The sequence below is a fragment of the Pelodiscus sinensis genome, chromosome 17, assembly GCF_052426305.1.
Source record: "Pelodiscus sinensis isolate ZL-2025 chromosome 17, ASM5242630v1, whole genome shotgun sequence".
Taxonomy (NCBI): Eukaryota; Metazoa; Chordata; order Testudines; family Trionychidae; genus Pelodiscus; species Pelodiscus sinensis.
In genome coordinates, this window is record NC_143068.1 from 35,047,231 (window position 1) to 35,310,164 (window position 262,934).

The 262,934-nt window shown below is 58.1% G+C and overlaps 6 protein-coding genes across 13 annotated transcripts; 4 read left to right on the forward strand and 2 right to left on the reverse strand.

The window, feature by feature from the left end:
* Positions 1–4,803: 4,803 nt before the first annotated feature.
* Positions 4,804–37,440, forward strand: KIAA1755 (KIAA1755 ortholog). 4 transcript variants are annotated; one of them, XM_075900804.2, is made up of 14 exons: positions 4,805–5,493; positions 12,203–12,412; positions 12,975–14,358; positions 14,469–14,663; positions 16,665–16,788; positions 18,274–18,367; positions 20,360–20,446; positions 22,105–22,221; positions 23,905–24,003; positions 25,374–25,522; positions 27,550–27,688; positions 28,882–29,001; positions 30,177–30,362; positions 31,212–37,440. In XM_075900804.2, exons 1-14 carry the CDS (start codon positions 5,281–5,283, stop codon positions 32,193–32,195), a joined length of 4,101 nt encoding a protein of 1,366 aa, XP_075756919.2. In that variant the 5' UTR covers positions 4,805–5,280; the 3' UTR covers positions 32,196–37,440. The 4 variants fall into 4 exon arrangements, with proteins under 4 accessions (XP_075756921.2, XP_075756924.2, XP_075756919.2 ...); XM_075900805.2 differs by having other exon boundaries at positions 4,808–5,493; positions 12,203–12,400; XM_075900806.2 differs by lacking the exon at positions 30,177–30,362 and having other exon boundaries at positions 4,804–5,493.
* A 28,739-nt stretch (positions 37,441–66,179) lies between these two features.
* On the forward strand, positions 66,180–118,140 carry TGM2 (transglutaminase 2). Its single transcript, XM_075900810.2, has 13 exons — positions 66,180–66,357; positions 82,506–82,685; positions 93,050–93,292; positions 94,729–94,847; positions 100,611–100,739; positions 101,321–101,498; positions 102,833–102,965; positions 105,158–105,261; positions 107,741–107,980; positions 108,343–108,615; positions 113,108–113,268; positions 114,721–114,857; positions 116,244–118,140. The coding sequence occupies exons 1-13, from the start codon at positions 66,348–66,350 to the stop codon at positions 116,398–116,400; spliced, it is 2,064 nt and encodes a 687-aa protein (XP_075756925.1). The 5' UTR covers positions 66,180–66,347; the 3' UTR covers positions 116,401–118,140.
* LOC112543916 (uncharacterized) lies at positions 109,744–113,101 on the forward strand. Its single transcript, XM_089769808.1, has 4 exons — positions 109,744–109,788; positions 111,493–111,633; positions 111,668–112,471; positions 112,506–113,101. Exons 1-4 carry the CDS (start codon positions 109,744–109,746, stop codon positions 112,794–112,796), a joined length of 1,281 nt encoding a protein of 426 aa, XP_089625934.1. The 3' UTR covers positions 112,797–113,101.
* Positions 118,141–127,871: 9,731 nt separating the features above from the next.
* On the reverse strand, positions 127,872–179,169 carry RPRD1B (regulation of nuclear pre-mRNA domain containing 1B). Of its 2 annotated transcripts, none has more exons than XM_075900803.2 (7): positions 179,019–179,169; positions 175,229–175,358; positions 173,580–173,713; positions 159,675–159,787; positions 156,364–156,490; positions 154,561–154,736; positions 127,872–130,333 (listed from the first exon to the last, which is right to left on the reverse strand). In XM_075900803.2, exons 1-7 carry the CDS (start codon positions 179,167–179,169, stop codon positions 130,184–130,186), a joined length of 981 nt encoding a protein of 326 aa, XP_075756918.1. In that variant the 3' UTR covers positions 127,872–130,183. The 2 variants fall into 2 exon arrangements, with proteins under 2 accessions (XP_075756918.1, XP_075756917.1); XM_075900802.2 differs by having other exon boundaries at positions 159,636–159,787.
* Positions 178,182–200,080, forward strand: TTI1 (TELO2 interacting protein 1). 4 transcript variants are annotated; one of them, XM_075900798.2, is made up of 8 exons: positions 178,182–178,320; positions 182,912–185,250; positions 186,965–187,168; positions 189,107–189,255; positions 191,300–191,440; positions 193,099–193,303; positions 193,976–194,063; positions 198,437–200,080. In XM_075900798.2, the coding sequence occupies exons 2-8, from the start codon at positions 182,952–182,954 to the stop codon at positions 198,687–198,689; spliced, it is 3,339 nt and encodes a 1,112-aa protein (XP_075756913.2). In that variant the 5' UTR covers positions 178,182–178,320; positions 182,912–182,951; the 3' UTR covers positions 198,690–200,080. The 4 variants fall into 4 exon arrangements, with proteins under 4 accessions (XP_075756913.2, XP_075756914.2, XP_075756915.2 ...); XM_075900799.2 differs by lacking the exon at positions 178,182–178,320 and adding an exon at positions 179,420–179,654; XM_075900800.2 differs by lacking the exon at positions 178,182–178,320 and adding an exon at positions 179,686–180,108.
* Positions 200,081–212,463: 12,383 nt separating this feature from the next.
* On the reverse strand, positions 212,464–248,497 carry VSTM2L (V-set and transmembrane domain containing 2 like). The gene is made up of 4 exons (XM_075900796.2): positions 248,252–248,497; positions 219,848–220,017; positions 216,651–216,701; positions 212,464–213,503 (listed from the first exon to the last, which is right to left on the reverse strand). The coding sequence occupies exons 1-4, from the start codon at positions 248,340–248,342 to the stop codon at positions 213,168–213,170; spliced, it is 648 nt and encodes a 215-aa protein (XP_075756911.2). The 5' UTR covers positions 248,343–248,497; the 3' UTR covers positions 212,464–213,167.
* Positions 248,498–262,934: the final 14,437 nt, after the last annotated feature.

Consider the following 262,934-nt stretch of genomic DNA (forward strand, 5'->3'; position numbering starts at 1 on the left):
CCAGCTGGGCTCAGCCAGGAGGTGCGGGAGAGGCGATTGGGGCGGGATGGCCGGGCTCAGGGGGGCGGTTAGGGCCCAACCCAGAAAAAGACAGGCCGTAGCCCCTGGATTGGGACCTGGCCCCCGGCTCTGTGGTTGGGGTTCACTGTCCCCCCCCAGCTCACCCCCAGCCCTTGGCCGTGGTGCTGCGGTGTCCGGCCATGAGCAGTGCGTGACGTGGGCGAAACACACCAAGCGGTGAGCTCATGCCCCCCCGTAAATCCCGGTATCGCAGGCCCCGGCCCTCGTGCACCCCACCCCGTACGCGGCCCCTGCCCCTGCTCCGTCCCCTCCTCAGCAGGCCCCGTCCCTGGGCGACGGGCTGTCCTGCCGTGGCAGGAGAATCTCACACACGCCCCCGAGCCGGGGCAGGCGACTGCAGAACTAGCAATGGACGTGCAGGAAGGGTGACCCCGAGGAGACCCTGGCGGCAGGGCCCCGCCCGCCCCGTGCGGCCTGAATGGGGGCTCTGTGCCCGCGCGGGGCGCAGGGAGAAAAGCCCCATTCAGCCTGGCCGCAGCTGCTCGGACGACCCCAGACAGAAGGGGGGCGGGCAGGATCAAAGGGAGGGAGAAACAGAGCGCGCCGCACAGCACCTCACCCCGAGCCCTTCCGGGTGCACCGCCTGGCTCCAGCGGCATCTCCTCGGCCCCAGGGGCCTGATTCCGGCACAGGCGTCACGGCTTCCTCTCCAGCGCCAGGGCACCCCCGCGGCACCCGGGAGTGCTGGGTGCCCAGGGCCGTGGCCTGCTTTCCCCAGGAAGTTCTTTCATTCGCCCCATCCTGCCCCGGCAGGTTCGAACCAGCCCCCACCCCCCTCCACACACACACACACACACACACACACACACACACACTCTCTCTCTCTCTCTTCTCCCCCCCCCCCACGCTTCGCTCAGCCCCCGTCCCGGGTACACACAGCCCCCGCTGCTGGGGAGCTGCCCCCGGGCTCCAAACCCGCCGGCGACACATCACCCTGGGCCCTTCGTGCCAGGCCGCTCAGGGAGGGGATCTGGCGCCTCCCTGGCACCGGCCGACCTTGGGCCCCAGACAGGCCGCAGCCGTGAAGGGACTCCCGCCGCTGACCAACGGGCAAGGCCACGGACCCCCAAACGCTGCCCCTGCCTTTGCAGCTCCCAGCCAGCCCCTGCCTAATCCCCGGGCAACACGTTGTTAGTGCAGCTGCCGCCCCCTCAGCCAGCTCTTCCAGGAGCCCCCGAGCTCCGGTGCCCGAAGCCCTTTCCCCGAGCTGCCTGGACTCGCTGGCCGCATCCCGCCCTGGGCCTCGCCTCCAGCCCCACTGCCAACCCCAAAGGCTGAGTCCCGAGCGAGGACGCTGAAATCAAGGGGCTGGGGGTTGAAAATGTTAATCCAGGGCCCTCTCCATTGGGGCTCGGGTTTCCAGGCCTTTCGCGCACAGAATCACAGGACGAGACGGGGCCTTGAGAGGTCATCAGAAGAGTCCGACCCGGCACCGTCTAGACCAGCCCTGACCGGCGTCTGTCCAACCTGCTCTTCAATATCTGCAGAGATGGAGCGTCCACAACCCCTGGGCAATTTATCCCCGTGTTTCACCACCCTGACAGGTGGGAAGATTTTCCCAATGTCCAACCTCAACCTCCCTTGCTGCAATTTAAGCCCCTTGCTGCTTGTTCTATCCTCAGTGGTTAGAGAGAACAATTTTTCTACCTCCTCCTTGTGACACTCATTTGGGTATTTGAAAACCGCTCGCATGTCCCCTCTGAGCCTTCTCCTTTCCAAACTAAACAAGCCCAGTTCTTTCAGCCTTCCCCAGATGCCATGCTCTCTAGGCCTTTAATAATTTCTGTTGCTCTTCTGTGGACTCTTTCCAATTTCTCCAAACTGCGGTGCCCAGAACTGGACACAAGACTCCAACTGGGGCCTAACCAGCGCAGAGCAGAGCAGAGCGGAAGAACGACTCCTCGTGTCTTGCTCACGACTCTCCTGTGACGGCAGCCCGGAATGAATGTTCTTCTTTTGCAACAGTGTCACACTGCTGACTCATATTTAGCTTGTGGTCCACTAGAACCCGTTGATGCTTTTCCACAGACTCCTTCCACAGCTGCCACTTCCCTTTCTACACGTGTGCAGCGGATTGTTCCTTCCTCAGCGGAGCACTTTGCATTTGTCCTTTTTAAACTTCATCCTGTTGACCTCAGACCATTTCTCCAGATCATTCTGAATTCTGACCCATCCTCCAAAGCACTTGCAGCCCCTGCCAGCTTGGTACCATCTGCAAACTTTACCAGTGTACTGTCTGTGCTGCTGTGGTGGGGCTGACCTGCACCCCTCAGTCCAGCGCTGGGACTCAGGGCAGAAGCTTGGTGGGGGGCACTTACCCCAGCCAGCCACTGTCATCCTGTGGTCACTCTGCAGTATGGCTGTCCCTCCGATCACGTGTTGGAAAACAGTCGCATTCCAGGCTCATCCCATTGTCCAGGTACAACCAAACCCCGACCTCGCTTTAAATTAGGAGACGAGGAAGCTGCCTTCGGAATGTGGTGGTCCCCGCTCTTACCGTGTAGGGGGAGTTCTTGAACAAATGGACGTGCAGACAGCGAGATGTACAAACAGATATAATATGGCAGGAGATTCCCGTACAAATCAACTGAAGAGCCATGCTGAACCACACACTACACCACCTTGGGAGAGATGATACATGTGTATTCAGGGCGCATCAGGGCCTGGCCACGGTGGCTTGTTGGTCCAGGCGTGTAGACATATGGAACTGAAGATACAGGAGATGTGCGCTCTTGTGCGCTGTGATATTCCAGAACAACTCGTGACGGGCAAGGGATCACAATTCAGTGCAGCAGAACTTCCATCACACTGAACAAAATACGACTGGATCATACAACTAGCAGCCCACGTTACCCACAGGCGAGCGGAGAGGCTGAAAGAGCCATCCAGACAGCCAAGAAAATTCGACAGCCGCAAAACCCCATTCCTTGCTCTCCTGCCTTGCAAGACACCACCAAGTGTGGCTTCTGGATTTAGTCCAGCACTGCTCCTGAGGGGACAACGATCCAGCACTACTAGAAAAGAACCAGATCTTCCCAGTGGCCGGACATGCAGAGTAACCAGACCGGATCGGAGGGTTTAAAAGAGCTACGGACACTTACACCGGACGTCACTCACAGAACTGCCAGCTGGGGGCCGAATCTGTCTGCACCTGGATGGAGATGCAGGGGAGACAGCGTTAGCTGCCGTACAGAAGAATCTGGCACCCAGATGGCAGGCAATCCGAAACCACTGATGTGTTCAGCTTGGTCTTCCCCGAGCACAGTCGACAGAACAAACGCACCGGGCAGCAGACGCAGAACAAGATCTCGCAGCCTCAAGGCCTCTGACCCGATCACAGCCAGTCGCTGCAAGGACAGACATGCAGACGGCCCAGCTGGGAGGCATCCAGGCCGAACACCTGACAGGGATGGTCTAGATGGGGCAGGGGACAGGTTCTAGGTTCTGTGATTCTTTGCAATGCGAAACCTGGGATGTCTCAGCAGGACAAACGGCTCCAGGCTGCACTTTGGTGACAGTAAATAGCGCAAGGGCGGGAGCGTGGAGTCGAAAGAGGGAGATGGCCGGGGGATGCTGAACTGGGTGATACGGATCAGCCCCTAGCCCAGCGGTTTGCAAACGCCGGGCCTCGCCCCAGCACTGGGGTGGGATGTCGGGCGCTGGGGCTCGTGGCTTCAGGGGGATCAGGTGAGCAGGGGGGGGCTAAGGCAGCTCCCCGCCTGGCCTGGCCCCGCAGACCGTGCTGTGCCCCATGAGCGGCCGGCAGCAGGCCCGGCTCTGAGATGGTGGGGGGGAGCGCACAGGGCTCCACCCACTGCCCCTACCCCGAGCATTCGCCCCGCACTCCCATTGGCTGGAAACCTGCTGCGTCTGGGCACAGCATGGTCTGTGGGGCCCGGAGGCAGGAAGCTGACTTGGCCCCCCACTGCACCACTGAGCGTGAGCTGCTGGAGATAAGCACCCCCCCAACCCCGAGCCCCCTCCTTCACCCCAAACCTCCATCCTCTACCCCCCCACCCCGGAGCCCCCACTCCACTCGTATGACGTTGGGTCACAATATCCACCATTTTCTTCAACTGGGTGGGGAAAGCGCGAACCCGCTGGGCTGGGGGCACCGTGCACACGCCGCGTGAGCGCCCCTCCGCCGTCCCGGCAGCGCAGCAAAGGGCCTCCCATGACCACACCCGGAGCGTGCAAGGGAGCCTGGCGCATGCGCCGCAGGAGATTGCTAAGACAGGCAGGCAGCGCGGTGCCGTGGGGAGAGAATAGGACCAGGATGGGGGTCCTGGGTCTCTTTCCAGCCACTAACTCGCCACGTAACCTAGGGCACATCTCCGTGCCTCGGTTTCCCCATCTGCAAACGGGGGTAACGACACTCGCCTTGCTGGTGACCTCTGACCGAAAAGTGACACCCCAGTTAGGATCCGACCCACGGCAGATCTCCCGGGCCGGACAGGGGGCAGGGCCATTGTGCACGAGCGGGAACAGTTTAATTGTTTGCTCCCAACTCTTCCCTGCTAGGAGGCTCAGCTAGAAACGGAGCCTTGTTGAATGTGTGGGGCAGAGGCAGGGCCCCGCCTGGGGAAGGAGCCTCTCCTCTCCAGTCAGCGGCTTGCTTCCCTCTCGCTGTCCTCCCCCGCCATCTGAGTCACGCCTCGGGCAGCCAGGACCGGGGCTTGGCCACCTGACAAGAGGCCGGCGCAGCCAGTGGAGCCAGGCTGTTTCACACGGGCCGGCGGGGCCGTCTCAGGCCTCTTCCAGGAAGAGAGCAGCTGCTTTGGGGGGAACCGGCCCAGTCAGCCGGCCGAGCCTGTGTGGGCGCCGTGTTCCCCTCGGCAGGCGGTGGGGCCCACGCTCAGCCCTGGGGGCCCGCGCGGAGTCCTGCCTGCAGGCGCGCTCCCCGGAGACGGGGCTGGCTCCCGGGTCCCCGGCCTGAGAAAGGCCAGCCACTGTGCACAACGGGAGCCGCGCTCCCCGGGGCCTGGCTTGTGCTGGGAATGTTTTGCAGATGAAGCCGCCCAGGCATGAGCTAGGCTGAGTTTAAGACGCCTCTCCCAGACAGCCCCCTCCCTCCTCCCCCTTTCCCCTCCCTCTCCCGCCCCTCCGCCAGCCGGCCTGGCTGCTTTCTAGCAGAGAGGAGAGGTGGGTGGCCGGGGGTCGCTCTGCTCCGGACGGGATGGAGATACTGAGGCTGGGCTGATGCAGCCTGGGCCGCTTCTGCCCCAGCCTGGCCTCACGGCAACTTTTCTAGGGCGCCTGGATTTCATTGCGGAGCTGCCAGAAGAGCCAAGAGCCGCTTGCACGGACGGGAGAGAGCGTGGCGGGGGAACTAGAGGCACTAGGAAAACGCCTAGCCTCCCGGGAGAGCGACTGGTCCCCTTCTTGCTCTCCCCAGCCTCCCCGTCACACATGGTAATGCCGCCTGCTTTTGTCCCTTCGGGATGACTTTCCCCCTCGCTTGCCCTGCCTGTCTCCTCTGGCATCTGCAGCCGCCACCCACCGCCTGCAGCACGGACCTAGCAGGAGCCTGCAGCTTTAACGCTCTTGGCACCCGGCAGGGGCTGGTATGCCCTAGCTCCAGGCTGCCCGCCTGCCCAGCGCCCGGCTGACGCTAACGGTCAGGTGTCCTGGTGGAGCAGGACCCGGGAGATACGGTTTCAGCAGAGAGGCTGTCAAACCGTTTGTGCCTGGGGGAAGAGAGGGAGGGGGGGCTCCCTTCTCACGCACAGACCGTGTCTCCAACTGCCAGAGCAAGCGTCTGGCACCGAGCAGAGCGCCGGGTGCACGATCGCTAGCAGCTGTCGGGACAGAAGCGTGCGGGCCGGCAGATGCTGGCGGTTAAAGCTGCCCTGCGCTCCCTTGCTATGCTTGCAGGCACGGAGAGCCAGAAAACGTGTGTCGAGCGGCCCGCTGTCTCCTTTCCCTGCGCAGGGAGCGGTCCGGTCTTCCGCCCGCGGGCGGTGGCTTGGCTAACCACTCCGGTGCCGCGTTGGTGCTAGCGGGACTCTGCGCTGCTGTGACGTGCTAGGCCGGTACCGGCTTCTCCTCTTGCATCCCACAGCGCTTGGCTAGCCCGTGACCTCTGGCTCCTGCTGGCTTGACCCCGGCTGAGCCGCCCTGCGGCACGGGCTGCAGCGGAGGGAGTCGCGGCCGCTGGGCCAGCGCTCCGAACCCCACTCCTTTGGCTGTGGAAGGCAGAGAACGGGGCTCTCGGGGGTTAAATGGGAACCCGACGGTGCCAGAACTGTATTTACTGTTCAAAGCCAGCCCTGCCCACGCCGGAAAACTAGACGGCGATTTGAGGGGTGGGGAATGGCGGCGCCTCGGTCCTAACACCCGCATCGGGATGCAAACAGCATCAAATCCAACTCTCCGTGTGCTCTTAGCGCCTCGCTTGCCTTTTGGTGCGTCCCTGGGGCGGGGCAGAGGAGCAGACGGGTTTGTTCCCTTCGCTTTCTAAACACCCCCATCAGCAGCCCCTTTCGCCTCACGCCGCTGCTCTCCCGGCGCAGCCAAACCAGACCCAGTTACTGACGGGAGGTTGTTTGGGAGCGTTTCGGAAGGTCCTTTGTCACTGTGACGGCGCGTTGGGGTCCCCCGCCTCCTGCACCCCCAAAATGGCACGAACAGACTCCGCCAGCCAGTAGAATAGAGGTGGTTTATGGCTTCTCCAGCATACAGCACAGCACAGATGTCATCAGGTTACAGGGCAGGCCTGGGATGCCTCAGCCCCCCTTGATATGGGGCAGGGGTCTCGGACTCTAAACCCCCCAGCCTTTGCTGAGGCTGCTTCCTCCATGCTCCCAGACAGAAAACTAACTCACTCTCCTCCAGCCCTGGCCCCCAGCCAGGGCAGCATCCACCTTCCTTTGTTCCTCTCCATGGGGGGTAGCTGGTCAGACCGGTTGAGAGATCCCTTTGCATAGTGACCCATCCCTGTCCTTCTGGGCTGTGGTACCGGCGGCAGCCAGTGGGGTTACCACAGACCCATAGAAACCAGCAAGTCCCGTCCCCCCACTCCTACGTCACAGTCACCATGGGCCAAATCATCCCTGATGAATTGCCCTTGGTGGAATTAAACCAGGAACAAAGTTGGGTCATTGCGATTTGTAAATTCCCCCCTCCCCACCCCCAGGGCGCCGACAGTCGGTTTTCAAGTTTCTTTTAACCCTGGTTTCAGAGGGCCCTACTGCGTTACAGAGCACAGGACTTGGGTCTGAACCGGTTCGCCTGGGAGGGGAAGGCGGGGGGAGATTTGGACGGTTTCAAAGCGGTTCTGTTCCAGTAGGACACCTACAGTGAGTCTGCCCAGCAGGGCGTCACTCGAAGTGAGCTAGGAAAAGCAAGCTGTGTCAATTGCCTAGCTTCTTTTAAAATGAGGAGCGTCCACACAGCACTCATCCAGAATACAGCACCCTTAAGAGCATCAGAACGGCCAGACGGGGTCAGACCAAAGGCCCATCCAGTCCAGTGTCCTGTCTGCCCACAGCAGCCAATGCCCGGTGCCCCAGAGGGAGGGAACTGAACAAGCCATCTCTCTCCTGCCATCCATCTCCACCCTCTGACACACAGCGCTAGGGACACCGTTCCTTACCCAGCCTGGCTAATAGCCATTGATGGACTTAACCTCCATGAATGTATCTAGTTCTCTTATAAACCCTGTTCTAGTCCTGCCTTCACAGCCTCCTCAGGCGAGGAGTTCCACAGATTGACTCTGCGCTGTGTGAAGAAGAACTTCCTTGTATTTGTTGTAAACCTGCTGCCCATCAGTTTCATTTGGTGGCCCCTAGTTCTTATATTATGGGAACAAGTCAATAACTTTTCCTTAGTCACTTTCTCCACACCACTCATGATTTTATCTATCTATAAAATACCTCTATCCCCCCCCCCCCCCCGCTTAGTCTCCTTTTCCAAGCTGAGAAGTCCCAGTCTCTTTAATCTCTCCTCATAGGGGACCCGTTCCAAACCCCTCAGCATTTTAGTTGCCCTTCTCCGACTTCCCTTGCTCCTCATACAATGAGGGTTACAGGAGTCGGAGTAAGAAGTCCTCCAGCTGGACAGTATGTCGACATAACTGCCTGCTGTGTAGACACAGACTAAGTTATTTCCAAATAACACTGCTGTGTAGACATACCCCTAGGCTAGGTCTACACTACCAGGTTCTTTCAAAATAATAACTCCCACAATAGCTATTTCAAAATCAGCTTATTCCTGCTCACAAGCCGGAGTTACCCTTCTGAAAGGGCAGGCTTGGTCGGGTGGACGCTCGCCTTGTTATTTCGAAATAACTCCCCAGTGCAGACAGGCCCCTAGTGACTACAACACCCCGGCAGGTGGTGGAGTTACTGGGCTTTGAGATGTGGGAGTAACAGCTGGCTGCTCCGTTCATCTCCCTGTCCGACAGACCAAGGCAGGGTCTCGTGCAGTCCAAATCTCTCCCTCCGCCCCCGTGGGGAAGAGAGCGGGGGGGGGGGGGGGGGAAGGAGGAGAAGGGGGGGGAGGAGAGGGGGGAGTTTACAAATCTTAACGACCCAACTTTATTCTTGATGTAATCGATGTGGGTGGAATTACACCAGGGATGATTTGGCCCACGATTGAAAAAACCACAGGGACACGCGTGTCACACGCATGTTGATGGAGGGATGCTCAGGAAAGCGCCTCAGAATTAACTAAGCGACGTGATGTTAAAGTGCGTTCGCTAAAATCCATTAAACCTACTTAAGCCAAGCGGGACAAGGCGGCTTTGCGTCTGAAGCAGCACGTCCACGGGGTTTAACGTGCTTTACTTGGTGCACGCTCAATTCCCACCGGGGGATAATTCCACTTAACTTCCCCGTGTGGCCCCCGTCGACAGGCGTATGACAGTCTCCCCCTCCGCCCCAGTGTCAGGGCTGGCTCCCCACTCTGGCACGATGAATGCAGAAGTGGGGGCCTGCAGAAGTCCCCCAAAATCTTCTCTCTCCAGGCTTTGGTATAAAACTCCCCCCCAAAGTCCCCAAACCCTAGATTTGGGGGATAAAAATCCTCTGCCACCATCAAGTGCTTTTGAACCCACAAAGGGGGGGGGCACTTGAAACCAACCCCAGGGCACCCCAAGCTCTTTCTCCAAAGAGCTTGAAAAAAGAAAGAAAATCCAAACTGCCATCTAGGACTGCTGTCCCCTAGTCAGAGGCCTGCAGACCTCGTTTCACGAGGAGTAACGGTAGTTCGGAATAGGACCCTAGTCCGAACTACCTAGTTCGAGCCCCGTGTAGCCGCGCTACACGGGGTTCGAAGCAGCGGGGATTTAAAAATGGCGGCTCCCCGCTTATGCTAATGAAGCCCGGGAAATTCAAATCCCGGGCTTCATTAGCAAGTGCGGTATGCATACATTACCCTCCTAGTTCGAACTAGCGGGGTAGTGTAGACATACCCTCTCTCACTCACACACACACACACACACACACACCCGTCAATCCCCCCCCCCAAGTTTTGCTGCTATTTTGGGAGGGGAGGGGGCATGAGGATTTCTCAAAAATCAAAAGTTTGGAAACCACTGATCTAGAGCAAACTAGCCCAGAGACAAAGGAGAGAAAACCCCCAAATTCTTTTGCCCCAGTTTAAATCCCTATCTGCATTTTTATTGGCCGACTGCTACCTGGCTAGTTACAGTTAACCCCTTAGTCCCCAGGCTGCTGGCCATCCCTCATGATCGTGACAGACGGGTACAGCCGGGGGCCCAGGGCCAGGCTCAGTCACGTCCCGGAAAGTCACTGGTGATGTAACGGGCTGTTTGAGGACTCCGAGTTCCTCCCCCGGTGCCAACGCGAGCTCCTCTCGGCGGGAGGCTCTTCGCTTTGGAATTGCGCCCTGGCCATGACGTTACATGGAGACCAACCTTCCCACCAGGTTGCAAAGCTCAGGCGTGCAGCAGGCCCAGCCTGGCAGCAGGAGATAAGAGCCCTCTGTGCTCTTGGGCCCGAGCCGGCCAAGCAGGAGGTTTTATGTGCATAGTGACAAAGCGTCTCCTCACGCTTGCAGGCGGCTTGCCTGCCTCCCAGCAGCCCTCAATTTAGACACCGGCTGGCTGTTTGTAGATACGCCCAGCGCTAGCCAGCACAGGGAACAGAGGGAAACCGAACAGCAGTCTCGGTGGCCCCTCCAAGTGGCACAGGGCAGGACAAACCCCTGTACCAAAGCCAGGCTCCTTCTAGCACTGGAATGGGGAGTTGGGGGGGGGGGGGTTTGGGCCCCAAACTCTACTATAGGTTCCAGTCCAGGGACCTGCAATAGCCAGTAATGTCCCTGGTAAAGGTGACATGACAGCTCTAAGTCCCTGGGCCTCCTCCCCAGCACCTCCCTTACCACAGGTTCTTCCTCCGGGCACCCGCTTGCACCTTCTCCTCCCAGACTCTCCACAGCCTCCTACAGAAAGGGACCCTTCTGACCCAGCCAGTCTCAACTGGTTCTTCATTGGCCCCAGGTGGTCTGACTAGTCTGACTCACTTGACTCCGGAAACCTAATTGGCTCCAGGTGACTTAATTGCCCTGATTGGCTCGGAAAAGTTCCTGCTGGCTCTGGACTAGTCCTTGTTAGTTTACCCTGGGAACAGACTTACTCGGTGTAGGGCTAATACATTTCCCTTTTACCGCTCTGCTGTACCCCTCTGGCCGGACCCTGTCACAATAATATAAAAACTCAACACATCCTGGTTACAAGCACCTGCCACCAGCTTTTGCCAGTTCAGATTTTGGTTTGCATGCTCAGAAACCGACATTTGTGCGTGCCCATGAGCGTCCGTATGTGCAAATCTAGTCACCTGTCCAGTTCCTGCACCCACACTAGCTCTGGGGGCGCTGTCTCAGGATACTCTCCATGAATGGCTTGAAAACTCTCCCTAAAGGCATGAAAAGCCACAGTCTTTCCCTACTAGCTAGGTGCCCCCCCATCAGACAACCATTTCAATTCCCCTCCTGCCCCCCATTACTTTCCTAAAGCAGCTGAACGGTCACATGAGCTCCGCCCGATGCTTGCCTTTGGCCACCACTTCTGCCAGGCAGCCTGGCGCAGCCTTGGAAATGGGGCTTGTTTAAGTAACAGCTTCCTCCGAGCCCGCTCAGCAAATTGGAAATGCCCCTGCGTGAGCCTTACAAACAAGGGTTTGTGTTTTAGACCCGACGGGTCTTGTTCTGCAAGGGACGGGGCTTTGGAATCTGCGGGGTATTTCCTAGCAGTCGCCAGTGGCTGGTTTTGAATTGATGAAATTTAGGGTTGACACCAACCCCGAACGCTCTAGCCTCAGGCCTGGCCATTGCATTTCTGAGACACTGGCCAGCATCTGGGGAAGTGCTTGGCTCTGAACTTGGGGGCAGTTGAGACGGATCCAATGTCTAACTACCCCTTCCTAGACTGGGCTGAGCCAAATCCCTAGGTGAACTCTTGTGACGGTTGAGGAGGTTAGAATTTGGCGTCTGAGGTCCGTCACAAATCAGAACTAGTATAAAGCCCCTTAACCAGCCTGCTCAAAAGAGACAGCCCTCGGTAACACTAGTGGCATCTCCCTAATTTGCACCGGACAAGTCTTCAGTAAACCTAGAAGGTCGGGTTAAGGTGCGCAACTCCAGGTCAATAAAACACTGAACTGGAGTCGGCTTAGCTTGAGCCGAGCTTGGCGCCATCTTCACAGAGGGAGGTTGGCAGGTGAAAACACTTCTGTCGGCTTCCTCTACTCCTCGCGACGGTCAGGAGTACCGGTGCCGACCGGAGCCGTCTTCAGCATTCGATTTAGTGGGTCTGAACTAGGCCTGCTAAATCGAACCCCAGAAGATGGGTCTCCGGCGTGGCAAGTGGAGACGTGGCCTGAGACCTTTAGGCCTTTCCTCACTTCAGCCGTGTCATGACTAATGTTCGTGGAGTCCCGGCAACACGTGGCTGCTCTTAAGGAAGCATGACTATTGCCCATGGCTGCACGAGCCGCAATGGTGGCTAGAAGTCAGGGGTCTTCCTTCAGAGACACGTCCACGCTCCCGCCACGCCGGAGGGCTGGGACGGGCTCCGTGGGGGGTCAGTGAAGCGGGCGGCAGCGGGGCGAGGCCATTGCTGGTGTTGCTCTGTCTGACGGAGGAGCCGTTTCCCCTGCAGGATCCCCGCTCCCTCGACGTGGCCGTGCAGAAGGCCCTGCTGTCCCTCTACCCGCCATTCGACGTCACGGCCCCGACCGTCCTCAGCCAACTGTTCCGCCTCCTCGACAGCGACTACCATGGCGACGGGCTCTGCTGCCTTCTCGACTTCCTCATTCCTGCCAAGCGCCTCTTTGAGCGCGTGCGGCAGGCGGCCTGCGTGAGTCTATCGGTACCTACAGGAGCCTCCCCCGGCGTTCCCAGAGCCCGCTCTCAGGCCCAGGCCTGCCGGGGGGCCTGGGCATGCTCAGGGCTCTCCCCTCTGAAGGAAAACCGTCCTCGTCAGGGCCGTGCTATTAAGCCAGGACCAGGATGCGAGTCCCTTCCCGAGTCACATTTTCATCTGTCCAATGGGATGATCCTGCCCTCTCCCCCCAGCGTCGAGGCCCTTTGAGGCATGGCTACATCTGCTCACTGTCCCTCACGCGGCACCCGCGCCAACAGGGGCTGTGACCTTGGCCCACGAGCCGCTCACATCCCGTGGAGCGAAGGCCAAACACTGGCGACCCCTCACTCGCTCACTGCTCTGCAGCAATAGCGCTCACCAAGGAGGGCAGGCTCATTGGCCCCACTTGACAGATGGGGAAACTGAGGCACGGGGAGACGAGTGACTTGCCCGAGGCCACCCAGCAGGCCCATGGCAGAGCCAACTCCGAGTCCCAGTCCAGCACTCCACCCCCCACAAGCTGGACAGAGTCTGTGTTGTTAACCCAACGTGCTGTTCTCTCTCCTAGGCACCTTACCTGAACTGCATCTTTCTCCACGAAGGCTGGCCCTTGTGTCTGCACGAGAAGGTGGTCGTTCACCTTGCACCCCTCAACCCTCTCCTGCTGCGCCCCGGAGACTTCTACCTCCAGGCAGAGCCCTACGGGGAGCAGTCGGCCTGCCTCACGGTGAAGTGCCTCTCCCGGGACTTGCGCACCGTGGAGGAGAGGCTGGTCCCTGAATCCTCCCACGCCCTGCTGTTTACCAGCCACTGGCTGGAGGAAGTCAACCATGCCCTGAGCGGAGCGCCGCTGCACACCTGCCTGGTGGCCACAGAAAAGGGTGTGGCCCCCCTGCCGTGGAGTCAGATAGCCACGCCAGAGTTCATCCACAAGCCCACGGTGGCACCAGGTCCCACCCAGCTCGGAGCGTCCCTTCTGGCACACGCCCTGGGCCTCAGCAGCGCCGCAGTGCCGGAGGATCCGGCCTCACAGAGCGGCACTGGGTCTTTGGGCCTGGCAGATGCTCCGAGGCCGCACGGTAACATCCCGGGCACGGTCCTGGATGGCCAAGATGGGCCCGGGAGGTCAGGCCAGGGCAAGTACCCAGGACTCATAAAAGTGGACCAAGCAAGCCCCCGGAAAAAGCCCAGCGCGTTTGTGGTGCCAAGCCCGTGTGACCGGGAAGGGGACTACGTGGACCTGCTGGAGTGGACTGAAGAAGTGAAGCTGGAGCATCTGGCCACGTCAGGACCGTCCCATGGCCAACCGGGACCTTCTGGAGAAACCCCGGTGTCGTCCGCGAGTAAACCGCGGCTTCCCACGGGCACGAGAGGGACAGCGGCAGAGAAGTGGCCCGGTGGGAAAGGGCAGAGCTCGGAGGAGGGCCCCTGCACCCCGCGTCTGAGGAGGAAACTGCCCCAAGATCCCAAAGTCCCTGGGCTGAGGTGTCGGTACCGCGAGTCCTACGTGGCTGCCATCCGGAACCCCGTGAACCTGGGCTCTGGCCTGATGGCAGCCATACTGGAGGAGTCGCATGTGCCCAGACAGGCGTTCCCTGTGGCAGGCAGGCCTCGGGAGAATCCAGCTCCCGCCATGCAGGGGCTGGACCAGGCAGCCGCTCCCAGACTCCTCTCTGGCTTTCCTCGGAAGGCCGAGCCGCAGGCGACCAACGCCGAGGAGGGGACAAGACAGGGGTACTCAAAGCTGCTCAGGTCTCCTGCTGGCGCAGTGAGAAACCTCCCTCGGTCACAGTCGCCTCCTGCCAGCCATAAATTCTCCTTCTTCAAGGGCCAGCGACAAGCAGCAGCCCCAGGGGCCGGCGTGTCTGGTGCCAGCCAACACGAAGGGCCGCGGAAGAGGATGTCGGCCCTTTACTCTCCCCGGGTGAGCAGAGCCAAGGCAGCTGGGAAAGGTAAGAGCCCACAGGGGGTGGTGCCACACCAGGTCTGAGACAGTAACGGCACACGCGTCGGTCCCTCTCCGCTAAAACCTGCCCTGGCTTTGCTCTGTTTTCCCGGCCAGGTGCGGATCAGACGGACGGGTCTCTCGGCGACGTCGGCTCGCGCCAAGGCACCGGCTGGATGAACGGCCTCTGTGCAGCCGAGGGCAGCTGTCCTGCCAGGGAGCGACCGTCTGCAGAGTCCAGCCCCCAGGAGCTGCTGCACTGGCAGGATCTCCACCCGGAGCTCCTGCTCTCGGGCCTAGCTTGTCTGCCAGGTACAGAGCCCAGAGACAGGCTCCAAGGCACCGTGGTGCACTCACAAAGGGTCTTTTCACCCCCCCAAACAAAAGCTTTTTGGGGGGATCAAGATTCCAGTGTGGTGGCAAATTGGGGTTCCCCGTCTCCTTCACCCCCGTAGTGGCACGAACAGACTCCACTAGCCAGTAGAACAGAGGGAGTTTATTGCTCCTCCAGGATACAGCCCAGCACAGATGGAATCTGGTTACAGGAATCGGGGCTAGGAGGCCTCAGTGCCCCCCCCTTGAGATGGGGGGTGGCTGGGCCCTACAATCCCAGCCCCCTCCCTAGCTCCTTCTCCCCTGCTTCCCAGACAGAATCTAAACGACCCTCTCTTCCTGCCCTGCCCCCCAGCCAGGGGCAGCATTCCACCTCCCTTTGTTCCTCTCCCTGGGAGGTAACGGGTGGAACAGGTGACCTTGTCCCATCAGCTGCTCTGCTGGGCCGTGCTACAGACAGCAGCCAGTGAGGGTCACCCCCAGCCCCAGCCAGCAACCAGCAAGGTACCCGCACTACGTCACACAGCCAACGTTTTTTAGGGGTGTTGTTGAAAAATGGCAAGCACCAACATGGAACCATTTCAGCCGCTCAGGTAATAGTGTTCAGGAAAACTAGAACAGTTTGCCTGTCGGCCGAAACGTTTCCATTCCAAGAGACAGAACCACTTTGCCACACTGGATGTCGGGGCGGGGGGGTTTACATGGGAAACCGGAACCTTTTTAAAACAAACAAAACAATGGTGTGGGAAAGCCCAAACTCCTCCAGCCAGCTCCATTCTCCGCAAAGCCCAGCTCAGCCGTTAGCCCAACAGTGCGCACAGCCCCCAGGCAGGCCAGGAAGCCTTCTCCCCATTTTGCAGATGGCAGCACTGAGGCACAGAGGAACGCTGCCCCGAGCCAGCATGAGACTCCCAACACTACTGGCTCCTCCAGACTCCAGCCCCTCACAGGAGCCTCCCCGCAGCGAGACGCTAGCAGGCAGCAAGGCGACAGTGGGGCCATGGTGGGGCTGGCCCAGTAGCGTTTGGCACAGCTCTCCAGCAAGGCCCCGACCCAGCCATACTGCAGGTGCTGCCCGTACAAGCCGCGGGTCCCAAGAGCTGCAGCCTAGGACCAGGGCTGGATTTACACACGCACTAAGCAAGCTCCAGCTTAGGGCCTCTAAACACAAAAAAAACTAAATTTCAAATTTTGTAATGCTCTGGCGCCTTAGACTTGGCATAGCTTACAGGGGCGGGGAACCTAAGGCCTGGGGGGCGGTCGCAGCCCCCGGCTTGCCTTGATCCAGCCCCACAAGGCTCAGGGCCCCCCTGCGCTGGCGCTCCAGTCCCTCCCCCCTCCACAGGGCTGGAGCACACAGAATCTACCAGCCTGGGCCACCCCAGGCTCTGGTGTGCAAGGGGAATGTGGGGAGTGACTTTTCTGTGGGTCAGCGGCCCCCACCCAGAAAGGTTCCCCACCCCGAGTTGCTGAGCACGGCCGGCGTTAAGACGTAGCTTGCTTTTCCAAAGGGCGTCTCTGCTCCGCGTGGCTGCAGAGAGACGGCAGCTTGAAAACAGGGCTCCTAGCCCGAAACGAGAAGGCAAATCGGAGACCCCCGCCTCTGCTCCCCCAGGCAGGCAGAGTCCCGGGGGCGGGGCTCTGGCTGCTAACACAAGGGCTTGGCGGCACTGGGAACTGGAGACGGGCTCTCCGAGGGGGGCCGGGTTAGCCTGTCACTAGAGCCATCGAGCGCCTCGCCAAACTGCACGGCAGGGGGGACCTTTTGGGGTCAGGGGTCACTGACCCACAGAAACATCAGTTGGGGGCCACACACACACGTGACGTGGCCGCCGACTGACGTGACCCCCGACTGAGAAGGAGACATTCCTCTCGCACAACAGAGCCGGGCGGGGGGCTGGGGGGGAGCAGCCTAGTAGATGGTCTGTGTGCTCCAGCCCTGCCGCAGGGCGCTGAGCGTTTGCTTTCTCCTGGCTGCAGGGAGCACAGATAAGCTGGGCCGGGCCCTGATCCAGGTGAGCACAAGCAGCAGCGCCTGGGAAGCCACCTGGTGCTCCGCCCCAGCGGTAGCCCAGCTCCTCCTGTACCTCTGCTCCATCCCCAGGTAAGGGCAGGCCCCGGCAGCTGCCACACGACAGCAGGTGTCTCCGGGTGGCTCCCTGGCCCCCCCCAGCCCTGTTACCCCTTCCTGCCAGGCATGGGGGCTTGCATGCCCCGTTCTGACCCCCTCCACTTGGGGGGGTGATGGACCTTGGGGAGCACAGTGTTGGGGGGGCTCTGCCTGGGAGCATCCCCACTGGCCCCTTTGCTTTGTGCCCCTAATGTGGCACCGGGGAACCAGCTGGCTCCAGGCAGCTCTCGGGGGGCCCAGCGACCTGTGCTGAAAGGCGGCATTTCGGGGACGGGTCCCTGCGGGAGTGTGGGGGTTTTAGCCCTCCCTGTGCAGCTGCAGGATCCCCCCCCCCCCCAGGACATGCTGTGCTGTGTCCCTCTGCCCCCCCCGGAGCATCTTGGGGGTCGTGCCCAGCTGCCCCACCAGCAGGGGGCGCAGACACAGTGGGGCTCTTGCCATGGGGTAGAGGCTGGCCAGAGAGCAGGGGAGAGCGTCTGCTCCCGTCCCAGGGGTTCAGGCTGCGGGACGATCGCGGGAGTCAGACTCACGGAACTAAGTCAGCCGCTAACGCGCCACACGCCTCCACCCCAGCCACTAGCGACTGCGCCCCAGCGGAGCCAGGCCAGAGACCCCAAGATCAGCCCCGGCAAGGCCCCGGCCCCAGCCCGGAGGGGAAGCAGGAGTTCTGCAGTCCCCGGGCTGGGGAATCAGGCTCCGCTGTCGGGGGCTTCCGAAGGCGCCAGCCCTTCCCGGTTTGCTAGAAAGACACCCCCAGCTCCGACACTGCTGGGACAGGAACCCCGGAGGTGACCGATGGGTCCCTGTCCCAGGCAGGAGGCCTGGGGAGAATCCAAGCACAGTACTGGAGAGCTAGGACAGCTCCAAGCAGTGTGTGGGGGGGGGGGGGGCGGAGGGGGAAGGGGCAGGGATAGGCTTTAGCACCCCCTGCTGGTTGGTTTGAAGTATGCACAGCATTGGCAGAGTCCCTGGTCCCTCTTGGCTTCTGCCCGGCTGACTTACTGCCTGGCTGGCGGGGGGAGGCCAGACGGGCCAGGTGGGACAGCAGCTGGCAGAGGAGAGGAGGCCCCTGGATTCCCCCCCCAGACCCCAGTGGGTTCACATCCACACCGGGCCGGAAGCGGCTTCCCCCCAGACTCCGGCCGGCTCGATGAACACGCCAAACCCATAAGCACGGACACCGCGGCCTGTGCCGATGCTCTGGATCTGATGCCGGGGGGGGGGAGGGGAAGGGGCAGCCCGAGCTGCTACCTCCCCCTCCATCCCCCCCCCCCGCCTTGCTAGTGGGGGCCCTGCTCGCACGAGTCTGCCTGGCTGAGCTGGGAGACTCACGGCCCAGACCCCAGCTGGGGCATTTCTCCCCCGCAGGGCTGGGAACGCCCTGACCCGCTCGGGGCCTGCCTCTAAGCCGTTTGCACCCTCCGGTGAGCGCGGCCGGGGGGTTCTCTCGTCCTCCAGGAGGGAAGCCAGGGCCAGAGGGCTGACCGTGCTGGTGGATGCCAGGAGACAGCCTCCCGCCCCGGCCCTGCACGCGGCCATCCGAGCAGTCCAGGTACACGCGGGTCTCTGTGCAGCGGGGCCGTGGGGCCTTCTCCAGCTTAGCAGAGCCCGTTCGGGCGGGCGAGCTCTGGCCAGCTAGTGAGGAACCCACCGTCGCCCCGACGCGCCTCGCAGTCCTCCCGGAGAGCGTCGCGGGGGGTGGGGACCCACAGGCAGATCCCTGCCAGCCTAGAGCTGCTCTGCACAGTCCCATTGTCTGTCCCTGGGCCAAGCGTCGGCTCCCACCCCCCACATCCCCAGGATCACGTCTGCAGGCTGGGCGCAGCCACCCGCTTGGCGCACAACGAGTTTCTCTCCGAAGAACCATGTAGGCCCTGCCCTCCCCTCCCCAGGTACCTGCCCATCCTCCGCCTCCCCCGTCCGTTACTGGCCTCCCCTCGGGGCCCCCGCCCGTCGTCCTCCTCCCCCGTCCGTTACTGGCCTCCCCTCGGGGCCCCCGCCCGTCGTCCTCCTCCCCCGTCCGTTACTGGCCTCCCCTCGGGGCCCCCGCCCGTCGTCCTCCTCCCCCGTCCGTTACTGGCCTCCCCTCGGGGCCCCCGCCCATCCCCAGGCCTTCAGGGCTCCTGGCCCCATCTGCCCAGGTCAGTGCCCAGCCTGGGGGAGCAGCCGCCCCTCGAACAGCAACGCTGCGGGTTTGCGACGTTCCACCCCACGCGCCTCTGGCTGGGCTGCACGTGGGTAGGGCTCTACCCCATTTACAGTCCATTTTGGGCAACGTCATGGTCCTAGGCAGGCCCCCCAATGGGTGAGGGGCAACCACACGGGGGCCCAATGATTCAAAGAGCCCTGGGACCCCTCCAGGGCCCCTGAGCCCCGCCCCTTCCACCTGAGGCCCCGCCCCTTCCAGGAGCCAGCTCCCCTTCTCCCCCCACCTTGCCAGGGCCAGCTCCCCTGGTCATAGGGTTTTAAAAGTCACAAGTGGTCCTGCTTTCTGTTATTGAAGTGTCATGGTATTGTCATTGGAGGGACATGGATCCAAAACACACAGATTTTTTTTGGGGGGGGGGGCATTGCAAGGTGATCATAGAGGCAGGGTCATGTGACAAAGGCAGAGTGGCTCAATGGCCACAGTCTATAACACAGCCCAAAGGTTCAGGGCAGCACAGCCTAATGGCTAGAGTCACAGGGGTTTGGGGCAGTAGCCCCAGTAAGGGGGTGTAGGCCTTCCCTGCTACACCAGACCCCGACCCAGATTCCTGTCAGCAGGGGAGGGATCCGCCACTCACTCAGCAGGGAATCCCACCACACGCTGAGCTCACACAGGTTGGGGATCCCCCTCACACACCCTGCCTGGGTCAAGTCCTACCAGAGCTGGCTTTGAAACACGGAGTTTCAGGGTCATCCGGCTCTGCAGCACCAGGCTCCTGCAGTTCCACTGGGTCTCTAGCTCCCGTCCTCTGGGTTTCTAGCTGATCCCACGCTGGAGCACCTTCCTCTCCAGGATCCAGCCTAGAGTGAGCTGAGCTGCTCCCTTTTATATTGCTCCAGCCCTTGGAGCATGCCCAGTGTGGCTGAGGGGGCGGGACTTCCTCTGCCCTGCTAGCCTAGTGCGGGGTATGCAGTAGGCACTGCTACCCTTGCTTCTGCAGTGCAGCTGGCGGGATGCTAACCCCCCGGGATAACCTTGTGACCCTCCTGCAACTCCCTTTGGGTCCGAGAAAGGCTGGTCTCCCCGGGAGATCTGTATGGCACAGGGTAAAAGCACACCCAAGGCTAGCTGGCACGGTCCTTGACGTGTTGACTTTGGCAGGGCTGCAGGCCTGGGGCGGGGGGAGGTGGGGAGGCGCTAGCCCAAGTGGCTTGCCTGGGGGGAACGGTTTGCATTGCCCACCCAGCTCTGTGCAGGAGCTCTGGCACCAGCAGGGATCTGCTCCGGCTAGGGGTGCCCCCGCCCGCCAGGCTAGGCCAGCGTGGGGCTCCAACGTCACGGGCAGAGCGAGCAGAGGGCATCCCCGGAGTGACGTTTCCACTGCCCCCCTTGCAGAGCGCTGCCCCTGCCTCCATCCGGGGGGTGTTGCTGCTGGCGGAGAGGGAGGCGGCCGCCCACCTGGAGAAGTTCCCTGGGATGCAGGTGAGGGTCGGAGCAGCCTCTGGCAGCTGTTGGAATTGATGGATGGTCCCTCCCGTCCTTTCCCCTCCCCTCCCTGGTCTCTGCAGCCTGGGGAAGGAGCTGGAGCAATAAGCTCCCCCAACTTCCGCCTCGCTCCCAGGCCTCCAGGCGCAGCGACCGGTGGAGTCCGTCTGTCCTGGTCACTCACCCTAGCCATGAGACCCCTGCACCCCTCGCCGATGAGGAGCCGGGAGGGGCCCCTCTCCCTGTCCGCAGGGCTTATCCTGGCGTGCCTGCCCGGCAGGGGGCTCTGGCTTTGGCGGACGGCAGCAAAGGCTGCAGCCGCTCTGGGGAAGCCACGTCCTGGCCACGGGCGCTAGGACAGCAGTGCAGGGGCTCTTGCTCTTTTAATGCTGCTCTGCTGGGCAGCGGGATGGGAAACGTGACTGAGCTGGGTGGCCCAGCGTGGCTCCTGGCACATCCTCCCGGGCCGGCGTGCCGTGCGTTCGAGAGCCCCGGGAGCCAGGAGGGAGCCAGGGCCGCTCAGATACCCTGGGCAGCAGCTGTTCTCCCCGGGCCTCGTGCCGTGGGCTTTGGGTTACGTCCCCACCAGGCAACACCCTGAGGTCTGCATTCAGCGGGCATTTGCCTGAGTAAGGACTGAGCGGGAGAAACCGCAGCGGCGCACAGACCCCCGGGGCTTGAGTGGGGATGAAACCAGGACCCGCCTGGCTTTGGGAAAAGGTCAGAACAGGGCCACAAAGACCATTAGGCGTTTGGAATGGGTGTCGTGAGGAGAGAGCAATGAGAGTGGGACTTTGCAGCTTGGAAAAGAGACGACTAAGTGGGGAGATGATAGTGGCCCATAAAATCATGAGTGGTGTGGAGAAAGTGAATAAGGAAAGTTATTTACTTATTCCCATAACATAAGAACTAGGGGGCACCACATGAAATGAATATGCAGCAAGTTTAAAACAAACAAAAGGAAGTTTTTCTTCATGTAGCGCACAGTCAACCTGTGGAACTCCTTGCCGGAGGATGTTGTGAATTCCAAGGCTAGAACAGGGTTCACAAAAGAGCTAGATACATTCATGGAGGATAGATTAACTAGGATAGGTAGGAATGGTGTCCCTCGCCTCTCTCAGAAGCTGGGAATGGGTCACAGGGAAGGGATCACTGGATGATTCTGTGCTCTGTTCACTCCCTCTGGTGCACCTGGCACTGGCCGCTGCGGGCAGACAGGACGCTGGGCTGGATGGCCCTTTGGTCTGACCCAGTCTGGCCGTTCTGATGTTCGTACCCAAACAAGCCCCTCTACCGCCTGAGCCAGCAGAAGACCTGCCTTGGCCACATTGCGTAACAGAGGGCAGTTCTGCTTGCCCCAGGGAGACGGGGCTGCCACACTCTGCCGGCACCGTGCGGGTGGGAGTCAGGATTTACAGCCTGGCCCGGCAGAAGCGGGTGGCTGGGAGTCCCAGATGGCGGCTACTCTGTCTGACTCCTCGCCCCATGTTGCAGATTGGGGTGGCAGGGCCAATGTGGAGCTGGAGAGAGGGAACGTCATGCCCCAAAGCTGCAGGGTTCCCGGGGGAAGCGTGGCCAAACCAAACGCTTACCCCTCACTCGTCCTGGGAAGGGCTCCTGGCGGGTGCTACGAGGTGTGTCCCTCCCTCCTGCAGGTGGAGGTGCTGCCGTCCCTCCGAGCGCTGGGCCGCCACGTCGACAGGACCCAGTTGACACCAGACTTGGATGGGACTTTCCCGTACTGCCACGACGAGTGGGTCCAGTTCTTCCAGGTGCTGCTCCCACAGCTGTGGCTTGCTCCGTGCGTGGCCGTGGCTTGCTCTGTGCGTGTGCTCCGTGTGTGGCCGTGGCTTGCTCTGTGCGTGTGCTCCGTGTGTGGCCGTGGCTTGCCCTGTGAGTGTGCTCCATGTGTGGCTGTGGCTTGCTCTGTGTGTGGCCGTGGCTTGCTCCGTGCGTGTGCTCCGTGCGTGGCCGTGGCTTGCTCTGTGCGTGTGCTCCGTGTGTGGCCGTGGCTTGCCCTGTGAGTGTGCTCCATGTGTGGCTGTGGCTTGCTCTGTGTGTGGCCGTGGCTTGCTCCGTGCGTGTGCTCCGTGCGTGGCCGTAGCTTGCTCTGTGCGTGTGCTCCGTGTGTGGCCGTGGCTTGCCCTGTGAGTGTGCTCCATGTGTGGCTGTGGCTTGCTCTGTGTGTGGCCGTGGCTTGCTCCGTGCGTGTGCTCCGTGCGTGGCCGTAGCTTGCTCTGTGCATGTGCTCCGTGCGTGGCCATGGCTTGCCCTGTGAGTGTGCTCCTGTGTGGCTGTGGCTTGCTCTGTGTGTGGCCGTGGCTTGCTCCGTGTGTGGCCGTGATTTGCTGCGTGTGTGTGCTCTGTGCATGGCTGTGGCTTGCTCCATGCGTGACCGTGGTGTGCTGCGTGTGTGTGCTCCGTGCATGGCCGTGGCTTGCTCTGTGCGTGTGCTCCGTGCGTGGCCGTGGTTTGCTGCATGCATGTGCTCCGTGCATAGCTGTGGCTTGCTCCGTGCATGTGCTGCGTGGCCCTTTCCCTCCACATCGGGGCCTGTATCCCGGTAGGCTCAGTTCTCACTGGAGACCCCTGGAAAGCCCTGGGGCGTGAGTAACACAGGAGATGCAGTGGAGGGAGTCTGAATGCAAGTTGTGCCCAGTGGCTGCAGCATAAGAAGAATCTCAGTGGTTTGGTGTATCCTAAAAATGTACACCATTGTGTGTGTGTGTGTGAGAGAGAGAGAGAGAGGGTTCCCATGGGGTGCTCCGTGGCTGGGTTTTCTCATGTATTACACACACATTCAAGAAGTCTACAAGACGGCCCAGCCATGTCAGGGCTACTCCAGTGTGGAAGCCCCAGGAGCCACCGTGATACTCACAGCACATGCCGAGGGCCACAACTTAAGTGTGGTTGCATGTACATGCAAATATATGCAAATAGATTCTTTCACACTGACGGGCATGAACTCAAAGTTTAAGCGAGACCGCACAGCACGCAGGCGCCAGTTAAGTGCAATCGTTAGCGGATTTCCAGCCACCGGACAGCGCTCTGAGTGAGCAATGCCAGTCCAGGGGTTTAAGGACTAAACCGCATCTCGACAGGGGACCAGTCTATTGACGACTGTTTTGTTTTGGCTCCCCCTGCGGGCCGCGTGTCGAGCCCCGTGTAAACCCAAACCGCATTGCGGGCCACGGGCCCCATGCAGCCTGTGTGTTGAGTAGCCCTGCTCTCCAGTGTCTCTCTGTAATTAACCTCCCCACCCCCCGCGCCTGTTTATTGGCTGCATTGTGGCTCGTCCGTATTTCCACCGGCTTCCTTCCCCATCGGCCATGAAACTAGCGTCCCTGCACGGCCGGACACTCTAAGCCTTGTCCCCCTCTAGGCCTAGCTTGCCACCCACCCGCCAGCCCTCCCGCCCTGGTCAGCCCAACCCACTTGTGTGTCCTTCCCTGTAGAAGCTGCATCCCTTCGTGGCAGATCTCCAGCAGGCCTCCAAGCTACTGCAGAGCTCCATCCAAGAACTGGAGGAGGGCGACCTCCCGGCGGACAGCCAGGTAACCACCTGCAACCAGCTCCAGATGCTGCTACCCCCTCCCCCAAAGAGCAGCTTGGGCACCGGTGTTTCCTGGAAGCTAGGTCCCTGTGTGGCCACTCAGGAGAGATTGGTAGAGCACCCAGCAGCCTACAGCTGGGTTTTTTGTTTCTAAGGGTGGTGCACATATCACATGCCCTGGTGCACACTGACATTTTTATTCCGCACATGGATGGCAAAGAGAGAGGGAACATTGATGTGCTCTGCACTGCTGTGGCACAGATACTCACCAGCTCCTGCTGCCCCACGGCAGTCCGGCCCAGGGGCAATTCCTGCCCATCGGGAGAACCCAAGGGACTTTCTAGGTGCATCTGTCCCAAAGCGGCAGGGACTCTCCTGCAGCCTGTGCTTGCTGCACGAGCAAAGACACAATCCGTGTATTGCAGAGCCAGGCGTAAGCCAGCTGGGCGCTGTTCTGTGGGCGCAGCGCCCATGCTGAGCCCAGCCTGGCCCGGTCAGTACATGGACCGGAGGCCACAGGCAGACTGAGTCTGTGCTGCAGCAGGAGATGGGGCAAGGCGGGGCCCACGGGCGGGAGATGCTGTCACCTGGCTAACGCCCTGGTTACTCGGGGCCACAGCAGAGTCCACGGGAGGGCTGCAGGAGGAGCAGTGTCAGTTCTCGGGGAACTCCAGGCAGCATTGCAAACTGCCTGCCCGGAGCCCCGGGGCAGGCCCTCTGGCCACAGACAGCTGCCACGCTGCCCCCCAGCCGCCGGTGGAGTGGTCCCTGCGTCGCACGCTCAGAAAACCCGCTGGGAGCCCCTGGCCGGGGGACCACAGAACCGTAGGGTTAAAAGGGGCTCGGGATGGAAAAACCCGTCTCGTCAGTTAACCCCTTAAATGGGGCAGGGAGGCAGAGTAGCACCCCCCCCCACCCGCTGCAGGCGGGGTCTGCTCCAGCCGGGCTATAGGACCCCCGCCCGCAGTGGGCCCCTCCCGGCTGGAGCAGCCCCTTGCCTGCTTTGGACGCCCCGGCGGTGAACCGTAACCGATAAGCAACACCCGGAAGCGTCTCTGAGTCTAGCCCCCGCCACGGAGCAGCCCTTCCCGACAATCGGCAGCCTGCTTTCCGAGCCCTCTGGCGACGGAGCGTCCATGGCCCCCCGGGGCTGGGGTTGAGCGCTCCGCCCGGCTCCACTGCCGGGCACCCTGCGTTTCCAGACCCGTGGTGCTGAGCTCCATTTTGTCCCAGCGTGCACATGCGGCTCCCCGCGCTGGAGGCCCCCCCTTACCTTGGCCCCCCCTCGGCGTGGGGCTGCGGGTTCAGGGGTGACGGGCAAAGGCCAGGGCGACGCAGTGACAAGCGGGCGTGTCTCTGACCCGCCCACAGGGGGCAGGCGAGTGCGCGGCGCGGTACCGGGCGCTGATGGAGGCCGTGCTGAGCAACGTGCAGCTGGTCGGCTTGCAGAGAGAGGGGGGGGCCACGCTGGCCAGGCTGAGGAAGGAGGCTGCCCGGCTTGGCTTCTCGCCGGACATCAGGTACGGAGCCTCCCTGCCCCAGGAGAGGGACTCTGAGCTTGGAGCTCTCAGCCTCCGGGTCCGGGAGGCTCGTGCCTGTGGCATTGGCTGTCTTCGCAGAATCCCCGTTCCGCTTCCATCCTCCGGCCACACCCACTGCCCGCCAGCCCCTCGAGGTGCCCCCACCACCGCCGCCTGTCCCCCCCAAGCCCCAGGCCTACGCACCGGGCGTGGAAGGTGGCGTGAGCAGGGTGAGGACTTCCTCCCAGGCATTGCTGGAGAACGGGCCTGGCTCACTAGGAAGGAGCCGCCTCTTCTGCCCCCGGAGCTCCATGCAGCTGCCAACGGTGCTCAGCAGAGGTTACTTCATTTCACGTGTGAACACAACGAGGCGTCCTGGGGCACATTAGAGACCAGCAGATGTATGAGGTCGGGGGGGGGGGGACCCACTTCATCTGAGGAATGGGAGTGGAAATGACAGAATTCGGGGTGTATATAACAGCAAAAGCTGTTACCTGTCAATTCCAGGACCCATGTTAATGGGGCTAATGACACCAAGGTGGCTGTGTGTGGAGATGCGAATATCAAAGGCAGGGCAAATTGCCTTTGTAATGCGTTAAGCACTTCAGACCTTGACTCAGGCCTAATCTGCAGCCGGCTCCCTCCGTAATGGGGTGAGCAAGGTCTTTTGTCAAATTGGCTACTTGGAAACCCACATTTGAGTGTGGGTGGCCACTAGATGGCGCCGCTCCCCAATCCGACACCCTGGTCCCAGCCAGCCCGGTGCCAAACCCGCAGGCTTCCTCTGCCCGCAGGTCCCTCCACTCTGCCCCGGCCCCTTGGCCTGGGTCACAGGCAGACTGGGACCGGGTCAGGCCGGGGCTCTTTCCGAGGCCATAGAGTCAGCGATGGCCGACCCTCCCTCGGGTACAGCCGGGCGCGCGCAATCACCTGGCGCCGAACAACGGGGGAGCAAAGGGGAGAGCTCGCCGGGACGCCCCGGTGAGAGACGGGCCGGCTGGGGCAGGGCTCCCTGGGCACTGCGGCCACAGTGCACCCAGGCTTCAGTGCCGGAGCCGGGTGGCTGGGCAGCGCGGGCCCCGTCGCCCCAGGAATCCAGCCACCAGGCAAGCGCTGCCGTCCTGGTGCTCGGGTGGCCAGGCAAGCGTGGTGGCCACACTCTGAGCCCCTCCCCCGAGTCCCTGGCTTGAGCCCTCCACCCCCACACCTCACAACCCTGCCTTGACTCCTGCACCCCCCACCTCACAACCCTGCCTTGACTCCTGCCCCCCACTCTGAGCCCCCCACCCTGACTCCTGCACCCCCCACCTCCACACCCTGCCCTGTCTCCTGCACCCCCACTCTGAGCCCCCCACCCTGACTCCTGCACCCCCCACATCCCAACTCTCTGCCCTGAGCCCCCCACACTTAACTTTCACACAGGTGCTGTCCTATCACCTCCCCCCACCTCTGCCCTGATCCCCTCCCAAAGGGGGCGGGTTGGGACAGGACAGTACCGGTAGGAAGTGGGTCACCGCTGGAGAGGATCACGTCCCAGGGCCGGTGGGCACATGCTGGTCCCAGGCGGGATGCTAGGGAGGTTCCCTGGGCGGTTCCAGGTCCAGTGAGGGCCCAGGTGGGCGGGATTAGGCACATTTGCCGCACGGCTCGTTTTGCGGCAAAGCGTCTCCTGCAAGGTACAAGTTCCCCTCCGGCCCGGCTCCCCACCGCGGGGCTTGCACTCTGCCCACGCCGTCCTCCCAGGCCGGCCGGCTCAGCTTTGCCTGCCCGGACTCAGCTCACGCCGGTGCCCCGGGCCAGAGCTAGAGCCCAGCTCCTGTGGAAGGTGCCCCACAGCTGGGCTCCCCGGGCCCGTGGAGAGGGCTGTGCAGAGGACCCCCGCTGCTGGTTTCCTTTCCAGGAAGCGGGGGTGGAGGGGTCTGACTTGCAGCTGCCCCGCAAGGTTCCCCTCTAGTTCTAGGAGGGGCGGCTGGTGCTCTGCTGAGCAGAGATGGGCTGGGCAGACCTGTCCCCTTTTCTGCCCTAAGGAACAGCCTGGACTCCGCCCTGGGCCTCTACAGCCGAGTGGAGGAAGACGTTCACGCTTTGGTAACAAAATCCAACCGCTGCCTGGAGCGTCTGGAGCTCCTCCGGCAGATCCGGGAGCTGGAGGCAGAATTCAGCAAGGTGAACCTCATTCTTTGAGGAATAAGGGATCTTGCTGTGATGGCGCATTGGGGTTTTCCCACCTCCTGCACCCCCGTAGTGGCATGAACAGACTCCCCCAGCCAGTAGAACAGAGGGAGTTTATTGCTTCTCCAGGACACAGCCCAGCACAGATGTCATCAGGTTCCAGGGCAGGCCTAGGATGCCTCAGCCCCCCTTGAGATGGGGGAGACTGGGCCCCTAAATCCCAGCCCCTGCCCTAGGCTGTCTCCTCCATGCTCCCAGAGAGAAACTAACTCCCTCACTTCCAGCCCTGCCCCCAGCCAGGGCTCCACTCCCCTTCTTCCTGGGAGATAACTGGTCAGACAGGTTTGGAGCCCCCTTCGCATAATGACTCATCCCCTGCCCTGCTGGGCCGTGCTACAGGCAGCAGCCAGCGGAGGTCACTCACAACCCACTGCCCAGCACAGCAACCAGCAAGGTACCCTCCCCCCCACTACGTCACACTTGCGCAAAAGGGATTTTTTCCAAAAAAAAGGCCCCGTCTACACTGCGGGTTTTTCCACAAAAACCTCTTCTGCAAAAAGGATCGGAAGAGAATATGCAAATGAGAGTGCAAGATTTGCTAACGCGTGCTTCATTTGCATTTCCTCGTCTGCAAAAAACTAACAGTGTGGACAGAGTCCGGGTGTGTCTACACTGCAGCGTTTTCCCAAGATAATAATACTTGCGTCCACGCTGCCATCGAGGTCTTTCGACAGAGTTTTTCCGACAGCGTAAACCTCATTCCACGAGGAAGAAGCCTTTTTCGGAAATAGGCGCGTGCAGACGCAGAAGAGGGAAATAACAGGAGTGCCCTGGTGGCCAGTCTGTCCAGACTAATCACAACTGGAATGCGAGAGAGCGTCCAATCAAAGTGGCCGCTGTCTTTCGAAAAGGCGCAGCGCTTTTCCATTGCGCTTGTGCCGTGTGGACGCTCTCTTCCGAAAGGAGCCTGCAGTCTAGACGTAGCCGCCGGGACAGGCTCTGAGCTGAGTGGAGCAAATAAACTTCTCGGCCCTTCTCCTGGGCTCCAGCTACCAAGGGAGCGTGGAGAAGAACAAGGTTTTCTTGGAGCTCTGTGAAATCTGGGTGCCCCAAAGGAAGGAGGGGGGACCCCCAGGGAAGGGGCTGCTGTTAAATAATGGGGAGCCCCTGTTGGTGTCTTCTTACAGCTCAGCTGCTGGCTTGAGGAAGGGGATTCTCGGCTCCGGGAGCTGAGCTCAGAGGAGTGGAACCCGCAGAACCCCGAGAGCTCCAGCCAGCGGTTTAAGGAATTCTTCCTTCAGGCTACAGTATGTCCACGGATGCTTTGCCTTCCCGATTCCCGGCTAGAGCGACACGTGGACCACAGTCCTTGCTGGGGCAGAACAAAATCCCCAGGCCCCAGGATTAGGGCTTCTCCCATTTCATTGCATGTCATTTACAGTCAACTGGGCGTCTTGTAGCCAAGGCCACTGGCATATTGGGGGGCATTAGGAGGAGCATGGCCAGCAGATCCAGAGAAGTGATTATTCCCCTTTAGTCAGCTCTGATGAGGCCACATCTGGAGTGTTGTGTCCAGTTCTGGCCCCCACTACTGAAAGGATGTGGACACATTGGAGAGGGTCCAGCAGAGGCAACCAAAATGATTTGGGGGCTGGAGCACATGAGCTACAGGGAGAGGCTGAGGGATTTGGGCTTGTTCAGTCTGCACAAGAGAAGAGTGAGGGGGGATTTGAGAGCAGCCTGCAACTTCCTGAAGGGGGGTTCCAGAGAGGATGGAGAGAGGCTGTTCTCAGTGGAGGCAGATGGCAGAACAAGGAGCAATGGGCTCAAGTTGCAGTGCAGGGGGGGGAGGTCTAGGTTGGAGATTAGGGAAAACGATTTCCCTAGGCGGGTGGGGAAGCGCTGGGCTGGGTCCCCGAGGGAGGGGGTGGAATCTCCATCCCTAGAGGTGTGTAAGTCCCCGCTTGACCAGGCCCTGGCTGGGCTGACTGAGTCGGGGCGGGTCCTGCTCTGGGCAGGGGCTGGACTCGGCGGCTCTGGGGGGCTCCGGGGGGCGCTAGGTTCTACGACAATGGCCCAGGTTACAGAGCTGCAGAAAAGGCCAGTTTGGACCGTCTGAGCCGCAGTGGGCTCCCAGCTCCGGCTCTAGGGGCAGCTGTTCCCAGGGAGGAGCCGCCGGGGTGGGACGCTTTGGGGACGGAGGCTTCTGCCCATGGACCCAAAGCAGCAGCCGCGAGCAGTGCCCAGAACGCAGCGAGGTAACCGCCTCGTTTCCTCCCCCCGTTCCTGGGGAAGCCCTGGACTAAGTGGGGGGGTTGGAACTGCTCCCCGCTCTCCTGCTCCGGACCCCCCATTAGTTAGCTGCCCGGAGAGCGAGCACCCTTTGCCTTTGCGGGGCTCACCCAGCTGCCCAGCTCTGGCCTGGACCCGCAGGGCCCCGGGGTGAGCCCAGGGCCGAATCGTTTCCTCGTCTCCCCCGCAGGCTCACTGCTCCCGCGGACTGGAGCTGTGCCAGGCCACCGCCGCCCTCCAGGGCTCCACGTCCCCAGAGGCAGACACGCTCCAGGCCGCCAGAGGCGCCCTGCAGGCCAGGCTGCCGGGTTTCTACGCCCGCGTGGAGAGGCAGCGGGCAGAGCTGCGCGCTCTGCTCTGCCGGTTCCGCCACGAGGTGACTGCGCCACGCGGGCACGCGGCCGGGAGGCAGCCTAGCTCTCCGCCAGCCGCCGGGGCTCTCTGTGGGGCGGGGTGGGGAGCAGGTGCCTGGCGCCGCCGTCTGAGACCCCCCCAGCAAGGAAACAGCCCTCCGGCGCCTGAGAGCCGAGGTGTCCAGCACGCCAGCCACACGTGGCGCATTGGCCGGCTGAGTGGGGCTCGTTCGCTGCAGCAGTGGCCAAGAACGGGCTGGACCCCCGGGCCTGGAGGCTGTGCTCTGGCGCTGGGGGAGACAAGCGGGGGGAAAGCTCCCGGGGGGAGATTCTGCAGGGGGCAGCGGCTGCGGCAGAACCGGGCTGGGAGGCGTCACGGAGGGACGAATAGGCCAGTGGGAGAGGAGATTTGGGGGGGTAGAGCGTTAGCGAGGCGAGGCGCGAGGGAAAGGTGTTGCGGGTGTTTGAAGGGGGAAGGGAAGATTCTTGCACCAGCAGTGAACAGGGTCGTGGGGGAGGAGAGACGGCCCGAAGGAGACGAGTCACAGCAGCCTGAAGGGGGTTCCAGAGAGGCTGGTCTCAGGGGGGGCAGGTGGCAGAACAAGGAGCAACGGGCTCAAGTTGCAGTGGGGTAGGTCTAGGTTGGAGATTAGGAAAAACTCTTTCCCTAGGCGGGTGGGGAAGCGCTGGGCTGGGTTCCCCGGGGGGGGGGGGGTGGGGTGGAATCTCCATCCCTTTAGTCCTGGCTGGGGCAATTGAGTCGGGTCGGTCCTGCCTTGGGCCGGGGGCTGGACTGGACGACTCCCGAGGGCTCTGCCCGCCGTGGGGTTCCATGCTAAGGAAGCGTTCAGACCGATTGCTCTGTTTTCCAGACCACGTGGCTTAGCCTGGACTGCAAACATCTCGGAGAGGGCCAGCCAGCGTGCCGGGAGGCCCTCCGATGCCTAGAGGAGACGTTACAGAAGCTGTCGGTGGCGTTTCCGGCAGAGCGGTTCCAGGAGCTGAAGGCACAAGCCCACCCCATGCACCGCGGCAGGGGACTCGCCGTGTGGAACGAGGCCTGGCCGAAGGGTCAGGACACCAGGCAGACCCTTGAGGAGATGCTGGAGACGCCCCAGGAGGCAGACTGTGGTGGGGAGGAAGGTTCTTCCAGCTCAGCGGCTACCGAACCAGGCCCCCGAGTCCCACGGCAAGACCCTCACGTTAGCAAAGCAGCTTCCGACCCTGCCCAGGCATCAGCAGAAAGCAAGGCCCACGCGACAGAGCCGGGCTGCGGAGCAAGGAGGGGGGCACGTCTGCCCCCGGACTCCGACCTCAGTGTAGCTCCCAGGGGCCCAGGGGGCTCTCGGGGGGGGCCGTCGTTCTGCAGGCGCAGGGAGGCCCGGGAAGGGGGGCGCATTTCACACGGCTCTGTCACCGCGGAAGCGTGTCCCCCGAGCGTCGCCCGTGGGGCTGATCTTGAGCAGAGAGATGTCCTGGCGGTGGATCCTGGCACAGACAGTCTCCATGCGGCCCCCTCTCAGGAGCCTCCTCTGGCCCTGCCTTCCCAAGCCTGCTGCCCAGACACCGGCCAGCATCTTCGGGACGGCGTGAGCCGGTCCCCGGGTGACAGGTCCTGCCCAGCGCCCAGCATGCCCAGGCAGCCGTGCGGGGGCACGGTGCCGGAAGCAGCCCCGTACTTTCAGGTGACCCGACGCGGCAGCTTTTCTTCCAAAGACACCGAGCCGGGGAACCCGAGCGGAGACCCGGCTGCGCCGCATCTCATCTTGCCCCTGGAACGCACGAGCCCTCGGCTGCCCAGACCCCTGGGAAGCGTGTGCCTGGAAAGCTCCCGTACAAACGTGAATCCTGAGTAAAACCGGCTCTGAAATCTGGACTGGCTTAGGCATTCCAGTCCTGGTGGGCGGGCGTGGACGTGCCAGGGAAGAGAATGGAGCAAGTAATGAAGGAATTCATTTGCAAGCACCTGGAAGATAATAAGGTGAGAGGTCACAGCCAGCATGGATCTGTAAAGAGCAAATCCTGCCAGACCAATCTGATCACTTTCTTCGATAGGATACCAAGCCTTGTGGCTAAAGGGAAGCGGTGGATGTGGATACCTAGACTCTAGTAAGGCCTTTGACATGGTCTCGCGTGATCTTCTCTTCAATAAACTAGGCAAATACAACCTAGATGGGCTACTGTAAGGCGGGTGCAGAACCGGCCGGAGAACCGTTCTCAGAGAGCAATTATTAACAGTTCACAGTCATGCTGGAAGGGCAGAACTAGCGGGGTTCCGCAGGGGTCTGTTTCTGTAGCTAGAATACTGTTCGATCTTGGAGGACAGGAAAAAAGTAGGAGTCCTATGGCACCATAAAGACTAACAAATATATGGGAATGGGCAGTGGCTGTCTAGGGAGGATACTGCAGAAAGGGATCTAGGGGTCAGAGCGAACCACAAGCTAAATACGAGTCATCAGTCTGACACGGTTGCAACAAAAGCAAAGCTGATTCTGGGATGTTTTCACAGGAGTGTTGTGAGCGAGACAGGAGGAGTCATTCTTCCGCTCTCCTCTGCGCTGATTAGCCTCAGTTGGGTACCGCAGCCAGTTCTGGGCACCGCATTTCAGGAAAAATGTGGAGAAATTGGAAAGAGCCCAGAGAAGAGCAACAAAAATGATGAGTGGTCTGAAAACATGAGCTGTGAGGGAAGACGGAAAGAATTTTGTTTGTTTAGGTTGGAATAGAGAAGGCGGAGAGGGGACACGATAGCAGCTTTCAAGCTCCTAAAAGGGTGTCACAAAAATTAACCTCTCAGGACAGGTCAAGAAGCAATTGGCTTAAATTATGGCAAGGAAGGTTCAGGTTGGACATTCGGAAATGTTTCCTGAGGCAGGGTCTACACTAGGACCTTAGTCTGAAATTAACCCCCCAAGGTCGATTTTCTAAGCGATACATCCACATGACCAAACCTGTTATTCCGGAATAAGGCGCTGCAGAATCTGAACTCTGCTTTTCACGAGGAGTAACGCTCTTCCCCAACTTGCTGTGTGAAATACTGTTAGGCTGTGTCTACACTGGCAAGTTATTCCAGAAAATCAGCCGCTTTTCCAGATAAAATTGCCAGCTGTCTACACTGGCCGCTGGAATTTCCGGAAAAGCACTGACGATCTAATGTAAAATCATCGGTGCTTTTCCGGAAAAACTATGCCGCTCCTGTTCAGGCAAAAGTCTTTTTCTGGAAAACTGTTCTGGAAAAGGGCCAGTGTAGACAGCACAGAACTGTTTTCCGCAAAAAAGCCCCAATCGCAAAAATGACGATCGGGGCTTTTTTGCGGAAAACTGCGTCTAGATTGGCCACGGACGCTTTTCCGCAAAAAGTGCTTTTCCGGAAAAGCATCCTGCCAATCTAGATGTGCTTTTCCGAAAATGCTTTTAACAGAAAACTTTTCCATTAAAAGCATTTCCGGAAAATCCTGCCAGTGTAGACGTAGCCTGAGTGTGGACACGCCGGTGCCGCTAATTTGAACTAATTGGCCTCTGGGAGACCTTCCACAGTGTCCCGGAGTGCTCTGAGTCCAAGGCAGGCTCCCTGACTGTGGCTGCACTACCTCGGACCCCATGCAATTCCTCCCCGTCGTGAGGACACAGAACTTCGAATCTGTGAACTCGGGTGCCCAGAAGTCAAACTTAAGAAATTTGAAATAATCTCCTCGTGTAGACATGGCTGCCTGTCAGGGGGGTGAAACACTGGAATAAGTTGCCTGGGGAGGTTGTGGAATCTCCATCCCTGGAGATAGGTAAGAGCAGGTTGGACAGATGTCTCTGGATGATCTATTCTAGGTGGTGCTGGGTCCTGCCATGGGGGCAGGGGACTGGACTCAATGACCTCTCAAGGTCCCTTCCAGTCCTAGTGTTCTATAATTTTATGATTTGATGTGCTGCCTAGTGGTTAGAGCACAAGGCTGGCCATCAGGGTACTGGGTTTATTCCTTGACTCATTCCTTGCCCGTAGGCAGGTCACTGACGCCAACCCCTGTGCAAACTGGGGCTTACAATACTTCCCCGCCTCCCGGGTGCGGTGAGGCTCTGCTAATTACTCATTTCCAAGTGCTTTGTGGTCCTCCTGTGAAAGGCATCGGCTGAGTGCGTGCCCAGTGCTCGTGGGGGCAGCGAGATCGGTCTCCTGGCATCACTTGCATTCAGCACCTGCAGAAGAAAACCGCAGGTAGGGCAAATAAGGGCACTCCGATCACCTCTCTCCTAGCAGCCCTAACGTTGCCCGAGCCACCCAGGCCAGCCCCTCGTCCCCGCGCCTCAGCACCCGGCTGCACAGACCACGCATCCCCACGGCCAACTCTTCCCCCGTCCGCGGCTGCCAGGCCTGGGAGCGTGAACCGTAACCCCTGCGCTAGCACCAGCCAAACCAGCTTCCTCAGGAACTCCCCGCTGGCCCAGAGGCCAGGGCAAGGTCTGGGGGGCAGAAGGGGCAGAGAGAGGGGCCCAGGGCTCCGGCTGCTGCCACAGTCACAGCGGCTGGAAGTTCCAGGCCCTCATCTCTGGGACCCTACATGGCTGCCCCGACCGCCGGGCGCTCCATGGGGAGCAATGCAGGAGGAAGCGGAAACCCTTCTCGGGCGCTGCGGCTCCTGCAGGAATACGTTCAAGGTGAGCACCACAATCCACCCCGATGCATCTTCTCTTAGACTCGGTCTACTGCAGGTGGGCCCGAAACGCCCCCGTCTGCTCCTCCCAGGCTGTCCCCTCAACCCCTCTCCAGTGGACACACTTTTACTCTCCTTCATCCCCGGCTGGGGAGACTTTGAAACACGCTGGCCCCACAGGGGTGCCTAGAAGATGCTCATGCTGCGCCGCCTCCTTCTCTTCCCCGCCCCCGGTAAGTCCAGAAGGGCTCTGGGGTTTGGCTCTGTCCTTGCCCGGAGCCCGTGGGCAGTGCAGGGAGGGGACCGGCTTCCAGCCTGTGGGGGCCCGTCACTGTTGCTCCTGGCGGGTCAGGGGAGGAGGGACCAGCTCGAATGCAGGGGCTGTGTCTAGACTGGCCAGTTTTTCCGGAAAATCAGACGCTTTTCCGGAAAAACTTGCCAGCTGTCTACACTGGCCGCTTGAATTCCCGCAAACGCACTGACTTCCTACAGTAAGAAATCAGTGCTTCTTGCGGGAATACTATGCTGCTCCCGTTCGGGCAAAAGTCCCTTTTGTGCAAAACTTTTGCGCAAAAGGGCCAGTGTAGACAGCTCAGATTTGTTTTCCGCAAAAAAGCCCCGATCGCGAAAATGACCATCGGGGCTTTTTTGCAGAAAAGCACGTCTAGATTGCGGAAAAGCGTCCTGCCAATCTAGACGCTCTTTTCCGAAAATGCTTTTAACGGAAAACTTTTCCGTTAAAAGTATTTCCGGAAAATCCTGCCAGTCTAGATGTAGCCAGGGAGTTCAGGCCCTGAGGGGCCTATGAGGTCTCACGACTGACCCCCACCGGATCACAGGCCCCCACATCGCGCTCCGTTAGCTCCGATTTGAAACAGCTGACTTGGGCTTGGTCTGTGCTAAGGCCGAGGGAGGGCTCCGCCTCGTTTCTGCTGTCTGCGAAAGCTCACCACGATTTCCTTGCAGCCAGGGAAGGCACGAGAGTGTGAATCTCCTGCCCTCCCCTGCACTCACGGAGTTGACATTTTTCGTGAGACGTATTCAGAAGGCTCCCTCGGGTCTGCCCAGCAGAGGTACTGAAGCGGGGGCGGGAGGCGTGAGGCCCACTGCAATCTGCCTTCTCTTCGTGCCGTTCCAACACAGCGGGCAGAAGGCGCGTCTGCTGGGTTCGGGGTCTCTGGTTTCGAGAGCAATGGCCTTACAGCCTGGCCGTTCTGAAGGCAGCTCTCCAGCCCTCGCTGGGTTCCCTCCTTTACCTGGGGATCTGTCTCCCGCTCGCCCACTTCCTTCTTTCCCTGCAAAGCTGTAACGATAGCGTGACCCTGCCCTAACGCCCGTTCCCACTCGACGCCGGCTGTCTGACCTCGCTCCCCGTGGGTTAGGCAGGCAGCCTGACGCTCCAACCGCACCAGCAGCTCGGAGCTACTTCCAAGTCCCCGCCGAGCTCACGCTGAAACGAACGCTGCATTTCACACGCACAGCAACCCCCACCCTCCCCGCCACGGGCCCGCGGCCACGCTAATGACTCAGCATCTGCTGGATGGGGCACGTGTTGCTGCAGGGCGCAAAGTGTGGGCACCCCCCTCAGCGGCGGCGTGTCTGACCGCAACGTGACACATTGTGAAAAGGGCCCAGCACTGGTCAGGAGGTGCCTTTTGCATGTGTGTCATAAGAGCGGCCAGGCTGGGTCAGACCAAAGGTCCATCCAGTGTCTGCCCACAGTGGCCAGTGCCAGATGCCTCAGAGGGACTGAACAGAACAGGAAATCATCATGTCACCCATTGACGCTCCTGTCACCCACCTCCAGACTAATTGAGGCCAGGGACACACCATTCCTACCCATCCTGGCTAATAGCCATTGATGGACCTAACCTCCATGAATCAATCTATCTCTTTTTTGAACCTCATTAAAGTCCTGGTCCTCACAACATCCTCTGGCAAGGAGTTCCACAGGTTAACTGTGCGCTGTGTGAAGAAAAACTTCCTTCTGTTCGTTTTAAACCTGCTACCTATTCATTTCATTGGGTGACCCCTAGTTCTTATATTATGGGAACAAGTCAATAACTTTTCCTTAGTCACTTTTTCCACACCAGTCATGATTTTATAGACCTCGATCCTATCTCCCCTTAGTCTCCTCTTTTCTAAGCTGAAAAGTCCCCGTCTTTTTAATCTCTGTTCATTTGGGACCCGTTCCAAACCTCTCATCATTTTTGTTGCCCTTTTGTGTCCATGTGCAAATGCTATGAAATAAGTGTTTTCTGGGAACATCTGCTGGGCCTTCCAATGAAAATATTGCCCTTTCCAATCTAGATAAAAATAATGGAGCTCAGCTCTAGGGCTTGGACTCATCTCGAAATATTGGCACCCAGAAAGCCAGAAAGACCAACAGTTTGGCTCGGTGATGAGCAAGGAACTAGCTGCAAATGCAGGAAGAGCTGGAGCATCGGAAGAGAGGAGGGGGAGGAATTGTTGAGGCTGGCCGGGGTGAGCAGTCAGCGTGCGTGGAGAGTGATGCTGAGCGGTGAGAAAAGGCAGAGTGGCTCTGAGGAAAGGCCCAGGCAGCCAAAGGACTTTCAAGGCCACTCAACCTCTGGCTACACGGAGCACGTGGGCATGACCAGGCCAGGCTGGGCGGGACCAGATGCTCCAGGAGGTGTTTGCCAGCTCTACATTTGAGAGATGCGTCTTTGCTCTGCACGGGGACGTCCTTAGGATTTCTGGGCCCCAGGTGGCACTACTCGATTGGGCCCCTGTGGCCCGTGGCAGCCGGAGGGGATGACTGGTTTTTAGAGATGCAATCTGATAATCTTCAGCAACCCGGTAATCGAGGGCTATGTCTACACTGGCGGGTTATTGAGCAAGAACGGCCGTTCTTCTGCAAAGCATCCACACTGCCCGCCTGCTCTTGCGCAAGAAGATTTACAGTAAAGTGTGGTAGGAGAGGGCTTCGTGTGCAAGAACTACGCTCTTTTCTAACAGCGATAGAAATGTAGCCGTGTTAGTCTGGGGTAGCTGGAACAAAACGCAGGATGATGTAGCACTGTAAAGACTAACAAGATGGTTTATTAGGTGATGAGCTTTCGTGGGCCAGACCCATGTCCTCAGATCAAATAGTGGAAGAAAATAGTCACAACCATAGATACCAAAGGATACGATTAAAAAAATGAACACACATGAAAAGGTCAAATCAAATTTCAGAACAGAAGAGGGATGGAGGGGAGGTAAATGTCTGTGAGCTAATGATATTAGAGGTGATAATTGGGGAAGCTATCTTTGTAATGGGTAAGATAATTAAAGTCTTTGTTCAGACTTAGGCGTAAAGTGTCGAATTTAAGCATGAATTTAAGCCCTCACCCCCAGTCCTGCACTCTGTGGGAACGTGGCACGAGAGCGCCACGAGGGGGGAGAGGAGGCTGCCCTCACCCCAGTCCTGCGCTCTGTGGGAACGTGGCATGAGAGAGCCACGAGGGGGGAGGGGAGGCTGCCCTCACCCCAGTCCTGCGCTCTGTGGGAACGTGGCATGAGAGCGCCACGAGGGGGGAGGGGAGGCTGCCCTCACCCCAGTCCTGCGCTCTGTGGGAACGTGGCACGAGAGAGCCACGAGGGGGGAGAGGAGGCTGCCCTCACCCCAGTCCTGCGCTCTGTGGGAACGTGGCACGAGAGCGCCACGAGGAGGGAGGGGAGGCTGCCCTCACCCCAGTCCTGCGCTCTGTGGGAACGTGGCACGAGAGAGCCACGAGGGGGGAGGGGAGGCTGCCCTCACCCCAGTCCTGCGCTCTGTGGGAACGTGGCACGAGAGAGCCACGAGGGGGGAGGGGAGGCTGCCCTCACCCCAGTCCTGCGCTCTGTGGGAACGTGGCACGAGAGAGCCACGAGGGGGGAGGGGAGGCTGCCCTCACCCCAGTCCTGCGCTCTGTGGGAACGTGGCACGAGAGAGCCACGAGAGGGGGAGGGGAGGCTGCCCTCACCCCAGTCCTGCGCTCTGTGGGAACGTGGCATGAGAGAGCCACGAGGGGGGAGGGGAGGCTGCCCTCACCCCAGTCCTGCGCTCTGTGGGAACGTGGCATGAGAGAGCCACGAGGGGGGAGGGGAGGCTGCCCTCACCCCAGTCCTGTGCTCTGTGGGAACGTGGCACGAGAGAGCCACGAGGGTGGAGGGGAGGCTGCCCTCACCCCAGTCCTGCGCTCTGTGGGAACGTGGCACAAAGCATCAGGGTCATGAGAAGGCCCAAACCAGCCAGGAAAACAGGAACTGCTCCTAGGAACCACTTGCCTGCTCCTTGCTCCCGCAGCCACCAGCTGAAGCGCCACCAACGGGAATGGCAGGAGGATCGGAAACTCTGGACCCAGCAGTATCAGAGCCACTTCCAGGCTCCTCTGCACTGGGCAAGGGGGCTTTGTGCAAATGAGAATCGGGCCCGTTGGTGTGTCTGGGACAGCTGCCTGGGATGCCTCGTGGCTGGCCTCTATGCCGTGGCCAGGCACGTGGGCTCCTAGCCGCTGTCTTCAGAAAGGAAACCCCCCACAAAGTTGTTTCTAGAAGAGCGTGTGTCTTACTTCCTGGGTGAGTGCACAAACCACGGAGGCACCATTCAAACGAGGGCCTGATCCGCCCCCCACCTGCGGCGCTCTCTTCACTGACGCCATGCTCCTCCCAGCTTGTTTTCGAGGAAGCCATTCTAGCAGCAGAACCAGGGCACGAATAGCCAGCAGGGCAAGAAACTAAAGCAACCTGGATCCAAGCTGGAGAAGCAGCGGTAAGAAACTGACGTGCAAGAGACCGAGCCGCCCCCGCCCCTCCGAGATCTAACCCCGCTGCGGACCTCCTCCCGCGATTTCCTGGCTTTGCTTGGGGGCGTTAGTTGCTCTGCCACTCTGTCTGGAATAAAAGTGGGAAGCAAACCCCCGTCCCAAGCCCCCTTGATGCAGGAGACATTCGGCCTTGGCCCGTTTCTATCTCAAGTTCTACAACCCATGGCCCATCTGCTCACAGCTGCAGCCCATGCAACAGCCTCCGGGCCATGGGTGGGATGTGGCCCACCCCACACACAGCGCTGTGTGTGGGGCCCACGGGGGTACCGCTGTTCGGAATGGGCGCGGGGCGAGTGCCTGGATTCCACCAGCAGCAGAGACATTGCAGGTGGGCGCTGGCAAGCCACGCCCGGACTCGGAACGCAGGCCCCACTGGACAGCAACAGCCCAGCAGGCACCCGACGCTCAGCGTAGTTTTACTTCTTAAATCCTGTGACCGCCCAGCCCTCGTTAGATCAGCCAACAGCGTCCCACGCCGAGCCGAGGCTGGCACGGAGTCGTCACTTCCCCACCGATGGCTGCACTTCCCCTCGGGTCGCTGCACCGTTCGGCTGGAGGCGCTTTGACACAAGAGCTTCCGAGACGCAAAGCCAGAGATGCCGGGGGCACAGCGCTGATGCGGGGCCAGAGGCAGAGCAGGTGCCACAGATGTCGGGAGGAAGGAGGAGAGCGCTGCGAACAGGTGTGGGACACACCCTGGAGTGAAGCTGCTATTCTAGGGATCTGCCAGTGGTAAGATGTAGAACTTCATAGGCCACCCTGCCTCCGACGCTACCAATGGGGTCTCGGTCTCGGTCTCGGTCTCGGTCTCTCTCTCTCTCTCTCTCTCTCTCTCATCCAAAAAGGCTTCAAAATCAAACCCTCTTCCTCAGTGCAATTCCCTTTGCTTACTAGGAACGACTCACTGGCACCAACCCAGGAGTGGTTCTGGGAATTATGGGATTGCATCCAAGCGCTCCCCAGGACTTTCAGCCAGACAGGACTCTGACAGCCTCGTCTGGAAGACGCCGCAAACCAGGCGCCATCACAAGAGCGGCTCCCCTTCCGCTCCAGCTCCGGTGCGTTTTATCGCCACGCCCCCAGCTCCCCTCCCAAGCAGGGATTCCCCAGCGCGCGCCAGGCAGCGAAGGTCTTGGTCGTACTGGAGGCTCCGCACCACCCTGTGATGCCAGCCTTGGCCGAATGCTCTTCTCAACAGGCGGTAGGGCTGCGCGTCTGAGCCTGGCGGAGTGGGGAGTTCACTGGCCAGCATTCTGATCACAGGGTGTAGATCCGCTCATCGAGGCGTGCGCTGGCAGCAGAGCGCCCATCAGCATGCAGGGTACGCTTGTGGGACCACGCACGCCTCCACCTAGCAAAGCGGGAGCCAGTCGCACGCGAAGGAGAGGGAGCCCAGCGTAGGTGCCATCGAGGAGAGTCATTTATAAATCCTCTGGAGAGATGTGAGGATGAAGTCACGGGTCTCCCCACACAGGCGAGTCCCTTTCCCCCTCTAGATTCCAAATTGACTTGTTCGGAAATGTTTCCGGGCCCACACCAGGCGCGCCGAGTCTCTCTGCCTTTGCTTACTCTGGGGCTGAGCTACATTTATTCAGAGATCGGTGCTCTGGAAATCGATCTGCCAGGGTTTGATTTAGCAGGTCTAGTAAAGACCCACTAAATTGACTGCTGATGGCAGCCCTGTCGACCTCAGCACTCCACGGGGTCGCGAGCAGTAAGGGGGAAGTTGAAGGGAGAGTTTCTCCCATCGACCTCCCGCAGTGAGGATGCTGCAGAAATTCGACCTAAGGGACATCGACCCTCACAGCTGGAGTTGTGAATCTTAAGCCGACTTTCTCCCCCGATGCAGACCTGGCTAGGTGATGGAAAAGGTACCGGATGCCTGTGGTGACACCAGCCCTGAGCCAGGAGAGAGAAAGCTGCCTTCCAGAGGCACAGGGCGTTCCCCTCTGCCCCACTCCCTCGCCCCACAGGCCTGGATGGCCACCTAGAGCAGTGGGTCTCAGTCAGGGGCACGTGGTTACAAAGAGGTTTTCTAGGGGTTGCCCCAGCTCATCCCAACAGGCTGCAGAAGCAGCCCTGATGACATCAGTCCACCCAAGCATTTCACAGACAGGCAGGGCTTCAGGGGCTGCCGCCCAGCGGCCTGGGCTGAGGGGGGCCCTGGCTAAGAAGGGCCCCTAAGCCTGGGATTGGAGCCCTTAAAGCCCATGTTCCAAGCCTGCCCTCTCTAGCGTGGGGGGGGGCAGTGGCTCCATGTGCTGCCGTCCCCCCTCCCTCCACAGCCCCACACTGGAGCCATGTCCCCATGAGCACCCGGGGAAACGCCGTCCCCCCGTGGCCCTCACCTGGGGGCTCTGCCCTCCAGCTCCCATTGGCTGGAAATCATGGTGGGTGGGAGCTGCGTGGGCGGAGCTACCTGTCCCCCCTCCACCAAACAGGAGCGGCCCCAGGTAAGCGCCCTGCACCCCAACTCCTGCCCCAGCCCTGAGCCCCCTCCTGCCCTGCATATGACTCAGCCCAGCCCCACCCCAAAGCCCGCACCCTCACCCCTTCCCGGACCCACACTCCCGCCACAATCTGCACCCCCCCCTCCTTCACTCCACATTGTGGCCCCACCCTGGAGCCTAGGGGGCTGCAGAAAATCTCATCGCCCCCGGCCCCCAGAAGAGTTAATCCGGCCCTGCAGACAGCTCGGGAGACTAGACACTGAGTGGAAGTACAATATTCCCATTCCGACTGATTCCGTTGTAATTCGATGGTACCGGTCCGAAAGTCGGCAGGTTTTCAGCACTCGCTGCCTGCGGCCCTTTTGTATTCTCTGGTCTGATTGGGCAAGCGCGTCGTTCTTCAGCGAGTGGAACCTCGGGGCGGGGTGCAGCAGAGACATTCGGGCCCAGAAAGGGGCCCAGTCGTCTGGGGCGGTCGAGAGCCGGTGCACTCCCAGTGCTTCTCGTCACGCAGCTGAGCCGTCACTCACCGCGCGGGGCTTTGCACTTGGCTGAGCCCTGGGTCGCTACAGCTGGTTTTCTGGTCCAAAGCTAGAAATGGAAACAAATCAGCTAGGCTGGGAGTAGGCTCGCTGCACGTCTGCTCAAAGCTGGCGGGAGGGAACAGGGGGCTTTAAGCCCCACTCCCTTGAAGGGCCAGCTGTGCTCTGAGCTATAAATAACACTCCTCTTTACTGACAGATGAAACCCTGCACCCATGACTGCAATTCCAGCGGCGGGGGGGGAAGGGGAGCACCGGCTGGCAGGAACGTGCACGCGAGAGCTCGGTTCTCGGGCCAACAGGCAGCTGTCACGCAGGCCTGCCAACAGCCTGGCAGGACCGGGCTCCGCTCTCTGCCGCCGTCACGCTGGAACCCAGACCCCAAGGGACGAAATGACGTAAAACCAAGCAAGGCTCCAGGATCCGTTCCGAGCCCGGGCTGAAACCTGAGCAGGTTTCACTGGTTTAGATTGTGGATGACGAAAGCCGCAGTAGTTTTAACACACCGAGTGCTGGGGCAGAGAGCTAGGGGGTAAGTCCTGCGGGCGGTCGCACGGGGGTGGCAATGGAGCTGAGGTCCGAGTACAGGTGTAGACAATAAGGCTGCATCTAGACTGGCATGATTTTCCAGAAATGCTTTTAACGGAACAGTTTTCCGTTAAAAGCGTTTTCGGAAAAGAGCGTCTAGATTGGCACGGACGCTTTTCCACAAAAGCACTTTTTGCAGAAAAGCATCCGTGGCCAATCTAGACGCGCTTTTCCACAAAAAAGCCCTGATGGCCATTTTTGCAATCGGGGCTTTTTTGCGGAAAACAAATCTGAGCTGTCTACACTGGCCCTTTTGCGCAAAAGTTTTGCACAAAAAGACTTTTGCCCGAACGGGAGCAGCGTAGTATTCCCGCAAGAAGCGCTGATTTCTTACAGTAGGAAGTCAGTGCTTTTGCGGAAATTCAAGCGGCCAGTGTAGACAGCTGGCAAGTTTTTCCGGAAAAGCGGCTGATTTTCCAGAAAAACTGGCCAGTGTAGACACAGCCTAATGGTCTTGGAACCTCTTAAGTAGGGGCAAGAGGTAAGGTGGCTCAGCCCAGCTTCGAAGAACATGCAGTCTGAGAGGGCTACAGGTAGAACCTCTCTAGCCCGGCATCCTTGGCACCTGACCAGTGCAGTGTGACGGACCGGGCCGTGTCTGGGCACAGCTGAGGGCGTCCACTCAGGGCGAATTGCTCGAATCCGGGGCTCCTTACAGCCCCCCGACTGGTGACCTCTCCAAACAGGCCACAAACCAGTCCCACAGAGCGCTTCAGCTGCCTGCCTGAAGCCTCCCGAGCAAAACCCCTCCGACACCCCAGCAATATCCGTGCCCCAGATGGCCCCGGGCCTCATACACAGGTGGGGGGTCCTAGCACCCAATCCCACCTACCCCGAACAAGTCCTGTCCGGTTCCAAGAAACCAGCCACAGATCTCTGGTCAATTTACCCTCTGGACCTTACCCACAAATCATGCTGGGCCAATCCTTTAGAATCTATATCTAAAGGTTTATTATTACAAGAAAGAAAAGCCTGAGAGTGAGGTTATTAAAGTACAGTACGTTACATGCACCGAATCTCCCAGTCCTCGATGCAGGCTCTAGCAGAGATGTTGCAGCTGCTGGTTTAAAAGTTCTTACTGCACATCCTATCATCAGGATGGGTTCACAGGTCTTCCAGGCTCTTCGATCCCTGCAATGCTGCCTCTGGGATGAAGTGCTGAGCTGAGAACAAAATGGCATCGACCACATGGCCTCTTTATACCCCCTTCCTGGCCTCTTCTGGTCTCAGCCGGTCACCTGGTCCTCAGCCTCTCTCTGCTGGCAGCTCTTAGGTCTCCGCCCTCCTGCTTTAGGTGTGTCTTTGGCCCATCAAGTGCCATTGTCCCACAGGGCTTCGCTACTCAGCCTGTCCATAGCAATGCTTAACCACATTCCAAGAAATATTCAGCTTCCACACAGATTCCTATCTACACACACAGACATTATACACTCACATAAACAGTGTACACAGGATCAGAAAACAACAAGCTCCCATTCAACACCCCACATGGCTCCCTTTTATACCAATTTCTGGGGCCAACACCCCCACCTAGGGGTGCAGCAGCGATCTGGCTGCTTCCCTCCAATTCGGTAAGGTGACACACATGGCCTCCTTATACCCCCTTCCTGGCCTCTTCTGGTCTCAGCCGGTCACCTGGTCCTCAGCCTCTCTCTGCTGGCAGCTCTTGGGTCTCCGCCCTCCTGCTTTAGGTGTGTCCTTGGGCCATCAAGGGTCATTGTTCCACAGGGCTTCGCTACTCAGCCTGTCCATAGCAATGCTCAACCACATTCAGAGAAATATTCAGCTTCCAAACAGATTACAGATTCCTACCTACTCACACAGACATTATACACTCACATAAATAGCGTACACAGGATCAGCAAACAACAAGCTCCCATTCAATACCCCACATGGCCCCCTCTATATCATTGTTGGGGCCAGCACCCCCACCTATGGGTGCAGCAGCGATCTGGCTGCTTCCCTCAAATTCCAGTAATGTGACATGCAGCACCAGCGAATTTGCGGGACACGGGAGGTCAGTATCGTCTAGCAGCATTCCCCACACTGCCCCCGCTTGCTGGGCTCTGAGAAGACATTAGAGCTAAATCACAGCCCAGAGCACTGAGAGCCAGCACTGGCGGCTGTAAACAAACTTTATGGGACCGCGAGAAACTTGGCCACACCACGATAAGTGGACATCTGGCTCACCCAGATCATGCCAGATCACAGATGTTGCCGGACCCGAGTGTGCCGGCCCGGAGAGGTTCAGCCTGCAGTTGGCAAGGTGCCTCTCTTGTCACAGCTCTAATCTAGAGACAGGGCCTGGCTTGAAAATCACAGGTAGTTTGTCACGAATGGAGAGGAGAGGAGGTAGCAGCGGTACATTGCAGCCTGGCCCTTCCGCGTGACTGATGGCTGCTGCTCTCCTGAATATTGCCAAGAGGAGGGTTTTAGGTAGAACATTCTTCTCCCAAGGCCGTCATTAATTCTGGCACTTACACACACGCGGGAGAGGCAGAATGTAACCCTAAATCTATCAGGGGGATGAGCCGTCTTGCAACACCCGGGAGAAAGTATGGCAAACGGCCAGTCAAAGGGTGCTTCCCTTCCAAAGGCTTTCTCCTTCCTCGAATGTGCTTTTATTTTCTAACGGAATAGCCCTTTTCAACCAAACTGAAGCGGTTTGTGATAAAGTTTCAGTTTGGCCAATTTTTTATTTATTAACATGAAATGACTGTGGTTTCGGGGGGGGGGGGAGGTTGGCTCATGTGGGGGTTTCTGCATTCAACAGACAGGAACAGTTTCTAAAGCAATTCTCTGGTTATTTTTTGTTTTGTTCTTTGTTAAATGGCTATTTTGGAATAAAATGACTGATTCTCTTTTCTTTCCAACAGGCTTCTCTTGCTGCCCAGCCAGTAACTGAGCCCAGACTGGGAGCTGCCGCACAGCCAGGACAGGTGCAGTCCTGGTCTAAGAAGAGCTCCGTGCTCTCGGCTTCTCAGATGCTCTGCCTGCCCTGTTTCCTGCACTCCTTGGATGGATCCTCCCAAGAAAAGCCTTTGCATCTTCTGCTAAGACCTTCCCCCGTGTCTCCTTCCCCTTTGCTATGTGATTTATAGCTGACAATCTGACCAATTAAGTGTAACCTTTCTGGAAGCCAAGCGCAGGAGCTAATGAAATGTCTCTTCCCTGTCCCTGAAATGGCAAAATCATTTGTCAAGAGCTTCAGCGCAAGGTCTCAGTGGTGGCAAATCTCTCTGAGATCCCCGGCAGCTCGGCAGAGGGTCCTGGGAGCCCGGGCTGGACCGGCTTGAAGGTATTTCAAGAGAACAATGAGTTTAGCCCGAGATGGGTTTATTTGCAGACTGGAATAATTTTCCCAGAGGCTTTGAGAAAATAATTCTCTTTCCAAGGGAAAAGCGAATCCATCTTAGATGCGGCAGAGAAAAGAGAAAAGAGAAGGCGGGTCCGATAGAAACGGACTCACTGGAACTAAGGAACAAAGCGATGGGAACAATTTACAGGCCTTGTCGGGGACCTCCTTCCGCAACCCGATCCAGGCATTGGACGGGCCGACTGTGGGAAACAGCCTCTCAGCTCGAGGCGTCTCTTCTACGGCGACAGAGCTACGGGCCTGCCTCTCATGCTGCCTATAGATCAGCTCACCTGAAGAAGTGGGGTTTGCCCACAAAAGCTCATGATACCATCATAGAACACCCCAACTGGAAGGGACCTTGAGGGTCATCAAACCAGTCCCCGGCCCTCACGGCAGGACCCAGCACCATCTAGACCATCTGTGACGTAGTGGGGGTACCTTGCTAGGGCTGTGGGCGACGACTGCTGTCTGTAGCAAGACCCAGCAGGGAAAGGGAGAGTCATTATGCAAAGGTGGCTCCAAACTGGTCTGACCAGCCACCCCCTATGGGGAGAAACAAAGGAAGGTGGATGCTGCCCTGGCTGGGGGCAGGGCTGGAGGAGAGGTGGTTAGTTCCTGTCTGGAAAGCAGGGGAGAAGGAGCTGGGGAGGGGGGCTGGGACTCCCCCATCTCAAGGGGGGCACTGAGGCCTCTTAGCCCCAGTTCCTGCAACCAGATGACATCTGTGCTGTGCTGTATCCTGGAGAAGCAATAAACGACCTCCATCCTACCGGCTGGTGGAGTCTGTTCGTGCCATTTCGGGGTGCAGGAGACGGGGGACCCTAACTCGCCGTCACACCATCCCTGCCAGGTGTCTGTCCAACCTACTCTTCAATATCTCCAGGGATGGAGATTCCACAACCTCCCCAGGTAACTTATCCCAGTGTTTAACCCCCCTGACAGGCAGGAAGTTTTTCCTAATGTCCAACCTAAACCTTCCTGGCTGCAGTTTAAGCCCATTGCTGCTTGTCCTATCCTCAGAGGCCAAGCAGAACAATTTTTCTCTCTCCTCCCTGTGACACCCTTTTAGATACTTGAAAATGGCTCTCATGTCCCCTCTCAGCCTTCTCCTTTCTAAGTTCTAGGATTCTGTGATTCTATGCATCCCAGAATCATGTTTGATTTTTTGCAATAGTGTCACATTTGTTAACTCATATGTAGCTTGTGGTCCACTCTGACCCCTAGATCCCTTTCTGCAGTATCCTCCCTAGACAGTCGCTTCCCGTTCTGTGTGTGACACGGATTGTTCCTTCCTCAGTGGAGCACTTTGCATTTGTCCTTATTAAACTTCATCCTATTGACCTCAGACCATTTCTCCAGATCATTCTGAATTCTGACCCATCCTCCAAAGCACTTGCAGCCCCTCCCAGCTTGGCATCATCCACAAATGTAATAAGCATCCTCTCTGTGCCAGTATCTAATATATGTATTTGTTAGTCTCTAAGGTACGTCTACACAGCAGTGTTATGTCGAGCTAAAGTCGAGCTGGAGGACTGCTGACTCCGACTCCCGCTGCCCTCATTTCACGAGGAGCAAGGGAAGTCGAAGACAGCACCGAAAGCCGAGTTAGACTATTTCGATTTCGGCTCCACAATGGACGTAGCCGAAGTTGTGGAGCTTAATGTGACCTTTGCCCTGCGGTGCCCTAAGGTGCCACAGGTCTACTTGGTTTTTTAATACAGGTTGAACCTCTGTAAACCGGGACTCTCTGGTCCGGCAACATCCAAGGTCCGGCAGGACCAGAAGGTCCCAGTGAGGACTGGTGCCTAGGAGCCCTGCAGACTGGCAGGGTTGGGGGCTGCTGATAGCGAGCTGCTAGCGGGGCCAGGAGCCAAGACCCCACAGCTGGGAATTGGACATGCCCCAGTGGGGCTGCCTGGTGGGGTTGGGAGCCTGATGTGCTGCAGCAGGGCTGTCCAGAGGGGCCGGGAGCGGCACGCCACAGCGAGGCTGCTCGGGGGGACAGGAACCTGGAGCGCTGCGAGCTGGGTCGCCCAGCCTGGCAGGCAAGGGGGGGCAGGGATCGTCAGGGCAGCGGGGCCTGTGGCCGGTCTAGCATTGACTAGATAGGACCTCCCTGGTCCAGCAAAATCCCTCGTCTGGGACCGGTCAAGTCCCGAGGGTGCCAGGCCAGGGAGGTCCAACCTGCAGTTGTTTTTAAAGTTACAGACTAACTGGGCTACCCCCTGAGACCTCTCTCTAGGGAAAGGGGAGGCATCTCTTGCCTGCACAGTGACAGCATTCAGGCTCTGGAGAGCTCTCTGCCATCAGGGATGGAAGCGGGGAGACAGGTGGGAAGCGAAGGAAGGGAGCTAATGGAGAGCCACATTCCTCCATCCCCTTTCCACCACCTCTCCCCGCTCCACGTCCCAGATTCCAGGATGCTCTCAATGGAACAGAGGCCACGGGAACATCCCCGGAGGGGAGGTCAGGTGGCCTAGAGCCAGGGCAGTGACAGTGACGACCGTGGGTAGCAGATCTCGGAGGATATGGCGGTTCTGGCAATAGAACTCCCTCCGTATTGCACGGTGGGCAAAGCCTCCCTTCTCCCCTATTGGACAATCGGGGGGGGGGGGTGGGTCCCTTCCCCATGCCACAAAGACTCTTTCCATGGGAGAGATCCCATCACTGCCTCCAGTGAAGAGCTGGTTTAGAATGAACAAAACTCGCTGCATGTACATAGCCTACTGGCGTCCCTGTTCCCCGGGCACAAGTCGCAATGAACCGTGGGCTGACCCTGGCCACGCAGATGACGGGAAAAGATCTTTGCTCCTTTCTCCACCCTCCTTGCCGAGTGTCTGTTTGCGCCATTCCTCCAGCGCTCACCAGCCCGCTGGTGACACAAGGCATCATCCATCGCTCCCTACGCGCTCAGCAGCTCTGACCTAACACGGGCCAGCCGCCCTTGGCCAGCAGCAGGGCAGCGTCTGACATCAGCTGAACCACTGAACAAAATGTAAATGCCGTTCCGGTGAGGCCGAGTTCTACCCACAACCCGAGAAGTCTTCCACTAATGGTTCCAGCCACAGCTCCCGCTGAAGGGGTATGGGTAAACGTAACTACCACCAGGCAGACTTGAACCTGGGACCTCAGTGTAGGAGCTGCTACCACTGGAGCTAGAAAGCCAGCTGCCGCTCAGCTGAGGCTGTAGAGCTCCCTTGTTCAGATCTCTGTTGTAAATGGTCTAAGTGCCACTCCGAGGGGCAGTGACCTGTGTTGGGTGTGTTACACGAGGACCCCCTAGGCTGCAGAGCCTGCTGCGTCCTCCCAAGTGTGTGCGAGGACCTGAAAGAGATGTACTAGGCTCATAGTGTTTCTATTTGCTTGTCCGTCGCTGCATTTGTTGCTTTGGTAACAGAGCTGTAAATCAGGCCACCCCACAAATGGAGGCTGCCTCTAAGGACAGGCTGGGGGCACTGCGCATGAGAGACTGGCGTGGCTGGCTGGCTGCCACAAGGGAAGGCTGGCCGGTAGCTGGGCACGGAGGAGTCTCTGGCTGTAAGAAGCTCCCAAATAAATAGGCCAGGAGTCCCTGAATAGCCACGTTCTCCCCCTAGAGCTGAGCCAGGTCATTCACACGAGGAACTATTGGGGGAGCACCCGCTGTTCAGTTTTCTGTAAGGCCTCGTCTACCCTCCCGCAGGCCGTCGGCCCAACTTCAGCCACGCAAATAAAACACCCCGGTGTCGTTGCAGCAGTAAGTTGACTCTCTCCCCTCGGCTCTGCCTACGCCTCTTGTTTTGATGGAGCACCAGAGTCAACAAGAGAGCTCTCGGCCGTCGATTTATCGTGTCTAGCTTTACAGGGAAATCCGCCCCCTGGATCGACTGCTGCCCCCAGCGGTTAGTGAAGACACGGCCTGTGTCTGCTCTGGGGGGAGCCGCCCACTGAGGGGGGAGGCCACGGGAGCTGGATTTCTCATCAAGACGCACTAGAGAAGGGTGGAAGCAGATGCCCGGCCCTAGGAGAGCGCCACCCAGCGAAGAGGCGGCGGATGCGAGAGCCATACGTAGTTTGCCCAGGTGGAGACGCCAGCTGGGCTGCTGAGCTCTGCAGTTACAGAAAAGAAGCCGAGATCTTGGAGGAGGCTTCAAAGCAGCGACAGCGAAGGAAGCACAAGGCAGGGAACGTTTCTGGACTCCCACCGCTCCAGTGCGGCGCTTCCCCGCCCTGGCGCAAGAGGGAAGGCAAGAAGCTGCTTGAGCCGACGGCCCTGAATTGACACAGCAGAGGGCACACAAGAGCGCACGAGCTGGAGAGGTCCGGGCAGAACAGAGGAAGTGAGTCAGCAAAGACTGGCTGGTGTCAGAGCAGCACAAACCACAAGTCACCGCCGAGACGGCTGCACCCCCACAGGAGCAGGGGGAGGCTCCCCGGCGCATCTCGGAGGGTCCTCAGAGTTAGAAACGGGAAAGAGACCCTGTCGCATTGCCTAGAGCATCCCCCCGCCGATGCAGGATTGTTCCGATGCCTGGTGATAGATGCCACGTCCTGTCCGGCCTCCACCGTCCCCAGCAATGGGAATCCCAGCCCTTTGCCTTGGGATGCTGCTCCGCTGCCTAATGGACCTTGCCGGCAGGACGTTTCCTGGGCATTCAGATGACTTCTTATTCCACCTGCATTCTCCCCTTCTTCAGTTCACTGCATCAGCCTCGCTCTACTCTCCCCACTCGACCGCCCTACAAATTCCTCTCCCGCTCTACGCCCTTCACATACCGATGGGCTGCGATCATGGCTAACATTGTCTCTTCCTGCATCAATCTCTCCCACTCCCCTCAATAATTTTTGTTGCTCTTCTCTGAATTCCTTCTAGAAGTAAACACAATTTTCCTGATGTGGCTGCACAAAGAATATACACGTGTGTGTGTGTGTGTGTGAGCGTGTGTGTGTGTGAGCGTGTGTGTGTGAGAGCGTGTGTGTGTGTGAGCGTGTGTGTGAGAGTGAGAGCGTGTGTGTGTGTGTGTGAGCGTGTGTGTGTGTGTGCGTGTGTGAGCGTGTGAGAGCGTGTGTGTGTGTGTGAGCGTGTGTGAGCGTGTGTGTGTGAGCGTGTGTGTGTGAGCGTGTGTGTGTGTGTGTTGGCATTAAATAGTGGAGGAGAGGCAGATTCAAATGTCTTTTGCGCAAGCTTATGTCTGGAATAGCACCACTGGAATCAAGTTCTACCGGCTTTATATCGGTGCGTGGATCCGAGTTTAGAATCTGTCTGGGTGAGGACTTCCCTGCCGGCCCAGCACACACCGTCTGCCGGAAACCCTGCCCTCCTCTCACAGCCTTGCATGGCGGCTGTGGGTACATGGTGACCTTTTAGTAGCCTCTCCTGACCTGATGCAGGGAACGGCTCACGCAAAGAAGCTGCGTAAGACGCACTGTGGAAACGTTGCAGCTTTTCACCCAAACGCCCTTGTTGCAAGAAGCCACGCTGACCGCATGGGGTTGACTCGAGGTCACCCACTGTGTTCCTCCTTTGGTTTTCCTAAAAGCTGACAACGTCCTTCAGCTGCTTCTGTCCTGCCCAGCTTCTGGGACCTGCCTGGGGCACGCTGTTGGAAGCCAAAACGTAGACACCCTGTAGATTCAAGCAGGGGGGTTCTTACACAGCGCTGGCGGAGTGCCATCTTGCCACTTGGGCTCAGCGAGCACTGCCAAGCAAATCATTGCAATAGACTATATAGGGAGCGGATGGGCGGAGAGAAACGATGGGGCGGGGCGTTCCCGAGCTGCAAGGTATGATGAGCCAAATAGCCAAAAGTCTAAAAGATTACCTAGCCCCCCGGGTCAGGTTAACACAATTGCTAAACACACGTATACGTCCCCACCCCTCCCCCCAAGAAGTGCGAGGCATCACTACATTCGATCGGGATGCGTTGGCGTGGTAACGGCACCTTCCCGATAGGTGTGGTCCATAGATACTTGTCTAGGGGTGTCATGGCTCCTTCCCCACTCTGGCACGATAAACACAGGAGTGGGGGTCGGCAAAAGTACCCAAAACCTTATCTACCAGGCCTTGGTATAAAACTTCCCCCAAAATCTTAATAACCTGGATTTTGAGGATAAAAACTCTGCTGCCACCACCCAAGTAATGATAAGAAAGTCGGGGGAGAGATCACTTGAGAAATCTCACTCCTAAAGTACAAACCAGGACACACAAATGAACCAATACCAGGTTAATAAGAAAAGAGAAAGAACTTTTATCACCTCCACAATATTCCTGTTGCCAGCATAGTGACTAGATGGAACAGTAACAAAATAACATACTCATTGGGGAGAAACTTACCATGGGCCAGGAACTTAGTTACAAAGGAGAGCAAATCCCATTTTTAATGCACAGACAATAGATCCTATTTCCCAAATCATAAAACAATAAAACCTAACGGATTTGTCTAAACTGTACCCTACTTACAGACTGTGAAGAGTATTTTCTTAGAGGGAGACATCCTGTCCCCTTCCATAGCTGGAGTGAAACTAACCAGGACAAAGGAGGGAGAAACCAAACATTCCTTTGTCCCCATTTGAAATTCCTTCCTGCATTCCTATTGGCCAACTTTATGGGCGCGTCTAGACTGGCGACTCGAATTTGCGCAAGAGCACTGACTTTGTAATGTACAAAAGCAGGGCTTCTTGAGCAAATACTTTCCCGCTCCCGCTCGGGAAAAAGCAAGAATAGTTGCGCAGAGGACCAGTGCAGACAGGGAAGAACTGTTTTGCGCAAAAAAGCCCCGATGGCTAAAATGGCAATTGGGGCTTTCTTGCGCAAAATCGCATCTAGACTGGCCATGGATGCTTTTGCGCAAAAGCACTTTTTGCACAAAAGCATCGTGCCAATCTAGACACGCTTTTGAGGAAATACTTTTAATGGAAAAACTTTTCCGTTAAAAGTATTTCCGCAAAATCATGCCAGTCTAGACGCAGCCTACCTGAGTTAGGTACAGTTAACCCCTTAGTCCCCAGGCTGCTGGCTCTCTCTCATGATCATGACAAGGGGTAGCAAGCGAAAAACAAAACAGAGTGAGATCTGCAGCAAGCAATTATTTAAAATATGCCTTTGGTAGATTAGCAAGTGGGGCTCGTGAAAGGGGTGGGTGCTATCTCTAGTTCCTTGGCAACAATTCGTGGTTGGCCTTGAGAAGGCAGCCGGGTGTGCTTTCCCATGCCAGGCGTCGACGGGGCAGCCTTCTGCAGAGCCGTAACCTTGGGCGTGTATGTGAAATTCATGATAGTGGTACCCAATTACTGCTCTCCGTCTGGGGCTGTGTGGCCTAGCGTGTAAACAGACAGAGCTTCTTCCCTGGCTTTGTCCTGTTTTCTCCAAGCTTCCTGTTATTTGTTTTGACTTCAGCTAGGCCTTGTGTCTCGCTTTGACTGCACAGCAAGGCCTCCGCAAAGGCTTAACCAGATACCATCATTTGGGGCTTTACCTACATATCAATGGGCTACTGGCTACTTCTTCAGTGGGGTAAAAACCTGTCCCCACAACGCGGACCCAGCCCAGACGGAGGGAGGGACCAGAACAGGGCCCATCCCTTGGCCAGCAGTGGCCCAGGTCTGTTACTGGAGTAGGGGCAAATCACTTCCCTTAGCCTCGGGGTACCAGGGCCGGGCCCCTGGTTTAAGCGAGAGCAGGCAGGGTTTGCAATCATTTATGCAGTGGCGACAAGCATCTCCCAGGGGCCACGTGCCTGGCTCACCCTGCCAGGAGGCTGCATGGCGGGGGGGGGGGGGGGATAGACCCAGGGCATGGATTCAGGATGTGGAGAGTCGGGGGGAGCTAATCACAGACTTCCCATCCAGAGCCAGTCTGCAACTCGCCAGTCACAGCCATGGATTCCGTTGGGGCCAACCGACAAATAGACGAAGGAGCCTTCCACACCGTGGCCAGCTGAACTGTGATCCGAAAACCCCGTTGGCTCAAGCGGCCCCCAAAGGCATTTCGATCTGCGGCAGGGGTTTTGTTTGAATGATAAATCCAGCTGGGGCCTCCAGCTTTGGAACCGACGTGTGAGATGCTACTGCCCTAGTAACAGAGAGGAATCTCTACTCTCAGCCTTCCCCCCAAAAATGGGCAGCGACTAGCAAAGATCTGGAAAACACTGCAAAGCAGCTTCAGATTAGACGGCCCACAGGGCCAATGCTGGGTCAAAGGTCCAAAATCAGACACAGTCTGAGCTCAGACAATGAGGGGAAGCCAAAGTTGGGTTTTCCACAAAACCAGCTGAGCCAGGGAAAGCGCCGTTCCCCGCCTGCCCGCTGGAAAGTCTGACTTGCACAGTTTATTACGCCGTGCTGAGAAACACAAAAGCCATTGTCTGAAGGCTTTGTTTGAAACCCCAGGGACTAAAGGAAGAGTGGGCGTCATTTGAGCCTCTCTCTGTTCCTGTTTAGCCACCGAAACAGGTGGTGAATCAATCCAGGATTGCTGCTGCAGTTGGGAGGCCAATGTTTGAAAACACTTGTGAGAGTCTCCGCGGATCGGTGCGAAGGGGTGGCTACCGATCCAAGGAACGAAATAGGCAAATAGAAGCCATTTGCTTTCTCTAGCAGACTCTGAGGACTCACTTTCAAATATCACCGAGGTGTCAGATTCCTCAGGGATAAACAGGTTCATAGATGGGGGCTCCAGGGAGAACGGGGCAAGAGCATTTCCAGGCAGGTTTTTTTGCCTTGCCCTGGTTTGGAAGTGGTGCTGGGGGGTTGCAATCTGATGTATGCAGGTCAGTTCTCAAAAGAACCCCCGGGCCTGTTTTCCTGCCCCGCGTTTGCCTTGCTCTGCGATCGATCGTGCTATTCCTCCTAGCAGCTGTCACAAACGACAATCAGCCTGCCGGCATCCTGGGCCGCGGCACATCACAAGGCCACATGCCAGGCTAATTGCTTTGGAACATTCCCTCCAGAAACTTCAGCTGTTAAACCCACTGCTCCTGCTGACCTTCCCAAGGGTCATTGCGGCCAAGGCTGCTGCAGGGTCCTGCTCTAAGAGCTGCTGCTCTCTAGGTCACACTAGTAGCTGGGGGTACGTCTGTGCTAGGGGACAAGGTCGAATTAAACGATGCAGCTCCAGTGACATTCATGGCGTAGCTGAAGTCAAAGTAGCTTAACTAGACTTTTGGCGCCGTCTGCACTGTGGGAAGTCGAAGGGAGAACCCTCACCCTTCGACTGGCCTTACGACCTGTGGAAGCAGGACTCCCGGCATTGACCAGAGACCCCTCTCAGTTCCAATTAGCTGTCTTCATTAGACCCGCTCATTCAAGATCGACAGGGGCAGCTCCGATCTCCTCTGTAGTGTACACGCACCCTGGGAGACCCTTTGCAAACCAGACAGTGACGTGCACCCCACCCATCGCAATGCAGCCGCTGCTGGGGTGTGTGTGCAGACGATGCAGTTACATCACGCACAGCTGGCGAGGGGGGTGGCTTCCTGCTCTGATGACATGTCCCGTGCGAGGAGGGGCTCCCCGCATGGCATCGGACTCCACCTCCCCAAGAGGCAGCAGCAAGGTCAACAGGAGAACGCTCGCGCCAGCCTAATGCGTCTGCACCGGGGCAGGTCGGTTTAACTGCATGGCCAGGGTGGGTGGAGTTATACAGACCCCGCCCCCGGTGCAGACCCAGCCAGGAGAGCCCATGACACAAAGAAGGGTTTGCCAGGTCAGGGGAAGCCCCGAGGCTGGCGTTTGCGAGCGCACTGTAACTAACCTGACCCAGCCGCGCCGTTTCGCTTCGTGTGGGTGGAGCAACAGCTGCTGATTCTTGTCCCCTTTTCCCAACCCTGACTCGCCCCAGCGGTTCCGCCCGGGCCTTACAGCCGCCCATGCAGACCAGGTCTCCCCCGAATTTCCCACCCACCAGGAACTGCCCGGAGCCCTGCATGTGGGCTGGAAAGGGGAAGGGCTCAGGCAGCCCCAGGCAGATTCAACACCGAGTTGCTGTTTCAAACACAACACTGTGACACAGAAACATCCCCTACGGCGTGGGCAGGGGAGCCCACAGGCATGCCAGCACCTGGGTGGGGGCGTGGCTTCACACTCCTGGAAGGGGCGGGGCCTCTGGCAGAAGGGGCGGGGCTGGGAGGAGCCAACCCTCAGCACCACTTGGCGTGTGCCACACTGCACCCCGTCCTTAGAGCCACTCGGAGGCGTGGCACAGCGCTCCAGCGGTGATTTTCCGGGCCCAGGGAGCCGGCCACTGCTGCAGTAGTACCAGCCCGGAGTCCTGAGCCCTTTAGAATCGTTGGGCCCCGGGGCACTTTCCCTCTGTGCCCGCCGTCGGAGGGCCTGAGCGTGGGAGAAGGGCCCTGCACTTATGCCCTGCTGGTTCACAGCTACCCGAGAGCCAAGATTTCACGTTCATTGAAGCAACTGACTCTACACTGAGAAGCCAACAGGCTTTGCTGCACAGTCAGAGGTAAACAGACTCCCAAGCAGACGCGGCTCTAACTTACACAGATCACTGAAGAACAAAAGTAAAGTCTCCCAGAGCGACCGCCGTGTGCGCGCGACCCTCTGTGCAGCGAGCACATAACAAAATGGCCGGGATGCTCTGCACCCACGAGATGGCTCAGAAATGCAAGGGAGCTAGTGACTTGGACATTTAAAGGAACATCCACAAGAGTGAAGGGCCGACAAGCTTTTAAAACACCACATTAAAAGCACAAATTCCCTATATACCCCCAAATTTAAAAAAAAAAAGAGGAAAAAAACAGTAAGAGAACCAATCCCCATCCCCCCAACAAATACACCACAAATGCCACCATGGCTAACTAAGAGTGAAAGCAGTGGCAGGAGGGAAAAAAATCCTTTAAAATTTGGAAATCAAACCTGACTGAGGAAAATAGAAAACAGAAAATCTGGCACATCAAATGTAAAAAGTATAATTAGGCCAAAAAGGAATGTAAAGAGCCATTAGCAAAAGACACAAAAACTAAGAGCAAACATTTTTTAAAGTTTTTTCAGAAGCAGGAAGCCTGCCAAACTGTCAGAAGATAACAAGAATGATTAAGTCTAGAGAACATGAGCTATTAGGGAAGGCTGAAAGAACTGGGCTTGTTTAGTTTAGAAAAGAGAAGGCTGAGGGGGGATGTAATAGCCGTTTTCAAGTATCTAAAAGGGTGTCACAGGGAGGAGGGAGAAAAATTGTTCTGCTCGGCCTCTGAGGACAGGATGAGAAGCAAGGGGCTTAAATTGCTGCAAGGGAGGTTTAGGTTGGACATTAGGAAAAACTTCCTCTCAGGGTGGTCAAACACTGGAATAAATTGCCCAGGGAGGTTGTGGAATCGCCATCCCTGGAGATAGTCAAGAGCAGGGTAGGCAGACACCTGGCAGGGATGATATTCTAGACGGTGCTCGGTCCCGCCGTGAGGGCAGGGGACTGGACGCGACCTCTCGAGGGCCCTTCCAGCTCCAGCGTTCTGCGATTCTAAGCCAGGACACGGGGCTGGATGGACCATTGGTCGGACCCAGCCTGGCTGTTCTCAACGTTCTTTTTCCCCAAACGTAACTCTTCCCAGACGGCTGCTTGGCAGTGCTGTCTCTCTGAGACTGGGCTTTCACGGCCTCGTTAAAGCCACCGAGAGCCTCCATGGACGGTACGGGGGTTTATTATTTCCCATGGCCATGCCACGCCCTCTGCAGACTGACTTGCTGTGAAAGTCCCCGTGAGATTGACATACAGGCCAGGTTGGAACAAACCCCACAAACCCCACATCCAGTCCGGTGTCCCAGAAGGCTCTTTGGGGGCCCAGCGCAGCTTCATGCTCCTGTTGGGGCTCCAGACGTTTTCCTTTAGCCTGCCTCAGCTTAGCGCGTCTTCATGAACCCCGAGCCTTGAACCAGCATCTCTGGGAACACTCACCCCCCCCCCCCAATTTCCACAGAATCCTGGCTCACGCTCAGAGCCTCAGGTCTTATCTTCAAGGTGTTCCACAGCCTGGCCCCAGCCTAAAGCGCCGGGATAAAGACTTGACTCAACAGCTCTGTTCCTCAGTGTCCAGGGAAAGCTTCCCAGTCAGCCCCAAGCTCGCCTGTGTAGGATCCAGCCCTTCCTCAGGGCCTGGTCCCGAGTGTGGCACATACCCCCCCAGGAACTATGAGCCAGCCCTGTCTCCCACTCCAGGGGCTTGGGACATTGCTCTGACCTGCCTCCTCGCAAACGCACACAGCCAGCTGGGTATGGAACAAACCAGCCCTCCCAAACCCAGACACTGCGGCATAGGCTTCTCTCCGGGGAGTGGACGAGAGGAAGATCCCCTGACACAGGTGCCGTGATGCTGTCTGACAGACCCAGCAGGCCCCGAACTGCCCCGGGGGGGCCTCTCCCCCTCCGAGGCCAGGAGGGCGGATCGGCGGCGCGGGCAGCCAGGGCCGAGACCCAGCGCGGCGGAACGCACAAGGCCCCACTGCGTAGGAGGTGGGCCCAGACCCGGCTGCGGCACACAGGCCGGTGCCCGAGGGGCATTCCAGCTACACAGCTCAGGGAGGAGCGAGGGGCAGAGCGCCTGACCCCAGGCGCAGCGTCCCAGAGCGTGAGGATGCCAGGGGGGCGGGGCTTCCCCCCATGGCGTCTCTCCCCAGGGTGCTCGAAAAGCGGATGGCCGAGCTCTCTAGGGGCGGCTCAGGGAGGAGCCGCTGACCCCTCCCCGGGAAGGTGAACATCCCGCCCCGTTGGAGGAATGGAGGAGCAACGCTGCGGCCTCCCGGGTACCGACCTGACGTGACTGAAGACGAGGGAAGGGTGAGTGCCTGGGTCGGGGCCGCAGGCGGGTTAGCAAAGGACAGGGAGTGGAAGAAGCCCGGGGCAGAGCGCTTCTGGTGCCCGTGGGCAGGCGAGTTTCGGGGATCAACCCCACCTGTCGTGGAGGGAACGCGCTAATCCCTCCACTTAGGGCTCTGGGCTGGGACCTGGTGGAGAGGGTGGGCCCAGGTCCCCCACTCTCCCCTCCCCGCTCTCAACCTATTCAACCCGCCCCAGTAGGCCAGAGCTCCTGGGAGTCGGGTGACTCCGGACACGATACGGGCAGCCGCTGCCTGTACAGGATGGGCCTTAGCGGATAGGGCTCCAGAACCCTTAACCGGGGATAGGACCCCAGGACCTTAACGGGGACGTGGTGGTGGATCCGCTGAACCCCCTTGCCGATCCAGCAATGGGTGATTGCACCCGCAAACTCCGCCACGGGGGATCGGACCCCGAGATACAAACCCCAAACCCCGACGGTAGGTCCGCTGAAACCCCCTGCTCCGGCGAGAGGGGGTGCTCGCACCCAGTAAATCCGTCACATGCTGCTTAATGCAAGCGCTCACATACTAGGGTGAGCAGTGGAGGATAAGACCACACCCATCACCTCCTAAATCCCCAACACCGTCTCATCCCAGCTTGGGGTTGCCAGAAGCCGGAAGTGGACAACAAGGAAGCACCTCTGGAGCAGCTGGCTTTGGCTGCTGCCGGCACACGGGCCCGTGGCTGGCTGGACCTTTGGTCTGGTCCATGAAGATTTCCAGGCCAAGTATTGACACTACCTGGAAGCTAAGGAACATGGCCGCCTTTAAGCGGCCTAGGCCGTGTTATCCATTTGTACCGCTATTTCTTTTCGCTGGACCGTGCTCGGGCGCACAGTACCGAAGACGTGATTCAGTCGTCGTCGTTTTCCAGAGCAATGCCACATGTTGATTTGCAAGGAGGGAGCTGACATTTTCCTGACCTGACTCACTCATCATATGAACCGGCCTCTGCGCGCAACATGAAATAATCTGGGAAAACAGAGCGACTTTTCACGGACGGTGGCTAACTTAGAAAAATGAGTCATGTTCCGTCTCTTCTCATGGGCCTGCAACCCTGTCTGCACTGGCAGCCCATGCTACAACAGCGCTAGTGTCGGGGCGAGCTGTTTGCCCAGCGCACACACGTCCAACACTGCAAATATTATTCCACCTGGCAGCACTTTGATTTGGAAAGGCCAGGCTTGAGGAGTGCCAGGCGCAAAGGCCGCTGTGAGAGGAAAGCACAATTCTCTGCTATTTCCCTTGGCTACGTCTACACAACAAGGTTTTTGCGCATAATAGAAGAACTAGAGGACACCAAATGAAATTAATGGGTAGCAGGTTTAAAACTAATAAAAGGAAGTTCTTCTTCACACAGCGTGTTGTCAACCTGTGGAACTCCTTGCCAGAGGAGGCTGTGAAGGCTAGGACTATAATAGAGTTTAAAGAGAAGCTGGATAAATTCATGGAGGTTAGGTCCATAAAAGGCTATTAGCCAGGGGATAGAAATGGTGTCCTTGGCCTCTGTTTGTCAGAGGCTGGAGAGGGATGGCAGGAGACAAATCGCTTGATCATTGTCTTCGGTCCACCCCCTCTGGGGCACCTGGGCTGGCCACTGTCGGTAGACAGGATACTGGGCTAGATGGACCTTTGGTCTGACCCAGTACGGCCGTTCTGATGCTCTTATGTTTTTGTGCAAGTAAATTGGCAGAACAGGGGACTTTTGCCGGTAGAGTTATTCCTCTCCCCATGAGGAATAACTCCTTTTTGCACGACAGCTCTTGTGCAAAAAGGCAGGTGTGGACGCTCCGGAGGGGTTTTCGCACAAGAAACCCCTATCGGCAAAACCACAGGTGCTCTGATGCCCATTCTGTGAATGGCCATCAGAGCTGTCCTGAGCAAGTGTCCACGCAGTGTGGCTGCTCTCTTGCACAAAAGCACAGCACTTTTGCGATGCACTTTGAGGTCTGGACGCGCTTTTGCGCAGGACGTTTTTGCGGAAGATCTCTTCTGCAATAGGCTTGTTGCACAAAAGCCCTGCAGTGTAGACGAAGCCCTTGAGCAAACTCCTGGGACCTGGTGCACTGAGCCCTCTTGTGGCCTTTTTGCCCACAGCGCTGGCAAGTTAGGCTTTGGGCTGTCTCTGTCCAGGCCCTGGCTGGTTCTCTGGGGCGCAGACGACCTGTTCCTTGGTCTCGCCCCGTAGTTGACTCCCTCCGTCGCTCGGCCGAGATCCGGTCTCTGCGCGGTTCCCTTTCTCTCCGGGACTCCCGTTCACACCCGGACCGGCTCTCCGTGAACTCATCCGCCAGTCTCCCGGCCTCCTGGGGGTTCTCTGGTCTCCGGTCCTTGAGCCACAGCCTCAGTTTGGGTGGGCACACTTCATAGAACTGCTCCATCATGACCAGCTTGAGCAGCTCCTCTGCGGTCTGGGCTCCGACTCCAGACACCCACTTGCGGCAGTATTGCGCCAGGCGGGAGGCCAGATCCACATAGGTCTCCCGTGGCCCTTTCTGTACCCCCCGGAACTTCTTCCTGTACATCTCGGGGGTCAGCCCGAACTTGTGCAGCAGGGCCTCCTTGACTCGGTTGTAATCCCCTGGCTGTAGGTTCTCCAGCTGACTGAGCACTCCGGCCGCCTCCTGGTTCAGTGCGGGGACAAGCTCCTGCAGCCAGTCAGCCGGGGGGACCCGTTGCAGTCCACAGGCCCTCTCAAAGGCACTGAGGAACCCGTCTATGTCACCCATGTCCTTCAGTTGGGCCACCACGAGCCTCTCCAAGCATCTGGCAGCCCTGGGACCCTGGGGCCCATCCGCACTTGGCACAGCCGGTGCCCCGCCGGTTCTCCGCTCTGCCATGGCCAGCTCATGCTGTCGCTGCCTCTCTCGATCTTGGCGCTCCTTCTCTCGATCCTGGCGGTCCCTCTCTCGATCTTGGCGCTCCTTCTCTCGGTCCTGTACTTCCAACTCCTTCATCCGCAGCTGGATCTCCAGCCGCCGCAGCTCCGCTGGGCTGGCCCCTGCCCTAGATGGGCTACGGCTTGCAGGCCTCCCGGGAGACGCTGTCTCATCTCTCCGTTGGGTTCCAGCGCTCCTCCCCCTCTCTGAGCCTGACACACTCTCAGGGGGGGTCTGGCTGCTTCCCCTGGGGACAAGATCCTGGCCCTGTGGCTGGTCATTATCTTCCAGCTGGGTAATCAGCTGGGCCTTGGTTGCTTTCCGCACAGGCAAGCCCCTCTCTCTGCACAGCCCCACCAGCTCTGCCTTCAAGAGTCGGGCGTAGGCCATCTGCCCGCTGGGCCCCTCGGTGCAGACTCACCAGTCTAGTGCTGCAGCGCCCCACGATTCCCAGGAACCGCTTCGCTCTGTCTCCAGCACGCCTGGCTCCAGGGCTCTTGCTTCTACTGCGCCTTGTCGCTTGCCGCTGGAAGCTCCATGCACGGGGTGCAGTGCATCCCACCCCTGACACCAGTGTGACGGCGCGTTGGGGGTTCCCCGTCTCCTGCACCCCGAAATGGCACAAACAGACTGCACCAGCCGGTGGAATAGAAGAAGTTTATTGCCTCTCCAGGATACAGCACAGCACAGATGTAGTCTGGTCCCAGAGCTGGGCTAGGATGCCTCAGGCCCCCTTGAGATGGGGGAGACGGGGCCCCTAAACTCCAGCCCCTTCTCCTAGGCTCTCCTCCATGCTCTCCCACAGTAACTAACTAACTTCCCTTGCAGCCCTGCCCCCCCAGTCAGGGCAGCATCCACCTTCCTTTGTTCCTCTCCATGGGGGGTGTCTGGCCACTGGTTCAACAAGTTTGGCCTTACCTCTGCCTAGCGAGGTTTTCCCTGCTGGGTCTTGCTCCAGACAGCAGGGGTCACCACAGTCCAGCAAGTACCCCCACTACGTCACAATGGGCTCCACTTGCCCATTTGCAGGACGGGTCGCAGAGGTGCCCTGATGTTAGAAGACCGAAGATCCCACAAGCACCAGTTCTACTGCCCAGCAGGGTCCCCAAAAAAGACTCCGCTACAGAGGGCCACAGAGAGTAGAGAGAAAACGGGAGCCCAAGCACACTGGCCAAGTGGCGCGAGAGCGTTCAAACCGCTAGGAAGTCACATCAGCACTGTATAGGCAGGGGCTCGGATGAAGAGGCAGCTGAGCAGCCAGCAATAGGGTCTAATTATCAGCCTGTTCTCTCATCCCAACGGCGTCCCAGGAAACGCCTCCCACCTCGGCCCTGTGCTCCCCCCAAGCCCCAGGGATGCCTGGCTGGGAGGGTGTGGCATACAGTGGATGCAGAGGGGGCTGAGGGCACGCCTGCAGCCCCATAGCCTGGGGGTGTGCCAGACCTAGTGGCTGTATTCACTCATTGGGGAGTCCTGATTCCCACCCTCCCATACGCCATTCCATTGCAACGTAAAACATGGGGAGCCCGAGCCACTGGGCCCCCCTGCTTCTGAGCCCACGGACGCCCGTGCTGTGATACGGGCGTATCACAGAAGAGACTTGGGACCATCCTGCCTTGTCAGTCCCTGCACGCCGACGAGCTCCCCAGCCCACGGGCTGCTGTATCCTTCATGCTCCGTGCATTCCGAGATGGGCGATAAGGCTGAAATTCCCGAGGTGGCTGGTTCCCATTAGGCCAGGTGAAAAGGGCAGCCCCCGCACCACATGTTCGCCCCCAGGTCCATCAGCAACGCAACTCATGGCATCCCCCCCCCGCCACGCGGTCCACCAGGGTGCTGGAATGAACCACATCAGATCATGAGGCTTCCGCTCCGCAAGGGTTTACTGCTCCTTGAACCTTGCTCCCTGCCCCCCTCCCACGGGCCGTGAGCAACGGTCTGGATTTTCCCAGCCACAGCCGGAGTCTTTGCATCCGTGCTGGGCGCTGCTCGCTGCTCGCCTGCTCTGTTCCATGCGTGGGAGAGGTTTCATTTTCCTGTGCCCTGAGAGACGGAGCCATGCCAGGCCCTTGGGACGATCAACTACAATACCTTTGGGAACACGCAAAGCACGGAGCCCCGAAGCCCCCTGGGGGGCTGCCCCTCCATTGCACGGGCCGGAACAGGGTCTAACATTGACTTGGTTAATGGTGGCAGGGGCGGGTGGGCTGGGCCTGCCGCCGACAGGGGCTGCTCTGGCCGGCTGGTTGGAGCACCCCTCAGACCAGGGCAGGCAGGGAGTTGCTCCAGCCCCTGCCAGTTAACTGGAACCAGGAAGCATCCCCGGTTAAGGGCGAGGCCTCCCAGTTAGCTGGCTCACCAGTCACCTCTCTATTGCTCTAGCACCTCTCTAGAGCAAGCGCTTCTGTTTGCAACAGCCCACCCTCCCTGTGAGACGCGCCCAGCTCCTGGTGTGCTCCCGCATCAGTCCCTGTGCCTGTGCGCTTCCCCTCCAGCCGGCCTCCTCCACTTGCCCCCTCGCACAGGAGTGGGGAGAGGCGGGAAGTCGGGGCTGCAGATGGGTCTGTTCGTGGGCCACCGGGGCTGCAACAGCCGATTTGCAGCTTTGCAGTGGCAGTGCAAAGTTATCGGCTCCCATGTAGTGTGGGATCTTAGGGTGTGGGGGGGCCTGCAGCACCCCTGGGCTCCCGGCCACATGCAAGGCTCCCGGCTGCTGCCCCATGCACCGGGGGTTCTGCTGTCAGCCCCACATGCTGGGTTCCCAGCTGCTGCCCCAGGTGCCAGGCCCTCTGCTGTCAGCCCCACATGCTGAGGTCCTGGTTCAAGCCCCTAGCAAAGGTGTGAAATGTCAAAAGCTGTCAGCTAAAACCACGGGACACTTCAGTTGCAGTGGCAAAGTGGGGCGCCCCCGGCGTGGGGCGGGGCCGGCGCAGCCACTGCTGGAGTTGCCCGACAGAGGCACATAAGCATGGTTGTCTGGCCCGTGGCGGCCCCCCACCCCCGGGGACTCCCGGCTGCTTACCCTTCGCCCCCTCCCCGCGAGGGCTGGACCTGGGGCTAGTGCCCTCCCTTCCCCCAAGGGGTCAGCACCACTGCCTGGTCCCTCCGCCCCGGCCCCACCTCACAAAGCAGATTTGCTCACCACTTGCAAATGGTTTTCCTGAGGGACCCAGGGCTGCCCAGTCCCACGGTCCAAGGCCACAGAGCCTGGCCCAAAGGATTCTGGGTTGTGGCTGAGGGGAATGTGGGGTCATGCCCAGCTTTTCGCACGGCCTAGCCCTCCCCCCAGGCAGCACCTGGGGTGGGGGTGGAAGAGGGTCCGTCGAGAGGAGCCCACGGGAGCCATGTCTCCAGCCAGTATATTTACAAAAGGGGGGGGTGTTTGTGCCTCTCTTGAATGCCCCATGTAGATGGGGGGGGGGGCCCGCTACATTCAGACCAACTACCTCAGAAAATCAGCCCCTGGGTTCTGACTAGCCTGCTCCGGGCACTAACACGAGCCCCCCATTCCAGGGGCGACTTCAAGAATTTCTTCCCTGGAACTGGGCAAAGCGTTTCCCAACACGGATTTGTGAGGGCTGTTTCTCTGCAGCATCCCCACACCGGCTCTTTTGGGATGTGTCACTTCTATATTTTTAGCCTGTGTGCGGGGCAGTGAGCGATTACAGACCCGCTCTTGTCACAAATCCACACTCCGTGCTGAAAAAAAAAAAAAGGTGAAAGTAGTTTTTCCTGGAAAGCGTGGGGGTTTTCCAGCTCTTGTGAAGGTTGCTCCATCCGCCCAGATGAGGGTGTGTGTGCAGTGTCTGCCTGTATAAAGGGAGAGAACAGCTCATGAGGGCGGGAGGAGATAGACCATCGGCTCCTTTTTTATAGCTGTAGGCACTCCAAGCAGAGAGCAAGCGGAATAAAAGGGACTCCAGGACTGGACACCATGGCTGAAGGTAAAGCTGCAAACGGCACATTGCTTGAGGCTGCATTTCAGTAACACTTGGCAACTTCTGTAGCATTCTTCTCAATCAGAAACAGCTTGCGTGGGTCTAGTGCGCTTTGCAAGGGCACGTGTAAGGGTGGGTAGCGACATCAGTCGGCCGGGCATTTGTTGCGCTTTAAGCAAATTGCAGAATTGTAGAATTGCAGCGTGTTCGTTTGGCTCGGGCTGGGACGTGAAGCAAGCTGCACTTGTCTGTATTTCTGGGTCTTACTGAAACTGAACGGCAAACTCTCAACTCCAGCGCGGAGTCATCAGACACTCGCCAGACTGAAACAGAAAGTTCTGGGCAGGAGGAAAAGATTTTGAATTCATTTTCTTCTTCACCAGGGCTGCAGCCACTTGCTGTTTGTTAATAACGCCGATGCTGAAACGAGTGACATTTTAGAATACTATTTATAATTGCCAGTTCCCTTTCGGCAGGTTTCGGCAGAGAGCTGCTCTAAAAATATTTACTTTAAGTCTCATCCTATTTTTAAAGAGTTATCTAAATAGAGCCAGAAACCCGCCCTTCTAAGCCTTTCAAGATCCCCCTCACAGAGCCGGTTTTCTGTGCCATCTTTCACTCGGGGAAGAATAGTTTCTTCTCTAGCTCTCTCACAGAGGAGAGAGGGGCATGGAGGGGCCCCCAGGGATCTGTTCTGGGACCAGTGCCGTTTAGCATATCCAGAAATAACTTAGAAAAGAGGATAAATAGTGAGGTCATCAAGTTTGCAGATGATACAAATATATTCAAGAAAGTGACCCCCAAAGCTGACGGCAAAGGACCCTCACTAAACTGGGTGACTGAGCAACAAAATGGCAGATAAATTCAGTGTTGATAAGTGCAAAGTAACGCACCCTGGAAAGCGTAATCCCCAAATGATGGGTCTCAGTGACCCGTTACACTCAGGACAAAGGTCTTGGAGGCGCTGTGGATAGTTCACTGGTCACATTTGGACCCACTGGGAAATGGAAAACTTCCTATTATGGAGCTCCCCGCCTTGAATACTGCACGCGTTCCTGGTCACCCCGTCTCACACTCATATTAGAAAAAATGCCGAGAAGGGTGACAAAACTGTTTAGGGCTGGCGATAGGGAACAGCTTCCATAGGAAGAGAGAAAAATACTGGGACTAGTCAGTTTCAGAAAGAGCTAACTGAGGGGAGACAGAAGCCTAAACCCTCATGAACAGAGAGGAGAAAGTAGATGAGGAAGGGTTATTTACCCCTTTGCATAAGACAAGAGGCAGTGGTCACCCAATGAAAAGTAATAAGCAACAGGTTTAAAACTGACATAAGGAAGCACTTTACACAGCAGACAGGCAACCTGTGGAACTCCTTGCCAGGGGATGTTGTGGAGGCCAAAAGTACAAGTGGGCTCAAGAAAGAATGAGATACGTCCATGGAGGACAAAGTGCCAGCGGTGCTGACTCCATGGGTACTCCAGGGCAGGAGAATTAGTGGCTGACAGTCAGGCTCCCTCCTCTCTCTCTCTTCCCACAGTGCCTCCCTCCCACCAGCAGCCCGCTGGTCAACTCCCAGCACCTCCCACCCCGGTGAACAGCTGTGTCCCGGCATGCATGAGGCACTGGAGGGGGGGAGAGGGATGGGGCACACTCGGGGGATGGGATGAAAAGAGGAGGCAGGAAGGGGCTTGGGGAAAGGGTGGAGTGGGGGCAGGCTTGGGCAGGGGGTGGGGCAGTACCCCTCAGCAAGAGAGGAAGTTGGTGCCTATGATAGATGTGTCAAAGACAGGCAGGGATGCAGCCCCAGGCTCTGGGTCTCCCTAAACCTCTCCCCAGCCAGAATCTAGGACGGACGACAGGGGAGGGATCGCTGGAGATTCCCTGTTCTGTTCACTCCCCCGGGGCATTGGCCTGTCGGCAGCCAGGACGCTGGGCTGGACGGACCTTTGGTCTGACCCCGCCTGGCCATTCTGATGAAATCACATTTCCCACGGCCGAGTCCGACCAGTGCGTAGCCCCCTGGTTCAGTCTCCGGGGAGGGAGGCAAGACGCCCCCGTCTCCGTGGCGGCTTATGGCACCGTAGCCCAGCCTGAAGCCAGGGTGCGCGTCCTAGGGCTGAGTGCGCCGGTGCAGACCGGCACGGGAGCGACATGCCAAATCCACCCCAGCGGGGCACACGGAGGGAAGGAAGCCGAGTTCCGGCAGGTCAGCAGCCGGGGGCTCAGCCACAAGCCCAGGTTTTATCGAATCGAGTCCCAAGGCAAAACACACCCGAACGGCAGAGGAGACGCCTGCGATGGCAGCAAGTGACTGCATCCGAAAGACAACAGGGCCCCTGAGCTGCAGCCCTCCGATTACTCATGGCGGGAGGGGAGCGGTCGGACGTTGAGATGAGGCTGAAGAGCCTCCCCAGTTTTCCCTCAGGATAGTGAAAAGCAGGATCCCTCACATCAGAGATTGAGCCCAATGGCATGCAGGCGTAAACAGGGAAAACGCCACTGTCTGGTGCTCCCCGCCCTGTCCGGGGAATGGTGCTTCTGGCACTTCTCGTCCCCGAGCCGCACCGGGACGCTCGGTTTGTGCTGTTCCCAGGAAAAGGTGGAACTGAAGTTTTCCATGAACTCCTCTTCCTCCGTCTTTGTGCTTCTCATGCCCCTCCCATGGTGTGTCCCGCTCTCCCACGTCCCCCAGAATAGGAACAGACGCTGACAACCTCTCCCTGCAGCTTCTGCCGCTAGAGAAAACGAAGGAAAACTTAGTGCGGGGCTTGTGCACGTTGAACGAGCAAGTCTCTAGGGACAGCCAGGCTGAAAAGGGGAATGTGCATGTTTTGTGAGCACAGCAGGTCCTTATCGCTAGCAGGGGAATGCCAGAGTTTAGATCCAGCTCGCCGATGCACAAGGCAATGACAATTAAAAAAACCAGAAGAGAAACACTCTTCTAATCTTTCATGGCAGCTGTCCTAGGAGTTAGCTAGAACAGTAGGAAACAGAAGTCTGGCAGACAGAAATGTGACTGTTACATCCGTGTCCCTGTTACATGAAAAGATTTTAAAGCACCAGGGGAAAATGGAAATGGAATGTAAAGAGATTTCATGTCACCCTTGGCCTTGCGAACACTGTAATACTGGCAGTCGATGGCCTCCGACGTCTAGGAGAGCTCTGCAAACATCCTTCTAGGTCTTTGTCAATGTAATAACAACTGAGGAAGACATGGGTTGTTACTGATCAAAGAGGCCAACAGGACACAAAAAGTTTGGACTTACTAGCTCAGGCTGGTTTTTTGAGCCAAAAATTCTTTTTAAAATTTCTCTCTCAAACTCACTTTTTCTGACGTGGTCCAAAAGTTTTGGCAGCGTGTAGCTTGGTATAAATTCACACCAATGTAACTGGGACAGGTTTTGCAGCTTCAGAGGTGAGAGGCGTAAAAAGGAAGTCTCCATATTTTGGCCACAGTTCAACAGCACACTGGAATCATTTTGATCATGGAACCACGTCATTATAGAATCACAGAACTGGAAGGGTCCTTGAGAGGGGATCAAGTCCAGTCCCCTGCCCTCAAAGCAGCACCAAGCACCGTCTAGATCTTCCTTGACAGATGTCTGTCTAACCTGCTCTTAAATATCTCCAGGGATGGAGATTCCACAACCTCCCCAGGCAATTTAGTCCAGTATTTAACCACCCTGACAGACAGGAAGTTTTCCTTCATGTCCAACCTAAACCTCCCTTGCTGCAGTTTAAGCCCATTGCTTCTCGTCCTGTCCTCAGAGGTTAAGGAGAATAATTTTTCTCCCTCCAACACCAGTTTTCAAAAATCTAAAAGGCACTCAAGTTTTCTCTCTCTCTCTCACACACACACACTCACCCCCCCCCCCCCCCTTCTATCTTCCCACATAGGTCAGGTTTGCTAGACCTTTAATAATTTCTGTTTCTCTTCTCTGGACTTTTTCCAGTATGTACCCATCTTTCCTGAAATATGGCAAGCAGGACTGGACACAATACTTCAGTTGAGGCCTAAGCCATGAGGAGGCGAGTGGAAAAATGACTTAGTGTGTCTGTCTTACAACACTCCTGTTAATACCTCCCAGAATGAATGTTCTTCTTTTTTTGCAACCGAGTCACACTGTTGACTCATTTAACTTGTGCTCCACTATGACCTTAAGATCCCTTTCCACAGACTCCTTTCGAGGCTGCCACTTCCCATTCTGCATGTATGCAACAGATTGTTCCTCCCTAAGTGGAGCACTTTGCATTTGTCCTTATTAAACTTCACCCTGTTTACCTCAGACCATTTCTCCAATTTGTCCAGATCGTTTTGAATTCTGACCCTGTCCTCCGAAGCAGTCGCAACCCCTCCCAGCTTGGCATCATCTGCAAACTTAATAAGCACCCTCTCTGTGCCAATATCTAAATAGTTGATGAAGACATTGAACAGAACCGCAGAACCCCACTTGTTCTGCCCTTCCAGCATGCCTGTGAACCATTGATAACTACTCTCTGGGAACAATTATCCTGACAGTTATGTACCCACCTTATAGTAGCTCCAGCTAAATTGTATGTCCCTTGTTTGTTAATCAGAAGGCTATGGGGGGCAGTATCTACTGCCTTACTAAAGTCTACATATACCAAGTCTACCACTTCCACCTTAACTACAAGCTTTCTTTGGCAGGGTGTGTTGGACCGGGCCGGGTCTGGGCACAGATGAGGGCGTCCACTCAGGGCAAATTGCTCAAATTCGGGGCTCCTTAAAGCCCCCGGACTGGTGACCTCTCGAAACCGGCCACAAACCAGTCCCACAGAGCGCTTCAGCTGCCTTCCTGAAGCCTCACGAGCAAAACCCCTCCGACGCCCCAGCAATATCCGTGCCCTAGATGGCTCCGGGCCTCATACACAGGTGAGGGGTCTTAAAACCCAATCTCACCTTCCCTGAACAAGTTCTGTCCGGTCCCAAGAAACCAGCCACAGATCCCAGGCCAATTTATTCTCTGGATCTTACCCACAAACCACGCTGAGCCAATCCTTTAGAATCTACCATCTAAAGGTTTAACACTACAAGAAAGAAAAGCATAAGAGTGAGGTTGTTAAATTATCATACATTACATGCATCGAATCTCCCAGTTGTCAATGCAGGCTCTAGCAGAGATGTTATGGCTGCTGGCTTAAAAATCCTTGTTGCACATCCTATGCCAGGATGGGTCCACAGTTCTTCCTGGCTTGTGATTCCCTGCGAGGCCGCATCTGGGGTCAGAAGCAGATCTGAAGACAACATGGAGTCGGCCACATGGTCTACTTATCCCCCCTCCTGGCTTCTTCCAAGCTGGAGGGAGTCACATGGCCAGTGGCCAGGTGTGTCTTTGGCCTTCAGAGGCCCATTGTCCCCTGGAGACTTGCTCATTACCATGTCCATGGGCAAACATTCCCAGCCCATTGCTCAAACACATTTAGAGAGACTTCCAGTCTCCATACAGAGTACAGATCCCTAACTCCAGACACAGACATTATACAGATCTATGAAGAGCAGATACAGAATCAGTGGAAAGTAAGCTTTTGTTTGACCCCTCCCATGGCCCCCTTTGTACCACTTTTGGGGCAAACACCCTCCCCCCCCATGGCTGCAGCAGTGACACAGCTGCTCCCCTCACAATCCAATAACGTGACAGGTAACAAGCTCTCAGGTTGGTTTGACACAAACTGTTCTTTACAAATCCATGCTGGCTGTTACTTATCACATTCTCATCTTCTAAATGTAAGCAAATGGATTCCTTCATTATTTGCTCCATTATCTTCCCTGGTACAGAAGTTAAGCTGACCGCTCTGTAATTTCCTGGGCTGTGTTTATTTCTCTTTTTATAGAAAGGTTTATTTGTCCTTTTCCCATCTTCAGGAATCTCTTCTCTCTTCCAAGATTTTCAGAGATAATAGCTGATGGCTGAGAGATCTCCTCAGACCATGCTCGCTCTGCCACGCCGTCTGTTTAGATCCCTTATGTCTCGCCAGCAAAACCTCCCAGCCCTGAAAGCAATTATTTCTCTCCCGCCGTTCCTGTCCTGCAGGCAGGCAGTAGGGCTGACTTTAAGGTGAGGCTAGGGGGCAGATCCGAACGGGAGAGCACTCTTTCAAGAAAGCCTTTCGCTGGGGATGTGGCTCCGTGGTCACCTTTCCCACGCCTGGCACCATTCCGATAGCAACAGACTTTGTGCGACTCCCTCCTTTCTCCTCCCGGCCAGCAGCCTGCCCTTCCCTAGCTCAGCGTCCCCCTGTCTTTCCAGATGATCGTCCCCCTTGGCACATTCGGATCCGTTCCCCCCCCGCAGGTTTCACCTCACTTGCAATCCACTTGCTTACAAACTCAGCCCTACGCATGCAAGAGGTCCCGGCTCATTCCCGCTGAACAACGCCGGACGTTCTCATGGTACCACAGAGTTCTAAAAGGGAGCAGTTGGGATATAAATACTGGACTTGCACCTCAGCACACAGCCTACGGAGCAGGAAAACTAAGTCACGGCGCGCCCGTTTCGTCTGTACGACTTTGCCAGGGCTCTTTCTGAACCCGGTCGTACAACTAAGCACAGAGCTACCTGAGCGGATGGACCCACGGGAAGCCCTTTGCGTACCCCAGACAAAGGGCTGTAAGGGTCATGTGCCCTACCCAATGCCCTGGGCAGGATGGGGAAAGGGCCAGCAGCCGGGGGAGCCTGAGCCTCTGGGAGGCCCAAAGAACTAGTGGGGGGCCTGGTGCTGGCAGCAGGGGTTGGGTCCCCCCTGTACCCACCAGTAGCGGTGGGGGGAGCAGAGAGACATGGACCTAGCTTGCTCTGCTTGGGGCGGGACCCCCCACACACACTCACCAGCGGGAGTGGAGTGACACAGCCGGGGGAGCCAAGCAAGCTAGGGCCACGTGGCTCCGCTTCCCTCCGCCACTGCCGACACCAGGCCCCTGGCCCCAGTAGTCCCCCAGGCTGCATCGTTCAGGGGAGGAGGGCTGGGGGCAGAGACGGGGCAGGGCCGGGGGAACCGAGAGCTCCTGTGGGCCTCCTTTGCCCCATCCCCATCAGCAGGCCTGGCTCCAGCCCCTCCCCTGGTGAAGGGTGGTGTGGGGAGGAGTCATAGGGGGGCGCTCACGGGGCCAGGCCTCACCAGTCACCCTGTCCCCAGGGTGCGGCACACGTATCCCCGGCTAGGAACCGCGGCGCTAGGTGACCTATAGCCGGAAGCCGCGGGGAGCGGCGCAGCCCCGGCCCTGTCAGCGCTGCTGCCATAAATCAGGCCCTAGTTTTCCAGCTCCGGTGCTCTGGCAGGGAGCGGGCCGTGTTCTCCTACGTTAAACACGGCCCCTCGCGCCGACAGCTAATCTGCCCGCCCACGATGCGTTCACGGGCGACTAGCCTTGAACAATGACGGATGAGCTCGCCTTGCCCCGGGGAAGCGCGCTGAAACAATGGGACCCAGCGCTGTCTGATTATCGCCCTGCTCACAGGCCAGGCACTCAGACGTCCCTTCTCTCCGCACGTGTCTGGTCAGCCTCTCCCGCTGGCCACGGCATAGGAAACAGGCAATTTCCTGTTAGCCTGACCCAGGGCACAGGGAACAGCCTGGACCATGCCTCCCTGAGCTCAGAAATGCTTCTCTCCTGGGGGAAATCAACCAAAACAACTTGGCAGCTGAAGCCAAAAGCCCAACTCCTCCAGAGGCAGGAAGGCTAAGCACTGGCCCTCTCGGGGTGTGTCTACGCCAGGCAGCCTGTGTCTGCCCAGCCCTGTCGCTGGCTGTCAGCGCGTGAACCCCATTTGTCGGCACTTTTGTGGACAAAATACTTCCACCCCCAGCCAGCGAGCTTGGCTTGGTTGGCAGCAGAGGGCACCTGCGGACAAACCAGCCTTCACACCTGTACATGCTGCAGCACAACGTTGTGGGCCACTGGTGGGCTTTTTTACCACCCTGTGATCAACACAAGTTGTGTCAACCAAGTACAAGCGTAGACCTAGCCCAGGCCTCTCCTGCCCTTGAATCCTGGTGTGACGTAGTGGGGGGGCCTTGCTAGGGCTGTGACGACCTCTGCTGTCTGGTCATTATGCAAAGGGGGCTCCAAACCTGTCTGACCAGCTACCCCCCAGGGAGAGAAACAAAGGAAGGTGGATGCTGCCCTGGCTGGGGGGCAGGGCTGGAGGAGAGTTAGTTTAGTTTCTGTCTGGGAGCATGGAGGAAGCAGCCTCAGCAACAGGCTGGGGGGTTTAGGAGCCGAGACCCCTCTTCCCCCATATCAAGGGGGGCTGAGGCATCCTAGGCCTGCCCTGTAACCAGATGACATCCGTGCTATGCTGTATGCTGGAGAAGCAATAAACCACCTCTGTTCTACTGGCTGGTGGAGTCTGTTCGTGCCATTTCGGGGGTGCAGGAGGTGGGGGACCCCCAACGCGCCGTCACACCTGGTGAACTGAGCCCTCCATATTCCACTCACAGGACCCAGCGCAGCTCTGCAACACACCTTCGACTTGGGATAGAAAATAAGACAGAGAATATCTTATTGCCTCTACAAATCCATGGGACACCCACATCGTGAATACTGCGTACAGACGTGGTCGCCTCATCTCAAAAAAGATACATTGGCATTGGAAAAGGTTCAGAAAAGGGCAACAAAAATGATGAGGGGTTTGGAACAGGTGCCGTATGAAGAGAGATTAAAGAGACTGGGACTTTTCAGCTTAGAAAAGAGAAGACTAAGGGGAGATAGGAAAGAGGTCTATAAAACCATGACAGGTATGGAGAAAGCGAATAAGGAATAGTTTTTAACTTGTTCCCATAACATAAGAACTTGGGGTCACCTAATGAAATGAATAGGTAGCAGGTTTAAAACAAACAAAAGGAAGTTTTTCTTCATACGACACACAGTCAATCTGTGGAACTCCTTGCCAGAGGACATGGTAAAGGCTAGGACTTTAAGGGTGTGTCTAGACTACATGCCTCTGTCGATGGAGGCATGTAGATTAGACAGATAGGCAAAGGGAAATGAAGCTGCGATTTAAATAATCACGGCTTCATTTAAATTTACATGGCTGCCGCGCTGAGCCGACAAACAGCTGATCAGCTGTTTGTTGGCTCAGCACGCTAGTCTGGATGCTCCACGACGACCTGAAAGCCTTTTATCGATATTCCCCTTATGCCTCGTAGGATGAGGGGAGCGTCCAGACTAGCGCGCTGAGCCGACAAACAGCTGATCAGCTGTTTGTCGGCTCAGCACAGCAGCCATGTAAATTTAAATGAAGCCGCGATTATTTAAATCGCAGCTTCGTTTCCCTTTGCCGAAAAAACAAATCCACATGGCTCCGTCGACGGAGTCATGTAGTTTAGACATACCCTAAGAGGGTTAAAAAAAACCCCTGTGCACTACCAAACCGGGCCACCTGGAGCATTCAGGGCTGTGTGACCTGTACAATTGTCTGTCTCTTGGGAGAAAAGAGAAAGGGGAGGAGATTAGCTAACTCATCCCCCTCGTGATGATCCAAGACCCTGTCTATACTGGCATGTTTGGTCGCCAAAAACAGCCTTTCCTTGACAAAAACAGTGAGAGCGTACACACTACAACGCAACTTTTGTTGGGAACAAACACTAGGTTTTGGCAACAAAAAACTTCTGTCCCTGTGAAAGACTTGTCTCCCCCCCTCTTCCCCTCCCCCGCCCTACACAAACACTTTATTGTTAAAAAAGAGCCAGCATGGACTCTGTTTTGTTGAGAGAACTGGCTTCCATCAGTAACCCACACTGCCTGCCATGCTGGCTGTGTTCAATGTTTTGTGATCTCTGCTGCCCTGCAGGCCTGTGCCCCTCCCCTTTCAAAGCTCTGGGAAGTATCTGACAGCTGAGCTGCTCTGTCTGTTTGTTCCCCAAAGAGCAAACCATTGGAATGCTCCTGTTCCGTCCTGCTAGGAACACAGCGGCCGGCAGACAGCTGCTGCAGAGGGAGGGGTCAGACGCTGTACTGCTTTCACATCCCAGAGCTACTCATGATGTTGCTCCCAGCATCTGAGAATGCTGTGGGAGAACTCAGAGAAACCCAAGAGGCACAGGGATCAGCTCTGCCATACCAGCACGCTGCCCTGGGGGATGCTTTGCCACTGTGCTTTGCTCTGTCTGCCGACGGGGAGGGTAGCAATGTGGCCAGGAAATGTCGACAGTGGGAGGCAGAAAAGTCAGTCTGACCAGTTTTCACTTTTGTCGACTTTTGCCTGTGTGACGGACCGGGCTGTGTCTGGGCACAACTGAGGGCGTCCACTCAGGGCAAATTGCTCAAATCCAGGGCTCCTTACTGCCCCCAGACTGGTGACCTCTCCAAACAGGCCACAAACCAGTCCCACAGAGCGCTTCAGCTGCCTGCCTGAAGCCTCCCGAGCAAAACCCCTCCGACACCCCAGCAATATCCGTGCCCCAGATGGCCCCGGGCCTATACACAGGTGGGGGGTCCTAGCACCCAATCCCACCTACCCCGAACAAGTTCTGTCTGGTTCCAAGAAACCAGCCACAGATCCCTGGTCAATTTCTTGTTGCACATCCTAGCATCAGGATGGGTTCACAGGTCTTTCGGGCTCTTCGATTCCTGCACTGCTGCCTCTGGGATGAAGTGCTGAGCTGAGAACAAAATGGAGTCCCCCACATGGCCTCTTTATACCTCCTTCCTGGCCTCTTCTGGTCTCAGCCGGTCACCTGGCCCTCAGCCTCTCTCTCCTGGCAGCTCTTAGGCCTCCGCCCTCATGCTTTAGGTGTGTCCTTGGCCCATCGAGTGCCATTGTCCCACAGGGCCTCACTAATTAGCATGTCCATAGGCCGGGCTCTGCCCAATGCTCAACCACATTCAGAGAAATATTCAGCTTCCACACAGATTACAGATTCCTACCTACACACACAGACATTATACACTCACATAAATAGCGTACACAGGATCAGCAAACAATAAGCTCCCATTGAACACCCCACATGGCCCCCTTTTATACCATTCTTGGGGCCAACACCCCCACCTATGGGTGCAGCCATGATCTGGCTGCTTCCCTCAAATTCCAGTAACGTGACAGCCTGTCGACAGCACTTCTGTTGCCAAACCTTCCCAGTGTAGACACAGCCCAAAGACACCCAGGACGCTGCTGCTCTCTCCCCCACAAGCCGATTGCTTAAAACCAATTAGCTTCAGTTTGCTCTGGGGAGCTTTGGCCATGCAGGGAAGCCATTTGCCTAAGAGCTGCGGCAATTGACCCTTGTGAGGCACACGACATGGGATGTTTTCGCCGACCACTCTACTAAAAGGACAGAGGATCCAGGAGTTCAGAGAGATTTCAGTGAAGCTATTTACCTGTGAGACTGCAGAGACGTGTGCACACTGTGTGTGCCCGTGTGCACGGTGTGCGCCTACACAGACTCCTGGATTCCAAGCCCGGAGCAGATCAATGTGATCATCTAGTCTCACTTCTGGCCCGGATCAGGCCATAGAACTTGCCCAGAGTAATTCCTAGAGCAGATCTTTTAGAAAAGCGTCCAGTCTGGATTTGGAAATGGTCAGCGATGGACAATCCGCCGTGGCCACCTAGCAAGTTGTTCCAATGGTCCCTCACCGTCAAGCATTTCCATCTTATTTCCAGCCTGAATTTCACAGAATCACAGAACACTAGAACTGGAAGAGACCTCGAGAGCCCATCGAATCCAGCCCCCTGCCCTCACGACAGGACCAAGCACTTACTAGACCATCCCTGATAGATGTCTATCCAACCTATCTCCAGCAATGGACATTCCACAACCTCCAATTGATTCCAGTGCTTTACCCACCCTGACAGGCAGGAAGTTTTTCCTAGCGTCCAACCTAAACCTCCCTTGTTGCAATTTAAGCTCATTGCGTCTTGTCCTGTCCTCAGAGGCTAAGAACAACAATTTTCCTCCCTCCTCCTTGGTAACACCCTTTTAGGTACTTGAAAATCGCTCTCATGTCCCCCCTCAGTCTTCTCCTTTCTAAACTAAACAAGCCCAGTTCTTTCAGTCTCCCTCACAGCTCATGTTCTCTGGACCTTTCATCATTTTTGTTGCTCTTCTCTGGACCTTCTCCAATTTCTCCACATCTTCCTTGAATTTGTCTATCTTCATCTTTTGGCCACTGGATCATGTAAAAAACAAGGACAATGTCGAGGTAGGGGTCCATTACAGATCACCGAACCAGGAAGAAGAGGTGGATGAGACTTTTTTTAAACATCATCCACGGCACAAGCAGCGAGGGGGGGAGGCCTTCAATCACCCAGACATCTATTGGGAAAACGTCACAGCAGGGCAGATTATCCATCAAATGCTTGAACTGTATTGGAGACAATTTCTTTATTTCAGAAGGTGGAAAGCACTGCTGGGGAGGAGGCTGGTCTAGATTTGATTTTGACAAATAGGCAGGGACTGGTTGAGAATTTGAAAGTGGAAGGCAGCTTGGGTGAAAGTGATCATGAAATGACAGAGTTCAGGATTCTAACGGATGGTAGGAGGGAGATCAGCAAAATAAAGACAATGGATTTCAAAAAGGCAGACTTCAGCAAACACAGGGAGTTGGTTAGTAAGGTCCATGGGGAAGCAAGTCTAGGAAAAACAATCGCAGACAGTTGGCAGTTTTTCAAAGAGACTTTATTAAGGGCACAAGAGCAAACTATTCCGCTGGGCAGGAAAGATAAGTCATGGTGGTCTCTAGCCAGACTTCCTAACCAGGAGATCCCAAATAATCTAAAATTCAAAAAGGAGTCCTACAAAAAGTGGAAACTAAGTCAAAATACAAAGGATGAACATAAGCAAACAACACAAGTTTGTATGGGGCAAAATTAGAAAGGCCAAGGCACAAAACCAGCTCAATCTAACTAGAGACATATAAGTTAAGAAAACATTCAACAAATACATTAGAAGGAAGAGGAAGGCCAAGGCCAAGCTAGGCCCATTACTAAATGAAGAGGGAAAAACCAATGGTAAAAAATGCATACATGGCAGAAGTGCTTAATGACTTCTTTGTGTCAGTTTTCACCAAGAAAGTTGGTGGTGATTGAATAACTTGCACAGTGAAAGCCAGTGAAAACGGGGTAGGATCAGAAACTAAAATAGGGTAAGAAGAAGTTAAAAATGGCTTAGACAAGTCAGATGTCTTCAAGTCACCAGGGCCTGATGAAATGCATCCTACATTACTCAAGGAATTGACTGAGGAGATATGAGCCATTCCCTATTATCTTTGAAAACTCTTGAAAGACAGAAGAAATTCCAGAAGCCTGGAAAAGAATAATTACGGTACTCATCTAACCAAGGACATAAGGACAACCAAGAGAATTACAGACCAGTCAGCTTAACTTCTGTGCCAGGAAAGATACTGAAGCAAAGAATTAAGGAATCCATTTGCTAACTGCTAGAAGATGATAATGGGAATAAGTAACAGCCAGCATGGATTTGTAAAGAACAAATCATGTCCAACTAAGCCAAAAGCTTTCTTTGACAGGGTAACAAGCCTTGTGGATCAGGTGGAAGTGGTAGACGTGGTATAGCTAAACTTTAGTAAAACATTTGTTACAGTCTCAGACGACAGTCTCATTAACTAGTGAAATAACTAGTAGCCTGCCTGGATGGGGCTACTACACGGTGGGTGCATAACTGGCTAGATAGTTGTTCTCAGAGATAGTTATTAATGGTTCACAATCATGCTGGAAGGGCAGAACAAGTAGGGTTCCGCAGGGATCAGTTCTGGATCCGTTCAATGTTTTCATCAGTGATTTAGATGATGGCATGGAGAGGACGCTTGTTAAGTTTGCAGATGATACAGAGCTGGGAGGAGTTGCGAGTGCTTTGGAGGACAGGGCCATAATTCAACATGATCTGGACAAACTGGAGAAATGGCCTGAGAGCAACAGGATGAAGTTTAATAAAGACAAATGTGAAGTGCTCCATTTAGGAAGGAACAATCAGTTTCACACACACAGACTGGGAAGCAATTGCCTAGGAAGGATACTGCAGAAAGAGACCTAGGGATCATAGTGAACCACAAGCTAAATATGAGACACCAGTGTTGCAAAAAAAGCAAACCTCATTTTAGGATGTATTAAGAGGCGTGTTGTAAGCAAGACACGAGGAGTCATTCTTCCGCTCTACTGAGCACTGATTAGGCCTCAATTGGAGTATTGTGCCCAGTTCTAGGTATCACATTTCAGGAAAGATGTGGAGAAACTGGAGAAAGTCCAAAAAAGAGCAACACAAATCATTACAGTTCTAGAAACCATGATCTGTGAGGGAAGATTGTAAGGAACGAGTTTGTTTAGTCTGGAAAAGAGAAGACTCCGAAGGGACATGAGAACGGTTTTCAAGTACCTAAAAGGTTGTTACGAGCAGGAGCGAGAAAAAACATTCTCATTAACCTCTTACAACAAGAGAAGCGAGGGGCTTAAACTGCAGCAAGGGAGGTTTAAGTTGGACATTATGAAAAGCTTCCTAATTGTTAGGGTGGTTAACCACCGGAATAAACTGCCGAGGAAGGTTGTGGAATCTCCGCCATAGGAGATTAAGGGCAGGTTAGTTCAACAGCTGCTCGGGATAGTCTAGATCTGTGGTTTGCAACCTTTTTTTCTCATGATTCAGTTGAAGAAAATTGTTGCTGCTGTGACCCGAAATCATGTGACTAGAGTGTGGGCTCCGGGGTGGGGCTGAGGATGGGAGCTTTGGGGTGCAGAAGGGAGCTCTGGCTTTGGGGGGGCAGGGCTGGGGCAGGAGGGGCTTAGCTTGAGCGGCTCCCAGGGAGTGGTGCAGCGCGGGGGCTAAGGCAGCTTCCTGCCTCTCCTGGCACCGCAGACCATGCTGCCCTCAGAAGCAGCCGGCAGCAGGTTTCCAGCCAATGGGAGTGTGGAGCTAGTGCTCGGGGCGGGGGTAGTGGGCGGAGCACTGTGAATAAACCCCCCACCTCCACCACCTAAGAGCCGGGCCTGCTGCCAGGCACTTCTGGGGCACAGTGCAGTCTGTGGAGCCAGGCCAGGCGGGGAGCTGCCTTAGCCCCTCCACTGCTCACCTGATCCCCCTGCAGCCACGAGCCCCAGCGCCTCCTTTGCTACACGGTGCTTGGTCCTGCCATGAGGGCAGGGGACTGGAGTCGATGATCTCGCAAGGTCCCTTTCTGTCCAATGATTCTATGCCATACACTTACCTGCTAGGGGTCTGTCTACACTAGCCCCCTAGTTCGAATGTAGGCATTCGAACTTGCAAATGAAGCTGGGATTTAAATATCCTGTGCTTGATTTGCATGTTCCGTCTGGTCGCCATTTTTAAATGCCACTAACGGCCCGCGGCTACACGCGGCAGTGAAACGTAATTCAAACTAAGTCCTTAGTTCGAATGATCCGTTACACCTCATTCCAGGAGGAGTGACAGGTCATTCGAACTAAGGATTTAGTTCGGATTAACTTTAAACTGCCGCGTGTAGCCGCGGGCCATTAGTCCGGACTAGTGGCATTTAAAATAGGTGACCGGACGGGAACGTGCAAATAAAGCCCGAGATATTTAAATCCCAGGCTTCATTTGCAAGTTCGAATGTCTACATTAGCCTCCCTAGTTCGAACTAGGGGGCTAGTGTAGACGGACCCTAGGTTACAGAGCCCCACGTAGGGCCTTACAGACGCCACCAAGCCACCCCTTAACTGTAGCTACTTAGCTTCACTAAAGCATGAGCTCCTGGGGTCTCATTACAAGCTGAGCTTTGAATTCACCCTGGTGCCCTCTCGCTGACCCCTCCCCAATTTATCCACCTCCCTGAGCTGTGGGCACAGGATTCCAGCCGCCGCCACACGTGCCACAAGGGAAAACAGCTTGTCTGCTCCTCCGCAAGCTTGCCCTGTGTGCGCATCCCAGGCTGGCCTTGGCTCTCCCGGACACAGCCTCCCCCTGCACCTTGTGTTCGCTGCCAACTTTCCCAGTGATGGATTTATGTTTTCTTCCAGGTCACTGATAAAAAGGGTAGATAGTGTAGGGCCAAGAACTGACCCCCCTGGAACCCCACTGGAAACACCCCTTCTTGATGAGGCTCCCCCGTATACAAGTTACATTGGGGCCCGTCTGTCAGCCCGTTGTTCATCCGGTTCACGTGTGCCGTGTGAATGTTAGAGCGCGTGCGGTTGGTTTTGCAGATCTGGTGCTGGAATCATGCGACCTGGAGTGCGAGAGCAACCATCAGAGCCACATGACGGCTGAGATGGGCAGCCAGCAGCTGGTTGTGAGGCGGGGACAGTCCTTCACCATCACGCTGCTCTTCGCCGGGAGGGGGTACGAGGAAGGCGTGGATACACTTGCGCTCAACGTAGAGACAGGTAAGCCCGGAGCTAGGCACTAAACTCAACGGCGGCCACCGCGGGGAGGAGCCAGCTCCAGCCCCTCACTTCCCCGACACGACGTCACCTCAGAGACGAGCCGTCCTACCCACCTCCCCTCAGAGACGGACATATCCCCCCCCCCCCGAGACACACACCATCCCCCTCCCCTCAGAGACGGACATATCCCCCCCCCGAGACACACACCATCCCCCTCCCCTCAGAGACGGACATATCCCCCCCCGAGACACACACCATCCCCCTCCCCTCAGAGATGGACATATCCCCCCCCGAGAGACACACCATCCCCCTCCCCTCAGAGACGGACATATCCCCCCCCCCCGAGACACACACCATCCCCCTCCTCTCAGAGACGGACATATCCCCCCCCCCCCGAGACACACACCATCCCCCTCCTCTCAGAGACGGACATATCCCCCCCCGAGACACACACCATCCCCCTCCTCTCAGAGACGGACATATCCCCCCCCGAGAGACACACCATCCCCCTCCCCTCAGAGACGGACATATCCCCCCCCCGAGACACACACCATCCCCCTCCCCTCAGAGATGGACATATCCCCCCCCCCCCCCCGAGAGACACACCATCCCCCTCCCCTCAGAGATGGACATATCCCCCCCCAGACTCACACCATCCCCCTCCCCTCAGAGACGGACATATCCCCCCCCAGACTCACACCATTCCCCTCCCCTCAGAGATGGACATATTCCCCCCCCCCGAGACACACACCATCCCCCTCCCCTCAGAGATGGACATATCCCCCCCCGAGAGACACACCATCCCCCTCCCCTCAGAGACGGACATATCCCCCCCCAGACTCACACCATCCCCCTCCCCTCAGAGATGGACATATTCCCCCCCCCCGAGACACACACCATCCCCCTCCCCTCAGAGATGGACATATCCCCCCCAGACGCACACCATCCCCCTCCCCTCAGAGATGGACATATCCCCCCCCAGACGCACACCATCCCCCTCCCCTCAGAGACGGACATATCCCCCCCCCAAACACACACCATCCCCCACTCCTCAGAGATGGACATATCCGCCCCCGAGACACACACCATCCCCCTCCCCTCAGAGATGGATATATCCCCCCCCGAGACACACACCATCCCCCTCCCCTCAGAGATGGACATATCCCCCCCCCCCCGAGACACACACCATCCCCCTCCCCTCAGAGATGGACATATCCCCCCCAGACACACACCAATCCCCTCCCCTCAGAGACGGACATATTCCCCCCCCCTGAGACACACATCATCCCCCTCCCCTCAGAGACGGACATATCCCCCCCCAGACACACACCATCCCGCTCCCCTCAGAGACGGACATATCCCCCCCAGACACACACCAATCCCCTCCCCTCAGAGACGGACATATCCCCCCCCAGACACACACCATCCCGCTCCCCTCAGAGACGGACATATCCCCCCCAGACACACACCAATCCCCTCCCCTCAGAGACGGACATATCCCCCCCCAGACACACACCAATCCCCTCCCCTCAGAGACGGACATATCCCCCCCCAGACACACACCATCCCGCTCCCCTCAGAGACGGACATATCCCCCCCCCCGAGACACACACCAATCCCCCTCCCCTCAGAGACGGATATATCCCCCCCCAGACACACACCATCCCGCTCCCCTCAGAGACGGACATATCCCCCCCAGACACACACCAATCCCCTCCCCTCAGAGACGGACATATCCCCCCCAGACACACACCAATCCCCTCCCCTCAGAGACGGACATATCCCCCTCCCCTCAGAGACGGACATATCCCCCCCCCCCAGACACACACCAATCCCCTCCCCTCAGAGACGGACATATCCCCCCCCCCCCCCCGAGACACACACCATCCCCCCCAGAGAGAGGCCATGCCCTGCTAAGCCCCCTCAGTGCCAGCCCATCCCAGCCACATCTGGGAGGGCCCCCATTTCTAAGCCAGTCATCGTGGAGGCAGCCAGTCCTACCCCAGACCATCCAAAACAGCTCCTTCCGCACTCGCCCCCTCTCCCGCAGTCGTCTCACCGGCAAGTTGCCATCCTCAGTTTCCATCCCACCACCTCCTCTCACCTCAGTCGGAGGCCAGCCCTGCCTCGCTCACCTCAGACCCTCCGTCCCAGGGCCTGTCACCACACAGATAAGCAAGTGCCATCTCATGAAAGGCCTCACATTTTTGTCCAAGAAAACAAACTGCTTCCCCCGGGGCCTGCCTTTGTTATCACAACTCACACAGCCAGCCTGGAGGTCCCGGGTCCCAGCGTTTCACTGATCTGTTTTGCACTGTGAGATCTGAGAGGGGGGCTTCCTCTTCCCGTCAGGAGACTTATCCCGGCCATGTTATTCCCATTATCAAAGTGCAATTTCCCTGGCACGGATCCTGATCTCATAGGTTGTTTTTCCTCAAGCCCCTGGACAGAAGGATATAAAAGGAGAAACTCTGCAATATCGTGAGAGTTGAAAGCAAGCAAACACCGCGGCCTTTGTGACTGTGATTGGCCTGAGTGTAACACTAGCTCCCCTAAGCCAACCATGTCCGTTGTGGCCGCGTTCCACGCTTCTTAAGCGTTTGGGCATGAAGCCAAGTCAGTGCGCGCTAGGGGTTATTTCGGATGAGCTGACAGGGTTGGTCTTTGCCCCGCTGTCATCCTGCAATGTCTGAGTTGCCCTCCATAAGATCTATAGACTCCTCAGGAGGCGCGCCAAAAACCCAAGCAGTCACTTTCACACCTGGGATTCGCATTGGCCTAACTGGAAAAACAAAGCTACTACTAAGAATAGTCAGCACTTTGGAAAGAAGCTTTGCGAAAGCAAATAAAAGCTTCATCCACAAGCTATTTTCTGGTACTCTAGGGTACCGGCTGAAAGAATTCCGAGAGCAGTAATAAGGATAACACGTACACTAATAAAGTCATGTTCCTTCGTGGCACGGACCTTGTGCATAGGCACAAAGTACCTTCAACTCGAGAGTCTTTTAAGTGACTAATAACTGTTACTTAACTGAGCCATGTCACCACCAGGACAAAAGGCAGTAATATTATGCCCATTTTACAGATAGAAAACTGAGGCTCTGAAGGCTACCTTCCTGACTCTAACTCCCATTTTTTGGTCCCATGCTTTAGCCATGAGACTGTGCTTACACACTTCAAAGGGCTTGTTTGCCCAGAGCCTCTGTAACTGTTTGATGTAAAGCAGGTTAGTGACCTCAAACACTCAGCTGGTACAAATAGACGCTCATGAAATGACTGAAAACTGGTCCTGTGCCACTAGCTTGCACTTGTACTTTTACCAGTGAAAAACTAAACGGATATAAGCCCAGTTCAAACGCATTCCAACGGGGCTGCCTTAGGCTGTGTCTAGACTACATGCCTCTGTCGGCAGAGGCATGTAGATTAGGGTTGTAGGCAAAGGTAAATGAAGCCGCGATTTAAATGATCGCGGCTTCATTTACATTTACATGGCTGCCGCGCTGAGCCGACAAACAGCTGATCAGCTGTTTGTCGGCTCGCCGCTAGTCTGGACGTTCCCCCTGTCGACATCAAAGCCCTTTGTCGGCAGCCCCGTTATTCCAGCGCGGGAGAAACCAGAACTGCAGGAATAGTGGGGGCCTAGCCCAGGAAGATGTGGGCCGAGTTCTGAGGCTCTGGCTATGACCCGTCGCAAAGCCCGGGCTGCTTTCGTTTCTCCTGGGTTTGGGCCGATGACTGGGAATTTCCCTCTTTCAATCCCTGAGTGAAATAAGACTCCCAAAGAGAGGGACTTTGCCAGAGGCCAGCTCTGCTGGGGCCGGAGTGGTGCACGGGCCCAGGCTCGCCAGACCAAACTCCTTTGCCAGCCAGTAGAGAGGAGCCCAGCTGTGCCGGGGCGGGACGCTGAATGGAAGCCCAGCAAGGGGTTGGCACAGTTGATTTCGGTCAGACCATTTCTCTCGGTCCTGCCAGCCCCAGCCCCAGGGGGCCCTGACAGCTTCTGCAGGCCCTCAGGCAAGGATGGCTCCACACCCCCAGAAGGGGCGGGGCCTCGGTCAGAAGGGGCGGGGATAGGGGCAGCACTGCCCCTCCCCCAGCCCTCAGAGCCATGTGGAGCAGGCAGAGCCAAGCTCCGGCGGCGATTTAAAGGGCCCACAGTTCCAGCCGTTGCTGCAGTAGCAGCAGCAGGAGCCGGGGCCCCCAAGTCCCTTTGAATAGCTGGGCCCCAGGGCAACTGCCCCCTTTGCCCCCCATCAGTGGGCCTGCCCAGCCCCCCTGTCAGTGCTTGGGAGGAGCAGCTCTGCCACTCAACCCGGTACCCACCTTGGGTCTACTTCCCCCAGCCGCGCTCTCTACGGATCGTCTTACAGGGCAACCGGGAGAACAGGGCGTTCCCGTGCCCCTCCGCGTCTCAGATACAGCCGGGCACGCGCAGCACAGGGGAGGCAACAGACTACGGGCGAGAACCAACCTTCACCTGCAGCAGACCAGAAGCTGCCGAAAGGCCGCGTTAGCTGTCCCTGGCGGTAGCTGCCTGGGCAGATGTGCAGCCTGACTATTCCCCCCCGGCTCTCTCAAACGCTGCCTCGCCTTCGTGCCATCGGGTTATTGATTCAGGGGCTGGGCCGTTCCAGGCCTGGGTGGGTGAGGGGGAGAAAGATCCTTCGATCTTGGCGGGAGCGTTAGCTGTCAGCATCAGGCAGCTGCTTTCCACCGAGGAGAAGCAAGGAGGGCTGGGGAGGGGAACAAACCGAGGAAGCTTGCAGCCTGGCCCACGCCCACCTTCCTTAGCAGGACAGGGTCCCGCCGCAAAGGGGGAGAAGCCCCGACCTCCCCGAGCCTGGAACGTCTCAGGGACGTGGGCACAGTGGGTCGGTCTCCGCAGCACAGGAAGCCTCGGAGCCTGGGTCACAGGACTTGGCTCCGCAAGGTTCATGCCACGGGGCTATAAATAGCCATGCAGCCATTCAGACGCAGGCAGGAAATCCTCCCCCCTGCAGCCTGAGCCCAAACCGCTTCGCTGCCGGTTTTAGCCCGGGAGCGCGAGCCCGAGGCAAGTGACCTGGGCCCGGAGACTGATGGGCCCCGGGTATTTCTGATCTGAGCCTCCTGCCTCCTCCGAGCAGAGCCAGCCTCCGGCAGCCCGGCCACGCTGCCAAGGGCAGGCGGGCTGAGGCAGCTCCCTGCAATGCAGCACGAGTCTATTAATAGTTCCAGCCACTTTGTGTCTTTCCAAACCTTTGTACTGACACACGCTGACCCCGGGGCCGTGCCAGGTGGATGCACAAGCTCCAGCGTAGGGCCTCAGAGGGGGCCTCTCCAGACAAATGGCTGGTGTTTAGGTGCAGCCTCACCCTCTGTACCAGCGGAGAGGCAAAGGGAACCCTCCACTATTCCTATTGCCACTGGCCTTTGTCAGAATGCGCCGCATTTTAGGCAACGCTGCGGGGCCTCAAACGTCACCTCGCTTAGGGCCTCAGCCGGTCTTAATCCCGCTGGCTTGGAGGGACACGGATGGGCCCAGCAGATTGGGGTGCTGGCCTGGCGCTCTCTAGCCTTGCCGACAGCCCCGGGAGCGACGCAGGCAGCAGAGCGGGTCCCAGCAGGGCGGTGCAGAGGGAGGAACAGGGAAATCTGCCCTTTGCTCCAGCCTCCAGCCCTTTTACCAGCCTCCTTCCCGGCCCTCCTCTTGCTTAGCAGAGAGCCCTGCCAAGATGTCCGGTGCCAGAGTCTAGCACGGGTGTAATGCAGGGCTGGCCAAGGTGCGGCGCACGGACAGCATCTGGCCTGCTGCCCTTGCCACCAGAAGTCCAGGCGGTGGTTCGGGATCCTATTTCAATGGCTCACAGTTGCGGCACGACCCGGGAAGGGGCTGGAGCCGTGAGCTCTCTGAACAGCTGCAGTGATCCCGGGCGGCTGCCAGGCAACCGGCGAGAGGCAAGGCCGGGAGCCACGAGCCCTTCTCTGTGTTTTTATTTCAAAGCCTCCGACCCCAGACAACACTGGAGGGAGGCTAGTCCCCAGCCCCGCCTCTTTCTCTGCAGCCCCGCCCCTTTCAGGGGTGGAGCCAGCCCAGGACCACCTACCAAAATTCAGTACCGCCCCCCCCCCCCCCCGTGAAAATTATTGCCCACCCCTGGTGCAATGGCACCGTGACTCACGGCCGCAGCACCTCCGGCTGGTCCCACTGGGAATTAGCTCCATCCTCAGCAGGGCGCCCCCTGCTGGCTGTTGTGTCACCCGTCCATGCGCCACATTCTCCACATCACTCCCCAGATTATGGCATCCTCTTCGGGACACTGCCCTGTGGCAGGCTCCACCCCCATCTCTCACCCCTTCCTCAGCTGCCTTCAGCCTCACCTGCCCCTGTGGCCAACGGCAGCCTCACCCCGCGCCCCAGGGGCAAGCCCCAGGCCATAAAGGCCACTCCTCAAGGGGGGACCCAGGCCCACCCGCTACGCTGGAGTCTGACCCAGGGGCGCTCCGTCAGCAGCCTTGTCCTGCCCCCTCTACTCCACGTGGCCGCCTCTTGCTCCCTGGGCCACTGCCCCGGCACCCTTTGAACCCCTGGCTCTTGTGCCAGGCTGGAGCCTCCCTCTCTCCAGCTCCCCTGAGCCTGCCCAGCCCTGCTCCCGCTAAGGTGCCTCCCTGGGGACCAGTCCTGCTCCCATCCTTGACAGGACCCTGCCTCTCGCACTTGTCTGGGCAGCTCTTTATATACCCCAGCAAGCTGCCCTCTCATTGGCTCCCTCTAGGTCGCTTTCTGATTGGCCAGAGCTCAGCCAGGCTCCCTCCAGCCTGCTGTAACCCCTTTGGCCAGAGTGGGGCAGCGGCCCCACGCCAGGAGGGCGCGTGACTGATCGCTTTTTCCCACAGAGAAATTTCCTCAAAAGCGTCACAACTGGGTCTTGTTAAAGATTCCCCTAGAAAAGTTTTCACAATTGTATAAAAAACCCCTAAAACTGTGGGGAGCCAAGAGGGGAAGCGTTTGGCAACCAAAAGCCAGAACATTTTCAGTGACAATGGGAATCTTTTCATGACCATTTCCACTCGGTTTAAAAATCCCTTTTGTGTCCGAAAAGGAAGTTTCAACCAAAAAATGTTGATTATTTTGAATGAAAACGTAATGATTAAACCAACCAGACGTTTTTGTTACCCCGCCTTGCAACACGAGCACCAGGAACCCCCAGGCATGGCTGCTTAGAGGACACAGGACTTGTAGGTGCCTGAGGAGTTCGATCTTGGAGCCGAGAGGCGAGACTAGAGACCCACGCCTGTAAGGAACAGCATCTCCCTAGGGGAAGCCTACATTCTCTAGGGACGTCACTGTGACGGCGCGTTGGGGGTCCCCCGTCTCCTGCACCCCGAAATGGCACAAACAGACTGCACCAGCCGGTGGAATAGAGGAAGTTTATTGCCTCTCCAGGATACAGCACAGCACAGATGTAGTCTGGTCCCAGAGCTGGGCTAAGATGCCTCAGGCCCCCTTGAGATGGGGGAGCCTGGGCCCCTAAACTCCAGCCCCTTTCCCTAGGCTGTCTCCTCCATGCTCCCAGACAGCAACTAACCAACACTCTTCCAGCCCTGCCCCCCCAGGGCAGCATTCCCCCTTCCTTTGTTCCTCTCCATGGGGGGTGTCTGGCCATACCGGTTGAGAGGTCCCTTTGCATAGTGACTCATCCTGTTTTGCTGGGTCGTGGTACCCACGGCAGCCAGTGGGGGTTACCCCAGAGCCAGCAGCATAGAAACCAGCCAGGTACCCCCACTACGTCACAGTCACTTCCCAATCGGCTGGGCTCCCTAGCCAGCCAGCACTGGCCTGGGGTTAGGCACAGATGGCGAATTTCTGGCTCCGCTGAGGTAGTTGGGTGCTCGGCCTTTGGCTTTGGGAGGATGAAGGACTCTCCCGGGAGCGTGACTGCCCGATGCGTGTGGGAGCAGCTCCGCGCGGGCGAGCGCGTGTCCTGCGAGACGCACCAAGGGAGGGCCGTGTCCCTGCGGGCTGGGTTTCGTGGCGGGGCCAGCGGCGCTGGACAGAATGGGTCCGAGCCGTGCGGCGGGAGGGGAGGCGGCTGTTTGACTTTCAGAGCTGTGCCCGCGCTCCCGCCAGGGGGCTGCGTCCAAGCCAAACAGCCGGCACATGGAGAACCAGCGAGGAACGCTCCACGCCTCAGCCTGCGCAGCGTGAGGTTGCAGGGCGTCGCTGAGTCCCAGACAGGGCCGGGTAGGAAAAGGAAGCCATTGCAAGGGGGACTGTGGTTATGAGGGGATGGGCCGCACCTCTGTGTCCCATGGAGGCCGGGCGCTGACTAACAGTGCAGCCGCACCGGGGAAAGTCCAGGGCTGCCTTCACCCTGTCGAGAGAACGGCAGCAGCCTCGAAGGGGGGACCCCGAGGTGCAGTCCTGGGGCGTTTGGAGCCAGGGCTTTGGGGCAGAGCCAGTTAGCCACTGCTCAGGCCACGAGCTGAATGCTGCAGGGGTCAGGAGGGAACCTTCCGCTCCCGCCCGCGGCGTCGCCTGCCTCTGGGAAGTTCTCGCCTTTCGCTGACGCGCCAGGCGTGTATCGAGTCAGGCTTTTGCCCTGGCGTTTCTTGCCCGTTTACCACATTTCTCTTTTGTGTCAGCTTCAAACTCTGCAAACTGACCCGGCAAGCTGGAAGCCCAGAGCAGCGACTTAGCGCCTGCTAGGCACCCTCACTCCCAGCCCCGCAGTGCCACACCTCCTGGGACCCTCTGCTCTGGGCTCGCTCCCTGCAGCCACCCAGGTGTCAGGAATGCAGTTATTTCTGGGGTGGAAGGCGGCAGGCAGCTGAAATTCCAGCCAGGGGCACTGGGTGCACGTGCCTGCCCTTGCAGAAAAGAGCTGGGGGGCTTTAAAATCGGCAGAGGTCGGGGCTCAGCGCTAGCAGGACAGGGCCGTGTCCCTACCTGGCCTGGTTTGAGCCTGGGGCTGCAGGGCGCCCTGTATCCCAAACCTGAGCCGTGGCCACCATGCCACCCCCACCCTGCGGTATTGCTGAGCCCTGTCTTGCAAGGGGCTGGCTCAGTGCAAGCAGGCAGGGCCAGTGCGGACTTTTCAGGCAGAGGTGTCTGGGCAGTTCCGGGCTGCAGCCAGATCCCGGCCTCCCCACCCCGCTGCCCTGTGCAACGCTGAACGGGCCTCTCTGTGCCGAGGAGGCTCCCTGGGAACGGGCGGCGGGCGGAGGAGAAAGGGAAGGAAGCCGTTTCCTTCTGCCTGTCTGGGGGGGGCCGCGAGGGACACGCGCGAGGGGGAGGCTGCAAAGGCAATCCCCGCTGGCCTGTGCACTCTGGCCTGCCTCAGAGCTGAGCCAGCGGGGCCAGCTCGTCCCGCCCTCGCCGGGGAGCGGGGGGAAGAACCGTGTCACTCTGGCTTGTTGCTGTGCAGTCCTGGCCTGACGTGCTGCTCCCACCACGGGCAGGGCGCTGCAGCGGCCGAGCTGGCCCGGGCCCAGCCTCACACAGAGTTCCCAGTGTGGGCGGGAAGGCTGCCCGCTGACCCTCGCTGGAAATGGAATCGGCCAGTCCCAGCCGTGGCCTCCCAGGGGAGCAGCAGCGGGGCCAGGTGGGAGCTGTCTGCGCGTTCCCCTCCGTTGCTGGGAGGGGCGGCGAGCGGAGCGTGAGGACGGCTCTGTCTGCACAGCTGTGGCCGGTCCCCGGAGCACTGAGGTCGCCCCCAGAAGTGCAGAGGGGCCGGGCTGCGGGACAGGGATGGGGCGCGTCTGGCCGGGCGTCTGGCACGGCGCGGGACCCGCCCTGGGTCAACGTCCCTTACAGCGCGCCGGGGCGCAGGCTGATCCAGCCGGCAGCAGCCCCGGGGCCGGGTCGGCCCCCAGACAAGCCTCTGGCCCGTCAGCCGCACAGAGAAACCGCCCGGAGAATTCTGCCCCCCAGTAAATCGACGCTTCAGCAGCTCCTCCGTCCTGGAGCAGGGAAGCCCCTGCAGGAGGTGCCCTGCTCAGCGCGTCGGCCACTTCGCCTCCCCTCCCTGCCGCATGCTGCTCTGCTCAGCACACCCCGGCCCCCTGGCCCTGCCCCGCCGGGGGGCCAGTGGGGCAGGTGCAGAGCCAGTGCTGGGCCTGGCCTCAGCGGGTGCAGTAAGGGCAGCTCCCCGGCAGCCAGTGTGGGGAGAACGGGGCCGGGGGCATGCCTGTGAAAGGGGAGGGGGCCGTGCTGCGGGAGGGCCCCGGTGCCTCCTCGGGCAAGTGTCTCACAAGCAGCGCTCGGGAGGGGGAGCTCCAGGGGCTTTGTGCCCCCCCGGCCCAGCGGCACTGTCCCCAGGACCCCTGGCTGGCAGCCCAAGGCCCGAGGCAGGGCGCGCTAACCAGGCTGCTTGTTCTGGCAGGGCCCTGCCCCATCGAGACGTCGGGAACCAAGTCCCGCTTCCCCGTCTCCGAGGCCCTGGACCCGTCCGCATGGAGCGCCGTGGTGGACCGGCAGGACGGGCCCTCTCTCTCCTTGTTGATCTACTCCCCTCCCGACGCCCGGATCGGCCGCTACGCCCTGACCCTGGAGGCCTCCATGGGGTACCAAGGCACCAGCTTCCGGCTCGGGGGCTTCATCCTGCTCTTTAACCCCTGGTGTGCAGGTGAGGGTCCCCTGCAGCCACGTGAGACGGGCCAGGCTTGGAACAGCAGCCTCCTGCCGAATGGCCCAGCCGGGCCCTGCCTCTGGGGGGGGCGGGGGGGGAGGGCAAACCAACCCCTGCTGCAAACACCCACGACGCTGGGGAGGTTTGGATCCGGGTCCAAGCAGAGCGCTCAGCTGGATTCTGGGGCTGACTCCTCCCGCCCCACCCCAGAGCCAGCTGCACTCGCCGTAGGAACACACACGCAGCAGGGCAGCTGCCGCTGCGTCCCTCTCCAGACCTGCCGCCCTCGCTGGAAAATCCCTGGCAATCTGGTGCCTGGGGAAGAGCACGGACCGGGGGCAGGAGCCAGCCTGCCGCTGAATCCCGGGCCTGGCGCATCTCAATTCCCGCCCTGCCCCGGCTCGGGTTCAACGTGCCCTGCTCCCGCGCTCCCAGGTTATGGGCAGAACATGGGGGCGGAGCGGGAGGATGTTAACGAGCCAGCTGGGGTGCAGACCGAACCGCCAGGATCCCTGCTGAGAGCAGGCTGCTGCCTCTGGCCATGGCTGGGCGCGTGGCCAGTCACTTCCCCTCACTTAGTGCTTGTCCCCATGAGGAGCAGGAATCCGGCCCCACCCCATCCCAGGGCAGCCTCAAGTCACCCAAGTGAAATACGGGGCCTCCCAGCTGCAAACTTCCTGAATTCCAGAGGGCTCGGCGCGGACTCTTCAGAGATACGAGCTTAGAAAATTCTCTTGGCTGCCACCCGCCAAATACCAGGGCGGGCAGGAAGGTTTTCAGCAAACAAATCCCACAGGCCATTTGGCTGCCCTGCCCGGCGGTTCCCACTGGAGCAAGGAACACGCAGCCTGAGGGACGTGACTCTCTTCCTGTGTTCATCGTCGGGGTCCCTGCCGCCCCGTCTCTCCTTTTTTCTCCCTCTCCCTGTCCCCGCGGGGAAAACGAAGACGGGGCAGGGGAGACGGGGCACAAGCAAAGCAAAGCCCCACGTTTTACCTTTGAATCCCAAGCCCACTGACATTTTTCAGCACATTCCAGGAAAACCGTGGCCCTGCCACGAACAGCGTCGTTTCCCGCGCTCGGGAAAGAGCAGCCGTTTCTCGGAGTCCCAGCTGCACAGCCGGAGCAAGGGCAGCGGTGGGACGCTGCCAGCCGAGGCCCTGTGCGGTGGCGTCAGAGCAGGGAGGCAAAGCCCCCCCAGCCACCCCCAGGGAAGGGTTTCCTCCCGTCTCCCGGGGCCGTGGGTCCTAGGCCCCGTGCTGCTGCAGCAAGGCCCAAACGCTGCCGCCGGCGGAGGAGTTCTCCCGAGGATGGGGGCCGCCCATCGCCGGGGTGGTCCCAGAAGGGGGGGCAGTGTGGCTGTCCTGTCTCCGCCTGGTCGCGGTGGGGGCGGTGGGAGCGTGTCTCACGGGGCCCTGCCTCCCTCTCCCCAGACGACTCCGTCTTCCTGGAGTTTGAGGACCAGCGCAAGGAGTACGTGCTGGCGCAGCAGGGCCTCATCTTCCAGGGCTCTCTCAAGTACATCGTCCCGACGGCCTGGAACTTCGGGCAGGTGAGTCTCCGGCCCTGAGCCCCCGGGCGCTGGGGGCCCGCCCCGCCCATGCAGCTCCGGCAGCAGCGTCACGGCCGAGAGCCCACAGCTGAGAGAGCCACAAGCTGCAGCCGGGCCACCAACCCCCCTGCCTGCCGGGCCTGCGAGCCCCGTGGGGCGTTGCGTTCCTGGCATGAGCCGGGCGCCCGGCTGCTGGGCTGTGCTGAGCAGAGGGACCCTCCGGCAACCGCTCCTGCCTGCCCGGCAGAGGCACTGGCAGCTCCAGGCAGCGGTGCCCAGCTCCTCACCCGTCCCCTGCCAGCCCAAGCCCCTGGAGGGTGGGGGGGGGGGGGACGCTGCCAGTGCAGACACACAGAACCCCGGGGCTGCACAGGGCTCTGCTCAGGCGCGGTGGAGGGGGAGCGCACTGGGGCCTCGGCCCCGCCGACTGGGCCGTGCCGAATGACAGCCGTCACTGACACCACCGCCGGCGTCTCCCGGCGCCCCTCTGCCAGCAGCTCGTCAGGCATCGCAGCCTCCCCTTGCCACCAGCCCTCCGGTGCCGGGAGCGGGGCCCTGGAGCAGGAGGGGCTGCGGTGGGGGGGGGCAGTGGAGGAGCAGCAAAGGAGGAGCCCCTACACAGGGCAGGGAGGGGGGCTCCCCTGCGAAGCTGCAGCCTGCCCAGGTGCACAGAGCCGGGCTCGCCGAGCTTGCGGGGGGATGCTCTGGCCCAGGCGCACAGAGCCGGGCTTGCCGAGCTTGCGGGGGATGCTCCGGCCCAGGCGCACAGAGCCGGGCTCGCTGAGCTTGCGGGGGATGCTCCGGCCCAGGCGCACAGAGCCGGGCTCGCTGAGCTTGCGGGGGGATGCTCTGGCCCAGGCGCACAGAGCCGGGCTCGCTGAGCTTGCGGGGGGATGCTCTGGCCCAGGCGCACAGAGCCAGGCTCGCTGAGCTTGCGGGGGGATGCTCCAGCCCAGGTGCACAGAGCCGGGCTCGCTGAGCTTGCGGGGGGGATGCTCTGGCCCAGGCGCACAGAGCCAGGCTCGCTGAGCTTGCGGGGGGATGCTCTGGCCCAGGCGCACAGAGCCGGGCTCGCTGAGCTTGCGGGGGGATGCTCTGGCCCAGGTGCACAGAGCCGGGCTCGCCGAGCTTGCGGGGGGATGCTCCGGCCCAGGCGCACAGAGCCGGGCTCGCCGAGCTTGCGGGGGGATGCTCCGGCCCAGGTGCACAGAGCCAGGCTCGCTGAGCTTGCGGGGGGATGCTCCGGCCCAGGCGCACAGAGCCGGGCTCGCCGAGCTTGCGGGGGGATGCTCAGGCCCAGGCGCACAGAGCCAGGCTCGCCGAGCTTGCGGGGGGATGCTCAGGCCCAGGCGCACAGAGCCAGGCTCGCTGAGCTTGCGGGGGATGCTCCGGCCCAGGCGCACAGAGCCGGGCTCGCTGAGCTTGCGGGGGGGTGCTCTGGCCCAGCCGCTCAGAGCCGGGCTCGCTGAGCTTGCGGGGAGATGCTCTGGCCCAAGCGCACAGAGCCGGGCTCGCCGAGCTTGCGGGGGGATGCTCCGGCCCAGGCGCACAGAGCCAGGCTCGCTGAGCTTGCGGGGGGATGCTCAGGCCCAGGCGCACAGAGCCAGGCTCGCTGAGCTTGCGGGGGGATGCTCAGGCCCAGGCGCACAGAGCCAGGCTCGCTGAGCTTGCGGGGGATGCTCCGGCCCAGGCGCACAGAGCCAGGCTCGCTGAGCTTGCGGGGGGATGCTCTGGCCCAGGAGCACAGAGCCGGGCTCGCTGAGCTTGCGGGGGGATGCTCCGGCCCAGGCGCACAGAGCCGGGCTCGCTGAGCTTGCGGGGGGTGCTCTGGCCCAGCCGCTCAGAGCCGGGCTCGCTGAGCTTGCGGGGAGATGCTCTGGCCCAAGCGCACAGAGCCGGGCTCGCCGAGCTTGCGGGGGGGGATGCTCTGGCCCAGGCGCACAGAGCCGGGCTCGCTGAGCTTGCGGGGGGATGCTCTGGCCCAGGCGCACAGAGCCAGGCTCGCCGAGCTTGCGGGGGGATGCTCTGGCCCAGGCGCACAGAGCCAGGCTCGCTGAGCTTGCGGGGGGATGCTCAGGCCCAGGCGCACAGAGCCGGGCTCGCTGAGCTTGCGGGGGATGCTCCGGCCCAGGCGCACAGAGCCGGGCTCGCTGAGCTTGCGGGGGATGCTCCGGCCCAGGCGCACAGAGCCGGGCTCGCTGAGCTTGCGGGGGGGGTGCTCTGGCCCAGCCGCTCAGAGCCGGGCTCGCTGAGCTTGCGGGGGGATGCTCTGGCCCAGCCGCTCAGAGCCGGGCTCGCTGAGCTTGCGGGGGGATGCTCTGGCCCAGCCGCTCAGAGCCAGGCTCGCTGAGCTTGCGGGGGGATGCTCTGGCCCAGGCGCACAGAGCCAGGCTCGCTGAGCTTGCGGGGGGATGCTCCGGCCCAGGCGCACAGAGCCGGGCTCGCTGAGCTTGCGGGGGGGTGCTCTGGCCCAGCCGCTCAGAGCCGGGCTCGCTGAGCTTGCGGGGGGATGCTCCGGCCCAGGCGCTCAGAGCCGGGCTCGCCGAGCTTGCGGGGGGGGATGCTCTGGCCCAGGCGCACAGAGCCGGGCTCGCTGAGCTTGCGGGGGGATGCTCTGGCCCAGGCGCACAGAGCCAGGCTCGCTGAGCTTGCGGGGGGATGCTCCGGCCCAGGCGCACAGAGCTGGGCTCGCTGAGCTTGCGGGGGGGATGCTCCGGCCCAGCCGCTCAGAGCCGGGCTCGCTGAGCTTACGGGGGGATGCTCCGGCCCAGGCGCTCAGAGCCGGGCTCGCTGAGCTTGCGGGGGGATGCTCCGGCCCAGGCGCTCAGAGCCGGGCTCGCCGAGCTTGCGGGGGGGATGCTCCGGCCCAGGCGCTCAGAGCCGGGCTCGCCGAGCTTGCGGGGGGGGATGCTCTGGCCCAGCCGCTCAGAGCCGGGCTCGCTGAGCTTGCGGGGGGATGCTCCGGCCCAGCCGCTCAGAGCCGGGCTCGCTGAGCTTGCGGGGGGATGCTCCGGCCCAGGCGCTCAGAGCCGGGCTCGCCGAGCTTGCGGGGGGGGTGCTCTGGCCCAGCCGCTCAGAGCCGGGCTCGCTGAGCTTGCGGGGGATGCTCCGGCCCAGGCGCTCAGAGCCGGGCTCGCTGAGCTTGCGGGGGGTGCTCTGGCCCAGCCGCTCAGAGCCGGGCTCGCCGAGCTTGCGGGGGGATGCTCCGGCCCAGGCGCTCAGAGCCGGGCTCGCCGAGCTTGCGGGGGGGGATGCTCCGGCCCAGGCGCACAGAGCCAGGCTCGCTGTCCCCCCCACATGCTGGGCAGCCCTGTCCCGTTCTGTGTCCTGATAACACCGCGGGGAGCTCGCCCGCCACCTGCCTCCGCAGGCTGAGACACGGCTCATTTCCGGAGGGGAACTGCTGAGCCCAGAGCCCGGGGCAGCCCAGAAATCCTTAGTCCGGGCGGCCTGGGAGGGAGGCCAGAGCCCTGCGTGACCCTGACGAGAACAGCCTGTGTCTGGGGAACACATGGAGGGGCCTTGGTGAGATAAGAGCTCCCCGGCCCAGCCCGTTGCAGGGCTGATAAGGGGCCGCCCGTCCGGGGGCCTTTCAGTCCAGAGCCCGTCCGGCCTGCAGGGGCTGCACCTGACTCGCAGCAGTTCTCCCCCACAGGCGCCTCGCTCTATGGGGCGGGCTCTGAGTGGGGAGGGGCCTGTCTGCGGGGGGGCTGAGGGAGGGGCTTTCCAGCAGAGCGTAAGGCGGCTCCCTCATTCAGCAGCCCTGCACCCCAAAGGCAGCACTGCCCCTCCTGCCCGGGCCCAAAGCTGCCTGGCCGTGGAGCAGGGCAGGGGGGTGGCCGTTGGCTGCAGAGTGTGTCCCTCTGGCGCGGGACGCTCAGGGGCAGGTTCCCCTCCGTAAGGGCTCAGTGGGTGGAGGAGTGAGTCCCTGAGCACCTGGCTGGCCACAGACAGACACCTCCCTCCGCGGGAGCGCCGAGCCCCTCTGCAGGCCGAGCCCCGTGTAACGGCGCGTTGGGGGTCCCCCGTCTCCTGCACCCCGAAATGGCACAAACAGACTGCACCAGCCAGTGGAATTGAGGGTGGTTTATTGCTCCTCCAGGATACAGCACAGCACAGATGTAATCTGGTTACAGGAACTGGGGCTAAGAGGTCTCAATGCCCCCCTTGAGATAGGGGAGTCCCAGCCCCCTCCCCAGCTCCTTCTCCCCTGCTTTCCAGACAGGAACTAACTACCTCTCTTCCAGCCCTGCCCCCGAGCCAGGGCAGCATCCACCTTCCTTTGTTCCTCTCCATGGGGGGTGTCTGGTTCAACAGGTTTGGCGTTACCTTTGCATAATGAGGTTTTCCCTGCTGGGTCTTGCTCCAGACAGCAGGGGTCACCACAGCCCAGCAAGTACCCCCACTACGTCACACCCCGCCCCATAGCCGGCGACCCAGGGGTCGGCACATTCCCTGGGGACGTGGGACACAGGCAGTCAAGCTGACCGTGGTCCTCCCACCTCCCAGGCGAGCGCCGTGGCCCCGTGGCTGCTCGGGGGTGGGGGAGGGCTAGGGCGGGCGCTGGCCCCTCTGACGAGCTGGGGGGAAAAGGCTCCGGAGCTCGGCTCCCTCCGCCCCGAGGCAGCGAGAGCCCCAGCGGCGCATGCGCAGGGGCCAGAGCAAGCGGTGTGGTGGGCGCGTGGGCAGCCGCTGAGGGTGGCCGTGGTGCCTGAAGGGTGGATTCCGGCTCCTCACGGGGCAGGGGGCAGAATGAGGAGCAATGGGCTCAAGTTGCAGGGGGGGGGGGTCTAGGGTGGAGATTAGGACAAACGATTTCCCTAGGCGGGTGGGGAAGCGCTGGGCTGGGTCCCCAGGGAGGGGGTGGAATCTCCATCCCTAGGGGTGTGTAAGTCCCAGATTAACCAAGCCCTGGCTGGGCTGACTGAGTTGGGTCGGTCCTGCCTTGGGCAGGGGCCTGGACTCGACTCCTGAGGTCTCTGCCCGCCCCGGGGTTCTCAGGGGCCTCGGGTCCCTGGGAGATCGGAGCCGAAGGCTTGGGGCAGCTGTGAGGGGGAGGGGGCCGAGCAGCTGGGTTCCCACAGCCGCCTGCCCGACCTTCCCCTTTGCTGGCGCTGCGGGAGGGGCCAGTGTCTGTGCCGGGCGGGGCGGCTCCGCTGGTTTCCGGCCTGTGCACACACCAGCTCCTCGCCGGCCCGCTGACCCCCCGCCCTTAGTGCCAGGCCCGGGCGGGCCGACCCCCCGCTCTGCGCGGCAGGGCCACCCCGGGCAGCGTGGCGCTCACCGGTGCCTGGAGGACAGGGCACCGGGCCCGTTCAGGCTCTCGCGCCCAGGGCGGCCGCCCGGAGGAAACGAGCCGAGCGGCTCTCAGGGCCTGGCAGGGGCTGGGCGCGAATGCAGCGGAGAAGGGGCGGGGACGCACGTTCTCCCTGAGGTCTGCAGCTGGGAGACAGGGCCTGAGCCCCCTGGGCTGGTCCAAAGTCTCGTGGGTCCTGGCCCGGGCCAGCTTGCTCAGGGGCAAAGTCCTGTAGCCCCCAGCTGCCGGGAAGCTGCAGAGCCCTGCGCCCGAGTGCCAAGGGGCAGGCCCTGGGGCGGGCGGACGCTGCCCTGGCTCTGTCACCCGCGCCGGCCGGCCTGGCTGCACAGGAGCAGGGACACAGGCCGCAGGGTGCAGCTGATTTTAACCCTCCCAACCCTCGCCCCCCGACGGCCAAGCCAGCTCCTGGCCTCACTGTGCTCCCTCTTTTCCCCTGCGCCCCCCAGTTCGAAGCTGACATGGTGGACATCTGCCTCCAGCTGCTGGACACCAACCCCAAATTCCATCGCGACCAAAACCGAGACTGCTCCCGTCGCAACAACCCCGTTTACATCGGCCGGGTCGTGAGCGCCATGGTGAGTAGGGAGACCCGGGAACCGGCTCACGGGCAACTGGAGGGCTGCTGGCCAGGCTGTGGCCGTTCCACGGACCCCTCAGATCCCCACACGCAGCCGTGTGGTCCCTGAGCCACTCCCTGCTTAGCCACCTCGGTGTGATGGGTACCCCCCCGACCCGTCCTGGGCCTGCCTGTGTATCGGGGTACCCGGGCACCCGGCCGGCCGTCACACGAGACGCACGACTGAGCCACGCCCCCCCAGCAGTGTCTCCGCTCCACGCCCGGGGAGTCCTGGGGCCACTCGGCCAAGCCCCCTGCCACTGCTCCGCCAACGCGTCTCCACGCAGCCCTGTGGCTGGCCCCGCCTCGCCCGCGCCGCTCCCTCCCCTGGCCTGCTCTCGCTGGCGGAGGGGCTGCCTGCTTAGCCAAGCCCCTCGGGAAGGGGCTCCCCTCGCTTGGAGCCTGCACTGGGTCCCCCGCTCCAGGGGGCCGCTGCCCTGCAGAGCGGGGGCGGGGAGACGCGGCTCTTCCTCTCATCCCCGTGGCCCCGGCGGCTCCGTCCTTCCCCGGCTCACGGGCGTCCCGCCCCTTGCGCTGCAGGTGAACTGCAATGACGACCAGGGGGTGCTGGCCGGGCGCTGGGACAACAAGTACGAGGACGGGGTGAGCCCCATGTCCTGGCTCGGCAGCGTGGACATCCTCAGGCGCTGGAGGAAATACGGCTGCCAGCCAGTGCGCTACGGCCAGTGCTGGGTCTTCGCAGCCGTGGCGTGCACAGGTGAGGCCCCGGGACCCGCAGACTCTCCCTTCCTCCAGGGCTGAGTTCCTGCTCTCCCGTCCCGGGGCGCGGGCTGAGTGAGGCCGGAGCGGCTCTGCGGGGGTCGGGGCCGTTGGACCCGCGTGAAAAGCACCAGGGGACGCAGACGGGCACCTCACCGCTCGGCAGAGTCAATCCGCCCTCCCCCCGCTAGTCGCACGGGTGGGGGGGCTGCCACCGTGGGAAAACCCAGCTGGGTTTCTCCTGTAACTGCCTCCCCTTCGCCCCAGCGGCCGGCCCCCCCGAGCGGGCGCAGCGCCCCAGCTGCGGGAGCGACAAAGAAGGGTTTGAAGCAGACAGACCTTTGAGAAACCCCGCGGGGAAGGCTGACAGCAGGCCCACTGGCATCCCCCTGGGCACACACAGGGACAAGGGCCCTGCCACCCCCCTCCTGCCCACAGTTACCCAGCGGCCACGAGTCAGACCAGAACCCCCGGGACGTGTCCAGGCGCACGCTCATTCTTGGGCCACAGTGGCTGTGGGTTTGGCCTTCCTCTCCTGGGCACATCCGCAGGAGGGAGAAAATCGCTCGTGCCCAGGTGGCTTTCTGAGGCCGGCCCGCCCCTGCGAAACTGTCGAGCGCCCGGGCTGTGCGCTAGGGGACCTGTTTGTTGCAAGCAGCAGCTAGGAACTTAAATACCAAGGGAGGGGGCCGAATTCGACCTGTGCGTGGAATCCCTTAAAGGCTTTTCCCAGTCTCTTTCGGGCCCTGTTTGTGTCTGGCAGCCTGTCCATGTCACTGAGCGTCCCTTCCGCCCGCTGGGCCCTGAGCCTCCCCAGAGACGCTTCCGAGCACAAGGCCCCAGAGGGCGATTCTCCATCACAGCCCAAGGCAGAGCCGGGCTGTTTATTCATTAAGGGGAAAATTCTTGCCTGGTGTTTTCGCTCCTGTCGGTCAGGAGCCGCCTGTGTTCTGTGCGGGGCGTCTCGGAGCCGCCGTGCACGTCTCGCGGGAGAACGGTAGCGGCCGATCCTGCCGCAGGGTGCTAGGAGCTGTGTGCACGGTTAGATGACACGGGGCTTGAGAAGCCACCTGGCACCGTCACTGCGCCTGCCCCGGGGCTGAGACGGAGCCACGTTAGCAAGAAGGGCAACAGGATTGGGTTGTGGCCACGCTGGTCTGGGACAGGCTCTCCCGGGGCTGCCCCGCTCGGCGAGCGCTCCCCTGCCTGGCAGAGGGGCTGTGCGGCTCGGGGACCGGCCACGTGGAGAGCCTGGGAGGGAACGGGCAATGCCGGCGTAAGGGTCACAAAATGCCCCGGGCTTCACCTCTGCCCGGCTCCCTCTCTGCCCAGTCCTGCGCTGCCTGGGAATTCCCACCCGTGTGGTGACCAACTACAACTCCGCCCACGACACCAACAGCAACTTGGTCATTGACCGGTACCTGGATGAGATGGGCAACCTGCAGGCCTCCAAAGACATGATATGGTGAGTAGTGCCCGTGGCACGCGGCGTGTGCGTCAGGGCGGGACTCGGCTCCGTCCGGCAGGCCCACAGCCGGGCGGCCCAGGAACCCAGACCACGTTCCCCCAGGCGCCCGGGGTGGCGTGGACACGGCTCCGTCCGGCAGGCCCACAGCCGGGCGGCTCAGGAACCCAGACCACGTTCCCCCAGGCGCCCAGGGTGGCGTGGACACGGCTCCGTCCGGCAGGCCCACAGCCGGGCGGCCCAGGAACCCAGACCACGTTCCCCCAGGCGCCCGGGGTGGCGTGGACACGGCTCCGTCCGGCAGGCCCACAGCCGGGCGGCTCAGAAACCCAGACCACGTTCCCCCAGGCGCCCAGGGTGGCGTGGACACGGCTCCGTCCGGCAGGCCCACAGCCGGGCGGCTCAGGAACCCAGACCACGTTCCCCCAGGCGCCTGGGGTGGCATGGACACGGCTCCGTCCGGCAGGCCCACAGCCGGGCGGCTCAGAAACCCAGACCACGTTCCCCCAGGCGCCCGGGGTGGCGTGGACACGGCTCCGTCCGGCAGGCCCACAGCCGGGCGGCTCAGGAACCCAGACCACGTTCCCCCAGGCGCCTGGGGTGGCATGGACACGGCTCCGTCCGGCAGGCCCACAGCCGGGCGGCTCAGAAACCCAGACCACGTTCCCCCAGGCGCCCAGGGTGGCGTGGACACGGCTCCGTCCGGCAGGCCCACAGCCGGGCGGCCCAGGAACCCAGACCACGTTCCCCCAGGCGCCCGGGGTAGCGTGGACACGGCTCCGTCCGGCAGGCCCACAGCCGGGCGGCTCAGGAACCCAGACCACGTTCCCCCAGGCGCCCGGGGTAGCGTGGACACGGCTCCGTCCGGCAGGCCCACAGCCGGGCGGCTCAGGAACCCAGACCACGTTCCCCCAGGCGCCCAGGGTGGCGTGGACACGGCTCCGTCCGGCAGGCCCACAGCCGGGCGGCTCAGAAACCCAGACCACGTTCCCACAGGCGCCTGGGGTGGCGTGGACACGGCTCCGTCCGGCAGGCCCACAGCCGGGCGGCTCAGAAACCCAGACCACATTCCCCCAGGCGCCTGGGGTGGCGTGGACACGGCTCTGTCTGGCAGGCCCACAGCCGGGCGGCTCAGGACCCCAGACCACGTTCCCCCAGGCGCCCAGGGTGGCGTGGACACGGCTCCGTCCGGCAGGCCCACAGCCGGGCGGCCCAGGAACCCAGACCACGTTCCCCCAGGCGCCCGGGGTGGTGTGGACACGGCTCCGTCCGGCAGGCCCACAGCCGGGTGGCTCAGGAACCCAGACCACGTTCCCCCAGGCGCCTGGGGTGGCGTGGACACGGCTCCGTCCGGCAGGCCCACAGCCGGGCGGCCCAGGAACCCAGACCACGTTCCCCCAGGCGCCCAGGGTGGCGTGGACACGGCTCCGTCCGGCAGGCCCACAGCCGGGTGGCTCAGGAACCCAGACCACGTTCCCCCAGGCGCCTGGGGTGGCGTGGACACGGCTCCGTCCGGCAGGCCCACAGCCGGGCGGCTCAGGAACCCAGACCACGTTCCCCCAGGCGCCCGGGGTAGCGTGGACACGGCTCCGTCCGGCAGGCCCACAGCCGGGCGGCTCAGGAACCCAGACCACGTTCCCCCAGGCGCCTGGGGTGGCGTGGACACGGCTCCGTCTGGCAGGCCCACAGCCGGGTGGCTCAGGACCCCAGACCACGTTCCCCCAGGCGCCCGGGGTGGCGTGGACACGGCTCCGTCCGGCAGGCCCACAGCCGGGCGGCTCAGGAACCCAGACCACGTTCCCCCAGGCGCCTGGGGTGGCGTGGACACGGCTCCGTCTGGCAGGCCCACAGCCGGGTGGCTCAGGACCCCAGACCACGTTCCCCCAGGCGCCCGGGGTGGCGTGGACACGGCTCCATCCGGCAGGCCCACAGCCGGGCGGCTCAGGAACCCAGACCACGTTCCCTGCACCGTTCTGGAGAGCTCCTGCAGGGCTGAGGCCCCTGTCAGATCGGCCGTGGCCCTTAGTCTCACCCACCATAGCAAGCACGGAGCCGGGGCAGGGGACTGTGCCTGAGGGACCCGAGCAAACGGTGCCCCTTGGAGGCAGGCACTGGCCACCTCTTGCTTCAGGGCTGCAGAAGACACGCCCTTCAGCTCTCACTCCTCTCTCCTCCCCTGGCCTTCCTGACAGGAATTTCCACTGCTGGGTGGAGTCCTGGATGACCCGGCCCGACCTTACCGCCGGCTGTGATGGGTGGCAGGCACTGGACCCCACCCCGCAGGAGAAGAGCGAAGGTAAGGAGATTCGAGAGCCGGTCTCCCGGGAGGGGGCAGCTTTGCTCCCTGCGCTTGCGCCCCTAGAATTTGTGGGGTGCGCCAACTGCAGAGTACGTGTTGGGTGCGGTCGGCCCGCCCCTCGCTCCCCAGGCCCTGGCGGTACCGTGTTGGGTGCGGCCGGCCCGCCCCTCGCTCCCCAGGCCCCGGCGGTACCGTGTTGGGTGCAGTCGGCCCGCCCCTCGCTCCCCAGGCCCCGGCGGTACCGTGTTGGGTGCGGCCGGCCCGCCCCTCGCTCCCCAGGGCCTGGCGGTACCGTGTTGGGTGCAGTCGGCCCGCCCCTCGCTCCCCAGGGCCTGGCGGTACCGTGTTGGGTGCGGCCGGCCCGCCCCTCGCTCCCCAGGCCCTGGCGGTACCGTGTTGGGTGCGGCCGGCCCGCCCCTCGCTCCCCAGGCCCTGGCGGTACCGTGTTGGGTGCGGTCGGCCCGCCCCTCGCTCCCCAGGCCCTGGCGGTACCGTGTTGGGTGCGGCTGGCCCGCCCCTCGCTCCCCAGGCCCTGGCGGTACCGTGTTGGGTGCGGCTGGCCCATCCCTCGCTCCCCAGGCCCTGGCGGTACCGTGTTGGGTGCGGCTGGCCCGTCCCTTGCTCCCTAGGCCCTGGCGATACCGTGTTGGGTGCGGCTGGCCCATCCCTCGCTCCCTAGGCCCTGGCGGTACCGTGTTGGGTGCGGCTGGCCCGTCCCTCGCTCCCTAGGCCCTGGCGGTACCGTGTTGGGTGCGGCTGGCCAGTCCCTCGCTCCCTAGGCCCTGGCGATACCGTGTTGAGTGCGGCCGGCCCGTCCCTCGCTCCCCAGGCCCTGGCGGTACCATGTTGAGTGCGGCCGGCCCGTCCCTCGCTCCCCAGGCCCTGGCGGTACCATGTTGGGTGCGGCCGGCCCGTCCCTCGCTCCCCAGGCCCTGGCGGTACCGTGTTGGGTGCAGCTGGCCCGTCACTCTAACACCGGTAGGAAAAAGCCAACCTGGATGGAAAGCCGCGGAGCCTGGCCGCCCTGCGCGTGGGCAGCCATGACCAAAACGTCTTGCGGGCCGCTCCTAGCGCCCCCGGGCCACAGGCTGTGCTCCAGGCTGTGGGTGAAGCCAACCGGCCGCTCGCGTTCCAGCCGTCGCCCTTTGCACTCTCTAAGGCAGAAACACGGCGCACTAGCCCTGCTCCCAGCCTAGGCCGGGGGTTCCCTGGCTCCGGCGGGACCTTCCCCAGCATGGCTAGGCTCCCAGGGCCGGCCTGCCCACACAACGTCTTCTGCTGGGCTCTGGGAGCATGTGCCCCGGCCCCCGCCCCCACCCTCCTGGCCACCGACCCCTGGTGAAGCTGGGCCCTCACTTCCATTCCCCCAGCTGGGAACCATCCGCACCACTCACCAGATGCCGTGTAGCTGGGTCGGCAGCTTCCCAGCCCGGCTGGCTTCCAAAGGGCAGGCTGCCCTGTCCCAGGGGCGCATTACTGAGCTCTCCCTTCAGCCCAGTCCAGATGGTGCACATCACACGCCCACCCTGCCCGAGACAGACACGGGGAGGGAGAGACACTGGAGGGCAGGGAGAGTCCAGATTAGAGGAACGTGCCTAAAGAAATCTGATGAGGTTCAACAAGGACAAGTGCAGAGTCCTGCCCTTGGGACGGAAGAATCCCAGGCATTGTTACTGGCTGGGGACCGACTGGCTAAGCAGCAGTTCTGCAGAAAAGGCCCTGGGGGTTCCAGTGGATGAGAAGCTGGAGATGAGTCAACAGGGCGCTCTTGTAGCCAAGAAGGCTAATGGATATTAGGGGGCATTAGGAGGAGCATTGCCAGCCGATCCAGAGAAGTGATTATTCCCCTTTATTCGGGTCTGGTGAGGCCACATCTGGAGTGTTGCAGCCAGTTCTGGGCCCCCCACTACAGAAAGGATGTGGACGCACTGGAGAGGGTCCAGCGGAGGGCGACCAAAATGATTTGGGGGCTGGAGCGCCTGAGCTACAAGGAGAGGCTGAGGGATTTGGGCTTGTTCAGTCTGCAGAAGAGAAGAGTGAGGGGGGATTTGAGAGCAGCCTTCAACTTCCTGAAGGGAGGTTCCAAAGAGGCTGGAGAGAGGCTGTTCTCAGTGGGGCAGGTGGCAGAACAAGGAGCCAGGGTTTCAAGATGCAATGGGGGAGGTCTAGGTTGGATAGTAGAACAAACTCTTTCCCTAGGCGGGTGGGGAAGCGCTGGGCTGGGTTCCCGAGGGAGGGGGTGGAATCTCCATCCCTAGAGGTTCTAAGTCCCAGCTTGACCAAGCCCTGGCTGGGCTGATTGAGTTGGGTTGGTCCTGCCTTGGGCAGGGGGCTGGACTTGACCTCCTGAGGGCTCTGCCCACCCCGGGGTTCTAGGATTCTCGGACTCTCGTTGACGCCGGCCGGCCAGCCGCACTCCCCTGCGCCTGGCCGCGCTCCCTGCCGCCAAGAAGTAACGTCGATTCCTTCTCCCCAGGGGCGTACTGCTGCGGGCCAGCGCCCGTCACAGCCATCAAGGAGGGGGAGCTGGCCATGAAGTACGACAGCCGTTTTGTCTTTGCGGAGGTCAACGCGGACGTGGTTTATTGGCTGCTGAAGAAGGACGGCTCCCAGAAGAAAACCATCCACTCCTCCCTCGTTGGCAAGAAAATAAGCACCAAGAGCGTGGGCACGGACACCAGGGAAGACATCACCCACAACTACAAGTATCCCGAGGGTAGGCGGGCGCGTTGGAGGGGTGTCCCAGGACGGGCCCCCACCTTCGGGGCCAGCACTGTGCATGTTCCCGCTGAGCTCCTAGGGCCGGAGAATTCCAGGGCCGGACGGGACCTTGCTGGGCCCTGGGAAGTAGCAGCGGGAAGGAAGGGCCAATCCATGGAGCAGGCTGGCACGGTCGGGCCACTGCCAGGGAGAGAAAAGCCACGTACTGGGGGAGAAAATGGGGCTGGGGGCTCAGGGTTGGGCCAGAAGCTCCTAATGGACAAAGCTTCCCATTGGCCAAGCTGCCGAGGTCCCACACAAGACAGTGGGGGCCCCTGTCGGCCTCGCGGGTCCCACAGCCCCTGTTCACGCCCCCAGGATCCGACCAAGAGAGGGAAGTGTTTGCCAAGGCAGAACTCCAGAAGAGCTCCCTGACGGAGGAGGAGCAAGGCCTGAGCCTCAAGATCAAGGTGTCCGAGGGCATGAACAACGGCTGCGACTTCGACGTCTACGCCGTCATCAGCAACAACACTGCGACCGAGCGGCAGTGCAGGCTCCTCTTCTGCGCCCGCACAGCCAGCTACAGCGGCGCCCTGGGCCCCGAGTGCGGCAAGAAGGATCTCCTGAACGTCACGCTCCTACCCCACGCAGGTAAGACTCCGGCTGCGGGAAGGCACCGGGGAGTAAAGCCGGGGACTCGGGGCAGAGCAAACAGCTCCCCGGGTCAGACCCGTGGCTCCTGGCAGCCGGCCTGGCTCTTTTATACCCAGTGGACCTGCGTGAGTGACCCCCTGTGACAGCGCGTTGGGGTTTTCCCGACTCCTGCACCCCCGTAGTGGCATGGACAGGCTCCCCCAGCCAGTAGAACAGAGGGAGTTTATTGCTTCTCCAGCACAGATGTCATCTGGTTCCAGGGCAGGCCTAGGATGCCTCAGCCCCCCTTGAGATGGGGAGACTGGGCCCCTAAATCCCAGCCCGTTGCCTCGGCTGCTTCCTCCATGATACCAGCCAGAAACTAACCCACTCACTTCCAGCCCTGCCCCCAGCCAGGGCTCCACTCCCCTTCTTCCCATTGTTCTGCTCCCTGGGGGGTAGCTGGTCAGACAGGTTGGAAGCCCCCTTTGCATAATGACTCATCCCCGCCCTGCTGGGCCGTGCTGCAGACAGCAGCCAGCGGGGGTCACCCACAGCCCACTGGCCAGCACAGCAACCAGCAAGGTACCCCCCACTACGTCACACCCCTGAGCCAGGGTGGCCCTTCCCAGCTGCCCGCGCGCTGTGTGATTGGAGCCCGCTGGGCAGGGCGCAGGGCTCAGTCCAGCGTGGCCCCTGCTGCGCTCCCCCGGCGGGGAGGCCAGTGTCTGGATGGGCCAGAGGGTCTGGCTGCCAAGTCAGCGCACGGAAAGGGGCTTGTCTACCGAGGAGTTCGGGGGAAGAACCGGGGGGAGGGGCTCACCTTTGCTTTGGCAGCGACGCGCCCACGGTTCGAAATCCGTGCTCCTCCCGCCGCCAGGGAGCCGGATTCTCCGTTGCTCCGGGGAAGGCCAAGGCGCAGGAGGGAGCTTTGCCCTGTGGCCAGACGGTGGCAAGACGGGTCATTGCGACGTGTCCGGGAAAGGCCAGGGCTGTCGGGTGGCAGGCCAGCTGGCAAGGCAGCTGTCCTCCTGCTCGCTCATCCCCTCCTTGCAGCTGGCAGGACCCTCGAGTCAGCAGGGCTTAGCCCTGCTGCCAGTGCTGGGCAGAATTGCTAAGAACACGCTCCCAGGCAGACACTTGCCAATGGCGCGACAGCTGCACCGGCCCTTCTCTGGGACATCAGAGGCCGCAAGAACCTCGCTGGCACATTAACCTGGCTGGCACCCCAGCCTCTCAGGTTATCTGCATACATTTGCATACGTTTTGCACCCACAGTGGGGTCTGTGGGTGCCAGTGGAGCAGGCATCACTGTGCCTGGATAAAATCCAGTCGTCCAGACGGCGACCCACCAGTGCCCCCTGCTTAGACAACTTCTAGGTTTCGCTTGCCCAAGGCTGGCTCCTGGGTTTGACGATTTGGCCCCAGCACTGTTATTCCTGGCGGCTGAGGTGCAAATCAACAGCAGTGGCAGGGAGCTCGTTCCGGACGGCGCTGGGCAGGCGGGTCCTGGCCTGCTTCGTGCGCTGCGGACAGTTGTCATTCCGCACGGCCGTTTCCCGGCTCTGTTCAAGTGCACCCCAGCTCCGCGGGAGTCAGCAGATGTTCTACTTAATTCAATTACATAACGAGCCAGCTGGGTCATCGGTTCAAGCAAGCGACGGGCTGGCGCAGCGCAGGAATTCGGGGTTTGTGCTTAATCCCAGGCAAGGAGAAAGGTGCCAACATCCCCTGGAGGCAAACCACCAAGCTAAACAGCACCTGGAGCGTGTGGCGGGCTCCAAGCCGGCTTCCTGCTGAGACACGCAGGTGGGGTTTGTCCCGGCGGGTCGCCGCCTCGGCCCCTTGCGCGACTGCCCACCACGGACCTGCCTCTCCGTGCCCACCCCCGCGCAGGCGGGTTCTTTTACAGGCTCCGGCTCTCGCTGGGCTTCTGCTGTCCGTGGTTTCCCGCTTCGGTCTGTCTCCTGTGGATTTGCTCCGAGAACAGGACTCTGGTCAGGAAAGGGGCCGGAAAGGACGTGGGGCGGGACCAAAGCTCCCCCGCTGCTTGCTAAGCACACAAGGGGCTGACCCACAGGGCTTGGTATCGCCCGCCCGGCCCCTCAGAAGAGGTGTCTCTCGTGCTTTGCTCTCTCGCACACACACGGACCCAAGCCGCTGCAGGCAATACGGGTCCCAAAGCCTCTTGCCAGGGCACGCAGGGCTACAGCTGGGTTTAACGGCTCCCCCATCCAAGGGGTTTGCAGCCCGGGAGCCGTGCTCAGCCGCTAGATCTGAGCTTGCAGATCCAGAGCCTTGAAAATTGGCTCCAATGGCCAGAGAGCCTCTGCAGGTCACAGCTGGGTCTCCTAGCCCGGCGGTTCTCAAACGATGGGCCGCGGCCCAGCACTGGGGGTGGGATGTCGGGCGCTGGGTCTCATTCCTGCAGGGGGGCCAGGAGAGCAGCAGGGGGTCTAAGGCAGCTCCCTGCCTGGCCTGGCCCCACAGACTGCCCCCCAGAAGTGCCTGGCAGCAGGCCCGGCTCCTTGGTGGGGTGGGGGGGGGGGTAGCGCACAGGGCTCCGTGGCACCCGGGTCCAACGCGAGTAACAGCGTCCCCTGCGCAGCGCCACTGGCAGAGGAGCCGGAGTGGAGTTTGCAGGGGCCGGGGGATATGGGCAAGAGCAACCCAAGGAAGAGGGGACCCGTGCAAACGAGGCTCAGCAAACCAGGGTGGAAGTGGCTCCTTGACAGCAGTGGCTGTGGCAAGGAGGGTGTCAGGAGAAGGGAAATGGCCTTTGCCGGGCGTTAACCAGCTCAGAGCCACATTCAGCCCCAAGTTGGCAGCACCGGCTTGGCAAATGGACTGTTCAGCTGTCCCCCTTTGCCGTCCGGCTCCGAAATGCTTTTCTAGAGCCCTAGGTCAAGACCAGTCACTCTGCCAGAGGTACAGCCGGCCGAGACCAGAGTCACTCCGCCAGAGGTACAGCCGGCCGAGACCAGAGTCACTCCGCCAGAGGTACAGCTGGCCGAGACCAAAGTCACTCTGCCAGAGGTACAGCCGGCCGAGACCGGTCACTCTGCCAGAGGTACAGCCGGCCGAGACCGGTCACTCTGCCAGAGGTACAGCCGGCCGAGACCAGAGTCACTCCGCCAGAGGTACAGCCGGCCGAGACCAGAGTCACTCTGCCAGAGGTACAGCCGGCCGAGACCAGAGTCACTCCGCCAGAGGTGCAGCCAGCCAAGACCAGAGTCACTCCGCCAGAGGTGCAGCCGGCCGAGACCAGTCACTCTGCCAGAGGTACAGCCGGCCGAGACCAGAGTCACTCCGCCAGAGGTACAGCCGGCCGAGACCAGAGTCACTCCGCCAGAGGTGCAGCCGGCCGAGACCAGAGTCACTCCGCCAGAGGTACAGCCGGCCGAGACCAGAGTCACTCCGCCAGAGGTACAGCCGGCCGAGACCAGAGTCACTCCGCCAGAGGTACAGCCGGCCGAGACCAGTCACTCCACCAGAGGTACAGCCGTCCGAGACCAGTCACTCTGCCAGAGGCAAGGCCGGCCGAGACCGGTCACTCTGCCAGAGGTACAGCCGGCCGAGACCGGTCGCTCTGCCAGAGGTACAGCCGGCCGAGACCAGAGTCACTCCGCCAGAGGTACGGCCGGCCAAGACCAGTCACTCCGCCAGAGGTACGGCCGGCCGAGACCAGTCACTCCGCCAGAGGTACAGCCGTCCGAGACCAGTCACTCTGCCAGAGGTACAGCCGGCCGAGACCAGAGTCACTCCACCAGAGGTACGGCCGGCCGAGACCAGTCACTCCGCCAGAGGTACGGCCAGCCGAGACCAGTCACTCCACCAGAGGCACAGCCGGCCGAGACCGGTCACTCTGCCAGAGGTACAGCCAGCCGAGACCGGTCACTCTGCCAGAGGTACAGCCGGCCGAGACCAGAGTCACTCCACCAGAGGTACGGCCGGCCGAGACCAGTCACTCCGCCAGAGGTACGGCCGGCCAAGACCAGTCACTCCGCCAGAGGTACGGCCGGCCAAGACCAGTCACTCCGCCAGAGGCACGGCCGGCCGAGACCAGAATCACTCCGCCAGTTACAGCCGGCCAAGCCCAGAGTCAGTCCGGTGACACCTGCTGGAGGCTCTGGAGCAGAACACAGCAGGAGTGGGGTGGCTGGCAGCGGTGCTACCCAACAGTAAAGGACGGGAAGTGAAGCAGACCTGCGCATCCCTTTGACAGTGTGGCGAGTCAGACAGGGAGCCAGGGTACATGGGGCTCCCTCCCTGTCCCCAGCAAGTCAGGCAAGAGGTTCTTACAAGGGGCACCAAAGTGCACTGGCATCCCCCCTTCCCTCCAGGGCATGTGCCTAGAGCTCCGATTTCTCGGGCGCTCCTCGGCTCTGCTGCCCTGAAGGGGAAGGGGCTGCGGACCTGGGATGCCAGAGGCTCCGGGGATGAGGAATCAGCTGTTTCTCCAGAGGCGGTGGGCTGGGGGCGGCTAACCCAGCTCTTTCCCCCTCTCCAGAGAAGTCTGTGCCCCTGCGGATTCTGTACGAGAACTACGGCAGCTGCCTGACCCCAGACAACATGATCAAGCTGATCGCCCTGCTCATCGAGTACCAGAGCCAAGAGGCCGTCCTGGGGGTCCGAGACATCTACGTAAAGAACCCAGACATTAAGATCAGGGTAAGAGCTTCCGCGGGCCCCTCCTGCCGCGGCCGAGCGCTTAGGGACCAGGACGCGCCTGGGGGGCAGCCGAGTGAGACCAAGGCAAGCGGCGCAGCTTGTGGCAAGTCCCCACCCAGCGCACGGGCTGGAACGGCTGCCCCGAACTCAGCCTCGCTCTGCTGCTGCGCTGGGGTCGCACCTGCCCTGCCCTGCCCTAGGGGCGTCCAGGGGCCACGTCCCAACTGAAACCAGCCGCACCTCCCTGGCCCAGCCCCGGGTCCCACCTGCCAACCCCTCCCATGCCCCCGGCTCCGCACGCCACATGGACAGGAGGGGCCTGGCCCCTCCTGCTCCCCCCTCAAGTCCACTGGGGGGCCGACTGCTGCGGTGCGGGGGGGGGCTGCAGGGCTGAGCGGTTCGGGGGCAGGCATGGGATGAGTCCACAGGCTGCTGGGGGGGCGGGGCAGAGGACAGACCATAGCAGGAGAGCAGCTGCCTCGTGAGGGGTTAAAGCAGGTAGCTCGTAGCTGCTGTCAGATCGGCAAGGGGCACTGCCCCCCTCCTGGTGACTCCCACCGCCACCGCCGAGCCCACGCCGAGTGTACACACACGGGTACATACATACACGGGTACACACACGCAGGGGTACACCCCACACAGGTACACACACACACACACTCAGGGGTACACCCCCCACAGGTACATACACAGACACACACACACTCGGGTACACCCCCCACAGGTACACACACACACACACACACACACACACACTCGGGTACACCCCCCACAGGTACATACACACACACGCAGGGGTACACCCCCCACAGGTACACACACACGGGTACACACACACACTCGGGTACACCCCCCACAGGTACACACACACACACACACACACACACACACACTCGGGTACACCCCCCACAGGTACATACACACACACGCAGGGGTACACCCCCCACAGGTACACACACACGGGTACACACACACACTCGGGTACACCCCCCACAGGTACACACACACACACACACACACACACACACACACACACGGGGTACACCCCCGCCACAGGTACACACACACACACACACACACACGGGTACACACACACAGGGGTACACCCCCCCACAGGTACACACACACACACACACACACACACACACACTCGGGTACACCCCCCACAGGTACATACACACACACGCAGGGGTACACCCCCCACAGGTACACACACACGGGTACACACACACACTCGGGTACACCCCCCACAGGTACACACACACACACACACACACACACACACACACACACACGGGGTACACCCCCGCCACAGGTACACACACACACACACACACACACGGGTACACACACACAGGGGTACACCCCCCCACAGGTACACACACAGACACACACACACACTCTCCAATGGCCAAAGGAACTGAGGGAGGCTCGCGCTGTGTTTCCGAACAGATCCTGGGGGAGCCGCGGCAGCAGCGGAAGCTGGTGGCCGAGCTGACGCTGACCAACCCGCTGTCCGTGGCGCTGCAGGGCTGCGTGTTCACCGCCGAGGGGGCCGGGCTGACCGAAGGCCAAAGGACCCAGGAGCTGTAGGTGCCCTGCTCCCCGGGGCGGGCAGGGCCAGCCGAGGGGAGACGCGGCGGAAGGGCCCGGCCAGAGGGCAGAGCCCACAGGCCCCTCCGCCGGGGCGCAAAGTGCCCGAGACCCTCCCCACCCGCCGACAGCCACGAGGGCCAGCGGGGGAGCTCCCGGGCCTCCAGACGGGTCGCCCCGAGGCGCTGCGGCCGGGCCAGCCGAGGCCGCCCCCGCAGAAGCAGCCGGAGGGCGGGCCCCGGTGCATGGGGCTGCACGTGTCCCACGCGCCCACTTCACCGCCTGCCGCCTCGAAGCAGGTTTCAAAGAGCAACGAGGAAGCTCTCCCGGCCCCCCCCCCCGTGTCCCCCTCAGGCTGGTGCTGCTGGCGGGGTCCGGGGGACAAGGCTATTCAGTGCCACGGGGCTCCTGGCAGGGCCCTGCCTGGGTCTGGCCCGAGTACCGGCAAGTGACCCCAGCAGGCTGCGGGGACCGGGCTGCCCTGGCCGGTGCCCTGTTGAGCCTGGCCAGCCCCTATTGCCCTGGCCGGCGCCCCCCTGCCCTGGCTGGTGCCCCCCTGCCCTGGCCGGTGCCCCCCTGCCCTGGCCGGTGCCCTGTTGAGCCTGGCCAGCCCCTATTGCCCTGGCCGGCGCCCCCCTGCCCTGGCTGGTGCCCCCCTGCCCTGGCCGGTGCCCCCCTGCCCTGGCCAGTGCCCTGTTGAGCCTGGCCAGCCCCCCCTGCCCTGGCTGGTGCCCCCCTGCCCTGGCCAGTGCCCTGTTGAGCCTGGCCAGCCCCCATTGCCCTGGCTGGTGCCCCCCTGCCCTGGCTGGCACCCCCCTGCCCTGGCCGGTGCCCTGTTGAGCCTGGCCAGCCCCCATTGCCCTGGCTGGTGCCCCCCTGCCCTGGCTGGTGCCCCCCTGCCCTGGCCGGTGCCCTGTTGAGCCTGGCCAGCCCCCCCTGCCCTGGCTGGTGCCCCCCTGCCCTGGCCAGTGCCCTGTTGAGCCTGGCCAGCCCCCATTGCCCTGGCTGGTGCCCCCCTGCCCTGGCTGGTGCCCCCCTGCCCTGGCCAGTGCCCTGTTGAGCCTGGCCAGCCCCCATTGCCCTGGCTGGTGCCCCCCTGCCCTGGCTGGTGCCCCCCTGCCCTGGCCAGTGCACTGTTGAGCCTGGCCAGCCCCCCCTGCCCTGGCTGGCACCCCCCTGCCCTGGCCAGTGCCCTGTTGAGCCTGGCCAGCCCCCCCTGCCCTGGCTGGTGCCCCCCTGCCCTGGCCAGTGCACTGTTGAGCCTGGCCAGCCCCCCCTGCCCTGGCTGGCACCCCCCTGCCCTGGCTGGTGCCCCCCTGCCCTGGCCAGCCCCCGTTGCCCTGGCTGGCGCCCAGCTTTGCTGATTTTGCGTCTCCCCCCAGCGCCGACGCCGTGGAGCCCGGGCAGGAGGCGAAGGTGCGGGTGGATCTGGCCCCCCAGCAGTCCGGCCTGCGCAAGCTGGTGGTGAATTTCGAGAGCGACAAGCTGAAGGGGGTGAAGGGCTTTCGCAATGTCATCGTGGCCCCGCTGCCCAAGTGAAGGCCCCGGGCCCCGTCTGCTCCACGAGTCCCCTCTGCAGAGCCAGCGCCGAGTCAGAGCCCCGCCCCCGCCCCCCCACCCCAGTGCTGCCAGCTGGCCCGTGCCAGGGCTTCCTCTGCCCGAGAGCCAGCCCAGACCGGAGCTGCTCCTGGACCCGCTGGCCCTGGGCGTCGGGCCCGTTATCAGCCGGCCCCACTCACCTGGCCAGAGCAAATCAGCCCAAAGGAGGAGGGGGAGGGAGAGGACCCCAGGGCAAGACCCCCCCCCCCCCCGGCTTCCTCCCACACATCTGACACGGTGCTCGGTGGCACGACCCCTGGCCCTGGCCGAGCACAGACTGGAGAGGGACGGTCCGCGCTCCCCGCCCTCTGCCGCTCCCCCTGCGGGATCTGCCTCCGCGTGGCTGCAGAGAGCACCAGGTTCCTCCTCGCGGGGCCCACCACCCGGCCCCCTCATGCCCTCTGGAGATTCTGGGCTGAGGGGGAGACTGGCCCAGAGGTGCCCTCGCATCCCCCCCTCTGCCTGCGGCTTGTGGTTATGCCGGCACGGGGAGGTGGGGAGGGGGAGAGGGAAGAGGGGTCCACCTGCCGGAGGCGCTGGGGAGTTGGTTCCAACACGGGCCTTTGTGACCCCAGGCCACGTTCCACCTCCGCTCCAGCCCCAGCTGGGTTAGCAAAGCCCAGGCTGCCAGCCCGGCCACAGGAAGGACGCTAGACAATCGTCCCTCGCCCCCAGCTCGGTTTGTCTCAGTCTCCGCGGCACACGGGGTCCCCCTCGGGCAGGGGCCCCCAGAGTCCCAAGCGGAAAGCTCTGGTGAAAGCAGCGAGGAGACAAATAAGGCAGCCGGGGCCGTCAGACCCGTCCGAACACCCCGTGTGGAAGGGGCACGGTGGGGATTGAACCTGGCTCAGCCTGACGTGCCAGCAGCCGGCTCTGGGGTCCCTACCATGGCCCTGTATGTGCTAACCTCTCCCCCCCCCCCGCCCGACGTGCTAAAGAGCCAGTGCCCCCACCCCTCTCCCGAGCCCCACGAAATCCCTCCAGCCCCAGCAGAAAAGGCCTTCGCAGGGCAGGGGGCCCGTCCTTGGCAGTGGCTCCCTCTGGAAGGGCAGGGTGCACCTGGCAGGCCTCCCCGTCCGGGCAGTGCAGAGCCACGGGGCCTGTCCGCTACATCGGTGCGCAGCGGAGGGTTAATAACAATCGGCTTGGCCTGGTGGGACCCATGCTCCGAGGATGCTGGCCGGGGGTAACGGGGCGTGGGGAGAGGCAAGGCCTCCCTGGGCTCTCCTTCCAGCCCTCCCTAGCATCTGTGTGAACCAGGAGGCACTCCAAGAGGTCTGAAAAGTTTGCCGGTTCAATCCCGCCACCCCCCCTTCTTCCGGCATAGACACCAGCTCGAAACGGCCCTTTCCCCCGGCTGTAAATACTCCGCTGGGAGGCAGAAGAATGAACTAACCCACCCGCAGGAAGCCAGACACTTGCACGCAGGGCCCGCGCCCGCTGGTACCAGTCGGCGATGGCGGGAAAGTGCTTTTGGAAAGCAGCGAGGCAGGGAAAGGCTCGCACCGCGGGAGCCGGCCTGGGTGGGGCTGCGATGTATGTTCTATCTAACCTCCAATGTACAGAGAGGGGCCTGTGCTCACTTTTCTGGCCCTTCTCCTGGTGTCCCGCCAACGGGCTGTGCGAGGGCCAGACGGACACTGGCAGGGACACAGAATAAAGTTACTTTTTCACTTTCAATCTCAGACTCGCTGCGTTCTTTGCGTCCCGCCCCACGGGGCGCCCATTCATCTCTGGCTCGCAGCCGGGTAGGTGCAGGGGGGTTTGTCCCCTAAATGCAACATAAATTTGCTTTTTCTACCCTCTCTAGGAGAATTAATGCTCCCAGTAAAATGCTGGTCCAGGGATATTTCTATATCAGTTGATGCAGGAATCCAAGAAAGCCATTTTCTGAGTTCCCTCTAAATAACTCTCTGTGCGTCTATAACTGCAAAACCAATACATTCAGCAGCAAACAACTACGTAAACAGTCACGGCTGTTTGGGGGCTGGTCATCCCCTTGCAGAATGCTGAATCGAGCAAACCTCAGACTGGAAAACCTTAACTCATGCAACCTTAACTCTGCCCCCTTGCGCAATGCCCCGACACACCCCACTCACACACACGCCTTTCTCTGCCCACTCCACGGGTGCTGACACACAAGCTCCTCACCTTCTGCACCACATTCACGCTCCCCTGCAGGGCTCCAGCAAACACTATTGAAAGACAAAAGGCAGGGAGAGGAAAGGTTGCTCACACCAGCTTCTCGCTCCTCAGGAGCCCGTAGATTCCAGGTGCAGGCAGGGTATTAGGCTGGCTGACTAACTCGTGGAGGCAAGAGCTGGGCCTCCTTGGTCGAGGAGGGAGTGGGCTGGGGGTGCAGGGGCTGGGTGGGAGGGGGGCTGCAGAGCTGGAGTGCCAGCCTGGTTCCCCAGTGCTGAGAGGGGCGCCCTGATCCGGAGGGGCCAGATCCAGGCAAGCTGGGGGGCAGATACGGTTCCCCCTTGCTTTGCTAGCTGAATGCTCTCCCAAGTAGGCGGCAGCAGGCCCAGCTCGCCTGGAGAGGAGGCAGCCGCTAGCTCCGAGTGGCAGTGGGGCGCAGCGCCTCCATGGAGCCCATTGTGGCAACAGAGCTGGCCGGCTAAAAACAGGCCGGAGAGCCGGAGCAATGGCTCAGGCTGGCTCCAAACCCGCCTGGGTCCCTGGGCATGTGCCTGGAGGCTGGGCCAACCCACTGCCTGGCTACCTGAGCTCCGCAGGGAAGAGCCGCCCCAGCGCCAGCGGCGTCGGGCCCTCCGCAGGAGACAAGCGCACCCCTCTCCGGCGGCCAGCCCCGGGGGGGCAATAGAGCAGGGCCGGGCGGCTGCAGCCATTCCGTGGGAGGTGGGAATTTCCAGAGGGGCTGGGACTTGTCATTTCCTCCCCACTCCACGTCCACAAAGCCCCACGCCAGAGCTCCGAGACCCTCCCCCCCCCCCGATCCTAGCACCTCCCGCCTGGCCTCTGCCCCCGTGCCCCTGGATTCCAGAGCGTCACCGCCTGGCCCTCGGAGACGCCGGCGCCGTGAGCAATCACATTCCACCCGACGCCGAGAGAAATCTCAGCCGCGCTGGGAGGGAGACCAGCTCCCGCTGGAGAGCGAGGCCGGCTCGCCCAGGGCCAGGCCAGGGGCCGGAGAGACCCGCACACTCAGGCTTTCTCCGGATTCTCCCCCGGGTGCTCTAGCACCGGGCAGCTCCACGGATGCCAGCGGTGATGGGAGAGGACCGGCCTAGACAACGCGGAGCAGAGCCACAGGGGGAACACGCCAGCCCCACATTTGGCTGTGGCTCTCCTCCCCCCACGGCCCCACCGGGGGCTAGCACAAGGCGAGTTTGATCTCTAAAGAGCTCAGCGTGGACAGGGCTTCCAGCCGAGGGCAGCTGCATTCCCTGGCAGCGCATCCTGCCTCCTCTTTGTGCTCCAGGGATCGCTGCGGGGACGGTCTCTGGCCAGCGTTAGGCAGGGGGACAGAGCAGAGGATCAGAGGTGGCCCATTTCTCAAGACTCCATAAGAACGTCAGCACGGCCAGGCCGGCTCAGACCAAAGGTCCCTCCAGCGCAGGGTCCTGTCTGCCCACGGTGGCCAGGGCCGGGCAGCCCAGAGGGAGGGAACCGAACAGGGAATCCTCGCGGGATCCCTCCTGTCGCCCACTCCCAGCCTCTGGGAGCAAACTGCAGCTGGGGACCATTCAGAGCAGGGAGCCCTGGCCCCACTGTCTCACGCTGGAGGATGGGTCTGGGCCCACCCTGGGACAAAGCCAAAGCAGCCTCTTGCGCACCCGACTTGGCCCAGACAGCGGCCCCTGAACGCCAATGGGGGCTGTGAAAGCTGTTCCTCCACCTTGGGGGATTTTTCTTCCCCTCCCTTCTACGTCCCATGGAAGCACCCACCCCCAACCCTCTGCTCCGGCCCTGACCTCCCAACTCCCTCCCAGATCCCACCCCCTTTCCATCCCACACCCCCCCTCCTGCCCTGGCCCCCTCCCACTCTCCAAATCCCTTGACCACAGCCTGGAGCTCCCTGCATCCCAAATGCCTCTCCCCACCCCAGCCCCCTCCTGCATGCTGATCCCCTCATTTTGGGCCCCAGCCCAGAGCCGAGAGCGCGGCCCTGCTGGGGGGCTGCAGTGGAGAGCAGAGTTCAGTTTGGTCTCTCCAGGGCCACCCCAGGGGCGGGCGAAGATGCTGGACATCCCTAGCGCTCCCGACTTCCAGCAGCAGCTGGCTTATTGCTACGCCGACCAATACTGCAGCACCTGCCGCCCGGAGCCTGATGGGAGCCAGCTCGGTGCCCTTCTAGGGCTGGTGTCACCGTCCGGCGCCACTAGCTCCAAGGCCTCTTTGGCCCTGAAGAGCCGAGGCCGAGGCAAACATGGAGCTCTCAGGGGCCAGGTGAGCTCTCAGCCTGTCCCATAATCATCCCCCACAGCGCTGGAAGGCTGGGCCTCTCCAGAGCAGCTGAGCAGAGGGGAAAGGGCCGGGAGCCGGTGGGGTAACGCAGGTTGACACGAGTCCCAGAGCCGCCCGTGTTTGTGCCTTCCCATTGTGAGTTCACGTGGAGGGAGGGTAACGTGCCCGCAGCCTACGAGGCCGGTTTGCTTTGGGCGAGGAATGCGCAATCCACGCCAGATTAGATCTTCCAAATGCGCCCTGCTGACCCCCGCCAAGCTCCTCTCCCCTATAACATGTCACGTCAATGCAGACCGACCGCACGGCTGGAAAGGGGGGGGGGAGGCTGGGGCAGATTTAAGTGACGCCGTCAGCCATGGGGGAAAGGAGGAGATTGTGAACACTCCCTCCCGTGTTCCCTGGCAGCTCAGACTGAAAGCCTCCACGAGCAGAAACAGACGCTAGAAACTGACAGGCGCTCGTCTTAATTCCCTCTTTTCAGAGGAGGGAAGGACTCCTGGCGGGAGCCAGTGGGGAATTCTCCAGCTGCAGGGTGGTCTGACAGCGCACCACAGCAGCACAGGGTATTAAGCCACGGGAGGTGTGATTTCAATTCCTCCCTCCCGGGGCATTACTTGCTCTTTGCGGTTAGTTAAATGCGGCTAACGAAGGAAATGGGGGTGTTACGACAAGAGGAAAGCTGGGAGCTTACGATGAGCAGACAAACTGAGTGCTGCGTGGAAATCCTATTAGCTGGGACCGGGAGAAAGAAAAAAACCTTCATCAAGAGTTGAGATCTCCCCTCGCACACCCAGCCATAAACCTGTTATTCCCCCGGAAGCCCCCAAGACAAGGATGGAAAAGACCAAGCCGCATGGGGCTCTGATCCCACCTGTGGCGTAGCGGGGGGGCTCTCTGCTCTGTAACTCGGTGCCCCCCCGTGCGGTGAGGTGTGATTCCCACTGACTCACCCACATGTTGTGATGTAGTGTCAGGACCTTGCTGGTCGCTGTGCTTGGGCTGTGGATGACCCCTACTGGCCTCTGTCTGTGAGCACGGCCCAGCAGGTGGGCTGCCTAGGTCACCTAGACAAAGACCCAACCGGTCAGACCGGTTGAGGGCAGCTAGGGAACTAAGGAAGTGAGGGTGCGGGGGAAGGGGCAGTTTCCAGCTGGAATCATGGAGACGGACTAAGGAGGGGGGCTGGGAGTCAAAGGGCCGAGGCACCCCATCTCAAGGGGTGCCCAGAATCCTGTAGTCATGTCACGTCTGTGCTGTGCTGTACCCTGAAGGAGCAATAACCCCTCTCTGTTCTACTGGCTGGCGGAGTCTGTTCTTGCTGCTACAGGGCTGCATGATCAGGGGAACCCCAACTCGCTGTCACATCACTGTGATGATGCAGTCGGGGTTCCCCCCAATCCTGCACCCCCGTAGCAGCAAGAACAGACTCCACCAGCCAGTAGAACAGAGAGTGGTTATTGCTTCTCCAGGATACAGCCCAGCACAGACGTGACGTGTTTACAGGAGTCAGGGCCAGGATCTCTCAGACCCCTTGAGATAGGGTCCCTAGGCCCTGGATTCCAGCTGTCTCCTTAGACTGGTTCCTCCATGATTCCAGCCCAAAAACCTCCCCCTTTTCCCAGCACACACCTCCTTTGTCCAGCCTCTTCCCTTAACTTGTAGAACGGGTTTTAGCCACCGCCCTGGGGTGTAAGGCACCCCCTGCTGGGCCCTGCTTCCAGACAGCTGCCAGTGGGGGTCCCTCACAGCCCACGCACAGCAACCAGCAAGGAACTTACACTACACCACAACCACCTTCAGGGGCTAACGGCCGACCTCCTCCCGGCCAGCCCCGCTTCTCTCCTCCCCCCATCTGAGATCAAGTGTGTCCGGTATTCTTTTGGAAGCCACCTGGTAACCCTAGTCACACTGTTGACTCAGATTTAGCTTGGGGCCCGCTCTGATCCCTAGATCCCTTTCTGCAGGACTCCTTCCTAGACAGCCACTGCCCATTCCGAGAGACGCGGATTGGTCCTTCCTCAGTGGAGCACTTTGCATTTGTCCTTATTAATCTTCATCCTGTTGACCGCAGACCATTTCTCCAGATCATTTTGAATGTTGACCCATCCTCCAAAACACTTGCAGCCCCTCCCAGCTTGGGAGCATCTGCAGATACCAGTATCTAAATTGTGGATGAAGACATTGACCAGGACCAGTCCCAAAACAGAGCCCTGCGGAACCCCCCTTGTTCCGCCCTTCCAGCAGGACTGTGAACCGTTAGTAACAACAGTTAATAGTAATAGTACAGGGGGGCTGCTTGTTTTAAAAAGCCAGAGGTATCTGTGCTCCTGGAGAAAGGAACGCTAGAATCCTAGCACACTAGAACTGCAAGGGCCCTCACGAGGTCCAGTCCAGGCCCCTGGCCTCCCGGCAGGACCAGGCACCATCTACATCATCCCTGCCAGGTGTCTGTCTGATCTGCTCTTCAATATCTCCAGGGATGGGGATCCCAGGACCTCCCCAGGCAATTTATCCCCGTGTTTCACCACCCGGACAGGCAGGACGTTTTTCCTAAGGCCCAACCTAACCCTCCCTTGCTGCAGTTTCAGCCCCTTGCTGCTTGTCCTCCCGTCACTTACAGGGGAATACGTTTTGTCAGTTTTGTCCCCGATCTGTCTCGCTCCTTGAGCTGGTCCCTAAGGAGGAGCGATGGCTGGGCAGATGGGGGCTGTGGCTGCAGACTGATGGGACTGACAGGACAAGGCCCAGGACGTGGCACGCTCCGTCTGCCAGCCAAGGCACGCTGGGCTGGGCACATTTCTGCCTTTCTCCCAGGATCACTAGGGTCTAAAGTTCTCGGCCCAGTTCAGCAGCCGGGCCGGGGGCCCAGCTAGCTGTGAGCGCTGCCCTCACACAGGGGTTTAGGACCCCGCTGGCGGGTCTGAATCTCTGCCCTGCCCCCAGCTCAGTGAGCGAGAACGCGAAGCTCGTCAGCCGGCTTACGGTGCAGGGGCAGGAAAGCAGCTATTCCTTGCCCAAGTCCGTCTGTCCTCCTGCCTGTCCCTGAGCACTGGGGGAGACCTCCAAAGGGCCCCTAGGCAGCCAGCTACAGCCAAACACGGAGGACCCCGTGGGGGAGGGGGGAGGCTCACACAGAGGCCAGGTTTGCGTGTGGTGGGTTGGGCTGGCCGGCGGGGGGCAGGCAGCGGGATGGAGTTACTGCTCCGTGAGTGGAGGGCGGTGCTGGGGCAGCACACAGGCAGCGGGGGACGGGGACGGGGTGGTTTTACCTCTGACCCCTGCGGTGGCACCCGCTCACCTAGGCTGCGGGCAACGAAATGGGAGAGGGGCTCAGATTGTTCCTGCTCTGTGGCTAGCCAGCCACCTCCCCCGCAGCCCACCAGACTCTGTTAGTTTAAAGCTGGGGCGGGGGCCACTGACCCACAGAAAAATCAGTCGGGGGCCGCACACAAGAGCCAAACAAAACCAAAACCCCCTCCTGGACATGGCCCCTGAGTGACGAGAAGGCCCCTCCCCCCATTCCCCCGCGCTCCAGCGCCTAGTGGGGCGCAGGCCAGTAGATTGTGATCCCGTCCTGCAGTTGGCACAGACTCCCCAAAGCTTGGTGGCGGGGGAGGGGGGCGGAGGGAGACCTGAGCCTCAGGGGCTGGATCCAGGATTTAGGAAACTGTTCTGTTAATGCCAAGCCCGCCCTCCCCAGACTGCTCCAGGGCTGGCAGGGGAATCACAGAACACTAGGACTGGGAGGGACCTCGAGAGTCAGCGAGTCCAGTCCCCTGCCCCTATGGCAGGACCCAGCACTGTCTAGACCATCCCTGATAGACATTTATCTACCCTGCTCTGAAATATCTCCAGAGATGGGGATTCCACAACCTCCCTGGGCAATTTATCCCAGTGTTTGACCACCCTGACAGGTAGGAACTTTTTCCTAACGTCCAACCGAGACCTCCCTTGCTGCAGTTTAAGCCCATTGCTGCTTCTTCTATTCTCAGAGGCCAAGATGAACAAGTTTCTCCCTCCTCCTCATGACACCCTTTTAGATACTTGAAAACCGCTATTATGGCCCTCCCCCCCCAATCTTCTTTTCTAAACAAACCCAATTCTTTCAGCCTTCCTTCATAGCTCATGTTCTCTAGACCTTTCATCATTCGTGTTGCTCTTCTCTGGGCCCTCTCCAATTTCTCCACATCTTTCTTGAAATGCGGTGTCCAGAACTGGACACAATACTCCAACTGAGGCCTAATCAGCGTAGAGCAGAGCGGAAGAATGACTTCTCGTGTCTTGCTCACAACACACCTGTTAATGCCTCCCAGAATCAGGTTTGCTTTTTTGGCAACAGCATCACCCTGCTGACTCCTATTCAGCTTGTGGTCCACTATAACCCTAGATCCCTTTCTGCCGTACTCCTTCCCAGACAGTCGCTTCCCATTCTGTGTGTGTGAAACTGACTGTTCCTTCCTAAGTGGGGCACTTTACATTTGTCTTTATTAAACTTCATCCTGTTTACCTCAGACCATTTCTCCAATTTGTCCAGGTCATTTTGAATTCTGACCCTATCCTCCAGAGCAGTCGCAACCCCTCCCAGCTTGGTATCATCTGCAGACTTAATAAGCACCCTCTCTATGCCAATATCTAAATCGTTGATGAAGATATTGAACAGAGCTGGTCCCAAAACAGACCTCTGCGGAATCCCACTTGTTATACCTTTCCAGCAGGATTGAGAACCATTAATAACTACTCGCTGAGTACAGTTATCCAGCCAGTTATGCACCCACCTTACAGTACCAGCAACTTGCCACTGAAATAAGCCAGCAGGACTGAGCACAGGAGGGCTGACGACGACAGTTTTACAAAGTCATTTTTCAGAGAACTGTTCATTCATTAAACCTCCTGGGTTCACCCTTCCATGGCAGAGAAAAAGGCGAGACAGTCACTTATGGTGCTGCAGCAATACTGGCACGCACATGAGGGAAATACATTTCGGCTCCCTCTCCAGAAGGGAGGTTGGATATTTGTCAAAGCTGACAAAACATAGTTAGGCTCCTAAGCTGGACTGAAAACACAACTACACACTGGCATCTGTTCACAACCCCTGGAGACGGCTGGCATTCCGGGACTAGAGTTTAAGAGAATCACAGACCACCAGAACTGGAAGGGACCTCGAGAGGTCGTGTCCAGCCCCCTGCCCTCACGGCAGGGCCAAGCATGGCCTAGGAGAGGTTACAACCTGCATTCTTTTCCTAGCTTGAAAGGAGCCTTGCTCCCAAGATCTGAAGTCTTATTCTTGATTTCAAAACCCGGCTCTGACTCTACAGTGCTGCACTGCCAAGGCTGACTATCGGCGACAGCAGTTGGGGGTCATTCTAACATGCCAAACAGCTAAACCTCCATTCAATTGTAAAACACAAAGCCAAGCAGGTTTGGCGTGATTCTCCAAATATCAAGATTGCAGCGCTTGTGCGGCAGCAGCCTGGTGCTCTTATAAACGTCCCTGGCTCTTGCCAAAAGGCCAGATTGAATGCAGCAGCTAACGCAGAGGCCTGCAGGCTGACCTGTACATACCAGGCTTGAAATCAAAAAGCAGAGTGCAGGCATGGAGGACAAGGCCCCGCATACGGACTGCAGGATGACCCCTCTCCTAGCACGAGAATAGTGCCCCCCCAGTTCCTCACTTCCCCTTCCCTCCCTCCCAGAGCTGGAACACTGCGAGGAGTGGGGACGGAGCGCAAATCCAGCAACTTGCATGCTCAGAAAGTGGTGGGAGTGGGAGCAGTAAGGATGTTAAAATTCGATTAATCAACTAATCGAATAGTCGACAGAATGTCCATCGACTATTCGATTAGTCGATAAGGGCACCTCCGCTTTGAAGTGCAGCAAGGGCCTGCCTGGCTGTTGCTACAGTTCAAAGGTGGACATGCTGCGCGGCGTTCTACTCCAGCGGGGGCTCTGGGGCAGCTCAAAGAGTGACGCTCGGCATGGAGCTGGGGGCCAGCGGGGGACTCCCCGAGTCCCGGCTCCACGCAGCGCTTCCGCTTTGAAATGGACAGGAAACCGGGGACTCTTGTACATTTCAAAGGTGGAACCTTGCCGCTGCGCCCCAGCCCTCTCCCACGGAGCTGGAGGGAATGGGCTTTTACGCCGGCTTCCCTCAGTACCCCGTCCCCTCCCCCTGCCTCTTGCAGATAGAGCCAGCAAGGTGGGGGGGAAACAATTAATGTGGCGACTATCCGATATGCTTTTGGAGGAGCAGGAAATCGGGGCTCTGCTGCCCCACGGCGCGACACACACGTGGGGCAGGAGGGCAGACTGAGCCAGAGGTGGCAGCCATTGGCTGCTGTGGCCCGCTGAGGGGAAGGAGGACCACTCCTGCAGCCCACCTACTCTCCATGGTTGCCCACCCCTGCTCTAGCTCCTAAGATGAATTTCCAAGTGAGTAGGGAAATGAGAGAGGTCTCCTCACAGTCAAAGGAAGGGTGGCCAACCCGACTGCCTTCCATGGCAGTCAAAGCAGCGCTGAATTGTAAATATGCCCTGGACTGTTACCTTACCACCCCTTGCTGATTACATGGGTGTGAAGGCATCCGTCCATTCAGACATGAACTAGGCCCCCCTCTCTCTCACCCCCCCCAAAGTTATTCCACCGGCACCAGCCCCTCGTAGCATGGATCTTGAGCAGGATTCTAACTACAGGGTAGTTACTGACCCATTTCCCAGTTAGTGGTCGTTGACTGGGAATGACTCCGCTCCGCAGTAGAGCCCATTGGAGTGGAGGGGTTTTCGGGGTGCTGATGAGCTCAGACAATCGTACAAGCGGCTAAAGGTCAGCTGGCAATCTGCCAAGCTCAAGTGATACCTCCCAGCTGCAGAGCTCCTCAGCGAGGACTCGCTTGCCGCCCCTGCACGTTCACCTGACTGCTCTAAGCAAAGCAAAACCTGAGGATGCCAGTGCAAAATGGAAGCTCACAATGAAATAAACCCAATACCATTCAACAACACCCTCTTTATTCAAAAATAGATCTCTGAGACATTTCAGAATATACTGCTGCCACAAACGGCAGCCTATACTTCTAAATTAATTCCTAAATCAATTCATATACAGATTTATGCTTTTTTTCTTCTTTTTTTAAACAGACGCTTCAGGGAAATCCAATAAATCTGCACCCAGTTCACCGGGCATCCTTTGCCGCCCCCCCCCCCCCCCCACATTAAAAACCACAAGACTATTTAAATTACGCAAAATAAAGTAAAACACGCACAATTTTTGGAAGAAAAATCAAAGCATTTCCATTTAAAAAACAAACATACAACTTTCTCACAGAAAATCCAGCCAAAACAGCAATTTGAGATGTGAACACTCATTTGTCTACATAATTTCTATGACAGTTTTGCTTCATTTTTGTCCTGAAATGGTTATGTAGTCAATCACTGGTCAAGAACAATACAGAATGGGGTTAGTGCTACTGAGCTGGGACAGGATAGAAATGCATCTTCTGGTTTGTGTTTACGGGTCGGGGGTGGGGGTGGGGGTGGGGGTGGGGAGGGATTTTTTTTTGGCCAAAGCAGAGAGTGCACGGTACTTTATGGTCCAAACATTCAGATGAAGGGCTGTCCACTCACATCAATTCATGGAAGGGTATAGTTCTGCCCTCAGGAATTCTCCTCTGCAACAAGGGGAAAGCGGACTCCACAGCTGGGCAGTAAGGAGACAAGAATAAAAGGGCCAATATGAAGTGCATGAACTTTTCACAAGGTGAAATGCTCGTTTATTCAGTTCCACTGAATGCTGAATAAGCCATTAAATTCCCTGCCAAATAAATTAATGAGCGCACAGAACAAGCTTTGTATTTCTATAGGTTTCCTCTGCCTTTGAAAAGAGCAGCTTACGACCACAGGGACGCACAAACAAAGCACAGGGCTCTGCCTTACTGGTTCCAGCCTCTATTACAGAACCTATACCTCCCAATGAAGTGTTTCCAGCAGCTTGTGAAGCCTGAAAAAAGTGTTTAAGTCCAAACCAAATGGCCGGATTGGAATGGTTTGCAATGAGCAGGCAGGCCTGCTGGACAGAATGAATACACAAAAACGTAACCCTGTCGACATCCAGGGCAGTCCTAACATTAGCTAGTATGATAATGGAATCAGATTTGCTAGTTTTTAATTTTTTCCCCAATAAAAATCAACTCACATTAATATGGGATATGAAAACTACATCCATCCTCCCAATATATGCATGCATATGATACTGACGTATGACATACCTGGTGTGTGTATACAGATACACACAGACCCGTATAAGTTGATACCCTTGGTAAATAAAATATTTATACCACATTTAGCTTCAGTCTATCAAATTAACTTATTTAACGTAAGGAGACAAAATTCATAGAACAAGATTTCAATATAGCCACTCCCAAGTTCACAATGAAAGGTACCTGAGAGATCACTTGTTTTATTCCACCACACCAACCTCTTGGCTTATTACACGTCTGTAGCCTTTTCATGTATATAACACACAGGGAAAATGTGGTATAAATATAATACAAGGAAGTTGGAATAAAATTCACTTCTACGTATGCCCAGTACCCTGTTCTACACTGCTCAGCCGAGTGCAAATTAGGAAGTTCTCTCTAATTCATAAAAACAAGTTTTGGAAGAAATTCATTCATTTCTACTGCCCATTCTGCGAGTCTCAGTGCATCCACGCATGCACCATACCAAACAGGAATCACCTTGAGGGCATTCCTGAAAGAGGAAGAGCAACCAGCGATTTAACAAAAAATTAACCGTACTGTTGCTCTGTGGACACGCCCCCATCCCAGTACAGTGTAGTCCACCCCCCAACGCACAATAACCACTCTACTGCTTATGGATTTGACCTTCAGAAACCCAACCTACAGACAAAACTGATTCAGAAATAATCAGACACTTTTATAGAGGAAAACAACATTTCTTGGAAAACTTTCAAGATATATGTACATGATTCCTATACGTTCTGCGGGAATAACAAGTGCTAAGAGCAAACGGAAACTAGTCTGAGTACAGAAAATGTGAGAAAAGTTTCTTTTCAAAATATATATGGACTCTATACCCACGCCCTTCAGAACATGGACATACACACTCTCTACCTTCCCCTCAACGTGAGACACTGTACACAGAGAGCGCGCATGTGCGGCTGGTAGGCTGAAAGTAGGGTCTGTATGTTCATTCCTATGGTAGGATTTCCAGTCAGCGTGAGAGCTTTCTTACTTCTGCTGGTACTAAGGGGAATTAGTAAATGCGGGCACCATTAGTTCTAGTCAGTCGAAAATAAATCACCAGCAGATGGCAAAGGTGCCAACCCTCCTGTAACGTTGGGCAGCAGCGACAGATCTGGAAGGCTTTGGATGTGAGATTTCAACTCCTTGCGGACTTGGGTTACCCGAGCAAGCTTCTGTTTATACTCCTGCAGAGAGGAGACAAGGAAATAAGATTAGAAACAGATTTTCACAACATGAGCAGAGTGTACATCCTGCGACTTTAACAGGAGAGGTTTTCTGGAGAAGATGGATTACTAACTCAGAACAATCATTACAGGGTGTTGTAACTATGGTTTGTCCCAAGATACTAGAAACAAGGTGGATGAGGTAATCACTGGATTTATGGGTTGTTATAAAAATCTGTAACTGATGACTTCCCTTTTTGTTCTGGGGCTTATCACAAAAAGCTGGGGGTCACCCAATGAAATTAACAAGCAGTATTTAAAGCAAAAGGCAGCATTTCTTCACACAGCGCACAGTCAACCCATGGAACTCCTTGCCAGAGGAGGTTGTGAAGGCCAAGACTAGAACAGGATTCAGGAACTACATAAATCCACGGAGGTTAGGTCCATCAGTGGCTATTAGCCAGGATGGGTAGGGATGCTGTCCCTGGCCTCTGTTCGTCAGACGCTGGGAATGGACTGCTGTTGATTGATTCCCTGTTCTGTTCACTCCCTCTGGGGCACCGGCATTGGTCACTATGGGAAGACAGGACCCTGGGCTACATGGACCTTTGGGCTGAGTTAGTCTGGCTGCTCTTAACAGGCCACTCTACCTGGACTGATCCCTTAGAATACATTCCAACTACTCATGCTAAACAAGTCTTCCACCTTGTATTTAGCTGTAATGCTCAGAGTACTTTTCCCACCTGAGAGAGCTATATGGCTAGAAAGCTGGTCGCTCACCAACACAAGTGGCTCCAATAATAGGTATTACCTCTCCCAACTGGTCTCAACAATAATTACCGGCAGTCTAGTCATTCCCCGTGTTCCCACGAGTCCACGTTCCCAACATGGGACTGACAGGACGGCCACAAACATTAGCATTCCAGAGCCATAACTCTCGTCCTACTGCGAAGGGGTAGTGGCCCCCAGGGCCTGCGTCAGATGTGTGGCAGAGTGCACGCTTAAGGCCAGGAGAGACCGTTAGAACTTCAACGGCACTTAGCACGCTCAGGCCAACAGCCGAAATGAGACCAAGTCAATGAGCACCGCTAGAGGGACCTGACTATTGCCCACGGCCCCTGCAATGCCAAGGAAGTGACTTCTCCCTGGCAACGAGGTAGGGCTCCCATCGCTGGTCACTGCAGAAGACACTTTCTTCAAACTCCATCTAAAAATTCAAAGCGAATCTGGATTTCCTCTCAGATTTTTAGCCTCACTCCTATTTAGACAATAAAACACGACAGCCCCATGCTGACGTTGTGGCCGTCACAGGCCTCCATTCCGTACAAGAATGTCCTACAGCGCCCTCCCGCCTGCAGAATGGCAACAGCCTTTACTCCACACGCATTACGGAACGACATTCTGAGCAGTCTACGTCCACACTCCCTTGTGGGACTATAAAAGTAGCCAAGGATAGAGGGAAATCGTTACCATAAGCCAGCCAATGTGTGTTATTAGCACTTAGCACATATTAGGCACCTGATTATTAGCCATAACCACTGTAGCATTATAAGGGAGCAGTGATTCAAATGATGCCCAGAATCACTAAGCGCGAACGAGGAATCGGAGGGTCGCAGTCTCTGCTAACATCAGAAATGGGCAACAGCAGGAGAGCAGGATGTAGGACGGGTGCTGACGAGCAAACCGGAAAGGGAGCCTCCTGAGAGCTAGCAGCCAGGGCTGGGGCTCCCAAGTCCAGTGAGTGAGTATTTTAGAGCACCAGGGAACTTGCCCTTGAGTCCTACAGCCAGAAGACGACCTGGGAAGCCCGGAGGAGGATGGGGGGGGGGGGGGGGAGTGTCTGTCAGAAGCCCAACCGCCTAGGAAACCACCTTCCATCACCACATTATCCGGTCCGGTAGCGACTTTTAGCGACTGACAAGCCAGACGAACAGGAGTGAACGACCCAGCCCCACCCATTAACTGTGGAGCAGGATTCCTGGTGGAGCACTCGCCCTACGTACAACAGCACTAAGATAGCAAAGTGCCAAAGGTGATACATATGAAACCATTAGCATATTCATCTGGCGTTGCTCCGGTCCTCAAGGAGAGGCCAGGGCAGAGGGCGTGGGAGGTGCAGGAGTCAGGGTTGGGGGTGAGGTGTCCCCCCCCCGAGACTCGTACCAGGGCTGCTTGCTCATCCCATGCTCTTGCTTCCTGACCAGGACAGGAAAAGTGCCCAGCTCCTGCACCCCCCAGCAGAGTTCCCCTCGCTCTCTGACAAAGGGGAACAGTCAGCAATGTCCCTGTACAAATCTGGGGGGAGGCGGAGCTTCAATCCCCATGCCCTCTCTAGAAGGCACCCCAGGGTGGGAGAGGGAGGCTCAGGAATCATGCATGATGGCGGCGAATGAGATCCCCACCAGCCCCTTTCACCTGCCTAATGGCATTCTGTTCTGTATGGCTTTCTGAGCAGCAGCCCCATTCCAGGCACATCCAAATTTGGTGGTCCTAGCCACCCACCCACACACTGAGAGTCGTTTCCATGCAGTGTCACAGGTATGTCTGCTAATTGCTTATCCCCTATTTTTCAACTCATTTGTGAAATGTGATGTAAATCTGTTAGTGACACAATGCAACTGAGGCAAAATGAAACCCTCAGACTGCTGAGCATGTATCCCTGTAAGTCAATTATAATACTGATTTCTTCTTTAATTAGTAGTAAGAATAAAACTGTTTACTATCAAAACCATTATCTTTGAAGAACAACTGGGAGTTTAATAGTGAATCTGCCTTCTGAAGAGTTTACAACTTTAATCTGAATCCAATGCCCCATTTAAGTCCTTACAATGATGGAAACTCTCCCCACCTTCTGCACATAACAAAGCAAAATATGCCCCACACGATCATGAGTGATGGGTTTCCATACTTCGGTTTCTTGCCTTGTACTGGAACAGATAGAATTGAGCTGATTGCAATAATGCAGACAGTTCCACACTTGCAGTGGGTGTATAATGTATATTGTACATTTCCAGCTGGCGCTCACATGCAGATTTCCTGACATCCTATTTCAAACTGATACAGATTCACCAGGCTAAGGGAGTAACGGCTCATTATGTCAAACATCAACATAAACACACAGAACAACAGACTGGATAGCTGACATTCAAATTCGAGGCCTCCATATTACTGCTAGCTTCTGAAGCAGCACCCAAAGGAACAGCAAGCTCAAGAGCAAAGGGCCGCGGAGGCATTGGTGCGCGAAGGACCATGTTAAGAGTGTGTCCAACATCCACAACGCCTGTCACTTCTCCAATCGCAGGTCTCAACACGCCATCTCAGCGAACGGGTGCATACCGGGCCTTTCAGCTACTCCCCGCACTGCTCCTAAGGCTGCCTCTGAACAGCCCAGGTCAACCCTCGCACTTTGCAAACAGCTGGGTAGACAGTGCTGTGGAGTTGTGGCCCAGGCCCTGAAGTCCACCCTCCTCCCTGGGCTTCAGAGCCCAAAGTCCTGGCTACACAGAGGTCTTCAGAGGGTGAGCTCTGCTAGCCAAGGGCTGCCAATCTGGGCCGGGAGGCTCGCTGCTGCTGACTGCAGGTGCTCTACGTGCACGTTACGGAGAAAAGAGCCGCTCTCAGGGTCACACAAGAGACCCTGCAAGAGTGCCAAGTGGGAAGGGTGCTGACGGGCTTTAGCCACAGCCCAGGGTCATGGGAGCATAAGCAGCAAGGCGGCTGAACTAGTGCCCTGCAGGCAGGGCCAAAGCTGAAGAGCAGAGAGCTTGGGAAGGAAGGATAACAGAGGGACAATGTGTCACAGACACTTCATATGGGGAAGCAAGGGGGCAGGAAATGCTGAAGGCATAAGAGAGGAAGAGAAAAGACGACCGTGGTATGAAGCTGAAGGCACGAAAGAACAGAACAAGAGATGTGGGAGAGACGCTGAGAGCAGCACGAAAGCTCGAAGGACAGCTTTCCAATGTAGTCATGTTTCCTTTCTTCACCCTGCAGCCTCCCTCTCCCCCAGGCTGGTTCCCATGTCCTACCAGAGAAAGGAACCGCCAGAGAAGAAAGGGAGCCGGGAGGGCAACCTGTGCAGGGAACACAGTCGTGTTCTTCCCCTCTCCCACCTGAGTCTTAGCGATTACAATTCCATGGGTGACTGTGTTGTACCCCGAGCGATGGCAAACGGCGTGCTCTGCTAATGAGCAGCAAGTTGTAAGAGGGCAGAACACGGCACTCTCGTGTACCTGGAATACAGGCAGCAAAGGGGCTTGTACGGTGTCTGCTCACAGACAGCAGGTGGATAGTGCAGCATCTACAAGCAGCTTTCTGCAAAGCCGCCGCTGTCTAACAATGGCAGTGCAGAACACTGGGGTTCACCAGCACAGACAAGGCAGGGCAGCCAGCATGCCTGCCACTCACAGCACGCAGGAGAAGCTAAAGGAGCACGGAGGTCAGCAAAATGAACCGGTACGATTGCACAGAGGGGCGACAAAGGACACTTGAACAAGGGATGCCGTCAACTACTCTAAAGACATGAGGATGTATGCATGCAAATAGAACAGTTTCTGCCCCGCTGGGAAGGGCAGAGCCTCTCCCTAGTCTGAGATGCAGGTCTGGGCACAAGGGAAGAGGAAGAGCATGCCACGATAGCGAGGAGGATAAAGAGCTTCTTATCCTAATGAACTGACAACCACAGCAATCTCATTCTTCCCTTCCCAGAAAGATTTTCAGGCCTGTACATCTTTGGAGTGCCCCAGTCAAGTCTTGCGAGAAAATACCTTCACATTAAACAACTTGAAAAACACACCAGATAGCCCAGGAGCATGTTAGAAACTAACAGAACAGGTAGATGGCATCATGAGCTTTTGTGCACACAACCCACTTCTTCAGATGACTGAGTTAAGGGTCTCAGGGACAAATAAAGCAGAGAAAGAGAAGGGATGGGGAGGGAAAGAGAAGGAAAACATATATTGTCAATTAGCGGCCATGGTAAATGAGGCTGGCAGAGTGGGTTCTTCGTACTCGAAGTACATGGTGCTTGGCTTTTTAGGTCATTAGGGTGTGGATCGTCGCCGGCCACCCAAGCAAAGTCTATGTTTAGATCTCTATTGCAGGTGTCAGACTTGTACATGAAACCAAGTCCTGCAGCTTCTCTCTCCAGCTGGGTTTTGAAATTGCCTTGGATTAATATTGTCACCTTTAGCTCCATTAGTGAGGGCCCTGGCAAGTTAAACTGTTCCCTGACAGGGTTGTGTGTGCAAATATCTGGTTTGCATCTATTAACCCCTCTCGTAGAGACTGTCCAGTTTGGCCAATATCCACGGCAGAGGGGCGTTGCTAGCACAGATCACATTGGTGGATGTGCAGGTGTATGAGCCTCTGATGCGGTGGCAGATGTGGGTAGGTCCTGTCATGGCATTGCTGGTGTAGATGTGTGGACAGAGTTGGCACCGGAGTTGATTGCAGGGGTGGGATCCTGAATGAGTTTGATGGGGGTGTGCTGTGCGGTTGCTGAAAGCATTTGTCTGAGGTTAGGGAGTTGTGTGTCTGCAGGCGAGGACTGGCCTGTCGCCCAAGGCCTGTGGCAGTGAGGGGTCATTTTCCAGGCTAGGTTGTCGGGTGTTGACAATGTGCTGGAGGGGGTTCAGTTGGGGGCTGTAGGTGATAACCACTGGTTTCCTATTTTCTTTGCCGGGCCTCTCTTGAAGAAGCTGATATCTGGGTACTTGTTGGGCTCTGTCAATGTGATTTAGCACTTCTCCAGATGGGTACTTCAGTTTTAAGAATGCTCTATATTGGGGTGGGCAATTTTTCGCCAGAGGCCACTTCAAACATTTCTGAAGTGCCCCAGACCGCCCTGGAAGGGGCGGGGCCAGGATGCTTCCAGGCTTTCCCATCCTCAGACCACAATTCGCCTGGGGTGGGGGAACCCCTTTGCCCCCCTCCCACTAAGCACCCATGCCTCTGGCAGGCCAGGAAGAGGCTTCGCGTGCTCCCCTGCCCACAGGCCAATTAGAGCCTGGGGGCTGGGGAAGTGCACGAAGTTTCCTCAACTCTGCCAGGAGCACGTAGCACTTTGAAGCACCGCGTGCTCCTGGCAGGGTGGGAGGAGACTTCACATGCTCCCTCACCCCCAAGCCCTGATTGGCCTGGGGGCAGGAGGAGCACGCAAAGTTTCCTCCGCCCTGCAAGGAGCACATGGCAATTCAAAATGCTGTGTGCTCCTGGCAGGGCAGAGGAAACTTTGTGCGCTTCCCCCACCCCCAGGCCATAATTGGCCTGCGAGCGGGGGAGAGGCAGGGCCTCCGCAGGCCGGATCAACCTGCTTGGCAGGCCAGAGCCAGCCCAGGGAGACCTTTTTGCTCTATATAGATCTTGTAGTGTTTGTGTCTGTCTGTGGGACTGCAGCAAATCCGGTTGTATCTTAGGACCTGGCTGTAAACAACTGATACCGCAAGTACCCCAGAAAAGCTCTGCCGCGTCCAAGGAATGCGTCTGCTTTTTTGGAACAGTTTTCAAAAAAGTGGATGTGTTCTTTAGGCATCCCTGTATTCCTCATTGTGTGAGGAAGAAGGGATGTGCCAAAAGAGGAGGTTTTTCTGGGATTTGGCCCCATGTAGACAGGCCCAATTTCGGAAAAGCCTCTTCTGGAAAAAAGTGGAAAAAGATTCGCAAATGGTGGGTTGCAATTCGCGTCTCTGGTTTCGATACAGCTCTGCAGTCTAGACATAGCTTTGCATGGATGCTAGAGACATGTGGTAAGGGTGCTAGGAGGCCAGAGCTGAGGAAACATTGTTCAAGGTCAGCCACAAAGATGGTGGCACATTGTGGGACCATGCAGGTGCCCACAGCTGTGCAGCTGACCTGAAGATATAAACTGCCTCCAAACTGAAGATAGCTGTGGGTGAGGACAGAGTCACACAGCTCTGAAAGCCAATTATTGCAAGCCAATTAAAAAAATCCCAGCTTGTAAGGGAGGCTACAAACTTAATTTTATTTACAAGTTTGATACCTGCAACAGGAGGGCCAAACTCCGGCTACATTCCACATCCTAACACCACAAAGCAAGCACCAGGTACTTAACAGTACTTAGCACACTATCTGCTTCATTTACCATGGACACTCCAATTGACAATTTCCCCCCTTTTCTCCTTCCCCCCCAAATCCCAGCTCTTTCCCTGCTATTTATATGGAAACCAGACCCCTTAATACCATTCATCTGCGCTCAGGAAAGCCCATGGTCCCATCTACATTGTTAGTCTGTGAGGTGCTGCAGGACTATTCGGTATTTTTACAGACCAACATGGCTCCCCCCTCAGAAACTTTTCCACACAGAAATCGCACATTTTGCAAACCTGTCTGGGTAGCACACTGGCCCTGAATGTTGGTGCTGCAGACAATGTGGACACAGACAGTTTCTTCTGGGGGGCGGAGGGGGATACAGCCCACGGGTTAGATCACACGGCCCAGCGCGATCCCCTGGCTGCCAGTCACAGACACTGCTCCAAGTGGCAATTGTTAGAGCCAGGGTGTGTGTATCTGCATGGTGCACGCCCCACCTCCAGCACCATCCTTGCAGCCTCCCATTCGCCAGAAACCAGTCAATAGGAGCTGCAAGGGCAATGCTTATGGGCATGGGCAGCGCACAGAGACCCGCTGCCCCCCAAGGTGCAAGCCACATGGATATACACACATGCTGGCCCCAGCAGCTGGAAGTTTTCATGGCATGCGGGGCTGCAGCAGCCAGGAAACTGCCCAAAGGGGCAGTGTGTTGCTTTGAGCATCTCACACCTGGGAGGAATGGGGAGGGGGGAAGGGGAGGGCAGGAAAAAAAGAGTAGTACTTTGTGCCCGTCCAGCCCCACAAGAAGGTGGCTCCCATTGGCTGATTTCCAGACAGTGGGAGCTGAGAGCCTCTTCTGGTCCCACGCCCCGTCGGCTTGCAGTAGTGCTGAGAAGCACCTGGTCTCTGCAGCCCGGCGCTCCGAGCGACGTGCAGGGGTGGGGCAGGCAGGGAGGTCCCTGCACACCATACTTTGCCCACTCGAGACAGCCCTACCACACCCAGCTCCAGGGGGTAAATGCGCGTATCTGAAGAGTCACTGGATTTTGAACACATATCAGTGGCAAAGCACTTCAGGGTCCCCGACCACCACCTCTGTCCAACCCTTAGAATGTTCTTTGCCTGCAGGCTGGAGGGAGCATGATCTACCCCACACCGGTATTACTGCAACAGCACCCCAGAGTGTTAGCCAAAGGGCGGATCCCCACCGCGCTGTGCGCGGAGCAAGCAGACGACAACTGTCCCTGGCTAACAAGCTTACAGAGGGGGCTCAGAAACAGATCAGAGCCGTGAGGGAGACGCTGCGCCAGGGCAGGCTGAGGAAGAGACCCAGGCACTGAAGGTTTTGCTAGATGATCGAAAGGAAAAAGAGGCACCTCAGGATGCCAGGACAAAGCATTAACTGGAGGGGTTGACCCACAGCCCAAGGAGCTACCATCCAACGTGGCTGTTGATTACACTGCAGATTTTGTATTAACTACTGTCTGCTCAACAGCGTGGCAGTCTGGCCATGCCCTGTGGGTCTCACGCTCCTGGCGGATATTATTAGCCTCAGACTCGCTGTTGTCCTTTATCTTGACAGGAGGCAGCATCCACAAGTTAAGCGAGTCACACTCATCACAGCCTAGTCCATGGTTTTAGGATGAAAACCTTCTTCTTGGGACAAGCTCTGTGTTGGGGGAGAGGGGCGCACACTACCCAAGGTTCCAGCCGAGGGACCCTAAAGTAGCAGCAGCAGGCAAGGTTGTTTTTCCTTCCGACTTGGCAGCTTTTTACCTGGGCCTCTTCCCCAAATATCTCCCTCTGGTACCTGTTAACCAGCTCTCAGCTCACACACAGCTTCTTGTTCCTCCCTTTCTCCTTCTGGTCCGTCAAAGCAACTCCACTGGCTGTACTTGGCTGAGGTGCTGAGTGATTTGCCTGAGGGAGCAATCTACCTACCAGAGGCAGCAGCACGGGGAGGAGAGGAAGCTGGGGGGGAAGGGTGGTGTTCTGAGATAACAGTGGCTACTCTGGCCAGGCAGGCAGCCCAGCTCAGTCCCTGCTTGCACGAGGTCAGGGACCTACCCCCACCGCAGCTCTGCAGTTTAAACGCAGTAGGAGCTGGGCTGCCCGGCCACCCAGTTCTTACAACATTTAAGCTGCAGAGCCACAGTGGGGGTAGCTCCCGGACTCAGTGAAAGTCAGGACTGAGCGCTGCTTCTTTTATCGACTGATTACATAGTCAATAAAAATTCTATCGACTACACGATTAGCAAGTTACTCACCTCTTAACATCCTTAGGATGCACTGAAACAGCCCAAAGGTCCCTACCTAAAGTCCCCCCAAACCTGCAAATCTTGAAATATGCTTAGAAAACTGCTGCTTTCTGTGGCCTCGGCCTGCGATCTCTGCACATCACTGACTGCCGTGCTGCAGAGCAGCGGTTCATTAAGACTGGCAGCATTGGGATGTCGTTTGCCTTTTATGGTCAATGTTACAAGACCAGATTCAATATTTGCTGTAGGGTGGTTTGGAGGGGGAGGCTGGACAAACGGACACTGTGCACTGGAAGTGCCCTTCCCAATCAGCGGTCACAGCAGCAGACAAATTCATTGCTCAGGGCAAAAGAATTTTGCTTTTGGGCCAGTCCAGAATCAAAATGTAACACCACTAAATCCGAGCCTCTGACAGGAAAACACTCACTTAAGAGAAACAATGTTTGACCATTAAACTGATAAGATAGGAAGTTCAGAGGGAAGGCTATTCCTGAGCTTAACTTACCCTATTGTGTTAGAGCACGGGTTCCCAAACTGGGGAGGGAGGGGAGGGGTGGGGTGGGGTGGGGTGGGGTGGGGGGGAAAAACACGTGCAGAAATTCCAGGGAGGGGGCGTGAGGCAACCCCCCCCCCCCCCGGCCAATCCCACTCCAAGTTTTGCTGCTATTTTTTGGGAGGGGGGGGCATGAGGGTTTCTCAAAAATCAAAAGGGGGCGTGATGCCGAAAAGTTTGGGAACCACTGTGCTAGAGGATAAGGAACTGCAAACTTTTTCATAGCATTTCTCTCCCTCCCCCCTCCCCCGCCATTTAAACGGTTAACTAAATTAAAAGGGATTTTACATCCCTAATTACACTGGCAACTTCTCACTTAATTTATAGCCATGCAATATTTTGTATGCAATTACAGCAGCTGCTTAGCTGTTACTGCTCAAGAAAAATCTTGGGCGTTTCAGATAGTTCTCTTCAAACATTCACTCAACGTGTAGCATCAGGCAAAAAAGCAAACAGGAAGTTAGGAATCATTAAGAAAGGGATAGAGAATAAATTAAATGTCATATTGCCTCTACATGGCACACCCACATCTTGAACACTGCATGCAGATGTGGTTGCCCCAACTTTAAAAAAAAAAAAAAAAGATAGTAGGAAGGTTCAGACAAGGACAACAAAAATGATTAGGGGTATGGAATGGCTGCTGTATGAAGAGACATTAATAAAACTGACTTTTCAGCTTAGAAAAGGAGACTAAGGAGAAATATGACAGAGGTCTAGAAAATCATGACTGTTGTGGAGAAATAAATAAGTGTTATTTATTCCTCATAACACAAGTAGGGGTCATCAAATGAAATGAATAGGTAGCAGGTTTAAAACAAACAAAAGGAAGTTTTTCTTTACTCAGCGCACAGTCAACCTGTGGAACTCCTTGCCAGAGGATGTTGTGAAGGCCAAGACTATAAAAGGATTCAAAAAAGAGCTAGATGACTTCATGAAGGATAGGGACATCAATGGCTATTAGCCAGGTTAGGCAGGGATGCTGTCCCTCGCCTGTTTGTCAGAAGCTGGGAACAGACAGAAGGAGGAGGGAGTCACTTAAGGATTCCCTGTTCTGTTCACTCCCTTTGGGACACGTGGCATTGGCCACTGTCAGAAGACAGGACACTGGGGGTATGTCTACACTACCCCGCTAGTTCGAACTAGCGGGGTAATGTATGCATACCGCACTTGCTAATGAAGCCCGGGATTTGAATTTCCCGGGCTTCATTAGCATAAGCGGGGAGCCGCCATTTTTAAATCCCCGCTGCTTCGAACCCCGTGTAGCGCGGCTACACGGGGCTCGAACTAGGTAGTTCGGACTAGGGTCCTATTCCGAACTACCGGTACTCCTCGTGAAACGAGGTGTACCGGTAGTTCGGAATAGGCACCCTAGTCCGAACTACCTAGTTCGAGCCCCGTGTAGCCGCGCTACACGGGGTTCGAAGCAGCGGGGATTTAAAAATGGCGGCTCCCCGCTTATGCTAATGAAGCCCGGGAAATTCAAATCCCGGGCTTCATTAGCAAGTGCGGTATGCATACATTACCCTCCTAGTTCGAACTAGGAGGGTAGTGTAGACATACCCTGGGCGAGATGGATCTTAGCCTGACCCAGAATGGCCGTTCTTTCATCACCAAGTGTGCTCATTTTAGCTTGAACATAATTTAAATAGGTGAACTGGAGAAGGAGCCAAGTCTCCCCGGATTCCCATTTCAAGCACCTCTGGTGTAGCATGTCATATGGGCAAACACCTGCTTGATGCAAGGGAAGGTGGAAAGTTTCAGCAGTGAAAAGGGATCTGTGGGTTTAAATGGCACTGACCTTTCACTGTGTGTGGAATGCCTGAAATAACAGAGTTCAGAAAAAGTTTAGCATTTCCTCCTCCCACAGGAGTGTCTAACTCCTCCCAAGTCACACCAGATGGCACAGCATTCAATGTCCTGGAATATTACAGATCCCACCCACCCAAACTAGGGCCAACTCCCTCTCAAAATAAACCTTAGGAAAAAAATGTAAGTTGCCTGTTGTGCATAACTTAACTGGTTTTCATGTGCAGGAAATGAGACCAGTGGGTAATCTGTATTTACACTGTGTGCAACAGTGTGAGAATGAATTGAGGCCAGTGGCAGTCTGAGCTGTAAATACCTTCTGTTTTGTTAGTGTACAAATCAGATCTTTGGAAATTTACATGAAACATGCGATTTGTAGAACTGTATAAGGGAGAATAAAAGGCCTCAGAAGTTTTTAAAAACATGCACCATTGGCTCAAGAGTAATTATTTGAAAACCAGGGGCCTCTGAGAACTAGTCCAATGTTTAGAGTCTGGACTATGCTTGCTCTAAGTTCATTTTAATAGGCTGATGAAAATCATGTAAATATGCCTCAGGGCTATGAATCAAAACGTGCACTATTTACAAGGCAGCCCAATTAATCATTCCTTGGCTATCTGAGCTTGCCATTCAAGATTGTGTTTAATGAGCTTTGAGAAAGAGGACTCATTAAAATGTAAGTCACAATGTGGCGGTCACGGAAACACTGTTCTTGCAGAAACAAACCAACTGGAAGTTTTGTTGGAAAATAGTTACTGCAATTGATCAACAGCTTTTCAAACAGCGTATGTTTACTAGCTAAACCCACCCATATGTTTGTAAAGAACACAGTGATGTACATGACCGTGAGATTAGAAGCCAATTATTCCTTATGGTGGATTATTAACAAGTACAGCTGCCAGATGAATAACGGCTTGGACAGTGAACATTTGTAGCATATATCCTGTTACTATTTGTATTACAATGAACCCCTCCTTGAGCTTAACCCCGGGTACCCTTGCTCAACCTCTTTCAAGATCACTTCACTGCCTCTTGACCAGCCAAGGATGCTCCTTTTGGAAACAAAAGCATTTGTTCCCCTTTGAAAACAGCCATTCAACTGTTCCCTCCTTTGAAAACAGCTGAAGGCCTTCCAATGTCAAGGTGTTTGGTATTATTACTGCTTTCCCTTTCCTCTGCCCACAGTCCCACCTACCCCCACCACCTCTCAGTTGTCCTATCTACAGTTTTGCATGTTGCATTCACTCCCATTTTGCATAGCACCTCATCTTACTATAGATTTCAGAAATGTGCATCTGAGTGAGTCTGGTCAAGACCTCCTAAACAATAAGAGCAGGGACCACCAAAGTTGGTATGAAGCTTCCTCTTATCCTAACTTAAAATGAGGTAAGCATTTGGTTGTACCAAGACAACGGGAGGTGCTTGGAACGAGACTGTTTCTCATAAAATGAGAAGGGAGGGATCTGGTAGAGGGAGCTATACTACAGAATGACCCCAGAGGAGTAGTAAGGGGCCAGAGACAGGGAATCGGAAAGCTATAACCCCATTGGGAGAGCAGGGGGCAGGAGTGGAGAAAGGGGCAGCTATCTCCCATACATTTCAGAGAATCTGTCCGTGCGTCAGTGTCCATCCCCCAGTCATGGGACATGCCCCGCTGGAGTGGCCATGAACAGGAGGTTCTCATCTGGTGGCTCCAAGGCTGGGATTCCCACCCCCCGCCCAGGGAAGCTCACATACTGAACCCCTCATTCCCAACTCCACCCCCCAACGATTTAAATGAAGAAAATAAAAAAAAAACGTATTTGAGTTCTAGACCCACTTTCGAGCCAGTCACTGTTAAGCATGAGCATGGTTAGCCTGCCAAATTAGATTACTAACAGTTACAAAAAAGGTGAGGGAAGATTTCCTCACATCAGTTATAACCCCAACTTTATAAAAACAGACCACTAAAGAGCCCAGCTGCATACAAGAGAGAAGTCAGCCTTATAAGGAAACATCTCAACCACAGAAAAAAAATGACTTGGCCCCAATATAGGAGGCCTGCATGGATGTATACGAATCAAGCAGGAACACAAGAAACATTTAGCGTGCATAATTTATGTTTAATCTCCAGCCAAACTCAGCTGAACAGCAGGTGAGAAGCTAGATAAACAGGGTCTCATCCAGAGACCAGAGTAACTTGAAAGACTCCTGCTGACTTTGGGGGCTTTCAATCAAACCTTAAGGTTCTCTCCCTTGAAAAGCATCTCCTGTGGAGTTGCTACAAAAAGGTTCAGAGGTGACCCTCCCCACCTCAGGGTCCTACTTCTGATCTCCAGGACCAGCGGGGGTGTGGCATAGGGAAGAGCTCATGCTCAAATGTGCAGGATGCAGTCTGACACCAAGTTAACATTCCAATAGACGTGGGTTATTCTGAGGATTCCTTTTACAAGGTTGTCATTTTGCCTGGCAGAGAAGTCGACAATACCGCAGAGGAAGCCAGCTTTCATCTGCAGGATCCTGAGCGCTTGTGCAAGACTAATTCTCAATAAAAAGTGGTTCTCTCGCTTGCTGGTTTCTGAAGAGAATGCGTACTGTAGCGCTGAACAGGTATTCTTACTGTCTACTAGGGATGTTAAATACCGGTTAATTGAATAGTCGAGTAACCTCATGACATGCATCTGACGAAGTGGGTCTTTGCCCACGAAAGCTTATGCTCCAACACTTCGGTTAGTCTATAAGGTGCCACAGGACTCCTCGCCGCTCATGAATTCTTAGTGCTTAGTCGACTATTCGATAGCCCCCAGGGGTGGGGCCAGCAGCCAATGCGCACTGGCCTCACTCCTGAGAAGACCCCTGCCACTCTATCAGAAACAGCAGCACAAGGTGCCAGGCGGGAGCTAGTCTGCGAGGGGAGCCACTTTAAAAACCAACTCCCCTTGTGAACCGGCTGCCTGTTGTCCTGTGCTGCTGCCTCGGATACAGAGGCAGTGGTGTGGGTGGCAGAAGCCCGTCTAGAAGATGATCTGAGCTCCTGGACCCGGCCTGAGCCGGACAGCCTGCCCACCCGGCTCCTAATACGCTTTAAATGCAGAGCGTTTAAATGCAGCAGAGGTAGGTCCTAGACCCATAGCAAGCCAGGACTGAGCCAGGCTGCTAGAAAATGCACTGGCAGGTTGGGGGGAAATGCATGTAGACTATAGTATTAAACCTCTACGTTTTTGCTTATCTGTTAATTGGTTAATCAACTACACTTTTCCATCCCTACTGTCTGTTCTTCCCCAGCATAGACAGCAGCCTTCAGCACCAAGGAACCCATTTCACTGCAGTAAGACAGCCACAACTTTGACTTTGCAGACAAGTTTCCCCTCACACACACAAGCCACTCTTAAGTCTCGGCTTGACCAAGCCCTGGCCGGGTTGATTTAGTTGGGATTGGTCCTGCCTAGAGCAGGGGGCTGGACTTGATGCTTTCTGAGGTCTCTTCCAGCTCTGTGGTTCTAGGATTCTACAGCCCTGAAGGGTAATGACAGCACCTTTCAGAGCTAAGACGTCCATCTGGGAGATCAGGTTTGCCAGCAGGTTGGTTTTTCCCCCATTCCTACTCTTCAAATAAGGAGATGCAGCTTTTTCTGTTCCTCCCAGCACCATTCATGTCCATGTTCTCACTTCATGCTGCACAAACAGCAACTCCTGCTCACCTTTTCACTGCACTGTCAGGCTCAAACTGGCCAGTATAGCATGCAGCACCATTTACAGCCCACAACATATTGCTCCAGCTCCCTGCTCCACGCGGAGATACCAATCCGCTGGCCAGGTGCAGTTTAAGTCCATGCAGTGCCCAAATGTTACAGACAAACTCTCTGGTCCAGCAGAACTACCAGAGACCTAGGTCGGTGGTTGGGGCGTGCCGCGGAGCCAGGTCGGCAGAGAAGCCCAGTGGCCAGGCGGGGGAGCCTGGCCGGGTCTGCCAACAGTCTCCCGAGAGCCTGCAGTCCATCAGCAGAGGGGCTGCCGATAACCTCCCCTGGTCTGGCAGACTTCCTTGTTTGGGACCGGCCAGGCCCCGAGGTGCCAGACCAGGGAGGTATTGAAGACTTCTGGCAGAAACGGAGCAGTGTGTCATGTGCCGAACTCCACTCCCATGTTAAATACATCTCCTCCGGCACCTAAAGTTTATGCACAAGCGCGCTTCAATCACGCATTCATCTTTGTTCCAATATTTTATTGATTTGCAGTGCTAGGTGGAAGTTTGGCAACGCACGCAGCGCTCTGAAACGCAGCAATGTGACAGGGAAAACACTTCAAGATCTCTAGTCAGCCTGGGGGGGTTTAATATTGCTACTTCACTCAGCATTTATATTACAGGAGGGCCTAGAAGCACCAGCCAGGACAGGGTCCCATTACGCTGATCACTGTGTAAGCACACGTCCGAGCCCGCAGGGCAATCCATGCACAACAGGACCAAATGCTGCTGCAACATTGCTCTAACGCAGGGGTCGAAAACCTTTCCCAAGCGGCATGCCAAGAGTTAACGGATTCCCACTATTTACAGATCTCCGTGCTGAGGGGGCAGGGGAAGGCTGGGGAAGGTGACCATATTTCCTGAACCACCTGCAGCTAGGGAGAATGGGTTCATTTAAATTATTAAACAGATTAAGCATTTTAACACTCATGTTAGTTTATCAAACTTCATTTTAAATAAAGTAAAATATTAATTTATGTCCAACACAAAAGGTTCCCATGTTGTCTTTACGGTGGTGGTGAGGGAGGGGGGGTGGAGGAGCGACGACCTTTTTTGGGTGGGGTGCCACTGATGCACAGAAAAAAATCAGTTGTGGACCACACAAGTGAGAAGCAAAACACCACTCTTCCCAGCCCCCCCCCCTTCACTGATATGGCCCCCAACTAAGACACCTCACTCTTCCGGCACTCCAGCCCCACAAGGAGAGGGGATGGGACAGGGAGGACTGAGGGTCAGAGCTTCCCATAGGCCAGATTTACTTTTCTGGGCTTCCAGAGTTAGTGGATTTCATGGACCCTCTTAGGCTCTGGGGAGGCGACAAAAATGAGGGGCTCACAATGTGCGGGACAGGGCTGCCAGCGAGTAGGATAGGGATGCAGGATCTGGGCAGAGGTGGGTGCAGGACAGGGTGAGGAGGGCAGGGTCTGGAAGGGAGTTTGGGGCAATAATGCAGAAAAGGTGAGAGGGGGAGAATGCAGCCAAATAGCTAGTTGGGAAGGGAGGCAGAAGTGGGGAGTAAAGGAAAGTGCAGCTTCTGCAAAGCAAAATTTTAACCACCCCCCATCTCCCCTCTGCTCCAGCCTCGCTCCACTCAGCCCCATGATCCCCCCCAGCATGATCCTCTGCATGGCCCCATCCCACTCAGTACAACCCTTGCCCCCTTCCATCCTGCCCCAGCAGCCTGACCCCCTGCATCGCCCCAGGGCCCTCAGTGCAACCCCTGCCCCCTCCCATCCGGACCCCCTGCATCGCCCCAGGCCCCTCAGTGCAACCCCTGCCCCCTCCCACCCGGGCCCCCTGCATCGCCCCTGCCCCCTCCCATCCGGACCCCCTGCATCGCCCCAGGCCCCTCAGTGCAAGCCCTGCCCCCCTCCCATCCAGACCCCCTGCATCGCCCCAGGCCCCTCAGTGCAACCCCTGCCCCCTCCCATCCGAATCCCCTGCATGACAGCAAGGAGGGCAGAGTCACTTCCCTGCCTGTCCCAGCCCTTTGTCATGACTCGAGCCTCACTTGCCCGCTGCTGCTCAGAGCCTGGGGCTGGTTCCAGCCTGGCCAGGTGCAGCGGGGTGCTGGGGAAGGGTCTCACCACCCCTATATACACCCTCGGAGCAGCACAGCCCGGGCCCTGGTGCCCCACAGAGGCAGCAGCAGCTTGTGACAGGCCACCCAGCCCCAGATCTACCGAGTAGCTCCCCCCCACCCAAGCAGGGAGCAGAGCCTATAGCAAGGTGGGGGGGGGGGATATTAACCCCTTAGCTCCTGGGAGTTGCACGCCCAAGCTGGACAGCAGCAGCCCCACGGACATGGAGACCAGTGCAGGGTCATGCAGCCTGCTCCATTTGCCAAGCCGCCCCGGCCCCTACACACCCATGCCTTCCCCACTTGCCCTTTCAGCAGGAAGCTGAAGCTAGTTCTCCAGCCTGCAGCTGCATGGGGACCTGCAGGCTCCAGCCGCTGCTGGGAGCGGGGCGGGGCTGAGCTCCCGCTGCATGTACTGCTTATGGCACATGGGCAGTAGGTTGCCAACCCCTGCTCTAGTATATCCCCTGCCACCCGCAATAGCTCTTAGTAGGAAATACTCCTTGCCATAGAGCTAGTCAATGGCAGATTTCTCCAGTGTTCTCCAGACAGCCCAGTTCTATGGCAGCAGTTATTACAGTATCTGGGTGGCCAGCTCAGACGTCTGACTCCACCCAGCAAGTGCCAGAGAAGGAGAGAACATGTCGTCTGCTTCAGCAGTTCACCATCTCAGCTCCCCAGGACTCACCTACTGCTCTATTCACTAGGCAGCCTCACCACAGGGGCCACATGCTCCTTGGCTATTAGTGAGTCTCTGGCTCTCTAGAAGGTTAAGAGAGCATGCATTGTAAGCCAAGCAATTCCCCCCATGGAGAAAAGGCAGCTGCAGACAGGTAGAGGCGGGGAAAGGGTAACTTGGAGGAAATGGCAAACCTCTTGGCTGCACAACCTCCGAGTCCATGAAACATTAAGTGTTTCACTTCGGAGCTAGTCTTCGAGGCTGTTGGCAGACACTGGTTTACACTCAGTTCACATCAAGCCTTTACAACTGTAAGGTCATGACACAGTGAAAGCGGAGATAACGGCTCTCAATGCTCAGCAACAGGTGTGTTCATGGAGGGATTTGTGACAACAGAATCATAGAATCGAAGGGGCCTTGCACAGAACCACCCCATCCCAAAGGACATGCAGTTAAAGGAGGAGACAAAGGCACCTGGAGACGACAAATGGGGAGGAAAGACTCTATAGTATTGGCTTCGACACCAAAGGGACAATTATGAACAATTATCCCCTCCCACAGATTAGACTGACTCAGCGGCAGGAAGGGTAATTCTGCTGTTCTGTTCCATCTAGTCCTAATCTCCTGCAGAGATCACATACACTGAGATCCCATTCTTCCCGAGGATTCGGAGAAAGTCTGTAGCGCTCTCACGAATGTGGCTCTAGCTATTCCGCTACCTTCATTTTACAATCCATCATCCAACATAAAGGGTCTATGTCCTCTACTGAATATCTTTCCCTGCAGTCCTCAGTGTCCAGTTTTAGACAGTATAATTGATTTGCTGTTTTCTTTGAGACAGAAAGGTGTCATTTATTTCTACTGGCACAGTGTGCATAGGGCTTCAAAGTAACTAGCTGGATACATTTTGCAGGTCCTAGCACAGTTTTTATTCTCAATATGCTTTTATTTGACCAGCTTTCAGTGGGATCTTAAGTAGGGATGTAAGTTTTAACAGTTAACGGTTTAAAAGAAACCGATGCTTATCAATTCCCAGTGCTGTTTAAAATCTGCTAGGGATCCTGTTGGAAATGCCAAGGGTTACACAGTTAATGTTTTTTAACATTTTTGACATCCCTCATCTTAAGGAATTCAAAAATGTCAGTAACAGAGCTAAGGAACTTAGATTTGAGTCATTTATTCATCAGCAACAGGAAGCCACCTTCTCCAGGAAGAATGTTTATGCATGCCAAGGTACTGAAATACCGATTCGGGTGCCTATTAATTTAATAATTCTAAGTGTCTGGAGGGACCATTATAATTCCGTAGCCTGATCACCTGCATAAACCAGACCACAGAATTTCACTCTTCCTTCCTGCATCAAGCCAACAGGCTCTTGCTTTGCCAGAATTTAATCTTTTCAGAAAGGAGTCCAAGTCTCCAGGTGATGGCAAACCCATCACATCCCCTGGTAAAATGGTCCAAAGGTAGGCTCAAGTATTGGAGCCTACTTTCCAATCTCATCGCTATAGCTTCAGCTTCTAGCCAATGGATTTTGTTATGCCTTTGCAAAATTTAGTTCTCTATCAGAAGCCTTCTCCCCGTGTATATACAGACTGATCAAGTCACCTCTTATTCTTTGGTAAACTACACAGATTGAAAAAAACAACTTACTCACTGTAAGGCAACGTGGATGAGGTAATATGTTTTACTTCTGTTGGCAGGCCTTTCAACCCATGAGTCTTATTTGTAGCTGTGAACCAATTTCAACATCCTTTTTGGAGCACTAACCTCAGAGCTGAACATAGTGTTCTATTAATGGTTTCACCAATACCCAAGAGAGAAGTAATATCACCTCCCTACGCCCATCTGCTATTCCCGTTTACACCTCCAAGGACATCACTAACACTCAGCACTGCATCACCGCACTAAGAGCTATTATGCAACTGGTTACTCAACCATGACCCCCAAATTCCCTCCTTTCCCCCTGGATGTTAGACTTCTTTCAGACTCACTCCCCCTCAAAACATCGGTTTATGGGTTCTTAGCACTACAACAGTCTTTCAATTCACTTTTGAAAATTTCTGCCACTGCTCACTCATGAATGACAGTCCAGTGTCCAATCTCTGCTAGTGTATCATGTCTTGTTGAAAGGATTTTGTATGACTGAGGACAGCAAGAGCTTTTAGCACCCTGGATTGATTTCAAAATCTCTTGAGCAATAGCCTACTATGAGTAAATACTCCCATTCAATGTAAAGAGTGTCTGAAGAATTTGCCATGGCTGATGAATGGCAGTAGTTTGGGGCTATTTAAATTAAATAAGAATTCCAGTCTTCAGACAGCACAAGTTCCTTTCCCAGAGCTGGGGCGTAACTATTTGTATTACTACCTCAGAGGGAAAAAAGTTTGTTTGTGCAACCCCAGAACACTGAAGAGGCACAATCATTTATGTTGTTTGAGGAGACAGATTCTGGCATTTCTCATAGCTCAATAAAATAAAATCCTGGCTCCTATTACCAGCAACGAAGTCTCTTTTCTGTCACTTTGGCTAGACCAGAAAAGCTAGAGAAGGAGAGAGTCCACCTTGAAGCACAGCTGAAAGCAAGGTTTGTTTTTGCAAACATATACAGCCAACAATTCCAGAGAGTTTTGGGAAAAGGCAATGACATGTCATGAAGTATTAGTAGCCAGGTGAATACAAATCAAGATTGCTCCATTTAACCTGAAGTATTTACATGTTGCTAGTTCCATATTTTCTCATGTTACTGACTTGCCAGAGTGAATGTTTTGTGCTTGTATCTGTAATATTCTACTTGCTAGAATTTCAAAGTTTTCTGTTAACAAATTACACACTTAAAGTGCCCATCTATGCTGAATGAGATCAAATCTCATTAACATGGCTACCCTGAGATCACCAGAAACTCACACAAAACTGATAAGCAAATAGCCTGGCCTACCTTTGCAATCAACAAAATACTCCAATATATTAAACTTCCACTTGTCAGGAAAGGTGACTATACCCCCAGAAGGGATGGCAGTATGACTGTGTCAACGTGACTTGTGCTTCTGTAACAATGACTAGCCCTGCAGCACCTTTTATTCGCTGTTTAAGTTTTTTCAGCAGCAGACTAACATGGCTACCCCTCTGAACCTTTTGTGCTTCTATGTTATATAGGTGCTTAATTAAAAAAAAAAAAAAAGCAGTGTGGACTCCCAGAGGTTGGTTGGTTTGTTGAGGGGGTGGGGGGGGGGGGGGGGGGGGGGAAGAGAGGAGAAGAAAAGAGATGGAGTGTTTTTTAAAGTTTTGGCTGGGGCATATGGAGACCGTATTCTGGAAGTCTAATTCTTCATTGTTAATGAGGCAGTGGGTCTGAAGAGACACAGATATAATGCCATTAAGACCTTTTTAATAAAATACAGAGTCCTTGATGCATCCAATGTTTTTGACCATGCTAAAGTCAAGCATATTACTAGTCTACTGAAGTCAATGGAACTATTCATGCAAGTTAAATTATATTTCTGCTTAATTGAAAGATCAGTGCCTGAATTCTCTCTTTTTTTGGCTTATATCAGTTTGTTATCTTTCATGTAATGAGACCTTATCAAAAGTGTCATTTGAAAACAGAACAAGCCCCCTGCCTAAGCATTTATAATTTAGTTTATTATAAACTTTAGATTAATTTGAAATCTGTGCTATGGCAATTTTAGTTAACACTTCAAGCGGATTCAAATCTAAATTAAATAGATTTAAACACAATAATCTTCAGATTTTTTAAGGCAATACCTTGTGGTTGAATTTAACTCTAGATGCACAATGTATGTACTGCAATTAATTATGTAGAGACACGGGGCGAAAATCCATGGCCAAAACAGAGCACAAATTATTGCTAAGCCATACTGCCTAACATTTTAGGAGTGAAGACGAGTTGTGATGGGAAAAGAGGGCATACAAAGGGTTGAACTGCTCTACAGCCAGACTCCTTCTAGAAGACTGTGTCCTCTACGGTAACTCATGTCCCACCCAACAGCAGCTGCTCATAATAATCAGCATCCGACAGTGTATGGGAAGCCCTTAATGTGTCGCCAAGGGGCAGTTTAACAGATGGCAGAGTGACATACAACCAGAATCATTAATTAAAACTGCCATATTAGTCCCACGACATGGTGCTGAAAACACTTCCTCAATGAAAGGAGAACATTTCAGATAAATAAATGACCGTCTGCTGTTCGCATGTACTCGCTCTAGGGCTTCTGGTCACTGCTGAGTTCCAGTCAGAACAGCCTCGCTTTTACAGCAGTTTCCTGCCCTCCAAGTTCAAGCGGGCTATGGTACGAACTCTGAGTGGTCATCTTTCTACATCATTACCTATTTCTTCATGTAAGCACTGCAGGTGAAGGCAATTATTAAGAGCATCACAATGGCTTGGCTAAGCAGGGCTGGAAGTACTAAAAACTGCATTTGACAGGTCTTCTCAGCAAGTAGGACTTTCAAGCCAGACAAACAGCAACCAGCTACACACAAAATACAGGCAGTCCCCGGGTTACGTAAAATATAGGGACTATAGGTTTGTTCTTAAGTTGAATTTGTATGTAAGTCGGAACTGGCTCCAGATTCAGCCGCTGCTGAAACTGACCAGAGGCTGACTACAGGAAGCCCTAGGCAGAGTTGCTCTGCCCCCGGCTTCCTGGAATCAGCCGCTGATCAGTTTCAACAGCGGCTGAATCTGGACTCCTGGGACAGAACAGCTAGGGCACTGCTGGGTAGGTCCCCGCAGGACCAACCCGGCAGCACCCCAGCTGCTCTACCCCAGGTGTTCCGCAACAAAACCCTGGTCTGCTCGGGCGGGGAAGGGGGGGGGGAGGCACTAGCTGCACCCCCTCCAACCCCAGCAGACCAGGGAGACCCGAGCAAAGCCGTGGAGGCGCAGAGGTCCCGCCGCCTGTGCGGCTTTGTTCTTGTCTCCCTGCTGTGCTGGGGGGCGGGAGTCCCCCCCAGCACAGCAGGGAGACCCGAGCAAAGCCGCACAGGCGGCGGGACCCCGCTGCCCGTGCGGCTTTGCTCCTTTGCCCCGGAGCAAAGCCGCACGGGCAGCGGGGTCCCCCGCCTCTGCGGCTTTGCTCCTGTCTCCCTGCTGTGCTCGGGGGGAGTCCCCCCCAGCACACCAGGAAGACCCGGAGCAGCTTTTCTCGCCCCGGAGGACGCGGTGGCGGGACCACTGCGCTCTGGGCGGTCCCGCCGCCCGCGAGCTCCGGGACGAGAAAAGCCCCGTTCTTAAGTGCGGATCAAGTCGGATCCGCGTAAGTCGGGGACTGCCTGTATACAAAAAGCATCTATTATAGGCAGGCAGGAGTACACGAACACTTGATGTCTTCTTGGGACAGGTATTTCATTCAAGAACAAGTCCTGAAATGAACATGGACTGCACAAAAGTGTTGGATTATAAACCACTCTCTCTCTCAAAAGATAGATTTATGCTCTATAGCAGGGGTGGGGAACCTTTTATTGGTTGGGGGCCGCTGACCCACAAAAAGAACCCACCACACACCAAACAAACCACACCACACCCACCCACCACAGTCTGGGGCAGCAAACAAGTGGAAAAAACCAAACCTAAAACAACCCCCCCCCCCACAAACCTCACTGATGTGGCCACTGACTGAGGAGACGACACTCCCCACATTCCCCTCACACACCAGAGCCTACAGGGCACAGTCTAACAGATTTTGCATGCCCCAGCTCTCTGATAGGAAGCGGAGGCTGTAGCGCCAGCACGGGCTCCCCAATGCTCGAGGGGAGGGCCCTGAGCTTTGGGGGCTGGATCCAGGTGAGCTGGGGGCCACATCTGGCCCCTGGGCCTGAGGTTCCCCACCTCTGTTCTATAGCTTCCTTCTCCGCCTACCCTCATGCTGGACATGAGTTCAGCAGTTCAGTTTTTAATTTATGTATTTACAGAAAAAGAATTCCTCAGGTCTGTTTTCTTTTAACAGCAAAGTGCTCCAGGGAGAACTAACTGGCTGCATTACGTCACATCGTTCTAATTGAAAAGAGAAAACGTTTGAGTTTGCAGGCGAGGACACGTGGTTGGTAGGTTCAGCATTGTTCTGAGCAGTACTCACTTCTAACTTTTTCTCTTTCTCTGTCAGCACATCCTTCTGGTTCTGTGTGTACTCAATCAGCATGCGTGCCAGCTGGCGTCGGTCTTCCAACTCTGCCGCCAGCCGCCCATTATATTCTGCTAGTAACAAACATGCTTCATCCACAGTTTTTGAAAGACGTTCTGCTGCCTCTTTGTCTGTGTGAAAGTTGGTAAAAAATGTACACAGCCCGTTAAAAACCTTGTATACTTTCAAAAATGTCTCTAATCAACAATTACACGCACATTAACATTTCATTCACAAGAGTTATCCAGGGTTTATAAAAAGTGAGTTGTAATCAAGAGACTTAAGGGGCACCCAAGATGGCTAGGGCGAGCAACCTGAAAATGGAAGATTTTAAAGCCCAGAACCAGTTGGTCACATTTAGTCTTACAGCTGTGACATTAGTGAGGTCTGAGCTACACTTCAAAATGAGCTCCAGCGAGTGATGTTATTCAGAGCTGTGAAATAATTTATACACTAAGTGACACAGTTAGGCTGACCTAACCCGCAGCGCAGATGCAGCTATGCTGACAGATTTTTTCCGTCAACTACACTACTGCCTTATGGAAAGGTGGCTTGGCTATGCTGATGGGAAAACCCTTCTGGCGCTGAAGGAAGTCTACAGTAGACAGCCATACTGGTAGTGCTGCAGCGCCGTAGCTCCGCCATTGTTGCTAGGGGACTAGCACACCCTTAAAACAGTCACAAAAATAACTTCAGAGCACGTACACCAGACTATTAGCTTCCATTAACACAACAGTTTTAAACGGAGTCCAAACCACCATTTGAGATATGGTCACCAGGGCTGGTATTAGACTTACTGGGGCTGAAGCTTGAGCCCCAATGCCAGGGGGCCAAAGCCAAGTGACAAACCCCGTCACCCTGGGCTGAGTCCATTGGGCTTTGGTTTCTCACTGCCCTGGGCAGTGAGATTTGGGCTTTGTCCGTCCCCCTCCCACCTCCGGGGGTCAGGTGAGCTCAAGCGTTGGCCCGTTCTGGGGTCAGGTAGTAATCTGTTTTCAGAAGGGAGTTGTGGTGCAATGCAGTTTGAGAACCCTGGCATTAAAAGAATGGGACTCTAGCATTTAGGCAGGACGTGCACTGTATGATGGATCATATGCTTGTGACTATTTATCACTGTACAGAACAGAAGCTTGTATGTGTCCTGCTTACAGCTGGCCACGATGAGCACACACTGTAAACAGCCAGCTAAGTGACAGTCCTCAGTTCTAAAGTTAAAACTTGGGAATATTTGCAAAAACAAGAGTCAAATCAATTCTGTTTTCATGTGCTCCCAGGTTCTTAAGCCACATTTTTCAAATGTATGCCCCCAAATCTAAGTAGCCAGCACATCTGGAAGTATGAGCACCCTTTTATTGCAGTCCCAGGGAACTGTAGGTACTCAGCTCTGGAAAGAGAGAGTGTCATGCCAGTTAATAGACATGAATATATATTTTGTAGTTAATTCTCAGCACCTCGGTTTGAAAATTCTGGCTCTGGTTTCTGTAGAAAGCTACAAAATTAAGCTTGAAGAAAGGACAGTGAATATATGCTCTCCAAGTATAACAATCCCTGTAAATACATTTTGGTTTGGGCCCAAGGAATGGGAGGAAAGATGTAAATCTTACCTCCAAACCGCACGCCAGAAGGTTTTTACCTGCTAACTGTTAAGACATTATAAAGCTGGCATGCATAAAAGGGCAGGAGGTACATCCAGCCTACTCAGTCACTTGAAAGTCAAATCCCTCTGTGCTCATTTTCATTCATCTTCTAGCTTCTTACCTGTAATTTTCTCCAGCAGTGACACATCTTGAACTTCCTGTGGCAATGAGGCAATTTTCTGTCGTACTGTGGCATCTCCTGATGCTGCATTTTCCAGGTCCTGCAGGGCTTTGATCAAGTCCTCAGTCTGCGGAATGGAAAGACAAAGAGATAGTTTCCAAAGGGACTTCCAGGTAACTGCAGAACTACTGCTAAGCCATTTTCTGTAGCTATTGTCATGGCACGGCAGTATGGCATCACTGTCCTTTGAAAGGGCTCTTTAGTCTCCTACTTCCCCCTGACATTCAGTACTGCAGCAAGTAGCTGTCTAGAGTAACCACTACGCCCTAGAAGAGCCAGAAACGATGGACTTTGCCATAAGTACTGTACCTTAACTGGGACAGTCATTCATCCCAACTAAGAGAAAAGGACATTTTAACACAAAGCTGACAATATCGCCGGCATGCAGATTAGAGCAGTTTGTAACTTTAAGACGGAGGAACGCCAAATAATTTTTTTTTTTAAATGGGGAACACCAAGGATTTTTTTTGTTAAGGGGAAAAAAGCCCCCAGGGAAAGTTGTTGAGGGGGAAATAAAAAGGAGGCTTGTCCCTTTAATGGTGGCTATTTTGAATTCTGTTCTCTCCACAGCACACCTCCAACTGCCTCGCAGCACACCGGTGTGTCACGGAACACACTTTAAGAAGTGCTGGATTAGAGCAATAAAGAACACTTTACATTTTACTGCATTTGGTCTTGTAATCTGAATCTCCTACCTTTGAGGACTAAGAGGCAAATGTACATGTGAATTAATTCAACCGTGTACACACACCTCCACCTAACGTGGGGAGGGCACACTTTATAAATCGAAAAGATAAGGCAGTCCGACTTTCTGACTAGGACCTAGTTACGCACCACATACTCACTTGGCACCTGCTAAAAAGCATCCCCTTTAAAGCAAACTATAAAGCCATTGCCATTCCTTCATTAGCTCCAATGGTTCCTTGGGACTAGAATTGCAAGCTAATAGCCTGATACTGGACGCCAGTCATAATATTCTGCCAGTTTTCAGTTTTTTGCAACACGACTGGGCGACTGGGCAACAAAAGGGCAAATGACATTCAATGTTAAATGCAAAGTAATGCACATGGGAAAAATATAATCCCAATTATACATACAAAATGATGGGTCTAAATGAGCTGTTGCCACTCAAGAGAGAGAGATCTTGGAGTCATTGTGGACAGTTCTCAAAAGACATCCAACTCAATGTGTAGCAACAGCAGCAGCAGCCAAAAAAGCAAACAATGCTGTGAATAATTAAGGAAGGGCTACAGAAGATAGAAAATATCATAATGCCTCTACATTCAGTGGAAGTGTTGGTAATGCTGTTAGACAATATTGACCTCCCATAGTCTGGCAAATTCTTGGATTTGGCACTGGTCAGGTCCTGAGGGGGCCAGACTACAGAGATTCAATCTGCAATTCTTCACACAATGCAGTGTCAACCTCTGGAACTCATTGCCAAAGGATGTTGGGTTCAAAAAAGAACTAGATACATTCACGGAGGATAGGTAAACCAATTGGACAGGATGGGCAAAGATAGTGTCCCTAGTCTGTCAGAAGCTAGGGACAGAGGATGGATCACTTGATTATCTGTTTTGCTCAATTTTTTGGAGCACCAGGCATTTGCTACTGTCGGAAGACAGGACACTGGGCTAGATGGACCTTTGGTCTGATCCAGTATGATTGTTCTCATGTTAAATGGGATTTTACATCCCTAGTTAATTGGTTAACTGGTTAAATGTAACATTTAACCAGTTAACCAATGAAAGGGGGAGCAGGCAGCAGGGGGAGGAGACGGGGGTGGCGGCATTCTAGCCAATGGTGGCCAGAGCAGCCCCTGCCTGTGACGCACTCAGGCCCACCATGTACAGGAGCTGCTCTGGATATCTGGAGCAGCCCCTGTCCACAGGGGCTCCATGGGGCTGGAGCAGCCACCTGACTGCAGCAGACAGGGAGCTGCTCCAGCCCCCACCAATTAACCGTAACTGGAAAGCATTACCTATTAAGGGCGATGCTCATAGGTGAACCTTTCCCCTCTCTAATGTTAATCAAATGGAATCCTTGCTGAGAAAGCTCCTCCAATGCAAGTGAACATACCCATATTGCTTTTATTAATCAAGTCAGAAGGAGAATCTGGGTGATAGAAGCATTTTTAATAGGTGCCCCAAAAAAAGGGAGAAGGGGAGAAAGATTAAGCAGGAAAAAACACAAATGTTCAAGGTTTTTTTGTTTTTGTTTTTTGGGGTTTAAGTGTTCAAGAAGTTAATGCTTGTGCTGGCATTAGCTAGACTAATTTTGTAGTGCTGACTTATCTTCCAGTTTCAGTAATTGTTTTAGGTTCACATTCAAAAATTACAAAGTTACACACATTTCTTAAGAAAACATATCCTTTCAATATTTGAGCTGATTTGAAGAACCAAAAGATGTTCACTGTCTGCTTGACATATTACTTCCTTGTAAGCTACATAATGATTTCCAATAAGTGACAAATTAAACGTGTGTTAAGACAAGCCAAAAGCTGTAAACTATCTGCAGTAAAAGCTCATTTTCTCGGCTCATGTAATTTTGTAGTATTTACACCACCCATCTGGCAGACTGCTTAACTCTTCACCTTCCTTCAAATAGCAGCAGATTTAACATAAGGCGAATTGTAACCTTAAAGAGGAGAGTTTAGATTATATTCCATATCATTAACACTAGACTCCAGCCAGTCTCAAACTAAAGTTTAAATTCTTCTAAAATGTTGCCATAGAAATCCATTAAAATGTTGCTCTTTTGCACATACCGGGTATACCAAACTTGCTATTGGTTTCTTTGGCAGGCTGCATTCTACCTGAAACCCCCCAAACTAAACTTCTTGAATCAGTGTTAGTGCACTAGATTTGAAAGTAAATGCACCAGTCTTATATTTTTAAAAAGCTTTTTATATAATTTGTTTCTTCTAACACATTGGCAGTCACGCAGGAGCCTTGGTTCAGTCTAGAGTAAGATCAGAGCAATCCATGGTTTTAGGGGTAGGGGTAGGGGTAGGGGTAACTACTGGAACAGCATTCACACCACCACGCATCTATGATGCCTTCCTCTTGCCCACCACCAAACACAGAACAGTTGCACTAAACCACCACGTAGTATTACACAGTGGCTTCCCAAGCCCAAGTTGTGTATCTCCATTAATTACATTTTACTTGTTAATAGCTCCACCTTGTGGTTGTATCTTTACCAGAGGTCACCTTTTGCAATTTGTCAGATCTTCCGACTTCCACACGTACCAATAATGGCCCAGTGCTGGGGTCCTGGGGCGAGTAGCTCCCAGGATAATCCTCATCTTCTTCCTCTTGTATCTGCTGAAACGTCCGCTTCAAGGACTTTTTCTCCTCGGTAACTGTAGAGGCACAGAGTCTCAATACAAGCCATTCAAGCTAGACACCATGTGCATTCTTTAACAGATTCTTACCTATGTTTTCAAAAGTTATACCAGATGCTTTCATGACCTCTACAGAGGGTCAATCTACAATTTTCTTTACAGAGGGCTAAGCTATTTATCACTTTCAGAATGGTCAGCAACATAAGGGCAAAAGAATGGTCGCACACAGAAACTGGACTTTTGAGACTGTAATGAGATTTACGTAGACAAAAGCAGATGTACACACAAGCAGCATTCATTAGTGCCGTGCATTCGCCATTTGCTCTTATGTCCCCAGTCAAAGGCAAAGCAGCCCCAACCACCACACACTTTCTTCACTAATACAGAATATCCAGGCAGCAGGGGCAGATCACAGGATATGGGTGGACAAAACCATCTTGGAGAATTGCAGATACGGACAATTAAGTAACCTTTTTCCTTCAAACATCTGTCCACACACTGTAGACGAGTGACTAACAGTTACCACTCCCACAGTCCACCTTGAGGAACAGCTAAATAATGACTGTAAGGCAGCTTGGAAGGACTGTCCATCTAGAAGCTATCCCAATGGAGTACTAATAGATGTATATATGTAACAGACTCCAAATAATTGCCATACATGTCTAAAATAGAGGGTCATGTAAACAAGCCACTGATGTTGACTGAGCCTACCAGGGTGTGCCCTAACTTGAGAAGGAAGAAGCAGTTTATTTAATGGAGTAAGAAATCTTATGCTGTCTATCCCATTTAGCTATCTTTGAGAGAAACAGCTTGCCCTTGAGACTTCTCACAAAAACAGAGCCAAGATGCTTTATGAAATGGCTTTGTACTGGAGAGATAAAAGCACAGCCCTAAGAATGTCTAGTTTATGGAGTTTAGCCTCGGCAGCAGAAACGTGTGGTTTAGGGAAAGTGTGGGTATAAATCAGTTTATAGGAAAATCCAAAACCACTTTCCACAAAAGTTTTCAATATGGCTTGAGTCTCTCTTTATGAAAGAATTATGGAGGAATTGACAAAGTCTGAAATTTCCCTCCGGCGAGCCAAGCTGATGGCATTTGAATAGAGAGGTGATATAGGAGATAGATAACGTAGGTTCAAAGAGCAGGCACGTACAAGAGGAGTACCACATTCAAGTCCCAGATAGGTAGCAATGCCTCGCTGATGAAAATGTATGAATTGGGCCCTTAAAGATACCACTGGGTGAGGGGAAGGAACTGAATAACCTTCAACAGTTGAGTGATAGTTCATCTGGCTACTATATCCATCTATTAGAGTTAAGCAATCACGTGTTCCAAAACCAATTAGTCCAAGATAGATGGCACAGAAGATTCCACGGGCTGAAGAGGTCTCTGAATGGGACTGCTGAGAAAAATGTTTACACTCTTCTGTTACGGACCTGAAGTGCCCATATAGATGCCAGATTCTGCCACAAATCCTTGGTTAAGAGACATAACCAAGCAAACCTGGAATACTGGGTATAAAGTCCTGAAACCTCTCCAGGAGGACTTCTAGGAATGTCCAGAGGTGTCCACCATTCTTTAAAGGAAGTCTGTGTGCGCTCTGAAAGAGCCTACTGTGGAGAGGACAGATGGAGTCCCAGCTTCACCCAGGACAATGACGATATGGCTGGGGAAACTGCCACTCCTCAAGGTGACCTTCCTCATTATGGGGTTCTTGCTCATAACTCTGAAAGAGCTCTTGGGGAGAAAGAGCCACCTTAGATGAATATTAGGGCCAAGTGATCTTCCTCTACATCTCAACGTAGCTGAATAAAAAGGAGTAAAGCTGAGAGGTTCATACAGGCCAACAGAGCCAAAGCTACACCCTGTACTGTGCCCCAGAATGTGTAGTATGGAACCGGAAATCTCTCTAAAAAGGAGCTCTGTGACTAAAGAGGTTCCTTTCCAGGCTTCTGTCAAGAACTGTTTTAGGCAAAGGAAAAGATTTGTTCATAGGAAGGTCTCTGCTACCATACAAAAGTTACCATGCAGATGAATATAGTTCTACTAAAGTAGATAGTCTCTTAAGGAGTAGAAACAGGAACAGATTCAGACATTGTACTATGAGACGAGCAACAATATCACAGCATCCAAACCCGTGTTTCCAAGACCAGCAGGGAGCTGAATACCACGTATAAAGAAGAGATATCTGGCAGAGTACTTCTATTTCAGAGTCATGTTAAATCTACAAGAGACAAAGAAAGCTTGGGCAGTACTGATGTCAACGCTACTGTGAATGGCCATACCAATAAGAGTCTCAGTAAATGAGGTCTTCATTTCAGGCTGCAGCAGTGTTGTGACAAATAGTATCAATGTCAGCAGTAGCAAGAAAGCACTGTCAGTCAGCAAAGACAAAGGACGCGATCTAGCAGCTGAAAAATGGGATCCCACAGTACAGATACAAATTCAAAGGAGCGGGCTTGGGTAAGTCAGAGGCATAATGAAGCTGAGTGTTTCTCTCGGCTGAGAATGAGGACAGCTATTGGTGCCAAGGCCCATCCAGAGATTTTTTTTTTTTGCGCCCCTTCCTAGCTTGGGCTGGAGTAGCCACGGACCTGAAGAAGACTGATGAAAAGGCTCAGTGTTACAACAGAACAGGACATCTTTTACAGCCAGACCACTTAGCACCCAAAGTAGCATCTCTTGTAGCCAGAGCCCTAGCTGAAGCCAGCTCTGAGGCAGGAGCAGTCAGCTTCTGAGAAAGATCCTTGGAGTCAGAAGCTCTTCTCATCTTTTCCACCAGAAACAGCTTCAAGGCGGCATTATGAACCTCTGAATGCACTTCAAAGAAACAGTTACCAACAGAGTGTTTAAGACAGAAGATGCCTCAAAACAAAACAGGCATTTCATAGGCATAACTGGCTCGCAGGAAGGCAGGCAGACCTATTCTCAGCCCTCATCCTTACTTCTAAGTACCAATGGGAGACTCAAAAGTATTTTTATAGTATACCATAAAATCCTACTCCTATCCACAAAAGAAGACACAGGCTCTGACTATCTACCATGTGTGGCAGGGAATGATTGGGGCTGCTATGATCGCTGCACAACCGCACACCCCATAAGTGCATAGGTGACATGCACAGCACCAACAGACACTGCTGGCTAAGACACTCACGTGCATGGGAGCACACATGTACAGTGGGGTCTGTGTGGACACATGCTCAAAGATTGACCGGGTCTTTTGAACCTTGCTCATTTACAAGAGAACTAGAACAACAAGATAAAAATATTAAATACACAGCTTGCTACCTGGGATGGGCACATGCAAGGTCTATGCACTTTTGCTTCTTAAATGCAGTAACTTAGCAACTTGATCCATGTCTAAAGAATCTCAGTTTGAAGAAACTTATTTCTGGAAAAGGATCGAGGCCTGTTTTACCACCAATTTACAGATCCCAACACACAGCTTTGGGGGACTGAACCGGAGAACTTCAACCCCCCCCCCCACACACACACAGAGGCTAGAGCACGACTAATGCAAGTCCTAAAGGCTATTACAGATTATGGCAATGAGCTCCAGTGCATCTTCCGATACCTACCCCCCTTTGGTTTCGGGGATGGGGAAGAGCATCCATTATCATTTCCAGTACATTAGCTGGCAGCGTATCCAGGATGGACATGAGCAATGCTGTTGTGACCCAAGCTGCTGCTCCTCCTCTGTCATCTTATTACAGTTACGGCTGGAGCCACCCCTCCCTGTTGCAGTCTTCGCTGCTGCTTTACTACTACTCCATTTCTGCAGCTTCAGCACAGACCTTGCCTCTCACACCAATCCTCCACTATATCCACCCTCTGCTACTCAGCTCAATAGAGCAATTCCTTGGCAAGCTGGGGCACACGCACAGCTGGTGGGTGCTTAACTGGATTTTGGCAAATAAACAATTGTTTGTGGTCAAACCAAAAGTGATTGTTAAAATTTTTCAACTAAAAATCACGAAAACAAAAACATTTCAAGTCAAAGCATTTTAATCAGCAATTGTTTAGATTTAGGGAAGGCTTCAAAGTGGCCAGAGAAGAAACTTTCCTTAGCTCTAGTCCAGTGGAGTTAGGGCTCTCACCCAAGATGCAAGAGACTGAGGATCAATTCCTCTCCCTCTGATGCGCAGAAAGCAGTAGTATCACACACGGCAGGAGAGTCTCCCAGGCCCTGGGATATGCTGGTACCAATCTCTCCTTGTGTAGCTGTTCCACTTTCATAAACAGTCATTGGAGCAGGTGTTCAAATCTGGGTTGCCTGCATCCTAGGCGAAGGCTCTAACTAGCAAAGCTATAGATTCACTCATTTTTTCCGTCACCCAGTGACTACCTACTGCCAGACTACTGAGATGTAACCGTGAATGACAATGAAACTTTTTTTTTTTTTTTTAAATAAAAGGTTTTCTGCTCAGCCTCTACTTGTGACAGAGCTAGGTACAGAGCACTTCTCCCCTAGGTCCCCTGCATACCAGTCACATGGAAATAACCTATAAAGCTGGTATGTTTAATAGTTAGCCAAAGGATTTTGCAACTGAAGTCTGCCGGGCCTAGTTTTTTTGACTGTATAAAAACTTAAAATGAAATACCTTGACATTAGGTAGAATAAAGAAAGAAATGTATTTAAATTCTACTAAAAAATAGGAGATCAATAAAATACAGGAGTATGTAGCACTTTAAAGACTAACAAGATGGTTTATTAGATGATGAGGTTTCGTGGGCCAGACCCACTTCCTCAGATAAAATAGTGGAAGAAAATAGTCACAACCATATATACCAAAGGATACAATTAAAAAAAAATGAACACATATGAAAAGGACAAATCACATTTCAGAACAGAAGGGGAATGCGGGAGGGGGGGGGGGGTGGAAGGAAGGTAAATGTCTGTGAGTTAATGATATTAGAGGTGGGGAAGGGTAGATGTCTGAGTTAATGGTATTAGAGGTGATAATTGGGGAAGCTATCTTTGTAATGGGTAAGGTAGTTGGGGTCTTTGTTCAGCTCCCCCACGGAGAGTGTCGAATTTTAGCATGAATGCCAGTTCAGAGGATTCCCTTTCAAGTGCAGATTTGAAAGTCTTCTGAAGTAGGATGCATGTGATTAGGTCATTGAGACAGTGTCCTTTCTGGTTGAAATGGCAAGAAACTGTTTTTTCTTTGTAGAAGCAAAATGCAGGACAATGTAGCACTTTAAAGACTAACAAGATAGTTTATTAGATGAGCTTTCGTGGGCCGGACCCGGGGGTCTGGCCCACGAAAGCTCATCATCTAATAAACCATCTTGTTAGTCTTTAAAGTGCTACACTGTCCTGCATTTTGCTTCTGCTACCCCAGACTAACACGGCTACATTTCTATCACTTTTCTTTGTGATCCTGTCTAATGTCTGTTTTGTGGGCATTGATTCTTTGGCGAAGTGTCTGAGACGTTTGTCCAATGTACATAGCAGACGGACACTTTCGGCACATGATAGCATAGATTATATTTCTGGAGGCGCAGGAATATGTATTCTTGATCTTATAACTCACTTGGTTAGGCCCAATAATGGTGTCAGCAGAGTGAATATGTGGACAAAGCTGGCAACGGGGTTTGTTGCAAGGGAAAGTACCAGGGTTGGTATTAGTGTGGTATGTCCTGTGGTTGTTGGTAAGAATCATCTTGAGGTTAGGTGGTTGTCTATAGGAGACTATGGGTCTGTCTCCCAGAGCTTCTTGGAGTTTAGTGTCCTGTTCCAGTATAGGCTGTACTTTATTGATAATGTGTTGGACAGGTTAAGTTGGGAGCTGTAGGTGATGACAAGTGGCGTTCTATTGTTGGTTTTCTTGGGTCTGTGTTGTAGTAGATGGTTTCTAGGTATTCGTTTGGCTCTTTCAATTTGCTTTTTTATTTCTCCGGGTGGGTAGTTGAGGTTTATAAATGCTTGGTAGAGATCCTAAAGTTTCTGGTCTCTGTCAGTGGGATTAGAGCAGATGCGGTTGTATCGAAGGGCTTGGCTATAGATGATGGATCGTATGGTGTGTGCTGGATGGGAACTGGAAGCATGTAGGTAACTGTATGAGTCAGTGGGTTTTCTGTAGAGAGTGGTGTCTAATTTTCCATTGTTGATTTGTACTGTGGTGTCCAGGAAATGGATCTCTCGTGTGGAATGGTCCAGGCTGAGGTTAATGGTGGGGTGTAGGTTGTTGAAATCTCTGTGGAATGTCTCCAGTGTTTCTTGGCCATGCGTCCAGATCATAAAGATGTCATCGATGTAGCGTAAGTAGAGAAGGGGTAAAAGGGGACAGGAGTTGAGGAAACGTTGTTCTAGGTCAGCCATAAAGATATTAGCATACTGTGGGGCCATGCATTTACCCATGGCTGTGCCGCTGATCTGGAGGTATAAGTTGTTTTCAAACTGGAAATAATTGTGGGTGAGAACAAAGTTACCTAGGTCTGCTATCAGGTTGGCAGTGGTGTCCTCTGGGATAGTGTTTCTAGTTGCTTGTAATCCGTCTTCATGTGGGATGTTGGTGTATAGTGCTTCTACATTGGGCCTAACCAAGTGAGTTATAAGATCAAGAATACATATTCCTGCGCCTCCAGAAATATAATCTATGCTATCATGTGCCGAAAGTGTCCGTCTGCTATGTACATTGGACAAACGTCTCAGACACTTCGCCAAAGAATCAATGCCCACAAAACAGACATTAGACAGGATCACAAAGAAAAAACAGTTTCTTGCCATTTCAACCAGAAAGGACACTGTCTCAATGACCTAATCACATGCATCCTACTTCAGAAGGCTTTCAAATCTGCACTTGAAAGGGAATCCTCAGAACTGGCATTCATGCTAAAATTCGACACTCTCCACGGGGGGGGGGGGGGGGGGGGCTGAACAAAGACCCCAACTACCTTACCCATTAGAAAGATAGCTTCCCCAATTATCACCTCTAATACCATTAGCTCACAGACATCTACCCTTCCCCACCTCTAATATCATTAACTCACAGACATTTACCTTCCTTTCCCCCCCTCCCCCGCATCCTCCTTCTGTTTTGAAATGTGATTTGTCCTTTTCATATGTGTTCATTTTTTTAATTGTATCCTTTGGTATATATGGTTGTGACTATTTTCTTCCACTATTTGATCTGAGGAAGTGGGTCTGGCCCACGAAACCTCATCATCTAATAAACCATCTTGTTAGTCTTTAAAGTGCTACATAGTCCTGTATTTTGTTTCAGCTACACCAGACTAACACGGCTGCATTTCTATCACTAGGGCTATGTCTACACTGGCCCCTTTTCCGGAAGGGGCATGTTAATTTCAGCTATCGTAATAGGGAAATCCGCGGGGGATTTAAATATCCCCCGCGGCATTTAAATAAAAATGTCCGCCGCTTTTTTCCGGCTTTTAGAAAAGCCGGAAAAGAGCGTCTACACTGGCCCCGATCCTCCGGAAAAAGCGCCCTTTTCCGGAGGATCTTATTCCTACTTCAAAGTAGGAAAGGACACTGTCCTACTTCAAAGTAGGAATAAGATCCTCCGGAAAAGGGCGCTTTTTCCGGAGGATCGGGGCCAGTGTAGACGCTCTTTTCCGGCTTTTCTAAAAGCCGGAAAAAAGCGGCGGACATTTTTATTTAAATGCCGCAGGGGATATTTAAATCCCCCGCGGATTTCCCTATTACGATAGCTGAAATTAACATGCCCCTTCCAGAAAAGGGGCCAGTGTAGACGTAGCCTAGGAGATCAATAAGATATTCTTGTAGCTAGTTTCCAATTAGGTACATTTAGGATTGAAACACATGCAAAATATAGATGCCCACATATGTTTGCATGTGTGCACAAGGGAAATATTCCATGTATTTCACTAAGGAAACTGAAAGGCCTCTAGCATGGAAAGAAATAGCTTATAACTCAAAAGAAGTGGAAGCTAAACAACAAATCTGGCTGCAAGTTTTATTTTCTTCCTTCTCTGTCTCCTCAGATTCATATATTCCAAGGCCAAAAAGAACCACTATGGTCACCTAGTCTTCCCTCTCGCAGAATACAGGTCAGAGAACTCCCGCAAAATAATCCCCAGAGCAGATGTTTATATCGTTCTAGATATATATATATACACAATTTTTTCCTGCGGGACAACAGAGTGACATCAGGTCACTGCGTCCCACCACCCCGTCAGCCCTCAACTTCCCTGCCTCCTCCCTCTCCCCCCCTGGTGCCACGGGGCAGTAGCTACATGCCCTCACCCCTCCTGTGGGTGAGGGGCTGGGAACCACGTGGCCTCCTCACATCCCCAGTCCCCTCAAACATCCTCTTGGCTGAGACCCTGCATCCCCAGCCCTCTCCCTCAACCCTTCCACCGAGACCCTGCATTCCCAGCCTGCTGCTGCTCCCCCACTCTTGCAAACTTCCCCTGCCAGACACCTACCCCCAAAGAGAGGGAGGTTGGCAAGTGAAGCAAGCAGGGGGTGCAGCCCCCTAGCAAATCTAATCTTGATGTAAAAATTGCCAGTGATGGAGAATCTACCACGACACATTTAAAAAAAAACTAAACAGGATAGTTAACCACTGGAACTCCCTCCCTGTTAAAAATCTAAACCTTGTCAGACTGAATTTGGCAAGTGTCAGCTACGTTCAGCGTTAGATTGTGCTATGCCTTTCTCTGCCAGACTGAAAAAGTGCATTCAATATTTGTCTGCATGTAGATACTTTACAGGCCACAAACAGGTCTTCCCTTAACCTTCCCTTTGCAGTTCTAAATAGGTGGAGTCCTGGGTCTAAACACTGTAAGGCAGGTTTTCTAACCCTTTAATCATTCTCATGACTCTTCGGAGCCCTTTCCAAGTTGAATTGTGGATGCTATCTTATAGCCAAGGCGACAGGAGGCCAAATACAGAGATAAAAGTAACCTCTGAACTACTACTCCAACTTCTTCTGTTGATGCAAACAATGATCCAATTAGCCCTTTTGGCCATAACATCACACCGGGAGCTCATGTTCAGCAGATTAGCCACTCTGCCAAATCTCTCTCATGCACTGCTTCCCAAGGAGTCCTCCACGCATTCTGAAAGCATGGCCTGCATGACTGGGGGGCAATCTAGGCTAGCGAGTGAGCCACATAAGTAGCCCTCTCTCAGCGGGCCACAAGATTGTTGTAACCAAGACCGTCTCCCGGGACAGGGGAATTTTCTAACTGCGCTTGTGTACCTAGAATTTGCAAGGTGTGCTAACCGAACCATAGCAGCACTTTGAGAGCCGTGTGCTCCCTCTGCAGCGTCACAGTCATTGTGTACAATCAGCATACACTTCACGTGCCCTTGCTTCACTCGCATGTCACTACTATCAGTGGTAGGAAAATAATTACACAGATGGAAGCCAGTGGAATCTGGCAACCCTGTGCATAGGCAACAGTAAACAAAATGTCTCTTAGGCCACACATAAAACCCCAATGGGCAACATATGGCCCTTGTGCTGCTCCACCCACCTACATTCAAAATAAAATTAAATCAAATATTTTATTTCATTTCAACATAGCAACCTGCATATTTGCTTGCACCCAACTTATAAAGTGATCCAGATAACTCTATGCAGAGACATGTCCTCTTCATAATGTACACATTGTGGAATGGTAAATTATCTGCACATATTCAGTGAGGAGTTTAGGTATTCTTCCATAGAATCATAGAATCATAGAATAATAGGACTGGAAGGGACCTCGAGAGGTCATCGAGTCCAGCCCCCCGCCCTCAAGGCAGGATCAAGCTCTGTCTACACCATCCCTGACAGATGTCTATCTAACCTGTTCTTAAATATCTCCAGAGAGGGAGATTCCACCACCTCCCTTGGCAATTTATTCCAATATTTGACCACCCTGACAGTTAGGAATTTTTTCCTAATGTCCAATCTAAACCTCCCCTGCTGCACTTTAAGCCCATTACTCCTTGTCCTGTCCTCAGAAACCAAGAGGAACAAATTTTCTCCTTCCTCCTTGTGACACCCTTTTAGATATTTGAAAACCGCTATCATGTCCCCCCTTAATCTTCTTTTTTCCAAACTAAACAAGCCCAGTTCATGAAGCCTGGCTTCATAGGTCATGTTCTCTAAACCTTTAATCATTCTTGTCGCTCTTCTCTGTACCCTTTCCAATTTCTCCACATCTTTCTTGAAATGTGGCGCCCAGAACTGGACACAGTACTCCAGCTGAGGCCTAACTAGTGCAGAATAGAGCGGCAGAATGACTTCACGAGTTTTGCTTACAACACACCTGTTGATACAACCTAGAATCATATTTGCTTTTTTTGCAACAGCATCACACTGTTGACTCATATTCAACTTGTGGTCCACTATGACCCCTAGATCCCTTTCCGCCATGCTCCTTCCTAGACAGTCGCTTCCCATCTTGTATGTATGGAACTGATTGTTCCTTCCTAAGTGGAGCACTTTGCATTTCTCTTTATTAAACCTCATCCTGTTTACCTCTGACCATTTCTCTAACTTGCTAAGGTCATTTTGAATTATGTCCCTATCCTCCAAAGAAGTCGCAACCCCACCCAGTTTGGTATCATCTGCAAACTTAATAAGAGTACTCTCTATCCCAATATCTACATCATTGATGAAGATATTGAATAGTACAGGTCCCAAAACAGACCCTTGAGGAACTCCACTTGTTATCCCTTTCCAGCAGGATTTAGAACCGTTAACAACAACTCTCTGACTACGGTTATCCAGCCAATTATGCACCCACCTTATCGTGGCCCTATCTAAGTTATATTTGCCTAGTTTATCAATAAGAATATCATGCGAGACCGTATCAAATGCCTTACTAAAGTCTAGGTATATGACATCCACCGCTTCTCCCTTATCCACAAGGCTCGTTATCTTTTCAAAGAAAGCTATCAGATTAGTTTGGCATGACTTGTTCTTCACAAACCCATGCTGGCTATTCCCTATCACTTTATTACTTTCCAAGTGTTTGCATACGATTTCCTTAATTACCTGCTCCATTATCTTCCCTGGGACAGACGTTAAACTGACCGGTCTATAATTTCCTGGGTTGTTCTTATTCCCCTTTTTATAGATGGGCACAATATTTGCCCTTTTCCAGTCTTCTGGAATCTCCCCTGTCTGCCATGATTTTTCAAAGATCATAGCTAAAGGCTCAGATACCTCCTCTATCAGCTCCTTGAGTATCCTGGGATGCATTTCATCAGGACCTGGTGACTTGCTGACATCTAACTTTCCTAAGTGATTTTTAACTTGTTCTTTGTGTATCCTATCTTCTAAACTTACCCTCTCTCTGCTTGTATTCACTACGTTAGGCACACCTCCAGACTTCTCGGTGAAGACCGAAACAAAGAAGTCATTGAGCATCTCTGCCATTTCCAAGTTCCCTGTTACTGCTTCTCCCTCCTCGCTAAGCAGTGGGCCTACCCTGTCCTTGGTCTTCCTCTTGCTTTTAATGTATTTATAAAAGGTCTTCTTGTTTCCCTTTATGCCTGTAGCTAGTTTGATCTCATTTTGTGCCTTTGCCTTTCTAATCTTGCCCCTGCATTCCCGTGTTGCTTGCCTATATTCATCCTTTGTTAGTTGTCCTAGTTTCCATTTTTTATATGACTCCTTTTTTATTTTGAGATCATGCAAGATCTCCTTGTTAAGCCAAGCTGGTCTTTTGCCATATTTTCTATCTTTCCTACACAACGGAATTGTTTGCTTTTGGGCCCTTAACAACGTCCCTTTGAAATACTTCCAACTCTCCTCAGTTGTTTTTCCCTTCAGTCTTGCTTCCCATGGGACCTTACCTACAAGTTCTCTGAGCTTATCAAAATCTGCCTTCCTGAAATCCATAACCTCAATTGTGGTGGTCTCCCTTCTACCTTTCCTTAAGATCATGAACTCTATTATTTCGTGATCACTGTCCCCTATACTGTCTTCCACTTTCAAGTTCTCAACTAGTTCCTCCCTATTTGTTAAAACCAAATCCAGAACAGCTTCTCCTCTGGTAGCTTTTTCAACCTTCTGAAACAGAAAGTTGTCTCCAATGCAGTCCAGAAACTTATTGGATAGCCTGTGCCTCGCTGTGTTAGTTTCCCAACATATGTCTGGATAGTTGAAGTCCCCCATCACCACCAAATCTTGGGCTTTGGATAGTTTTGTTAATTGTTTAAAAAAGGCCTCATCCACCTCTTCCACCTGGCTAGGTGGCCTGTAGTAGACTCCTAGCATGATATCACCCTCGTTTTTTACCCCTTTTAGCTTAACCCAGAGACTCTCTACACAGCTATCTCCTACGTTCATCTCCACTTCAGTCCAAGTGTGTACATTTTTAATATACAAGGCAACCCCTCCTCCCTTTTTTCCCTGTCTGTCCTTCCTGAGCAAGCCGTACCCTTCCATACCAATATTCCAATCATGCGTCCCATCCCACCAGGTTTCTGTAATACCAATGATATCATAGTTGTATTTATTGGTTAGCAATTCCAGTTCTTCCTGCTTATTACCCATACTTCTCGCATTTGTATATAGGCCTCTAAGATACTGATTTGATCTTGCCTCCCTGTTGTGCCCTGACCCTCCTTTCTCCTTGCCATTATAGGCCGTAGTCCCCCCCATTTCCAACCCATCTCCCAGTCCCGCACATTCAGCACTTACCTGTGGGCTTTGCTCACCTGCCCCCGACAAACCATAATGAATGCATTCCCGTTTGTAGCACAAGTATATGCACCCGCAGGTTGCATAGCCAGTACATGTTTCAAACTGATTAGAAATTAAATTGCACTGATTTCAGGTGCATTTCAGGCCACTTGAGCCAGGCTCTTGCGCATTTCAAAGCATGTGGAGCCCGGAGTCGGCGGGACTTCCTGCTGGCGCGGGCTGCACACAGAGTTCCAACGTTGAAATGCACAAGAGCCCCCACTGGGGCTCTTGTACATTTCAAAGAGGCACTTCCACATTCCTCATCGACTAGTCGAGTACTTGATGGAAATTCGATCCACTACTCGACTAGTAAATTAACTGATACTTAACATCCTTACCGCTTGCCAAAGAGTCATGGTGATCTGTCAAGATGATGCAGAATGAGGAAAGGGCAGCTGAGGGCTAAAGTATGGAGACCAGACCATTGTAACAGCCCCCCTAACTAACCTAACTATCCACACTTGTGTTTGGAGGACAGTTTTAAACTGGCAGTGCGCTTTGGAGACCAGTAAGTCCCACTCTCTCCACGGCTGGACTAACTACAGTTGCCAAAGCAGAAGAGTCACAAGCTTGTCCTGGAGGTGGCAACACAAGGAACAATCCTTGTTGTGCTGAATTCCCCCAAACCTACACAGAAGTCTATAAAGGTAGAGTGAGTGCATCCACTTGCTTGTGTAGAGTTAAATGACCTAGTCTTGGCTCTGTCATTGCTGGGATTGTGAATTTTCTTCAAGTCAATTACCTCACGGTGCACCTAAATGACAAGCAGAAACCCAGAGCAGCAGACCTCAGAGCCTGCCACTACACACTCTAGCTCCAAAGCCTCGGGAGAAGGTGGGCTTCAGAGGCCAAGCTCAAACATCTACATAGCTGTTTTGGCTCCATAGCATCCGCCCAAGTCTTTAGACCCAATTTCTCAGACTTACTGCCATGTGTTTCAAAATGCAGTGTAGCCGTACTCTTCCTGACTCCAGTGACAATTCTGACTGCAAGTCTCTTAACCTTAGATGGGCATGATGCCAGGAACTGGCCTGTTTACCATCAAAGCACTAATGTCAGTTAGTAATACATTAACTTTTTAATGTGATAGCTTTAAAGGAAAAAAAAAAAGCAGCAACCCCTCTGTTTACCTTTTGGTGGAGGGCTACTGGTATCCTCCATAGAAAGTTTCAACTGCTGTATGAACTCACTGCCATACACACTCCTTTCTTGCCAGATGTTAAGCAATCGCTCCAAGGGCTTTTTGCAGCCCTCATCTGCCTCTCTGTTCAAATATTTAAAAAAATAGTTTAAAAACTTTGGTTATACAACAAGAGTATTTTTAAATGCCATTGTGGAAATTAGAAGCTGCACCCATCAGAGAAAGATGCAAACTTATAGGGGGAGGGGGAGGGGGAGGGTAAGGGAGGGGTGGGGAGGGAGAGAAGTACTTTCTGCTGTTGTAGAAATAACTATAACAATCCTAGAAAGTTACTGAGTTTACACTTTAAAATGTTCGCTTCTAGTGATTGTTTCAATGAATGACATCCTAATTAAAAAGGGAACTGTTCGGGTCATTAGACATTGAAATGAGAACTTACTTATTAAACATCCACTAAATAAGCAAGACTTCTAAGGAATAAAAGAAGAAACAGTGCCAAAAGTTATGTCATTATCCAGAACACACTGTCATTAGATGCTCTTTAATTCCCCTGTGCATTATAACCATTCAGTTCAGATTAAGCTCGTCTCTAAATAGTACAACAATCCTTAACTAGCTAGAGACCATCCTATGGCAGGAATAAAATGCAGCTGTTTCCCTTTGCACCTTCTGTTTCCTCCTCTGGAGTATGTCACCCTTTCCCACCTCAGTGAGGAGGCCAATCATTTGATAACAGTTGATGTGAGCCAGTAAAGCTCCCATAACGTACAACTACCCAATACATAAGACTGACAATTTAATTTAAAAAAAAAAATCAGATCTCTACCTGCTGCCATACCAAAATGATGTAGACACAAAAGCAAGACACACATAAGAACTCTCTCAAGCCCACTGATGAGATGGTATAGAAAATGAAGTTTAAATTAAGTTTTCTATTGGGAATATTCTAGCTAGTAACAAGTTTCAAACCAGTCTATAACTCTTCAGGTAATTAACTGAGATCAAGAAACAGGAATTATTAGCTTAAATATGAAGATAGTTTTCAAACTGCATGTCTTTTGGAAAAACCAAATATAGCAGCTGATTAGCAGCAAACTGAAGCAGGAGTGATGTGTGTTTTTCTTCTAAATTTCACTGTTTATATTAAAGCATTTTGAAATAATTTGAAAAAAGGTCTAGTAGTGGATTGACCAGAGTAGTCTTCAAACCAGAGCTCTGTTTCAAACTCCCTGCTGACAAATAATGTGACTGGCCAAACCATTTAACTGCTGAGTTTCACCATCTTTAGAACAGAGGTAATTTCCATCTCTGTACAGAGCCTTGAGATTTATGGATGAGTATTGAAACTGCACAGGAGTTGAACACACAAAACCAAAAAAACCCCACGAGTCAAGTGTCATTTAAGAGAACCAGCTGCCAACATTTTACTTGTGTTTCTCAAGAGCAAGTAAAGGAGTCAGAGTTCAACTTCTAGCAAAGACAATTTAACCTCCTTAGGCATACATAATCCTATATTTGAAAAGCACTTGAATTTAAACTTGTGGAACATTTATAAACGTGTGGAACATTTAACACAAAAGCTATTAAGAAAGAAATCGGGGAAGGAAAGCACAACAGATTAACATTCAAACAACTTACCTGGCAACATGAGAAAAAGCATCCACAAGAACAGATTCAAACTCCCTTGTGAATTCAGGACCCTTTCTTTTACTGTTCTGGATTACATCGTTCGCTAAATATAGAAATGTAAGCTTTCTACTTGATTTTGCTGGGAAAGAAGAGAAGACAACTTAACTTACATTCTTTATTTTTCATTTCATATTTTATTGAGGTTAATTACACATTCCAAAAGTGTTCAGTTTCTCAGCTTGAAATATGGCTGAGTTTCCTGCATTTCAATTTTACCAAAGTAGCAAAAGCAGCTAGATGCTGTCAAGTCAAGCAGTTCTTGACCCTCTTTGTTTTAGCCAGATTTTGGTTTGTAATTTATAAAACAAAGAGGGAAATAATCCTAATATTACTGTGCATCTTTTCTCTGATTATCTCTCATTATTCTATAAGAAAATCAGAGAAAAGATGCACAGTAATAAATGTTAAACCTCACCACAAGTGGTGATCAAAATGAAAAGAACTGTTCCAACTTAGCCACCAAAATTAGTGACACAATAGATTTATTTTTCATTAATCAACTCATTGAAGCATGTTATTTTAACCTTATACTAAGCTGTTTAATTACTCAATATCCATGTATGGGAGAGCTTGAATCTAGGACCTTTTATTTTTCAGAATCCAAATTTTCCAATCCATTATCCATGTATCTAGCAATTAGCTAGATGTTTCTTCTCAACCCCAAAAACTTAGGTATTTCCATTTATCACCATTAGCCAATGCCAACAGATACTAAATTCCAAAGCACTATATCTACAGGAGACAAGCTCTCTAGAATATATAAGATGTATTATTCAACATGACAATTTACGCACCCCAAAGTCAAGAATTTCAGCTGTGGTTCCCATAGCAAGCCTAATTCAGCTCTTCCAAACATAGTATTTTCTATCTCCATACACCTGGTTGTATATAAGAAAGGACTAACAAAATGCAGCCAAGGAAAGGGCATGCAGTGCCCAGATCTCTGACTCAGGAGCCAAATTAGCAATTGGCATTACACAAGAGAGCCCCAGTACTGAGCGTTAATGGTTTCATTCACTAAATATTAATATTTTAATAATGACATGAAATATTTTGTTTTACAGATAACTATACACACAAAACTTCACAGCAAAGGGGATGGATCCCTTGATTTCCTGTTCTGTTCATTTACTCCGAAGTACCTAGCATTGGCCACTGTCAGAAGACAGGATTAGATAGATGGACCATTTGTCTGACCCAATATGGTCATTCTTAAGTGACCATTTTATCAGCTACACTTGGTTAACAAAACAGTAAAAGCATCCTGATTTTATTAACTATTCATACAGTGTTTCAATATGTCCTGCAAAGAACCACAGGAGACACATCAATGAGACACTTGCGGCTCTGGAGCCTCAGTGAGTATCACACTAGACTCAATTTCCACAGATTAAACTTTCATTTCTAAAAAGCTAACCCTTTCAAATGTGCCTCCTACAGCACCATCTATCTTAACTGGCAACACTACCCCTCCCCCACCTCTGCCCAAAAAAACCCAAACTAGGGCATCTACTACAACCATCAAAAATGAAATTAACAAACTTCTGATCAGTTTCACACCTATTCACAGCCCACTTTGCTCAGGAAAATCAGGATACCATCTACATTTTGTTGTTAGTCTATAAGGTGCTAGGAGACTATTTGCTGTTTAAGTTTTTTCAGTTACAGACTAACACAGCTACCCCTCTGAAACTCTTGAACCTATTCACAGGATTGTAAACTGCAAGAGTAAAACAGTCTTGTTATTATTGTAACCGTGTAGCGTAGCTGCTAAAAGTTTTAACGGTTACAGGTTAGCTTTCAGGAGCACGGCTGGCAGCCAGTGTGGGCTCCCAGCCCCACTCCCAGGGAGCCAGCTGCTGCCCCACACTGCAGATTCTCATACAAAGAATCTCAGCAGCACAGGGAGGGAGCCAGGACACCAGGAGCAAGTGTATGCTGGAAGCCGGCTTTTAAGCCAACTCTCTGTGCATACTGGCTCCCACCTGCCACCCCAAACTGCTAGTACTGAGGCAGCAGCCAGCTAACCAGGAGCCAGCATGTAACCATTTGGGTAACCTGTTACCCATTTAAGCGATTACACTTTTACATGGCTAGCCTACACAGCATTTTAGAGCAAGTAGAAGTGAGATTCTCAGGCTGGGCTGACAAACTGCCAGGCAGGACTTCTGCTAGCACTCTAAAATAGCTATATAGACTGCAGTCTGAAGTTGCATCTGCAGTTGAAGCCCAGGGAGAAGTGTAGACTTCAGAATTGGGATGTAATAATATAGTTGATTAACCAATTACCCAATAAGCAAAAGCTTATAGGTTGATGCTATACACTACACACATTCTCCCCCTCCAGTAAATTTCTTAGCAGGCTGGCCAGCAGCATGTCTCAGTCCAGGCTTGTGAGGGGTCTGGGACCTACCCTTTAAATGCAGAGCCGCAGCCGGGGTATCAGGTGGTAGGCGGGCAGGCAGTCTGGATCAGTTCCAGGTCATGCTGGGTCCAGGACCTCAGACCCACCTCTCCCATCCCCCTGACAGGGGTTACTGCCACCCCTGTATAACAGGCAGCAGCATGGGGAGGCAGGCAGCCAGTCTGTATGGGGAGTTGGTTTTTAAACAGGGTCTCCTCACACACCAGCTCCGGCTTGGTACCCTGCACTGCTGCCTCTAGTACAAAGGCAGCAGCACAGGATGACAGGGGACTCCTTGGGAGTGCAGCTGGATTGCACTAGCTGCTGGCCTGCTCCCAGGGACACAGAGTAGTTGAGTAACGGATAAGAATTCGTGAGGTTACTCAACTATTCAATTAACCAATATTTAACAACCCTACTTCAGAACCTGAGCTCCAGCCCCAGACACAACTTCAAAACGCTGTCTATGGAGTATGAGCACAAGCCCTGCCAGACCGAGTCTAAGGATCCAGGGGAAAGGTTCATTGCAAAAGCTGTGCAGACACTTGCAACGGATGTGCTCCCAGGGAAAGAAGGCTCAAAAACCTTTGTGGGAGGCATCACACCCCTCTACCCTGAAGCAGTGCCTAAAGAAAAGGTACGTTGGAAAAATGCTATTTTGTCTCTGAAGCAATGGTAAGTCGGCTACTTTGACGATGCTATTTCGAGGAGTTAAAAGAAAAGGTATTTATCAATGTTCTGATCTGGGCTCCTAGGATTTCGATTAAAAGGACCAACTACCACATTTTATTTCTCGGCAAATAAACCAGTTATTCGTAAGCAGCCGGGCCCTGCGCAGGAGGGAACACAGCCCTGTCTGAGCACCGGGCCCCACACACACAAGGATACAGACGATGCACGACAGAGCGCGCAGATTACACAGACGTTTGCAGCCACTTATCTCACTCCCCTCGGCCCGGGGCGACATACCTTCTGCAAGTAACAAGGGTTACAGGCGCGTGAGGACACGGCGCGCACGCTCACACAACTCTTTTAACCCCCCCCCCCCCCCCATCCCGCCGGGCACTCCCGTGAGCCAGCGGGGCGAGGCGGCGGCGCCCGGCCCCGCGCAGGGAAACGCGGCCCCGCCTGCCAGAGCGCGCGGCTGCCACGAGCCGCGCCCGCCCCACCTCGCGCCCGGCCACGGGGGGGGCGGCTCGCGGCACGTTCCCCCCCCTCCCCCCGGACTCTCGGGGCGGGGTCACGCGCCACAGACACTTGACGCCCCCCCCCCCCTCGCCCCGGGGCCGCCGGACTTCCGGGGCCGCGCGGTGAAGGCGCGGGCCGGCCCGGTACCTTTGCGCAGCTCCCGGTGCCACACGGAGACGATGGGCCCCGCGTGCTTGCGGTGGTGGATGAGCCACAGCGACAGCGTCTGGACGCTCTGCTGCGAGTTGCTCAGCTCCGACAGCTTCTTCTCCAGGGCCGACTCCGAGAAGGAGGACATGGCGCCCGGCCGGCCCGGCCCGGGGGAGGGGGCGCGGCGCTGCCTCAGCGCCGACCAACCGCCACAAGATGGCCACCCGACCTCTCACCCCGCCGCGGCGGGTCAAAGGGCTCCATGCTACGGGTCGCCAGCAGGGAAAAGAGACCCCCGCCTCGTGCGGCCAGTTATAGCGCGCACCTCGCCCGGGGCCACAGGCGGGCGCGGGAAAGCGGCGCATGCGCCGCGACTCCCGCGGAGCCTTCAAACCTTTCCCCGGCGCCAGGCGAGGACGCATGCGTCGTGCGCCCCACTGGGACTGATGTCCTAGGGCCGGGCCGCCTCCGCATGCGCAGTGCGCTCAGCTGAGACTTTTCTCGTTCTCCCTGCCCTGGCCGCGTGGGGACTTTTTTTACTGTGCTCCCGAGTTCACTGAGACGGTCGCTGGTTCACGCTACTTCCGGCATATGCCCCCCCCCCCCCCCCTTGTGAGTGTCGCTCGGTAGCAGGTAGGCGAAGGGGGAGGGGCTAGGGGATTTGGGGGCCCTGCCCCCCAGCCCTGGGCAGGGATTCCAGGGGGGTCCTGCCCCCCAGCCTGGGGGTTCCAGGGGGCGGGGCCCCAGGGCAGACCCGGGGCGCTGGAGTTGCTGGGCCAGGAGGGGAGCACGGGGGGGTCTGGCTTCCCCTGCCCTGCGGCCTGCGCCCCTCTGGTTGCCCCCCAGCCTTGCCTGTGGGTCCCTTCGCTGCTGCGAGCCAGGGGCCGCCTGTAGGCACCGGCTGCCCCAAACCTGGCGGGGCCGAGCCCCCAGGCCCCCCCAGAGCCTCCCTCGGTGCTACTGGGAGAGCCAAGCACTGGGGCTTGGGGGGCTTGAGACTGGCTGCGCCCCTAGGCCGTGCCCCGCAGCATTACAGAACGTGCGTGTTATCCTCACGGAAAGGACAGTGGCAGTAGAAATAATAACGGTTAATATTTGTGCTTATGCCGGTAGGTGGGCAAGGATGCAGCTAAAAACTAGCCATTGGTTTGTATTTAGAGGCTCCTCATCTGCTGAGTCCCCAAACTGCAGCTTGTGTGTAAATCTGGCCCTGGAGGAGGAGGAGGGGGAGGGAAGACGACAGGTACTAGAAGTGTGAGTGTTTGATGGGTTAACCGCTACGCCTCAGTCTTACCGGGTGAGGTTAACCAGTGGGGCTGGAGCAGCTCCCCTCCTGCCAGTGGCACATCCCCGGCCCGCAGGGCATCCTGGCTTGATAGTGCAGCCTCTCCCTGCGTCGGAGAAGGACAGCAGGGGAGTCACTCCAGACAGGCTGGAGTAACCCCCTCCTCCCATTTCCCTCTCTGCCTGCCCTCCCCTTTAATTTACAGTTAAACAATTAAACATAATTTTATATCTCTAGCAGGTACCTGTTAGATTCTCTGTAGGAAGACCGGGGGAGGGGGGATTACAGTATCTTCTCTTGCACCAATTTCTGTTGGGCAGAGAGACAAGCTATCAAGCTCACACTGAGCTCAGCTTCGGGTGTGGGAAATGGGGTCAGAGCCTCATAGCAACCCACAAGCTGTTTGGCATAGAATCATAGAACACTAGAACTGCAAGGGACCTCAAGAGGTCATCGAGTCCAGTCCCCTACCCTCACGGCAGGACCAAGCACTGTCTACATCATCCCTGATAGATGTCTATCCAACCTCCTCTTAAATATCTCCAGTGACAGAGATTCCACAACTTCCACAGGCAATTTATCCCAGTGTTTAACCACCCTGACAGGTAGGAAGTTTTCCCTAATGTCCAACCTAAACCTCCCTTGCTGCAATTTAAGCTCATTGCTCTTGTCCTGTCCTCAGAGGCCAAGGAGAACAATTTTTCTCCCTCCTCCTTGTGACGCCCTTTTAGATACTTGAAAACAGCTGTCATGTCCGTCCGGCCCCGTGTTCTCTTTTCTAAACTAAACAAACCCAACTCTTTCAGTCTTCCCTCATAGGTCATGTTTTCTAGGCCTTTAATAACTTTTGTTCCTCTTCTCTGGACCTTCTCCAATTTCTCTACATCTCTGTTGAAACGTGGTGCCCAGAACTGGACACAATCCTCCAACGGAGGCTTAATCAGTGCAGAGTAGAGTGGAAGAATGACTTCTCGTGTCTTGCTCACAACACTCCAGAATCATGTTTGCATCGGTAGCTAGCACCTATTTCAAGGGACTGTTCAAAGCGCAGTGGTTGGTTGACACTCCTGCAGTCCTAGAGAGATTGGGGTGACGCTAAGGAGAGGTTAGTGGGTTATAAATTGTTATAATAAGCCATAAATCCCACATCTCTAGTCAGCCCATGATTTTTAGTGTTGAACAAAGCTCCCAGGCTCATATTTTGATGGTGTTGCGCAGGTTTCCTTTGGGGAAGAGGCACCCTGCTCAGAGCGAGCACTTTGTGAGGAGTGTTTTGCCACGGGTGATACGGTGTTTTCCTGACTTCCTCAGCGTGCACTGTGGTCGGTTTCACCCTCGTGTTGTGACCAGGGCATTGGGTGTGCTGGATGAGGTTCACCACATGTTGTGGCAGGCCTGTGTAGGATCCTGGGACGGTGAAAGGTGTGTGACGAGGAGTATGGATCATCAAAGCAGTGGAGCTGGGGCTGCAGATTTGCATGAGACACTGGACTCACTGGAGCTTGTTTCTGATGAGCTAGGGTTGTTTGAAGGCTGGAATAGGGAGTTCAGAAAAGACCTTTCGAAATAGGGTCCTCATCACAAATGGGTTGTCCCCAGTGAGAGCCTGTATGGTTTCCAGTATGGAACAGCACTGCACGCTAATGCTTATTAGCCACCAAAGCACACTAATCGGTCGGCAGAGTCCTTCCCTACCCCATCATGTGCACATCCCGTGTATCAGCACACACGCTTTGCTTGTGCTGCACTTTAGCTCAGCAGACTCGGGTAGATCTCTTCTACCATCTCCCTACCTGCGCTGGGGTACGACCTTTGTTCTAACAGTTTACCCCCATTCCTCCAGACCAAACCCCAGGTTTTTAAACATTCTTAGGCACCTGCAGATGCAGCTAAATACCTAACAGGAGATTAAGAAGTGCCAAGGGCCCTGTGATGCTTTTGAAAAGCCCATTAGGCCCCTGTCTGCATCTGGCAGTATCTGAGTGCTTTAAAAATGTGTCCTCCCCGTTAACTACTTGATTTGGTCCCACCATGCTGTAAAAACCCAACTGAAATACTGCTGTAAGTCTGGGGGAGGCAGAGCCAAACACTAGAGATACCAGGCTCAATCCATCCTGCTGGCAACTCTACAGAGGAATTTGTGTACAAAATAGTCACTGGATGTGTGCTAAGAAACAGCCCCCTTCCCCGGGTCTGGAGCTATGTGTTAAAAGCCCATAATCAGTACTGGCTTATTTTTCTTAGAGCCAGACGTGACTAACACAGAGTGGACCATTTTCACTTACACACATGAAACTAGAGATTTCTATAGGTAAGGGTGGATGGGTGGTGAGCATACACTTTTAATGCTAATCGTAATAATGCCAAGTTCTTATATAGGTCTCAAAGCACGTCTAGAGTAGAAGCCTAAAGAGCTAGTGCATAATAATCGGAATGCTTTTCATACCACTTAGCGAGAAATGAATTGAATTACCTTTTACTTTGCAATATGCACTGTCACACTTTTCTGAGCACAGTGGGGCTGGCTAATCAGTAAGGAACAGATGGCCGTGGTTTTAATGCTGCTCTCGCTGAAGAAGGCATTGCTTTTCTTTCCTTCCCGCAGGATGCTACCTGCCGGCGCCTAAGAAGCGGGTTGCTGGACAATGGCAGTGTTTGACACCCCGCAGGAAGCCTTCGGGCTCCTGCGCCCGGCTTGCATCCAGCTAACGAAGGTGCAGACTAGCGAGAACGTCGAGCAGCTGCAGGCTCGGCTGCAGTCGGTTAGTGACTCGGCCCTGCAGGAACTACAAGAATATGTCCTCTTCCCCTTGAGGTTCACCCTGAAGACCCCGGGCCCCAAACGGGAGAGTCTTGTCCAGAGCGTGGTGCAGTGCATCTCCTCCATCCTGTCGGCCACCTGCGTGAAGAAGCAGGACCTCCTTCAGGAGCTCTTCTCTGAGCTCTGCACGTGTCTATCTCCGTCCGGTGTGCAGCAGCCGGCCCCGCTGTCAGAGGAGCTAAAGCTGAGCGTCATCCAAGCACTCCATGTCCTGATGCATTCAGCTTATGGGGACATTCTCCTGACGCTGTATCAGCCTTCCACCCTTCCTCACTTGGGCTTTGCTGTGTCGCTGCTTTTGGCCTTGGCGGAACGAGAGAAAGCCAAGCCCATTAAGCTGGCGGCCTTAAAGTGTTTGCAGGTCCTAATTCTGCAGTGTGACTGCCAGGAGGAGCCTCATCGGCATCTAGACCCGGAGGAAATCAGACATTGTGGCAATCTCTTTGCCTCCTTTCTCCCTGGGCTCTCGATGGCCCTGTCCCGGGTTATTACTGGGGACCTCAAACAAGGCCACATGGTCCCTGTGTCTGCCATCAGGCTCTTCCGTCACATAGTCAGCATGGTAATGGCAGATGATCAACTAGCCACTGTCTCAAGGGACAAAGAGAAGCCTTCGGTGGAACAGAGCAGCCTCTCTGAACTTGTGGTCCACAGAGGGCCGGAGTGGGTGAAAAGCACTGCGGGGAAAGTCTCTCTCCTCATCCACAGGATAGTTGAGTTTGCCTGCCTTCACCCTCACTGGAAGGTAAGGCTGGAACTGGTGGAGCTGGTTCACCACCTCCTGCTGAAGTGCAGCCAGTCACTGGAGGAATCTCTTGGTCACCTGTTGAAAGCCTTGGTTGGGCTTGTTAACGATGAAAGCCAGGAGGTGCAATGCAGGTGTCGTGAGGTCCTCAGGAGCATCGCAGGGCTGAGGGTGGTAGCGGAGAACAGGGCTCTTGTGGACGTCCTGTCAGAGAACCTGCATTCCCTCGCCACAGCCCTGCCACGGCTGATGAACTCCCAGGATGATCAAGGCAAATTCTCGACCTTGAACTTATTACTTGGCTACCTGAAGCTGCTGGGCCCTCAGGTGAACGTGGTCCTCAACTCTGCAGCCCACCTCCAGCGTCTCTCCAAAGCCCTGATGCAAGTTCTGGAGATGGATGTGACTGATGTGAAGATTGTGGAGGCGAGACGGTGGGGCCCTGATGGCTCTCTGGGGGAGCCCTCTGGGCTCTTGCAGGAGGGCAAAGGGCAGAAGAAGTACTTCCGGTTCTTCATCGATGAGCGGATTTTCTTGCTCATTCAACAGGTTTGCCGGGTCCTCGGCTACTACGGGAACCTCTACTTGCTGGTGGATCATTTCATGGGGCTGTACAGTGAATCTGTGGCGTACCGGAAGCAGGCTGCCATGGTCCTCAACGAGCTGATCACAGGAGCTGCTGGACGGGGGGTAGATGTTCTGCACGAAAGGGAAACTGCCGTGAGCATGGAAGATCTCAAAGGGTCTGTAACATCCGTCCTCGAAGAATATACTGACCCGGCCAACTGGTATCTGCTCACCAGCCTCGACAGCGAGGGAGCTAGCGAGGAGTTAACTCACTCAGGAGCTCATGCTATCCCCGGAGGGGCACACGGCAGCCCTGTGATTTCAGCCCCCTCCCTTTCTTCAGCCCCCAGCCCCACCATCCGCTCCATGAACAGCAACATCTGGCAAATCTGCATCCAGCTGGAGGGGGTAGGCTGCTTTGCCCATGCGCTGGGGAAAGAGTTCCACTTGCTCCTAGCATCAGCCCTCTACCCCGTGCTCGAGAAGGCCGGGGACGGCACACTGCTTGTCAGTCAGGCGGCGATAGGAGCCCTGGGGGACGTGTGCCAGGCCTGTGGCTACGGCTCCGTGCAGCGTCTGATCAACGCCAACTCGGACTATCTGGTCAATGGGATTTCCCTAAACCTGCGTCGGGTGGCCCATCAGCCGCACGCCTCACGGGTCCTGCAGGCCATGCTGAGGCATTCGGATGCCAGCTTGCTGCCGCTGGTGGAGGATGTGATCCAAGATGTCCTGGTTACCCTGGATCAGTTTTATGACGACCGAGCTTTCTCCTTCCTGGGGCTCCTGTCCACGTTAATGACAGCTTTAGGTAGTTAAGTAGTCTGCCTCTGAGTAATTCTGCCTCGCTGCCACGTAAAGCGTGCCCCTCGTCACCCCTTGAGCACAGATGGAACGTTCCGGCAGGCCAGCAGGAGTTTCCGAAAAGCACGGACGTAACCGTACAGGGCTGGTAAAGGGGGCGGAGCTAGAACTGCACCCGGCCCTAGGGCTTTGCGGACGGGCCAGCCCAGGGACAGAGGGTCATGGTCCCCGTGCCAGCGGGGTTCATATTGAAGGCAGGCATCACTGAGCCAGGGAGGGAGAGCGGTGGGAAATCGTATTCTGCAGGGACCAGGCAGGAGAATCCAGCCACAGTGGCAGGTCGGAAGTTGTTCCAGGCAGGTTTGCAGGCGGGGAAGAAGAGGGGTCTAAGCCATTGGTTGCTGCGGTTTGCTTAGACATGGGAGCTGCAGAGGCCTTTTGTGAAACCGTGTCCAGGGCCTTCCATCCCAGCAGTGGGGGGGCAGGTCTAGAACCTCAGCCCAGGGTAACAAGCACCTAGCCCGAGTGAGAAGTGTCATTCCAGAACTAAAACAGTGGGGAGCGAACCCCTCCCAAGGCCGAGACCTTCGTGCAAGGCAGATTTTCCCACGGGGTTCTTGCCCCCTTCCTCCGATGCACAGTCGGAGACAGGACGTGCAGACAGACTTCGGCGCTGACCCCGCCCGGCTGCCCGGTGTGCCCCCTTTGCCTGGTCACAGGAGTCTTTTCCAGTGACTGAAATGTAGCCGTGTTAGTCTGGTGTAGCTGAAGCAAAATACAGGGCTATGTAGCACTTTAAAGATTAACAAGATGGTTTATTAGATGATGAGCTTTCGTGGGCCAGACCCACTTCCTCAGATCAAATAGTGGAAGAAAATAGTCACAGCCATATATAGCAAAGGATACGATTTTAAAAAATGAACACATAAGAAAAGGACAAATCACATTTCAAAACAGAAGGAGGATGCGGGGGAGGGGGGGAAAGGAAGGTAAATGTCTGTGAGCTAATGATATTAGAGGTGATAATTGGGGAAGCTATCTTGGTAATGGGTAAGAATTAATGTTTTTGTTGAGACCGAGGCGTAAAGTGTCGAATTTTAGCATGAATGACAGTTCAGAGGATTCCCTTTCAAATCTGCACTTTTGCTAGTGTGGTTGGGCTCGTGGGCAGAGGAGGTGGTGAGGCCAGGACTTACCCAGGGTTCAGAAAAGCACCAGGTAAACCCACGCAGGGTGGGTCCGTCAATGGCTGTTAGCCAGGCTGGGCAGGGGAGGTGTCCCTGGCCTCTGTCAGAAGCGGAAGGGATTTCTTGGTGGTTTCTTGTTCTGTTCACTCCCTCGGGGGCACCTGGCATGAGGCACTGTCCGGGGCAGACAGGGCACTGGGCTAGGTGGACCTTTGGTCCGACCCCGTCTGGCCGCTGGTTGAGGCTCCAGTAGCAGAACTTGGCACCCGTTTTGGAAGAGGAGGGCCAAGATTTGCTCCTTGCCTTGGCATTCTCTTGATCGTGGGGGTGTCCCAGGGCTGCATTTGGCGGGTTTCTCTCGAGTCCGGCTGTCTGACTGCAGGGGCCGAGTTCCAGGACTCGCCCCTTTCAGGCTCTCCTGTGTCTCTGCCTCGGGCTGTGCAGACTGATCCTGCCTGTTCAGAGCCCCCGGGGGTAGCTAGCGAGGGGAGGGGAGCCTGGGCCCTCGCGACACTTCGTGCCTCTCTTCTGCAGTCCAATGGTTTGTGGTGAGCAGCGAGGAGCACCCCAAAGAGCAGACCCTGGAGCAGCTGAACAGCCCTTCCCTCCGAGCAGCCCCGCAGCAGGGGGACGGGCCTGGAATTACCCCGCTGGGCCAAGAGGTGGAACAGTTCTTCCTGGACTACGTCAGGCAGAAGCAGATTGCAGAGGGCACCCTGCCGTGCGAGGAGGACGAGGGTCAGTGATTGTCTAAGGGGAGACGGGGAGAAAGCGGGAATACTTTGTGGCTCTCCCTGATCTGCACTCGGTGACGCTCCAAGAGCACCAGCCACATGCTTAGGGCAAATGTTGATTGAGTAGCAGGCCGCCAGGGGCCAGGTCCCATTGGCCACAGCCACACGCCGGTCGTACACCGAGTCCGCAGGCCCCGCTGATGCTGGACACGTGGTGTATTCAGCAGCCATTTTCCAGGCTTGTGCGGCTTTTCCTGCACTGGCATTCTGGTGTCTCTTCCCTGGCTCTAGCCAAGGCTCTTCAGAAACTTTCCAGAGGGGACCCTTTGCCTTCTCGCCACATCAGTGTGCTGCAGCTCTGACCTCCAAACACCCAGGGCTTTCCTTGCTCGTCCAAGCCGGTTTGAAAACCAGAGGCTCTGGGTGGAGGGCGGAGGGCACGTGCCAGTTTGACATAGGAAACGGAATCGGCCTTTCCCCGTAAGACGCGCTGGGGGTGTTAGATGCTGTTAATTGAATGGTTGTGTAACCACATGAAATCTTAGCAGTGACTCGACTATTCTATACCCATATAGCCCGGGGCCTGGGGGGGAGAGGGGGACTGGCCTGGCCTGGCCCTACTTCTGGAGCAGCAGGGGGAGAGGGGGACTGGCCTGGCCTGGCCTGGCCCTACTCCTGGAACAGCAGGGGGAGAGGGGGACTGGCCTGGCCTGGCCTGGCCTGGCCCTACTCCTGGAACAGCAGGGGGAGAGGGGGACTGGCCTGGCCTGGCCCTACTCCTGGAGCAGCAGGTGGGATCCAGTCTGCAAGGGGAGCCTGCTTAAAAAGCAGCTCCCCAGGCAGATCCCTCTCAGAGGCAGCAGCTCCTGTCTGCTCCCTGTGGATGGAGGTTGCCCCATATCCCACGGTGTAGTCTCTGTCCGCAGCAAGCCTGGGTCCACTTCAGGCCCGGGCTGCGTTGCAGAAGCCCTTCTTCCCCATGCTGTTGCCTCTGATACAGGCAGCAGCAGAGGGATGGGGGAAGCAGACAGCACTGGGGAGCTGGTGCTGTGGGGCACCAGCTTTTAAGCCAGCTCCCCCACCCCCAGCACTGGCTCCTGCTTGTCCCTCATCCCCCCCGGTCTCTGTAGGGGGCAGGCAGATCTGCAGGAGCTGATGCCTGTGGGGTAGGTAGGGTGCCAACCTCCAACCCTGCGCTCCAAAGGCAGCAGCCCTATCCCCTAGTCCACTCCAGGACTCACCCCCACCTCCCTACCTTCAGTGTGTCCTTTATCCTGGCTTCCTAGTGCGGGAACCAGCTCCATCCCCAGGGCAACTGGTGTTGGCTGCCTGGCTGCTCATGGGATGAGTGGGGCTCAAACCCACAATCCTGTGCTCCCCAGGCAAATGCCCTGGTTAAGTTACTGGAGAATTCCCTATCCCCTAAGCCACGTCAGAACCTACCCACCTCCCTCCCTTCAGAAGGCCTCTTATCCTGCTTTCTCAATGCCAGAGCCAGTTCTGTGCCAGCTGGTGTTGGCTGTCCGGCTGCTCCCAAGGTGGGCGGGACTTCAGCTCACCACCCTGCCCTCCTCCCCAGGTGAATGCCCTATCCCCCTGAGCCGGCTCCCCATGAGCATCAGATCCACCTGCCCCTTCAACCTCTGAGCTGCTGCCTCTCTATCAGAGGCAGCAGTGCGGAGGTTAGGGGGGCAGGTAGACCTGGGGGCGGGGAATGCGCGTGGTCGACAAGATTAACCAATAAGCTGGGCCTTCTTGGCTAATCGTGTAGCTATCTACACGCTGACTCCCTAACACTCACTGCTCCCCCCCGGTCAGTTTCGCGTTTGACCCCAGAGCACAGCTTTGCTGTCACCAGCGCCCCGGGGAGACGCTGGCAAAGTGCCAGGAAGTGGGAACCAGCTGGCTCATTCCCACCACTGCAAGCTGCCCTGTTTTCCAGAGGTGCCACCCGCCCCACCGGAGCCGGAGATGGGCGACGCTGGGGCCGAGGGAGAGCTGCCGCTGCCCGCCCACGCCCGGATCGCAAAGGACGTGATGGAGCGCTGTTGCCATTTACTGTCTGACAAGAGTCTGCGTGTGCGGCTGAAGGTCAGCACGGGGCGCGTGCCGCACGGGGCCACTGGGAGCGCCGACTGCCCGGCCTTGCAGGGGCTGGGGGTGCCCACTGCGGGGACTGTTGCTTTGCCCAAGTGGGGGGCATTGCCGTTCGTGCCACTAGGAGGAGGCCATCCCACCTTGGCATTAGAGTTGTCAGATGGTTTAACCAAAAATACCGTACACACCCCTCCCCCCCCCAAAAAAAAATCACCAGGGGGAAAAAAGGGGGGAGACCAAAGTTTTTGAGCCAAAAAAAAAAGCGTGGCCCCTTTAAGAAACGCTTTTGAGGCTTTTTGGCCCTAACAGTCTGCCAGCGACTGGCTGCCATCTTGCCTCCCTGCTCCGAGCTGGACAGCTCCCCTGTGGAACCCCGTAAGCACCCGGGATTTTCGCCTCCTGGCTGGGGAAAAAAATCCGAAAATTTCGGCCATTTTCAGTGTCCAGGATTTTCTGAATTTTTTTTTTTACCGGACAGGAGGCAAAAATACTAGGGAGTCCAGGTCAATCCTGGCCGCCTGGCAACCCTGCTTGGCATCTAACCGCAGCCAGGGCAGAGCCCCCGAGGGCTGGCAAGCCGGAGCCTAGGTGGGCCGCGGCTGTGTCTGATGGAGCGGTGGCTCTCACACTGCGGGCCGCACCACCTTGCAGGGGGGCCATGGCTTGAGGCTGAGTCGCCCACGCCCCCTGCAACAGGGAGCTGGCCCTGGCGCTCCAGCCCCATGGCTCCCCCCCTCCCCTCCGGGGGTCAGAGCACCAGCGCCGGCTTGCCGCTGCGGAGGAGGGGAGGCCGAGCCTCATGGGCCAGATCCAGCTTGCGGGGGAGACCAGCGGCTCCGCGTGCTGCTGCTCTCCCTCCCCGGCTGGGGGAACGGCAGTAGGGAGACCGCTCGCCTGGAGGCTTTCCCTGCTGCTCCTATTGGCCAGAATCACGGCCAATGGGAGCAGCAGGAGGCGGGGCCTAGGAGCGGCGGGGACATAAGCACTCCCATACCTTCATGCCCAGACCCCGCACTCGCATCCCCCTCACGTAACCCCCAGCCCAGTCCTGCAACCTCCCTCCCTCCCAGACCCCCCAACCCGCTCCTGCACCCTCCCTCCTGGCCAGACACCCCATGCTCTCCCTCATCCCTATCCCACTCCCTGGCAGCCCCTCCTGCACACTGAACCCTTCATTTCTGGCCCCACACCAGAGCCTAGGGGAGCTCACAGAATCTTCTAACCCCAGAAACGTTAACCTGGTTTGTGGAAGCTGTGAACCTTGATCCTCCATGCCGCCTCCTGCCCTCCACCCCCGCCATGGGGGCTAGCGTGCCAGGGGAATGAGGTGTCCCAGCTGGAGGCCACATCAGTGAGCATTGGGTTGGGTTGGGGGGGGGGGGTTGCCTCTCATTTTTGTGCGGCCCCCGGCTGATTTTTTTTTTCTTTTCCCCTGTGGATCAGTGGCCCCCAAACCGAAAAAGGTTCCCCAGCCCTGCTATGGACAGAGACAAGGTTGAAACCTTTTGCCCATAAATGAATATTTTACTGCATTTAAAATGAAGTTTGGTAACTTAACCGGAGAAAGTTAAAGCGCTTCATCTCCTTGGTGATTTTCATTGATAATATTCCCTGACTCACCGGTTACGTCCGTCTCCCCCTCCCCCGTGCTATAGCTGCGGATTGAAGGGTTTACGCTCCGGTAGCCTATTGTGGCTGGCTGAGCCTGTCCGGGAGGTAGAGGGAAGCGGAGGCACTCTGTCGTGGCGGGTGGTCCGTGGGAAGGCTTGCGTGGAGCAGGGTGGCCGCCGGCCGAACGGCTTGAGAACCGCTGGCTAGAGGGAGCGAGGAGGCTGCCTTGCCCCCAAGGGTCGGAATGCAGCTTGATGTCGGGGTCAGAGCTGGGTAGCTCGGTTCCCGGGATGGCTGGAGCCCGCCCGTCCTCGCCCTTGGCGACCTGCCTTCCTCCCCACCTGGCTCGGGGAGCTAGAGGCGGCTCTGACTGCTCTAGACTCTTCTCCTCCCCGCTCTGACACAGCTGTGCCTTCCCCGCATGCAGGTCCTGGACGTGCTGGAGCTCTGCGTCACCGTGCTGCAGGGCCATGAAACCCACCTGCTTCCCCTGGCCCATCGCGCCTGGCCGGCGCTCGTCCCCCGCCTGGTTAACGACGACCCGCGGGCCGTGCTCAGAGCCTTCAAGGTACAGGGCGGCGTCCTTCGCGCCGGGCACAGGGAGCGGGGCCCCAGCCGTGCCCTGGCTGCGCCGCGCTTGGGGGGCGTTCTGTCCCGAGGGAATTTGAAACCCGCCAGGCGGAGCAAAGTGCTCCCCCGCACAGCCTAGCTTGGTATCACCCGCAGACACCCTCTGCCCGGGAACGATACTGGTGCCCTCCCCGTGGGCGAGAGCATCGTTAGTGACTGTCCTGGGGCAGCGTGGCTGGGGGCCAGACGGAAGGGAGGGCGTCCCACCGCCTAAGGCAGGATGGGCAATGGTCTTTGTAGGGGGCCACTTCACCAGTGTTGATAGCGGTCGTGGGCTGCCGCAGAACGGGGTGGGGCCTCAGGCCGAACAGGGCGGTTCCCTGTAGGTGCCGCATGCCGGGGGAGGAGACTTTGCACGCTCCACGTGGGGCAAGAGAGCATGGGGGGGTCTCTCCCCCGCCCAGCCAGGGGCACGTGGCACCCAGAGGGAACCAGTGGTTTCCTGTGGTGCCACATGTCCCTGGCAGGGAGAGGGAACTACGTGTGCTCCCCCACCCCCAGGTCGTGCTTGGCCTGGGGGTGGCAGGGCGGATGAAATGGCTTAGTGTGCGGATCCTGCCCACCCTGGGGCCAAGGGCCTGACTGCCAGAGGCGCTCTCCCCTCTCCCCCGGCACCCCTGGCAACTGCCCCGGAGTCAGGGGGCTCATGGAACAGACCCTGCTCCTGGGGGGGCGTCCTGGTGGCTCACGCCTTTGGGGGGTGCACCTAACGCCGACGCGCCGGTTAATGAGGTAAAACCTGCTCCCGCCCTGCTCGGGCGTGCCGCGCGCTCCCCCACATTCCTGCTGCCCCTGCTCCCAGACGCCAGGCAGGGACACGGCCACTGACAAGGCCCCGGCGCCCCAGGCTGGCTTTCCTTCTCCCCTCCCCGGCAATCGATCGGGGTGTAAACCTCTGCAGGGCGAACGTTAACCGGTAAAATGCCTCCCAGAACCCAGCCGAGCCAGGGCCCAGGCAGTCCAGAGCCGCCCTGGGGCTGGGCTGCAGGAAGGGACAAATGGCCAGGCAGAGCAGATTTCCGTTTGCGATGTCCCAGGCCCGGCTGTAAGCAGCAGGCGGAGCCTCAGCCACGCAGGAAGCCCCCTTGGGAGGTGACCCCGAGGGAGATGTCACATCCCGCCGTGAGGCAGAGCGGGGTCGTGTCCCGTGCAGGGCCCCAGTCTACAGGCTGGCCCCACGAAGGGGCCCGGCATGGACACGGGTCTGGGCCTAGGGAGCAGCTTGCAGGCGCAGGGCCGTGGATCCCGGTTTCCACCCCGCGTCCTAGGGGTGACTTAGCGCGTGGCGTGGCCGGAACGCCTGGCCCGTGCTCCATTGGCCTTCGCGCCCCTTCACTCGCAGCGGGGGGGTTCCTGTGGCGTCTGTGAATTGGCCTAGCCCAGCTGTAGGTGGGGAAACTGACGCAGGGCAGAGTCTGTGATTCCCCAAGATCACAGGGACTCTAGGGCCCAGCTCTCCCTGCCTCACGCCCCATGTTGCTGTCATGAGGCCGCAATCCAGGGCCACGCTCCCCCGTCGCTGGCCCCGAGGGTGCATCTCAGCTGTGCGTCCCCGCGGGCGTCCCCGTGACCACTGGCCGGCTGGATCTTCGCTAGGTGCTGTGTACCCTGGCCGAGGCGTGTGGCGACTTCCTGCGGCGGCGCTTCTCCACAGACGTCCTGCCCAAGCTGGCAAGTTCCCTTGAGAGCCAGGCGCCGGTCAGCGCCCGAGCCGGGCCCGTGTACAGCCACACGCTGGCCTTCAAGCTGCAGCTGGCCGTGCTGCAGGGCCTGGGGGCTCTGTGTGAGACGCTGGACTTGGGTGAGTCCCGGGCGGTCAGATCTCCACCCACCTCCCTCCCCTCCCCAGTCTGTCCCTCCCCTGGGGAGACCTCCCTTCGCTTCACAACTGCCAGGACAGCCGGCCAGTCGCTGGGATCGATTTCTGTCCTCCCCCTGCCAGTCCAGCTCCTCCCGTTCCAGTGCCTGGCATTCCCCCTCCCCGCTGGAGCCCAGCACGGGGGGGCTGGCGGCCCTGGGCCCCCTGTGAGACGTGGGTGAGGAGGGCTCCTAGAACCGGGCCCGGGTCTCACTGCTGCCCCTTCTCCCCTGGTCAGCGGCCTGTCTCCCACCCCGCGAGAAGGTGTCATGCTGGGGATTAGAGCCCAGCCAAACCTCGCTGCTCTCTGCCCCTGGGCCCGATGGACCGTGGGTCTGACCCAGCCTGGCCGCTCTGCTGTTCTCGTTTGCCCTCCCTAGTGTGGAGCATGCGGCAGTACGCCGGGCCGGCCCTTGCCTTGCGCGGGCGGGGAGACGAGTGCAGGGCTGAGGGCCCCGTTCCTGTCTGCGTGCCCTCGACGTCTCCCTTGCTGCTCACGGGCCTCCCCCAGGGGGTGGGGGGAGAGCTCTGGGCTGGATTGTCAGGCGCAGAAGCCCCGAACCCCGTTAGCAGCATCAGTTACCTCCCGCCCTTCCTGTCTGCCCCTTCCTGCAGGCGAGAGCGACCTGACCCGCGCGGCAGACGCCTGCCTGCTGTACCTCAGTGCCAGACAGCCCGCGCCATTGCAAGAGGCCGCACGGAGGTAACGCTGCCCGCGGGGGGTCTGCCTGAGGGGAGGGCGAGGGCTCTCCTGGCCCAGCGCCTGCACACAGCAGCCTGCCGGGGGGGCCTGCTGGCACCGGGGAAACGAGCCACCGCCCGGGGAAGCTGGAGGCGCCGGCTCCTCTCCCGTGCGGCACTTGTGTTCTCCGTGCGTCTGCACCTGGCAGAGAACATGCCCCCTTTGCTTTACCCAGCCCCCCTCCAACTCGAGGGCCTGGGGCCTTGGTACTGGGGCCTCATTTCCCCGTTGGACGGTGCGTCGGGGGCTTGCTGCTCGGCACTGGCGGGTTGCACGTCTCTCTTGGCCAGACTCACTGCACGCCCCCGGGCTCCTTGTATCCCTTCCCCCCCCTCCCCCTGGCGCCCAGTGTGCTGTCTTCAGGAGCCAGCCCCCGCGTCTGCCGCTCACGCCCGCAAAGCTCTCGTGCCCTCGGCCAGCCTCTCTGCCGCAGAGGGAGCCGGGCAGACGCGCTCCCAGAAACGCGTGTGCGGGAGCAGGGGGCGCTCCCTGCTCAGCCCACGTGCCTGGCCTGCGGCATGCAGGGCTCTTTACCATGGTGGCTGGTGTCCTGCAGTGCGCTCAGCGCCTGGGGGCCAGAGCCCAGGCCTCGGCAGGGGCCCGTCTCCTCTCTGCGCCGGGCTGGGCAGAAAGCTCCGCCTTCTACCGGGACGTTTGGGACCTTAAGCCCCTTCCTCTCTCCCCGAGCCCGTCCAGCACTGTGCGACCCAGCAGGGCTCGGGGGCGTAGTGCCGTGAGTGGGGGGCAGGGCATGGCGGGGAGTGGAACACCTGCCTTGTAGCCTCTTGTGTTCCCCTGGCGCCGCCATCTGTGTTTCCAGGAGTGGAACGGCCCGGCCCGCCAGGCGCTCTGCAGTCGGCCGAAGGCCCCTGGGCTGAGCCAGGCAGGCTGGCTCCCTGCTCCCACCCCTAGCTCTCTTGGCCCGGGGAGGATGCCATGGCCGGCGAGTGACGTTGTTAACTCGGCCCTTACGGGGTTCGATGCGCACACCTTGGCACACTTCAGAAAGCGGTTTTAGTTCGGGTCAGCGCGCCCTGCGGACACCAGGGGTCCCACTGGCACTGGGCATGCGCGCCGTATGCTTTTCAAAGGGCCAGCTCTTGGCTAAGTCACCCCCAGTGTCCTCCCGCCCCCACCCAGCCGGAGGCCCCTTTCCCTCCGTAAAACCGCTCAGTCGCACCTCAGCGTCCTGTCTGCAGCGGCTTCAGCCCTAGAGCTTTGTAAAATGAGAACACCGGGGATTGTAAGTGGCAGGGAACGTGTTTCCCTTGGTTCCCTCGTGCTTCAACTGGCCCCCACAGTCAGTCCCCCCCCTCCCCGTGGCTTCGTCCCTGCATGCCTGGGGGCAGCCAGGCTGCAAATCACCAGCCGCTTGGATCAATATTCAGCCTGGTCCATGCAGCTGCAGCGCGGGTCTCCCAGGCAGCCTGAGCCCTGGGCACTGACTCCCAGAGGGAGCCGGGGCCGGTCCCAGCTCCAGGTGGTCACAGCAGCCCGAGTTACTGGCTTGTTGCACGCCCCAGGGTCCGGTTGCCAGCAGCGTAGGGCTGCAAGGCGCAAGGGGGCGAGCTTCCTCGCCGACATCCCGCCCAGACGGGGGGCGGGGTCGGCCGCGTGCGATGCGGAGGGGGAAGCAGAGCCCTGGCCAAGCGGCAAGCACAGACCCATCCAGCCGCAGCGTCGCCCTGCCCCCGGGCGGCGCCTGGATCCCGCGTGCGGGCGCTGAGCAGAGCTGGCGGGTGAGGTGAGCGGATTTCAGCCCCGTGCCCGGCTGCAGGAAGTGCCTCTGGCAAACACTGAGTCGCAGCATGGAGGGGGGGGGGGGGGCAGGGCATCTAACATGCTGGCCAGAGACTCTCCACTGAGTGCGCCCCGGCTGGGGGGAGCTCCCTGTGATAGCCACGGGACAGACATGGGGAGGCAGGGCTGAGGGAAGCTGCCAGACTCTGGCTCCAGGAAAGGCCTCGCCAGACGGACAGCCGAGGGGCGAGCAAGGAGCCGCCCAGGAGTCCTGCTTGCCGGCCGCGGTCCCAGGCTCGCCCCGGCGTTGGCCACGGCTGAGCGCACGCCTGGGAAGGGCACACCGGCGGCCTGCACCGCTCGTACCTTGCGCCCTGCCCCAGAACAAACAGGCCAGCTTTGGCCCTTTTCGCTCCCCGCGGCGGCTGCGGAGCAGCACAGCCCCCCGTGGCCCGGGCCCGGGCGCTCATTGGCCGCGCGTTGCCGGCTGTAGTGCGCTAAACCACCCACCTGAGCCCCACACAATTCAGTACAATCCCCGTGACTGTACCCCGGGATCAGCCCCAGGATTCTTTGCCATGGAAACAGGCCGTTTCCAAGCAACCTGAGTAAGTTTAAAAATGTAAAAGTCAAGTTGTTGTTTAAGCTGCGCGGCGCTGGGGTTCGCAGGAGATAATCGCCGGCCTGAGGCCCGTACAGGCGGGCGGGGAGCCCGGTGCCTCTGCTCTGGGGCCAGCTAACCGGCTTGAGAGCGGCGCTGGCTGCTGAGTGGGGAGGGCAAGAGGGCTGTGTTGTGAACGGGAGGCCAGGTGTGTGCCGGGAGCAAGGGGTGCCTGTGACGGACCGGGCCGTGTCTGGGCACAGCTGAGGGCGTCCGCTATGGGCGAATTGCTCAGCTTCGGGGCTCCTTACAGCCCCCAGACTGGTGACCTCTCCAAACAGGCCACACACCAGTCCCACAGAGTGCTTCAGCAGCCTGCCTGAAACCTCATGAGCAAAACCCCTCCGACACCCCAGCAATATCCGTGCCTCAGATGGCCCCGGGCCTCATACACAGGTGCGGGGTCCTAGCACCCAATCCCACCTACCCCGAACAAGTTCTGTCCGGTTCCAAGAAACCAGCCGCAGCGCTCCTGGGTCAGCCAGATCAGGCGGGGAGGGTTGTACCCCCACACCCCCCGCAACGCTCCTGGGTCAGCCAGATCAGGCGGGGAGGGTTGTACCCCCACACCCCCCGCAACGCTCCTGGGTCAGCCAGATCAGGCTAGGAAGGTTTTACCCCCCCAACCCCCCGCAGCGCTCCTGTGTCAGCCAGATCAGGCTAGGAGGGTTTTACCTCCACACTCCCCGCAGCGCTCCTGTGTCAGCCAGATCAGGCTAGGAGGGTTGTACCCCCACACCCCCCGCAGCGCTCCTGTGTCAGCCAGATCAGGCTAGGAGGGTTTTACCTCCACACTCCCCGCAGCGCTCCTGTGTCAGCCAGATCAGGCTAGGAGGGTTGTACCCCCACACCCCCCGCAGCGCTCCTGTGTCAGCCAGATCAGGCTAGGAGGGTTTTACCCCCCCAACCTCCCGCAGCGCTCCTGTGTCAGCCAGATCAGGCTAGGAGGGTTTTACCCCCACACCCCCCGCAGCGCTCCTGTGTCAGCCAGATCCGGCTGGTTTTGTGCCGCGTTTCTGTTTCACTCGGATGTGTCGCGTGTGCGCACAGGGCGCTGTGCAGAAGCAAAGACGAGTGTCCCCAAAGCGCTTATGCTCCAAGGCCCTGATCCTGCAGCCAGATGCTGCCGGAAGGAGGTGTGCTTGTGAGCAGGATCAGGGCCCTATCACTACGGTATGAGAGAAGCCTAACGAAGCAGAGTTGCCCGCTGTGATTTTCTGCGGTGCCTAACTCCCTTTGGTTTCAATGGGACTTGGGTACTGAGGCGCTTTGGCAAATCCCCCTTAGTGCATCTTTGGGTGCTAACGCCTGGGTCCGAACCCTGGCAGATGCTTGGCACCCTCAGTGGCCCTGGGTTCTTCCAGGGCAGAGCAGGCCTAGCCTTGGCGGGAGGCGGGCCTGGACACCGCTGCCCATGCGGCGTGGAAGAGCCACTTTACCGGCAAGCCCAGAGGTGACTGACAGCCGGAGAAATACACGCACCAGGCCTCGTGCAAATTTGCCTCTTCCCGCCCCAGCAGCCACCGCTCTCCCGTAAGCTCGTGCGCAGTCCCCTCCCACGTCAGAGCCCCCCCGTTCTCAGGCAAGGTGCCCAAGCCAGACACCCCCCACGCGAGCCCAGACCAGTAGCTTGCAGGGGGGCTGTGGCTCTGTCTCGTGGCCTGCCCCGTGCAGCCCCGGTGCGTGATGCCTCCCAGGGGTCCCTGCACAGCCGTCCGCCGGGGGCTGGTCTGTGCCGTTCATGCCTCCCCTTGTTCCGCTTACAACGGTGACTCGGTTTCCGCCGCTCGCCAGCTGAGCTGTGTTTGCCGGGCGTGGCTGCTGTGCTGCGTGTGCCGGCACCGCTGTGCGCAGAGTTTTCCGGAGCAGCCTCTTACCAGCGCGGCTGGGCCCCTCTGACTCTGTTTCCCTTCTTCCCGCTTCCTCCCTGCAGCGTTTTCCTCCACGTGATGCGCGTGGACCCTGACGCCGCCTGGCTCTTCCTGAACGAGGCCTGCTGCCCTCTCCCGTATGAGCCGCCCCACCCCAGCCTCCGCCCGGTGAAGCTAGGCGGCGCGGGCAGGCTGCGGAACGAGTTCACCGCCAACGTGCTGGGCCTGCTGAGGGAGCTGCAGCGACGGGAGGCGGCCGCGGTTCAAGCCGGGCCCCAGGACGAGCCCTGCGCCCAGAGCGAGGCGCTGGGCTAGGGAGAAGCCTTGGCTGGCCTGGGAACAGAGAACCGGACGGAGGAGACACTTGCTGTCCTGCACCGAGACCCGGCTCCCGAGGGCAGCGCTTGCAGAGGCGTCTGAGGCGAGCTGGGGTAGCGCCCGGCCTGGCCTGCGCCCCCGGAGCCAGAGGGGCGCGTGCGTCTCACGCCGTAGCGTGTCCAGCTGCTCGGCAAGCGCTTGGCGGCCTGGTGCCCTGGCACGGTGCCCGGCCGGTGCTGCCCCAGGCCAGACAAGGTAACAGCGTTCCTGCCCTGCGGACAAGGCGGCAGCAGAGTTGAGTCCTACCCCCGCTTCAGTGACTATAAATCGGGGTGAGGAGCCTATGGCCTGGGGACCAGCTGTGTCCCCTCTGGCCCTCGGGGCTTCCCCCCAGCACTGGGGAGCAGGGCTGGTGCTAGCCCCCCTCCTGCCCAGACCCTGCACCCCCACTTCACTCTTGCACCCTGCCTCCCGCCCAGACCTCACCCCCCCAGCCCGCACCCTGAACTCCTCATTCGTGGCCCTGCCTCCCAGCGCTGGGCCAGAATCATGTAGCCTGGGTCCCTGCAGGCTGTGGTGTGCGGCTTCCCGCTGCTCTGTTCTCAGTCAGGTTGGGGGGGGCAGGTTGTGTGTCTGGGGGCAGCGGCCCTCTCCACCTTTCAGCGGCCTATGCCGAGGGTCGGAGGCAGGGCGTTTTAGTCCAGGAACGCCATCGCATGGCCTGTAGCAGAGCGCTGCCCGCTAATTGAGGACCTCTGGAAGCACTGCTGTGTGTGCCTGTCAGCAGCAGGTACATGCAGACGTGAGCCCTCACCAGAAAGGGAAAATATTGGACGTTCCCGCTGATATAAAGTGCTCCGCAGCCGCCAATGAGCACTCGGAAAGAGCACGCGCTCCCCCCAGCCCTGTACTGCTGCATCCCACACTCTGGTACCAGGACTGGAGGAGAGAAATAGGCGTCGGAGAAGCAGAAACAGATGTAGTGTAAGCAGGGAAAAGAAAGTGGCAAAAGCCTTGTTTATCCTAGACCTGCGCTGCGGTGCTAGCCCCGGGGTGCTCGTAGAGGAAACACCTATTGTTTTAATGAAAACTGGACACAACCTTTCGGATCCATGTTGGGTTTTGTAAACTCTTTTTCTTTCACCCTAAATTTGGTAGCTAAACTGGTGCGCGGCAGTAAACCTGTAACGTGGCTAAGTGTGTGTCAGCCTGCGCTGAACATCAGTTTTCCTGTTCTTGGCACAAATCAGCGCCTGCGTAGGTTTGGTTTTTTTGTTGTTTTGCTAATTATGTTGTTTGGAGTCTGGCTCCAGACATAAAACTACCCCCCGCAATAGCTCGTTTTTCTGCACCGTGAGCTTGTTGGGAATAAAATGTATCAAAGATTGGGGCCGCGTATTTCACGTTTTTAATCCGGTTCTAGACAAATTAGCCCTGGGTGGGGGGCGAGTTCTCAGGGACAGGCCACGGCGGGTTTGGGAGCCAGCTGTTTAGAACTCCTGCCAGCTGATTTGGTTCTGAGCAGGGCACGCCTGAAGCTGCGGGACGCGCCCGTGCTGTACGTTACGTAGCCAGGGAGTGACCCTCTTACTCCAAACCCCAGAGCGAGGCGCCGGGCACCGTGGCTCTCACCTTGGACCGGTAAGCCCGGCGCTGTGAGGACCGATTCCCCTCTGCTCTGCAGCTTGTGCAGCGACTTGCCCCCTTCGCAGAGTGAATTCAAGGCTCAATCCCAGGAGAGGCAGACGGGGGGTGGAGGTGTCCTGCCAGCGAGCAAGTCTCACCGCCAGGTTGGTGTGCACACATGAGCGGGAGAATCCAAGAGGAAGCCCTGACATGACGGTTCAGTGCAGATCAAGGGAGTCGTGTAGCCCTGCAAGTGCCCTGTGACCCCGCGGAGACCTGACTGCCTGGGTGCTTTCAGGGTCTGCGCCCCAGGCCCTGCGGTGGGAGGTGGCGTGCGAGTTCCACCACTGCTGGGGCTGCAGGAAGGAGGGCGCATGGCCGGCGCTAACAGAGAGGTCTGAGCCCGGCGGCAGGCGGGTAAATATCACGTCTTTCCAAAACCAAGGGGAGTCCCGCAGCACCTTGGAGACTCCGATTTATTAGAGCGCCAGCTTCTCCCTCCCCTGTTTGATGGGGCGCTTCTGAAAGCTCCTCAGGGGAGTGTCCATTGGCTCTCGCCTCCATTCAGCGACCCTTTACCAGAGCGGCTGCTGGGTATTTCTTGTGACAGGAGCGTGGGCGCTACCTTCGCGCAGCCCCACTCCTGCCGTCTGTCTGTCTGTTTGTACTTGGATTTCTGGAAAGCCTTTGACAAGGTCCCTCACCAAAGGCTCTTGTGTAAATTACATGGCCATGGGATAAGAGGGAAGGTCCTTTCATGGACTGAGAACTGGTTAAAAGACAGGAAACAAAGGGTAGGAATAAATGGTAAATTTTCAGAATAGAGAGGGGTGACTAATGGGGTTCCCAAAGGGTCAGTCCTAGGCCCAATCCTATTCAACATATTTATAAATGATCTAGAGAAAGGGGTAAACAGGGAGGTGGCAAAGTTTGCAGACGCTACTAAATGGTTCAAGGTAGTTAAGACCAAATTAGACTGTGTAAAGAACTTCAAAAAGATCTCACTGACCTAAGTGATTGAGCAACAAAATGGCAAATGAAATGTAATGTGGATAAATGTAAAGTAGCGCACATTGAGAAAAATAACCCCAACTATACATAGAATATGATGGGGGTTAATGTAACTACAACTAATCGGGAAAGAGACCTTGGAGTCATCGTGGCTAGTTCTCTGAAGACGTCCACGCAGTGTGCAGCGGCAGTCAAAAAAGCAAACAGGATGTTAGGAATCATTAAAAAAGGGATAGAGAATAAAACGGAGAATATTTTATTTCCCTTATATAAATCCATGGAACGCCCACATCTGGAATACTGAGTACAGATGTGCTCTCCTCATCTCAAAAAGGATATACTGGCATTAGAAAAGGTTCAGAGAAGGGCAACTAAAATGACTAGGGGTTTGGAACGGGTCCCATATGAGGAGAGATTAAAGAGACAGCGACTTTCATCTTGGAAAAGAGGAGACTAAGGGGGGGGATAGGATAGAGGTCTATACAATCATGAGTAGCGTGGAGAAAGTGAATAAGGAAAAGTTATTGACTTGTTCCCATAATATAAGAACTAGGGGCCACCAAATGAAACTGATGGGCAGCAGGTTTAAAACAAATAAAAGGAAGTTCTTCTTCACACAGCACATAGTCAACCTGTGGAACTCCTTGCCGGAGGAGGCTGTGAAGGCTAGGACTATAACAGGCTACGTCTACACTGGCCACAATTTCCGGAAAAGCCATGCAAATCAGGTAAGTCAGGATAGGGAAATCCGCGGGGGATTTAAATATCCCCCGCGGATTTAAATAAACATGTCCGCCGCTTTTTTTCTGGCTTGGGGAAAAGCCGGAAAAAAAGCGTCTAGACTGGCGCGATCCTCCAGAATAAAGCCCTATTATGGAGGATCTCTTATTCCTACTTTGAAGTTCCCACTGACGGCCCTGTCAAAAACCCCGGGAACCTTTCCCTGCATGACACCCTACATGGCCAAGCAGGCATGTTGGCAAAGGGTCTAACTAACACAGGGCATTAGGCCCGACCCTGCCCCCCTCCACTAGGCCCAGCCCTGAGCCTGCAGCCACGCTCAGCCCTCCCCACGGCTTCCAATACAATTTCCTCTGACCTTTAGTTAAAGACCAGCTGCCCAGGCAAGTGGCTCTTGCTGGTCCTCAGGTGGCCGCTTACGAAAGGTTTAGCTTTATATTGCCATTAAAGATCATCGCGGCCCCCCGCCCCCATCAGACGAGCTGCATGAGCACCGACCAGCTCGGGGGGGGGGGGGGGTCTCTGGCTCACAGGCCTTCTGCTGCTCTGATGTGCTCACTACAAACCAGACGGGGTTTGAATCGTCCCTAACTTCCACCCCAGGCGGGCAGGTGCAGCTAGTGGCAGTGATGGGAGCAGCCCCGAGCCTGAGCTGCCCTGGAGCACAGACGGCAGAAGCTGCTAGTAGTGGCTTTGGGGCAGAGAACATGGAACGCGGTAGAGCTGCTGTGCAGTCAACGGGCACGGCCTTGGCCAGCAGACAGCGACTGTCAGACCCAGAAGGGGCTGTTAATTTACCCCCCCCCCCTGATTTTATCACCCATAGACACATTCCTACACACATCTGCCTGCGCACCATTCCACTGCAAGCACGCTGCTGCATCCAGGACCAAGCAGTTAGGCGCCCAATTTCCCAAGCTGCGCACACAACCACCCCTGCTATGCGCTCAGATTCACTGCACGCACAGAACTCATGGTAGTCTCCAGACACTTGGACAGTTTGGTCACAGTCCCAGACAACCGGGGCTAATGGAGCAGCTCCCTTAGTTGATGGCAGCAGAGTCTTTTACTCGGGCTGTCACTTAATCACAGTTTTAATTGCCCTGCTAAACAATAAAACACCACTTGAAATATATTCAATATTTTGGGTCTTTTTATACATGTTCAATTACAACACGGAATCCAAAGTGTTCAGTGCTCGCTCCATATTGTTATTACAAATATTTGAACTATAAAAATAATAAAAGAAAAAGTATTTTTCAATTAACCTTATACACACATTGCAGTGTGATCTCTTTGTCGTGAAAGTGCAACTTACAAATGTACATTAACTAGCTGCTCTCAAAACCAACACAATCTAAAACTTTAGCACCTCCAAGTCCACTCAGTCTTACTGCTTGTTCAGCCAATCCCTAAGAGAAACAAGTTTGGTTGCATTTGCAGGAGGAGATGCTGTCTGCTTTTTGTTTACACTGTCAGCTGAACACGAGAACAGGCATTTCCACAGCATGTTTATAGCAGGCATTGCAAGGTATTTATGTGCCAGGTGTGCTAAACATTTGTATGAACTTTGTGCTTCAGCCACCATCCCAGAAGACATGCTTCCGAGCGGCTGATGTTTGTTAAAAAAAATAATGTGTTAGTTAAATTAGTGACAGCTTCTTGGCAGAGAATTGTACGTCTCCTGTGCTGTGTTTTGCCTGTATTCCGCCACGTATTTCTTGTTATAGCAGTCGCGGATGATGACCCAGCACGTGTTGTTCGTTTGGAGAACATTGTTGCTGCAGATTTGACAAATCACAAAGAAGGGCAATGTGAGCTTTCTAAAGATAACTACGGCATTGGACCCAAGCTGAAGAATCTAAGTGCCTTCCACAATCCGAGGGACACGATGTGCAAAGTGCTTTTAGACACTTTAAAACAGCAACACTCTGATGCAGAAACTACTGAACCAGAACCACCAAAATGGAAAATCAACCTTCTGCTAGTGGCATCCGAGCCAGGTGATGAAAATGAACATGAGTTGGGCTGCACTGTTATGGATTATTATCGAGCAAAACCCGCTAATGGTGGTTGCAGTGTGAAAGGACATACAAATCTTTAGTGCATCTGGCATGTACGTATTTGGGCTACAACCATGCCAGGCAAACACCCATTTTCAGTTGCAGGTGACCCTGTAAAAAAGAAGCCAGCAGCATTATTTCTTGCAAACATAACCAAACTTGGCTGAACAATTGGACAAGAAGTAGGACTGAGTGGACTTGTACGTTCTGAAGTTTTACATTGTTTGTTTTATGATTGAATGCAGTTTCGTTTTTTGTTTTTTTTTTACATAATTCTACATTTGTAAGTTCTGATGCCTGATAAGGGGATGGCACCACAGTACCTGTAACCGGGGAACTGGAAAATACGATTTCTTTTGAGGGTTTTTTCCAGTGTAAATATTTGTAATAATCTACTGTACGTTTGCGAGAGTTTGCCTGTTTGCGAGCGAGCTGGCGGCAAGTCTGCCTGTCCGTCAGTCTGTCTGTCACTTGAAGAATTCCTCCGAAGCAGTGAGAGCAAGGGACACAAAGGCTTTGTCTACACTCGCGGTTTCTTGCGTGAGAAATATGCAAATGAGGCTAAGTGTGGAATATCGCCGAGCCTCATTTGCATACCTAATGAGCCACTATTTTTGCAGAAGAGGCTCTTTCGCCAGAAGGAATTGTCTACACTGCCCCTTCTTGCGCATGAAAACCCCTCTTGTGCAATGTCGTTCGTCCTGAAAATAATCGGCGTAGCGGCATTGCGCAAGAGGGTTTTCCTTGCGCAAGAAGGGGCCGCGTAGACAGGGAACCGTCGGGGCCAGGCGCTGTAGTTGAAATCAGCATATTTGAGGAGGTAGAAGCCTTCCAGAACGTTCACGTTTTCTATTACTAACATCTCGAGTCATCCCACAGTTAAGCCCAATTCATGTCTTAGTTGCACGACGAATCTCGCTGGGTGCTCGCTCGACAACCCGGTGCTGCAACCCTGTGGAAGGGGCTGCAGGGGCGGGGAGCCCAGCCGTGCAGCTGTCTCAGGTTCGTTATCACCCCTGCTTTATTACAGGCCAAGCCAATTGCTTGTGTTTGCAGCGGGAGAATGGTCAGAGAAGTGACATTTTCATGGGGCCTATTTATTCGCCACCAGTGACTTGCATGCTCAGCGCGTTGTGTTTACGGAGCCGGCCGAGGGCCTGCGTTTCCCTAACGCCGGCGCGTAGGCCCAGCCCTTCACTGGGTCGGGAACGGAGCTTTCTGCTTCACGCCCCGCAGCAGCCGGCCCCGTGAGGACTCTGCAGCCTGCGCTCGGTGCCGGTCCTTGGGGTGCCGCTGCAAAGAGCAGCGAGAGGGGGGCAGGCAGGCAGGACTGGCTCCTGGGCCACAGGAAACTGGGACTTCATTCCTGAGCCATGGCACATTACTTACCCCCCTGCCTCAGTTTCCTCAGCTGGCAAATGGATTGACTCCCTCCCAGAGCACTGGGCTATTGGGGCCTTCGCTCCTCAGCACAGGGGTCCCCTGGCGGCAGGCACGGTGCAAGTCCCAGCTGGGGGGCACAGTGGTGCCCACTCTCGGGGCACGGAAAGTGAATCTGCTCTGGCTCCTAAGGGCATCAGGGCAGTGCGCCTGAGAACTCGTTCCTGAGCACGGCCTGGCTGCGCCGCTCCCGACTTGCTGGCCGTTGGGGGGCAAGGGGAGGGGGAGGGAGCAACTACAGGCCGAGGGGTGCCGGAGGCTCCAGAAGCCTGAAGCAGCCTCGCGCGGATGCCCCAGGCACCATTCCCTCTCGTTTTGTGCACCAACACACACAAGCCATGGGACATGGAGAAACTGTTCAACACACCACCTCCGTATTGGTGCACGTAACAAAATTCATTCTTCACATGGACGATCTGTGGAGGGGGTTGGGCTGAGGGGTTCAGCATGGGGGGGCGCAGGGTTGGAGGGAGGAGGGCTCTGGCTGGGGGTGCAGCACCGGGGTGGGGCTGGGGATGAGGGGTACAGGCTCCCCTGGGAGAGAGGGCCCTCCCGCCCCCGTCTGCTCACACCGCAGCAGCTCTGGGCCGGGGGAGAGGCACCTCCCTGCCGGCTGCAGCAGCTCCAACAAAGCAGGCGTGGGCTGGGGGCGCCTCTCCTGTGGCTATGGCAGGTCCATGCGGCCAAGGACGGCACAGATGTGGGGGGGCTTTGAAAAGGCGCCTCTCCCCCGGCCACACGGCGCCCTGCCGGGGCCGAAGGAGCCCCCCTGCCCCAGCCACGGTGACTCGATGTGCAGCAGCCCTGAGCCCCTGCGTGGGGCTTGTTAGGCAGCTGCGTGGCCGTGCCGCTGAGCGGGACCTTAGGGCCTGTGTCTGGAACAGCCCCTGGTGCCGGGTCGATGTCACTGGCAGGGCAGCCGCAGACAGACCCCTCCCACCGACGGGCGCCGTGTCCCAGCCGCCGTGGGGGGGAGACCCCCGGGGGCTGCGCCCTTTGGAGAGCTGCAGACTGCAGGGCTCTGCTGCCTGGCGGCCCGTGCCCACTGGCGGCTAAGGGAGACTGGGACGCGCAGCCGGCAGCACTCAGGGCAAGCTGTGGCCAGCTCCTCTCCGCCGTGCCAGGCGGCACTCAGCAGCCCGCCCCAGGGTGGGCCGGGCAAGGGGGCTGTGACGTAGCAGGGCCCTGGCTCCACTCTGGCCGGGAAGTCTGTGACGTAGTGGGGGTAACTCGCTGGGGCTGTGGGCGACCTCTGCTGTCTGTTGCATGACCCAGAAGGACAGGGGATGAGTCATTATGCAAAGAGGGTGTCTCAACCTGTCTGACCAGTTACGCCCATGGAGAGGAACAAAGGAAGGTGGATGCTGCCCTGGCCGGGGGCAGGGCTAGAGGAGAGTGAGTTAGTTTCTGTCTGGTATCATGGAGGAGACAGCCTAGGGAAGGGGGCTGGAATTTAGGGGCCCAGTATCCCCCATCTCAAGGGGGGCTGAGGCATCCTAGGCCTGCCCTGGAACCAGATTACATCTGTGCTGGGCTGTATCCTGGAGAAGCAATAAACTCCCTCTGTTCGACTGGCTGGTGGAGTCTGTTCGTGCCATTTCGGGGGTGCAGGAGACGGGAAAACCCCAACGTGCCGTCACACTGGTGTCAGAAGTGGGATCCACTGCACCCCGTGGATGGAGCTTCCAGCGGCGAGCGACAAGGCGCAGTAGGAGCAGGAGCCCTGGAGCCAGGCGTGCTGGAGACAGAGCGAAGCGGTTCCTGGGAATCGTGGGGCGCTGCAGCACTAGACTGGTGAGTCTGCACCGAGGGGCCCAGCGGGCAGATGGCCTACGCATCGTCACACAGTCACTGGTTGCTGTGCTGTGTTGGGTGCGGCCCTACTGCCCTGTGCTGGTCTGCAGCGCCGGGGTGCGGTGCCCAGCGGGGGGGTCCCGGAGGGAGGCCCGGCCCTGCCAGCTGACCCCTGGGCTAGGTGGAGGGATCTGAAGGACACGAGGGGTGTGGCTGCCTGGGGGAGGAGGGACCAGTTGCTGGGAGTGTCAGGCTGGGCTGGGCTAGGGGGCGGGTGGATGTTTTAGCCCAAGGGAGGGGGTGAAGCCCCTTCCCCCCAGAGGAATCCGGCTGCCTGCCCTGGCGGTTCTGTCAGCACCAAGCCTGTGGCGGCTGTATCTCGGAGAAGCAATGACCCCGTCTCGCTGCGGCCCGGCGGAGTCCCCTCTGGCTGGGGACGGGGTGCAGGGTCGGGGATCCCCTCCCCCCCAGCCAGGCGGCCCGAGGCAGCTGGCAGCGCCTGCCCCGCCCTTGTCCTGCACAGACCCCAGGAGAAGCTGAAGCAGGCAAAGGGGGGATCCTGCCAGGGCCAAGGCCCAGCGGCAAGGCAGGGCGCTGCCCCCAGCCCGGATAAGGCCGACGTCCTCCCGGCAGCTGAGCAGGGCCGTCGCTGCCCTGCGGCACGTGTGGCCGGCCTGCCAGGGGAGAGCCGCCCGGCCAGGGCTGCACCGAGCTCTCCTGCAGGGGAAAGGAATCTCTCCTTGCACACACAGAGGGGTTTCCAAAGCGTCCCCCCCCACCGCCCCGGGCTTGTGCTTAAGGGTACCAGGTAGCTTCAGAACAAATACCGGACACGCTTGATGGGAGGGGGGAAGGGACTAGCCTGGAGGGAAGCGGGGCTGGCCGGGAGGAGGGACGGGGGATGGGAAGCAGGGCTGGTGGGGGTGGAGGGGTCGGGGGCAATGGGGCTGGCCAAGGCAGATCGGGGGGAGGGGCGCAGCGGGAGCCAGGGCTGCCCAAGAGAGGGAGGAGGGAGGGGGGCTGGCTGGGAGGTGTCGTGGGGAGTGGGGCTGGCCGGGGGGGGAGTCGGAGGGCGGGGAGCAGGACTGACCCGGGCATATGCAGATCCCAGGGCGCTGCCCGTCCCGTGCACGGTCCCGATGAAGCACCAGGAGTCCGGCTGCGGCTCCACAAGGCGTGTGACCGGCGCTGAGGAGCACGGACGGGGCGTCTCCTCCTCCCCACGGCGTCACCCCTACGGCAGACGCAACCAGGGGCTCCCAGCACCGATCGCGCCCCCTCCAGCCACTCCCCCCGCCCCCGCCCCCGCCCCCGCCAGGCTTCCAGTGGGTGCCCCACCGGAAAACCAGAAATACCGGACGTTGCACGTGGCCGGTGTTATCTGAGTTGTGTTACCGGCCAGAGGGCCCGCTTGGCTGCGCAAGCTCTCCCAGCCTTCGGCCATCCGGCGCCCTCGGGGGTGGGGTGCGGGTGGCTCTTTTACAGCCCCCCCCATCCCTGAGCAGAGGCCGAGAGCGAGCCCCAGGGCAGAGGGGGGCGGGAAGACGTTGCTGTTAGTGCTGTCCTTGCCTGCAGGCCACGCGCGCACCTCCGCCAGGCGCTGGCTGACCCAGATCCGATCGGGTCACTGGCTGAGCCTTGGCTTCCCCAGAGCTGAGCGCCCCACCCAGCAAGGCCAGAGGGCCAGAGGCATCGCTCTGCTCTGAGGCTTGTGCTGTGCATGGAGGGAGCTCCCCCCCACCCCCGTACACTCAGCCCACAGGCCGGCTGCGGGACCTGGCTTGGGGACCCGGCTGCAGGACCCGGCCCAGGGACCAGGCTGCGGGACCCGGATTGGGGACCCGGCTGCAGGACCTGGCCCAGGGACCAGGCTGCGGGACCCGGCTTGGGGACCCGGCTGCAGGACCCGGCCCAGGGACCAGGCTGCAGGACACGGCCCAGGGACCCGGCTGCGGGATACAGCCCAGGGACCCGGCTGAGGGATACGGCCCAGGGGCCCGGCTGAGGGATACGGCCCAGGGGCCCGGCTGAGGGATACGGCCCAGGGGCCCGGCTGCGGGATACGGCCCAGGGGCCCGGCTGCGGGACACAGCCCAGGGACCCAGCTGCGAGATACAGTCCAGGGACCCGGCTGCGGGACACGGCCCAGGGGCCCGGCTGCGGGACACGGCCCAGGGGCCCGGCTGCGGGACACGGCCCAGGGGCCCGGCTGCGGGACACGGCCCAGGGGCCCGGCTGCGGGACACGGCCCAGGGCCAGGCTGCGGGACACGGCCCAGGGCCCGGCTGCGGGACACGGCCCAGGGCCCGGCTGCGAGATACGGCCCAGGGGACCCGGCTGCGGGACACAGCCCAGGGGCCTGGCTGCGGGATACGGCCTGGGGACACAGCCCAGCAATCCAGAGGCTTTGAGGAGACACAGGGCCCCACCAGAAAATCCTCCAGCCGCAGCAGCAAAGGAAGCGGGGAGAATTCCCATGCGCCTCTTGGCCTGGTGCGTAGCTGCCCAGCAGGAACAGGTCTCTGGAGCTGGCAGGGACCAGGGCCAGGCTTGTGGGGCTCTGCACAACGCAGCCTCCCCTGCCCCCGCTGCGGCAGAGCCTCGACCCCGCAGCCTCCCCTGCCCTGGGACCCCGCAGCAAACACACAGGAGAGACCCCGGGGCCGGCCCTTCCCTGCCCCGTTACTCAAGTGCTCACAGCCCCTGTAAGGAGGGGGCGGGCCAGGGCCCTGCTTTGAGACTGGTGAGTGGGGCTTGGGGGCTGGATGCGCTAGGGCAACGGCTGCCTGGTGGGTGGGGCGGGTAGCGCTGCCTAGTAGCTGCAGCGGGGAGGGAAGTGGCTTGTGGCTGAGCAGGCTCCAGAGGGATCTGGCGTCACCCGCAGGGCCAATCCCTGAGGCAGGGCAGGGCGCAGCTGGGCCACGAGGCACTAGCTGGGAACAGGCCCTCGGCCCGTGCACAGGGCTATGGCCCGGGGGCCCCTGAGCGCGGCTGGCTCCGTCTGGCCCACGTTGCACCCCCGCAGGCGGCCAGCAGGGCCGGGGTCTGCACAGCTCGGGGGACGTTCGCCTGCAGGCCGGCCGGAGCACAAAGCCCCTCCCAGGACTTGCAGGGCCACAAGGGGAGGTGAGACCAAAGCCCCGGCTCACCCTGCACACAGCTGACCCACAGCAAAACCAGCTGGGGGGGGGGGGAAGCTCTCCCCTCCCTGCCTGGCTCATGGCCTCCCGCGGGGACGCCCGGCCTGGGGGGGCAGCAGCCTGCCGCTGGGGCCAGCCCGGGCCAGGGTGTGTGTGGGCTGTGGGGTGCTGCAAGGGGGCCCCCCTCCCCGCTGGGTTTCTCTGGTGAGAGGCCCCTGCCCCGGAGGCGCTGCAGTAACGGCAGAGGCGTTGTCGTGTATGGCGCTTTATTGGCGTCAGCGGGTCTGCGCGTCGCAGCGGGCGTCAGGCGGGGCGCGGGGGCGGCGAGAGCGAGCGCGGCGGAGTTCCCCTGTCGCCTCCCCCCGTGTGACTGGGGGGGGCCCCGCCGGGAGCTGCTGGCTGGGCTGCGGCTCGCCCTGCCCGTGGGGATGGGAGCACGTGGAAACAGCCCGCCCCCCCCCCCCCCCCCCCCGCCACGGGAAGGAGGCGGAGGGCTGGCCTGGACACTGCAGGCAGGGATTCTCTGAGCCTGGCTGTGGCGTGAACCCCCCTTCCTCCCTGCCCAGAGGAACGGGGTCCACGGGGGGGCACCCGAGCCCTACAGCTGGCTGGGCACGAGCCTGAGTCATGGGAGAGCCCCTAGCCCCGCCCCACTTCCCCGTGAAATGCAGCGGGGGGTGCAAAGACCTTGTTCCCCGCGTCTGGGCTCACTCCCGGCCACAGAGCCCTGTGCACCCCCCCATGCTTAGCCATGGACCAGCTGGCCCACACCCGCCTACGGTCCCCACGAAATCTGCGCAGGCTGGCGCTTTCTGCCCCGTCCCCCCTGCAGAGGGGAGGGTGCCTGAGAGCCAGCTCTGCCTCCTGCTCTGCAGGCCCCGTCCTCCTCCAGCCCCCTCCGGGCGGGGCAGGTCGCGGCAGACCGAGAAGGGAGGTAACTTTACTCTCAGCCGACAGCGGGGCGGGCGAGAAGAGAGCGGCAGTTTGCCACGGTTAGCCCCTGGCGGGCCGCCGCCACGGCTGCCTTATTCCCCTGCACCTCCGCGGATCGCCATTCCCAGCCAATGCGAGTGGCCAGAAACAGCCCAGCCTGGGACGCCACTTCCCACAGCTCCCATTGGCCGGGAACAGCAATCCACATGCCCTCAGTGGCCCAGGTGAACCCGGCCGTGGCGGCCAACGGGAGTCGTACTCGCCCGGGCCCACAGAGACCCAGGTGAACGCGGCCGTGGCGGCCAACGGGAGCCGTACTCGCCCGGGCCCACAGAGACCCAGGTGAACGCGGCCGTGGCAGCCAACGGGAGCCGTACTCGTCCGGGCCCGCAGAGACCCAGGTGAACGCGGCCGTGGCGGCCAACGGGAGCCGTACTCGCCCGGGCCCACAGAGACCCAGGTGAACGCGGCCGTGGCGGCCAACGGGAGCCGTACTCGCCCGGGCCCACAGAGACCCAGGTGAACGCGGCCGTGGCGGCCAACGGGAGCCGTACTCGTCCGGGCCCACAGAGACCCAGGTGAACGCGGCCGTGGCGGCCAACGGGAGCCGTACTCGCCCGGGCCCGCAGAGACCCAGGTGAACGCGGCCGTGGCGGCCAACGGGAGCCGTACTCGCCCGGGCCCGCAGAGACCCAGGTGAACGCAGCCGTGGCGGCCAACGGGAGCCGTACTCGCCCGGGCCCGCAGAGACCCAGGTGAACGCGGCCGTGGCGGCCAACGGGAGCCGTACTCGCCCGTGCCCGCAGAGACCCAGGTGAACGCGGCCGTGGCGGCCAACGGGAGCCGTACTCGCCCGGGCCCGCAGAGACCCAGGTGAACACGGCCGTGGCGGCCAACGGGAGCCGTACTCGCCCGGGCCCGCAGAGACCCAGGTGAATGCGGCCGTGGCGGCCAACGGGAGCCGTACTCGCCCGGGCCCACAGAGACCCAGGTGAACTCTGTGGCCACGACGGCCAGCCGGGGGCTAACCCCAGTGAACCGGATCCACCCCGTGGGCTGGTATTTGCTGGTCTGCAGGAACGAGCGACATAACCCGCATCTGCACAACAGGCTCCAAAGTAACTAACCCGCCTCTCGGGGGGGTGGCCTGGACTCGTGTTTGTGGCGTAGCGGGGGCGGGGGGCAGGATTGCCACACGCAGAGGCCCAGCTGGGCTCACTGAAGGCAGGCAAGCTAGCACGGCGAGCGTGGGGGTGCACACGAACCCGGCACTCAGCTGGAAGCCCTGTCGGCACACGGCAGAGCAGGAGCAGGAGGATCTGGGGGACTAGTGGCCCTTTTCCAGGGGAGTGCGTCCCGGCCCCACGTGCAGGCACAGACAGCAGGGAGACGCCCCTCACAAGCAGATGGCACCGGGGAAGGCAGACGGGTCTCCCACCCGGCCATGGCCCTGCTGGGAACAGGGCGCGCCCACGTCTGCATTCAGGTCCAGGCATCGGTGGCGATGGGACACACCCATGGGGGCGGGCGGCTGGGAGAGAGGGTTACATGCGAGTGTCCCAATGCGGGCGCACATCAGTCTCTGACTTGGAGCCTTTGGTCGCCCGCCATGGGGCGGCCCCGGCCTGGCTGCCACGGCTCGGCGTGCCCTCCTCTGCCCAGCCCGGGTGGGGAGGGAGGCGGGGGAGACCCAGCAGCCCGCGCCGCACCGGCCGCCGCAGCTCAGTCTACAGCAGGCAGGAGGCGTCTGCCGCCCGTTTCCGCAGCTCTTTGCCCGCTTTGTGGGGGTGGTGCTGGTGGTGGGGGTGGGCGCCGCTCGGCCGGGGGGGCTCAGCGAGCGGGTCACCCGGCGCCTGGGTGTCTTGCGCGTGGCCGGCGGTGCCGTGGCGCTGCCCCACTGCGCCCTCCTCTGGCGCCACCCGCAGGTAGGCCTTGACCTTGTGGTGCCGGGCGGTGCTGGCGCTGAAGTCGATCACCCGGCACTCGTAGGTCCCCTCGTCAGTGGGCTTCACCCGGGAGAGCCGCAGCTTGTGGGAGATGTTACTGCCGGCCACCTTGACCACCTGCGGGGCAGAGCACAGGCCTGAGTGCGAACGGCCGCCAAGGGCAGCTCCCCGGAGGCCCCCCATCCCGAGCCCGCCCCGCCCGTCACACCGAGCCTTCCGCAAGGCCCCCCAGCCAGGCGGAGGGGCCACTGGGCCCCGTGCCCGGGGATCCCGCCCCATTGGTGGGGCCCCAGAAAAGTGGGTGCCTGGCCCCCAACCCTGTCTGTCCAGTGCTCCAAACAGGGGCAGGGCCCGGGCGCTTGCCTTGTTCCGCCTGCCTGGCGCTCTTGCTGGGGGGCTGGGCCCCTCGCTCCCCAGCAGGCTCCTCGGGGCCCCTCACAACCCTAATCTGCCTCCACCCCCAAGGGCGGCAGCACCACGGGGCCGGGTGGGCCCTCGGCGCTGTGTCACAGCTGCGTCCAGGCGCTGCTCTGGGGTGGGGAACTCATTTGCTGCAGCCCTTGAGACGCCTTCCCCAGGCCCACACCTCTCGGCCCAGGCTAGCTGCGATGGGTCTCACGGGGTCTCCCCCGCTGCCCTGCACCCCGCTCGCAGCCAGCAGAGCTAGCGGGAGGAGAAACACGGGGCGGGGGGAGCGTCTCTGCTACAGCCTCTCCAGAGCCAGCTGGGCAGAGTACGCGGCAGCGCTCAGCTACCCCAGCGCGGCTGCCCGGGGCTCCGGCGTGCCGGCCCTGCCCCCTTGAGGGAGTCGGCAGCCCAGTACTTACTGCCCCCCGGGAAGAAGCAAGAGGGGAGGCGAAAGGGCGTAGCCCCTGCGTGCGATACGTGCTGCCCGGCCAGCCCTGGCCCGGGGCAGGTCGCCAGCCCCTTCCCAAGCAGCAGGTTGTGGCCGTGGGCCGGGTGGGGCGGGGCCCTGCCCCCCAGCGCTGCCCAGAGGAGCTGAAATCCCAGGTGTTCCCCCACCAGCCGGGGCCGAAGGTCGATGCGGAGCCAGGCCGACTAATTAGCTTTGCTACCAAATGGATTCGCTCGCGGTATTTATCACCCCATGAAATTTAAGACTCACTCACTGGCCCGAGCTGCCGTGGCTGCCGGGGGAGGTCAGTAAATCAGGGTTATACCCGCCCCGCGGCCACGGCTCGGTCCCTCTAATCACACGGGCTGGGAAAGGCCGTTTGTCTCCCAGCTCTGCACTGGTGAGCGGAGGGGCGTGCGGGGCTCGGCGTCGGGCCGGGGGGCGAGCGGGGCCCAAGCCACCCAGACGCTGGCCTAAGGGGTGGGGGCATGGGCGGGCCAGCCAGCCTCCGGGGAGCAGAGGAATGAACCGGTGCCTTAGGGTGGGGGTGGGGCTGGATGCACAGCAGTTGAGGGGGGCTGGCACCCCCCACCTGACAGCAGCCCGGCGGGGCTCTCCTGAGATGGGCTGGCGTGCGCAGGAAGCAGCGAGCTGGGCGGTGTCCGCCACTGGGAATCCCCCGGGTCAGTCCGCTGAAAACCCAGCCGGCGTGGGCCGCCCCACCTGGGGCTGCAGGCCAGCGCGGCGCAGCAGGGAGCCCGGCGCAGCAATGCGCCGCGAGAGAGGGCCGGGCCGGGCAGGGCACCGCCAGCAAGAGAGGGCCGGGCAGGGCACCGCCAGCAAGAGTGGGTGCGTTCCATTGTCAGGGCCCAGGCCTGCGAGGTACCGAGCACCCAAGGACACAGGCGCTTGGGCTGTGCCACAGCCGGGGGGGCGAGCCCCACTCATGGAGCCCAGAACACGGGAGCCGAGCTCAGGGCTCTGAAACCCCCCGCAGCCGCGCAGAGGCAATTCCAGCCTCTCTTGCCCACCCGGGCCTGGGCACCAGCCGCCTCCCCCGAGCCGCGAGGTGCCGGAGCAGCGAGTCCGTGGGCGCTGGGCTTATCAGGCAGCGCAGCGCGAGCGTGGGGGGAGCCAGGCCGGCGGGGCGCGCAGACGCCAGTGGCAGCAGGCGGCCAGGCGCGTTTATTCTATTTAGCTAATTAGTGTCTCCTCATGCCGCTCACGGGAGCCTAAATGGCGTCGGCCTCCTAATCCGCTAAGGAAATTAGATTATTTTCCCCTCCGTGGCAACTCAGGCCTCCGTGCCTAAGGACTGAGCTAAGGCGCAGCCTGGGCGGGCTGGCACGGGGCGCTCGCCGGCGTGGCGGGTGCTGGCTGTCGGGCTCAGGCCCGCTCGGCCGGGAGCAGCCGCACCCCGGGGGCTGACAGGAAGGGTCCCCAGCTCTGACAGACACTCTGGTGCGCAGGGCCGGCGTGCCCTCGGGGGCCAGGCCCCTCTCCAATGCAGGCTGTGCAGGGGGGCTGAGAATGCAGGGCCTGCTGCCTCAGCTCCCCCAGTAAGAGGGGGCTGGACACCTTGGGTGTGGCCGTCTGGTCTGGCCAGGGGCAAGTGCTCTGGGGCAGGACGCTCTCTGGAGACGCAGCCCCCCCCCCCCCCCCGCATGCTGGGGCCCTGCTGGCAGCCACAGCGCCCAGGTGCTCCGCAGAGGCTAGTACACAAGTGCAAAGGCGCGCGGCTGCAGCTCCCCTTGCGCCAGCAACCCGCACTGGTGCCAGGAGCGAGGGATGGGAATGGTTCGCTGGTAAGCACCAGCCTTAACAGTCAACCTGTGGAACTCCTTGCCAGAGGATGTGGTGAAGACCAGGGCTTTAACAGGGTTCAACCCCTCCCCTCCCCACACACACCAGATAAACCCACAGAGGACAGGTCCATCAGCGGCTGTTAGCCAGGGTGGTGTCCCTGCCTCTGTTTGTCAGGGGCTGGGAATGGGCGACAGGGGAGGGATCATGTGAGGATTCCCTGTTGGGTTCCCTCCCTCTGGGGCGCCTGGCGCTGGCCGCTGTGGGCAGACAGGACGCTGGGCTGGGTGGGCCTTTGGGCTGACCCCGGCTGGCCGCTCTGATGTGAGGCTAACCAGTGCCAGTTAACACCCCCCAACCCCCCATTTAATCAGTCAACCACTTCAACATTGTTCAGCCAGTTACCCAAGTAAAATGGGGCTTTCACATCCCTGCCAGGAGCCCCTGCCGGGCTGGACCCTTTAGAGAGCTCCCAGGCTGGCTGGAGACGCCTTGAGCGCGGAGCGGCCCCCAGCCCGGGGCAGGCGCTTGTCCCGAAAGTCGCTTCCTAGCCCACGCGGGCTTGGCAGGGCCCTCGCCCCCCCCCCCCCCGTCCCTGAACTCACGCTGATTTTCGTTGCGTCCTTCCCAGCTTCGCCCTGCGGCGAGGAGTCCAGCTGTGGGGGAGGGAGGAGAGACCATTAGCGCTGGCGGGGGAGAAACTCATCGGCCAATTCACACCTCAGCCCACAGTGGAGGCTTCAAAAGCGGGTGGGCATGGGGATGGGGTTATGGGGGGCGTGGGGAGGCTGGGAGAGAAGGCAGATTATGGGGGGCCTGGGAGAGCGGGAGGGTTTATGGAGGGGATGGGGGGATAGGAGAACGGGGGGCTATAGCAGGCATGGGGGGCCTGGGACTGCGGGGGGCTATGGCAGGCATGGGGGGGCTAGGAGAGTGCAGATTTATGGGGGCATGGGGAGTCTGGAACAGCGGGGGCTATGGCGGGCGTGGGGGGGCTGGGAGAGTGGGAGGGTTTATGGAGGGGATGGGGGGATAGGAGAACGGGGGGCTATGGTGGGCGTGGGGGGCTGGGAGAGCGGGGGGCTATGGCGGGGGTGGGGGGGCTGGGACAGCGGGGGCTATGGCGGGCGTGGGGGGGCTGGGACAGCGGGGGGCTATGGCGGGCGTGGGGGGCTGGGAGAGTGGGAGCTATGGCGGGGGTGGGGGGGCTATGGCGGGCGTGGGGGGGCTGGGAGAGGGGGAGCTATGGCGGGGGTGGGGGGCCTGGGAGAGCGGGGGGCTATGGCGGGGGTGGGGGGCTGGGACAGCGGGGGCTATGGCGGGGGTGGGGGGCTGGGACAGCGGGGCTATGGGGTCGGGCATCGAGCGTGCTGCTGCGTGTGACCCTTCCAGCACGGCAGGGCGGAGCAAAGATCAATCCAGTTTCAGCCCCTCGGCCCGGAAGGACGCGGCCGGAGACAGCGCCAGGCCGGCCCGCTGGCTCCGGCTGCTCCGGCGGGAGAGTGGGCAGGCTGCGATGCAGGAGGACGCCCTGGGGCTGCCGGGGCCCAGGCCGGTGGCGCGGCCGCGAGCAGGCCTGGGCGCTGCAGCCAGTCCGGGCCCGTCCGCGCCAGGAAGACGGTGACAGAGCGGAGGGCGAACGCCGAAGGAAGGGGCCAGAGCAGCGGCGCAGGGCGGGCTGGGGCAGCGCCCGGGGACAGCCTGGGCGGCGGGAAATGCCGGTGGCGGGGGGGCCGCACTCCTGTGTGCGCTGGGGCAAGGGGGTCACTGGGCCCCAGGACACGGCGGCATCCGGCGGGTCTGGGCTGCAGCTGAGCGGGTGGCCCGGGGAGGCCGGGGTCCGGGCGGTGGCGGAAGGGGAGCAGAGGGGCCAGCGAGGGCTCAGAGACGCCCCGCCGGAGGGGCAAAGGCTCCTGGCTGGAGCCAGGGTGGAGCCTGAGGTTTTGGTGACGGCAGGACCCGCCCCCCCCGGCGCGCTCAGCTCCCCCCCAGTGCCTCGGAAAGGCCGGGCCCAGGGCAGTGGGTCCCCTCCAGCGCTCGGGCTCTGCCGCCGGCATCCGCGTTCTCCACGCCCGCTCCCCTGCCCGGCCTGGCACGATGCCAGGGTGACAGCCCTTCCCACCACCTCTCAGTGTCTGGTGGCACCCGAGCCGGGCACTGCCAGCGCGACGCTGCCGCAGCCGCAGCACGATCCCAGCGCTGCCAGGCCATTGTGCGCCCTTATCTCTGTGTGAACAGGCAGGGGCTGGAGACAGCCGTTTGCCAGGCCTGCGAGGGAGCCGGGGGCAGGGGACAGCGCAGACTAAGGAAGGAACAGACCCAGCTTGGCTCTGGCTCCTCCTCCAGGAGCTCAGCACCCTCAGTGCCCGGCAGGGTCCCTGGGATCAAGTCCCCGCGTTGGAGACACCCCCCCCCCCTCCCCTGGGGCAAACAATCATCAAATGGCCCATCGGAGAGACGCCAGCCAACCGGGGACACGCTGCCTGGCTGCTGCCGGGGGCGGCCTCACGGCCTGGGGGTGCCAGCACCAGCATGGCCAGGACCCTCCTCCCAGCCTGGCCTGACAAAGAGAAAGGCCCCCAAAGCACAGGGCTGATCCCAGGGCACGTACCAGGGCCTGATCCCAGGGCGCGTACCAGGGCCGATCCCAGGGCGCGTGCCAGGGCCTGATCCCAGGGCACGTACCAGGGCCGATCCCAGGGCGCGTGCCAGGGCCGATCCCAGGGCACGTACCAGGGCCTGATCCCAGGGCGCGTAACAGGGTCCGATCCCAGGGCGCGTGCCAGGGCCTGATCCCAGGGCGCGTAACAGGGTCCGATCCCAGGGCGCGTGCCAGGGCCTGATCCCAGGGCACGTACCAGGGCCTGATCCCAGGGCGCGTAACAGGGTCCGATCCCAGGGCGCGTGCCAGGGCCTGATCCCAGGGCGCGTAACAGGGTCCGATCCCAGGGCGCGTGCCAGGGCCTGATCCCAGGGCGCGTAACAGGGTCCGATCCCAGGGCGCGTGCCAAGGCCGATCCCAGGGCTCGTACCAGGGCCTGATCCCAGGGCGCGTACCAGGGCCCGATCCCAGGGCGCGTACCAGGGCCCGATCCCAGGGCGCGTACCAGGGCCCGATCCCAGGGCGCGTACCAGGGCCCGATCCCAGGGCACGTACCAGGGCCGATCCCAGGGCACGTACCAGGGCCCGATCCCAGGGCGCGTAACAGGGTCCGATCCCAGGGCGCGTACCAGGGCCGATCCCAGGGCGCGTGCCAGGGTCCGATCCCAGGGCACGTACCAGGGCCTGATCCCAGGGCGCGTAACAGGGTCCGATCCCAGGGCACGTACCAGGGCCTGATCCCAGGGCACGTACCAGGGCCGATCCCAGGGCGCGTGCCAGGGCCGATCCCAGGGCACGTACCAGGGCCTGATCCCAGGGCGCGTAACAGGGTCCGATCCCAGGGCGCGTGCCAGGGCCTGATCCCAGGGCGCGTAACAGGGTCCGATCCCAGGGCGCGTGCCAGGGCCTGATCCCAGGGCGCGTAACAGGGTCCGATCCCAGGGCGCGTGCCAAGGCCGATCCCAGGGCTCGTACCAGGGCCTGATCCCAGGGCGCGTACCAGGGCCCGATCCCAGGGCGCGTACCAGGGCCCGATCCCAGGGCGCGTACCAGGGCCCGATCCCAGGGCGCGTACCAGGGCCCGATCCCAGGGCGCGTACCAGGGCCCGATCCCAGGGCGCGTAACAGGGCCCGATCCCAGGGCGTGTGCCAGGGCCCGATCCCAGGGCACGTACCAGGGCCCGATCCCAGGGCGTGTACCTGGTTCGAAGCCCACGTCTGCTTGTCTGTCCAGTCGCGGTGATTGCGAACGTACCACCACTGGATCTCCAGCGAGTAGGAGGGGGAGCCGCTGCCACGGAAGGAGCAGGCCATCTCCACGTCCTCCCCGGCGTGGGCCGTCATGTCGTGCGGGGTCTCTGTGAAGAGGGCTGCAGAGGAGAGACGAGGGGAGCCAGCTCCTTGTTAGGGACGGCAGGGCACAGCTCCCTCAGCTGGCCAGACCTCCGCCAGCCCCTCGGCACCGTGCCCTGCCCCTCTGCCACGGCTCTGCCTGCTCCGCCTGCTTGTGGGGGGGGGGGGTGTCACTGGAGTGGTGCCCCCTTTGAACCTCCATGGCTCCGCCGCGCCAGCAGGCCCCAGCCCGGCCCTAACCCACCCGCCTTGCGCAGCCTGCTTTACCAGCCTGGCTCTTTGCTGACCCTCCAGCTGCCAAGAGCCCCAGCGCTATCCTCCCGCCTGCCCCCTATGCCCCCCCTCCCCCCCCGGCTTCTCCCCACTCTGCCATTGGGCTCAGGCTAATTCCTTTAGGGCCACGGGCGCCGCTTCCCTGCAGGTTCCTTGGGGGGGGGGGGGGGGGAAGGGGCTGATCCAGGCTGGAAACGGAGTTAGCCTCAGCCCAGACAGAAACGTTAACGCCTTTAAAATCGCGCCCTCCCTCTGGACGCATGGAAATCCCAGACTTAGCGCTCGCCTGTACTCCACTGGCGCCGGGGGAGCCATGGCCTACGGGGCTTAGCACACATCCCCGGCTCCTGGCCGAGTTCCCGGAGGCCTCCCCCCACGCCGCCCCGTCCGCTGCGGGGCCCCCGACACAGAGACTCGCAAAGGCCACAGCCCGGGGTCCAGGGGCTGCCCTACAGCCAAGCCCTGGGCACGTGTGAACGCCAGGTGGGAGGAAGCACCGGGCGAGTCGAGCTGGCCGCATGGAGAGGATGAAAGCCCCGGCTGGCCTGTGCAGGCAACCACCCCCCAGCGAGCTCTCGCTTTCCTATCAAGCGCCCAATCGGGTTTCTCTGCCAGCCGCCGGGGTGCCAGCTTCCTGCTCATGGGCCCCGGATCCCCAGTTGCCCGGGTGTGACGGCGCGTTGGGGGTTCCCCGTCTCCTGCACCCCAAAATGGCACAAACAGACTGCACCAGCCGGTGGAATAGAGGAAGTTTATTGCCTCTCCAGGATACAGCACAGCACAGATGGAATCTGGTCACAGAGCTGGGCTAGGATGCCTCAGGCCCCCTTGAGATGGGGGAGACTGGGCCCCTAAACTCCAGCCCCTTTCCCTAGGCTCTCCTCCATGCTCCCAGACAGCAACTAACTAACCCTCTTCCAGCCCTGCCCCCCAGCCAGGGCAGCATCCACCTCCCTTTGTTCCTCTCCATGGCGGGTGTCTGGCCATACTGGTTTGCATAGTGACTCATCCTGTTTTGCTGGGTCGTGGTACCCACGGCAGCCAGTGGGGGTTACCCCAGAGCCAGCAGCATAGAAACCAGCCAGGTACCCCCACTACGTCACAGTCCCGGGCGCCATGCGACCCCTCTGCCCTGCCCGGACAGTGCACCGGCATCCTGGCCCGCAGCCTGCTGGGAGTGCCAGCCCTGGGCTTCCATACGCCCCCAGCCTGCAGCATTCCTCCCCTTCCACCACTGGCATTGGCCAGGGCCTCGCCGTCGCTCCTCTCTCCCGGCCGGCCGGGCCCCTGCTGGCCCAGCCCGGGTAGGGCCCCCGGCACGTCCGCCCTGCGAGCCCCGGCTAGTCCAGCGGAGGTGTTGTGATCCCCAGTTGCCAGATGTGAAGACTGAGGCCCAGCGGCTGAGCGGCTGGCCCAAGATCACACAGTGGGAACGCTCGGGCTGGGTTCAGAAGCAGGTTCCCGAGGCCCAGGCCAGCGGCTGAATTTGCCTTTGTCCGGGCATGAGCAGCATGGCTGTACCTCCGCAAGGCACACAGCAGCGCCTGGGCGTTCCCCTCCCCCTTATACAGCACGGCATGGGCACGTGGCAGCCCGCCGGGGCGGCTTCCCCTGGCAGTGGGGGTGCAAGGCCCCCCCCTTGGAAGCTTTGCTCACGGGGCCCTCCCAGGGAAGAGAGCGCTAGCCCGCTCTGCAGCCTGTGCCTGGCGCCGACTCTGGCCCACCCCCGAGCCCAGCACGCCAGGGGGAGCTGCGATCCCCACAGCCCCCCGTGCTATTTGCCCTGAGCCCCCAGCGACAAGCCCAGCGGGGTCCCACAGAGCCCTGATCCCCTGCCCCCCGGGGGCGTGCGAAGGCCGGTGGCTGGCCGAGAGCCCCTGCAGCGCTGGTCCTAACCCCGCCCCGGCTGCCCACCCCTCCCGTTCCAGCGGGAGTCTGGCCTGGAGGAGAGCAGGGAGCCCAACTGAATCACAGCCAGCCCCCTGCCTGCACCCCGGCAGGCACCTCGGGGGGGGGGGATTCTTGGGGCGACAGGCCCCAGGGGCACCGGCTGAGCGGCCGTTTGCTTCCCGGCGGGCCAGTGACAGACCCTGGGCTCTGCTTCAGCCATGGGGGTGTGATGACGCGTTGGGGTTCCCCCGTCTCCTGCACCCCCATAGTTGCATGGACAGACTCCACCAGCCAGTAGAACAGAGGGAGTTTATTGCTTCCCCAGGATACAGCCCAGCACAGATGTCATCAGGTTACAGGGCAGGCCTAGGATGCCTCAGCCCCCCTAGATATTGGGGGGGGGGGTCTGGGCTCCTAAATCCCAGCCTGTTGCCTAGGCTGCTTCCTCCATGATACCAGCCAGAGACCAACCAACTCTCCTCCAGCCCTGCCCCCAGCCAGGGCAGCATCCACCTTCCTTTGTTTCTCCCCATGGGGGGTAGCTGGTCAGACAGGTTTGGAGCCCCCTTTGCATAATGACTCACCCCCTGCCCTGCTGGGTCGTGCTACAGACAGCAGAGGTCACCCACAGCCCCAACAAGGTCCCCCCACTAAGTCACAGGGGGCTACACTCAGAGGACAGCAACGAGGGGCAGCCGGGGAGGCGCACCCGGGCTGGGACTTGGGGGACACGTCAGCCCAATGCAGAGGTTGCTATTGCCCGCTCCCCTCCCCCGCCAGGAGAATGGAGCAGAGACTCCCAGTAGATGTGACAGCAAGGGCAATGCGGGGGAGGGGGAGAAAGGGTCACACCCCCACACGCTGTGGGGGAGGCAAGGGGCCAGCAGCCAGCAGGGTCAGAGAGGCCCGGCACCCCCATGGCTGCATCCGTTACAATGTCTGTGGCTTCAGAGGCTTACGGCCATAACGCAGCTTATTCCCGTGAGCCCGCGAGCAAGGAGCCGGGACGCACCGCGAGCAAGGAGCCGGGACGCACCGCGAGCAAGGAGCCGGGACGCACCGCGAGCAAGGAGCCGGGACGCACCGCGAGCAAGGAGCCGGGACGCACCGCGAGCAAGGAGCCGGGACGCACCGCGAGCAAGGAGCCGGGATGCACCGCAAGCAAGGAGCCGGGACGCACCGCGAGCAAGGAGCCGGATGCACCGCGAGCAGCAACCACCAGGCTCTGGCACCGGCAGCCTCTGCCTCCACGCAGCCCAAGGGCTTAGGAAGGATTTGTGTTTGCCACCAATCCCGGCTTCCTCTGGGACAACACAGCACGGGCTGGAGGAGCAAAGGCCGAAGGGGACCGGCTGAGCGGGGCTCCTGGACCTGGAGGCGCTGGCCCGCGAAGGCCCAGTGTGTTTCCTAGGGGCCAGGCGACGGTTGTATCTGCTACATCAAGTGTGCACGCCCGGCTGAGATCACCCTCGGCAAAGCCGACCGTCCGCTCCCTGCCAGGGCCAGCAGCTGCTTCTCCATTGCTGCGGGGCTCATGAGGCACCAGCACCTGGGAGCAGCACCCTGGGGCTGCTACAAACCTGCCCCGGGCCAGGCCCAACATGGGCGGTGAACTCGCCCTGCAGGCAAGCCGAGACCTGTTCAACAATTGGCCGCAAGGCTGGGCTCGGTGCCCGGGAAAGCCAGGCCTTTGGGACCAAGCCTCCCCCAAGCCATGGGGGGGATGTTCCAGGGACAGCCACCTCCTCCCTGCGCGCACTGGGATTCTCGTGACGCTCGGCCCCACCGGCCTGGCACTGTGCCAGCGTCAGGTGCTGGCTGGGTGGGTGTGACATAGTGGGGGGTACCTTGCTGGTTGCTGTGCTGGGCAGTGGGTTGTGAGTGACCTCCACTGGCTGCTGCCTGTAGCACGGCCCAGCAGGGCAGGGGATGAGTCATTATGCAAGGGGGCTTTGAACCTGTCTGGCCAGTTATCTCCCAGGGAGCGGAACAATGGGAAGAAGGGGAGTGGAGCCCTGGCTGGGGGCAGGGCTGGAAGAGAGTAAGTTAGTTTCTGTCTGGGAGTATGGAGGAGACAGCCTAGGGGAAGGGGCTGGGATTTAGGGGCCCAGTCTCCCCCATCTCAAGGGGGGCTGAGGCATCCTAGGCCTGCCCTGTAACCAGATTACATCTGTGCTGTGCTGTATCCTGGAGAAGCAATAAACTCCCTCTGTTCGACTGGCTGGTGGAGTCTGTCCGTGCCATTACGGGGGTGCAGGAGATGGGAAAACCCCAACGCGCCGTCACAGAGGGGAAGGTCTGAAACCAGCGCTAAGCGTCCAGGGCCACTTCCCTGCCCGCGGGCCACAGACCCCCTCTCCGGAGCGTCTCGGAGTCCCTGGGGCCCGCACCCCCAGCCCTTCCTTTAAGTGGCCCCAGAGCAGAGAAGCAGAAACTGCAGAGTCGTCCCTGCTTTTGGGGGGTTTCTACCAGCCCAAGGCCTTGCAGCCCATCCCCCGTAATCGGCTGGGGGGAGGGGCAAGTGGGACCCCCCGTGGCCAGCTGAGGAGCAGATGGCACTGGCCAAGGCTGCACTGGGTCAGCCCCATGCACCTCTGGGGCCGTGTGAAGCCCCCAGTGAACGGACTGGGCCTAGCCTCGCTGCCATGGCGACGCCATCCCTGCTCCCCCCAGCCACCCATGATGGACGCCTCACAGGGAGAATCCCCAGCACCCCCTGGGCTGCAAAGCGCCATGGGCCAGCAGCCCCAGCACAGCGGGGGGAGGCAGGCCGGCGTGGCAGCTGCATGGCCCAGAACAAGAGTGGGGGGTCGCCATGCACAGGAGAGCACCCCGGCTCCCCCCACAGCGGGCAGGGGCCACTCACCCCCCTCCCCCCCCCCGCCAGCGACAAGCCACCTGGCTGCACCTGCCCCAGAGCTTCCGCCTCCCCCGCTTCGGAACCAAAGCACCTGTCTGCTCATTAGCTCATACCCCGTTGCCATGGCAATTAATACCATCACAAGTGCAGGCTGCGGCCTGGCCTCTGGGGAAAGCACAGCCTGGCGGGGGTCGCGGGGCTGCACACGCAGCCGGCAAATGGCCGAGGCTCGCTACCCGCCGGGCAGCCCGGACAGCCTGCAGCTGCTGCTCACGCCCCAAGCCCCCGGGCGGGTACTTACACGCTGACTTGTGCGTGCAAATGCACAGCCACGGCTGCCAGCTCATGTCCATAGGCAGGTAACAGACAGGTACGGCACGATCATAAACCACCGCGCTTAGCCAGGTGCTCACACAAGCATCCAGCCTCCGGGCTCCGTCGCACGCACACACGTGCCAAAGTGTGCATGCACGTGTTGCACGTGCACTATTCTGAAAACACAGACCAAGCCCACCGCCTGTCCTTCTGGAACATATCAAATAGCTGCCACATTTTCCAGGCCTTCTGGAAATGGCATCAGCGCAGCAGCGACGTCACAAGCTACTAGCCTCAGCGCTGCCGACGTCCCTAGCGTCACTGGTGCATGAGGAAAGGCAGAACAACAGTGTGTCCCTGTAAAGTCCGTCCTGTTCCACAGCCGGCTCCGGGCAATGGCTGGCGCGCCACAGCCAGAGGTATCCAGGCTGCGCCGGAGACCGCACCCGTGCTCACATTTCATTACGCACAAGCCCAGCCTCGCTCGAGCCCCGTTGCCGCCTTCTGGGGCGATTTCAGAAGAGCAGGCGCCCCTGCCCAGCACACGGGGGAGGAGAAATTCACGTGGTTGGTGCTTTCCGTTTCTCACATTACCCGGGAACGTGACGCCCACGTCGAACTGCTGCTAACGGCTCGAGATAATCGTCTTTCACGCAGACCCTTGCGGCGCACCCCATCGACCCCATCGCAATTACACGCAGCGCCTAGCACCACCCGGGAGCCTGCTGCCCAGGGACTGGATGGGGGCTGGCTGCTCCGGCTTCTCTGCCCCCTCCCCGTTGGCTAAGTGGCGCTCCGCCCAGATCCCGGCACGTCAAGGTTTTTCTGCCCCAGATGGAGAGGGCGTGCTTGTCCGGCTGAGCGATAGGCAGCGCGCCACGGTGCATGCCTGCTGCGACCGGGAGTCACAGAACGGCCGTGCAATGGCACGGAGGTGCGATAAGCAATCGGGCCATGGACAGAGCGAGAAATTTGGGGTGAAGGCGCCGTGGCAGAGGACACGGAGATACGGGAGGTGATATGTGATCTAGCCACGCTCCATGGGAACTGGTGCAGGCAGAGCCCAGGGAATGACAGATGGTTCTTGGCAGGAGGCAGGGCCCCCAGTTAGCTGGGTATTTGGGGGCACTTCGGGGAGGGGGGAACAAAGTAATAAAAATCGATTAGGCCCAAACGATCCATCTACTCACAGCTCCCTGCTGTGCCCCAATAGGTCAGCGGGTGCGTGGGGTCGGGATCCTGCAGCCACGGGAATGGAGCCGGGTGCCCAGGAAACACAACGGGAAACAGAGCACCGCACGGACACCGGCTTAGGCCTGGCTATTCCCAGGAAGCGGCAGGCCGATTTCACACACGCAGCCCTCTCTCCTGTTAGGCAGCCGCGTCGCCTGGCCGGTTGGGTGGCTACGGGGAATTCACACGTATTTTCACCTGCTGTGGATTGGCGTAACCGATGGGGGACGAGTGTGTGAGCACTGCCCAGCCAAAGCGTGGCTCCCGACTCCGTGCTCATGTACAAAGGTGCTGGTCCTCGCGGGTTACCGAACAGCACAGCCGGCCCCCCGATGAAAAGCTAAAGGCTCAAAACATAGAACACCAGGATGGGAAGGGACCTCGAAACCGCTCTCCTGTCCCCTCTCAGTCTTCTCCTTTCCCAACTAACCAAGCCCGGTTCTTTCAGCCTCCCTCACAGCTCCTGTTCTCTCGACCTTTCATCATTCGTGTTGCTCTTCTCTGACCCTCTCCAACTTCTCCACATCTTTCCTGAAATGTGGGGCCAAGACCTGGGCACATCCCTCCAGCTGAGGTCCAATCAGCACAGAGCGGAGTGGAAGAATGACTCCTCGGGGGAAGGGGGGGGAACTGCAGCCAGAGCGTCTGGAGGAATTTCCATTCATGCAACAGGAAACAGCACTGGGCACAAACTCAAACTCCTCCAAGTCAAACATTGGAATATGGGCTTGCAGCATTCACCTTGCTCGCTCGCTCTCTCTCGCTCTCTCTCTCACACACACACCCCTGTGGCTGAGGAAGCAGAGGGCAGGAACATCTCCTCACGGGGCTGCTGTCAAAGGCGAAATCAGCCATGGCCGCAAGGTGGGTTCTGATGCTCTGGGCTCCGCTCAGTGTCAGGTTCAGTGGAGCTGGCTACTGGCAGGGAGCTGGGGCCTGGCCGGTGAAGGGCTAAGCGGTTTGGGGGCGAGGGCTTTCACAGGCTCGCAGGGCGGGCTCTGCGTCCGCCAGCAGCCCCCCAGGTGGCACTGAACCTGCGGTGCCCACCAGCGCCCCAAACACCCCACGCACGGGCAGGGGGAGAAAAGGCCGAGCATTTCATGGAAATGCCCCTGAGGCCATTGCTTCCCGCCTCTGGGATCATCAGGGACATCCCTGTGGGGTCTGAGGCGAGGGCTGGGAAGGGCCCCGCGCTCACGTGGACCGGCACACTGACGCTCTGCTCGGGTCTCGCAGCTGGTCGGAAACCCAGTTACAGCGGCCGGGGACCTCTGGCCCCTCGGCTCCGTGACAGGCCTGCTCCGGCCACGCTGGCTCGCTGCACGCGGGGGCAGTTCCCAGGCTAGATTAGCATTTGGCATTGCTGGTTGTGCTGCAGTCCTGGTGCATGTGAATCTAACCCCAGAATGGCCAGGCGGGGAGGGGGCGGAGAAGAGGGGCCCAGTGACCCTGTTACCTGGGGAGAAGACACTGGACGGGGGAGGGGCTGTTGCGGGGAATCCTGGAGGCTCTGCTGGGAGACGGGGGCTGGTTTTTGGGGGGCTGAGAGCAGGGCAGGCAGGACTCAGCCGGCTGCAGGGGAGGCTGGCGTGGGGCTGGGGGCCAGGCCGACTGGCCGGAGGGACCCGCTGCTGTTCAAAGCTCAATAGCCCCTCCTGTTTGGTGCTGGCTGAGTCGCTCTGGTCTAGAGAACAGGGGGGCGCTATCCCTCTGGGGGTGGAGGCCCCGGGGGCCAGGAGGGAGACCCCCCAAAGAGGCTCATGGTGGAGACAGGTGGCAGAAGACCCTGAGAGGCACCATCCTGGAGGCAGAGGGGCAGACCCCCTAGGTGAGAGGGGGCCCCCCAAGAGAGGGTCACTGCACTGGAGCAGACCCCTGGGAAAGGGCCGTCTCACTGCCGCTGGGGGGGGCTCCCCGAGAAGGGGCTGCCGCACTAGCGGGGGGATCTGCCCAGGAGCCGAGGGGCCACGTGTGGGCACCACCTGTGAGCCGTGACAGTCGCCCTCCGCTGGCCCCTCTCCAACGCGGCCACATCCTTTCTATTGGGGGGGCCCAGAACTGGACACAATCCTCCAGACGTGGCCTCCCCAGGACCGAATAAAGGGAATAATCACTTCCCTGGATCTGCTGGCCATGCTCCTCCTAATGCCCCCCAATACGCCACTGGCCTTCTTGGCTACAAGGGCCCCTGCTGACTCACATCCAGCTTCTCCTCCGCTGGAACCCCCAGGGCCTTTTCTGCAGAACTGCTGCTCAGCCAGTCGGTCCCCAGCCTGTACCAATGCCTGGGATTCCTCCGTCCTGCTGGCTGAGTCCCTGTTCTGTTCCCTCCCTCTGGGCACCTGGCTCTGGCCAGGATACGGGGCTGGATGGACCTTTGGTCTGCCCCTCTCTGGCTGCTCTTGTGCTGGTCCTTACAGCCAGTGCAGTGACCGGCCAGGGTCTGTATGCGCCCCTTGTGGCCCTGGGTGTCCGCAGGCTTGGCTGGTGCTGGCACCAGAACCTCATGCGCCCACTGCAGCCTCGGGCAAGACTCTGCCTCGTGAGCCGAGTGGAGCTGCTGGTGAAGCAGAGGGTGCCGGGCGGGGGCTGGCCCTTCTCCCCGCTCTCCCCAGGGCAGAGGGGGCGTGCTGCCGTCCCTGGGGCGCTCCGAGGGCAGCCGGTGCCCTGACCTTCCCAGGCCCTGTCCTGCCCATCCCTGGGCGCCTCGCTCGGCCCCCTCAGCTGGCCCGGGCATCGCGTCCGCTCCCGCAGCAGCAGCCGGCGCGAGGGACAGGAGCAGGCTCCGTGCGCAGATGGTTTATAGCCCCCTGCCTGCCATAAACTGAGAAAAGCAGGGTCCATAAATCTCCCAGGAAACAAAAATCAGGGGAAATAAAATGAGCTCAATGGGGAAACACAGATAAAGGGAATTGAAAACGCCTGCTAGGGCAGCCTGGTGCTGTCATCACCTGAGATATGCCAGGCGGCTCGCTGCCTCCCCACCGCCCCGGGCCCCGCTCGGCAGCCGCTGGCTCGGCCAGGCAGGGCAGCACCCACCCGCCTGGCAGCGAGCCCAGGGCGCAGGGGCTGGTGGGGCCGTGCTTAGCCGGTCTCCCTGCCGGGCCGCCTCTCAGCCCGTCCCTCTCGTCTGGACGGGACGCCAGGGAGCACAAGGACCGGCCCACTCTCCTTGCGGAAGGCTTGAGGGGAGAGGGAGGGATGCAGGGCCCAGGCCCCAAAACCATTGTGTGTGGGGAGCGGGACCTCGCCCGACCGCGGCCCCGCCTGCTCCTCCGACATCCAGCACCCCCAGGGTGGCTCCGCGCCCCCTGACGGCTGCAGGCGATTTGCCACGTTGCTCCTGGGGCCGCCCTGGGCCAGGGACCCATCGACAGCAGCAAGGGCCCATTCTGCTCTCGGCTGCCCAGGGTAAACGCAGGGGCTCTCCGAGGTGGCCGCTCAGCGTGGGAGCCGGCAGAGCGCGCCTCCTTGTTCCTGGCAAACAATCGACAGGAGCCGCTCCTGGGGCCGCCCGCCGCCCTGGGCGCCCGGCTTGGGATGCGGGGCAGGCAGAGCACAGACAGCTCCTAGGTGGCTGCCGTGCCCCCTCGCCCTGCAGGCGGCATAAAGGAGACAACGAGATCCGGGCGGGACCAGCCGGGGCCCCCGTCGCGGGCTCCCTGACTCGTGGCATGGCTCAGGCAACGCTTGCAACCTCCCTTTGCTTTGCTGACACCCCCAGCCTGGCCACAGCTACACAGCAACGCATACCGGTAGATACATTCCCAGGCTCTCACGGCGCCACGAGGCGAAAGGATCCGGAGGCTCGTTAGCAGAGCTCGTTACGGCCCGCAGTGCCCAGGGGCTGCCCTCTGGCACAATCTCTCCACGCTGCATTCCCAGCCAGGGCTCTGGCCCCCAGACGGTCCTTGCCCAGCTGGGACCAGAGCAGGGTTTGCCAGAGCGCGGTGCCCACAACTCGGGTCTGGTCCCTGGGAGAGGCGGCAGAGCGAGTTGCCCAGAAACGACGGTCGACGGCCCAGGCATGTCCTGGCCCCAGGGGAGAGGGGAGTTAGTCAGTCTTGGGTTGCAGTCCAGGAGGGAACGGTCTGGCCAAGCGCGCCCAAGGAGCCTCTCGGGAACCACAAGAGGCTACAAGCGTGTGACATTGACCTGCTGGCTACGCACAGCCCTGAGCAGAGCCCGAGCTGGCACGTGCACTCGGCCACCAGCTGCAGGAGGCTGGAAAATCACACGCTCCGCCCCTCTATGCTGCATGTACCCCGCGATCCAACTCCCGGGCCTGCCCTGCCCCCGGAGAGGGCGTTGTGGGACAGAAGGCAAGCCGCACCTGGGCAGGGGAACCCACGGCAGCCACCGCCCGCCGGAGATGCCTCAAAGGCAAAGGGCGTTCCTGTTTCTCAGCCGCAGGGGCCAGAGGGAGCCGCTCCCCCAGCTGCCGACGGTGGCTGAGGCAATTACTGCTGGGCCCGGCTTTGTGTCAACGCAGCGACAAGCCGACAGCGCGAGTCCGTCGGCCGCGAACCGGCTCGGTTGGGTTTTCCACCATGAAATGGAAGATCATTGCTGGGAAGAAGGCAGCGCGCATCAAAGCGCCGGCTGCAAACCTTCGCGTCTCAGCCCTTTTCCAACCACGACCGGTCACCCGCCGCCGGCGGAGGGCAGCAAGCGCCCGGCCCCCAAACCACAGGGCTCTGTGAACGTCTGTTCCCAGCTGGGCCGCCCTAGTCACGACTGCAGCCACAGCTTGTGCAAAGGACCAGCCTGCAGCGTGCTTGCCCCGGCTGCCTCACCTCCTCCGGCAAACGGCCTGGGAGTTTTTCATGCCCCAACTAACATCTCCCCCGACCCTCAGCAGCCCTCTGGCAGGTCCCTGTCCCATCAAGTCCTCTCCGCTCCCCAGGACAGGCCCACAATGTTGTGGCACCGGAGGCGGGGAGCTCAAATGAGGCCCCCGGGCCTCCTCGCTTGCACCAAAACTTCGCAAAGTCTCAATTCTGCCTCCTTCCTGCTCTGCTCCTCCCACGGGGCCGCTCCGCTACCTACACACGCACCAGCAGCAGACTCAATGTTCTACACTCTGGGAACTAGCCCCCCCCCCCCACAGTCTGGCACCTGAGGCGGCCGCCTCAGTTTGCCTCATGGTAGGGCCGCCCTGCCCCCCGGGGCCTGGGCTCCCGCGCCACTGATGAAAATGCAGCCAGGAGCCGCCTCCGTGGCACCTCACAAGAGACACTCCCATCCCCGCAGAGCCCTAGGGACCATGTGGGAGGGAAGGGGGGGAGGGTTCTCAGCCAGCTGCCGTCTCAGGCTGTGTGACCTAGTGTTGGTACCTTGCTGGTTGCTGGGCTTGGGCTGTGGGTGACCCTCACTGGCTGCTGTCTGGACCACAGCCCAGCAGAGTAGCTGATGGGACAGGGAGGTGCCTGTTCGACCGGTTACCTCCCAGGGAGAGGAACAAAGGGAGGTGGAATGGGTGGAACAAAGGGGGCAGGGCTGGAGGAGAGTGGTAGCTTCTGTCTGGGAAGCAGGGGAGAAGGAGCTAGGGAGGGGGCTGGGATTGTAGGGCCCAGCCACCCCCCATCTCAAGGGGGGCACTGAGGCCTCCTAGCCCCGGTTCCTGTGACCAGATGACATCTGTGCTGTGCTGTATCCTGGAGAAGCAATAAACTCCCCCTGTTCTACTGGCTGGGGGAGTCTGTCCCTGCCACTACGGGGGTGCAGGAGGTGTGGGACCCTGACGCGCCACCACAGGCTGCCACTGGGGGTGGGGGGGCTGGATCCCGGATCCCAGCTGGACGGGAGGGGGATGGTGTGGAAAAGGACAGATAGTGGTTCTCTGTGGTGGGGGAAAAGGTGTCGTTATCTCAGGGCCCGGCGGTTCAAAAGGGCCTGGGGCTGCCCCCCCCACTACTGCCACAGTGGGGCCCTCAGCCTGGGCCCTTTAAATCGCCCCTGGAGCCCCATGCAGGGAGCTCCGGGTGGCTTTGAGGGCTGGGCACGGGGGCGCATTGCAGCCTGGGCGGTGCTAAGAACTGGCTGCCCCAGCCTCCCCCCTCCACCCTGTCTCTTCAGAGACCACAGAGCCGCCCCACCTGCCCCGGTCCTGACCCCACCCCTTCCACCTGGCCCCCCTTGCCTGGGGGTGTGGCGAGGCTGTCGGCTCCCCTGGGAGGGACAGATGCTGTTGGCTGGGAGGTGGGCGCAAGTCTCGCTCTTTCAGACTGCGCGAGGGGGGAGCGTCTTGTGGGCCACTGCTCAGCTCCAGGGTCCCCTTCCACGGAAATCCACTTGAAGCAGCTGGACATGTGCCAGGCAGGGGCTTGCAGCCCAGCTGGCTGGTGCTAAGCGCTAGCGAGCAGCTGTGACGGGGAGGAACACGACTTGGCGCTGGCTGAACACCCCTGGGCCGGCAGCGTCCGTAGCCCGGCAGGACTCGAGCGAGCTGGATGCCCACTTCTCATGGGGGTGGTCAAGTTTCCCGCGGTCCCAGAAAGTTTGTTTGCAGCCGCCAGCCCTGGCTCTGTGCTCTGGGCTGTGATTTAGCTTCGAAGAGCCCCGCAAGCAGTGGAAGTGCCGGTCATGCTACTAGACAATATTGACCTCCTGTGGGACGGCAAGTTCTCTGACTCAGCACCCCACGCTCCTCCCCTGCCCCAGATCTTCCTGCCCCCTGCCCCAGCCTCCTCCTCTGTCCCAGCCCTGCCCCTGCTCTGCCCCCACCTCTTCCCACCCCGTTCGACACCTTCCTCACCTCCTTTCCAAGGGGAGGGGGCCTGGCTGGGAGGCCGCCTGGTCCCGCCAGCCACTGGCTGCAGCAAGGGACGGTGCGTCCTCCGCTCTGCCCGAGATTGAGGGCGACAGCAGGCGAATTACAAACCCAGGGAGACTGAAGAGGGAATAAAACGGGCTGGCACTTGCAGGATTGTGCTAGTTGAGCAGCTTCCCGGGGGATTTCAGGCCACATGACCGCACAGACTCCTGCTGGGGCGAGGGATCCGGGGAGGGGGGGGCACCCTACTCAGAGGGGCCCTGAAGGCCAGGGCGGAAGAAGAATCCCTCGACACAGCCCTATGGCTAGCTCACCCGGGGGGCTGCCCCTGCGCCCACAGAAGCACAGGCGGCGAGAAGGCAGGGGCGTGAGGACAGAGGGACCCCCAGGAGGTGAGCTGCTCACGGTTCCAGAGCCGGGGGACAGGAGGGTGCAGAACCATGGCAAAGCAGTGCCCGGGGGCCCGTCCCGCGCAGGAGAGACGCCCGGGGGACGTGAGACCCAGTGAGCGTACAGCCAGCAGCAGGTGGAGCCGCTTCGCATCAGGGCGACCCGTTCTGTCCCACGCTGGGCGGGTTTAATCAGCGACAAGGGAGTCACCGTGCGTGCAGAGCCTCGCAGAATAGCAGCCTAGTGGCGCTGGGCCACGTTCCTGGCTATCAGCAGAGCCTGGCACCACCCGCCGTCTGCGCCTCCAAGACTCCCCCCTTGGGGTGTGCAAGGGCCCAGCGGGGCAGTGAGTCCCAACAAACCCAGCCCGTTGGGTCCCCCGCCAGTGCCAGGACCGAACTGGGAGAGCAGGGACGCAGGCTGGGGCTGAGATCTGCCAGTGGCCCAGGGACTGGCGGGTCAGGGTGTGCCCTTCGCTTAGCCGTGCCCACCCCGAGGGTCTGAGCGCCCACCTGGTTTTACAGCCCCACAGCCGGCGCCCTTAGCAGCAGCCTTCCGAGAGCCCCGGCCCAAACCGATTGTGGAGACAAAGGCCCGATTGTGTCGGAGCCCAGAGGGCACCAGGAGGCTGCTGACGGCCCCACCGTTCCCAGGATTGGCTCCACGCGACTGGGAGCTGCTTGGCCCCAGCCCTGAGCACCGAATTGGGGTGCAAAGTTGAAATCTCGAACGTTTTCACGAGCAAGAACTCCAGCCAGGAATGGAGCAAAGAGCAATTCCGTTGGGGCGGGAAGCGACGCGGTTCGATTTGGACTTTCTCCTCTGCTAGCCTTTGTCTACACTGAGTAACATTCCCAAGCAAACCTTGGTTTGACTCAGAAACCAGCAACAGGACAGTTCCACAGCCCCCCCCCTCCGCCCCGTAATGTTTGGGAGGGACGTCAAACCTGGCCGTTCCCTGCCAGCTCCCCCTCAGGCCCCGGCCCCTGGAGCAGCTGAGCAGACGGGCAGCCCCTCCAAACAGGACATGTTCCTGCATGGCACAAAGGAGCCAGAACCCAGCTTTTGGGTCTGGCCCATGCCTCACATCTGAGCACCGGGCTGGGGCCAGCTTGGGAGACATGCACGGCCAATGTTTTGTGGTGTCTCCTCAGGGGACAGACACCAAACCCGGAGCCTCTGTTGGGACTTCAAGACCCATCCTGCAAAGACAGGTTCTGCCCGCTGGAGCTCAGACAAAGCTGCCTGGATACAGGCTAACGAACTGACGGGCAATTAACAATGTCCTGATTTGCAAAAGACTCATTAATTACCTAGCCAGATCTCTAGCTTGCCTGTGAACAATCTCGGGGTCAGACTGGACCAAAAGCTAAATGAGTCACCAGTGGGACACAGCTGCAAAAAAAGCAAACGTGATTCTGGGCGCCATGAACAGGAGAGTCGTGAGCGAGACACGGGAAGTCGTTCTTCCGCTCTGCTCTGCGCTGGTTGGGCCTCACTTGGAGTCTTGTGTCCAGTTCTGGGCACCGCAGTTCAGGAAAGATGTGGAGACATTGGAGAAGAGCAACAAGAACTGCTAACGGCCTAGAACACGTGCTACGAGGGAAGACTGAAAAAAATGGGCTTGTTTAGTTTTGAAAAGAGAAGACTGAGAGGGGACGTGAGAGAGGGTTTCAAGTACCTGAAAGGATGTCACAAGGAGAAGGGAGAAAAATTGTTCCCCTTGGCCTCTGAGGATAGAACAAGAAGCAATGGGCTTAAACTGCTGCAAGGGAGGTTTAGGTTGGACAAGAGGAAGACCTTGCCACCTGTCCGGGTGGTGAAACGCTGGAATAAGTTGCCTAGGGGGCTGTGGAATCTCCATCTCTGAAAATATTGAAGAGCAGGTTGGACACACACCTGTCAGGGATGATCAGACGGTGCTTGGTCCTGCCTGGAGGGCCGGGGACCGGACTCGATGTCTCTCAAGGTCCCTCCCAGTTGTAGGATTCTGTGACTCTTTGATTTACCCCGTGACCCATTAGCAACAACTCTTGTCAATCACACGCATCTTGCTACGACCGCACAAACCTACAGCTCCCTCCTGTGAAGCCAGAGCCAGGCTGCAACGCAAACCTCTCCCTGAGCCGACCGGTGTCACGGTCCATTGGCTCCATCTCTGTGTTAAGCCCTTAGTTAATCTCCCCAGCCCCAGGCAGTGTGGGGGGGCCCAGGGACCTGGGTGCATGTGCAGGCGTGGGGTGAGCAGCCAGAGGTGCCAGATCCCTCTGGGCCACAGGATGTACATGGAGCTGCCGGCGCTCAACACATGTGAGTCTCGGGGGAGAGTCCTGGCCCTACCCAGCTGATCACAGCTGATCGCCAGCTCAGACTCACCCTCCGGGGAAGTTCCCAGGCTCCTGGTGCAAAGCCCAGCGAGTTCCGCAGACCCGGGGTGCTTCCTTCCTCCGCCCCCGCGGACGGCGCTGGCATTAGCTCCCACATGGCAGAGAGCTTATCTGTGGCGTTCTTGAACAGATGGGCTATGTCTACACACCTTCCCTCTTCCACAAAAGCCTATGCAAATGAAGCGCAGATTAGCATATTGCCGTGCTTCGTTTGCATAATTAATTAGGAGCCATTTGTGTGCAAGGGGGTTTTGCGCAAAAAGGCACCATCTACACCGCGCCTTTTTGCGCAGAAACCCCCCTTGCGCAAGAGCCGTTCTTCCCGAAACAATGAGGACGAACGGTTCTTGCACAGAAACGATCTGCGCTTCATTTGCATAGGCCTTTGCGGAAGAGGGAAGCTGTCACGTTACTGAATCTGAGGGGAGCAGCCAGATCACTGATGCACCCATAAGTGGGGGTGCTGGCCCCAAAAAATGGTATAAAAGGGGGGCCATGTGGGGTGCTGAATAGAAGCTCACTGTCTGCTAATTCTATGTACGCTGGTCATGTGTTTGTATAATGTCTGTGTGTGCAATTGTTAGCATGTACTTGTATGGACACTGAAGATTTCCCTGCATGCGGTTGAGCATTGGGCAGGGCCGGGCCTGTGGACATGCTAATTAGCGAGGCCCTGTGGGACAATGGCACTCGATGGGCCAAGGACACACCTAAAGAATGGGGGGTGTCATCTGAGAGCTGCCAGCAGGGAACACAGAGATTGGCCTCTGGCCAGGTGACCTGCTGTAGCCAAGAAGAGACCAGGAAGGAGGGATAAATAGGCCATGTGGTGGACTCCATCTTGTTCTCAGCTCAGCACTTCATCCCAGAGGCAGCATTGCAGGGATCGAAGGCCCGGAAGACCTGTGAACCCATCCTGATCCTAGGATGTGCAACAAGGACTCTTAAGCCAGCAGCTGTGACATCTCTGCTAGAGCCTGCATCGAGGACTGGGAGATTCGGTGCATGTAACGTACTGTACTTTAATAACCTTACTCTCAGGCTTTTCTTTCTTGTGATAATAAACCTTTAGTTGTTAGATGCTAAAGGATTGGCCCAGCGTGATTTGTGGGTAAGGGCCAGAGGGTAAATTGACCAGGGATCTGTGGCTGGTTTCTTGGAACCGGACAGAACTCGTTTGGGGTAGGTGGGATTGGGTGCTAGGACCCCCCACCTGTGTATGAGGCCCGGGGCCATCTGGGGCACGGATATTGCTGGGGTGTCGGAGGGGTTTTGCTTGTGAGGCTTCAGGCAGGTTGCTGAAGCGCTCTGTGGGACTGGTTTGTGGCCTGTTTGGAGAGGTCACTGGTCTGGGGGCTGTAAGAAGCCCCGGATTGGAGCGATTCGCCCTGAGCGGACGCCCTCAGCTGTGCCCAGACACGGCCCGGTCCGTCACAGAAGCTGTGTCGACATAGCCCGTCTGTTCAAGAATGCCTCTGAAACGGTCCGAGCGAGGACCGCCCCGTTTGGCAGGCAGCTTCCTCTTCTCCTCACTTAAAGCAAGGTCGGGGTTTGGTTGTGGGGGGAGGGGTGAAGCTCCCCCCCCCCCCCCCCGATGCGTACGGAGACACAAAGTCGTATAGAAAAGAGACAGAATCACCAGGCAGTTGGAAGGGGCTGGCTGGGGATGCATCTCCCCCCGATTTGGGGCTGCCCTGGCCCTCAGCCACCCACCCCCAGGCACCCTTTAGGGAGGGCGGGGGGGTCGAAGTGCCCCCCACGTTCATACAGGACCATTGCCAGCTGTTCCCCTTCATCAGGGAGCGAGGGGAAAGTGCAGCGTTTGCCGCATTCCTCCCTCTGGCTGGGGAGCGCAGGGGGCAGATAAGCCCCAACCAGGGGACATGTCCCCCTCCCTCGGCTGTGCCCGCTGGAGCTGCAGCAGCCTTGGAGAGGCGCCTCTCTCCTGACCCCCCTGCTGCCGCCTCTCTCCCCGAACAGCCTGCACCCCGAACCCCCACCCCCCGCTCCAGAGCCGGGGACATTTTCATTTTGCAGTGCAGTGCAGTGGAGCTAAGGCCCAGTGCCGGCGGGTACCTCTGGTGCTACACACCCGGCGCTAAAAGGGGCAGCCCCCCACGCTCTAGGCAGCCCTGACATGCCTCAGACTACAGCACGTGGGTTTTAAATCAACCCGCCCCGAATCCCCTCCAGCCACCCCTCCCCCGTGTACATGCCTGGGCTAGAGAGGAGCAGACAGTGCAGGAGGGACAGTCACGTAACCCCCCAGGCTTCCCGGTGGGCGTCTGCCCAGGGGCCCACAGGGGGTTTGGTAGCTCACCGCAGGAAAGCCCGTCACCCCCCCCCCGGCACCAGAGCCCAGCCCCCTCCTGCACAAACCCGCCCGGGGGCTGGAGTCTCCCGCTGGGATTATTTGACAACCCTCCAGCTGCAGAGCCAGGCGCTCCCTTGCCTTGAGGCCGGGCTCCCAGGCGTCAGTAAGCGCCCGGCCAGGCCGCACCAACGAGCTGGCCTGGACCGGTCCATAAAACCCCCGTGAAAACACACCAGCTCTGCCGCAGAGCGGAGGTGCCCCCTCCCCGTGGGGCGGCTCCAGGGGGCCACAGTTCCCGGGGTGGGGCGGTGAGAGGGATTCTCTTCGCAGGGCTCCCTCTGACCTGCTGCTGGCTGGCGGCGGGGGGGGGGGGGGGGGGGCTCTTTGCCACCTCCGGCTTTGAACTCTCCTTCAGCTTCGCTAGTGGCAGTGCAGCAGCAGGTGGGAGGGCTGCACCCCCCTGCCGGGCCCCCACAGCTGGGGACGGGGTACAGCCAGCCTTGTGCTGCACCCCCCTGCCGGGCCCCCACAGCTGGGGACGGGGTACAGCCAGCCTTGTGCTGCACCCCCCTGCCGGGCCCCCCACAGCTGGGGACGGGGTACAGCCAGCCTTGTGCTGCACCCCCCTGCCAGGCCCCCACAGCTGGGGACGGGGTACAGCCAGCCTTGTGCTGCACCCCCCTGCCGGGCCCCCACAGCTGGGGACGGGGTACAGCCAGCCTTGTGCTGCACCCCCCTGCCGGGCCCCCACAGCTGGGGACGGGGTACAGCCAGCCTTGTGCTGCACCCCCCTGCCGGGCCCCCACAGCTGGGGACGGGGTACAGCCAGCCTTGTGCTGCACCCCCCTGCCGGGCCCCCCACAGCTGGGGACGGGGTACAGCCAGCCTTGTGCTGCACCCCCCTGCCGGGCCCCCACAGCTGGGGACGGGGTACAGCCAGCCTTGTGCTGCACCCCCTGCCGGGCTCCCCACAGCTGGGGACGGGGTACAGCCAGCCTTGTGCTGCACCCCCTGCCGGGCTCCCCACAGCTGGGGACGGGGTACAGCCAGCCTTGTGCTGCACCCCCCTGCTGGGCCCCCACAGCTGGGGACGGGGTACAGCCAGCCTTGTGCTGCACCCCCTGCCGGGCTCCCCACAGCTGGGGACGGGGTACAGCCAGACTTGTGCTGCACCCCCCTGCCAGGCTCCCCACAGCTGGGGACGGGGTACAGCCAGCCTTGTGCTGCACCCCCCTGCCGGGCCCCCCACAGCTGGGGACGGGGTACAGCCAGCCTTGTGCTGCACCCCCTGCCGGGCTCCCCACAGCTGGGGACGGGGTACAGCCAGACTTGTGCTGCACCCCCCTGCCAGGCTCCCCACAGCTGGGGACGGGGTACAGCCAGACTTGTGCTGCACCCCCCTGCCGGGCTCCCACAGCTGGGGATGGGGTACAGCCAGCCTTGTGCTGCACCCCCCTGCTGGGCCCCCCACAGCTGGGGACAGGGTACAGCCAGCCTTGTGCTGCACCCCCCTGCCGGGCCCCCACAGCTGGGGACGGGGTACAGCCAGCCTTGTGCTGCACCCCCCTGCCGGGCCCCCCACAGCTGGGGACGGGGTACAGCCAGCCTTGTGCTGCACCCCCCTGCCGGGCCCCCCACAGCTGGGAATGGGGTACAGCCAGCCTTGTGCTGCACCCCCCTGCCGGGCCCCCCACAGCTGGGAATGGGGTACAGCCAGCCTTGTGCTGCACCCCCTTGCCGGGCCCCCCACAGCTGGGGAGTGGGTACAGGCACCCGTGTGCTGCACCCCCCTGCGGTGATGTGGGGATCAACACCCTCGGCACCGCTCCCTTTGGGGCCGTCTGTGGGCGAGGCGAGGGTGGGTCCGTACAAACGCTTGGGGGGCTGGAAGTTTCTCACTCTGGCCTGTTACAGCCCTGCCAGCTGCACCCTGCTTGGCAGGGCTCGGGGGAGGGCTGCCTCCCAGGTCGGAGCGAGACACAGCTCCCAGGTCCCATGAATCACCCCCTTCCCCCCCCCCGTGACAATCCCCTGGCCTGCAGCCCAGGCCTGCTCTGGCCCCGCGGGGAGACGTGTTCGGAGGGAGGCGCACACAGCTGTCTGGCAGCCGGGTTTTCTTTTCAAAGGGATGAGTTCCAGCTGCTCCTGGGCTGGCGCCATTGAGGGGTCTCGGGGGAGCACGGGCGGGGGGCTCGGAGCAGCGCGATACATTCGTGATTACCTGGCTCAGGCTCAGCCCCCCCCCCAATATTCTTCAAAGTTCCCCAGCGGCTACCGGGCCCGGGCCAAACTCTGAGCGGGAGGGTCCAGGGGCTCCCCTGCGCCCCCCTCTGCTCGGCAGGCCTGATGCAGACAGGTGGGGCTCCTCCAGACCCCCGCTCCTCCTGCCATCCCTGCCCGTGGCAGAACTCCCTCGGCTTCCGTGGGAGCAGGACTGGCTCTGGCCACGCTCCTAGAGCCGTGTTCGGGAAGCCGAGGGAGTTCTGCCCGTGGAGTAAGGGGGCGCCCAGCCGTGCTGCCCCGTCCTCCCTGGACCCCCTTATCTCTGGCGACACATCCCGGCGGGGTGCGCCTCCCCAGGCCACAGCGGGCAGTGCAAAGGGAAGAGCCGGGGCGTGCGGGCCAGCTGGGGGGGAGCTTGTGAGGGTGGGGCACAGCCCCATTTCTGCTGAGACTTTTAATGAACCCCCAGCCTGTGCTCACACCCCCGTCAGGCCTCTCTCCCTGGCCCCTGAGTGCCTGGGGTGGGGCCGGGTGCAGCTGGGAGGCCAGAATGTGCCCAGGTTTCTGCCCAGACCCCCAACTCCAACGGGGCTGGGCGCGGCTCCCTGGCCTGCCCCTGCCGCTCAGCCCCCATAGCACAAGGGGCTGCCTGGCCTGAGACTCTGGGGACGAAGCTGCAGCCGGGAACGGTGCCGCTGGGGCATCAAGGCCACAACGCAGCACCCCGGCCTGCGTGCAAATAGCCCGGCCCACGTGGGGGGGGAGCTGCGGCAAAGGGGAGTCAGCGCCGAACGTGGCCACCTGAGTCAGAGAGAGGCTCCTAAACCCGAGGTCCCTTTCCCTTTGCCCCAGGCAGGCGTCCTTACGGCCCCGAGCCACTCGCTCCATCCTACCACGAGGAGCAAGGCTACACACAGACACAGACACACACACATACAGAGACAGACACAGACACACACACACGCACAGAGACACAGACACACACACACACGTACAGAGACACAGACACACACACACACACACACACGTACAGAGACAGACACAGACACACACACGTACAGAGACACACACACACACATACAGAGACACAGACACACACACACACACACACACACAGAGACACAGACACAGACACACAGACACACACACATGTACAGAGACAGACACACAGACAGACACACAGACACAGACAGACACAGACACACACACACACACAGACACACACACACACAGACACTGAGACACACAGACACACACACACAGAGACAGACAGACACACACACAGACACACACACGTACAGAGACAGACACACACAGAGAAACACACACACACACACACAGACAGACAGACACACACACACACATACAGACACACACACACAGACACTGAGACACACAGACACACACAGAGACAGACAGACACACACACACACACAGACACAGACAGACAGACAGACAGACACACACACACAGACACTGAGACACACAGACACACACAGAGACAGACAGACAGACAGACACACACAGACACAGACACACACTGAGACACACAGACACTCTCTCTCTCTCCAAATCTAGGAACAGGCCCCATCCCGCAGAGGCTCGGTCGGGGCGCAGGCCTTTCCCCGAAAGATCCCAACGCGCCTCAGTAACATGGGTCCCGGCCCCGCTCCCAAGGTAAATCTCCCACTGACCAGCGCGCGGGGAGGGTCTGGGCCTGGACATGTACGATGAGCTATGCGGGGGTCACCCGACCTGCAGATGCAGCCACCTCTGGGGTGGGACGTCGGCGCCCAACAGGCTGGACTTGGAGGCGCAGAGGGCTGGCGCCAGCGGCGGCGAGTGAGGAAGGAGGCGGGGGGCAGAGTGGGCAACGAGCCTGGAACGAGGCCAGGACTCCGGGTTTCACGAGATCCCGCGTGTCCATCAAGCCTTCCCCCCCCCCCCCCCTTGTTGGGTTGGTGTGGAAAGCGCCAGGCTCCTCCCAGGGCAGGGCTGTGACTGGCCGGCTCTGCGCCTGCTCCGGGCCCCTGGACCCAGCTGAGTTAATTCCCAGCAAGCACATTCAGCCCTGAGCAGGGCCCGCGCTGGCCCCGCACGCCCCCACTGCCACCCCCCATGAGAGGCCTCCTGTCCCCGGGGGGAGACTCCTGAGTCCTGGGAGGAAGTGGGGAGTTTGGGGGCTCAAAGGGGGGGCTGCATCCAGGGGGGCTCAGTGCCCGGATCTTACTGGTTCAATGTGACGGGGGGGGGGAGTTTGTGGTTTCAGGGAACAGCCCAGAGGTGCAGCCGGGGCGTCTGGGACCCTGGTGCCCCCCACCCTGCTCAGAGGACACGGCCGGGTCTGGCCAGAGGCAGACAAGGGGCTGCAGAGGGAACCCGGCGACCGGCCCAGCTGGCCCCAGCGAGGGGGGAACATTGGACGGGGGGCGGGGAAGAGGGGCCCAGGCGACCCTCTTACCAGGGGAGAGGACAATGGCCGGGGGAGGGGCTGTTGCGGGGCTATTGGAGGGAGCCGGGGGCTGTTTGGGGCTGAGGGCAGGGCAGGGCAGGCAGGACTCAGCCGGCTGCAGGGGAGGCTGGCGCGGGGCTGGGGCCAGGCCGACCGGCCGGAGGATCCGTCGCTGTTCAAAGCCCAATAGCCCCGCCTGTGCGGTGGGGGCTGAGTCGCTCTGGGCTGGGGGACAGGGGGCACCGTTCCTTCTGGGGGCGTCCGGGGGCCAGAGGGAGGGGACCCCCTGAGGGGGCTCATGGCGGAGGCAGGTGGCTGGAGGCCTGAGAGGCACCGACTGGAGGCAGAGGGGCAGACCCCCAGGTGAGAGGGGCCCCCCGAGAGAGGGTCACCGCACTGGAGTGGACCCCTGGGAAAGCAGCAGGGAGACAGCCCGGGACTGGAGGGGGGGCTCCCCAAGAAGGGGGTGCCGCACTGGAGAGGGGGGATCCGCCCAGGAGCCGAGAGGCCACACGTGGGCACAACTGGGGAGCCGTGACACCCACTTCACTGGCAGGGGGGGTGCATGGCGGAAGTGGCCCCCATTGCCCACGCCTGCCCCTCCCAAGAGGTGATCCGGCGAGGAAGGGCCCCCAGCGGGGGGGGGGGGGCGAGTTAGGGCCATGCTGGCGCCTCGCCAGAAGGAGCAGCAATGAGCTTAGCCAACGGGGCACCAGGACTCCATGCCGCTCCGAGCTCTGCCAGCCGCTCCCAGGGGCCCTGCCGGAACGCCTCCCTCCCGCCAACACGCCAAGAGCGGCCGCTGCTTTGGAGGCGCCGCTGGAGGCCTGGTTCCCAGAGAGGCCAGGCCGCTCCAGCTCCGGGTTATTCCCAGCGGAGTGGGGGGGCGGGGAAGCCAGGCCCCCGCCATCTCAAACGGCGCACCCAAAATCCACCAGGCACCAAACCGCAGAGGCCCCGTCCAAGACGGCTGCTCTTAGCCCTGCTCCTGCTGCCTCCTTTCCCTGGGAGTCGGCTGCTTGGCACATCCCCGGCGTGGGAGAGGAAACACCCCACGGGCCAGTCTAGGCCGGGCCGGGCCGGGCGTCTCTCCTGGAAGCACCAGGACTAAGTCAGCTTGAAAGGCAGAACCAGACCCCCCGGCCTGGTGTGTTGTGCCCTAGCGAGTCCGATGACCATGAGGCATCGTCCCCCCTCCGCGTGCCGTGCAGCACAGAACCGCCAAGGCCTGCCGGGGGGGAGGGGAGATAAACACTAGACCTGCGGTGTCACGTTACTGGATTTGGAGGGGAGCAGCCAGATCACTGCTGCACCCATGGGGGGGGGGGGTGTTGGCCCCAAGAATGGTATAAAAGGGGGACATGTGAGGTGTTGAATAGAAGCTCACTGTCTGCTAATCCTATGTACGCTGGTCATGTGACTGTATAATGTCTGTGTGTGTAGGTAGGAATCTGTAATCTGTGTGGATACTGAATATTTCCCTGCATGTGGTTGAGCAGTGGGCAGAGCCTGGCCTGTGGACATGCTAATCAGCGAGGCCCTGTGGGACAATGGTTCTCAATGGGCCAAGGACACACCTAAAGAATGAGGGTGACTCATACCTAAGGGCTACCAGCAGGGGACACAGGAATAAGCCTCGGGCCAGGTGACCTGCTGTAGCCAAGAAGAGACCAGGAAGGAGGGATAAAGAGGCCATGTGGTGGACTCCATCTTGTTCTCAGCTCAGCACTTCATCCCAGAGGCAGCAATGCAGGGATCGAAGAGCCCGGAAGACCTGTGAACCCATCCTGATCCTAGGATGCGCAACAAGGACTTTTAAACCAGCAGCTGTAACATCTCTGCTAGAGCCTGCATCGAGGACTGGGAGATTCGGTGCATGTAACATACTGTACTTTAATAACCTCACTCTCAGGCTTTTCTTTCTTGTGATAATAAACCTTTAGATGTTAGATGCTAAAGGATTGGCTCAGTGTGATTTGTGGGTAAGGTCCAGAGGGTAAATTGACCAGGGATCTGTGGCTGGTTTCTTGGAACCGGACAGAACTTGTTCGGGGTAGGTGGGATTGGGTGCTAGGACCCCCCACCTGTGTATGAGGCCCGGGGCCATCTGGGGCACGGATATTGCTGGGGTGTCGGAGGGGTTTTGCTTGTGAGGCTTCAGGCAGGTTGCTGAAGCGCTCTGTGGGACTGGTTTGTGGCCTGTTTGGAGAGGTCACCAGTCAGGGGGACTGTAAGGAGCCCCGGATTTGAGCAATTCGCCCTGAGTGGACGCCCTCAGCTGTGCCCAGACACGGCCCGGTCCGTCACATGCAGCGACGGCCCAATCCAGGCCTGAGCTGGTGGGCTGTGGGGCGGCTTGGGCAAGGTGCCAGGCTCAGGGAGGGGCCAGCAAAGGTTCTTGCCCCACTGGGACACAAGCAGAGAGAACCCACAGGAGGCCAGCGGGAGAGTCGCTGTCCATGTCAGCACCCCCGAAATCCTGCCCCCCCCGGGAAGAGGAGCGGGATGGAGGCCTGGCAGGAGAAACTGAAGAGCTTCCCACTGCTGGGCAAAGCAAGGCCCCTGCTCTGCCGGCCGCTTGGCACCCAGATTGCTGGGAAAGGCGCCCATGGCTTAGCGGCTCTGCTGCCTGGCTGGCGGAGGATTGTTCAATTCCAATTAGCTGCTGTTGCCCTAATGGGATCGTTCCCGCTGCCTTGCCCGTCGCCTGCCAGCCTTCTTCCGGGGAAAGGCGAGCGGAGACAGCTGACGGGCGAGGGGTGTCAGGAGTAATTGTCTTGAACGACTGCACGAGCGGCAGCAGGAAAAACACAGCGGCTGGAGAATTCCCACCAGGAAGCTTGATAAAAAACCCCAGAAGCCGGTGGAGTGTTTCTGAAAGTAATTGCTAGAATAATCAGTGGTGTGTGCGACAAAGGAGCAGGGCAGCACCGCGGGGAATCAGGGCACGGCTCCCTTAATCCTTCAGCCATTAAACTAACTGGCTTCTGCATGGAAGACGCTCACACTTGCAGCCGATGCAAAGAGGAACCCGGGTTCTCCTGCTCTGGAATGCAGCTGTTTACCAGCTGGCTCCGTGCGCGCTGACGAGGGCTGACCCAGGCTCACGAACCGATGGCACCCGCCCAGCCTGCGCACGCTGTCTGCAATGGGGGGCATGAATAATTGAAGGCGCCAGCGGAGGAAGAGAGAGGCAGAGATGGGGGAGGCGAGTGACGGGGGCGTACAATGCCGGAGCAGCTCCCTGCTGGGGGTGCCTGGCCAGGCACAAACCCAGGCCCAGCTAGCTCAGGGCAAAGCAGCGTAGGGCGAGAGGTGAGAGGAGAGCGGAGAGCGGAGCTGAACGGCCTCTTGCAGCCAGGCAGGCCGGGAGCCCATGGCTCGGGCATGCACCGAGGAGGAGGGTGGGGGACTAACTGCGCCCCCATCCCCCCGGAAAGGAAGAGACAGCAGGCACCCAGGAGCCCTAGTCACGGCCCATAACACCACGTGCAGAGCCTGGTGAACTGAGGGAAGATTTTCACTCCCACTCCCCAGTGCTGCCCGTGGGCAAGGGGTTCGAATATTGCCCCTCCTAGAGCCCGCTTTCGGGTTCACTCTCACCGCAGATCTGGGGCGCCTGGGCTGCTCGGCCCTCCCCCAAGAGCCTCCTGTGTCTCCCCTTTGGCTAGTGGCAGATGCGCCTCTCTGAAGCCATTTCTCCCTGTCCCAGAGGCTGCAAGGCCCTGTCTGGGCCCGCTGAAGACCTGGGGAGGCCTGGGCCTGCCATTCGACCCTGGCATGGGTGCTCCCAGTCTGACGTGCCCCTGGACTTGAAGCCTGGTTCCAGCCCCCCGGGCACAATGTTTGTCACTTCAGGGGGGCTTCCAGGGCTCTTCCCCCCTCTCTCCCAGCCGCTCCCGCTGCCGGAGCAAAGCCGCACCAGTGACTAATTAAATGATCAATCTCCAAGCTACTCACCAGCCGTGTCTCCAGGTTCGCCGCCCGCCCCGCGGCGCTCGGCTTGGTATTTGCCGGCCGCGCACAAGCCACGTAGGAGACACGAGCCACTTGGTGCCTGCGTCTCAGAGCCTCCCGAAAGGGCTCGCTTGTGCAGGAGGGAGCGGCTACGGAGCTGCCCCCGGTGCCCAGCCCTGGGACACGGCTCCCCAACGCACCCGCCCGCTCGAACCCCTGCACGCCGCAGCGACCATTTCAGACCGTGGCTGGCTGGCTGCGTTTCTGAAGGAGGCACTGGGGTGGCTCGGCCTCTGGCCCCCAGGGAAGGTGGCAAGCCCAGGAAATGCGCCGGGTTCTCTGGCACCAGCCCAAACGACATATTACACCAGAGTCTGACCACACGCTGCTGCCCAGCCCTGGCATGTGCCACCCCCCACAGCAGCACAGCCCTCCAGCATGGCGCCTGTGGTTGTGCCTCGGGGCAGGGACTGGCCTGCGCCCTGTGGGTGGCTGAGCCCCCAGAGTTTTGGGGGGCTCCAGGCCCTGAGCAGAGCCAGGGACAGAGCACAGACCAGGCTGCACCTCCCCCGCCCCGCCCGGGGATGTGGGAGCGCGTGGCTCGCCCCAGCGGAAGGCAACAGGCGCCCAGGGGGCAGGGGACCGAGCCTGGGGCAGCCAGTGGGAAGTTCGCGTGGAAAGCAGCCCGGCAGCGCGCGGAGCTGCCCGGGGAGGGGCTCGAGCCCCCGCCAGCTGGGAGGGGCCGGGCCCGGGGACCGGCAGAGCGGCCAAGGCGGGTTGGTCCTGCGGGGCGCCAGGGCTCCGGGCTCCGCGATGGGCTGACCAGCCCGCCCGCCCCCGGGCCCCGCTCGGAGCAAGGTCCCGAACTTTCCCCCGCTCGGCTCCCGGCAGAGCCGCGTCTCCCCGAGCTCCTGCGCCACCGACCCCCGGGCGCGCCCCCAAACCTCCGCACGCGAGCGCGCCCCCCGGGGCCGGCAGCGCCCCCTCCGCCGGGCCGCCCGGAGAGCCACCGCCCGGCCCGCGCACCGGCCCCGGGGTCCCCGCCCCGCCCGGGGGCGCAGGGCACGGGCCGGCACCCGGGGAGCGGCGGGCTCCGGGCGCCCCCAGCCCGGCCGGCGGCCCCCGCGAGCCCCGGGGGAAAAGGTACCGCCCCGCGCGCTCCAGCCCGCTCCCGGCTCTCACCGTTGGGCGCGGGGGCCCGCGCCGGGGCGCCCAGCTGCACGTAGAGCCCCAGGTAGTGGAAAATCCCCAGGGTCACGCCCAGGGCGCCCATGGTGCTCACGGCTCGGTCCGTGCGCGCCTGGCTCCGGCTCACATCGGGCTGCGCGGCCCCCTCCGCAGAGCCGCCGCCTCCCTCCGGTGGCCAGGGCGCGGTGCCGGGCTGCTCCCGCGCAGCCTGCCGGAGACTGCGGGACTCGTCCCTGCCGCGGAAGGAGCCGCGCTCGGTGGCGGTGCCGCGGCTCGCCCAGAGCCTCCCCCAGCCGGCGGAGGGATCCGAGCGCTTGATTTAGCATCAAAGTTTTTCCCGGGGTCTCATTGGCCGGTTCGGGCCGGTCCCAGCAGCGGGGGCTCCGGGGCGCAGGTCGGGGGGGGGGGGGGTTGCCGGGGGCGGGGCCAGCGTATCCCCCCCCTACCCCCCGCGAAAGGCCGCCTCCGCCCGCCCGGGGCCCCGCGCTGCGCTATTGCCCCTGCCCGTGTGGGGCACCCGGGGCCATCGCCAGCCCCTCCCGCGGCGGGGCCCCCTCCCGGCCCGCACCATGGACAGCGCCCGCCAGAGCCCCGCGCCCAGCACCACGGACAGCGCCCGCCCCGCGCCCAGCACCACGGACAGCGCCCGCCCCCAGGCTCCGCTGCGAGGCGTGGGAAGGGCCCCCAGCCCCGGGGTTCGTCCTGGGGGTCCGGGCCCGGCCTCCCCCAGCGCCCGCTGGCTCAGCCCGGGCTAACACCTAGGAGGCCGGGGCAGGGCAGCCCCCACGAGCTGCAGCAGGGCGGCGCCGGGAGGGACCAGGGCCCCCCCCCCAGCGGTACATAGGGGGCCGAGCCGGGATGACATGGGGGGGCTTACCCTGCCCCCCCTGCTCCCGAGTCACGGGGGGAGGGGGCCGGGGGCGAAACTACCCCGGCGACCAGGCCAGGCGGGGAGCTCTGCCCCCGGTGCCTGCCCTCCCGAGTCCCCGCCTCGCCCCGCGGCTGGGGGGCCGCTGCTACTGTCCACTCCAGGCCAGCTGGTGAAGCGGCTAAAACCCACCGGCTGCTGCCCTGATCAATCCGTTCGTGCCTAAGGCTCCTCTCGTTCTGCAGCCCCAGACCAACAGGGCTCCCGGCTGGGGCTATGGGAGGGAAAGGTCAAAGCCCGGCAACAAGGGAGTAGGCCCTGGGGCTCAGACAAAGGGGTCTGGACACGGCTTCCCGGCGGGGAGGAGAGAGCAGAAAGAGCTGTCAGGGCCGGCCCGCAGCTCTACAGAAGCGGGAGGGGGGGCACGAGTCCTGAGGGAGGGAGCGACAATCCTTTGCGGGCGGTAGCAGCGCAAACTGAAGGAGGCTGGTGATACAGCTCAGAGAGGAGATTCCCTGCTCCCCGCCAGAGGGGAACTAGAAAGTGGAGGGGACTCTAACCGAACCCCAAAGAACACTCAAGATTGCTGAAGAAACCAAGGCAGAGACTGGAGGCAGGAATTTATTGTTTTGCCTAAATGGATATAAATCAGAAGGTAGGAATTGTAGAAAATTGATAAGGGAAGCAAAAGGAGACAGAGACACCGATGGGCCAGAGAGTTAAGGAAAATAAGGAGACATGTTTGGGAACAGCACCCTAACAATGATACTGACGCATTAGGAGATAGATGCAAATAGTACAACTATGGCAGCTGTGTTCAAGAAATATTTATGTCTGAGGGAGACATGATGCATCCCGATGCCATATAACGCCGCCCTTCCCACCCCGCTAGCATCTCAGCATGAGCATGTCTGGCTAACTTGCACCCAAGAGTTTTAAAGAGCTGGCCGAGGAACTCACTGGACTGTTAACACTGATTTTCAGTAAGTTCGGGGGGGGGTGTCCAGCTCCCCAACCGGGGGCTTCCAGTTAGCCCCCTACCTCTGCGTTTAGACTCCGTTAGAACCCTGCTTCGGGAGCGGCTGGGCCCTCCGCGCTCAGTGATGTCGGAGCCAAGTGACTCTCAGCTCCTCCCGCCGCTTCCCGAGGGGCCTGCGGTGGATTTCGGGCCTGATGCTGGGCTCGCAGGCGGGACAGGCTTGGCCACGTGGGTTTAGTTCCCTTTCTGCCAGGGTTTGTGCTCACACCAGCCCCCGCCCCCTGCCCCACCTCTGCGCTCCCCCTCGTCCCCCTAGCGGCCGGTGGGCGCGGGGGGGCTGCGCTCTCCCTTTGAGTCACTCTCTGCCCGGGGGACGTGCTGCTCCCGCCACTAGGCTTTGCTGCTGCGGGGGCAGAGGGGCTGAGCCCTGGCTCCAGGGTGCGTGTCCCTTTGGGCAGAGCGAGCAGAGGCACAGTCTGGATCCCAGACCTCGGCGCAGGCTGGGCCCCGCCCCCGCGGCCCCGCAGGGAGTCGAGTAACCGATAACAAAGGCCCGTCGGTCGCTGCCGCAGCCTCCGCGCATCCCACCCCCGCGCCCCGCCAAGTGCATTTGTGCGCAGGCTGCCCAGCAGCGCGGCTCAGTCCCCGCTTGCGCCCCCGCTGCCGCCCTGCATTGAAGCTATTAGGAGCCAGGTGGGCAGGCAGCCCGGCTCGTTCCGCCTGGCACTGGGTCTGGGGGCTCACCCCCCCACCAGACAGACGCCGGGTGGCAGGCCACAGGGCCAGGAGGGGAGCTGGGTTTTAAACTGGCTCCCCTCGCGGACCAGCTCCGGCCTGGCCCCCCGCGCTGCTGCTTCTGGGACAGAACAGCGCGGAGTATCTGCCCCCCCCCCCCCCCAACTGATCAGAATCGGGCCCACGCGGAGGGCGGGGCCTAGAGCTCACGTGGGCGGCTCGGGAAAGGCCCGAAGCTCGCAGAGGGGCCGCAGGCAGCGGATCAGGTGTCTGCTCCGAACTTCACCTCTCTCGCTCCGGCTGGGGGCGCGCCTGGAGGCGCGGCCGGGTCAGACCCCCCCCCCCCCCGCCGCCTGTCCAGTGGGCTCGGACACACGCGGGGTTCTCCGCCCAGCGGGCTCCGTGTCAGCCACCTCTGCGATCGCCCGCGGTCTGGCTGCGGGGGGGCTGGGGGGCAGCTTGGGGCGCGCACAGCTCCGCACCCCGCCGCCTTCTCCACGTGCCGGGACCAGCCCTAGGCCAGGCCCGGCAGCCGCCCCTGCCCAGCGGGGAACGGAACATTCCTCGGGCCCTGTCGCAACCCGGCTCCCGGCCCGCTCCCCGCTGGCTTCTGCCGCAGCTCGGCCGGCTCTTGCCGGAACTGCGCACCGGGGCGCCCCCGCTGTGTGTCCCCTCGGGTCCTCCCTCCTCTCGGCCCTGCAGCCAGCCCCTCCCTGGGCGTCCCCGCTCGCCGCAGCGCTCTCCTGGGCCCGGCTCCGGTCGCCTCCCTAGCACCCCGTGGCCGTGGAGCGTTGGCTGCCCCTGCCAGCGCCCCCGCCCGGGGAGGGGCGCCCCGCGAAGGCGGGAGCCTGCAGTCGTGGCACCAGCAGATCTGCCCAGGCCGGAAGGGGCAGAGACACGAGGCTCGGCCCCGCTAGCCAGGGGGCCCCGCGACAAGAGCCCGGCGGGTATGATAAGCCTGCGGCCGAATCAACCAAAGCCCTGGCCAGCGGCTCCGGGGTCCTGCTTCTGGCAGGGGGCCGAGCGTCACGGAGCCAGACTCGGTACTGATGGAACCGCTGCACGCCCCGGCTCCGCTTCCTGTGGGTTCTGGTCCCGCCAGGCGCCCTTGGGCAAGCCGCGGCAGCCCCGTGCCTCAGTTTCCCCACCTGTAAACCCTCCTTTGTAAAGTGCTTTGAGCTCGCCCGAGGCGGCGCTTTCCCTGAGCGAGACTTTGGGAGTCTCCTCCCAGCAGGCCGGTGCCCCCCTCTCGAAGACCGGCCGGGATCCCTGGGCCTCGGCACTGAGAGCCCAGGCCTGGGAGGTGCCCAGCGGCTGCGCGTCCCTCGTAATGGCCCGCGCTGCGCAGGAGCGTCCAGCGATCCCGTTGAAACGCCTGGCGTCCGCTCCAATCGTCTCCGGCGCAGGCCAGGCCAGGCAGCGGCAAGGGGTGCGCGCTTGTGAGCTGACACTCGGGCCGGACGAGTCCCCGCTCCAGGAGGCTTCCTGGCTCCGGAGCAGCCTCGCGGGAAGGGAAAGAGCCAACCTCCGTGCACCAGGGGCACGCGTGCACATTTCACTTTCCAGCGCTCACTAGTGAACGGGCCCAGGCCCCGCCCCGCGCACCCCAGGGGATGGACGGGCGCTGCCGCGTGTGAACAGGCCCCTTTCCCTGCGCGCTCGGGGCCGGGTTTTTCAGGCCCGCGGCCGCGCTTCCAGGGCTGCTCGGAGCGAGAGCGGAGCCCCGGCAACCCGCTGCCCAGGCCGCGGGGTTCCTCGCTTCCTCCCGCGCCAGACCGCCGCCCTCGCCATTGCACGCGCAAAAACGGCTTCTGCCCGCACAGCTCACCTGCCCCACGGATGAACAGCAAAGCCATTTGCATATGTAAATCAGGCAACCAAGAGCCCCGCCGCCCCTCGCGGAGGAAAGCGAAAGCTTTGCGCGCGCAGCACTGGAGGACGCCTGCTTGCGCGCGCGCATCTAGTTGTGCGCGCACGAGTGAGCGCGCAAAGCTGGAGGCTGAGTGGGAACAGCTGCGTGTTGGGAGGCGCGCGGAGGGCTGGGGAGAGCCCCGCGCGGCCGGGGCCCAGCACCCGCATTAGTTCACTGCCTAGGCCGAGGGGCCCCGCATCTCACCCTGGCGACGACTGGATCCGTCAGCCCAGTCTCAACGGAACCGACCTCTGCGAACAAGCGGAGCCGCCCTCGGCCGGGGCAAGGCAGCGCGGCTCCATCTCGCGTGGGCGCACGAGGGCTCAGCGCGGGAGCCTTTCGCCAGGCCCAGGCTGCACCCCCACGCGAGCCCGCGCCCCTGAGAGCGGCGCCCTCCCCCCAGTTCCCTGCCCACGGGAGCGTCCGGGGTCCCCCCTCCGGCGAACCAGAATCGCTGCGCCCGGGGCGGCTGGTCTTGCAGCCAAGACTTGGGCAACCTGGTCACATTCCCCGCTCGTCTCCCGTGTCCTTGCGTGACCTTGTCCCCCTGCGCCTCGGTCCCCGCGGCGGCCTGGCCACAGCCCCGGCCTCCCGGGGCGCACGGAGAATCGGTCCCCGCAAAGCGCCGCACCCGGCGCGGAGCGAAGGCCGGAGGCAGCAGCTGCTCCAGGATCGCGTCTTCCAGGGGCAAAGCTCCGCAGCTGCCCCGATCTAGCAGCGCCGGCTCCCGGGCAGCTGGACAGAGACGGGGGGGGGGCGCGTGGAAAAGGAGCGTTTCCGGCTCCGTCACTTCACTTGCTCTTCTCCCGCGCCCCGTCCAGCCCGGCGGACACGGGCCGGGCCCGGCCCCAGACCCGGCTTCGAAGGGCCGGAAACCAGCCACGAGCCGCCCCGCCCCGGCTCCCGCCGCCTTCCCTGCTAGAGCCTGCGGCGCCTCCACGCAAAGCCCCGGCCCAGCGGGGACTCCAGGGCTGGCAGGAGGCCACCCAGCGGGCCAGGCCCTTCTCTCCGGGCACCCTGCACGGAGGAGCGGCCCGGCCCGGCCCTGGCTACGCGGCACCAATGGGGAGCTGAGTCGGGCCAGGCCGCGTGTGGCGCACCCAAGGCGCACGGCGGAGCGGGGAGACCAGCAGGCGCCCCCCAGCCTCCACCGTGGACCCCAGTCTCCAGCCTGGGCTAAGCCCGGATCCCCTCCCCTGCTCCAAAGCCCTTGGCCCAAGACCAGAGCCTGCACCCACCCCCTCCCCCAGTCTGGTGCAAGTGAGGGAGGAAGGGGGCTGGAGCGAGCGGGGGAAGGGTATTGGGGTTGAGGCAGATCGTGCGTTGCCCCTACATTGAAGAGACCTTGTGGGTAAAAAGGTTGGAGCCCTCTGGCCTAGGGCCCCGGCCGCCCCCACCCCTGCGGCAGACGCTCGCTCACCTCCCATGTCTCCACAACGCGGCTCATCCATCATCTTCCCTCTAATTCACTTCCACTTTGCCTCCTCCGGCGGGTCTGTGCAACCAGCGACGGGCCCGGGGCCAGAGCCAGGCGCAACACACCGGCCTCGCGGGGAGAAATCAGCTCCCAGCTGGGCACCAAGCCGCCCATGGGGGGGGGGGGGGAAGGCCTGCCCCACTGCCCGGTCTTACCGGGGCTTAGGCCCCTGCCCCAGCTCAGCATCCCCCACGCAGAGCGCACGACTGCAAGGAGCCCAGGGCCGGAGCAGACGACCCCCATGACCTGGGGATTTCACTGCCAGCCCAGGCTGGCTGCCCACTGTGGGGCACGAAGGGCGGGTGCACCCCCAAGGGCACGGCTGAAGCCAACGCAGGTCTGGCCTAGCTGGATCCGCATCCTCCATCCCCCAGCAGGGAATGCTCAGGCCAGGTTCTGGTCCAAGCACAGCTCTGACCTTGGCCGAGTCCCCAGCTCTCCCTGCCTCAGTTTCCCGATGTGCAAACAGGAGTGATTCCTACCTGCACCACAGGAGTGTGGCGAGAGGCCACGTGCCAGCACCTTCCACAGCCAGGCCACGGCCCTGCAGCCTGCCATTCCCGGGCCCCCAGCCAGAATGCCCTTGGTCTGCACAGCAGGAGGCTCAGAGCGGCCCAGGGATTTCCAACCCTCCCCCGGCACATGGATGAGGATCTGGCGCTGGCTGCCTAATGGGACAGGAGGGGAGGGGCCACAGAAGGAGAGGACAATGCAGATCCATTTCCCCGCTACCACCTCTGGTCCTGGTGGCCCTGGGGTCAGGGCATTCCCATGTGCAGGCAAAAGACTGCACCCCCGACTTGTAACCCAGAGCCCCAAAGCCTCTTGCCCCACGGCTCTGGGCTGGGACTTAAACATCTCCAGGGATGGAGATTCCACCCTCTCCCTAGGGAACCCAGCCCAGCGCTTCCCCGCCAGCCTAGGGAAATCGTTTTGCCTAATCTCCACCATAGACCTCCCCCCCTGCAACTTCAGAGCACTGCGACCAGGGGCTGCTACCAGGGAGTTTCAAGAGCTCTCCAGGTGAAGGCGAATAGAATACAGGACCCTTGAGGCAAGTGGCTGGCTGTAGCGTGGGGGTGTTTGGGGTTTACGTGCTAGTTGCCCAAGACAGCGTGTGCTGAACTTGTGCTCATCTGTGTGGAGATTCAGGTGCTGAGCGGTTTGTGTGAAGGGCCCTGTGCTGTGGGCTGGAAGCTGTGAGCTTCTTAAAGAGGAGGTGAAACCTAGGGCCCTCTGTTCATTGGTCAAGCCTTAAACAGGGGTAGGGGCAGCAGGACAGCCAGGGCTTTATAAAGGCCATGACTAAGCGCCCAGGGACAGCTAATGGGGCTGGAGGGGGAGCTGGACGGGGCGAGGGACATGTGCCATTCTTGAAAACTAAAATAAAATCAAAACTTCCTGATTTAAATAGTCAGGGACCCACTCAATACCCTAGGTAGCTGTAGGGGAGAATGCAGGCAGCAGCAGAGCGGGGGGTTATCCCACGTAGCATGAGATACCTGCCCTGTGGGCAGGAGGGGTGTGTGCGCATTTGGTGCAAGGAGCCCTGGCCCTCAGAGACGCACACCGGCTTTGGAGGCCAGGGTGTCTGACCTGGAGGAGCGGAGGGAAGCAGAGAGGTAGGGTGATGAAGCTTTTCTAAACTAAACAAGCCCAATTCTTTCAGCCTTCCTTCATAGCTCATGTTCTCTAGACCTTTCATCATTCGTGTTGCTCTTCTCTGGACCCTCTCCAATTTCTTCACATCCTTCTTGAAATGCGGTGCCCAGAACTGGACACAAGACTCCAGCTGAGGCCTAACCAGTGCAGAGTAGAGCGGAAGAATGACTTCTCGTGTCTTGCTCACAACACTCCTGTTAATGCCTCCCAGAATCATGTTTGCTTTTTTGGCAACAGCATCACCCTGCTGACTCATATTTAGCTTATGGTTCACTATAACCCTAGATCCCTTTCTGCTGTACTTCTTCCCAGACAGTCGCTTCCCATTCTGTTGTGTGAAACTGATTGTTCCTTCCTAAGAGTAGCACTCTACATTGGTCTTTATTAAACTTCATCCTGTTTACCTCTGACCATTTCTCCAATTCGTCTAGATCATTTTGAATTATGACCCTGTCCTCCAGCGCAGTCGCAACCACTCCCAGCTTGGTATCATCTGCAAACTTAAACACCCTCTCTATGCCAATATCTAAAGCATTGATGAAGACATTGAACAGAACCAGTCCCAAAACAGACCCCTGTGGAACACCACTTGTTATACCTTTACCTTATGTGCAGTGCTGGGGAGGAGCCGGTGGTCATGGTACATGTAGGGACCAATGACATAGGGAAGGGTAGGAGACAGGTTCTGGAGGCCAAATTTAGGCTGCAAGGAAAGAGATTGAAATCCAGGACCTCTATGGCAGCATTCTCTGAAACGCTTCCAGTTCCACGCACAGGGCCAGGTAGGCAGGTAGGGCTTCAGTCTCAATGCATGGATGAGACGATGGTGCAGGGAGGAAGGGTTTAGATTTATAAGGAACTGGGGAAACTTTTGAGATTGGGAGAGCCTATACAGGAAGGACGGGCTCCACCTAAACCAAAATGGAACCAGACTGCCAGCACTTAGTTTAAAAACTGCTCTACGGCCTTTTTAATGTTAAGGGCTAGGAGAAAGCCGATGAGTGCGGAGGAGCACATGGATTGGACAGAGACATCGCTTAGGGGAGGGTCTATTAATAGAGATTCTCTACGTTGTAGTCAGGAGGAGAGGATGGAAGTATGGCTCAGATCCAATGAGACACAATCAAATGAAAGAGTCTGACATCAGGAAATGGAAGACAGATAAATAATGACAAATTATTAAAGTGCTTATATGCAAATGCTAAGTCTAAATAGTACAATGGGTGAACTAGAGTGCCTAGTTTTAAAGGAGGATATTGATATAATAAGCATCATAGAAACTTGGTGGAATGAGGACAATCAATGGGACACAGTCATACCGGGGTACAAAATATATCGGAAGGACAGAACAGGTCATGCAGGTGGGAGAGTGGCACTATACGTGAAAGAAAATGTAGAATCAAATGAAGTAAAAATCTAAATGAGCCAAAATGTTCCATAGAATCTCTCTGGATAGCAATTCCATGCTCCAATAATCAGAATATAGCAGTAGGGATCTATTACCGACCACCTGACCAGGACATGATAGTGACGATGAAATGCTAAGGAAGATTAAAGAGGCTATCAAAATAAAAAAAACTTGATAAAAGTGGGGGATTTCAACTATCCCCATATTGACTAGGTAGATGTCACCTCAGGACGGGATGCAAAGATGAATATTTCTTGATACCTTCAATGACTGCTTCTTGGAGCAGCTGATTCTGGAACCCACGAGGGGAGAGGCTGTTCTTGATTTAGTCCTAAGTGGAGCACAGGATCTGGTTCAAGAGGTAAATATAACTGGACCTCTTGGAAATAGAGACCATAATGTAACAACATTTAACATCCCTGTGATAGGAAAAACCCCTCAGCAGCCCAATACTGGGACATTTAATTTCAGAAAGGGGAACTACACAACAATGAGATTAAACAGAAATTAAAAGGTGTAGTGACAAAAGTAAAATCTCCGCAAGCTGCATGGAAGCTTTTCAAAGACACCATAATAGAGGCCCAACTTAAATGTATACCCCAAATTAAAAAACAGAGGAAGAGAACCAAAAAAGTGACACTATGGCTTAAAAACCAGGTAAAAGAAGCAGTGACAGATAAAAAGACATCTGTTAAAAAGTGGAAGTCAAATCCTAGAGAAGAAAATAGAAAGGAGCGTAAACTCTGTCAAAATTATGTGTAAAAATATAAGAAGAAAAGCCAAAAAGGAGTTTGAAGAACAGCTAGCCAAACACTCAAAAAGTAATAGCAAAATGTTTTTTACGTGCATCAGAAGCAGGAAGCCTGGTAAACAACCAGTGGGGCCCTAGGACGATCGAGGTGCTAAAGGAGCACTCAAAGATGATAAAGTCATAGAGGAGAAGCTAAATGAATTCTTTGCTTCAGTCTTCACAGCTGAGGATATCAGGGAGATTCCCAAACCTGAACCATTATTTTTAGGTGACAAATCTGAGGAATTGTCCCAGATTGAAGTGTCATTAGAGGAGGTTTTGGAACAAATTGATAAACTTAACAGTAACAAGTCACCGGGCCCAGATGGCATTCACCCAAGAGTTCCGAAAAAAACTGACATGAGAAATTGCAGAACTATTAACTGTGGTTTGTAACCGATCCTTTAAATCAGCTTCTGTACCTAATGACTAGAACATAGCTAATGTGACACCAATATTTAAAAAGGGCTCTAGAGGTGATTCTGGCAATTACAGACCAGTAAGTCTAACGTCTGCACCGGGCAAATTAGTTGAAACTATAGTGAAGAATAAAGTGGTCAGAAACATGGATGAACATAACTTGTTGGGGGAAAGTCAACATGGGTTTCTGTAAAGGGAAATTATGCCATACTAATCTGCTAGAGTTCTTTGAGGGGGTCAACAAACATGTGGGCAAGGGGGATCCAGTGGACATAGTGTGCTTAGATTTCCAGAAAGCCATTGACAAGGTCCCTTACCAAAGGCTCTTAAGCAAAGTAAGTTATCATGGGAGAAGAGGGAAGGTCCTTTCATGGACTGAGAACTGGATAAAAGACAGGAAACAAAGGGTAGGAATAAATGGTCAGTTTTCTGAGTGGAGAGAGGTAACTAGTGGTGTCCCCCAAGGGTCTGTCCTGGGATCAATCCTATTCAACTTATTTATAAATGATCTAGAGAAAGGGGTAAACAGGGAGCTGGCAAAGTTTGCAGACAACACTCAACTGCTCCAGGTAGTTAAGACCAAAGCAGACTGTGAAGAACTTAACATCTCACTGAACTAAGTGATTGGGCATCAAAATGGCAAATGAAATGTAATGTTGGTAAATGTAAAGTAATGCACCTTGGAAAAAATCCTAACTGTATCTACTATGTGATAGGGACTAACTGAGGAGGGATAGCTCAGGGTATGTCTACACTACCCCGCTAGTTCGAACTAGCGGGGTAATGTATGCATACCAAACTTGCTAATGAAGCCCAGGATTTGAATGTCCCGGGCTTCATTAGCATAAAGCCGGCTCCGCCATTTTTAAAAGCCGGCTAGTGCGAACCCCGTGCCGCGCGGCACAGGCCAGATAGTTCGAACTACGTAGCCATTCCGATCTATCTGTACACCTCGTTCCACGAGGCGTACAGATAGTTCGGAATATCTAGCCCGTGCCGCGTGTAGCCGCGCGGCACAGCGTTCGCACTAGCCGGCTTTTAAAAATGGCGGAGCCGGCTTTATGCTAATGAAGCCCGGGAAATTCAAATCCCGGGCTTCATTAGCAAGTTCGGTATGCATACATTACCCCGCTAGTTCGAACTAGGGGGGTAGTGTAGACATACCCTCCGTGGTTTGAGCATTAGCCTGCTAAAACCGAAGATTGTGAGTTCAGCCCTTGAGGGGGCCATTTAGGGATCTGGGAAAAATCTGTCAGGGACGGTGCTTGGTCCTGCTATGATGGCAAGGGGCTGCACTCGATCTCTCGAGGGCCCTTCTGTGAGATCTGTATATCGCCATATTATAATTCAGCTACAACTACTCAGAGAGAGATCTTGGAGTCACTGTGGATAGCCTTAGTGGATGTTTTCAGAGAACTACGTCTACACTGTGTGTTTTGCTGGAAGAGGCAAGGCAAATGAAGCACAGATTAGCATTTTCCCGTGCTTCATTTGCATCATCTTTTCCGATCTGTTTTTTCACAAAGATATGCTGTGTGGACTTGTCCGTTGTGTGCAACCACCCTGCCCCCCCAAGAGGCATAAGGATCTTGCGCAAAACAGACACGTCCGCACTGCATGTTTTTGTGCAAAAACCTCTTGCGTAAAAATGAATCGGAAGAGATTATGCAAATGAAGCGTGAGCAAATGCTAATCCACGCTTAATTTACATTTTCTCTTCTGGCAAAACGAGTAGTATAGACATAGCCTCAGTGCTCAGTGGCAGTCAAAAAAGCAAATAGAACGTTAGCCAGCATTAAAAAAGGGATAGTGAGTAAGACAGAAAATATCTTATTGCCTCTGTATAAAACCATGGGACGCCCACATCTCGAATACTGCATCCAGATGTGGTTGCCTCATCTCAAAGACAATATATTGGCATTAGAAAAGGTTCAGAAAAGGGCAACAAAAACGATGAGGGGTTTGGAACGGGTCTCTCATGAAGAGAGATTAAAAAGACTGGGACTTTTCAGTTTACAAAAGAGGAGACTAAGGGGGGATATGATAGAAGTCTATAAAATCATGACTGGTGTGGAAAGAGCGAATAAGGAAAAGTTATTGACTTATTCCCACAATAAAAGAACTAGGGGTTACCAAATGAAATTAATAGGTAGCAGGTTTAAAATGAACAAAGGAAGTTTTTCTTCATACAACACAGTCAACCTGTGGAACTCCTCGCCAGAGGATGTGGTGAAGGCTAGAACTTCAACAAGGTTCAAAAGAACTAGATAGATTAATGGAGGTTAGGTCCATCAATGGCTATGAGCCAGGGTGGGTAGGAATGGTGTCCCTAGCCTCTGTTTTCTGGAAGTGGGTAACAGGGGAAGGATCATGTGAGGATTCCCTGTTGTGATCCCTTCTCCTGGGGCATGTGGCATTGGCCGCTGTCAGCAGACAGGACACTGGGCTAGATGGCCCGTTGGTCTGACCCAGTCTGGCTGTTCTTATTGCTCCTTGTTCTGTCATCTGTCACCACTGAGAACAGCCTCTCTCCAGCCTCTTTGGACCCCCCTGCAGGTAGCTGAAGGCTGCTCTCAAATCCCCACCCCCTTCTCTTCTGCAGACTAAACAAGTCCAAATCCCTCAGCCTCTCCTCGTAGGTCATGTGCTCCAGCCCCTGAATCATTTTGGTTGCCCTTTACTGGACCCTCTCCAATGTGTCCAGATCCTTTCTGTAGTGGGGGCCCCCTCCAGCATATCTACCTCTCCCCAAACTGTGTCATCTGCGAACTTGCTGAGGGTGCAATCCATCCCCTCAGCCAGGTCATTCATAAAGATGTTGAACAAAACCGGCCCTAGAACCGATCCTTGAGGCTCTCCACTAGAAACCACCAGCCAGCCAGGCATCGAGCTGTTGATCAGTACCGGTTGGGCCCGACAGTCTAGCCAGCTTTCTATTCATCTTACGGTCCGTTGCTCCAATCCATACTCCTTTAACTTGCTGGCAAGAATCCTATGGGAGACTATCAAAAGCTTTGCTAAAAACAAGGTATATCCCATCCACATATCCCAAGGTATATCCTTCCCCACATCCACAGAGCCAGTTACCTCATCATAGACGCTAATCGGGTTGGTCAGGCATGACTTGCCCTTGGTGAATCCATGCTGACTAGTCCTGATCACTTTCCTCTCGTCCTAGTGCCTCAAAATGGATTCCTTAAGGATCCCTCCATAATTTTTCCGGGGACTGAGGTAAGGCTGACTGGTCTGTAGTTCCCGGGATTGTCCTTGTTTAAAGAGGGGCCCTACATTTGCCTTTTTCCAATCATCCGGGATCTCTCCCGATCTCCACGAGTTTTCAAAGCTAATGGCCAAAGGCTCCACAATGACATTTGCCAGCTCCCTCAGTGCCCTCGGATGCATTCAATCGGGGCCTAGGGATTTGTTTATGTTTAGCTTTTCTAAATAGTTCCTAGCCTGTTCTTTCCCCACCGAGGGCTGTCCACCTCCTTCCCATACTGCGTTGCCTGGTGCATTAGTCTGGGAGCTGACCTTGTCCGTGAAGACAGAGACAAAGAAAGCATCGAGTACTTCAGCTGTTCCACATCATCTGTCACTAGGGTACCTCCCTCATCCAGTAAGGGCCCCACCCTCTCCTGGAGCTGATTTGGCTCCGGTGCAAGTCGGAGCAGCCTCGGGGGCGACTGCCCAGGGCCGACTGTGCAGCGAGCTGGTGGCGCTCCGAGGGGCCAGATCAGAGCCCAGTGGGGATTATCCATCCTATGGCTTCGTAACTCCACTCTCTGCCAGCACCTGCCCCCTCCGCATGCCCCGTGAGAGGCAGAGATCTGGGCTTAGCACCCTACGTCCTGCTCCCCCCTCCCCCGGGGCTGCAGGCCCTAGCTGCGGCGCTGCGCTAAGGACAGCTCTGATCTTGCCTCTCCCCCGGGGCAGGGGCCGTGTGTCGTGGCTTTTGGTGGAGCCAGCCGCCGAGTTGGGAGAGCTTGAGGAAGAGTCTCTCACCCGCCTTCCTTTGGGGTCTCGTGTTTCCCAGCTGGGCGGCCTGGACGCGCTGGGCTCTTTCCTCTGAGAACAGCCTGGGTCTTCCAGGGCAGCTCGCCTGGTGGGACGTTGGTCTGGCTTTGCTTGGCGCTTTGTGCACCCCCAGCTCACTCTACCCTGGGAAGCCAGCACTCCAAGCCCTGGGGGTCTTCCCCTTTGCTTGTCGCAGTAGAGTCACGCCGGTGGTTTAAGAACGCCGGGAGCCAGATAACAAGCTCTGTGCTAATACCTCAGTGCCATCTGGAGCCCTCTTCTCATCCATCAGCGGGGAGACAGGCCGCCTGCTCTGTGCGCAGACGCGCTGCCATTGTCTCGGCTAATCCCCATGCGCCTCTCTCACCTGGGGAACGGAGCGAGGGAGCTGCTGGATTCACTCCCCTCTGGC

Bases quoted from the DNA above. Each gene is read 5' to 3' on its own strand.
- VSTM2L (XM_075900796.2), bottom strand. From the start codon at position 248,342: ATGGGCGCCCTGGGCGTGACCCTGGGGATTTTCCACTACCTGGGGCTC. The intron at 220,018-248,251 runs GTGAGAGCCGGG...TCTCCTCTGCAG, and splicing joins GCGGGCCCCCGCGCCCAACG to CCCTCTTCACAGAGACCCCG. The intron at 213,504-216,650 runs GTGAGTTCAGGG...TCTGCCCCGCAG, and splicing joins AGGACGCAACGAAAATCAGC to GTGGTCAAGGTGGCCGGCAG.
- TTI1 (XM_075900798.2), top strand. From the start codon at position 182,952: ATGGCAGTGTTTGACACCCCGCAGGAAGCCTTCGGGCTCCTGCGCCCG. The intron at 189,256-191,299 runs GTCAGCACGGGG...CCCCGCATGCAG, and splicing joins GTCTGCGTGTGCGGCTGAAG to GTCCTGGACGTGCTGGAGCT. The intron at 191,441-193,098 runs GTACAGGGCGGC...GATCTTCGCTAG, and splicing joins CCGTGCTCAGAGCCTTCAAG to GTGCTGTGTACCCTGGCCGA.
- RPRD1B (XM_075900802.2), bottom strand. From the start codon at position 179,169: ATGTCCTCCTTCTCGGAGTCGGCCCTGGAGAAGAAGCTGTCGGAGCTG. The intron at 173,714-175,228 runs GTAAGTTGTTTG...ATATTTGAACAG, and splicing joins GCTTTTTCTCATGTTGCCAG to AGAGGCAGATGAGGGCTGCA. The intron at 156,491-159,635 runs GTGACCTCTGGT...TCCATTCCGCAG, and splicing joins GATCTGACAAATTGCAAAAG to ACTGAGGACTTGATCAAAGC.
- TGM2 (XM_075900810.2), top strand. The intron at 82,686-93,049 runs GTAAGCCCGGAG...TTGTTCTGGCAG, and splicing joins TGCGCTCAACGTAGAGACAG to GGCCCTGCCCCATCGAGACG. The intron at 93,293-94,728 runs GTGAGGGTCCCC...CCCTCTCCCCAG, and splicing joins CTTTAACCCCTGGTGTGCAG to ACGACTCCGTCTTCCTGGAG.
- LOC112543916 (XM_089769808.1), top strand. From the start codon at position 109,744: ATGGCGCGACAGCTGCACCGGCCCTTCTCTGGGACATCAGAGGCC. The intron at 109,789-111,492 runs GCAAGAACCTCG...ATGCTTTTCTAG, and splicing joins TCTCTGGGACATCAGAGGCC to AGCCCTAGGTCAAGACCAGT. The intron at 112,472-112,505 runs GTACAGCCAGCC...ACTCTGCCAGAG, and splicing joins GACCGGTCACTCTGCCAGAG to GTACAGCCGGCCGAGACCAG.
- KIAA1755 (XM_075900804.2), top strand. From the start codon at position 5,281: ATGCAGCCTGGGCCGCTTCTGCCCCAGCCTGGCCTCACGGCAACTTTT. The intron at 24,004-25,373 runs GTAACCACCTGC...ACCCGCCCACAG, and splicing joins ACCTCCCGGCGGACAGCCAG to GGGGCAGGCGAGTGCGCGGC. The intron at 27,689-28,881 runs GTGAACCTCATT...GTCTTCTTACAG, and splicing joins TGGAGGCAGAATTCAGCAAG to CTCAGCTGCTGGCTTGAGGA.